At 36.7% G+C, this 219,449-nt stretch overlaps 34 protein-coding genes, 3 long non-coding RNA genes, 1 other non-coding gene and 4 pseudogenes across 60 annotated transcripts; 15 read left to right on the top strand and 27 right to left on the bottom strand.

The window, feature by feature from the left end:
* Nucleotides 1–3,866: 3,866 nt before the first annotated feature.
* LOC18596829 (VQ motif-containing protein) lies at nt 3,867–4,937 on the top strand. Its single transcript, XM_018123260.2, has one exon. It carries the CDS (start codon nt 4,008–4,010, stop codon nt 4,752–4,754), a length of 747 nt encoding a protein of 248 aa, XP_017978749.2. The 5' UTR covers nt 3,867–4,007; the 3' UTR covers nt 4,755–4,937.
* A 3,113-nt stretch (nt 4,938–8,050) lies between these two features.
* RALFL4 (ralf-like 4) lies at nt 8,051–8,958 on the bottom strand. The gene has a single exon (XM_007025530.3). It carries the CDS (start codon nt 8,709–8,711, stop codon nt 8,358–8,360), a length of 354 nt encoding a protein of 117 aa, XP_007025592.1. The 5' UTR covers nt 8,712–8,958; the 3' UTR covers nt 8,051–8,357.
* A 5,494-nt stretch (nt 8,959–14,452) lies between these two features.
* Nucleotides 14,453–20,100, top strand: LOC18596826 (Telomerase activating protein Est1). Of its 3 annotated transcripts, none has more exons than XM_018123194.2 (6): nt 14,453–14,725; nt 16,280–16,386; nt 16,486–17,076; nt 17,221–17,343; nt 17,458–17,666; nt 17,813–20,100. In XM_018123194.2, exons 2-6 carry the CDS (start codon nt 16,324–16,326, stop codon nt 19,878–19,880), a joined length of 3,054 nt encoding a protein of 1,017 aa, XP_017978683.2. In that variant the 5' UTR covers nt 14,453–14,725; nt 16,280–16,323; the 3' UTR covers nt 19,881–20,100. The 3 variants fall into 3 exon arrangements, with proteins under 3 accessions (XP_017978683.2, XP_007025591.3, XP_088663588.1); XM_007025529.3 differs by having other exon boundaries at nt 16,250–16,386; XM_088807462.1 differs by having other exon boundaries at nt 14,566–14,586; nt 16,250–16,386.
* Nucleotides 20,101–20,341: 241 nt separating this feature from the next.
* TRNAE-UUC (transfer RNA glutamic acid (anticodon UUC)) lies at nt 20,342–20,413 on the bottom strand. The gene has a single exon. It is a non-coding gene; the product is annotated as a tRNA-Glu (tRNA).
* Nucleotides 20,414–20,471: 58 nt separating this feature from the next.
* On the top strand, nt 20,472–22,432 carry LOC18596825 (uncharacterized). The gene is made up of 3 exons (XM_018123295.2): nt 20,472–20,632; nt 20,757–20,914; nt 21,856–22,432. Exons 1-3 carry the CDS (start codon nt 20,552–20,554, stop codon nt 21,935–21,937), a joined length of 321 nt encoding a protein of 106 aa, XP_017978784.1. The 5' UTR covers nt 20,472–20,551; the 3' UTR covers nt 21,938–22,432.
* Nucleotides 22,433–24,477: 2,045 nt separating this feature from the next.
* LOC18596824 (transcriptional corepressor LEUNIG_HOMOLOG-like) lies at nt 24,478–30,595 on the top strand. The gene is made up of 16 exons (XM_088807548.1): nt 24,478–24,546; nt 25,005–25,120; nt 25,204–25,373; nt 25,734–25,779; nt 25,866–25,971; nt 26,219–26,268; nt 26,461–26,634; nt 26,986–27,051; nt 27,195–27,248; nt 27,429–27,576; nt 28,014–28,123; nt 28,204–28,353; nt 28,589–28,744; nt 29,278–29,394; nt 29,485–29,682; nt 30,092–30,595. Exons 1-16 carry the CDS (start codon nt 24,489–24,491, stop codon nt 30,236–30,238), a joined length of 1,866 nt encoding a protein of 621 aa, XP_088663674.1. The 5' UTR covers nt 24,478–24,488; the 3' UTR covers nt 30,239–30,595.
* Nucleotides 30,596–35,752: 5,157 nt separating this feature from the next.
* Nucleotides 35,753–37,199, top strand: LOC18596822 (ADP/ATP translocase pseudogene; annotated as a pseudogene).
* Nucleotides 37,200–38,373: 1,174 nt separating this feature from the next.
* Nucleotides 38,374–40,447, bottom strand: EMB3113 (Ribosomal protein S5 family protein). Its single transcript, XM_007025523.3, has 2 exons — nt 39,702–40,447; nt 38,374–38,884 (listed from the first exon to the last, which is right to left on the bottom strand). Exons 1-2 carry the CDS (start codon nt 40,361–40,363, stop codon nt 38,635–38,637), a joined length of 912 nt encoding a protein of 303 aa, XP_007025585.1. The 5' UTR covers nt 40,364–40,447; the 3' UTR covers nt 38,374–38,634.
* Nucleotides 40,448–41,518: 1,071 nt separating this feature from the next.
* LEC2 (AP2/B3-like transcriptional factor family protein) lies at nt 41,519–44,449 on the bottom strand. Its single transcript, XM_018123244.2, has 6 exons — nt 43,844–44,449; nt 43,635–43,709; nt 43,038–43,138; nt 42,884–42,930; nt 42,705–42,778; nt 41,519–41,983 (listed from the first exon to the last, which is right to left on the bottom strand). Exons 1-6 carry the CDS (start codon nt 44,447–44,449, stop codon nt 41,519–41,521), a joined length of 1,368 nt encoding a protein of 455 aa, XP_017978733.2.
* Nucleotides 44,450–50,396: 5,947 nt separating this feature from the next.
* LOC18596819 (Late embryogenesis abundant protein (LEA) family protein) lies at nt 50,397–51,567 on the top strand. Its single transcript, XM_088807534.1, has 3 exons — nt 50,397–50,564; nt 50,704–51,080; nt 51,137–51,567. The coding sequence occupies exons 1-3, from the start codon at nt 50,433–50,435 to the stop codon at nt 51,456–51,458; spliced, it is 831 nt and encodes a 276-aa protein (XP_088663660.1). The 5' UTR covers nt 50,397–50,432; the 3' UTR covers nt 51,459–51,567.
* Nucleotides 51,568–53,431: 1,864 nt separating this feature from the next.
* Nucleotides 53,432–56,021, top strand: LOC18596818 (uncharacterized). The gene is made up of 2 exons (XM_088807697.1): nt 53,432–54,164; nt 54,513–56,021. The coding sequence occupies exon 2, from the start codon at nt 54,741–54,743 to the stop codon at nt 55,713–55,715; it is 975 nt and encodes a 324-aa protein (XP_088663823.1). The 5' UTR covers nt 53,432–54,164; nt 54,513–54,740; the 3' UTR covers nt 55,716–56,021.
* Nucleotides 56,022–65,912: 9,891 nt separating this feature from the next.
* Nucleotides 65,913–67,960, bottom strand: LOC18596816 (Dof-type zinc finger DNA-binding family protein). The gene is given in 3 exon segments (XM_007025518.3): nt 65,913–66,648; nt 66,650–67,606; nt 67,804–67,960. Coding segments are annotated over 3 exon segments (1,077 nt in total). The 5' UTR covers nt 67,864–67,960; the 3' UTR covers nt 65,913–66,588.
* Nucleotides 67,961–77,188: 9,228 nt separating this feature from the next.
* Nucleotides 77,189–79,367, top strand: SPL3 (squamosa promoter binding protein-like 3). 2 transcript variants are annotated; one of them, XM_018123284.2, is made up of 3 exons: nt 77,189–77,300; nt 77,392–77,920; nt 79,093–79,367. In XM_018123284.2, the coding sequence occupies exons 2-3, from the start codon at nt 77,610–77,612 to the stop codon at nt 79,211–79,213; spliced, it is 432 nt and encodes a 143-aa protein (XP_017978773.1). In that variant the 5' UTR covers nt 77,189–77,300; nt 77,392–77,609; the 3' UTR covers nt 79,214–79,367. The 2 variants fall into 2 exon arrangements, with proteins under 2 accessions (XP_017978773.1, XP_017978774.1); XM_018123285.2 differs by lacking the exon at nt 77,189–77,300 and having other exon boundaries at nt 77,410–77,914.
* Nucleotides 79,368–80,694: 1,327 nt separating this feature from the next.
* On the bottom strand, nt 80,695–83,793 carry MBAC1 (Mitochondrial substrate carrier family protein). The gene is made up of 8 exons (XM_007025515.3): nt 83,469–83,793; nt 83,063–83,152; nt 82,351–82,452; nt 82,089–82,193; nt 81,902–82,000; nt 81,645–81,833; nt 81,450–81,548; nt 80,695–81,292 (listed from the first exon to the last, which is right to left on the bottom strand). Exons 1-8 carry the CDS (start codon nt 83,568–83,570, stop codon nt 81,158–81,160), a joined length of 921 nt encoding a protein of 306 aa, XP_007025577.3. The 5' UTR covers nt 83,571–83,793; the 3' UTR covers nt 80,695–81,157.
* A 393-nt stretch (nt 83,794–84,186) lies between these two features.
* On the bottom strand, nt 84,187–89,660 carry DEG15 (protease-like protein). 2 transcript variants are annotated; one of them, XM_018123220.2, is made up of 15 exons: nt 89,459–89,660; nt 89,311–89,357; nt 89,040–89,217; nt 88,898–88,945; nt 88,731–88,796; nt 88,459–88,593; nt 87,947–88,072; nt 87,687–87,790; nt 87,322–87,407; nt 87,144–87,238; nt 86,636–87,057; nt 86,322–86,458; nt 85,617–85,809; nt 85,188–85,279; nt 84,187–84,871 (listed from the first exon to the last, which is right to left on the bottom strand). In XM_018123220.2, exons 1-15 carry the CDS (start codon nt 89,522–89,524, stop codon nt 84,606–84,608), a joined length of 2,061 nt encoding a protein of 686 aa, XP_017978709.2. In that variant the 5' UTR covers nt 89,525–89,660; the 3' UTR covers nt 84,187–84,605. The 2 variants fall into 2 exon arrangements, with proteins under 2 accessions (XP_017978709.2, XP_017978708.2); XM_018123219.2 differs by having other exon boundaries at nt 86,322–87,057.
* Nucleotides 89,661–91,458: 1,798 nt separating this feature from the next.
* On the top strand, nt 91,459–97,178 carry LOC18596811 (putative E3 ubiquitin-protein ligase RING1a). The gene is made up of 10 exons (XM_007025509.3): nt 91,459–91,843; nt 91,933–91,984; nt 93,689–93,747; nt 94,834–94,915; nt 95,083–95,203; nt 95,290–95,331; nt 95,514–96,023; nt 96,258–96,365; nt 96,471–96,671; nt 96,830–97,178. The coding sequence occupies exons 1-10, from the start codon at nt 91,714–91,716 to the stop codon at nt 96,851–96,853; spliced, it is 1,329 nt and encodes a 442-aa protein (XP_007025571.3). The 5' UTR covers nt 91,459–91,713; the 3' UTR covers nt 96,854–97,178.
* LOC148762270 (uncharacterized) lies at nt 94,014–94,808 on the bottom strand (annotated as a pseudogene).
* Nucleotides 97,179–97,586: 408 nt separating the features above from the next.
* LOC18596810 (auxin-repressed 12.5 kDa protein) lies at nt 97,587–99,140 on the bottom strand. Of its 4 annotated transcripts, none has more exons than XM_018123287.2 (4): nt 98,881–99,140; nt 98,561–98,768; nt 98,178–98,282; nt 97,587–98,006 (listed from the first exon to the last, which is right to left on the bottom strand). In XM_018123287.2, exons 1-3 carry the CDS (start codon nt 98,984–98,986, stop codon nt 98,210–98,212), a joined length of 387 nt encoding a protein of 128 aa, XP_017978776.1. In that variant the 5' UTR covers nt 98,987–99,140; the 3' UTR covers nt 97,587–98,006; nt 98,178–98,209. The 4 variants fall into 4 exon arrangements, with proteins under 4 accessions (XP_017978776.1, XP_007025570.2, XP_017978778.1 ...); XM_007025508.3 differs by having other exon boundaries at nt 98,561–98,774; nt 98,881–99,135; XM_018123289.2 differs by lacking the exon at nt 98,178–98,282 and having other exon boundaries at nt 98,881–99,130.
* A 1,411-nt stretch (nt 99,141–100,551) lies between these two features.
* On the bottom strand, nt 100,552–107,215 carry FES1 (Zinc finger C-x8-C-x5-C-x3-H type family protein). 7 transcript variants are annotated; one of them, XR_016027118.1, is made up of 8 exons: nt 106,952–107,215; nt 105,317–105,794; nt 104,960–105,195; nt 103,427–104,883; nt 102,667–103,197; nt 102,404–102,484; nt 101,003–101,367; nt 100,552–100,868 (listed from the first exon to the last, which is right to left on the bottom strand). XR_016027118.1 is itself a non-coding variant. In XM_018123217.2 (6 exons), exons 1-5 carry the CDS (start codon nt 107,112–107,114, stop codon nt 103,168–103,170), a joined length of 2,364 nt encoding a protein of 787 aa, XP_017978706.2. In that variant the 5' UTR covers nt 107,115–107,215; the 3' UTR covers nt 100,552–100,868; nt 103,128–103,167. The 7 variants fall into 7 exon arrangements, 1 of the variants encoding a protein (XP_017978706.2); XR_016027119.1 differs by having other exon boundaries at nt 101,003–101,291; XR_016027120.1 differs by having other exon boundaries at nt 103,128–103,197.
* Nucleotides 107,216–111,479: 4,264 nt separating this feature from the next.
* On the top strand, nt 111,480–117,540 carry RLP4 (receptor like protein 4). The gene is made up of 9 exons (XM_007025500.3): nt 111,480–111,763; nt 112,622–113,677; nt 113,829–113,976; nt 114,848–114,919; nt 115,194–115,265; nt 115,897–115,968; nt 116,045–116,122; nt 116,298–116,479; nt 116,766–117,540. Exons 1-9 carry the CDS (start codon nt 111,694–111,696, stop codon nt 116,885–116,887), a joined length of 1,872 nt encoding a protein of 623 aa, XP_007025562.1. The 5' UTR covers nt 111,480–111,693; the 3' UTR covers nt 116,888–117,540.
* Nucleotides 117,541–118,726: 1,186 nt separating this feature from the next.
* Nucleotides 118,727–119,787, top strand: ERF12 (ERF domain protein 12). Its single transcript, XM_018123277.2, has one exon. It carries the CDS (start codon nt 118,976–118,978, stop codon nt 119,492–119,494), a length of 519 nt encoding a protein of 172 aa, XP_017978766.1. The 5' UTR covers nt 118,727–118,975; the 3' UTR covers nt 119,495–119,787.
* A 3,019-nt stretch (nt 119,788–122,806) lies between these two features.
* LOC148762269 (uncharacterized) lies at nt 122,807–123,705 on the bottom strand. The gene is made up of 2 exons (XR_016026989.1): nt 123,326–123,705; nt 122,807–123,171 (listed from the first exon to the last, which is right to left on the bottom strand). It is a non-coding gene; the product is annotated as an uncharacterized LOC148762269 (long non-coding RNA).
* Nucleotides 123,706–125,084: 1,379 nt separating this feature from the next.
* On the bottom strand, nt 125,085–126,281 carry LOC108662592 (uncharacterized). Its single transcript, XR_001928505.2, has 2 exons — nt 125,976–126,281; nt 125,085–125,646 (listed from the first exon to the last, which is right to left on the bottom strand). It is a non-coding gene; the product is annotated as an uncharacterized LOC108662592 (long non-coding RNA).
* Nucleotides 126,282–129,857: 3,576 nt separating this feature from the next.
* On the bottom strand, nt 129,858–131,064 carry ERF11 (ERF domain protein 11). The gene has a single exon (XM_007025496.3). It carries the CDS (start codon nt 130,938–130,940, stop codon nt 130,209–130,211), a length of 732 nt encoding a protein of 243 aa, XP_007025558.3. The 5' UTR covers nt 130,941–131,064; the 3' UTR covers nt 129,858–130,208.
* Nucleotides 131,065–138,586: 7,522 nt separating this feature from the next.
* NSL1 (MAC/Perforin domain-containing protein) lies at nt 138,587–143,212 on the top strand. Its single transcript, XM_007025494.3, has 7 exons — nt 138,587–138,991; nt 139,691–139,929; nt 140,149–140,335; nt 140,649–140,732; nt 140,848–141,031; nt 141,547–141,713; nt 142,349–143,212. Exons 1-7 carry the CDS (start codon nt 138,722–138,724, stop codon nt 143,036–143,038), a joined length of 1,821 nt encoding a protein of 606 aa, XP_007025556.3. The 5' UTR covers nt 138,587–138,721; the 3' UTR covers nt 143,039–143,212.
* Nucleotides 143,213–143,514: 302 nt separating this feature from the next.
* On the bottom strand, nt 143,515–146,616 carry LOC18596799 (pentatricopeptide repeat-containing protein At3g12770 pseudogene; annotated as a pseudogene).
* Nucleotides 146,617–147,564: 948 nt separating this feature from the next.
* Nucleotides 147,565–149,658, bottom strand: LOC18596798 (uncharacterized). The gene is made up of 2 exons (XR_001928499.2): nt 148,364–149,658; nt 147,565–147,917 (listed from the first exon to the last, which is right to left on the bottom strand). It is a non-coding gene; the product is annotated as an uncharacterized LOC18596798 (long non-coding RNA).
* A 454-nt stretch (nt 149,659–150,112) lies between these two features.
* LOC18596797 (protein DEHYDRATION-INDUCED 19 homolog 4-like) lies at nt 150,113–154,178 on the bottom strand. Its single transcript, XM_007025491.3, has 5 exons — nt 153,828–154,178; nt 153,541–153,680; nt 151,622–151,699; nt 151,202–151,485; nt 150,113–150,520 (listed from the first exon to the last, which is right to left on the bottom strand). The coding sequence occupies exons 1-5, from the start codon at nt 153,910–153,912 to the stop codon at nt 150,412–150,414; spliced, it is 696 nt and encodes a 231-aa protein (XP_007025553.1). The 5' UTR covers nt 153,913–154,178; the 3' UTR covers nt 150,113–150,411.
* Nucleotides 154,179–155,314: 1,136 nt separating this feature from the next.
* Nucleotides 155,315–157,122, top strand: LOC18596796 (uncharacterized protein At4g28440). Its single transcript, XM_018123279.2, has 2 exons — nt 155,315–155,752; nt 156,539–157,122. The coding sequence occupies exons 1-2, from the start codon at nt 155,470–155,472 to the stop codon at nt 156,727–156,729; spliced, it is 474 nt and encodes a 157-aa protein (XP_017978768.2). The 5' UTR covers nt 155,315–155,469; the 3' UTR covers nt 156,730–157,122.
* A 749-nt stretch (nt 157,123–157,871) lies between these two features.
* LOC18596795 (antimicrobial ginkbilobin-2-like protein) lies at nt 157,872–159,780 on the bottom strand. Its single transcript, XM_007025489.3, has 2 exons — nt 158,462–159,780; nt 157,872–158,087 (listed from the first exon to the last, which is right to left on the bottom strand). The coding sequence occupies exons 1-2, from the start codon at nt 159,537–159,539 to the stop codon at nt 158,014–158,016; spliced, it is 1,152 nt and encodes a 383-aa protein (XP_007025551.3). The 5' UTR covers nt 159,540–159,780; the 3' UTR covers nt 157,872–158,013.
* A 408-nt stretch (nt 159,781–160,188) lies between these two features.
* LOC148762268 (antimicrobial ginkbilobin-2-like protein) lies at nt 160,189–161,491 on the bottom strand. The gene is made up of 2 exons (XM_088807499.1): nt 160,545–161,491; nt 160,189–160,394 (listed from the first exon to the last, which is right to left on the bottom strand). Exons 1-2 carry the CDS (start codon nt 161,416–161,418, stop codon nt 160,318–160,320), a joined length of 951 nt encoding a protein of 316 aa, XP_088663625.1. The 5' UTR covers nt 161,419–161,491; the 3' UTR covers nt 160,189–160,317.
* Nucleotides 161,492–162,208: 717 nt separating this feature from the next.
* On the bottom strand, nt 162,209–164,910 carry LOC18596793 (protein NUCLEAR FUSION DEFECTIVE 6, mitochondrial). 4 transcript variants are annotated; one of them, XR_001928496.2, is made up of 4 exons: nt 164,669–164,910; nt 164,462–164,583; nt 163,155–163,226; nt 162,209–162,421 (listed from the first exon to the last, which is right to left on the bottom strand). XR_001928496.2 is itself a non-coding variant. In XM_018123293.2 (3 exons), exons 1-3 carry the CDS (start codon nt 164,851–164,853, stop codon nt 162,414–162,416), a joined length of 315 nt encoding a protein of 104 aa, XP_017978782.1. In that variant the 5' UTR covers nt 164,854–164,907; the 3' UTR covers nt 162,209–162,413. The 4 variants fall into 4 exon arrangements, 3 of the variants coding, with proteins under 3 accessions (XP_017978782.1, XP_017978780.2, XP_017978781.2); XM_018123293.2 differs by lacking the exon at nt 163,155–163,226 and having other exon boundaries at nt 164,669–164,907; XM_018123291.2 differs by lacking the exon at nt 162,209–162,421 and having other exon boundaries at nt 162,838–163,226; nt 164,669–164,843.
* A 200-nt stretch (nt 164,911–165,110) lies between these two features.
* Nucleotides 165,111–166,953, bottom strand: LOC148762267 (uncharacterized). 2 transcript variants are annotated; one of them, XM_088807502.1, is made up of 4 exons: nt 166,838–166,953; nt 166,712–166,749; nt 165,732–165,896; nt 165,111–165,622 (listed from the first exon to the last, which is right to left on the bottom strand). In XM_088807502.1, exons 2-4 carry the CDS (start codon nt 166,721–166,723, stop codon nt 165,362–165,364), a joined length of 438 nt encoding a protein of 145 aa, XP_088663628.1. In that variant the 5' UTR covers nt 166,724–166,749; nt 166,838–166,953; the 3' UTR covers nt 165,111–165,361. The 2 variants fall into 2 exon arrangements, with proteins under 2 accessions (XP_088663628.1, XP_088663627.1); XM_088807501.1 differs by having other exon boundaries at nt 166,712–166,914.
* A 4,701-nt stretch (nt 166,954–171,654) lies between these two features.
* On the bottom strand, nt 171,655–172,793 carry LOC18596792 (protein E6-like). Its single transcript, XM_007025486.3, has one exon. It carries the CDS (start codon nt 172,686–172,688, stop codon nt 171,915–171,917), a length of 774 nt encoding a protein of 257 aa, XP_007025548.3. The 5' UTR covers nt 172,689–172,793; the 3' UTR covers nt 171,655–171,914.
* Nucleotides 172,794–175,707: 2,914 nt separating this feature from the next.
* On the bottom strand, nt 175,708–176,721 carry LOC18596791 (uncharacterized). The gene has a single exon (XM_007025485.3). The coding sequence runs from the start codon at nt 176,241–176,243 to the stop codon at nt 175,776–175,778; it is 468 nt and encodes a 155-aa protein (XP_007025547.3). The 5' UTR covers nt 176,244–176,721; the 3' UTR covers nt 175,708–175,775.
* A 194-nt stretch (nt 176,722–176,915) lies between these two features.
* Nucleotides 176,916–180,614, bottom strand: LOC18596790 (myosin heavy chain-like protein). The gene is made up of 9 exons (XM_007025484.3): nt 180,320–180,614; nt 180,091–180,218; nt 179,838–179,885; nt 179,583–179,696; nt 178,949–179,017; nt 178,761–178,814; nt 178,381–178,536; nt 177,214–177,294; nt 176,916–177,127 (listed from the first exon to the last, which is right to left on the bottom strand). The coding sequence occupies exons 1-9, from the start codon at nt 180,456–180,458 to the stop codon at nt 177,062–177,064; spliced, it is 855 nt and encodes a 284-aa protein (XP_007025546.3). The 5' UTR covers nt 180,459–180,614; the 3' UTR covers nt 176,916–177,061.
* Nucleotides 180,615–180,800: 186 nt separating this feature from the next.
* LOC18596789 (alpha-glucan phosphorylase 2, cytosolic-like) lies at nt 180,801–185,143 on the bottom strand (annotated as a pseudogene). The gene is made up of 13 exons (XR_016027172.1): nt 184,996–185,143; nt 184,759–184,873; nt 184,407–184,507; nt 183,889–183,974; nt 183,489–183,545; nt 183,147–183,293; nt 183,000–183,062; nt 182,796–182,900; nt 182,253–182,414; nt 181,969–182,042; nt 181,529–181,652; nt 181,197–181,430; nt 180,801–181,108 (listed from the first exon to the last, which is right to left on the bottom strand). The product of XR_016027172.1 is annotated as an alpha-glucan phosphorylase 2, cytosolic-like (transcript).
* A 2,645-nt stretch (nt 185,144–187,788) lies between these two features.
* On the top strand, nt 187,789–190,099 carry LOC18596788 (uncharacterized). The gene is made up of 3 exons (XM_007025482.3): nt 187,789–188,211; nt 188,475–188,905; nt 189,397–190,099. The coding sequence occupies exons 1-3, from the start codon at nt 188,047–188,049 to the stop codon at nt 189,833–189,835; spliced, it is 1,035 nt and encodes a 344-aa protein (XP_007025544.3). The 5' UTR covers nt 187,789–188,046; the 3' UTR covers nt 189,836–190,099.
* A 41-nt stretch (nt 190,100–190,140) lies between these two features.
* LOC18596787 (homeobox-1) lies at nt 190,141–199,576 on the bottom strand. Its single transcript, XM_007025481.3, has 18 exons — nt 199,125–199,576; nt 198,568–199,005; nt 198,276–198,355; nt 197,401–197,811; nt 197,222–197,311; nt 196,978–197,142; nt 196,638–196,860; nt 195,965–196,065; nt 195,706–195,792; nt 195,468–195,620; nt 195,231–195,386; nt 194,426–194,635; nt 193,654–194,340; nt 192,991–193,551; nt 192,217–192,849; nt 192,021–192,125; nt 191,521–191,763; nt 190,141–191,208 (listed from the first exon to the last, which is right to left on the bottom strand). The coding sequence occupies exons 1-18, from the start codon at nt 199,264–199,266 to the stop codon at nt 190,465–190,467; spliced, it is 5,229 nt and encodes a 1,742-aa protein (XP_007025543.3). The 5' UTR covers nt 199,267–199,576; the 3' UTR covers nt 190,141–190,464.
* A 2,108-nt stretch (nt 199,577–201,684) lies between these two features.
* Nucleotides 201,685–205,159, bottom strand: APE2 (Glucose-6-phosphate/phosphate translocator-like protein). Its single transcript, XM_007025477.3, has 12 exons — nt 204,823–205,159; nt 204,667–204,741; nt 204,460–204,525; nt 204,262–204,340; nt 203,732–203,852; nt 203,497–203,592; nt 203,241–203,353; nt 202,999–203,076; nt 202,776–202,892; nt 202,566–202,665; nt 202,367–202,467; nt 201,685–202,027 (listed from the first exon to the last, which is right to left on the bottom strand). The coding sequence occupies exons 1-12, from the start codon at nt 205,083–205,085 to the stop codon at nt 202,010–202,012; spliced, it is 1,227 nt and encodes a 408-aa protein (XP_007025539.3). The 5' UTR covers nt 205,086–205,159; the 3' UTR covers nt 201,685–202,009.
* Nucleotides 205,160–206,349: 1,190 nt separating this feature from the next.
* Nucleotides 206,350–209,713, top strand: LOC18596784 (Pentatricopeptide repeat (PPR) superfamily protein). Of its 5 annotated transcripts, none has more exons than XM_007025473.3 (3): nt 206,350–206,569; nt 206,942–208,494; nt 209,064–209,713. In XM_007025473.3, the coding sequence occupies exons 2-3, from the start codon at nt 207,039–207,041 to the stop codon at nt 209,084–209,086; spliced, it is 1,479 nt and encodes a 492-aa protein (XP_007025535.3). In that variant the 5' UTR covers nt 206,350–206,569; nt 206,942–207,038; the 3' UTR covers nt 209,087–209,713. The 5 variants fall into 5 exon arrangements, with proteins under 5 accessions (XP_007025535.3, XP_017979435.2, XP_007025536.3 ...); XM_018123946.2 differs by having other exon boundaries at nt 208,739–209,713; XM_007025474.3 differs by having other exon boundaries at nt 206,351–206,569; nt 206,942–208,506.
* LOC18596785 (protein DMP4-like) lies at nt 208,907–209,688 on the bottom strand. The gene has a single exon (XM_007025476.3). It carries the CDS (start codon nt 209,686–209,688, stop codon nt 209,053–209,055), a length of 636 nt encoding a protein of 211 aa, XP_007025538.3. The 3' UTR covers nt 208,907–209,052.
* Nucleotides 209,714–219,449: the final 9,736 nt, after the last annotated feature.

Genomic DNA, 219,449 nt, shown 5'->3' with positions numbered 1-219,449 from the left:
GAGTCCACTAAACTCAATCTGAGCTTCAAGTGCTCAGCTTGGCTTGCGTACTTTTGTTTTAGTGACTTCAAGTAGGGGAATATGCTACCCCAAACTCAGTGACAATCCCATGGCCCATGACCAGGGACCTTCCTTTTCTTTTTCTTGTAATTTAATCAACATTTGCTTATTGGATATAGCTTTCTGTCAAGTCATCGCGATTTTGTAATAATTTCATGTTCTTAATACATGCACCTCTAAGTAGATCAATACAGTCATGAATCAAGACATGACAAGAATGAATCTCCTCAACCTCTCGATGCAGAAGGATTGAGAAGCCTGCCATTGAAAGTCCCTCAAGGCCGAAGAAGCCTGTCAAGTATCAGGGCTTGATGGGCCTTCTTTATTTTTCTCTCTCAGGATGCTAATTAGGCCTGGATCGACCTACAAAAATTTGCTTGTCTCAGGGCTTTTTGTCCTGCTTTCTTCTTCTCAAGCCTAATGAAAACACTTGCGCTCAGTACCCCATATTTCATCTCTTCGGTCACAAAAAACTACAACCTAGAAGCTATGACGTCAACATTTACAGTTGTGTGCAGAACATGGTTCGGCAGCAAGCCAGCAAACCTAAGACAATTGAATTGACTCTAAATCTACAATAATCACAATTTTCCTTTTCAGTTGATTAAATTTGTTATATCTTGTAGTAGTACTTATGCGAGGCACATAAATGCCGCCTCCTGCCTTTTTTTATACTGTCTTTCTGTTTTTGTGAGTCTTATTTTTGTTATTGAAGACTACCGAATTGGATAAATGAAACCATATTTATGAAAAGTATGTTTAAAATATCAGGTAGAAGGGAGGTGGTCTTTCCATTTCAGCTCTGCCAAAGAGGAAAAATCCAAGTCACTGTCATTAAGATGAACTGGCTCAGCACAACTAACCCCCCCAAAAAAACCCCCTAATTTATGTGGTCAAACCGACCTACCTTTGATATATTTGCTAATATTACCACATTTTCCTCTTTACCTACCCAAACCCATCTTTAATTAGAAGCCTTCTTGGTTAGAGTGCTTCAATTAACATCATATATATACTTGTTAGTTGAGTAAATTATTTGGATCCTAAAACAGTAAAAATTCATGCAGCCTGTTGTTAACTATATCCCAAACTACAGTTAAGTGGAATAGGATCTTTCTCTTTTGGGGGGGAAGGGGAGAGGGTTCCTATGTCGAATACATCAAGATTGCAATTGTTTTATAAACGTGCCCAGTTGTATGCATCTACCATTTTCCAAGTTCATAAATGGTGTTTGTTCCTTGAAAGGAGCAGCTTGAAACACCAGAAAACAGCCCCCTCCCACTCCTCCCTACCCATTATGGAATGGAAGTGGCCCAATGTGGTCCCTTTCTCACACTCTGCACCTTTATTTGTTTATTTTTATTTTCACAGCACTTTACTTGCCAGGGTTACATAAACGAGAATTAGATTCACCTCTCATTTTCACTTTTATTTATTTATTTTTTTAAATTATTAGTGCAGCTTAGGATACTGGCAATAAGTATCAACTTCAATGTGGGCATCAATGATTCTGATCTGACCTTGTGTTGGGGGGTGGAAATCTTTGGGTATATTTTTCCCAACGTCCCCCAAAACTCTCCATCTCCCTGAATTGGTGGAAGCATTTTTCCCCTTCACTTCCTTCAGTTTTCAACCCTTTCCCATCCTTTTTGGTTTTCCTCTTGTCCTTTGTATGATCCACAACAATGTAATTAGGGTTTACACATTTGTAAATTGGGAAAAAAGTGACTCAAGAGAAACCCATTTTTCTTCCTTAATACACATGCTTAGTAAGTGAATAATGACTTGAAATATTTGCAGAAATTTCCCAATGAGTATGGGGACCAAATTTCTATTTTGCATGGGTTAATCTGATTTTGTTGATCCTCAAGAAGCAATTAAGGATAAATACAAGTGAGGGGGTGGGGACATAAAACACAAAAGATAAGGATATATTTAACTGACAATGTACTTAAAACATAATTTTGTACCTGACAAAACAACACCAATGATGCCAAGTTTTGTATAATCTAATTTAGGTCATGCTAGCCTGACCTATTGCCTCTTGCTATCCCAAACCCCCGCCAAACAAATAAGATAGAAGGCTTTTCATTATCCATTCTCAACACTCTTTTTACAAAATGAATTTAGTACTTCACATTTAAAATTAATGTAAACAAGCTAATTTTAAATTTTATTAACACATTAATGATTAATTAACGATTCAATTAATGTTAAATGTCATTAAAATTAGTAGTAGAACTTTAACAAATACCATCTTTAAGATAATTGACAATGTTTCTAATAATAATCTTAAGAAATCTCCATAGAAAGCTTATTAGTTAGGCTTAAAATGGAAAACTAATGAAAAGTGACTTTTGAAATGATTTTTCTACCAAACTATATGAAATTTATTCCTCAAAAGATTATTTCGATTAAAAAAGATGAAAATAGATATGTCTCACTTGATATCTCTTTCATAATTTTATATCATGTATCCCATAAATTTTTTATGTTCGGATTAAAAATTTAGGGTTTGAACTTATGATTTGAGTGTATAGTTTAAAGTTTAGAGTTTAAGAATTTTAGTTAATAATATAAGATTGGACATAAGACGTAAAATTATGAAATTAATATCAAATGAAACATTGAAAGGAATAGGGATTTGCATCCAATATTTATAATACTAATATCTTTTAAGGGAAAAGAATTAAGAATTATCAGGACAAATAATGAAGGATAGGTTGGACTTAGGAAGTATCTAAACCTTAAGAAAACTATATTTATCTTATATATATTGAAAAATCAAGAATCCCTCCCATGCAAATAGAAAGTCCTATGGGTATCAAAAGGCAAAGCAATATGCAATAATGATGAATAAATAAATATAAAAGTAATATGTTATTTAATAATAACAATAATAATAATAAAATTAAATGATGAGTAGTAATTGTTTGATATGATATGATCTTAACCTTACCGTAGTCAGACTCAAAGGTTTTATAAGTCAATGCCAAATATTGAAACTTTTATTGACGATTTCAATTTTCTCTCTCCTCTCTCTGGCCCCACCCATTTTGTCTGAAATTCCAATCACCACCAATCGCATGCTACCACATGGACTTCCTCACAATTAGACCCCACACTCTCGCTTCTAGCGCGTGTGTCTGGGCTCGGTCCTCTAATCAAGCGTTCAAACATCACCGTATATTATAATTTGAGAGATAACAAGAAAACAAAAATACGTTTTTTGCTTGATGCTATATATATAATATATTATAAAAATTTAAAGAAAATTATGAATATTGGACAGATCAATTCGATTTAAGTAGTATTAATAAATTTTTTTTTGAATTTATTATTGCATATTGCTTTCGTCAACAAAATTCTATGATCAATAAATAAATTTGATAGGCGTTGGTACAAATGTTGGAAAGGAAAGTTGGTCAAAGTTGTTTTGACTTAATATTAAATGATTTTATGGTGACTCATATCCTTTAAATGCTAATAATTCAATCAAATTTATATCCATTAATTACCACAAATGATGATCTTCCTAATCTAATATTAAACCATATAGATGTAGTCAAACAATAAAATTGCTTAGTTTTTTTTAAGTAGCTAAAAGATGAAGTTTCCTTCACAATTTACCATGTGACTAGGTGAGCTCTTGGTTCATAATTTATTCATTGGACTAGGACAATGAATATATTAATGATGGAGGCGCGTGTCGAGCACAGGCATAAAGGAGGCAATGGGGGTTAAACACAACTAAAACAACTCCCAAAGTCCCCACCAAAACATTTCTTACCAAACCGAAAATTGAAGTACCAAAAACTATCTCGCCTCCACATCTAAATCTCCTCAGACTCTCCCCTCTTTCCTCCTCCGTTTCCCTTCTTCAACCCCTTTCCGTCCAAAGATCAAAGACGCCCTAAAAAAAAAAAAAAAGAAAGAAAGAAAGCTAAATGGAAACCTCTCCAAGGCCGAGCCCAAACCCGAATTTCCTTGCATCTCCCAAGAGCCACAGTCCCAACAGCAGCACCAGCAGCACAAGCAGCAGCAACAACACCAACCCACCACCGCCAACTCCTCCAGCTCAACAGCCTAAGCCCATCACCAGATGCGAATCCGCCAATCCGTACCCGACGACCTTCGTCCAAGCCGACACTTCCTCGTTTAAACAAGTCGTCCAGATGCTCACGGGATCCTCCGAGACCGCCAAGCTTGCTTCATCCACCAAACCAAATACCTCCGCTCAATCCGACCCTAACCCGAAAACCCACATCCCTCCCATCAAATCCATCCCCAAAAACAAGCAAAATTCTGGGTTCAGGCTTTACGAGCGAAGGAGCTCTCTCAAGAACCTCAAGATCAACCCGTTGAACCCGGTTTTTGGCTCCAACAATTCCGGGTTTTCGCCTCGCAAACCTGAAATACTCTCCCCTAGCATTCTTGACTTCCCTTCTTTGGCTCTTAGCCCTGTTACTCCCTTAATTCCCGACCCGTTTGACCGATCTGGACCTGGAAATTACACGAATTGTTTTAACAATAATGCGAAACTAGACAAGGAAGCTGAAGAGAAGGCAATTAAAGAGAAGGGTTTTTATTTGCATCCATCACCGGCATCTACACCGCGAGATTCGGAGCCTAGGCTTCTCCCTCTTTTTCCAGTTACTTCACCTAGAGTTTCAGGTTCTTCTACTTCTTCTTGAAATAAAAAGAATCATTTTTAGTTTTTTTGTTTTTGCTTTTTCGTTATTCTGCTGATGTTGTAAGATTTTTATATATTGTTCGGGCAGTGAAGATGGGGAATCGGAAAGGAAGGGGAAAAACAAGAGATAATATTTGTAATGTTGGATATTTTGAGAGGAATGAAGAGAAAATCTTCGCTTCAATTGTAAAATTTTATGCTTGTTTTGACTTTTATTTTCCCTCTTTGTTATGTTTGTATGCTAGGAAATTTGAGCTAAGGACGATAAGAAAATAAGCTTAGTGAATTAAGGAATTAAACTTTGGTATTTTGAGAAATTATAGTGCCTTTTGTAGTGGTTAATTTATATGGATGACTGTGAATTGAAGGGGAGAATCAGTGGTTTTTACTCCCTCTGGTAATTCTTTTTCTATCAATAAATGCAAAAGATGAGTGACTGGGAGTCTGAGATCCCAATCAGTTCCTTTGCCTTTTTTAAGACATTAATAAACATTGCAAGAAGTGCAGATGAACAGAGAGGCAATTAGAGAGAGAGAGAGAGAGAGAGAGAGAGAGAGGAAGAGGAGCTGGAATGGGAAAAGTTTTGTTTGTATCAAATGGCAAAAGCAGCTTTGAGGCTAGCTGTCAAAGAAAGAGTAGATAATTGGGCAAGGAATCTTGACTCTTTTGTTTTGTTTTTCCTTTGTGAGGGAAAAAAAGGATGCCAAGGGAGGCAGGCAATTCTGTGTGTTTTTTTTTTTTTTAAAGAAGAAATTCTAACTTTTTATGCACTCGTGATTTTCTTATTTATTGATTGTTAGTACATCTACTGTTTCTACTTCCTCAAACTGTGGTCTAGGCTGCTCAATGCAACAATTTATAGTCTACCATCTTGGCCTTGTGGGTAGATCCACCATAAGGGGTCATTACGGAAAAAATGTCACCATTGGATATGAAATGGGCCCCATTCAATCTTGCCATCTGATGCAACTTTTTAATACTGAAAAATTTTAAAGTTACTTATGATATTTGGTCATAGGGGGGGGCGGGGGTGGTCTCTGTTGATATATATATGTGGTGGGGTCTATATTCTATAAAAAAAAGTAGTAATAAATCTAGTGGACTTGATCACCAATTTGGTACTATTTCAGCCACACAAGGGTATTTTATTTGGACAGTGAATTCAAGGTCCCACTTGGATAAGAAGGGTAGCAAGGAAAGAGAAAGCAAGCAATGGCCCCTTTTTTTTCTTTGAGTTGCCTGAGTAAGAGGGGTACTTTAATATACAAGGAAACTTTGAATTGTTGTAAAAGCAATCATGCAAAGTTAGTTCTTCTTTCTTTGAATATTGCACTTAAACATTGTTTTAAGTCCCTACTTTTTGACTCAAAAGAGACCAAACTGTAGTGAATGGAGACATGAGAAAGTGCAGGTGGGAGGGGAAGTGGGACTCGCGATGATGAAAGGCAAGAAAGAGAAGAAAAAAAAAAAAAAAGAGAAAGAGAAAGAGCTGTTATTAAAATGGGAAAGCCAGAAAACATGGGCTGTGGTCACCTCTTACATTTGTTTTGTTTTGTCTTCCCTTGTTTGTTTGTGTGAATATATATTGGATTGTAGACTATGCAGCCCTGCGGTTGGTGGGTCATTTATTGGCAATTTTGAAACTTCCATGTGCACTGTTTTGATGCCCCTTACCAAATTATCAGATCAGGACCTCTTCTCCCCTTCACTATCAAAAAGGCGAACCCATTGTTTACACATGGCGGGCCCTCAGCTCATCCATCAAACCCATATTTCTTCCCCTAAAATCTGTTCATCCAACCTACCATAACCTTGATTCATAGCATTTGACAGTGTGTATCAGTCTGTTGGGATGTATGTTAATGAGAGTGTAAGAATCATCAAAGAATTCCTATCAGCAAACGAATAAATGAGATGAACCGTTAAAGTCTTGTTAAAATAGATTTTAATGATTCAAATCGAATATGGTATCATAGCCATTGAAAGTTGCTTTGCGGCCATTGCAGCATCACTGCTGAATGCTGAAGCTGATCAAATTCATGTTGCACATTGTTTTATTTATGGATGACGTGTAAAGAAGCTTTTACGAAAAACAAATGTCATGGTCGAAACTTGGAAACCTGAAAGATGCCATTACCGTCCATAGAAGAAGAAATGAGCAGAAATGGCACCACGCGTTTATTCCCACTATCAAAGATGATAAGGATACGTAAGACTTCACATTCCCTGGAAAAAAAAAATCTTCCTGAGAATTTTGTTCAAATCCTAGTAGTGTTAGCCTTATTGTTGACACCCAAAAGATATAAAAGAAAGATAAGAACTAGGTTACCTATGAATTGACAAGTTAACAAGTTGACAAACAGGCAGGGTAGGAGGTAATAAAACCTTAACAATACAAATATTACAAAATATTAAAGACTTTGAAAGGGGTGTACAAGAAGACAGGAGTGAGTGAGTGTGAGTGTAATGGGATGAGGACATTGGGTAGATGAAAGAGGACCCAAAAAGCATAATTTGATTGGAAAGATTGTTTGGCAACGGCGATTGGGACAATCTGAATTATTGACCAAACCCCTTTCATCACCTCTGAAATTTTACGTCTGTTTCTTACTTGGATGCTTGTGTGGCCGCAAAGTTGAACCCGAAATTTGAGGTCTGATCCCTCCTCCTCGTGCTACTGACGTATTGCTCCGCTAGGCTCCTTCCCTTTTTCTTTTTGGATATAAATATTCCATGGAAGAAAATGATTTACACACAGATCTTATTCTTATTCTAGTAGGAATAAAAAGAAACATCAAGGTTTTGGGTACCAGGTGGCTGCAAAATGCACCCCGACAATCAATTCATTCCATTAGTGATCTTCAAGCTATAAAATGAAAAAGTTGAGACTTCCTTTCTGAAATTTGTTTCATCAACAAGCAATTAAGTTCAGTCAAAGGAATGGTCTTTCTGAATTAATGGACCAGGTCGCCCTGATTTGCAAGCCTTCCACCCTTTTGTCAGCAGAGTATTTTAACTTCTACGATATATATATATATATATATATATATATATATAGTGTCAATAACATGTCTATATACAGAATTCTTACGTATAAAAGAAATTGTATTTAAAGTTATAATCATTCAAACATTTAGACTGATAGATATCTTTAATTAAACAATACTGCAACTATTACATATTCATCTCGGCTTAAATAATGATTATCATTATAAGGAAAACATGGACGTAGAGAGAAAAACCTACCAAGCTCTCATTAGATTTGGAATACTACAGTATTATTTTAATCTAGCCTTCATTTCCCTTTTTTTTTTTAATTTCCTCCAGAAGATACATATTAAAAATAATTAATTAAGAATTAGTGCAAATTACAAAAGCAAGAACACCTTGACCCCCTTTTGCACTACCCTTTTAACACATATGGAACATATATTTATGACCAAAAACAAGCCAAAATACAAATGATAACTTTGTTTAACAAGGAAGAATTAGTTAAGAAGAAGAAGAAGACGAAGAAGGGGATTCAGAGGAGGAAATATTGCAAGCTCGGTGACTCTAGAAATTTTGTTTTTGGGGGTTTCTCTCTCTTGGGTGAACTTTCTCTTCAACTAGTGTACCTATAGCAATGGGTAATGGCGCTGCAACCACGGTTGTAAGGGTTAGCTCTTTTCCTGTTCTGACAGTTGTAGTAGGAGTTTCCACGACGGTTGCATGGGACTGAGTTGGCCTTAAGGGCTCCGTAGCTAATGTATCTTTTCTGAGCAAGTTGGCGACGATTTATCTCGGAATCCATCAATGTCTGGCTGACATCTTCAACATCACACTGTCCGTCAATGCATGAACTTAACTCATCGTTGCCAAAATGGGTGAGACCCCAGCTGGCCTCGTGAAATGTGGTGGACTCGGCCACCATTGCCAAGGCCAAGAGAAGGAAGACCAGCCAGACCTTGGAACCCATTTCGGGAACGTTGGAAAAGAAAAAAACAAAATGCTAACTTTCTGAACGAAAGAAAAGTTGTAAGAGAGAGAGAGAGAGAGACAGAGACAGAGAGGGTTGTAATGCCTAAGCCCTGCCCTTCCTGATAAAGGAGGGGAAGAGAAAGTTATAGAACGAATGCGGGATGGCTGTGAGCTTCTTTGGCATAAAAAAAGAGCAAAGACGGGAAATTTAGGGGGTGGGATTAGTGGTTCATAATTTTGTTGATTTAAAGCTTATTTTTTGAGGGTGCCCGTTTCTTGCTCCTTGTTTTTCTCTTGGTCTCGGGGTGATGTTCTTTTTTGGGGAGGGTTTTGCCAGATAAAACCTAGCTGTTTCTTCAACTGCCAATGCCTGTAATTGGAATGTTAAAACCATCATAGTCATTCAAGCTCCCTAATTGGCTAACCTCAATGGGTGGCTGCCAAGAACAAATTGAAACAGAGGATGGAATTGGAGGCACCCTAGAAATATATGGTTGACAAAACTTATGCCAGGGTTATGTTCATCTGTTTATTATAACTATTTTCTAGATTTTCAATGAATATCAAAAACAAGCTTAGAATCATAGGTTTATAAGCAATAGAGTCTGCAAAAACCTGATGAGAAGGTTAGAACTATTGACTAATTTTTGGCTATATTCTGCATTTAGAGCCTGGTTTTGTACGAAGGGGGCGCTCATCCATGGGCCTGGTGGCATGACATGGTTATCCATTTGATCAAAGGGTTGCCTAAATCTTATGACAAATTGGGTTGAGTTAGTAATGGAGTAAGAATCCTAAGCTCAAGAGATAATACTGGCTGGTTTGGGACAAGCCCAATCATTGCTGTAGTAATTGGGTTTCGGTTAAGCTCATATTGTTGCTGCAACATAACCTAAAAACGAAGGTTTTCTCGAGCACAATATTCTTACCTTGGCTGCCACATGACTTCCCTCACCTGCAGTCTCCTCTCCCACTTTGGCAGGGAAAACCCAAACTAGTAGTAAAGTACAAGGCAGAGTAATTAGACCTTGGTAAGGATTGTCTAAGAATCCTGAGACTTGGAGGAGCCACTACCTGACCAATATTTGTTAAGAAAATCAGGAAAAAAGTTGCCTTCAAGCAAAGTTTGCTGAAGTTCTAGACTTGAACTCATAACCTTTCTAAAGTTCAATAAGTCTACTTCGAGGGTCATCAACAATAAAGGGAAACTCTATTTGTACATGTGATTTCGGGTGCCGACTTATTTTGAATATAAATAGGAAAGAATTACCCCTTACTTTTTAGTCAAAAATATTTAAAAACGATAACATTATCTTCACAACTTGGGTTTTTAACTATGTTCATTTGCTTACCAATAAAGAGGGAACTGAATTATTATTCTCGTTTTTGGTAAAAAAATTTACCCAAATGGATTAGTCAAATTGCCATGATCGGATGTCTACCATAACATAAACCAACAACTCTAGGCCGCATGCTTGCAACACCGTGAGTAGCACTACTCCATGGCCATGGCACTGGCCCATGTGCAAGGTGTACTATTATTCTTTCATTTGTTGAGAAAATATAAAAGAACTAAAGCTGAACCCATAGCCCAAACTATTTTGGGGTCGTGCTTCTTTCTTTAGTTGCAATAGCTTCATAGCATGCCGAAGGATGACATGTACATCCTAGCAAGGCAAATATCTGCCTAATAGGAAGATGATGACGTTCCAGATCGTTCATTTCAGATTTCAAACACTTATCTTTCTACTCCAATTGAAAATTAAATGGGATGGGACCCCGAACATGCAAATCAATCAAAGCAGGAAGCAATTAGAAATTATTGAGGAAATATCTCGAGTTTAGTTTCCAAGTCAGGGAACGGATGACTCGTCACAATAAGGAACAAAGAAATATCTGTAGCAGAAGTGTGGGTGGTGAAGTTAAAAGTGAAATTAGGAACCAGGGCCGATCCTTTGATGAAGCCATTCAAGCAAGGACTTTAATCCCCAATTTGAGGAGGCTTTAATTTTAAAAAAATTTATAATTTTATAATAATTATAATATAATTAATTATATTAAAAATATATAAAAATAATTAATAATTAATAAAATTATTTATTTTTTATTTTTTAATTATGTATCTAATAAATTTTAATTTTTTATTATTTTTTATTTTTAAAATATAATTAATTCTCGACTATATTATCTTATTTTCAATAAACTAACAGTCATATATATATTTAATCATCTCCAACAGCTATTTTTTTCTCATTTATTTCTCTTATTTTCAATCAACACATTTAATGATTTCCAACAGTTTTTTTTATATATAAAACTAATTATTTTTTTTCAATGTATAATATCTACTTTTGAAATCTTCCTTTTTGATTTGCTCTTTCTTTCTTTAACTTCAATTTTTCTCTAAATAATACACAACAAGTCTATTCTTTTATTATCTTCATAAAACTGTGAACCTCATTTGAAAGAATATTACCTTAATCTTGAATGTTCCTTAAAATATAACAACTATTCTGATATTAATGGTTTAGATTTATTTTCAGAATTAAAAATTTTAAAAAGAAATTATATAAGAAGAAAATAGTCTAATTGACATACTTAATTATATAAGAAGACTCGATTTTTTTTCAAATGCATATATTACTTTTTAAATAATGTTAACAATTTGAATAAGTGTTGTTTCAAGATAAAAAAGTTTTTTAAAATTAAAATTAATAAAATTTTATTTAAAATTAATAATATTTCAAGAAATATTAAATAGATTGATTATATTATTAATTAAAAAAATATTAAAAAAACTTGATTATAAAATTTTAATTAAAAATTTTACATATCAAAAAGCTAAAAAAATAAAATTTTAATAATTTTTTTAATTTCAATAAAAAAAATTTATTTAAATATTTCACTTTATGTCTTTAAATTTATTGAGCCGCTCCTATCAAGAACACGAGGTAAGCCCCACGTTTGCCGGCAAGAATATTGTCAATCCCGATCACAATCAATCTCTGCAATGGCAATCTTTTAGCACAAATCTAATTCTTATTAGGGGGTGAGACACACTGGAGTTTGATTTTTCTCGTCAGGGAGCAATCACTGAGCTTTGATCGTGGCTTGAAAGCTTACAAATCAGCAACCTAACAAAAATTACGTAGACCCAAGTCCAAGTTTATTTTTGACTTGTTTGATCCATTGCATCCTTTTTCTCTTTACCTTTGTCTAAATGAAGGTGGAGTTAAAACATCTTTAAAACAAAATCAAATAAAAAAATATATTAAACAATTAAACAAAATTTATATATAATTCAATTATTATTTATTTAAAAAATTAAATAAAATTCAAAAAATATTAGACATATAAAAAGTACTCATTAATAATAATGATGGTGTCATTTATATATATACATATATATATATATATATATATATATGATTAAATGTAACTATAAAAAGAATTTTTCTCACTTTTGGCACTTAAAAGTGAAAGAGAAAATAAAATTTCAAACTCAAATGAATTGTTTCTTTACTTTGTGTGTTATAACTCTCCTCTTATTTTCTATTTATCTCTTAAATTTGTAATTAACATCCTGAGTTATTAGATTGAACTATTGAGATATAATATGTTATGATAATCTATTAGGTTAGACTGTTAAGATATAATATGTTATGATAGGCTTACATTTATATCAAAACTTAATGAGCTTGAATTAGTATACTCACTTTTATTTTTTTTTTTAAATTTGATAGGTTTAACATATTAGTTTAGAATTTATTTGTTGAGCTTAACTAACAATATACTAATCATAATGACTCTAATTTTATTAAACAGTTTGAAGAATAAAACTAATTATTAAATAAAAAATTATTTTCAGAGCCATTAAAAATATATATAATAAATAAAATTGTATTGCAAGCAATACAATTATTTCATTCTATCAATTTGTATGTATATTTTTGTTAATTAAAGTTTGCAACATACATGTTATAATGTATTGGTTATTTTGAATAAAAAATAATATATTGATGAAATTTTAAGTAACAATGCAATACTGTAATTTATATTTAAAAATTACATAATAATTTATTTATTTTTAAAAATTAAAATTATAAAAAATAAAATTCGCATACCACTTAAAAGAAAAACATGATAAATAGAAGACAGAATCCACATATGACATAATAAAAAAGAAAAAAAATATAATTGATGATTTGTAAAAATTTGTGAAAGAAAATTTATAAAAATTTAGAATATAGAAGTAAATAGAATATAAATAAATAATAATAATATAAATATAAATTAAAAAATTTAAAAAAATTAAAACTGAATCAAGTATATGAAATTATTTTGTTATTTTTTATTTATATTAATTATTAAATAAAAAATTATTTTAAAAATCATTAAAAATTTATAAAATTTAAACAAAATTATAAAAATTTAAAAAAAAATTAAAATTTAGGGGTCATGACCCTCCAATCCTATAAGGAGGCTCCGCCGCTGGTCTAAATGGCTTCTGCTGAGGACAAAATGCAGAACAAAAATGATCCTACCAATTCTTTAATTGGATGTAATTTGTAAGTCCTGTAAAACGTTGCGGCATGAACCGTCAGGCCAAACCAACAGTTTGACCATGCAAGTTGTTTGAATCCTATTATGCTATTTTTTTTTCTATTAATTTGTGATATCAATGATGATTCGACGGCGTAAATTGGTAGTGTCAGCAGGACATATGAGGCATCTATGGCTAAAGACCATGCGTGCACGACAATCACGCAGCAGGAAGCTTCTCCCCTATCCGCGAAGATTTGAACGTTGAAGGGTAGACCTTGACTAAGCATTCAAGCACATTTATTCTACTATTGTTTTCACAGCCAAAGGCTCTCTTCTCAGTCTGGCAAAACCCAACCCCACCTTTTTCATGATTTCACACCTTTTTATCCACAAAGACAAAACCCCAATTCTTCCAAAGCAAACTTATTTGATGATGTATTTTTAAGGAGTATACATTTTTATTTCAATTAATTGATTTATTAGCATGATATGAAGTTTAATATTTCAAGGAATGTCTCTACTGGGGAAGAACTTTAGAGTCTTCGCAGATTTTTTCTAAGTATATATATATATTGTCAAAGATGATGTATTTCTTTTTGTTAAATCCATATTTTTGTTTTTTCCAAAATTGGTTCGTACATGAGTTGGCACATTTCATTGTGGGCTAGTTGAATTTTGGTTCTTTCTTTTAAGGATTTATTCACATTTGTCCACAGGCACATCATAGTCAGTGACTTTGTTTGCCTTGGGAAGTCACAAGAGGGACCCCTCCCCCAACGACCCATCAGGCACCAGCTTGTGAGGCTATAGCCCCCACACCATTAATTTAATGCAAGACGAAAGCTAATTCAAGGTTAATGTAATCAATGTAGTAATTGGATAAACCATGTAGTAATCATGCTACCGAAAACGATGATGGTGCTATTATTCTTATAAAAAGTTCTAATGGAAATTCTAAGACAAGAAAAAAGATGGGGTTAGCTTGGATTGCAAGGGATACTCTTCATTTAGTCAAGAGAAACAGATGATGATGATGATTTGAGTCACTTTTATATATTCCTATCTTTAAAGATTTTATATTCCGTGATGACTAGTTACTCAGAGTAAGAATTGGGAAGGAAAAAAAAAAGCAACAAAATTTAAAAACAAAAAAAAATCATAAATATTGGGGGTCAGAAGTCTTTCCCCGAGTCTCATCATCAGCCACCTTTTGCTTTGTCTGTTTCACAACTGAGTAGTACAGGTGGCTAACCTCTTCTTGCAGCTGCCAATCCCCGCGCTTCTCTCTCTGTCTTTCTCTTTCCCTTCCATATGGGTGCTTCTGCTTGGTTAGTTTGGTCATAGTTTCTTCTCTAAACATTGGCAGTAAATTGCTATGTTTCATGGGGTTTTGTTGTTGATGCCTTTTTCTTTTATCTCTCTGTACTTTTCCCCCCCTTTTCCCTGGTGCTGGTTTCTCATTTCCAGGTATGATATTCTTTGTTTGTAGTGCTTGAAATAGATCTCAGCTCTTTTGCTTTGATCAACTCTTGGTTGCTTACTTTGATGTGGTTTCTTTTACTGTTGCCGGTCTTGTTCCTCTTCTTGTTCTTGTTTCCTGCTAAAAATTTTCATGTTTAGTATAGTAAAGGTGAGTCTTTGCTCTGTCGGCTGATGGGTATTTCTCAAATTTCATTTCGTGTGGGTTTTGTTTTCTTTAAATCCTCAGGGAATTTCTGTAATTCTCTTTAGTTTAATGTTATGGTTTTTCTTATGGCTAGTAAACAAGAAGTTTTATGCTTATAAAGCTGAAAACGTCGGGGCATCTGTTGAGCAATTCTCACCTCTGAACATACAATACTTGTTTCATGGTGATGATGATGGTCAATTTCTGGATGCATAATCTGCTTGAAAAAAGTTAATTGTTGCCTTTCCTTTTCTTTTTCCCCTCTGGTGATAGTGACTGGGAAATTTAGTTGAATTTTAGAGGTATTAGTGCTTTTGGATTTGGTTTTTTTTGTGGCTTCAAGTTCACTCCATTATTGTGATCTTTTCTCATATTTCTGCTTAAGATGTCAAATCCACTCAAAGTAAATTTTGAATCAGACTTTTAACTGTTCTAAGTGCTGCATGTGCTAAAATAATGCTTTCATCGATGTCAAGGGCATTTGGATGATTTTGCAGATGAAGTCCTTTACTCTTATTTTACATAAGTGAGTCTGTGACATATAAGGGGAAAAAGAAGCAAAGAATTGCTTTCAATAGCAATTTACTTTCTGATATGTATGTTAGCATTTTGGCGGACAAGAATATGCAACTAGTAAGTTAAAACCTTGGTCTAAGGAGCCCAATTTTTTTTTACAAATCCACAGTTTTCCAGTGTAAGAAGTATTGTCAAAGAGATGTAGGTTTGTGGCATTTGTTGCTCATTTGGAAAGAAGGATTTGTGATTGCAGATATGAATTTGATTTGTTATCAGTAGTGGGATGACTATTTACCAATGTACTGAAATTGGTAAAGGTTCAATGTATCTATTGATTTGAGATGTGGTTGGTATATGAATTTGAGAAATAAAAAATTCTGCTTGGGATTTGATAAACAATAATTTAGAAAACTCCATGATTCATTTACTTAAAAACCATATTGTTTTGAGTTCCATACAGCCAATGTGGGCTGCTGGCAGTCCAAATTCTTCTATTTGTTAAGGAGCTAGTCTTTAGCCAGTCTGTTTTGCTGATGTACTAACCTAGTTTGGAATTTATAACTATTCATGTTAGTTAAATCTCGTAGAATTATGTTTTAGACTCCCCAAGACTTGAATTATACATTATTATACTCCCAGTTAGGACTAATACTTTAAATTTAAATCCAAGTTTTGGAGATATCATAAAAAGTGCAAGTCAATATTCTTTATTTTCTCTATAAAGTTTCCCATTGTTGTTGTTGTTTCTTCTTCTTCTCTATCTCTCCACTTCTTTCTCATTTTTAACTACCAACATTATCAACTGACAGGTCAAATATGCTATAAATATTTGTGTCCAGTTGATGAGATAAAAAGATATTGAAGAAGTGTCCCGGCTATAACCATGAGTAGTACTTTAGCTGTTCCCCTGAAAGATCAGAAAGAGAAGGCAAATTTCCTTCTTGAGGTACATCTTTGTAGCTAGAATTTCATGTGATCTTCTTTTTTGATACAAATCCCTCTTGTTTCAATTAGTTTTAGACTCTCGAAATCATGTTGGTTTCAGATTGCTAAGACAGAAAAGCAGTTATGGGCATTAATCCATTCCAAAGGTTTATTGCGCTCTGATGTTCGGGACTTGTACCATAAAGTCTGTTTAAGTTATGAGAGTTTCATTTTGAGCGATCAAGAACTGATAGAACTTCAAGATGTTGAATATTCACTGTGGAAGCTACACTATAAGCACATTGATGAGTTTCGCAAAAGAACAAAAAGAAGCTCTGCTAATTCAGAAAGTGTGACATCTGTGATGGCCCCAAGTTGTGCTGATGACAAACATGTAGAAGGGTTTAAGTCATTTCTGCTGAAAGCCACTGAATTTTACAAAAATTTGATTGTGAAAATCCGAAGTCATTATGGGCTTCCACAAGAATCTTCCTTGTATAAAAGTGGTGGCAGCGCTGCTTCTGTTGAACCAAAGAAATTGCAGAAATGTCACTTTTTGTGTCATCGTTTTTTAGTTTGTCTTGGGGATCTGGCTAGATATATGGAACAATATGACAAATCTGGTGTCCAGAAGCATAACTGGTCAGTTGCAGCCACCTACTACTTGGAAGCTACCACAATTTGGCCAGATAGTGGGAACCCCCAAAATCAGGTAATTTTATGTATTTTTCTTACTTTCTCTATTGATATATCTCGATGAACGTGGTAGTCTGTGCCAATACTATAGAACTGAGTTGCATTTTTGATGTTTGATTTCATGATTTCTTCATATATAACCCATCATGTTCACTCTTAGTTGGCAGTCTTGGCAACATATGTTGGTGATGAGTTTCTTGCTCTATACCACTGCGTAAGAAGTTTAGCTGTAAAAGAACCTTTCCCTGATGCCCAGAACAACCTCATTTTACTTTTTGAAAGGGTAAGACTTATTCTATATGCTCATTTATTGCAAATAAATTTTACCTTTTAGATATTCATGCCAACTTCTGATATCCAAATATTGCATTTCCTAATGCTTGTTGCGGTTTTGCAGAGCAGGTCAAGTCATTTGCATACTCTTTTAAGTGAGGCCCAATTTGATTTCTTAAAACCATCTGAAAGAAGTGATGCCTCGGTCAAATCACGATCAAGTAGGAATATTTCAGATTGCTGTCTGTTGAAGGGTGAACATGATCACTCTGCAGAAATGAATTTCTGGCCACTCCTTATCAGAACACTAAGTTTCTTCTTCTTAAAATCAAGGTAACCCTTTAACCACTAATGAACAGATTTAGTTTGTTTCAGATGTAATTATGTTGTTTTAAGGATAAGGTATTGAGTTGTCAGGTGTTTACATTCCATTTTAAATCAAGTTCTCATTTTCTTGGCAACTTTATGATTTGAGGCAGTTTGGAGGACTTCCCCTGTGCTTTTGCATCTACCATGAGAGAGTTGGATATGATGATGGTGTTAGATGATATGAAACTAAGAGCCATGTTGGAATCCTATCAGCTTATGGATTCGGCTAGAACAGGTCCTTTCCGTGCTCTTCAAGCTGTTTCCATTTTCATATTTGTCTTCCATTATCTAATTAATAGCCCAGAAATCAAAGGGTCGAAAGATGGAAAGAGTAAGCAACATCTTGAGAAGATACAATTGGCATTGACTGCTACCTTCATTTTCATGGGACGTCTTGTTGATAGATGTTTAAAGGCAAATCTTTTGGACTCTTGTCCCCTTCTACCCACTGTACTTGTTTTTGTGGAGTGGCTGGTGAGCATACTTGATGAAGTCGAACCATACGGGGTGGATGACAAAACTACAAGCTCTATATCTTATTTTTTTGATACTTTTATTGACCTCTTGAAGCAGTTCAATGTTAGCGTTGGAGTTTTGTCCCATGAAAGAGCTGCATTGTGGGAAGATTATGAGTTGAGGGGCTTTGCACCATTAGTTCAAATACATGTTTCATTAGATTTCTCAACTAACTGGGATCACATAGACAGTTATGAAAGTGGGATTGCATGCCGTATTCAGCGTATAATCAATGCTGCGATGAAGATTGCAGACAGATCAAATGGTTCCTATAAGTGGATCGCCTATGATAGTTCTGGAAGGAAATTCTATGCGAAAGATACAAATGTAATGCCTGAGAGACCAGAATCAGGAAAAGTAGGGTCTACCAGTTCTGATGTAAATGTCAAAGGGGTGCATTCTCATATTGATGAAGCCACAAAGGAGTGCAGGACACAAATTGCCAATGAAAATGAAAGCAACCATGCTATGAATGGGAAAGCTGTTGTCATGGAAGAGGAAGAAGTAATTCTCTTCAAGCCTCTTACAAGATATAATTCGGCCCCACTCTATGGTTTAAGGAACAATGCGAAAGACCCTGCATCTCCAAAAGAGATGGAGGAAAATGTTCCTTCTGATGAATGTTTGCGCCGCGCTACATCACTACTTATAGCCCAAAACCAGGCCCATGGTGATGCTTCAGATTTTCATTCTGACATTTCTAATTTCAGTCGCAGCAAGCCATTCAAGCAGCAGGAGCCTTTTGTAAAAGATACTACAGCCTTTTCATTTTCAGAAGTCCCCGTCTCTGCTGGGCCGCCTTCTCTTAGTGCTTGGGTTCTAAATAGAGGAATTTTAAGCAGTACTGAAGAGGGGAGAAGTGATATGAGTAGACAGGGGTTGAGCCCAATCGATGAAATAGCTACTCCATCCCTGAGTGGTCTCTCCATCTGGCAAACTGTGGATTCTGTCTCTTCTTCAAGATCTGAAGCTTCAACCAACCATTACTCACCTCCTCCGTATTCAGCTCCTGTGCCTTCTGCCCCTTTATTGCCTGATGATGCTGCTTGGTATAATGGTACTCAATCTAGTATATCTGAGGTGAAAGGCTCAGGGTACATTAGTAAACCAGGGAATTTCTATGATGCATCAAGGGTAAGTGGCTACCCCAATTGGTCTCCTGATGGGGAACTTAATTATGGTTCTGCTATTCCAGGTTTCATGGAAAAATACCCCCCTCCATTTAGAGGGATGACTTCTTCGGAATGGCTTCGTCAATTCAGAGAAAGTCGCAATCTTGTACGGGCCAACAACCATGTGAGTCCTATCAACTTTTTTGCCCCGGGGAACCCCAGGAACTTCCCCACTCCTGATGCTTCCCGCTTTGGCCTTTTTGATCAGTATGGAGTTCCTTCTGTTTCTAATCCAACAGTTAATACAGAGAGTTCAATAGTGCATCCAGGATTTCCCCTTGCTTACGGCGTGGATGATCAGAGAAGGGAGAAGCTGTTTCATGGTTACCAAAGGCCAAGCCCTTATGGTTGTGGTGCCGTGACTGAACTTAGAGACGAGCCACAGCCACTCTTGCAGTATCTAAAGGAGAGAGAATGGCTACTCCAGCAGGATCCAACCCTGAGAAATCCTACTATATGGGAAAATAAAACTTGCAAATCAAACAGATGATAAAAGCTTGTCTCAGGGCTTCAGTACAGCATTACCCCTAGGACTTAGATGTCAATTTAAACAAGTTGATAATTGTTCATGCATGTATATATCGACAGAAATTGACAATATGTATAATTTGACCAGATGTTCAAGTGTGAAGAAATGTCCAGCTTGTCCACAAGCCTCACAGATTTAGGATGATTTTATAATAATATAATGTTCTCTTACTGACCAGAAATGTTTCTCCTCTCAATATACTCTACTAGATGTTATGTTTACTTGAAGAAAATTGGTCCAGAATCCCATCAAATAAGGCGACCAAAGCCAAACGACCATATTATTGTTACTACTATTTTCTGGGTGAATAAACTACCAAAGCTTTTAACATCTCCAATATCTAATTCTGGACTTTCAGAGTGTATCAAAAGCCATGAAAATGGAGAGATTGGTCACTTTCTATAGGGTGGAAAAAAATATAATTCCGTTGCCGGGGATCGAACCCGGGTCTCCTGGGTGAAAGCCAGACATCCTAGCCACTGGACGACAACGGAATTTTTACAAGTGATCCCTGTTGAATTTATATGTCGATTTGTCAAATAGAGCTAGCAGTTTCGCCCTTGATTAAAGCCTCCGCCTTTTTGCTTCCTGGGTCTCAACCTGAAGATCTAAAGATCCTAAACCAAACTCAAATGGAAAAGAAACAGTCAGCACGAGGAGATATATCATCTGCCCAAGCAGTTTTACTTGGAGCTTTAGCTCCTGGTGTCAACGTCCGTTCAATTCCTCCTCAAAGATTCTGCCTTTTTCTTTCCTGTGTATATATACACATATAATTTGCAGGCATATTTATGTAGTACTAATAAAAGTTCGGATTTTTTGTTGTTTGTGTTTCAGGGTCCCACATGGAATACACTGAAAACAGCGTTTTTGATGTTGGGTCTTTGCCTTGCTGTTATGTTCGGTTTAGCATTCTCCTCTAGCGACTCTACCTTGATTCTTCATGTTGCCTTCCTTGTTCTCATCACCATCACCCTCTTTTTACTTCTTGACTGGTACTATTTCTTAATTCTATGCTAGAACCCCATTATTATTTGACCCAATTTTCATTGTTTTTTGGTTTAGTTGGACATTGATTTATGTTTTCTGGTTCCATTAATTTTCGGATGCTTTGTGTTATTCATGGTTTGATCATTATTTAAAGAAAACTATGGGATAGTTATAATCATTGGACAATTTCGTTAATATGCGTATTCTTTCATCTTGAGCTAGGCATATATATGCGTTATCTTTTGCCCGATTGTTCTCATTGGATCAGAGATTATACTTATTAAGCTATATTGGACTGTCAAAGGAATTTGTTTTGTAATTATCATGACTCCCTCAGACTTTAATGGTTTGGCATTTTAGTTCTTGTCATATATCCTAAGCTGTTAAGCAGCAATTGCATGACTTTCGTTTTTAATTATTTTCTGATTTTTTCTCTGAAAGGAACTGGTTTTGTAATATGTGTGCTGCAATCTAAGCAATGCCACCTAGTGAAATTTTGGGTGTATTCTCACAGACAGGATGAATATTGTGGCTTACATCAGAAGAGCATGCTCTTGTCATATAATCTGTTATATCAGGTGGCAGTTAGGATTGAACCTGCAATTGCACCACTGCCCTGTTCTTATGCCCCATAGCATGGTTTAATAGCAAGGGTAAGCTTGCTGGGAGCGCTTAATTTTGTTTAAATCATGTTCTGAAGTGTCAATTGCTACATGCATGCTTTAGTTGTTCCCAGTTTTAGAACAACAAATTGGAGGTAGAAGGCAGAGGTGATTGTTTTATCCTATGATGATTTCTATGATAGCAAGTCATTGGGTGCATAGGGATTTGGCCTTTGTTACAGGAACAGGGTCTGGGGCTGCATAATTGAATCTCTAATCTTCTATAGTTGGAAGCTGTTACTTTGCAGACACCCTGAATTAGTATGATTGGATTTCTCATGCAGGTTTCTTGAACAGACTGGTTTGGTTTCTGTTGAATGTCAAATGCAAGAGATGGACTTGGTACCAAATGATCGTCGGAGATAATCAATAAGAAGCAAGTAAACAGAATTAACAATTTCCATTTTTTTTCTTAATATTTATATAGCATTTACAAGTGAAGATTTCATCAACAAAGGAGGAACGGCAACAAGATGATAAATGAGAGGCATTCCTACAGAGGGAATGAGAAGAAAAAGTTGAGGAAATGGCGAGCGAATCATGGTACTTCCTCCACTCGCTCCTAGAATTGCATCAGAGACACCCTCATTAGTCGCTCTTTGGCTCCTTCTCCTTGTGTTTGCTCTTCTTGCTCTTGATGAAGCAGAAGCATGAGCAGCAAGGGAGCTGAAGCAACAACTTCATATTTCATGAACTGATGGTTCGAATGTTTGCAGAAAACCAATGTCTATATAGAGCTCCATCCTCGGTTTATTATTATTATTTTATTCTCATATTCATTTCTGTTCTTGGATGCTATTCGTATTCCTCATTGTTATAGATAAAGAAGATGCCTAACTTCACAATGACTTATTCACAGCCATTGGATGTCTTCTGCTTTTTTGTGCGGATCATGTTACTATATACATATATCTTGCAAAAGAGTTAAAAAGGCCATGCTTTTGTGTTCTATTCCTTGGCGAAAACAAGCTTTATGTTTTGGCAAGGAATAAGCACCTGCAACTTGCAATGCTAATGTGCAAGGCAGAATCTTATAGGTGGTTCTGACCTCTAGGGAATTGCTTCATCCCATCCCATCCAAAAAAGGTCACAGGATTAACTTTAAATCTCGTTGACGTGAATATTTATATAAGTCTTAATAATTACATTCATATTTAATGTAAAATAATATCATAAAAATCGAAACTATTTTGATGGATGTTTGTGATCAAAGTAATGGTAGATAAAATAATAGTTTTTTTGGACTCCTCCTAAGGCATAGTAATGTAAGTAGCATCTAAGATTGGAATATTTCAATATGGTAATTTAATCAATTATGGTAAGTATTATGTTTTCTTGACATAATAGTTTAAAAAGTTTTTGAACTATTAAAAAAGTTTAAATAAAATTTTATTATTTTTTGTAATTTTATTTAGAGTCAAATAAGTCCTTAATGATTGATGTTTGATTAATAACAATTTTATATATACGTTACGCTTACATGATATTGACGTGAATTGTTACAATGCAATGGAATTATATCATCATAACACATAAATATATCATAAAATCATATACTATAACATGTTAGCATATCATGTCACGTGATATAAAATGAAAAATAACAATTCAATTAGTCAACCATTAGTGATAAGATATTATTAAATTCAAATAAAAGTACAAAAATTTGATTAAATAAAAAAAATTGAATTTTTATATATAATTTAATTTTTTTAGATGTTATATCTTCTTTAAAAAAAATTAATGAGTGCTTTTTTCTAAAAACAACTTTTTGTTCATACATAGTAATCAACATAATTATTGTTTTTTTGGTAAAAAAATATTATCCCAATATAAAATAAAAAATATGAAAATAGAGATTTTTTTGAGAAAATAAACTAAGAAATACAATAAATACTGATTATTGAAATCTTAATTGTTTCCTTTGACTGCTTGCACAATACATTGGCCTTGGACGACACTTTGCCAAAAGCTTCCTTCTTCGCTAAAAACTCTCTAATTTTACCATAAATAGAAAAGAAATCATTAATAAGACTTCCAATTAAGCCTCTTTATTACATGGGGGAAAATCTGTTCCAATTAAAAGTCTAGTCCCTTCCATTTCAATTGTATCACATGAATAAAACCAAAAAAAGAATCACAAAATTGGAAAAAACAAACAAGAAATAATAAAAACTATTATTGCCAAAAGGATTTAAGGGGTCCACCACACGATTTCCTTGAGACCACCATGGCCTACACATGAAGACATGAAAAGAAACCTCACCGTCTCTCTCTTTCTCCTGTAGAAAAAGCCAAATTTGTTTGTTAGTGGCCAATTCATGTTCATTCAATTTTGGTTCTGTTTTGCATGGCACTGCCACTTGCTGCTTAGCCACCTCTGGGTATCGACTGTCCGTCCTCCTCTCTCCCCCCCTCCCTTACGTTCCTTCTTCCTGTTGTAAATTTTCAGAACACAACAACTTCCCCCTCTTTTGTTGTTTCCTTTCTTTTCTTCATTCTCATTTTGATTTCTACTACCCCTTAAGGCTAAATCTTTATCTGGGTATTCTTGTTTTCATCGTTTCTTGCTTTCTTTCTTTCTTTCTGTGCTCATTAATGTTTATACCCCACGTAGTCTACTTCATGCTTTGGTCTTTCTTTGTTTTGTTTTTACAGTGGAAGTGAACGTTTTTTTTTAAGGTAATAATGGCTTCAAGTGATGGTTGGGATGCTGAAAAAATGTGAGTTTCTGCTCAAAGAGTGTTCTTGGCATTACCATGATCGTGGGATTTAGGCTGTTCAGTTCTTCTGCTTTGCTTTTTTCTTTTATGGTTCTCATTGTATCAAGAATTTTTACTGCTTGAATTTTATGTTTGTTTGATTTGGGGGGCAAAGGCTGGACCTTTACTTGCACGATTATTTGATGAAGAAAAACATGCATGAGACTGCTACAGCTTTCAGAAAAGAGGCCGGTATTTCTAACCATTCTGTTGGTATGAGCTCTTTCTTTTTCATTCCTTTTTTTTTCCCTATTTTCTTTCTCTCTTGTAACATATAAATTCCTTCAATTAAACTTATTTCTAATGACTGATTCTACAGTTATATATTTTTAGTAGATAATTATCAATGTTGGAAATGCTTGGCATATATTTTTCCTTTCAAATGTCTTGAAGGTTATGCAGTTGATGAAATTGCATCTATATGTATATCAATGTGCATTAATGTTTCTGTTATCTTTCTCCAAGAACAAAGATATATAAACCAGTTGGTTTAATTTCTTCTACATGAGTCTTTTGATACTTCCGTTTGCAAGGCTTATTCTTAATTTAGCATTAATGCATGAAAGCATTAGAGTTTCCCCTTTTTTTTTTTCAGATTTTTTTTACAGTTCACAGTGTTGCTATAAATCGTGTAATTTGCTGATTAGAGTAAAATGGGTCATTGTTTTCAGTGATTGATTCTCCCCAAGGGCTCTTACAAGAATGGTGGTCAGTATTTTATGACATATTTGCCTCAAGGCTACCAAAGCATCAAGAGTACTCTGAGGCAGAAACCTCTGCTAATAAGGTGATTGTTTATGGGATCATGTTGAGCCGAACTTTTTATCGTAACTCTATAAACTTATCTTGTGTTGTTTGTCCATTTCTCAGGCTGAAATATTGGAGAATCAATCACTAAATTTGCGTTCAATATTGACGCCATCAATGATAAGTCAGCAAAGGCCTGGACCGGTTCTCATTCCCAGAGATTTTGATTCCAGTTTGCGGTTCCTTGAAGCTAATCAACTGATGCTTCCAAGCTCCTTTGCAGGCAGTTCTAGGTATACATATGTTTTAATTGAACTAAAGGTTTGTATAATTGACAATCAGTTGACAGTCACTTTGGCTTCTTTATTTCCCCTATACCAACACAGAACTTATTATGAAAATTAACTAAGATATTATTATGGAAATACTCGACTTTTTAATAGACAAAGAGTTTCACCCTTTGGTACATATTTCATGATTCACTGCAATTTGAAAGTAGAAACAATTATAGGAAAATTTTTTCCCATTGCAAAAGTATGATCTGGATTAAGAAAGGAAGTATATATATTATCATTCATGCTGGTGAATGGTAATTTGCTTCATTGCTAAATTGAGAGTTAATTTTTTCTCTTTAACATTCATTCATGTATCAGCCGTCAGCAACAACAGATAAATTTTGCCCAGCATCAAGTTAAGAGGGTATGTTCTGAAGTATCTACTTGTGTTCACAAGAGCACCAAGTTATTGTGAATTTCAGTAAATATAAAATGTTCATCAATGTGCAGGAACACAGTCAAGGCATTACCTTGGGGAGAACCATTCCTGTAAACCCACTCACCCCCTACGGGGCACAGAAAGGCATACTTCCAGCAACTGGACCTGACACTGCAGGTTAGCTTGGCCATCTTTCTGATTTGAGTTCATGCGGTGTTAATGCTGACAAAACTGTTCGTATCACATGACCTTTGCAATTTCTAGTTATGCTATACTATTCAAGGACATGTGATGAATTATTCATATATGCTTTATTTTGACAAGACAGGAGATGCACGCAGTGTTGGCCTTGATTATTTTATTTTGTTGGCATTGTAACATTATATATGTTAGATATATCTGATGCATGGTCTTTTTCTTTTAGGATTGAATGACTCAATCAACCTAGCACCCATTAATGGATGGCCTTTGGATGTAAGTGGCATGTTAAGTAACTGTTTTTGGAGCCTTGCTAGCACCAATTTTGTGTTCTTGTTGATTTAGTAAATGTTAAGTCCTTCCTAGTGTGAAAAGAAGTGTGCTTAAACTTTCACAAACAGTTCTTTAGTTGAGCCTGGTTACCATGGTTTGCATATCAGCCTATCAGATTTAAATTTACTCTTTCAGGCATCAAACTATCAGCAGCAACTTCAGATATTGAAGTCTCAACCTGAGATATCAGCTCAAGGGCTGTCACATATGCCCAGAAACCTGACCCCTACTTTTCCTGGAAGCTCTGCCAAATTCAATTACCGTAATACGATACTTCCTAAGACTGAAATAAAGGGGAATAACAGACAGGTCAGTTGAAACAGTGTCTTAAAAATTTTTGGGGCAGTTGATTTCTTTAAAAGGTTATTATTATTTATTTTTATAAAAATGAATTATTCAGCATCTAATAGATGTGTTACTAGATACCCTTTGTAAGATGCCATGATGAGATGCATGACAATATTTTCAGAATCAACCCTCTCCCTTCAATAGATATGATGATCATAAATTATAAAGAGATTTTGGAGGAGTAATTGCATGTAACATTTAACTTGAATGCTTGTGTTTATTAGTTTTATTTGTTAGAAGCTCATTAACTCTCATTTATAAAAAACTATCATAATTCCTTTCCTCATTAGTGACTGATTGGTGATGAACCAGATGATGATCCAGACGATGCAAACTGAAGAACAACAAAACCAACATAATATGCTACAGCAACAGCAGGTAATATGTGAGTCATCAGCTTTTTGAGGAAAGCTAATGCTAATGCTTTCCCCAACTTGGTAGAAAATCGTGGTCAAATGTATGAGTCTATGTGCATGTCTAGTATGATACTTATTCTTATAATTGTATTTGCTCTGGATTAGACTAGCAGAAAGAAGAAGAAAGTGCTACATTCAAGGGTGCCAGATAAGAAATTGGTATGCCATAAAAACTTGGGTAAAGCTTTTCCATTTTCATCTGCCTGTTATATATATGGGGATTTATTCCATGTCAGTGGAGAGTGTAATCATATTTGCTGATCTACACATTCCAGTATGAACTTTTTGTCTATATCTGCTTCATGATTGTTGCCTCCTTCATGGAATGTCCATCTGCAGGATTGTATCAAAGCTGAGGAGAATAAACCTGTTGATGACGCTGTTGAGTCCTTTCTGTCCCATGATCATGATAATGTTGTTAGTACAAGCACACCTTTCAGTGTTTTGAGACACCGTTCTAACCCTTCCAATGAAATTGAACAAAAAGGTAATTCTTTTAAGACTAGACAGAAAAATGCTTTGCAGGTCTACTTTAATAGGTACTGATGCAATGGAAATGAAAGATAATATACATCAATCTTTATAATGATTGATTTATTCAGTAGAGAAAGTGCAACCCACCTCCAACTGCCTAAGCACTTCCCAAATCTTTGCTAGCCTCCCCTAACCATGTTGTATTGCATAAAAATACTTAATAGCGTGGGAAGACTATATCTGGTTGTAGCCCCTAATCCAGGTTGACAAAGAAAGCTTTCTCTCACATCCCTTTCCACCAAACTTGGTGTATATTATATATATATATATATTGTGCTTGGTCATATGAAAATAACATGAACTCTGTCAGCAAGGATGCACTTGTGTCAGTATAGCAGTTAAGATATTACTCAGTAATCCTAACACAATGATATGTCATCACTGGTGTAGGCTTCACCTTTGGAGAGGTTAGTTGCCTTCACTCAAGCAAAAGCAAAGTCTTGTGCTGCCATTTTTCATCAGATGGGAAGTTTCTAGCTAGTGCTGGACGTGAAAAGAAGGTAGTATCAACGAGTAATACAGGTTTTTTTTCACAATATGTTGTAGAGGCTTAGAGTTGATTATAGTTTTCTTCTGGCAGGTCTTGATATGGAATATGGAAACTCTTGATTTTGTTAGAACTTCAGAGGGCCATTCTCTTCTCATTACTGAAGTTCGTTTTAGACCAAGTTCAACTATATTTGCAACATCCTCCTTTGACAAAACCGTCAAAATATGGGATTCTACCAAAGTAACCATTTTCCTTTGGAACTTCAGATATTTATTTTGTATTTTTCTAAATTTCTGCGTGCTTGTTCAGAATGAAGAAAAAAAGGCTGTTGTATGCAATTCATGTCTCTATAGGATGCTGTTATTCCTTTTTTGGTGTTATAGACAGGCAGACTAGTTGCTCTTATTTTCCTATGATTAGCCAAAATTGATTACCACAGAGTAAATGTTTGGTCTTCATTTCTTTGCTATTGCAGCCAAGCAAATCACTTTGCAAGCTTGTGGGGCATGCTGAACAGGTGTTGTCATTAGATTTCCATCCTAGAAAGATGGATCTCCTTTGTTCCTGTGATAGTAATAATGAGATGCGGTTGTGGAATGTCAACCAACGTTCTTGCATGCATGTTTCTAAGGTCGGATCCTGAGCCTTGTATCTGTTGGAATTTCTCAGAAACATCAAAGTTTACTTATAATTCAGATTGGAAAAGATCCTGGTTTTCGTAGTTTCTTGAGAATAATACAGCATTGAATCACATTAGACTTATGAGGATGTCTAATTATATTTCCCCGGAAATTTGTGGTGGATTGTGAAATTTGGTGATGCTTCTATCTCTTGTAAAGTCTCTTCTTGACAATGCATTTCAGCCGACTTTTTGAAAGGCAGTTTATGCTTATTAGCAAAAATTGCAAATGGTTAAAATTTGTCTTTTCAGTTTTAAATGCTTATAGTTTTCTATAAAATAAATCTTTGTTGAAAGGAAGTTTAACATCAAAATATTGCTTGTCTTGCATGGCTTAGCTTTATTTACCTGCTCATTTTTCTTGGAAAATATTTGGGTACTTGTTGTTAACACACTTACATCTGGTGTTATCTCCATTAGAATTCCATGTTCCCAAACTTAACCCTGCTTTCACTTACCTCCATTTCCTTGTGAGTTGACTGCAGGGAGCTACTAAGCAAGTTAGATTCCAGCCTCAACTAGGAAAGTTAATTGCAGCTGCTTCAGGAAATGTTGTCAATGTAATTGATGTTGAGACTGACAAGCCCCAGTTCTGTTTAAAGGTTGATTCACTTTATATGTTATTAGAGCTCTAATCATGCATCCAAGTCCTTTGTCTCCCTACTGTCTGAACGAATTTTATATTCTTTCAGGGACATAACAAAGAAGTTCTTTCAATTTGCTGGGATCCAAGTGGCGACTATATTGCCTCCGTCAGTGAAGACAGTGCACGTCTTTGGTCAATGATTGATGGGGAATGCATACACGAATTGTGTTCAACAGGCAACAAGTTCCAGTCCTGCACATTTCATCCTGTGTACTCACTACTCTTGGTCATTGGTGGCTACCAGGTAAAGTATTCAAAATATTATTGTTGTCAGTATTACTAAATGCTGTTTATATACAGCATTCTCAACAAATGCTGTTTATTTCTCATATGTCTGGAATTATGTAGTAAATAGCTTGCAAGCCATTTTTGGTATAGATGTTTATCATGTCTTGATGTGTTAACATATACACAAAAATGTAAGTGAACCTCTTGTTAAGGAAAGGGGGTTAAGAATAAACTAAACAGAAACCAGTGGTTGCATTAAAACACAAGGTTGGCTAATTCCAATGGGCTGATACAACTAGTGCTGTCTTGGCCTGATGTTTAGTATATCTCTCTGCCATCCTGTTGCAATCTTTGCTGATGTTATTTTTGTGATCTTGTCCTTGATGTTCCTCTCTCATGAGATCTAATTGTTTGAATTTTGTCAGTCTCTTGAATTATGGAATCCACTTGAGAGCAATAAAACATGGACAGTTGAAGCACACAGGGGATTAATTTCTTCACTGGCAGATTCTCTACAGACTGAAATGGTTGCCTCCGCAAGCCATGACCAGTGTGTTAAGCTTTGGAAGTAATGATGTCTCTTCATGAGAATTCATGCATCTGCTGGAACCAGTGGCATGTGTACATACGGAGCATTTTTTGGAATGAAGAAGTTAATGGCAACAGCAAGTAGAGTAAACAGCCAGGACAAGTAGCAGAGAAGAAAGATGCGCCCTTTTTTGTGTCAAAATATTGAAAAGTATAGGTGGACTATATATCTAATCATATTACCTACAGGCTGAAAAAACTACAACCAAAGTTAGAAGAATGAAACACAACTGCAGCATAATATGCTGCTTTTTTCCTTTTCTTTTTTTCTTTTCTTGTTGGCTAAGTTTTGAACTTTAGATCCTCTCCTTTTACATGGGAAATGAAAGAGTGTTAAAACTGGTTGTTTTGGGGATTATTTGTGCCCAATAAAGCATTTAATAGTTTAACCTCCACAAAAGAAAATTACTCCATTTTTTCATCTCAAGGCAATGAAGTCCTAAAGAGACAAGCATTTGGATTTAAGATGTTCTTTTCTTTGTCAATATGAAAGGTTGGTCTAATTCATCGAAGTTATTTGAGGGTGTAACTTCCATTAACATCATCTTCATCAAGCTCAATGTCCATGAAACATTGATCCAATAATAAAAGACAGATTGAGAGCATGCCCGTGCAGTACAATTGTGAATGAATAGCACGAGGAATATCATTGTACGGCCATTTGTCTTATATGCATTTCCTTCTTTCTCCTACTTCAACCAGCGCAAGTAAGCTATGCTTCAAATGGAAAACTGGGTAGTAGATGCTTCTATGCAGTGCTCGTTTCTCCTCACCATTTTTGTACGTTTTGGTTAATGAAAGCAACTAGAGAGAACCAGAAAGAGTCTTAGTAGCTAGTAAAGGGGTCTTATACAGGGTACTATAAAAGATATTTCTTTTATTACTGTAGCTAAATGCTAATTCGTTGAACGTACCTTGGGGTGACCTTATATATAACGGTACGTCTCATAGCTGCTTCTCATTTTAACATGCAAAAAGTAATCATCTCCTTTCTCCTTCCAACTACAACCGCAACAGAGCTTTTTGCTTGAGATGGAAAACTGGGTATTTTCTCCTTCTTTCTTTTGCTTTTCTTGCTCAATTTCTTCTGTAATAACTGGTAGTATCTTTCTTCATATTGGTTTCTCTTCTCATTATCCCTCTCTTTAGACCTTTCTTTGGTTCTTGTTGAACGGACGTTAATAATCTAAAACATGCGCACATGTATTTCTTTTTCTAATTATTGTTCTCCTTTTCTACAAGAATCAAACAGAGTAAGTAGCTGCTATATTACTTTACTCGATTCGTGAACTTGAATCCTATGTGAGAACTTATTGTTGGTTTCGAAGCTTTCGTTTCTTGGGTTGGACGTGAAATTTTCCTTCTTGGGTAGGAAAAGAAATGCTGTGTTATGCCATTCATGATTCTTGACATGAATTATATTGGTTTCTCTTCTTTTCTTTAGTTTCTAGTGAATGTTTGCATGGGTTCTTGGTCATATACGTAAGCCACAATCCTTCTCTGTTCTTTTCTTGCTTTATTAGATAGCTAAATTGAAACCTAACACTTAGGCCAAGCAGAAGTAGTTTTGGAATGCTAACACGCTGATTTGTAGGAGAATACTAGTAATTAATCTTAATTGGCTCTAATCACGTTGATCTAGAATGGTACTTTAGAGGGTTGTTGAGCAAATCTTGATCACTTTTCTTTCCCTTTAGTCTCCGTTTGGATAGTTTGCTGGGCAGATGATAGTCAGAAACCTTCATTTTTATTATGTTTGGTGTTCTCTTTCTATAGAAGACGAATATGCTATTGAGCTTCATGTTCTTTTTTCCAAGATTTTTCCTCATCTTTCTTCTTAACAAACAGGACATAGACATCACACATGAGTTTGTCCATAAACTTTTTGATGCTTTTATATGTATTTTGGCATTACGCTTCTAAAACCTTATGTTATCTTTATGAATGTGCTTCATTGGATTCTTAAACTAAGAAAATTTTACCCGTATGGTTATTTCTTTGCAGGCTAAAAAAGTGAATTGCAGAATGGAATATGGGCCAATGCATCCACCTGTATCTCAAAAGATACATTGGCAACCTGACCTCCCAGTCAGGCATTTTAATTACACTCCAAGAATGCAACATATTCATGGGGATGGTGCCTTGGTGAACAGGAAATCTTCATCTGTTGTAACACCCTTGCCACCAGCTTTTGTAGGAGCCCCATTGGAGAGACCTTCTATACAAACTGAATTGGCTGTGTCAGGTATTCTCAGGACAGCAGTTGCTCCATTTGAGCGAGTGAAGCTCTTGATGCAAAACCAGAACGAGATGATCAAGTCAGGTCGGCTGACCCAACCATATAATGGAATATTTGACTGCTTTGCCAGAACAATCAGAAATGAAGGTATCCGTTCCCTTTGGAGAGGCAACATTGCAACAGCCACGGCACATGTTTCTGCTAAGGTAACTTCCACCAAAGTTGTCCTATATGTAGCTGTCCTATTCTCATGATTTAGAATTTTGTAACATCCTACGCCTTTATGTGCTACAGGCCATACAGTTTAAAATCCAAGAATACTTTAGAAGTCATGCAGATAGCCGGTGGAGTACTTTTCAGATAGTATCGGCAGTTGTTCTTTCTTCAGCTGTAAATCTGTTTCTTGTTTATCCATTTCTTTATGCTGGAACACGCATGGCAAATGATGTCAAAACCACCGGTGACTTGAGCAAACGGCAGTTTAATGGTATACTTGATGTGTACAGAAAAACTCTGAAAGTAGATGGCATTGCTGGATTGTTCCGTGGATATACTATGGCACTTGCTCAGCTTGGTATGGTGACAGTGCTATCTGCTCCTTTAAAGCCATGGCATCAGTCTTTGTTGAACCAAACGCAGGTCAGTGAGATTTTTCCTTTTATGTCATTAAACTGCAGTTTTCTCCACCATTACTATTTTTTGCCATCCTTTATCAATGTCAACTCCCCGAAAGATGCTGAATGGGGTCTTTGAATCTTTTTATCTGGTTTATAATTAGGGGAATAATCTGATAAATGATACGGTTAAGAAATGCTTGTCTTTTGCAGACCAATTATTTGGGCAGAGCTATCATAAACTGTGGGTATCATCTTACTGGCAGCCTGGCTTCTTACCCATTGGATACCGTAACTCGAAGGATGATGATGACCAAATATAAGAGTTCAAGGAATGCATTTGCGCAGATTTTCAAAACTGAGGGTTTTAAGTCCTTTTACAAGGGTGCAGGGGCATCAATCCTTGTAAGTGCTGTTTTCAATGTTTCCGCGGTGTCACTGTTTCACCTATATGATGTTTACCATGCTGCAATGGCGAACCGGGGAGATGGCAGCCAACCTGGTTTCGCTATCTCCTTTAGATGGAAGAGGGACGGGGATAAGTGAAAGGTCAGTGACGGCAGCAGTCATTTCAGTCATGATGGATAACATCTTAGCCCTCCATTCATTCCAAGTTCAGTTTTGACCTTCTTTTCTGAACTGAGAAACATTTTTCCTTTTTCTTCTGGTTAAACAAAGCTGAGAAACTTGTTAAATAGACCAAATGGTAAGGTACTTCTGCTGCGGTTTCCTACATAAAAATTCTTCTTGTATGGGATCTCTATGAGAATTGTGTCGTTGTGATGTGTGTTACATATTTGCAATATTTCAAACGTCTGCTTTCATTTCATTGCTCATAGATCTCTTAAATATTGCATTGCTCTAAACTTCCACAATCCTTGAGCAGCACCCTGACAGTCCCTTAATGATTTACGTTCCATGCAGAATAAACCTAGACGACTAAACTCAGAAGTTAAAATTTACAAGTTTTTAAGATTCTTTCATGGCAGTAGCTCTGAGTAGTAAAGAATCCTGGCCAGTCTGCATAAAATGCAAGTGCTGCAGAGATCAAGAGTTTGCTTGACTCTGGGGAAAATATGCAAACAAAGAGAACATTCTGTAGAGCTCAAACTAATATCAATTGGAACAGATTTTAGGAAATTAGAAGCCAAGTTTTGGCAGCAATCAGAAAAGAAAAATATCCATGTTTCAGCTCCAAGTATACGATGCGATTAGCTCAGGAGAGCTATACAGAACAAGAGGCCTTTGAACGCATTTTCATAAAATTCAAACCTTTTTATGAAGGTGCCAGGGCAGGCAGTCTCAGTTGCTGTCTATCTCTTCATCTTCTTCTCCAACTACCGGTAGCTTTTTTAGTATGTGCTTCTATGCTCGTTTCTCCTCACCTATTTTGTACATTTTTGGTTAATGAAGGCAACTAGCGAGAAGGAGAAAGAGTCTTAGTAGCTAGTAAAGGGGTCTAATACAGGGTATTATACTACATTAGGACCATTATATCTTATACAGGGTGCTATAAAAGATATTTCTTTTAATTACTGTAGCTAAACGCTAATTCGTTAAACGTACCTTGGGTTGACCTTGTATATAAAGGTACGTCTCATAGCTGCTTCTCATTTCGACATGCAAAAAGCAATCATCTCCTTTCTCCTTCCAGCCTGAGATGGAAAACTGGGTATTCTCTCCTTCTTTCTTTTGCTTTTCTTGCACAACTTCTTCTGTAATAACTGGTAGTATCTTTCTTCGTATTGGTTTCTCTTCTGATTACCCCTCTCTTTAGACATTTCTTTGGTTCTTGTTGAATGGAAATAAATAATCTAAAACATGGGCACATACATTTCTTTTCTAGTTTTTCTCCCTTTCTCCAAGAATCAAACAGAGGAAGTAGCTGCTAAATTACTTTACTCGATTCTTGAACTTGAATCTTATGTGAGAACTTATTGTTGGTTTCGAAACTTTCGTTGCTTGGGTAGGACGTGAAATTTTCCTTCTTGGGTAGGAAAAGAGATGTTGTGTTATGCCATTCATGATTCTTGACATGAATTTTATTGGCTTCTCTTCTTTTCTTTAGTTTCTAGTGAATGTTTGCATCGCTTCTTGGTCATATATGTAAGCCACAATCCTGTTCTGTTCTTTTCTTGCTTTATTAAATTGCTACATTGGAACCTAACACTTTGGCCAAGCAGAAGTAGTTATAGAATGCTAACACGCTGCTTTGTAGGAGAATACTAGTAATCTTAATTGGCTCTAATTACGTTGATCTCGAATGGTACTTTAGAGGGTTATTGAGCAAATCTTAAATCATTTTTCTTCTTCCTTAGTCTCCGTTTGGATAGTTTGCTGTGCAGATGATATTCAGAAACCTTCATTTTTATTTTGTTTGGTGTTTTCTTTCTATAGAAGACGTATATGCTATTGAGCTTCATGTTCTTTCTTCCAAGTTTTTTCCTCATCTTTCTTCTTAGTAAACAGGATATAGAAACGACACATGAGTTTGTCATAAAGTTTTTGAGGCTTTTATATCTATTTTTGCATTACGCTTCTCAAACTTTATGTTTTCTGTATGAATGTGCTTCATTGAGTTTTTAAACCAAGAAAATCTTACCCGTTTGGCTATTTCTTTGCAGGCGAAAAGAGTGAATTGCAGAATGGAACATGGGCCAATGCATCCATCTGTATCTCAAAAGATACATTGGCAACCTGACCTCCCAGTCAGGCATTTTAATTACACTCCAAGAATGCAAAATATTCATGTGGATGGTGCCTTGGTGAACAGGAAATCTTCATCTATTGTAACACCCTTGCCGCCAGCTTTTGCAGGAGCCCCATTGGAGAACCTTAAAGATCCTGTTCTGATTGATTTGGCTGCGACAGGTATTGTCAGGACAGCAGTTGCTCCATTTGAGCGAGTGAAGCTCCTGATGCAAAACCAGAACGGGATGATCAGGTCAGGTCGGCTGCCCCAACCATACAATGGAATATTTGACTGCTTTGCCAGAACAATCAGAAAGGAAGGTATCCTTTCCCTTTGGAGAGGCAACATTGCAATCGCCACTGCATATGTTTCCTCTAAGGTAACTTCCACCAAAGTTGTCCTGTAGGTTGCTGTCCTATTCTCAAGAGTTAGGATTTTGTAACATCTTACGGCTTTATGTGCTACAGGCCATACATTATAAATCCTACGAATATTTTGCAAGTCGTATAGATAGCTCGTGGAGTATTTTTGAGGTAGTAGCGGCAGGTGGTTTTTCTACAGCTGCAAATCTGTTTCTTGTTTATCCATTAGTTTATGCCGGAACACGCATGGCAAATGATGTCAAAACTGCAAATGATGTCAAAACTGCCGGTTACTCTAGCAAAAGGCAGTTTAATGGTATACTTGATGTGTACAGAAAAACTCTGAAAGTAGATGGCATTTCTGGATTGTTCCGTGGATATACTATGGCACTAGCTCAGGTTGGTGTGATTACAGCGCTATCCGCTCTTTTAAGGCCATGGTATCAGTATTTGTCGATCCAATCGCAGGTCAGTTGGATTTTTTCTTTTATGTCATTAAACTGCAGTTTCATATCTTTTTCTTTTTCCCAAAAGATTCTGAATGTTGTCTTTGAATCTTTGTGTCAAAACTCAAAGGTGAGACTTTCCCAACAGATAAACCCGTGTTTTTAGCTATTAACTGTTTGTATGAATTTGATTCAATAGGTAACGTTGTCTGGTTTATGGTTAAGAAATGCTTGTCTTTTGCAGAACAATGATTTGGGCAAAGCTATCTTGGACTGTGTGTTTGATTGTAGTGGCAGCCTGGCTTCCTACCCTCTGGGCACAGTGAGTAGGAGGATGATGATGACCTCAGGAGAAGCTGTCAAGTATAAAAGCTCACGGAATGCATTTGCGCAAATTTTCAAAACTGAGGGTGTAGAGTCCTTCTATAAAGGGGCAGGGGCAGATATCCTTGTAAGTGTTGCTTTCAAGGGTTACGCGTTGTTACTGTCTCACCTATATGCTGCTTATTTTGCTGCAATGGCAAACGGGGGTGATGGCGGCCGACCTGGTTTCGCTCTCTCCATTAAATGGAAGAAGGACGGGGTTAAGTGACAGGGCAGTGACGGCAGCAGTCAATTCAGTCATGATGGATAAAATCTTAGCCTTCCATTCATTCCAAGTTCAGTTTTGACCTTCTTTTCCCTTCTTTTCTGAGCTGAGAAACATTTGTTCTATCGTCTTTTGGTTAAACGAAGCTGGGAAACTTGTTAAATTGACAGAGTAGCAAGGAAGGTATGATATCATTAGGTTTGATTTTGACACAGCGGCATAGCTTTCCCCTGGCAATAACTAATTCAGTTCAGTATGCTACTTCTGCTGCGATTTCCTATATAAAAATTCTTCTTCGTATGGTACCTTTATGAGAATTGTGTCGTCGTAACATGTGCCAGTGTGTGTTACATATTTGGAATATTTCATTCGTCTACTTTCATTTCATTGCTCATAGAACTGTTAAATTTTGCATTGCTCTAAACTTCCACAATCCTTGAGCAGCACCGTGACAGTCTCCCTTATTGATTTACGTTCCATGCAGAATAAACCTGGACGGCTAAACTCAATAGTTAAAAATTACAAGTTTTAAGATTCTTTCATGGCAGTTGTTGTGAATAGTAAAGAATCCTGGCCAGTAGGCATAAAATGCACGTGCTGGACAGATTAAGGGTTTGCTTGACGCTAGAGAAAATATGAAAACAAAGAGAACATGTCTGTAGAGCACAAGCTAACATATCTATAGAAGCCAAGTTTTGGCTGCAATCAAGAAAGAAAAAATGTCCATGTTTCAGCTCTCGAGTATACAATGCGATCAGATGAGAAGGAGCTATTCAGTACATGAGGCCTTTGAATGCATTTTCATAAAATTTCAAAATGCAGGATCCTTTAACAAGAGTCCCTTTTATGAAGGTGCCAAGGCAGGCAGTCTCAGTTGCTGCTTTCTATTATTGCAAAGAGGAACGGGTCTAGGCATGGTGGTGACGGCGGCTATGCTTCAGCTAATGGCTTCCAGTTTTACCATTAAGTCTGCAGTGATAATCTTAACTTTTAACTTTAGATCGTCCAGGACAAGATTCTAAGTCAGTAGGTTAGCCTGGCTCATGCCTAGATTTTACTGGCACATCTTCATTGCAGATTAGATTTTGCAGACTACAATCTATAAATTGACACTCAATAGACTTGGACTCAGAAATCAATGCAAAGAATGACAGCCAATATCAGTATAAATGGCAAGTGCTCGAGCAATAAGAGTTTTGTATTGACATTAGATAACATATGGAAATGGAAAAGAAAAAGGAAAATGTTAATAGAAGCTCAGAGTAACATTAATCGGAAACAAATTTTCAAAAGATTAAAACGCAAAGCATCAATTATAATCAACAAAAGAAATGTCTAAATCTCGTAGTTGGTAGACTTACACTACCAAAGCCTTGTGTACAGAATCTACATTGCCAGAAGAGGTTGAGGGTAAAAAGTGAACCTGCTTACAGGACCATCACTTCCACAGCTCTTCCATGGGGATCCCTCGTTCTTGAGCAACGTCACGGAACTGCCTCATTTTCTGCACTGCAACAACTGTGGCTCTGGCATTGTTAAGGGCATTTTTACTTCCAATTTGCTTACCTAACGCGTTCTCAACACCTGCCATTTCAAGAACAATTCGCACAGCACCTCCTGCAATCACTCCAGTACCAGGTGAAGCAGGTCTAAGCATCACCTTTGCTGCCCCAAAATCACCCTCAGATCTGCCAACCAATTCCCGATGAGATTAAGAAAAGCAGATTGGCATGCCTCCTATTTACCATTATATTATTCCAAGATAAGTCAGCTCCCATGGTGATATATACCTATGATCCTACCAAGTGATCTGAAATAGGGATGACAGGGTTTCCCACATAGGAAATCATTGTCTACATTTCAACATTATAAAGCCTGCCATTCTTTCACTTCCAGCAACTGCAAAAGATTGTAGGCTAGATACTTTGATACAGATGCTTCAACAAATTCCTCAGACACGACTAATCTATCAAGTCTCATATGATTCAATTGAAATTACAAGAATTATAGAACCATAATTCATATACATTTGCTCTATTAAGCCTCAATTAGGGCATTTCAGGTTCAGCAGAAAACTTAAGACCAAATTGCATCCCAGATCACAACATATCAATTACCATAGAGGAAGAGTTTAAGGGACCACTATTAAAGGTTTAAAACAAATTCACTGCATAAACATTTTGAAAACATTTTAGTCTTAGATACAAAGCAAAATAATGGATCTAAAAACTACGAATCAGGTAATAAATTAGCATAAACTACATAAAACTCCAAAGAATTACCAACCTATCCAATTAATGAGCAAGAAATGCTCAGGGAAACTCGATTAAACATAAAAAGAAATCATATTTACATCCATGAGGCCAAGACAGAACAGTTTCTCTATCACTAAAACAACCCCAAAAAGAAACGACCAATTGCATCATTCAAACAACTCAAAAACATAACTTTTCCAATGAAATGCCATGCCCCAATTAAACCAAAGCAAGAAATTAAACTCCTTACCGGTGTGGGAAAGTCAAATACTTAGTCATAGGAACAGTGATAAGATTCCTCCTAGCATTCACGGCCGATTTCTGAACAGCAGCAATAACTTCCTTAGCTTTCCCAACCCCAACACCCACTTGTCCTTGCTTATCACCAACCACAACAATAGCTCTGAAATGCAATTGTTTCCCTCCTTTAACCACTTTAGTAACTCTCCTAACTTGAACCACTCTTTCCTCAAAGCCATCTCTTACCTTCTCTTTCTTAACTTTCCCAAACGCACTTGTTTTCTTCACTTTAGAGTCCATCACGTAAACATCGTTGCCTAAAACGGAGAATCCACTGTAGGCTGGGCCGTAGAGCTCCTCATAGGCAGCGGCGATTTCGTCTTCGGTTTCGTCGGGGCCATCGTCGAAAGAAGGTGGTGGGGTGAAGCCTTCTGGGGGCGTTGGAGGGTCGAAGACGACGTCTTCTTCGGGGTTGACGTTGTCGAAGAAGGAAGTGTCGATGTCGGAGGCTTTGGCATGGGCTATGAGGGAAAGGGAAGGAAATGAGCGGGAGAGAGAAAAGGGTTTTAAGGGTCCGGGGAAGACGAAGGAAAAGGGAGGAGTGGGGGTGCGAACAGTGAGAGAAGAGAGGGAAGAGAGAGCCGGGGCTGCTGCTGCTGCTGTTGCTGCCATGGATAAGTGAAAAAGAGTGAACGGAAAGAGAGGGCTTATCCCCAAAAGAACAGCACTGTCTAAACGGGTCGGGAGACGATGTAAAAGCGAAACTCAAACATGTTACAAATGGACCCATCAACCAAGTCCGAACAATTTCAATCTGGTGCCATGTTGGCAAAAAAATTGTACATTTGTACTTATATCCATGAAAATTACAAAAGGCCAAAAAAATGAAAAAAAAAAACCAAAAATGAGAATTTTTTTATTTTTCGTTTGTAATATGTAATTTAATTCAGTCATAGTTTAATTGCAATTACTAAAAAAAATCCAAACAATTTTATTTTGTTTTAAAAAAATTTATTTACTAAAAAATGAAAATTACAAAAAATTGTTTGATGTATTTTGTCTTAATCCTTTTTATCATTTTGAGTTCTTTCAATAAATTTATTTTTTTCATTTTAATCATATTTTTCATGAATTTCAATCACGTATAAAGAGAATTATAGTAAAATTTCCATTTATAATTTGAAATGCTATGCTGTTTGAATAATAAATATACATGAATATTTGATCTTGACATTTTCAAAATTTTACTGTTAAATTTTTTGGTTCAAACATTAAAAAGTTCGACCTCATGGTATCAATATAATGTAGAACTTCTTTCGTCTTTTTTTTTTTTTGTTTTGAGATGTTTGTAAATGATTTTTTTTTTTTTAAGTTTTAGACATCTAATACTCTTTTTTTTTCTTAATCTAAAATACATTAAAATCAAAATTTTTATTTTTAATTAATCCTAATGAAAATCGAGGAGGGACAAAGAAAAAGGAAGGGAAGAAGTACATGTTCATAAATATTATGATCACAACAGAGTAAGACAGAAGGCTATGTATAATTTTCTTTTATTTCAATCCCATTTGGGATATAAATTAAGTTGAAGAAACAAATTAAGCATTCAAGCAGGCACACATCTAAGCAAGAGAAAGATTCAATGTTCTCTTTCCTAATGCCTTTCAAAACCAAAAAAAAAATAAGAAAAAAATTATTTCCTGTACCCTTCACAACCCCAGAAACAATTATGTATCTATAAATAAATAGAAATAAAGAAAAAAAAAAAAAGAAGAAATTAGTTGACTATGAATCTCTTTGATCCCATGAAGCTTGCTGCTGACATGCTCAAAGTGAAAAATTGTAGTGATTGACATCAGGTAGCATATCAAGACCGCCATAGCAGTCGTCGAAGTTATTGAGCTGAAAATCATCTACACTCTTGGCCTTACCTCGTAACAACGTCGACGAGGTTTGTAGTGTAGTTGCAGCTATCGGGGTGTAGGTTTCCATGCTAGCAACGCCGTCGGCGTCGGATAGAAAACTCTTGGCTTCCTCAGGCAGTCTATGCGAATAAGCAGCGTCCATAGGCAAAGACATAAGGTCGTTAGTTTCTTGTTGTTCCTTGTGTTTGAGCTGTTCTATGAGTAATTCTAATGATGTTTCTTCCTCATCTCTGGATTGGCATGTAAAAGGCAAGTACATATGGTGGTGGTCGTTGTTGCTGTAGTAGTTGTTTTCATTGTCGGAGTGCTGATGATTGCTTGGAGGGTTGGCAGCAATAATCCTTTCCAACTTTATTATGGAGAAATACTGCTCCCCCTCGGGTGGAAAAAAAAAAAAAGGAAAGACATTGAGTTTCAGCGCCATGGCACATGCAGGGTCAAAAGTATAACAAAGAAAGGCTTCAGCATGCTGAATTTATACTTCTCTACTTCATGCAATTAACAAAATTAAGATATGCTATTTCTGCATTATAAATTATTGGGTGTTCTTAGTTCTCTCTTATGCTGTCAGAAGTTGAAAAAGGACCACTGAAAAGAAGCATTTCCCCCATTTTCTTCAAACTTTCAACAGATTTTGTCTATATATGAGTTTTTCCTGTCAAGGGGAACGTGCTTATATGAGACAAACTGATGAAGATAGGTACGGTTGTGATGCTACGACTAAGTCTATGACCTGGTTTAGTCCAGCTCAGCTACAAAGGCGAACCGTTGCTCAGCCCACAAAGCTGCAGTGCTCGTGCCAAGCACGTGCAGAGTCCTAGCTGTCTTTTAGAAAGGCAAGTCTACTGCCAACACATCATCTGTTACGTGCCATTTAAGGCTATGCCTGTTTTAACCATTCCAACCATTTCCCCCATTCTTGTCCTTTTCTCTTCACATCCTTCCAAAGGGGATATATCCAAGGGCATTACTGTCCTCCAGCTAAGCTAAAGCATCTTTTTTACCCTTTCCTTGTTCCAATCCCACTTTTAGTTTTTAAACAAAATCTTAATTACTAGTATCATGGTAATAATGAAGGAAAGACTCACGAGATTCTTGCTTTCATCCTCATAAAGGGTAAGGGAATCTCCAATTTCCAGTCCATTTTGCTTTACAAAGTCCCCTGGTAAATTGCAAATGAGATTATGAACATAATGAAATTGTAAGTAATAACAAAAAGAAAGGGTTTGGGGCTGAACTAAGAGTCATTTGGCTTGAAGGGTTTTACCAGTGTTTTCAAGCACATACATTCTACTCTTATTATTGGACCAGAACCTGTGACATCAATCAACAAAAGCATTTCTATGTTGCTTTAACATCTTTGAGTAGCATATCCAAAGGAAATGAAGATAGTACAAAAATAAAGTACCTGCACTACTTACTTATATTTAAGGGTCCACACTTGGTTAGAGTATACATCTTTGATCATTACTTGGATGCCTTCTTTGTCAGAAAGAGTTGGAAGATTTCCCTCTGCCTCTCTCTGATTAAATTGCAGGAAGCCACGTTAGATAAAGCTCAAACACTAGAGGCTATGACACTTTGGAGAAGAACATAGAGGAAAAAGAAATTGGATAGACAGAAACAAAAAGAGCATCATTTATAAAATATGAACCAGCATGCAAGATAGTCATAATTGTGCTTGCTCATTAATAGCATTGGAAGATAATGACTTAACAAGATTACTAACTCATTCTTTTTCCTTTTACTGTATATTTTGTGCAAGAATCGAGCAGTCAAGAAAGGATTGATTAGTTATTGCTGCAGTCTAGATGACAACAAGTTGCAGTAGTCAATGAGCGGAAACGAAAGAATAGTCATTGGTTGGCTCTTTTACTTCTTTCTCTTCTTTCAAAATTCACTTATATCTTTGCAGGGGGTAAAAAAAAAGAATATATAGATCTGAAAACCAAACAAGCAGGATCATAGGTGGAAGAACTGGCCTTGAGAATTCCCCTTATGGATCAAGTAAACCTCACCTTTGGAAGGACAATTCTCCCAAGGGACCCAACATCACTGTTCTTTAACTCTTTCCTCAGCAACACTCTCAGTCTCTGCATCCCAAGTTAAACAATCTCACTCATCAGTCAAGAACTCAAGATTATGAAAACAATATGCCCAAACATCATTAACTGACAAGGAAAAGAAAACAATCTAAAATCGCAGATTAACACTTTTCAAAATGCACCTTGTTGTCTGGTGTGCAAAACTTGTACAGATCCCTTTTAGTATCATTGCTGTTATTCACATCAGTACTATTGTCAGCACCAGAGCTGGTCAGTCTCCTTGCATCCACCTGAGTTGAAGCCCCTGAGGAAGCATTTCTTTGCAAGCTAAGGCTTCTTTGGCGTGCCAGCTTTCGTTTAATCCTTGCAACCTTTGTTCTATAAGGATCCATGATTCTTCTCTCTTGCTCCTTCGATAGCCCGTCTGTTTGCATGAAACATGATCCTTGCACCCCATTATTAGCATGAATCGAACTGGATACCCCATATTCAATCCCATTCTGCCCCAGAAAGAAAGGATACATAGGATATGCTAAAGAGTGACCAGCCTGCTCTATGGGATGTCTGTATGGGGGTTGCAGGCTTTGGGAAGGTGCTACAAACTGTGGTGGATGATGAAACTGAGAGTTTGATGCTGTTGAGAAGGGTGTTGAACTGAAGTTTTTCAAGTTCATTGGTTCATAGATGGAAAACTCTGAATTCTGAGACCAACCCATGTCTGGTTGCCTCAGGGTGGTATTGGTGGTTGTTGTGGTGGTGGGAGTAAAAGGTGTGTAAGAGTTTTCCATCTGAAAGAAGGTGCAATGTGATGATGAGTCCAGGGGATTGAAATGTTAGTGATCAGAGAGGGTTGATGAGAGTGTACTTTGTATGTGTTCTTATTTTGTGTTTGTAGTGAGTACAAATCTGGTTCAAGAAGGTCGTGGGGGATGTAAGATGCTACCAGTAGGGTGAGTCCAGGTGTGAAAAAGGTATGAGAAACGCGTCAAGTGGTGCAGAGGGGTCGGTGTGGAGAGAGAAAAAGGCCGCGAAATTGCATATAGAGAGAGTAAAGAGAGTGAAGAGGGGAGAGGTTGCCAATGGGGTGGGGTGGGTGACAGGTGGCCGGCGAAAGGTGGTTTTGGGATACCCATCTGACCACTGAGAGAGCTTGAGAGAGAGTTGGCGCCACCTTTGGATTAAATGTGGCAGTCTTGGGCTCATCCTGCACAAAACACCATGCATCCTTGGCTAACTCAAACTAATATCCATGGCCTTGTATTAATTCTGTAATCTCTCTCCAAAGGCAACCTTCTGCATTGAACTATATATGTGGATGGTGGGTTGGGATTTTTTGAGTTTTAAAACTTTGTAAGAGAAAAAGTGCGTGATTTGATAGTATTGCTATTCCATAGCGGATGGCTTCCTCTTAAGAGGCGAGTTGTCCCACAATCTTGCATTGAGATTAAAAGTCACCTGCAAAAATAGCAGACATACTACCTAGTCTATGTTTCTTAAATGATAAATTTAAGTTGTTCTAATAATAGAGTTTCGGATAAAAGTTTGTAGTCTGAGGGTTTGAAGTTGATTATCTTAAAATCGTGGGGAGATATGTTGTGATCTCTAGCTTTTGTTTTTTCTAAATCGGATTTAGGTAATTCCTCTACTGTGACTAAAAGCTCGTGGAAAGGTGAGTCATATGGTAGTGAGGCTGAAATCGAAGAAGGAATATCTGCGTCCTTGAGAGTTGTCTTAGCTGTTTGTTTAACTTCACAGTGTCCATTATCCGCTCCACTGCACTGCCATTCGGACGCCATATCCAAAGCTGCCCTCAAGTTCAACCTGTGGAAAAGAGAAAAATATTCTTATCTGATACAAGTTTGACACATTGAAGCGCTCAAAAAGAACTAAAAATGGAGAAAACTAATAGAATAAACACATCGTCAGTTTTATGAGGTGGACATTTCATCTGTTGTTTCATGAAAACAAATGAATGCCAGTGGTTGAATATATATATATATATATATATATATATATATCTCATATGACCAACATTTACAGAATGCTTTCTTAACTTCGAAGTCTAGGATTTACGGCGGAGCTAACTCATACACAATATTCTGACTCTCAATTCATTGAAGATTTTTCTCTGCCATTTCAGCATACTTATTATCATTCAATATATGTTGCCATATCGCTAATCTAGTGTAAGAGATTGTTCTTCCTGCTCGGGTGAAAACACAGCAATCGGGAATAATGGCAGGGGCAGATGCCAAGTATGAAAATGTCAAGAATCAAGAAAGCCATCCAACATGAAGGTATCAAAACAAATTCTGAGTATTTATGGTTAAAATTGATCTCAAACATGCAAAGTTACAACAAAACAGGTATCTTTATGAAAGAATGATCTTTGCATGAGCATAAAAACTTTTGTGTGAAGATGAAGTACAGTATAGCATACAAGCATTGACAATTTCATACTCTGCAAAATTCCTCTCTGTTGCTAAGCTGATTATAAACTTGGATTTCGGTCCATCATTACAATCTAGTGCATTAGGTATAGCTTGTATCAATAAAAGCAAAAACAGCATAACCATATGCTTAGCAGGAAATGTGATAGTGGTCTTTGTGGACCTAACAGTTTGCATCAATGCAATGTTATATCTTGTTTCTACCAATAAGCCCTTAAATAAGAAATCTTCAGTTCAAGAGCAAAATCCTAAGATAAGCATGATGTTTCAAGACATGCATGTACTTTTTGCTCAAAATATATGGCATATGCAGTGGTAACATGAAATTTAGTAATTTTTTCACATTTATGTCTCCCATTTAAAGAAAGAAATAATTTTTGATCTCTTACTATCTTTATTTCCTTTTCCTTCCTAGCCTTTCCATTTGAAGTTTCTTATTCTCACTACATCACATCATCCACATATACAGAAACAGATCTTATAATAAGGTATCAAATATCGGGGGGGGGGGGGGGGGGGGGGGGGGGGGGAGGGAGTATAAGGTAATGCCAAGCCAAGATCAAGAAAAAATGAAGCTTTACAGGTAGTGTTGACTCTACCGACAGTAACGAGTATGCACACAGGAAGTCCAAAATTATGGCAGATAAAAATATAGAATGCAAATAAAGGCTGTAAATTCTAAAATCTTCAGTGAAAATGTGAACAGGCAGCCTAAGAAAATGAAAAGCAGGCATATAGGGTTTTGACAAAGAGAACTTAAAAAACAACTTAATATGTTAGCTACCATAAGAATGCCATTTGATTAAGAACTGCCATAGCAAGCACAAGCCTGATCATGGAGAATTTTTGCACTTACTTACAAAGCAAGTCACAATTCTCTGTTTGCAGAGGAACGATAGAGAAAAGTCTCCATGTCATCAGAAAGGACCTCTGTCCATTACTTATATGAAACTAATGGTTCTACAACAATTATAAACTTCAAGCTTTGAGGATTTTGAAACAAGAGAAGCAAATTTGGTATTGTACCAGACAAGGAGCATTTCAGGAGAGAGTAGAGATAGATGGGCTTGTGAGGCGATACAGGCACAACCTTGAACTATATAGACCAGGAGGAGGAGCTTCATGCAATTAAAGAAGCCCAGGTAGCAACACCTGCCTAAGATGCCGATAGCTGTCAACATCTAGAATGTAACGCTAAGCACGTTGAATGAGTACCATTATTTTCACTCCACAAAGACAATATTACGTAAGGGGAATCACTTTATCATTCATGTCCACTTCCTTATTTTTACATTCTAGAATAAATATACAAAATACTTGCTCAGAATCATAGATTGACAAGCATATCCTACAGGCCAGTTCACACTGGTGTTTAGAAATATCATCTTTTGTAGATACCTATGCAAGAGGAGATTCAAGGACTTTGGCTTTTCGTACAATAAACTAGAACAGCAAGGTAGCATTACAAATAAAGATGACAGAAAGATATGTATGAAATGGTAATGGATTTGGCAGTCCTTAGAAGCATAGAGGAAGAAGGGGAAGATATTAAAAAGCTCTAACTTTAAAAAGGAGGCTAAAACTGTAAGGGGGCATTAATAAACAAAATTTAAGTGATGATCAAAGGTGGAGCTCTATGACCAGCATCTCATTAACCCTTTAAACAATCTGATCTCTGGTTTCAATAGCTTATCTCCAGACTAACTATTCAAAAGGTCACATTAGGCACCTTCCTATAGTGAAAAAGCTTATAATTGACTGGTGCAGGACCAAGGACCAGATTCTAAAGCTTTATTTGTTAAGGCTATCTAGCATCAGGATGAGTGTTGTTATTTTGAAAATTGGAATGTATAATGTCATCCTTAAACAGGCTCTACTTCTATATACACACTGAAGTTACATCAAGTCAAAACATACAGCTCCTTTCATCCCTAGTATGTCTTTCATTGAAAGGTATCATATAGAAAACCTATCACAGTATTGAAGTATTAGCTATGCTGATATGTAATATCTGTTTGTGTGATTCTTTAACTTGAGACCAAATTACAGAAAAAATGAACTCCCTATCTGAGCAAAGCACTTGGCTCCTCTCTGAATTAAATTTCAACTAAGGAAAAGTTTAAGGACAATTGTGTATGTCATGATTATTCAATTTCAACAAATGAAGTATAATGAGAATAACATTCATAATTGGTTCAAATGAAGTAAAGGGTTGGCCTGTAAAACGTGATAATTCCCTTCATGGCTTCAAACAAGAAAAGTAAAATAGATAATGGCTTAGAACTTGTATGTTTTTAGCACATAAAGCACTACTAATAAAAGATAGATACCACATATTTGAAAGTGCTGATCATGTGCTTTCTCTAACCGTATTCTCAGTAGCATTGGCTGAATTGCTGTGATATCCGAGAGTGCATTTGACTATCTGATTATAGCCTCCCCTTTTTGCTGTCTTGTGTTGAATACCATTCGAACCGTTACAATAGTTCGATGACAGAGTATAGCACCGGTTTGGCATCGTTGCCAGCCATGTGGGTCGGTTCGTGCTTTGATCTTGAATGAAGTTCTGAGTTGAGACTGAGGCCCAATGCCTGGTCTAGACTCACAAACGTAAATCTCCCTAGGCCATGGATTAGGAAACCTATACGACTAGAGAAATGTATTAGGTTATATACTGACAGAGATGGGATGGACCCAACAAAGCTCGATCCCTTGGGCCAACGTCTGTGAACCTAGACCTGACATTTCAGGCCGGGTCGATTTAGCCAGGGGAACCTGGACCCTGGGGGCTTGGAGGGTGTTTTGGAAATGAATAACATGTGTTGACTTGTTGAACAGAACAAGACCCTCAAAAATTACACATGTCCAACACGTGGCATCAAATGGTACGACATGTCAATCAGTTAGGCTGCCACCTTCTCCTTCTCTTCCTCCACATAGTTTGCATGGCCAAATAAGGGGAAGGAATTGAAAAAAAAGAAAGAGGAAATTGTGAGAGATTGACTTTTTTTTATAAAGATATTTTAAAAGTAATTATCAAAATAAATTTAACTGTTTTTATTCATATTTAGTTTTGACTCGATGAAAATACCCTTTAAATTATTTTAAATAAATTAAACTATTCATCATAATTTTTTTTCAGTACTCCTCATCTGTGCTTTGAATTTCTCTCTCACCATCTCAGTCTCTAAAATTTTATCAATTTCTCTGTTCGATATTCATCTATTATGCTTTCGATTTTTCTCTCCCGCATTTTCAGATTTCTCTTTCTTACTCTTTCAAGACACCAAGTAATGGTTTTGACGTGCTTTGGTGGGTGGTTGACTGTTTGAAAAATTCGATTTTTAGGTATTTTAGATAAAAATAAAACTGAAAAAATAATCACAAATGTATAAAATAGCTTTTAGTTGAATCAATTCGAGACCTAAATACCTATAAACTTAAAATTTTGAAATTTATAAATCTAGGTTTTCAAAGATTTTTTTTTTAGTCAAAGTAGGTGTTTTAGATAAAAAAAAGTATTTGTATTTTGATTTATGAAAACATGTTAGAAACACTTTAATCTGTGCCAAATTGTCAGAAAAATAAAAAAAAAGTTGAGAGGATTTGAAGTTTTGGTTCGTAAGTAACAATAACAACATTTTAGACATTAAAGTATAACAAAATGTTTTTAAATATGTCGTATAACAATAATATTGTTTCAACATGGCGTGTAACAATAATATTTTTTTTTCAATATGACGTGTAACAACTTTTTTTAACCATGACGTATAACATGTTTTTTTACATGGCGTGTAACAACAGTATTTTTTTTCAACATGACGTGTAACAACCTAACCATGGCTTGTCACAAGTTTTTGTACATGACGTGTAACAACCTAATCATAACTTGTCACAGGATTTTGTACTTGGCTTTGCACATATTTTTGTACATAGCGTGTAACATGCTAACCATGACTTATCACAGGTTTTTGTACATGACGTGTCACATATTTTTATATATAGTGTGTAATACGCTAACCACGACTTGTCACAGATTTTTGTACATGACGTGTAACAAGTTAACCATAGCTTATCATAGGTTTTTGTGTATGGCGTGTCACATATTTTTGTATATAGCATGTAACACACTAACCATAGCTTGTCACAGATACATGGCGTGTAACATCATAACGTGTAACTTCATTAAAGATAATTTTATTCAACTTAATTAAAATAGTTAAACTTATAAAGAGTGTTAATAACATCTTTATCTTTAAGAATACCCAAAAAGAAACTACCTAAAGAAGACACCGTTCGAAGAAAGTACAGATCCTCAATCATGGCAGCCACGTTCATAGCCAAGAGCACGATGTTCCGTCTTTCGAAAGCGTTTCCTCAAACTTCATCTCTAAGATCCTCCCACAAAGTCTCACGAGTCTGCTTCACTACCACCGCCTCCAAACACCAAGAGGTAAAACAAAAAACCTAGAGGAGTACTCTTTGCTTTGCTCTTGTTCTTCACTTTGAATGTATTTGGTGAAGTTTTCAGTGATGATTTCATGTCTAAACACTTTCTGGTTTGTTGGTGAAGCCGTTTCCGCTGATTCTAGAATTGGTGTTTTCAATTTCAAGGCAGAAATGCATATGAAGAAAGAGACCCGAAAGCTGACATGGCCTATAGGGGAAAGGATTATTCATCATCATCCGACGAAGAAGCTAAGATGGCCTATGTAGATGAAGATGACTCCGAAGCAGCCATAGAAAGAGGAAAAGAACAAGCACGGGAAGCGAAGGAGAAAGCGAAAGAATACGCACACAAAACCAAGGAGAAAACAAAAGAAACTGCCGAATCGGCAGCTGAGAAAGCAAAAGAAGTAACGAACAGAGCGGCTGAGACTGCCCAAAGCACCAAAGAGAAAGCGAAACAGAAAGCCAACGAGTATGCGCACGAGACCAAGGAGATGGCGGAGAAGGGAACAGAGAAAGCATCCGAGACTGCCCAAAACGCAAAGGAAAAGGCCAAAGAATATGCGCAGGATACCAAGAAGAAGGCACAGAGAAATCTTCACAAACTGCATACGAACTGAAGGAGAAAGCCAGAGAAAAAGCACACGGTGTGAAGGAGAAGACTCAGGAGATTTCTGGTTCTGTGGCCACCAAGACCTTAGAGACAGTGCAAAGTATTGGGGAGAAGGCAAAGCAGACGGTGCAGGGAGCGTGGGACGCCGCCAAGGGGACGACGCAGAAGATCAAGGAGACTCTGGTTGGGAAGAATGAGGAGGAGGTGGAAGTGAAGAGGATGGGTGACGATGTTGTGGAATTGAGGACGCGTGCCAGAAGAGAAGATGGTGAAAGAAAGTACTGAAAAGGAGTTTGTTGGGTGTTTTCTCGTTATCGTTCAAAGCAAATAAGTTAAGTGTGGTGGCCTAATGGTTATCATAGTGTTTAATTTATGTAAGCATGACAAGTTAATATTTGTCACATTAATCTGCTAAAACTATCAGCATTTATGTTTAAAAATAGTAACAGTGAAATTGAATATGGAGGAGGAATATTGGGTTCTAATTCCTTTGTTTAGGTTCCTAAGATCTAACCAATATAGGAAGGGTTTATCTGGATTTGATGGGTTAAAATCATCAATATAGTGTTGAATCAAGCATAATAGTGTTTGCTTTAGAGGAACTTTTAGTTCGAAAAGGCCATTGTCAAGCTGATGGCATTGAATTTCTGACGAGTGCATGTGGCACCAAGAGACAAGGCAAGCCCAAACAATGAACACAGAATACCCCCTGTTTACACCCTTCAAGGTTTGCACTTCGTTTAAACTTACAATTCTTGGTCTAGCTCGAGCAGTGGCCGAAACACAAGCCCAAGCTTTTAAAAACATAGCAAAGTAGTAATCCAGCAGCCCAAAAGAAAAATACGTATTGGCCCGAACATCCCGTTTTTCAAGTCTCGAAAACAGGGAAAAATGGTGAACATGGTGATCAAATCATGAACAGCGAAACACCAACAACAAGCGCCACCTAGCTGCCGAAGCCACCCCCACCTTGGGGACCACGTAGAAAGATGGGGTCCACAGAAATGTCCCCGTACACATAAGAAAATGATGAACTCAAACATAGGCAAGCGTTTTTTCTTTTCATTTCTCCTTGACCAAAAACCAAATCCCAAATGGAACGGAAGTGAAACAGATACGCTAATGTTTTGTCTTCAAAGTGGAGGCCTAGGGGAGCAGTTGTGATCCCTTCCCTGTTCTGTTCTGCCTTCTCTTCTTCGGTCACGTGGCTTGGCGCACGTGCCCCTCCCCCCTTATAACGTCCCCCATTTCTGTCAGAGTCAAAAATCCTGAAGTGATTGTTATAAGATTTTAACTTGGTATTTCAATACCATTACTACCCTTACATATAGTTTTGTTTGTATTAATGATTCTAGAGCGAGCTAGTTATCTCAATTGGTACATCTGGTTGTATAAAAACTTTGGATCAAACCTTACATTTATTGAGATTTGATGGTCTACATTTCATAAGAAATATAATTAACTTTATAGTTAAGTATTTGATTTTAATCGTAAGTGTACATTTTCAAAATCTCTTATTCTCAATGATAATTATGTATTATGAATTGATTATTTTCAGTAGAGGAGTTTTAATGTAAACCAAAGCTATGTGTCAAAAAAATGAAAAATAACTAATAATAAAAAAATATTAAAATTATCCATCAAAACGAATAGTATCTCAAGGTTTCAAACTTGATTCAATTCAAGTCAAATCTTCAACATGACTTTATAAGTGAAAATTCAACTCACAATATTATTATAACAATAAATAACTTGGTAGATATCATGAATAATAACATGGTACATATCTAGTAGTTGTATGCAAAGATGGAAGGATAGATCAAGTAGGAGTAGGTATTACTTTGTTTAGGACTACATTTAATCCACTGTTACACTTGTAAATACACAAGCTTCGTTGAAAGTGACTTAATGAATATGCAATATTAAAAAGTTTGAAAAAATTTCAAGATTTCCCTGAATGGAATTAACATAGAGAAACATTACAATATAAAAAATATAGTTTCATATTACTAAAATTAGAATAAAATTGGTAAAGGTTCAGTTGGCAATCACATGGAAATCTGAATGGCTACCGAGGACAAAATGGTCTTTCTCGGCAAGTAGGAGTAGGAGGTCGAGGGTTATGGACATAATCCTCCGACAATGGCATGAAACCGATGCCAATCACAACATAACAGGAATTTTCGTATTAAAAGAAATAAAAAAATGAAAAATATAAATATGAAATAAAATAATAGAGAATGGAAGACTCAGGAGAGAGAATGTTCATACACAGAAATATGAAAGTGGAATGAGAGAGAAAGGCGGAGAGAGGAAAGGGAAAGCAGAAAGGAAAAGAACAGAAAAGCAAAGCGAAGAAAACAGTAGTTAACTGAGGTCTGACATAGCCCACCACCACATTGCCGACCGCCACGCCACCCTCTCTTGGGCCGCGCCGCCTATTTGCCCACTGTCTACTGGTCCAGTCCCTATTATGTTGTCTCTCCCCTATAGCTAGCTATTTATCTCTCACTTAATTCCTTGTCCCTCTCTTTTCTTTGTCCGTTCTTGGCTGTATATCTCGTTTTTCTTGTCAGGCCAGAAAATCTTTGGCTCTCACAAACACATTAAAGACTGAATCAAGGTTGTGGGGTGTGAGTTTCTTTAGCCATTTAATTTGTTGTGTATTGACTTTATCTGCTACTTCATGCAATTCTGATGACCCTGAATGAATCAGGGTCAAGAAACTGGGGGTTCTGTTGGTCCTGTCCTTGCTTTATGTTTCTTCCTGGATTCGTGTGTGTGATATGGGACTGAACCTAAACACAACTATTTCTCTATAATCAACTGTACTTTCACTGAACCAACAGACATCCAGTTCTTTTTTTTTTTTCTTTCCTCTTAATATCTTTCTATCTCTCTCTTCACTCCAGATTGAGACCTTTCCCTAGTGGACTTTGTCCACGCCCGACACTCGTACATCTTCTCTTCTTTTACCTCTCTTAAAAGCAGGTCAGTCGCTCCCTCGCTCTTAATACATTCACATCAATTCTGCGTATCTAGATTAGAGTATATTTGTATGTACATATCAGTATGCATGTGATTTTCTCTCCTCTTTGTGGAGATGTAAATCTGTGGAGATTTTGTTGGGTTTTAAGGGGATATTTTCATTATTTAGGTTCTTGATTACCATTTGGTTTTTTGCTGAAAAAAGTTATATATTTGAGACTTGGGAATACTGAAGAGCCATGGTTTTGTTGAGGTGGGTTGGTAGGTAGAGATAAGAGGGAAAAAGAAAAAAAAAAAAAAGAAAATAGGCATGCACACAAGGTAACGATCGCCGTGGTTTTGTTTGCACAGTGGAGATTCTCAAGACCCGGAGGCAGACACGTAGAGTTAGCATACAGCTCTATATCTGAAACGCCTCACCTCTCTTAGGCCTCATCCCAAACCTGCATGCACCAAACCCCAACACCGAAACCCAAAGCAAACCCAAAATCTTGATTCCATATCAGATTAACGGAAAAAGAATTAATAAAATCACCCAACAGCACCACCATCAGAAAGAAGGAATATATAGCTATAGAGATGCAGCAAGATAGAGGCGGCGGAGTAAGCGATCAAGACATGAAACAGAATCAACAGCAAGACCGGAGATTGAAGCCGTTGACGGGTGAGAATCAACAGCCGCAGCAGCAGCAACAACAACAGCACCCACCTCAAAAGTGTCCTCGTTGTGAGTCTCTCAATACAAAGTTTTGTTACTACAACAATTACAGTCTGTCGCAGCCGCGTTACTTCTGCAAGAATTGTAGAAGGTACTGGACTCAGGGTGGAACCCTAAGAAACGTGCCTGTGGGAGGTGGTTGCAGGAAAGGGAAGCGCACAAAGACTTCTTCTTCTGGTGAAAATTCAAGGTCGCAGCCGCAGATACCTCAGCAGCAAGCGCAACAACAAAACTTGACAACACCACAAAGTATGATCTCTTCTAATCCAATGATCGGCGCAAGTACTGCTTTGAGAACCAAGGAGTCTGGTAGTTTGGCTTCATCGGCTGCTATTTCTTCGATGGGATCGTATTATCCTGGTGGTGGGTTCTTGTCTTCTTTGGCAGCAATTCAGTCAATGAACCAACCACAACCTTTTAATCAACCTCGCAATCAGGCTCTTAGTATTGGTGGTGACTTGGGGGGTTCTTCAAATTTGGGTCTTTTGCAGGGATACAGTGTCCCTTCTTTTGGGTCACAACAGCATCAGCCAATTCAGCAGACCCAATTCTTTCATATGGGAAACAGAGAAAAGACTGGAAATATGTACCCAGCTGATCAAGAGGGCTTAATTCAGTCTAGCAGGCCAGCTGCAGGCTCTTCTCAGCAGAATTGGCATCAAAGTTTCATCAACAGTAGTAACCCTACAGTCTCGGAAGGGGGTTTGTGGAGTATCAACAACAACAGCAGCAGCACAAGCACCGCTGGCAACACTATCCCCAGCAACACCTCGGGTGCTTCATCTTTGAATCCAAATCAATGGCCTGATCTTCCAGGATATGGTGCTCCTCCATAGTGTTTTTTCTTCTGACATTGTTGTAGCTCCCTCCAAAAGAAAAAAAAAACGCCTAAAGGTAGATAGCTTAATAAATCTAAAAGGAATTTTTTTGCCTTTCGTGTACAAAAAGCCATTGAACCTCACATTTCTTTCGCTACATTCGTTGTCTGTTTGGTTATATTTGTTTGGTTTGGTTTTAATCTGGTTCAAATTGAGGAAATGAATATTTAGGGAGAATGTTGTAGTGTGGTTGTTCCTGTAAATGAAAGAATAGCGGCAAATACATATAGCCATTTGTTTTTATGTTATAGAGATTTATTCTCAGTCGGGTTTTGCTTGTTTCTGAACTTTTTGATATTGTAAGGGGGGTACAAGTTTCATGTTTGAGCTTTCGTTTGATTGTTTTACCCTCTGCTTTGTTGCGTGAAAAAAGATCCTATTAGGATCCATTCAGAAAAAGCAAGGACTTTGCTTTGTAGTTAAGTAGGGTTTGCAAAAGGTCTAAAAGAGAGAAGAAGAATAGGCAAAGAGTGCATGGATAGTGGAGCTGTTGTCTTTGTAAAAGTTGTTAAGACAAAGATGGTTCGTCTGGTGCATGTGGCTGACTGACGATTTGCAATGCTTTGGTCCTTCACTTTACTATTCCAATTGCCCTCACTTTATCTCTCTCTCTCTCGCTTTCTTTGACTCTCTGTGTATACATTCCTAGTAGCTAAACTCAAACATAGAAAGAACAACAAATTTGACTTGGATTCTTTTTCTATTACTGTTATCGAACTATTTAAATTGATAGAAAGAAATTTGAATTGAACTTGAAATTGTCGTTTCAAGATGAATTGGATTTGGACCTATTATGAAGCACGCACATATATATACTATATATACTAAGTCATGGCCTGCATGATTTTGTTTCATCACCTGCACAAGATACGTATTGGGGTCGAAATGGTCAATTGATCTGTGTCAGATTGGATTTGGTGGAGAGGGCATAGCAGCAACATCCAAAGCAATATTGGGGGTGACCAAATATCTCGAAATTAGCAAAGAAGTTCAATAGAGTAGTAGGTTATTGCCTCTATATGGTTTGACCTTCCCTAAGCAATAAGTAGCTTTAAGAATGTCTAATTAATCTATTCAGTCTAGAAGATGGAATGGAATAAGATCGAAAATGATGATCAAGGAAGAGATTGGTGGGAGGCGTGGAGGTGGGTATTGTGGTTTCCAAGTAAAGCAAATCTTTGGTCTGCCATAGCGAGATCTCTGTCCACAGAGAATATAAGCAGTGAGACCTCTTGGTATACCCGCCCTAGCCTTGTTGCCGTACACCACCAGCGAGCATAAAAAAATCATAAGACGTTTTAGAAAGAAGATTGCATCACCATTCACCATGGAAAAAAATGCAAGTTAACTCACCCCCATGAGGATATTATATTCCTCCCCACCAGCTCACCATTTTATTGTGACACACCCAGTTTTAGAAATGGAGAATTTCAGTCATTTTGGGTCAAATTAATTATGCCTGAAATGGGGACTATGCATGGGTGGTTAGGCCATAATTAAATCCTACCAAAATCAGATAAGCCAGTTCAAAGTTCAAGTACATTCATCCAAATAATGTAAATTTGGTAGAAACATGTTAAAATATTCAATGGAATGGCTGTTGATCTATACCGTTCATGAATAGTCCAACAAACTAAATAGTAGAAAGATTTTCCAATCCCATCAAGCTATTAATAAATACTATTAGCCAACTTCATTGAAAATGAAAAGGAAGAACTGTATATATTAGCATTAGGCTTAGCTTATTTACCATTGGCTTAAGTTGAAAACACTACCAAAGATGAGGAGAAGCCAATAAAGGCATCATATTCAAACCAAATTGTTGACAAATAGCAAAATTCAATTGATATTCATTAGATTCAAACCATAAAGTAATCAGCTCCGGGTTCAAATACATTCTAAAGGAGGAAGTAATAATTGCCCTTATCCTGACTTGCACCTTTTATTTTTCTTTGCTTTTTCAATATTTAGATCCAATAATTTCATATCAAAAGGATCAGCCTCGACCAACATGTAGTCCCCCTGAGACATCATTACAGTTTGTACATGGGAGTTTCTGGTTGAATCATTAGCTTGTTTTGAAGTCAAGATAATAATTAGGAGTAAATTTATTTATTTATTTTAGTTAGGTGATAACTTTTTCATAATGTGCAATTTAGTTAATGAACGTGTGGAAGTGGTCCTTTTTTTTTTGGGTTTCTTTCTCCTTTCTCCCTTTTATCAACCTTTATCCTTTATGTCATGCTATATTAATAAAAAAAATTGTAACATTAGTTAGCATATAGCATTTCATATATGGTAGGAAGATTGGAAAAAGGGTCATCATTGCACATAAGACAAAAATAGTAGCATTATTATCTCTTTAAAACTAATTGTGGCATTTAATAATGTATTTGATGGAATATAATCACATTTCTTAGTAAATAAAAGAGAAACCCCAAATTCACATTTCAAGAATCCTTTCTTTTTCTTTTGTTATTGAAGTTGTCTACATAATATTCTACATATAAATTCAGTATCCATGTATATGATATGTCAATTTTGACAGATAGTAGGGTTTTTTGCAAAGTGTACATATGATATCAACTATTAGTCATTAAGAGTGAAATAAATCTTCTGCTTAATAAAAAAATTAAAGACTTGAATGAGTATAATGTATTAATGCCATTCTCAATATACGATAAACCACTTTTCAATAGATAAAAGTCAAATTCCAAATATTTGGCTATGAAATTGAGTGTATAAGAAGGTATAAGGTACTATCACAATAGTAGCACCTTATGGAAGCTAGACAATGATGTTTGTACCACTTATCCCTCTACTACCATATGTAAATGTCTCATAGAAAAAATAAATGATGATCCCATAAACTCGAATTCTTATTTATAGAAATTGTACAAAACCTAATAACCTAACGTGATTGGTTTTCTGAATAATATATATACCTATAAAATAAGGATGGTCTTTTTGCTAGTGGGCATTTCATGTCGAGGCCATAAGAGGTTTCTAAGAAACATTGTATAGTGGGCATTGGGCTGGTAACTTTGCAGTTCATTTTCAATGAAAAAAAGTGATTATGGCAGCGCAGCAGAGGGAGAGAGGGAGAGGATCTTTTTTCACATTTATCTTTCTTTGTTGTTTTGCCAAATTCCCCTTTTAAAGGGGGGGTTTGGTGACAAATGCATGGAGGAACAATCCACTGTCTAGCTTTAACACCACAATCCACAATTTCATGATGTTGAGCTCTGGCCGTTTGGAGTACCAATTTTCTTTCTCATCCTTTGAAAAAGAAACGAGATATAATATTGTGTTTATATCATCAGCATGCATGTAAGTGGGTTACTACTCCCCTTTCATATCAAACATCCCATCGGTATGGGACTCCAAGGCCCCATTCCTCCATCATTTGGTCAGCCGGTTTTGTTAATTTGTTCAACTTCCGGGACAAATGGTCTTTGTGGACTAGCTAGCCTTTCCTTGTGAATCATTCTGGTCAGCAAAATAGCTTGCTATGTCATAGTCTTGATTATCTTTTACTTTACTGGTTCACAAAAAAAGAATAGGCCACTGTCACACCCACTTCCAGAGAGAACATTTTCTTATTATACCATATTTTATTTTATATATTTTGCTCTTCACACATTACAACAAAGCATCTTCTCATGGAATGTAATCATACAAACTATGTATGTACCAAAGTAATTAGTACCTAAGTGGGATTTGGGCAATCACACCCCCACTATATCCACGTGTTTACATGTGATCTTTAACAAAGGGCATTTTAGATTATAAGAAAAAAATTTTATATCACAAACGTCTAATCGAATCTGTTGCTGTGAATGATTCGATTACATGTGTCTTAATTGTTATTTAGATATTTGTTTCTTTTTTTTCATATCTATCTTTTTTAATTAATAAGTCTACTTTACAAACATAAATGATAAGAGAGAGATGGTGTAAATTGTAGAAAGTTTAGTTTCAATTCGAAAATAATTTAATAAAGTCAAAGTTTATAATTACTTTCAATTTGAACATTACAAAATTAAACTTTTAGAAAAGATTTTGAGATCAATGAAATGCCAAAATAATATTACCTGTTGTGTAAATAATGATGGCAACCAAGGTACGTAGGGGTGGAATTTTTCATTTTCGTCCGCCCCACGCCCCCACCCTGACCTGACCTAGTTCCTCTATGCCCGAACCCTTGGCCACATCCAGCTAACTCACCCGTTATTTCCACTTGTCTTCCCTTGAAAATTATTTATATTTTCATTTTTTAACATTTTTTAATGAAAACATTTATCATCTTTAAAATATATATAATTTTTAAATAATTTTACACTATAGTAGTATTAAGTAATAAAATCAATAGTATTATGCATTTGTATATAGTTTGGAAGTTTGTTTGCTTCCCAATTCTCATGCATTCTCTCCCGATTCAATTTCTTTTTCATTTATTTTTTTTATTTGGGGAAAGAAAATGGGAACTTAATTTTTTGAGTAGGAGGTACAGCATATTTATTATTAAATCAAATAATCGAATATTTTTCTTTTTGTGTATAATTAATTAAGTTTTTTTTTAAATTGGAGGTAGAGAAATTTGAACTATATTCTCTAAGTAAGGAGATTATGTACCAATTAATGAACTAAATGTTAAAGTATGTGTATAATTATTAGGTTGAGGTTAAAAGCTTCCTAAATGAAATATCCAAGGAGGAAAACTTATCAACAAAGGCACAAACTAGAAGAGATATTGTGCCATGATGAGGTCTGAGCAGACAACTTGTTTGATAAGAATTTGGCAAATTAGGTTAATGCTGCTCCATGCATACGCCATCCCACAAGAAAATGAAATCAATGAGTGATTTTTTTACACCATATAAAGGACTGCTATGTACTACCAAAGACATAAACATGCACCAACAATTTAAGGCTCTTGGTCCCTCCCTATCCTACAACATGTGCACAATGAAGAATAAATTTTGGGTCCAGAACATCCCAATTATTTATTTATTGTTAGTGACAAATAGAAATAGTCATAAATTAGAACATAAAGGTAGGATTTCAAGCATTCAATGAATAAGTTTCTTAAAACTCTGACCAGTCACTAGAATTATTTTTTTTTTCTTTTAAAGTTGAAAACCAAAAAAGTTGAAACATTTAGGTCAGAGAACTTTCAATATAGTGGTGTGATTTTGCTGGAAATTGCTGGACAATTTGACAGAAACTTGTTAGGATTATTGGGTTCCAAACTTTTCTAGTACTCCAATAAAATGATGCCAACCAAGTTTTAATTATCTTTGTTGAAAACTGTTACGTACCCCTGCCATATGTAGATACACTTCATTTCTAACTCTACATATACAGTCAAACATATCTTAATATTGTAGGGAAACAAAGAACTGGCATCATCATAAATACGATAATAATTACTACTCTTTGCCTTTGTCAATACATGTTGTTTCCATGGTGTAAAACACAAAATCCTGACTGTAAAACTTTATTTAAAAGGCAAAAACATGAAATGTACGAAAAGATAGATACCTTTTCTTCCTTTAGGTTAAAGATTTCATTGTACATATGTACGCAACAAAATACATGATTCTTGTCAATGATTTGAAGATAAGGTTGACTGGGATTTCAACAAGGAAAATATGTCGTAAATCCTTGTGGGGTTGCTTGGAAACGAAGGTTTGACGCCATAATATGACCCAAAATACAACTCCCCACACGCATACTTGCCTTAGTCGTTATATGTTCTCTTCAGGTTGCGTGGACACACGTATGAGATCACACAGCTCTTTCTCTCTCTCTCTCTCTCATAATTAAAATTCCTCGCCAACTGCTCATGCCCTGCTCATATTTTCCTGGGATTGGCCTACTTGTCCTCTTCCCTATGGCTTCTAAAAGAATGATTTGGTCAGGCTTGCAATGCTATATATTTGATTGAATTAAATTATTATGGTAATGCAGTTGGTGGATTTCAGAACCTTTTGATTGAGACTGATTTGGGTTTTTTTTATTTAATGTTGATTTTTTTATAGTAAATTTCTTCGAACTCTCATTGTCAGCGCCAAAATTATCGTAATTGAGTGAGGTCCTCTGTCTAATTGTCTTCTACTTATTATGTCAGATGGTGAAGTGTGTGTGATAGCAACACAAAAGAAATTTGTTGCCAACTAATAAAAAGATGATTAAGGAAATCAAAGCTTTTGAGAGCTGAGAGCCTGAGACAAAGCGTTCAGTGGTCAAAAAAGATGAAAATCTTCTTGTTTAAAGTTTCAAAGATATGGCTGGATGTATACATATACACCATTTCAACAGGGGAAAGAAGATTGCTGGTTATGGACTTGAAACCCAACTGAGAACCGGGGTGGATGGCTGATTCAAGATTTGGGGCCGGCACCAAGCCCACGGTTGCATTATTCTTCAAGAATAAACCTAAGTTTCGTGCCTGGCACAGCCTGTGCTACAACTCACAATTCCTAGAAAAGGAACATCACAGGAAGCCTAGATTAATGATCACCTCAACGCAATACCATCAAAAGAGTTAAAATCCTGTAGGGAACTCTGTGTTTTTCCCTTCATTATTTCACCCTGCTTGTTGCGCTTGAAATAATTAGTTACAACTCAAGATCAGACGAAGTACGTAACATGAAATTAATGTAGACATAAGCCCAACCACGAACAGCCAGCTGTTTTTTTCATGGATACTAGACCAGGGTTTTGTCAGTTGGGGAGGCTCTGAAATGGTAAATCTAAAAGTGAAAAATTAAATTAAGCTCTGGTCCCCCCAGACAATCCCCGGACACCCAGTACGCCTCACGTAACCTACAAGCTATCGATGAAAGCAATGGGACAAGGAGGGAGGCCCAGCCGGCCAGCGGCAGCCGTGCCATTTTTCTTTCCTAGACTAGACTCTACAACCATGAGGAGCCTAAGATGAAAGGTCACATAAAAATGATTGTGGGTTGTTCTTAGGCTTTTCAATACACGACACAGCGTCCTAATTTGGAGAGTGCATCAAATTTTTTAGGCTTATTTTGGGGTTACATCAAATGGGGAGATCGAGTACTTCCAATTTTTAACTTGATTCAGACGCATTTGTTTTACTTTCTAATATCCGAGAAGTAATTTGGGTGGCAGCCCCAAATTTTATTTTTTTACTGGTTTATTTGAACAAATTTCACTTTTTGTAAGGAATTAAATCTTTATTTGTTAAAAATCATAGGTTGAGGTGATACGAGACCACGTAGATGAAAACTCACCAAAATTTTATCGACATAAACACATCTATAAATCATATTTGTATCATAGTCCAATATATCATTGTATAACGAACATTCTTGCTTAAACTTTACCTTGTTATGTAAATGTGACACATAGGGATGTCTATAATAACAATATATATTTATGAATTATTCTTACGTCAATAAATGTTTGTTTTTATTTGACTTATGATAAAAATTTCGATATTAATATATGTTATATTAAAATTAAAATTTTATAAATGTTCAATTTTTTTTACAATGAAAATGCAAAAGAAATGAAAATTAATTTTGTAATATATAAAAACAAGAGCAATAAGCATATAAAAATGGAAAAAAATGTTTTATTTTGAAATATATATCTCCAAAAAATTAAAAAAAAAAAAAGGGCGATGAAGGGTGTAGTACATAGTTAAGCCGTTATCGAGAGCTCCCTTCAATTCCACCAGCTGCATGAATATAAGTTTAGGGTTACCACTAGTAGCAACAACCAACAAGAAGTATGTATGAGGCTTCGACTGCATGGTGCTGGAGGTCATTGAACCCAAAGAAATACGAAATATTTGAAAGTTTCCTTTTTCATTTTTGGCAAACTATAATTCTGCCATGGTACTGGTTACGAATTTGGTGTCAAATTTGGCACAAATATTCCTAATACATGAATAGAATAATAAGATTTATATACAGGACTTTGAATTTGTACCCAAGTCTGTTTCTACTCGAGAGAATCCAACAGTTACGACTTGGAACTCCAATCTGAGATGGAGGGATTGAGAGGAGACTATCTCCTTTTGTATAATCCAAAACTGAATGTACCGAATTAAATAGCATATGTGATCCATCATTACTGATTGTCGAACGAAATATATGGTAAAAGACCAAATTTCCACCTAAAGTGCACATACAAATATTGGATTAAAGTTGCAAAACGATAAACAATCAATTGCCTTTGTGCCGTATACACCCTCTTATTAATACATGGATATAATAACTCAGAGCAATTTGAAGCTAAAACAGGCCACAGTCGGAAAAGCAGAAGAATTCATAGTTTCTCAAGTAAAAGAAACTGAGCTCTTGAACATGATTCTTGTATAGGAATTGGCAAGAAGGAAAAGAAGAAAAAGAAGGACAATGGTCAGTTCAAGAGCAGAATTAAATACTCTAGCTCGAAACTAAATTGATCCAGGATAAAAGATCATATATACCATAGAGAAGAAAGATTTTCCTTTCACAATCTGTATCTAATACTACACAAGACTTGAAAGCAACTTAACTTAGGCTTAGTTCCCAGAACATTAATGTCATTTTTCTTTCAAGTTCTTTATTGTCAATATATGTGTTCGTGTGTGTGGCAAGGGTATTGGGTATTGGGGTATATATCAGCATCAAGTGTTTGTCAGCAACAAATATTCACAAACTTAGTTTCTTGGGTAGTTGTAGGTCTCCATGCATCTACCACTTTTACATAAGCTGCGAGAGGATTCTTACTCTATCTCTTTGGGAGTGATTGAACTTTTTTCTTGAGGATTTAGCTATGGTCTAATTAGATAGTTACAAAAGGCAAGCCTTTGTGATCAGAAAAAACCTTAAGCTGATCATCTGAAGCATGCAAATAATTTAGAATAACGGACTTCTAATTATGCTTTTCATAATTTCATGACAACCTTGAAAAATCATACTAATAATGAAAGTGTAATTAGGTCAACTATCATTAGTTTCATTAATTTCTTTTGTCATGCTAATCAGGATTTTGGTAGGAGTATGAAAAGATGCTGAGAATCTTATACTAGTAGAGATTTTAGCAGCTTTTTAATGTACCATCCCCCACCAAAGTACAAGGTTTGGAATCCAAGACATAAAAACTAATTAGATATGCAATATCTCGATTCTCTACAAAATAATTCAAGATTGGTCTATGTACTTCTACTATGTTAACTAGCTTTCACATCCCAATCTTGGATTTTTCATTGAGCAAATGCACACTGACTTGTGTTTTGAAGGCATTTGTTTAAGTGCTATTTTAAGAAATATTTTAACATTAATGCATCAATTAATTGTGAATATGATAAAGTATCATACATTGGATGTAGATTTTTTTTTTTTTTTCATCTAGAAAAGTTTATGCTTGTTCACCTAAAAGAGTTGGCAGGAAATGCAAGAAAGCTAAAATGGGTTAATGCATGGCAAGAGTACTAATTAAATCTAACATTTAATTACATTATTAGTATTAATTAATTCCTGAAACATGTAGGTGCCCGGACACTCCCTGATCTTTCCCTTTCTCTTCGTAGCACAGGTGATTTCACAGACACAAAACACATGCAGTCAAACAATACACAAACACCGAGAGAGAGAGAAAGTGATAAGGGAATTGGTGTTTTCACTGGATGCAGCCAAGCTGCTAAAATCCAAGCGTGGACCTGAAGTCTCCCTTTGCCCTCATGCATCTCTTGCTGGGATAAAACCATGGCAAAACTCTACTGTTTAACAATTGGTGTAGCTCTCTCTTTCAGTCTTTCTCGAATGTACTCCTAAACCAGGGAATGAACAGCATGCACTAAAGCCAGGGTACTAAAATCCAATCCCTTAAACTACAAAAATAGCCAATCTATTCCCAGTTTGGCTTGACGAATCTGGTCATACGTTAATTGTCTAACTTTACAAAAAAAAAGACTGACATTGATACATATACATTGCATTACATATAATACAACTTATGATTCCTGTATATCGTATATAAGTATTAGTATATATTATTCTCTGTGGATATGTATCAGTATTAGCTCAGCAGCTTTAAGGTTTAAAGATGTCATGTAAGTTTTCGTGGTTTCAAAAGGCATTAAAGCTCCTTACCAGTCACACCAAGAAGAAGAATTCAGAAACATAGTTGTAACCAAAAAAAAAGCCAACCACGGTAAAATAAGTGCGCACATTGCTGGTACAAATCTCCCTCTCTGGTATACCATTAATTATACCCACCCCCAAAGCCACAAAATGAAAAACAAATGGAAAAAAAATGGAAAAAAAATAATTAGTTCCTCATCTGATCACTGTTGCTGAGGACTGAAACATATACCCAAAAACCCAACCTAATAATAACAATACATTAGGGAAAAAGAACATGTCATGCAATATATACATACGAAATAGAAGCCAAACTTACTGGACTAAAAAGTTGCAGCAAAAGGAGCTAAGCCTCTCTCTTCAACACAGCCGCAGATGTTGATGAAGAAGATGATACCTTCAGCTATGAGATGAAGAGGATCCGAGGTTCCTCTCAGCGCAAATTAGTGATTTTTCAACCTTGATGATAAAACTGTAGGCTGAATTCTTGCAGCTGACATGATCGCTCCGATCCAAGCTTCTCCCATCCATGCTTCAATACTCAACTTTGATTTATTAGAGATCTTTTTTTTTTTTTTGGTTTGTTTTGAATCCCACCCCACTATGACTATAGAATCCGCTACCGACAGTAGCAACCACCGAAACTAAGTAGCTAGGAAAAAAAAAGACCCAAGAAAGAGGGAGACAATTGAAGAATAAGAAGTCTAGTTTTTGCTAGATCAGAGAAGTGACTGAGGACCCAATGTTTGTTGGATCATGCCAAGCACCAGCGACACTTGTTGTATTCCAATAAACTGCGGGATCAGATAAACCAATTTGCTCGAGCTGATTCTGGCATGGTAAATTCCATTCCATTCTGTTTTGCCCTTCTTCAACTTTGACATCTTTCATTGTTAGCCCATTTTCACTATTACCTGTCATTTGAAGATCTTGGAAAGGTGCTAAGGCTTGGAAAGGGTTAGGCGCTTGAGTATTTTTAACACCACCATTCATGAATTTGTGTTGGTGAAGAGTAGAAGCTAATAAAGAAGCAATGGTTGGTGTGGTGGTGGTGCTAGAAGAAGAGGATCCAAAGACATTGGAATAGCTTGAAAGGAGTGGATTTGAAGTGACTACATCCTGGATTTGCTTTGTCGGGTTAACGTTAAAACCATTTCGATAATCACTATCACCAGTATCACTAGACACAATCCCAGAAGAAAACCCTAATCCAAGAGCATTCAACTGAGGCTGGAGATCATAGCCTGTGACAGTTTCGACACCTGAAACTCTTGAATTGAAACGTGGAAATGGAAGATTCATATCAGAAGGGTTATTGGCTAACCCATAAAACAAAGGGTTGATATGATGACTTGAGGATGAAGACACATCGATTTGAGGTTGAGATGGAGGGTTAGGATTGGCACCAGAAGTTGGGGAAGCTGAATCAATGGCTGAAGCAGGCCTCTTCACACGCTTGTTCTTCCTACATCCACCACCCACGGGAACATTCCTTAGAGTGCCACCTCTAGTCCAGTAGCGCTTACAAGCCTTGCAAAAGTGTCTTGGCTGCGATAAACTGTAGTTGTTGTAGTAGCAGAACTTGGTGTTTGATGAATCACAGCGAGGACACTTAAGGGCTTGTTGTTGCTGCTGCTGCTGCTGTTGTTGTTGAAGCTGTTGTGGTTGCTGTTCTTGGCTTGGTTTCTCCATAAGCCTAGCTGTTGACGCCATCAAGTCTTTCTCATCTATATGATTCTGCAACCAGGAGAGGGCAAAAAAAAGGGGAAGAAAACGAAAAAGAAAGAAAGAGTTGAATGAGGTGTTCTTAGGGTAAAATAACAACACAACAGAGATATTCTCTTCCAAAAGCAAAGCAACAAAAAATGGGGTCATGTTTTGTCTAATAATTGATTTAGAGAGAGAGAGAGAGAGAGAGAGAGTGAGTGAAAAACCTGTGGCCATTCGTTAGTAGTTGAAGAGATGACAACCATCTTCTCACAGTTGCTCAACATTTCTTCTCTCAAAGGAATCGTTGAAACAAAGAGTAAACAGACAAAGAACAGGTGGCGACGTGAGTCTTTGTTGATGGGGTGAAATATTACTATGACAGAACCCAGTATATGTGAGTAGCATTACAAGAATATAAAGTACCAATTAAAACCCTTTTTTTATCTTTGATTTGTTAATGCAAATTTTCACGTGATGGGTCTGGTCTATAATTGAAATTGAGTAAGATAATCTTATGCTACTTCTACTACTACAAACACTGTAGCAGTAATTATATTAATTAAAAAGCTTGAAAAAGAATATGTATGGAGAGGAGGAAAAATATTCAAAATCCAAGAAGAAGACAGAGAGGTAAAGCAGCACAAGAGATGAATCTTGAGAAGTTCAAGAAAAAAAGAAAGAACATAGATTGAGACTCCACATTCCCCACTTCACTATACGTAACATTCCTTTGTTTACATAGATAGATAAAGAGAAAGAGAGAGGGAATCCCTAGAGACCATTCCCCAATGCAATACTCATTCAGCAAATCCCACTTCTTTACTTTATATTTTCATCATTATAGTAGTCATATTTTTGCATATAATATACACTATTATACATTATTGTATAGGTTATTAAAGTTTTTAAAACCATAGGAAAGAGAAATATTAATATGTTGTACGGTGCCATTAGATCAACAAGAAATCTGTATCCTGATCCAATGGCGCAAATCAATGCTGCCTTTGCTCTCTGATGGGACATCATTATATGCACAATGTGGTCATTGTTGATGATGCCAATTAGGTTGTCTTAAAGTTGGAACAAAATTTGTACATATTTCAAAATTGAAATCAATGTATGACAAACAAACTAAAAACCCAATTTTTTTTACTATCATTACATTTTAATTAATATGATCAAATACCATGAATGGGGGGGGGGGGGGTAATTTTTTCCCTTTTTGTGTGTAACATATATGGCTCCTAATGATACCAAAGAGCTGTCCCTATTATACAGTAAATGAAAATTAAAAAGCAAATTGTTAGAGAATTTGAAACTTCCATGAGAAAACGACAAAGAGGGGCTCCATGTGGAAGTCTAGCTTATGTTGTTACCCCAGACTCCAATCATACAAAAAAAAGACCAGACCACACTTTATTCTCAAGGGCTCCTTGCCTGTGTTCCATACCATAGCTTCCTTTCTTCTTTCTTTGGGTTTTGAGAGAAGGAAAAAAAAAAGGAAAGAAAGAAAGGAAAGGAAAGAAACCGTTAATGGTGTCAGAACGAAAGAGAGAGAGAGATTGAATTGTATCAGAGTAAACAAGAGTTGCAGGGCCATGTGGTGGGCAGCTCAGCTTATAAGTATAAAGCAAAGTATATAGCTTAGGGAAAAAAACATGGATTTTGTAGTCTTTCAAGGGATCTTCTCCTCTCCCTAACACCCCATCATTATTCTTGCGCAGTCTCTCTTTTCTTAAAAAAAAAAAAAACTTTGATCTATGGTAAAATATAGTAATATTTACTGCCATTTTTGCCATTCACAAGAACTTTTTCTCTTTCGGGGTTAATTAATTAATTTTCATCTTAATTATGGCTGAAAGTACCGTCTGTTATTTGGCGGTTGATTTTATAGTACAATGGCGTGTTAGGGTCGAGGAGGGATCTCTTAAATCTTAATCTGGCTTCACCCATGTTAGTGTTGGAAAAGAACCCATCTGCTTATACTTTCTTTTGCATTTTTTTTATATAGTCTTTAACCCCTTTTCTGCCATTATCATTCTTTACTAGTACCAAGTTGCATATAGGATAACACCAAGGATTTAAACATAGGAATCATTGGGGAGAATCGGATGAATGATCTCTAGTTATTAAAATATTCCGTTAATTATCCATTAAACCAACAATAATATAACATTACCTAGTAAACATAAAAATCATTGGTATAAGAATGATGGTCGTTCTTTCATTTACATTTTCTTAGTTGACAAGAAGTTAATCAATTTGGAAAATTTTCTTATATACACATATATATATATATATATTAAAAGTATTTTATATTCGGGTTTATGGTGAGTACCAATAGCAAATTTCTTACTTGTCTCAATTTTTTTTTTTTGATACTTGACACTTGAATGTGATTATTTTAACCCGTACTCGATACGCATATCATTACTATGTATAGAAATAATTAATTACATCCAAACATGCACTTTTATTAATTTGGATGTGATAATCAATCTATCAAATTATAATTAGTTAGGTAAGGATGATTGAAATAGTAAATCAGTTAGATAAGGTAAGTATCTATTTTTGTGGCCTGGATGAGAAAAAAACAGAGGAAATAGAAAAAGGCAAAGACAAAAATATCAATGAAGACAACCTTAAGCAGAGTTAATGGAACTCTTTTCATATGTTGAAAACTTCCATGTAAGTTTAGTAATACAAAATTTAACGTATTGTCAACTTACAGAAAACATGGGGGAGGGGGGGGGGGGGGGGGGGGGGGGGGGGGTGGACGAGGCAGGATGTGACACATCCCCAATTTAACCCACCCACTGCTTATCCTAAACAGAGCACCACCATCACCATCCATCTCTGACGGACCGTTTCTTATTTACATTATTTTGAAAGGGAAATGCTGTTTATTTGTCTTTGATGATGAAGATGGTTAGTGGGTTGCCTTAATCAGAATTTTTTTTTGGTTTTCGTAGAAAATTAATGTGGCATTTATAACGTGGGGGCGTATGGCCGTAAAGAGAGGGGTGTTTTTGGTCAATTTATGGCGGTGGGGGGCGGAGGGGATAAAAAAAAATTAAAAAGGAAAATTGGGATTGGGGGTCCTACAACCCACCACCACCACCACCACCACCCACACTTTCAGTCGCTGACTACCCCACCACATCTGGACAAGAGATTCCAAATTGGCAAACATGAAAGAAACCCGACGCGCACGTTAAAGGGGAGTCTGTGTTTGAGCCATTTGAGTGAGAGAGAGAGAGGGTTTGGGGGACCAAAGCATCAAATCCAAGCCAACTGTACCCATCAAAGGCTGACCACGATGCACCCCAAACAATGTGCAGACAAAGATCTCACTCTCTATTTAGGTTATTTATATCATTACGATTATGCACTTGTTTGGGGCACACCACTTACCCTGGTATCAAAACTACCCATTTTGCCCTCACAATAAACACGAATCATTCCATTGGCAAGGGTAAATTCGACCTCTTACATGACCGGGAGCTAGGTTTTGTGAAAACTCTTTGGGGTGCCCCCAGCATTTGTGTTGTTACTACAGAAAGTAGTATATGTAAGGATTATGATGCCGGAAGGGAGAATGTGAATGGATTCTTTCCAAGGCCATATATTCCATTTGATGACTTATACATCATGCATGTACCTCCCTGTACTTGCATTGTAAAATTGTAATGTTTCTGTGGACGGTGATGACTGTTCAAACAACGCCTTGATATTCAGTTCATGTGGGAACCAAACCCAGCACATGCCATGGTTCATGATGGTCCAACTAGGCTGAGCCTATGGGACTCTGAAATGACCTAATCACTGTTGATTAGGCACTTACATTGAGAAAGAGGGTGCTAATTTAATCAAAGGGGAAATTCATGGACAAGTCCACTAATCACACTCAACTAATAAAGATGGTGATTATAATGGAATAAAAATGTGTGCACCAAGCAATTTAGCCATGCAGATAACTATGAGCAGATGTTCCAATATCTCACGATTTGCCCCATTTGGAAAGAGTTTTGACTTCTTTTCTACTAAATCAACCCATGATGTAATTTATTGAGAACAATTCATAAGCAAAGCCAAAATCATTATAAAAAGTGCTGGTTAGTGATTTTTTTTTGTTCTTTTCAAGCAAAGTGCTAAATGATTTAGGCTTAGTTTTATTGTTATTTGTTCTATGTGCTTCAAATAGCAAAAAGTAAAAGTATAATATTTGGGTATGAATTTTTTTGAAATTTTAAGATGTTATACACCCAATCACTCATTTTTTTAGTTAAATAGTATGATTTTACTTTAGATAAGTATATTCTTTTTCGGCCGATTTTCAATTGTAAAAATTTCTTCAAAAATTTATCAAAAATATTTGAAAGTAGTTTTTATCGAAAATTCGATGAAATTCTTTTAAGTGTTTTTGGTAGAAAAAAGGAAAATTTTTTAATGAAATTTAAGTATAGTTTTCACAAAGTTATGGGATTTTATATCATATTTAATGTTTACCAATTAGGAGTATCAAGTCCTCCTATATTTTTATTTCAGGTGTAAGTTTTGGACATTGATGAAATGATGAGACTATTTCCCAATAGTGTAAATTTATACCAGGTGAATGAGTGGGAAAACAAAGCAAAGAAGACTGTAAAAGACAACTACTGTTTTAGACTTTGAATCTCACCCATGAAATCAGAATGATCATGATTTCATGAAACTGTACTCAACAGCACAATTATATTTTATAGAATAGCACTAGTAATGATGAATTCGCCCTATCCAATTTCCACAATTTCTCCAACCTATCATTATTATTTATTATTATTTTGGGAACTTTTTTATCCTCCTCGTTAAATTTGATCTTAAGGTGAATGGTTGGTACCATCCAATAAATTAGTTGATATATATATATATATATATATATATATATATATATATATATATATATATATATATATATATATATATATAGATGTTTGATATAACAGACATAGACCAAGATTATATATAAAAAATACCCCATGTTGGTATTAAAATAATGGGCCACTTAACCTAAGTGGAGAGAGAGAAATTACTGGGGAAGAGTCAAACCTGGGAATTGGGTCTTAAGAGCATGGAAAATTCCAGTGAAGGGTTTTTGGTCATTCATGGGTCTATCAGAAAAGAATCTTCATTACAAAATTCCAATCTTTTCTTATAGACGTAGCTTGCCAAGAAAATTCTGGACTGTTGCTCCTGGAAGTTTCATAGTGCCGCCGGGCTCCCGTGGGGCCTCAGGAATGTTGTGGTGGGGGGACAGCCTCCAGCTTATTTTATTAGGGACTGTGCTAAACAAATTTATCTTTTTCTGAGAGATAGGCCAATTTGTCTGGTAGAGGAGGGCGGGAGATTGATTAGAGAGTGATGTTGAGATTCTCCCACGCTGCTAGATTAGTTCTAAATATATATATATATGTATATATATATTCATTTCAGTTAGTATTAGGAAAAAGTAATGGGTAAATGAGAAGGAGGGGGTCTCACTCTCTCCCAACCTGTCAACAGGTCATGTTTTCAGCTTAATTTAATGCAACTTCTAAACTCTTAAAATATACAAATCATGGCTTCATAATTATGTTAAATCTGACCTCGATTCGCTTACGTTATCTCAAATTCTCTTCATTTGTAGCCTTGCTGTTGTTTATCTTGCATAGATTTATAAAACCAGCATGAATACCAGGTTCTGCTCCATGCCTGTTCATCTCTGTATGCTTCTCTAAGCCAAAAATATGAATCAGAGACATGGACTGACCTTACAATAAGGCATATATATGTATATAAATCTTTGATTTTGGGCCATGGCTTCACAAAGAAGGCCTTAAATCTTTGCAAGCCTCGCAACCACAGCCTGCAAAACCATTGAAGTTCTCATTTTTCTCTAGCTTCACCATTTCTGAACAGTAATAAAGGAGCACCATCCTGCCTTTATGTTAGTATTATATTTCCTTTTCTTTGGTACAGTTAAATAGATTAGTTTGATTGTGACAAAAAAAGGGGTTAACCTCTTTTTGTTGCTTTCCTAAACCTATATTTCATCATTGTCTTTAATTTGTCACTTTTGAATCCAAGTCGATGCAACCAGCTCTGTCCACATGCAGTATGAAGAGCTTGACTTCAATCCAAGAGTCAAGCTCAAAAACTACTTCATGTAGTGTATTAACAAATGCATGCACACACCCAGTTTTATGACATTAAACTTATGAACAGAGTTAAAAGTTAAAAGAGTATGAAAGAGAAGGGACACTGATTACTGATCTGAGGATGAGAGTATGGAAGCCGTTGTCATCTGTTATTATCCTGATGGGACCTCTGCTAGCTGCTTGAGAGTGGTAGTGGATCCCTGGTCCCCCAAATACCTATGATTGACATACGACAATATAGCTTGATTTGGTTAGGGATTCTGGACATTTAAAGTCAACAAAAACCTTCATAATCTCAGTGCACTGTTTTATTTTAATTTATTGGGTTGGTTTGGGTCACTATAAATGACCATAAAGTTGAAACATTTGGCCCCCAAAGGCTTTATTTTGGACTAATTACATGGAGGAGAGAGGGTACATTATCCCTATTCCATGGGCCATGGCTATCATATACAATTCAGAACACAGCCCAAGCAACCTTTGCTTTTTGTTGTTGACCAGGGCCCTAGCAGGCAACCCGTAGATGTTGATAGCATCCTTTGGGGAATTGGATTGAACAAAGGCATGGATGAGCCCAATGTTACTTTCAAAAGACACCGAACATTTGTGGACCATAGTCGGCCCAATATTTTTCTTGTTCATATTTTTTTTTTTTTGGTAATAACATATAGCAACTTGGATATATAACTTAAAGCTAGCTAATCACATCCATTATTATGAGGTCAAAATTTCAAATTAAATAGTATTATCTTTACTAAAAAAAATACTATATCATGATAAAAAATGACTTGATTTTGATTCAATAACGACCTTTTGTTCGAATACTGAGAATCGAGATAAAGATGGTTTTACCTAAAACTTTTTTTTTAGTAGGGATGCCAAATCCTAGGTATTAGGTGACTGTGAAATTATATAGGTGGAGCCAAAAACAATTAAAAAAAAAGTGATCCTTACATTAAACCATGAATTGTTGGGGTTAATCAAACCCTGCCTTGACCTACTGAATTTTGATGGAACCGCGGCTAGAGCATCCGTGGTCCCCTAAACCATAGCTCCATTAAATATTTACAACTTCACAACCTCAGAGCTTTATTCTTTGGTTACTGAGATTTTTCGCCCTAACTACATTCATCATCACTCTGAGCAGAGAAATGGGGAAAACACAGTTCAAATCTCTGGGCCAATGGTCGCCTATTTCCAGGAAAGTCCGAGAAAATTAATGGACTTAACACTTTTGGGCTCTCTGCTCAATCATAGCCCCGAAATCACAGCTTATGAAAATTACGAAATAGTTCCATTGCTCTTCAATAATTAATTCAAATGGTTTGTGTGAATCTTCCCATAGTTAATTTACAGGTTTACCATTAGTCTTTAATCAGTAAGGTAAATAATTTGTCATTTGGTTCAACTAGGACGAAGGACTTTGTTTCCCATGGCGACGAATAAACATGATGATTTGACATCATTTAGTAATTCGACGAGTGAAAATGGGTCATTGTCTTTCATAATAATGTTCAACTAATTTTGTCCCGATTGATCAATGAAAGGAAAACCAAATTCATTGTTTCATCAAATCATTATCAAACATATAGTTGTTTGATTTTAATAAAGGCAAACTATTAGGCACTTGACCTAATGATGATGAAAAAAGATGAAAGAATAACAAAAATACCAAAAAAAAATTTTTTTTTTCATCATAAGAAAGAAATTATAAAGTCGGATGCTTCCACATCTATAAGTAGACATCGGAAAGAGAAAAAGGTGAAAAGATATCAAAAAATTAAAAGGTAGATTACATCTTTATATAAAAGATACGAAATATGTAAACTGTGACAGATTTTTTATGAAAAATTAGATATAATATAATTTATCATATCTCGATGTATCAACGTAAAAATTCTCCTCAAACAGATGATTGGAAATTGATAAGTATTCGTTTCTTATCTTTTATCGGGACAAAAAGGATATAGCAAAATGAATCATATTGTTCACAAGAAATGGTGCTAGTAAGTATATGTTTGCTCCACCACCTATCAATTTAGTTTGCTGTAAGTAATGATCCACATATAGAGTCTTGTCTTTGACAAGTCCCTTTAGGAATCCAGGTTTGATAACTCCAATGGATTTGAAAGGTGCAAAAAGCAAACAACCTGATAGGCTACCTAGTATTCTTTCTTTGCTTCTTTTCAATGCTAGGCTTTTAGTTTCGAACCAAAAAATTGTCCCCGAAAAAACTTACTTTGATCTCTCCCTCTCTGTGTATTCTCTCTTTAAAATTAATATATATATATATATATATATATATATATATATATATATATTTGTGTTGGATACTTACCTGCATTCGACATTTTATTCTGAGTTCATGTAATATATAATTAAGGGCGGAAATTAACACTAGATTTTATGGTGATTTGGCAGGATTAAGTATTGACTTTGATGGAAACTGTTATACCTTCAAGTCAACCATATAGAAGGATCAGAACTTGAGTCCACTGAGAAAAGCATAAGTGGTTAATTAATTTTGAAACTTCAAAGTTTGAAACTAAAGGACATGTAGCCAACCATATATATTGAATGCTTTGGGGGGGGGCGGGGGGGTCGTTTTCAGTACAGAAGCTAACAATATATGTGAATCCAGCTGCGCATGGTTTCTCGAATTGAATTGGCGTTAACTTGATGCAGAAGCAGCTGACCTCGTACAATTGGACATGGGGACCAACCTAGACGATAACGTACGAACGAGTGGTCCTATTTTTAGATGATGGAAGTTGTAACAGAGGCACGAGGGCAAGGTTCCCACTTAGCTGCCAACCCGTTGGCTACACCAAAATGCAATGGGAAAACAATGGAAAAAAGGGAAAAAAAAAAAAAAAAGGGAAGAAGAATATAGGTAAAGATGTCTAGGACATATGATAGTTGGAAGGGGTCGTGCAATACGTGTCGAAGCTTGATAGGTTTCCGTAGCTAATAACGCATTGGACCATACCCAGGGTTTTTAACCCCTTTCACCTTTCACCCTCCCAATAATACAACTTTAGATGCCAGCAACACGGACCCCCTTGCAGTGGAGAAAGGACTGTCGAATTTAATAAAGAGAAACTTCAAAAATTACATCCTTAAGAGACATGCAGAACTGGAAGAACAAGTCAAGAACACGGATTATTTTAATTATAATATATAAATACACACAGCAATTCCATGGATAAATCTGTCTTTGCTGCAACTTTTTGTCGTTAAATGGATTGGAAACCAGCTAAATTCCAAGCTCTGCGATTGGAGCAGAAAGAAGCCGCCGTGGAAAATGAATGGTGCAAGTCGTCATAGACAGAAAATACTACATGAAGAAAGGTCTTCAACATGTCTATATCTATATATATGTATATGTAGAGGAAAATTCTGTCTTTCTTTTTTGCATCAGCTATATTGTTCAATATCGAGGGTGAAGTTTTTCGCTCATGTGACATTATGTTAACGTGAATTTGTTGGCAAAGTAGTATGTTTTTGCATTAAAAAGTCAAGAGGAAGGAGATGGAGCCAGACAGGTAGTACTAAGTACCGTATGATCTTTGCTTGTAAGTGGAGTTTGTAAATTTTTTTTTTTTTTTTTTAATCTTTTGTTTTTGGTCTCTACAGCTATCATTAAGCCTTCGGGGAGCAAAATTTATTCCTTAGCTTCCTACCTTTCACTGTTGAACTAATGCTGACGGGGACAGAAATGGAACTTTGTGGTCCTCACACATGATTCTCCTCCTTTTCTTCAACCTTCTTATCTGGGTCTTTTTTATTCTTCTTCTTTGTTGTCTGAAACCTCTCCATCTCATCCATCTTCTCTTTGTTTTCCCAAAACCGAAATGGCAACAAGCAGAGCTGAAGGGAAGAGGAGCCTGAAGGAAATGGCTGAGGATGAGGAAGAGGAGGAGGACGAAGATGCTGGTGCTCTAGGGTTTGTAGATGAAGAAAAGAAGAAGAAAGGAAAGAGAGGATCCAGTACTGGTGGAGGGTCAGCACTGCCTTCTTGTCAGGTTGAGAACTGCACTACTGACATGAACGATGCGAAGAGGTACCACCGCCGCCATAAGGTCTGTGAGTTCCATGCCAAGGCTCCGGTGGTTCGAGTCTCTGGACTCCAGCAACGCTTCTGCCAGCAATGTAGCAGGTTATTGTAATTCCAAAAACCCTAATTTTCCTTTCATATTTTACAACATTTATGTTTCCTTCCATTGCTCTCTGAATCCATTCCTTGTGGTTCATATTGTAGCTTAATTAGCCTTTCTTTCGTTCTAGTTACAAGTAAAGAAAAGAGAAATTTTGAACTTCATTAAACCTTGAACAAATCAATGGGGTTCATATGCCAAGGACTACTAATTGCTTAACTATATTTCTGAATTCTAATACAGTAGAACTAATTCTGTGATATATTTATCTTTATTCATGAACTGCTACTCATTTTATCTAAAAAATTAGATTTTAATTTGTACTTTTTTATTTTGAAACTTTAAAATTATAAAATTAAAGTTATACGCACAAATCACATGATAAACAATTATAAGAAATACATCAAGAATCTTACTTCTATTTTCATAATAAATTAATAATATTATCTCAAGTGCATGTCAGATAGACATATCAACCCATATCTAGTCCACTAAGACAACAGCACATTTCAGATTAAAGTCTAAATGGGAAAGAGGGTAGAGGAAGGGGGCGGGGGGGTTGTGAATTTCCATTGACAGTGATCCAACCCTTTAAAAGTATTAGCAGAGTCCTATGAATCCATTAAATATTGATTGGTACATTTTGTTTCTCAGAGGATCATCCTCATAATTTGATGAAAGACACAAATCAAGATCACAGATTCACAGTAAGCTGATGATAAAGATTACAAGAGCCTTCCGTTGTCCGTACCCCTTGACAAATGTGCCTTCAAATGCCAAGCAAGATGATATTAATTTCCTTGGTTCATCCTCATGCACTATAACAACCATAGTCCTACACTTCCAACTAGATTATATCAGGATTTTTGCAGGCTTTACTTGTCAAAATTAACTGCAGGCACCCCCTCCAAGGCCCTGGGATATGTATTTGTGTTAATTACAGACGGTTATTCGGTAAATGCCTGCATGGCCAGTACCCGTACTTGAATTCATAATGGTACTTCAAAATAACTTATAAGAAGGAAAACTGTTCCTTTTCTTGGTGTTCAGAGATCAAAGCTAAATAGATTACTTGTCAGTTGTCAGCAAACTTAATCCATCGTACAGTTCAGAGGAGAAGTATTTTTTTCATTTCTTTTTGACAGTTGGTTTTGATCTCTTTAAGATGATGGTTTTGCAGGTTTCATGAATTATCGGAGTTCGATGAAGCAAAAAGGAGCTGTAGAAGGCGTTTAGCTGGACATAACGAACGGCGCAGGAAAAGCTCATCTGAATATCATGGAGAAGGCTCAAACTATTAACTAGAGGCAAGCTTAAAAAGAGTCGAGTTAACTTAACTCTCTTCCAATTATCCCCATATATACAAGGCCCTTTCCAATGCTCAATTTAGATGTAACTATATGATTTCTAAGCATGCTCTCTCTCTTCTGTCAATCTTAATTTACCCTTTAGCTATACACCGTTTCATGCTCTACCTATTGTTATATCTGCATGAACATTAATCGATCTTTATCTACATAGCCTTTATGAATGCTTCTTTGTTTTTTTTTTTTTTCTTCTTTTTGGGGGTCTAATGTTTTCTTTTGTGCTTCTTGTTTCATTACATACATTTCTAACATGACATTAGGGTTCACGTCTCTATGCTGATTTGAGAGGGTTTGACAGCAAATCTAGATAGAAAAAATGGGTCCAAGTTCCAAAAGCCTCGTCAAATCTTTAGTTTCTGATTCATTATATATAATGGATGCATTTTGTTCAGCCTTAGGCGTCAGACTAAAGCAAGTTTAGTTATTCATCATTTTGCTTGCCGACAGACGTGGTTGCAATGTCTCTTTCCTCATGTGTTTACCAAAGTTGCTTTTTCAGTGCCAAGGTTTTAAACGTTTCTGATAAATGTGGCAAGTCGCTTGTTGCGTTAACCGGGTTGGTTTCCTGGCAATTACGCGACAAAATCAAAAGTCTTTATTAATTTTTACATGAAAAGCGCGTAGTGCCAGGTAACCATCCTTCCTTAGAAATTGAAGGTTGGTGTGATTCTACAGCTTTTGTTGCTTGTTACCAGAGACCAAAGCGGTCTAGCAGAGAGTACTGTGTATCAGTGCGCTGTCTAGGGTAGCAGATGAGGCAGAGTTTGGCACAGTCGTCATGCGAATGATTTTGTTGACATGCGTCTACTGATGAAAACATAGGGAAGCAGGAGGAGAGAGAACTACATGTGCTGTAATGAGTGAAAAGGAAATAAAGTAAACGACTCAGCCTAAGGTTTGGTGTTTGGTGTTTGTAATTACCTGGAAAAGTCAAGAGTTACGGTTTAAATTTATCCATTGCTTACTCAAGCTTGCTCAAATTGTACCCAAAAAATGAGAAAGGAATAAACTTCCTTGGCACACAGGGAATTTCCTCCATGAGGATTTGATGGACTTTTGTTGCTTCAGAACTCGTAACATTACGCACTCGGCACTTGATCCTCACATTCTAGCAATTAAGCAATTAATTTGTGAAATTCCAATTCTTTTTCATTTCCTTCTACCTCCTTGTAAACACCTTCTAACTGCAACGAAGGAAATACTAAGATTGGACTGGTTAATCTTTATCTAGTTCGGACCAAACTGAATGAACAAAATTAAATATGGAACCATCGTACACTACCTATGCATTCACATTTATTTTTCATGTAGCAATGCACAGCAGAGCTGACAGTCTTCAGTCCCATAGAGAGAAGGTAGAGAACAAGGGGAAAAGGTGAAGGTGGGTATCAGTTCCACTGCAACAATGTACACCCTAGAGCAATTCAATGGCCACCAGATCATGGCAGTACCCAATCAATAAAAGATACAGCATTCGACTTACACAAATTTGTACGTTCGATGTTTATTCTACAGACTCTTGGAATTTTAAGTTCTAACCATTAGTTTCTTGACCAAGCTTGGTTAAGGAGCATCCTGAACCAGACAACAACAAACCTATGGAATTCTTCCTGCACTGCTAATAGGAAGGCACGAAGAACCCGACATGGAAAAGAATTGGGATAACTCAACAAGATCACCGTTGTTTCAGCCGCTCAATTATCATTATTACATAAACAAGTCAAAGCACCCTTTCTTCCACAAAAACCAAGCTTCGAGATCATATCAATTAGACTCAAGGATCAGCCATGCCAAGATGTGAGTGAAAAAGATCAGACCGAGGTTAAAAAATAACAACGAAAAGTTAGAAGCCTCTTGTAATTAGATGAATCAGCTTCCTTAGTCGTTCTTTATTTCGAGAAGCTTCATGGCTAGCTCCCAGGTGACAATTGCCGCTGCATTAGCAGGAAATGCTCTCACTATCGTAGGACCCAATCCTGCGTAGCATCCTCTGAGTCCAGCCCGCCGGTAAATCTACAAAGGCAATGAAATAATTAGAGCACCCTCATTTTCTTTCAATATCATTTTGATTTTTATTTAACCCCACATGCTGCAACCTACCCATCTTCCGGTGCTAGGAAAGGCCAATTTCAATATCACAAAATATAGCGAGGGAATCAGATCATCTTACCGAATTTAAAACTTGAAAAGGATTTGTTGGAGAGCTTTTATCTGGAGCAGTCTGGATAATGGTTTTTGCTACATCCAAAGGTAAAACAGCTGACCAGAACTGGAAAAAAGAATTAGAGGATAAAAACTAAATTTAAAAAAACCATATGGAAACTCAAACTAAAATATCGAAATGCAAGGCTATCAGAAGGCTTACAGCTACACCACCAAGACCACCACTTAAAATTCCAATTCCCATATTAATCAAGTTGCTATGGTTAAAAGAACCAGTGTTAAGCTGTAAGTGCAGATAATGACGGACATACTCATATACACTAAAAAAGACCGCATTTCCAAGAGATTCTCTTAACAATGTTGTAGAGCCCCCACGAAAGATGCCTGTAACCTGAAAGGCCTTCCATTAGCTTAAAATCATGTCTGAATTAAGTTGCCGTGAAGTAGAGTATTTCTCACCCCATCTCCTTTTATGGTTTTAAGTGCACAATCTAGAGGACTACTGTAGCTACAGGACTTTGGAACCACGGAGTCAGTGCCTTGAACTTGCATCCTACACTGGAGAAGGCCAATGTCACAAGCATGCTTTGGAAAGAACAGTGATCATAGAGCAAATAACAGCACAACATAAAAACTAATCCCCTACCTTCACCAACTCTGATGGGCATAGAATAAAACTTATAATAGCTCCACCAAAAGCAGCTGAAGGAATGATTACTTGGGGCTGAGGTCCAGTACTCTGAACTCCTCCCTTCATTAGCAAAAAGAATTAAAAGAACGATTAGAAAGTTAGTATGTGTTAGAAACATGCCTATAAAAGTTATTTAAAGCAACTGGGTTCCAATCTTGTCTCTGCAATAGGAGTTTCACGGATAAGGTATGATCACCTCCAATTTCCTTTAACGAACCTGCAGTGACTGTTTTGTTTGTGAATAAATGCCAAAAAGAAGCGAACTTTCAAAAGCCACTCCAACAAAAGATGATGTTGCCCCTGTATAAAGTCCTCTAACCTGCCAAAGCTAACTGTCAGTTCTCCAGAAAAATCAAATATGTCAAGACTAAGGGAGAGGGTAGCAACCAGGTATAAGAGATGCTAAGATTTATGAATAATTATAGGATTTGACTGCTGCACAAAATGAACAGAAGATATATTTTATATTCCATAGACTACCTTGTACATTCTAAACTTCTCTCAATTTATATAATAGACCACAATCTTTGTTTTAGAACTTGCAACAGTGGATACTGCAAAACATCCAAGATTCTTTGATCTCTTCTTTACCCTTTTATATTGATAACAATTTTGCAAATTCCCTTCATCTTCACAAATTCCTGGATAAATTCAATAACTTTTCCAATAAGTGACCATCAACAGTTTTAGATTTTAGGACATCAGCGGTGAAGATCCACTATAGTAATCCATACAAAATTGAGCTATTCCATACTATAATTTTGAAATCTGAGACAGCTGAACGTTTTATAAACAAATAACATGATCGTCTTCCACCACATGTATTGCTTTAGATGTCTAAGAGTGGTGTCACTAAAGGACAACTTTAAATTCTTTGGCTTCTGCATAGGGAAAAGGAAAAAAGGAAAAGAAAGGCTCAAGAAGCATACCCCTTCTGTTGCAAGTATCCTAGCAGTGCAATGCAAACCATTCCTGTATTTAATCCCATGCACTTCAGTATTGTGTTTCTGCAACTTCACCTGACCAAGGGACAATAGATACAAAAGAAATTTATTAACAGCAAAGAAATAAAGCTTAAAAGAATCTAATCTACATTGAAATGTTTCAAAGAGGAATTCAATATCATTTCCCAATCTTTCAATTCAACAATCGACTCACATTCCTAAATATCCTAATCACCCAGTTAAATTGCCAAAAATAAATCTTTACTTACAATACAAAAGAAGCAAAATCATTTGTAATATAGTATACATTACTTAATAAGCATAATTCTTCAAAACTTGTCCAGACCCACTTCAAAAAAGCTAGCAAAAAGGGATAAGCAAGAATTTATACCTTGACAGTATCGAAGGGGTGACCGGTGATGACGGTTGCAACACCAGCGAGCAGGCCCGCGAGATACTCTTTGTAACCGGAAGGTGCGGAACTCTCTCCCATGTCCTGTGCTTTGGGTTATACTATATCGGTTCTGATAAATCTCTAAAACCTTTTTCAGTTTGAAAGCAGAGGGAACATGGGAGATTGGGGTCGCCGTCACCGTTCAGTCCGCGTCGTGTCGGCGACTGTGAGAGAGAGAGAGAGACAGAGTTGGCCTTTCTACCACAATCTCGGTACTCAAAAGTGGAATATACCACCAATTCTTTCCTTTTAATTTGGATTATAAATGGTTTTATTTTTAATTAAATTAATTATACGCCATATAACTGTAAGTGCTTCAGGAATCTTTTCTTTCTTTTATTTGAGATACTTCACGAATCTTTTGTAATTTTAATGGAAGTGGGTTGCTGACAATCTGCCAAATCCTGTACTGGTTTAATTAAAACCCAAAGAAAGGAGTCTTCACAGGTCCGATAAAACACTTAAAACATCTCTGCTTCAATCTCTCCATTTTTGTTCTCCTTTACAACAGAAGAGATTAGTTATGTTTCACGGGCATGATGAGGCCGAAAACCTTTAAATCAAAGCAGTGGTTAATTAGATTTTGCTGTCTCTCACAACAACTGTAAATTAACCAGCAAATGATAATGTTCAAGCTCAAGTACCAGTACAACGCTAGCCCAAAGAAAATACGTCAACTGAAATATGAAAGAAAATACAAGAATTACAGAATTACAGATTTTCCACACATCCGGCATTACATTGTTGGATCAGGCAAACATGGCTCAATATTCTTTCAATCTGGAATGCTGTTACTCGAAACATTATGGGAGGAAATGAAGATACAGAAGGAAATCAATGCTAAAATTCACACTGCTACTCTGTAGGCGCAATTATTTCACTCATTTTATTTTGATATAGTTTACAAATTAAGTTTCCAAATGCGCGGACTCCTTCCCCCAACATCCATTGTTTATGTGATCCTTGAAGTTGGTTCAGGCAAAGCTGGAGTCATAATAACATGGGGGCACGGGACTTGATTCCAACTATTCTGCGGCTGTTCTTTCTCACACAGCTCAAGAAAAATGCCGAAGGTCATAACTTACTAGGAAGAATCTCATTAGGGAGTCTTTCCACTTTGCCAAATTGAGCTGGCCTCTTCAACAATTCGTTCCGTTCTGCTATAAATTTAGCAAACCGAGAACCCTTCCCCTCTTCGTTGTTGTTATCCTCTAGTAGTGACTGTGGAAGTTCAGGCGGCAGCCCTGGCTTGTGAGATAATGGAGGCATCAATGCCCATACTGAAGAAAGGTGTTCATTTGGTTGATCAAGATTTTGCAGGGGCGATAAATCTTGCATGTCTGATGAAGAAAAACAAAACTAATTTGGAAACTTATCAAGAAAAGAGGACTCCAAATAATCTCCTTTTGATGCTCACTACCACAAGCAAGTATAAACATCGTTCTAAACAGAGCAGAAAGCCTTAGGAGCATTTACATAATCACTACTTGCAAGTAGGATGAAGGCTTTGCTGCATCAAAATCTAGTTTTCTGTCATGACTTATTTTTTTTGGCTTATAATGCTTCATAAAACAACAACTTTTAGCAACAAAATAGAGGGAAAACAATGAAATTATTTCATACTCAACATAGTATACGGTCACTATACTAACTAACCTCTTGCAAACTGAAAGATAGGCATCAAAACTGCACTTGGAATGCTAAAGTTCAAGTATGGTATAACTGTTCCTCCACCATGCCTGGCGTTGCTGTATCAAGAATATAACTCATCAAAAACTGTCTAATTAGCAAGCACTGAAGAGCTTAATTAAACAGACACAACAACAACAAAATATCCTAGGCTTACTTAAACAGAAACACAAGATAAAACAAAGCTGTTACTTTCTTCTGCAATATGAAGCATTTACTCCCCCAAAAACAACAATAGCAACAAGAATATGCAAAAGAGCATTTCAGACTAACCAATATGATATCAGAGTAATATGAGACACATCATGAGGAATGCACAAATAAACAACACAAGTTTGCACAAGAGAATTAGCCCCTAAAGATAGCTCATTTTTGCACAATTACTGTCTGCTTTACCTTGTAACAAGTCCAATCAAACGACCATCTGAATTGACAACAGCACCACCGCTTCCACCAGGATGAACAGCAGCAGTTGTTTCAAGCATTGCTGGAAATTCTGAATCCCCCGGTATAAGAGATTTGTAATATAAAGGCATCTCTGCTTTCACTACTTTTGCTACCACTCCAGAACAAACAGAAGGGGAGAAGCCTGCGAAATTCAGTGCAATAACAGATTTTTAAGTAAAAAAAAATCAAGAGAAACGAAAAGTGTTCAGAAGTTGGTTATTCAGTGGAAAGTATACAAAAAAATCCCAGGGTACTCAGTCCTTTAACATCATAGCATCAAGAAAATTTCATGCTCCTATATGCATCAGAGTAAAAAATTCAGTTGATCTGATTGAGTTAGAAATTCTCAGGAGATATGGTGTCACTGGACCATGTAAACTGACACATACTTAAAAGGGGGTACTTAATTTTGGAAAATGAGTAGTTTTAAGTTCTATAACTAACAGAGATTAGAATCAAAATGGGAGAGCCAACCCATAGATACTTATGATGGTAAGATTGGAAACTTCACGTGTGAAGGTTCCACATGAACAATAAAAAAGTCCAAGACAAAACAAAAAAGCTCAACTAAAGTGTCATGTAAACACAGCAGAATTATCTCATTCCGCATCAAGACAACCACAAACAAATAGATACAATAAACAACGCTTTTACCGCATCTTGGTGCCAGTAGTCCATGTCCAATAACATATGCCTTTGATCCTAAAGATGGTTGAGCAAAATCCACCACAATAGAGCTAAGCTTATCAGGAATACGATCAAGTTGCAGAAGGGCAACATCCAGAGGTCCCCTGCAAATATATACTACCTTAGCCTCACACCAAATCCAAGGGTCCAGATGACCAAGTCTAACACGTATACTTCTATGTCCATGGTAAAGTGACTTCAACTTGTTGCCTTTGTGATCATCAACCACAGAAGAATTGACAATCTTCAGTGAAAATGGTGGCATGCTACTTTTCTGGTACCTGTTAAATCCTTTACCCTCAGGAGATGCAGATTCTTCAGGTGGGAAGAATGGCACCTCGGTTCTCGTCCCAGTTCCTACAGTTGTTTTCCCAAATCGCCATGGTTCCAACAGGTGAGCATTTGTGAGTATTAGGCCTTGATCATTGAGCACAACACCTGATGCCCATACACCATCGTCAATGGTAATAAGACATATAGAAGCCATTGCCTTCTCAATTGGTAAACGTGAAGGGCACGATGAATTAGGATGATCATGATTGTAACAGCAGAGTTCATTTGAACCATTGCTGTTAGACAATAATCCATTCCCTACAGCATTTAAGTTTCCCTTGTTAATATGAATCCCCTTTTCTGCAATTTGTGGCTCCTTCAGCAGCAAGTCACTGCAAGCACTTGCAATGGCTTCCCACGGAATCACTAGCTGTTACCCAAGGCTACAATTTTTTGTGATGCATTAACTATGAGAAAGTTTAAAGAAAATGAATATGAGAAACACTTGTAAGTTACCTGAATCTCAGCATCACTGCTCTTTTGCCTCAAAGGTATAATCAAGATACCTACTAATGTGTTTTGATCACCAAAAACAGGACCACCTTCCATTCCTAGCAGAGTTGATTGTCAAATCATAATTAAGACTCTGTGGCATAAAAAATGCATAGGTAACAAAACACGGAAATATCCTCACCAGGAAGACATCGAATGTCAGCCATCAGCAATGCTCTGTCAGATGATTTAGGTGGATAGCAGTTGGCAACAGATCCCATTGATATGCTGGATCAAGCAATTACATTATTGAAACAGCAGAACTCCAAAGAGACCATAAGAAAGCAAAATGATATACCATGTTGAGAGAGACAGAGAGAACTACTGATGGTTGATTGCAACAGTTAAATACCCAAACAGATTAGTTCCATGACATATCCTACAAGAATCAATGATCTTGTATTTGGAGTTTTTGACTGATGAAAACTAATTTGGCAAACAAGTTGGTTATTGTCAATGTAAACTTACTAAAATGTAAAAGATATTTACATAGGGAAGAAGCATTACCTGTTAAAGAAGTGCACAGGTGAGAGGATGCCAAACGGAGATCCCATTGCCAGAAGGAATTCTCCCCTTTTATTCAGAGGTGATATCCCAATATTTGGTAGGTCCTATCTCATGAAAATCCACATCATTAAGGGCTAAATCAAGAAAAATAAACATGCCAACCAGAAAGTCTCAAAACATTTATCATTTGCTACCATATCAGTTGCCGTCACACAGTATATTAACAAAAAGGAAAGAGTAACGAGTGAAAGAAATGTTACATTTAAATACAAGTTAACTCCAAGGACAGCGATTCTAGTTGTTGACCTGGCCATGAGACTAGGACTGCTCAATTCCCCCACCAGTAGCCTCTGGCGCTCCATCAAAATTTTTTTATCATACTCGGTCTGAAATAAAGCTTCTACGTCAGATCTTGTTGGATCTCCAACAAGGAGCAAATAAAGGGGGAAAAAAAGCTAACTCAAACATGAGCACAAAAAAATCCAGGATCTATTGCAAAGCAACTTTTTATTGACTAGTGTAATTCAAGTAAATATTTCACTCAAGAAGAGTTTTGGTTTGCATACAACTGATCCCTGAGGAACACAAGGAACGAAATTCTCACTTCTGAAGAATAAAATGCTTTGGTTCAATGTCCAGAATTTCTTCTTTACACCAAAAATAGCCACTCAAAATAATAAGGAGAAAAACATTTAGTTCACATAAAAATTCCACAAAGCTGCTATGAGGCAAGAATGACCAAAGAATACAATAAAAAAGTTCATGTGCTTGCCTGTGTCTGAATACTACCCACTGAAGGCTGATGAGTTGAAGCCAAGGACCAACCAAACTCCCACCCATGCTCTTGTGAGCCTGAAGAAGCTTCAACAAGGGATTGAAGAGCACGGGATGATCTAGGAACATCAACCTTCAAAATTCGTTGATTAGTCACAATCAGAAATATATTCATTCAAAATTATCAAGTGCAACACATATTAGTGTGAATTAAAGTGCTCTTATAGCTTTTAAACTCTAAATACGCACATTAACAATTTAAACGCCCACCATTTTCAGTAATCGTGCAGCAACCCAACAAGAAGCTCCTTTAACCAAATTCACTCCCATATTTTCCTACAAAATCAAAACACACCATCCCATTAAACTCAACTCAAAAAATTAACTTAAACAAATTATCATTCTAAATTAATCAACAACCATCTGACATCTTATACCTCGACCATAATATCAATCTGAGCACCGGGAATCAACTCGGGTAGACCCTACAAGAAAACAAGAAGGAGCACAATAACCACAGTAAAGTAAGCAATCATACCAAAATTAAACGGCCATATATTTACTATAATGAAACACCACCTGAGAAAGGTTTTCTCTATGTTGAATTGTAAGAAAAGGCTCAACGACAGAAGCAACTGTCATAACTAACATCAAATTCTGATCACCATCACTGTCCCAGATACACTTAGCCACCTCAGTGTTGTAAAGGGTGTCAGGTAATAGCATCCCTGAAGCTGACAGTGTCGTTTTACCAGAACTACAATACCCAACAACAGAGAAAAAGAAAAAAAGACTCAACAAATTAGAAAAAAAATATATATAACGAAACTCAAAACAAATTTTAACTCACTGGTATTGATGAAAGGCATGTTTCCTCATCTTCAGCCCCTTTGGATCCTACATAAATTAAAAAAAATAAAACATAAATTTACTAAATATTCAAAGAGAATAACAAAAATAGAATGAAAAACAGGGTTGCACACGCAAATCGGGCTTACAGGGCCTTGTACTCTGACCAAAACAGAGAAATTCCGAACAAAATCTACTGTTTCAGGAAGACCCATTTTGACCAAAAAAAATGGCAAAGGATTAACCGAATGAATCCCTTGAGATATAATAAAAAATTTTAGGAGTTTTTTGGTTGAAGAGGGAGATGGAAAAAAACACCACAACAGCAACTACTTGTGGATTATATTTGACTTGTCGAGCTTCCTAGAAAACAGAAATGTAGTATACGCTTTACGAGACGGGTGGATAAGGAAAACGGCGCCGTCTAGGAATGGACGCGCGAGCGGTTCTATCTCGCAAGTCGTGGCCGTCGGATCTGTTTGGTGGGCCCGTTCTTTCTGTTTTCTTCGTTATACGCTTACGTGGACGGCCGATTGGTTTTTGTTTTTTGCGGGATTAATTTTTTTATTAAAAAAAGGCAAACCAATAAAAAATACGTTGCATAGAAAAAAAAAAAAAGAAGGGAATACAAAAACATGTAATAGTATTAGTATAAAATTATTTGGTACATTTTTTAATATATCGTTTTAATAGTATTGCAGTAATAAATACTTTATAATTACTTTAATAAAAATAAAAAATTTAATAACTGAGCTTAATTTACAATCAAAAGATTATTAGGTGTCTATTTTATTAAAATTTATTTTTTAATTTTAATATATTTATTTTTCAAGAAATTAAAAAAAGGCACTTGTTTGGCTTATATTGATTCTAACCTAATGTCTTTACCTAACATTGTCTTACATATATTTCGTTTTAATGAAGGGATGGTAACAATTTATTCTTTTTGAATCTTTTGATTTTATATAAAAAGTTATTGAATTATTTTTTAAAATTCTTTATTCTTTAATTATGTTTTTATTTTTTATTTTTTGTTAAATATATTTTTATAATTTATAATTAATTAATTATTATTAATTAAAATAAATTTTATCATTTTTATATACATAAGATAATAATGTGATATTGATATAAAAAATAAAATTATTATGTAATCACGTTATTATGTCATTATTATTATATTTATATTATTTATTATAATATATCAATAAATTACAATATCATCACTTAATATAAAATGATATAAATTATTTTAATTAATAATAAAATTAATTGAGATACTATTTTTTATTCCCCTTATGAATGTGGGAAAACCAAGCTACATGGATTTTCTCGTTAACCAAACGTTCACCGTCTCCCAAATTTTTTATTGTTCTCTATCCCATCTGATTGACCATCTTATTTGGTTCGTGTCCAAATCAACGTGACCTGCAATCATGAATGGTTTCTACTTTTGCTTGATACGGACAAATCGATTCTTGTCAAATTGAACATAAAAGAAATATAATTTAAATTAAATTAAAACCAGTAATAAAAACCATTTAAGATTTTAAATTTAAATTATAATATAATACAGTAAGAAAAATGTCAATAACATTGTGTTATCACAAATTTCGTATATGGAATCAGTTTAAATTTATAAAAAAAAAATTATCTTTCACTTAATAATTATCTCTTTTAAATTAAAAATATATTAATCTGTAACAAATAATATCTAAATTTATTTAATTCTTTATTAATGTGAAACCTTTTAGTAGATCCTAGGTCGGGAATTTTAAGTAAGGGTTTTCGTTGGTCTACATAATTTTCTTACTTAAATAATTATTTCAAATTTTTATATACTACTAAAGATATTATATTTCTTTTATTTATTAATTTCATGAATCTAAAACACATGAAATTAAATTTATAGATGTATACATAACTAAGCTGGACATTGAATTTTTTTTATAATTTAATTTCGGCAAGTGAAGACCAATAATTGGGCTTTTTGGGTGGAAAATTAAAATAATACTATTATATTCTATACATGTATAAAGTACATACATACGTACAAAAACAGCGTATATGTATACGTATGAATAGCAAACCGTGGAAGGCCGCGAGCAGCAGCTTTCTCTCATTTCCTTTTCTCTACCCATCCGCCCTCGTCAAACACTGAACAACAAAAATAAAGGAAAAAGAGAAAAAGCAAAGGACTGGGAAGGGAAGGGAAGGGAAGGGAAGGGAAGAAAAGTCAAGCAACATTCCTCCTGTTTCACCACCTTCACCTTCCTCATCTTCCCGTCTTCACCGCAATCAATCCATTCCAAAATCCCATTCTGGACCTTTCGCTTTAAATTGTTTCTTTCCTTTTCTTGTTTTTTTTTTTCCAATACAAATAGAAGAGAAAGCAAACCAGCAAATGCCAGCACAGAAGCGTTCTTCCGAAGCCGCCATCACCGCCACCTCACCAGAAGACGACGATCCTCTGCTTCTCGACGACAGGAACAACCATGAACAACACCAGCAAGAAACCGAAGATGCTGCTGATGGTACACCTAACCGACTATAAGATTTACGATAAAAAGAACGACCCAGGTTTTTTTGTTTTTTGTTTTTCTTGATTGAGGTGTTCCTGTAGGTTTTACAGAATCTGATCGCAGCCCTTCTCCTTGTAACGAAGAAGAACAAGAGTAAGTTTCTTCCACTCTTTATTATTTCAAATCGATTTGCTCCGTTTTGTTCGTTATTCTTGTATAACTGTTTAATGCGTCAATGGCCGGGCCTTTGGTTTTCTGCGATCTGCATGGTTTCTTTTTTGCACTTTCAAAGGAAGGCTTGTTGTGGGTTTACTTGGTACTAACAATCTAACTTCCCCGACATGGCTATTTTTAAGCTTTCAAGAACTTCCCTTTTTTTCTGATTGGTTGCTTTTTCCGTGCTTTATTTTTAAACGGGTACCGCTTCTTTTTAATGAAACTGCCTGGAGTTTTGATTTGCGGTCTGTGCCATTCATTTCTAGTCTGGCTTGCATGAGAGTATTTTCAGCGTTGTAACAATAGTTGTAGCTTTGTGTAACTGGCTAAGATTTGCACCTCCACGCATTATCTGCGTATATTCATCTACGTATGAGGACTGGGATTTTGATTTCTCCATGTTTCTGAACTTCATCTCGATTAGTTTTAAGTGCAATTTTTAGGCATTTTCTGCGTTGCCGGCTCGCTGTAAAGGTTGTTGACCAACTTTAAGAGGATATGATCTAGAAAGTATATAAGATGGGCTTAACCGCTTATGGGTTCTTGTCTGTTTACTCTGGGTCAAGCTGCCTCTGCTTTGTCCTGGGATCTTTCTCTTGGTCTTTATATCTTGGTGTTTTTGGTAAGCTGCTATATGATCAGTGCATGATGACACTATACTGTTGGAGTGCTTTGGTCGAAACAACAGTTACTGTATCAAAATAGACTATATATTTTGAGAATTTATCTTCTTTATTCAAACTGAAGTGGTTGCTGTTAAGCTGTAGTTGAAATTTTACAGAGGTGTCCCTGTTGGTTCATTAGCTTGTCTTGATTTGACAGTTACTGGTTGGGAAAGCAAATATTTTCCCGTGGTGGTCTCATTATTGATCTTCCTGTCAAAATGTTTGTCATTGTTCCAAAATGTCTAATACTTAACTTCATGAGGTGGTGATGATATGACAGTCAACTGCCAGGATGCTTTAATGTTGGGATCCCTTTTTTCATAAAATAGTTAGAAATTCTGATGTATAGGTGGTTTCTGATTAATCTTCATAGATGCATCATAAGATGTCCAATTGTCCATGTTATCCCATTGATGGTCTTTGATATTTGCATCCTTGTTCAATAATTGTGTTAATATTCTTTATAGTAATATGAGGTGCTTCTTCAGGATGAAAAATGGTGTCCTTACACAATATTGGTTAATTCCTTATAGTATTATTCTCTTGAGAAAGGGCTTATTTGTCTGAAAATGCTACTATTCTCAAAAGTTCCAGTGTTTTTCCTTTCGTCTGCAGAGGCTATAATTCTTAAAGTTTGGACAAGTGCATTGATAATCATTTAAATTTGCTGAGCAGTATTGCAGTAACCTTGTGGTTTATGAGTTGCGTTTGATTAATGCATGGAAATAGCCTTGTAAAATGGAATTCAAGTTAAACAGGTTTAAGGATGAAATCTAATTAATTGAAAGGATGTATATTGGTTTTATTCCGCAAAGGTGTTATCCAATCAATTTGGCCTGCATATTTACTGTTTACATATCTGGCAAAAAGTTTTATACTTATACTTGAGGATGAAAAGAGAAATAGAATGGTGAACTATATATCGCTTGTTAACTGCATAATATGCTAACAATGCTTCCCTTGTGTTTCATTGTAGGTATATTCTAGTAAAATCGGCTGACATACGCAAAGAAGTACAATGCCCAATCTGCCTAGGTATGTTGTTCAAGAATTTTTTGTTTACTATATTAAATTTCAGAGGGCTTACAGATTCAAGTTGCTATTTGGCATTATGATTTTCTTGTTATATGTTCCACAAATGTTCTATAATTTAATTATCTCCTTGTTATTCTTGTTATGGAGCTGGGTACATTTTGCTGTGATAATGGACATAATAGCATTTCACCTATTTAGTTGAAGATGCTACCATGCAGACCTTACTCAAATAAATCAAATCAGACGCCTTTGCAGGTCACCTCATGCTAGCCCAAGAGCTCATTATACTTTGCTTGCAAATCTGATATCTCAGCTTTGTAGCTTTTCATATTCCGAAGTAGTTGGACCACCTAATTTTTGTTGAAACAACCTATAAAAAAAAGAAAAAAAAAGATTTTTACATTGTTTACATCGATTGGAATGAATTATTATATTTTTTTCTTGAAAGGTATTAATGGACAATGTAAGCCATTGAACAGAAAGAAAAAAAGAAGTGGGGATAATTAACACTTTATTATGATATCTGTAAAAAACCAGGTGGAGAATTGACAATATTGTAAGATCTGGCTAGATAATTTTGTTACCCTAAAACTAAAAATTAACAAAACAAAAAAGGCTTGACATTCTGTTCAAAGTACCCAAATATTAAAATTTCCTTTGTCACTTGTTCTAAAACTGAATTGAGTGAATTAATCTATGAATTTTGACCATAGATCTGAACATAGGAGCATAGAATTCTGAAACTTGCTCAAGGGCTGAGGATGGCTTCTCATTCTTTTCATACAAGGCAACCAAAACGGCAGATAAAGAGATGAAATGAATTAAATTATTCCCATAAGATGTTGTTAAACCTATTTTAATAGCTTTCCAAGTTTCTAATTATTATATCAGGTGTTGATACTACTAGATTGCTCAACATATCTGAAAATGTAGAATCAAGTTTCACAGAAAGTCACTTAGAATGAGGTGTATGATTCTGTTTTCGCATTTTCTCTTATTGAAACAATATTATGTGTATAACACATAACATAAGCATCAAGTTTTGCTGAAAGAAAATTCATTATCTCTTTTTTTTCCTTAATTAAGGGATCATTCGCAAAACAAGAACTGTAATGGAATGCTTACATCGCTTCTGTAGAGAATGTATTGACAAATCTATGAGAATGGGGTATGTTCAAACTATTACCACTCTCCTCAGTAGTTCATTGTAATGTGGGATCAGATTTCCTGACCTGGGTTTGGTTTGGGATGATCTTATAAAGTTCCATGGTTAACTGTGACTTGTGAGCTCATAAGCTTTTTCTTCTTGTTAATGTTTCTTGCATCTAATGGCAGGAACAATGAGTGCCCTGCTTGCCGCACACATTGTGCTAGTCGCCGGTCTCTAAGAGATGATCCTAACTACGATGCCCTAATTGCAGCCTTATATCCGGATATTGACAAATATGAGGAAGAGGTAAAGTTTGGTTGATCTCTTACAGAGCAGATTGTTGCCTTGTTATTATTGAAACTCAATTATTCATCACTAACTATGTGGTTTAGGAATTGGCTTTTCATGAGGAGGAGAAAGCTCGGAATAAGCAGGTGAGGTATCAGATTGCTAGTTTACTCCAGTCTTTGTGCCTATATGCTAACTTAAAGTATTCTTCGCAGTCAAATTGCATCCATTGATTTTGTGCCCTCCTTCTTTAATACAATAAATAAATAAAGTGATGGTTAATAAATTAAAGCAATTAATTAAATTCTAATCTGAAAATTTGCATCAGATCCAAGCTTCCATTGCCCAGACTTTGCGCCGGCAATCAGAAGTTGTTGGTAAGAAACGAACGGTTAAAGCCACTGCATCTGCCATTGTAAGGAGATCACAAAGTCGCCATCACGGGGGGAGAAAACATCGAACTTCTGAACCTCAAGAGTCTGATGACAATGAAAATGCTAATGGAGATGGAAGCAGAGATTCAACTTCTGCCGATGAGCATCATACTGAGGTCAAACCAAAGAGATCAAAGAGATGGGGTGGTCGGTTTTCTCATCCATCTTCAGCTGCTAGTGCAGATGGGGTTGGTGACGAAACTGACTCGGAAGTGAATAGAGAATCCTTGGGTGTATCTGCACCACTTGTCTGGCCCTCAGAAAGGCTTCACTGGGGAGCAGGCGGCATGCGCAGTCACACACGACATGGCAGTTTGAATGGTGGAAATGGAAAGAATGTCCGAAACAGCCGCCTCTCTAAGTTGGTGGATTGTCTCCGGAACCTAAAGGAGAAGGATGATGAGGTAATGTTGATTTTTTGGTGGTGATTTTATGCAGTCTGTCATGGTAAATTGTGTACCTTACTGAGTTCAAAACATATCCCTTTAACTACTGTGAAATTGATACATAAAAGCACCTCTGCAGCTGACAAGTTCTTGAAATGATCATTGATGGTATTCTGGATTATCGTTGTTTTGGAGTTCTCACTTGAACTTGCTAAAATCTTTGGATTAATGATTAGCTTTATTTGCTTTCAGCTCGATATCCACCTGATGCTTGTTTCAGTTGATGAACAAAGAATTCCCAGTTTACAGCAGCCTTACCTTTGCTGCAGGCCTACTTTGTTGGTTAGGCAATTGTGCCAGGTAATTATTCTTCCATCAGAAACCTTGTTGTTCATTTAATAACAGTCTATTACATTTCAAAACCTTGGACAACTGAAACTCATTCTTAATTGACCTCTTACCTAGTATGTAGCTCTGCAAACTGCTTTGCAAGCCAGGGAAATTGAAATCTACCTGGTAAAAGGGTCCTACTCTATGGCCAACATGTCAACCTTTGTTATGACCAAGCCCGGATTAGTTGATTCAGTCAGAGATAGCTTGCAAGTTTTAAAAGAGGAAGAAACATTGGCAGGACTTGGTAGGCAAAGATCCAGTCATGGCCATTTGGTAAGCTCCATCTCTGGAATAAATGTTAATACCTTTCGACTATTGCATCCGGAAGTATGCTAATTGCTAATGCATGCATATAAATAAGTTAACTATCGTCCCTTACCCCATACTTCGTTTTCCGAATTCATTACCATTTGGTTTGTGTTATTTTTCAGCTTCTGGCATATCAGAAAAAGTAGGAGAAATCCAAATTGATAAAGACGAAATTTACTACCGGCTTTGTCGACAAGCACAAGATGTTGCACATTGCTCTTCCGAAGTATATACTTTATATACATTATTACATTACAGAACATATGAAATCTGAAATAGATTTGGTTTTGACAGTTACCTTGGGCTTAGAGTAGTTTATCTCCTTCAAACTAAGGATTAGAATTGCTATCGTTATATGTTATGCTAGTCTTGCTAGATTTCATTGAACATCTGCTCACGCATAAATTTAACACAATGCTGTGGGATATGTATATGTTCTTCTTCAAATAACAGAAATTCCACATACTTAAACCCTTTTGTGTTATTTGTTATAGAATAATATTTCTTATATTTCTTAAAAAAATTTGAGATGCATGCAAAAATTGTACACGTGGCAGAACAATTTCACACCTTAAACCCACATGACACTGTTGATACTATTAGGTTTGGTTGAGTAGTTCTCTTTCTTATTCTTGTAAATGGAAATGTTTAGCCTTGTCTGCAACCACAAAGAAAGAAAATAAAGAAAGTGACCTCAGCCGAATGACACTTTGGCAGCTGGAGCAGGATATGGAAACGAAAAGGACCCAAACCAACTTGATTTTTGTGTACCCTTATCCATCAAAGGTGGGTCCACGTATCATGTTAGTGGCACCCTTATCCACTTGCTCACCGCAATAATTCAACCATAAGCTCTTCCATTGATGAACACAAAATTAATTAATTAAATAACATATTTATTCACATAATACAATACCCTTAAATTTATTTATTCAAATAATAATAATAAGAGTAGCTCATTACCATCGCCGCCGCTCACGGCCGGATCTTGAATGACCAAAGATCACCTAGACACCGTGGGGGCTGTAGCGTTTGAGCAAGCACCATTCCACAAACCTTAGGCATTACTCACAAAAAAGGAGGAAGGGCGGCTAAAGCTTTAGTCAGCTCTTAACATCTACTTAGGACACGTAATGACAAACACGACCAAAACAAGGACACGTGGGACATCCGAAACTGGGAAAAGACGCTATTTACATGCAACCCCTGGTTAAAGGCAAAGCCTTTCCGCTAGCTGCCTTGTCATGATCACCAGCCAATCAGCGGTGATGCTTGCTCCTCGTCTCCCCACTGTAAAGCCTGTGTCATCAAATCCGACCAACTTGATCTTAGTACAATTTAGTTGATACCCAGAAATTAGATCCACACCCTTCGATTCAGAATCATCATGAGAATGATTAAAAATCTAACTTTATATTATACAGAGGAAAATAAAAGGATTAGTGTAAATAATACAGCACAGTGTTATACCATATGAGCACAAGGGTGTCTACTCAAAAGAATTATTTCCACGCAGCTACCAAACAAATAGCCAAGTTTTCCTTCCTTCTCTGACTCTGAACCTCCGTTTGGTTGCTGAGAAAACGTTAGAAAAACAAAAAGAAAATAGAAACTCTTTGAGGCTTCTGTTTTTCTTTTAAATTCTTAATTTGATCGAAAAGAAAAAGAACTAGATATACAGTATTTGTATATAGAGAGATGCTATGATTTTGATTCATTTTCTCAGCAACCAAATAGATGGGTAAGTGGATCACCAGCCCCAAAAGCTAGATCGCGTGCGGCGCGCCAGCGTATATCCATGCATGCAGGTGATTGGGGGGAAAAAAGAATAGAAAAGGAGACTCTGTACGTACCAGTCATAGACGGTTGGAGAGTTGGGCTGTGGCTTGTCGAAAACCTCAGCACCAATGCTTTTAGTAGCAAGGTTGCTACCCGGATGGAACACGCTCCTCCAGACGTTCTCCTTACGCGCTGACACCGGCGTCGTCGGTGTCACCGGAGTCGCTGGTGTCCCAGGAGTCGCCGGCATCGACATCGACCTCTGATACTTGCTCCCTTCTCCTTCATCTAACCAAAAGATTAACTCAGAGTCGCGCTAAATTAACCATGTGCATGGATTGAAGTTCCTTCTCAAATTAAATCAAATGCATGCAAGCTTGTGCCTGAGTTTTACCTTTGATGGTCAAGGGCTGGGTGGTGATCTTTCTAAGCCGGCCAAGACCACGTTCTGGTTGAGGCCCGGCCACTACATCATCCCAAAGCTTCTCTAGGAGGACCATTTTTCGCTTGCTCTTTTTCTTTTTTCTTTTTCTCTGCTGATTTCTCCTCTCAGTAATGTTTTTGGCGGATGGCTCTATTTGGTCATATATAGATGAAGGTTTAGCTGAAATATCTCTCTCACGCCAATAATTTTTTTTTAATTTTTCCTTTTTCCAATGTTAATTATAGTGTAGTTTATACAAGATTAACTAATGTAATGTTGAATGAATATTGCCAATAGGAAATTGAAGAGTGGACATACATTCAAAGGGATGGATAAGGATGAGGAGTGAGTAGAGGAAGGGCCCGCAAAATAATATCTACTATTAGATCTGATGAGAGAGTAGTAGGTTTTGGGGTTGCTTTACAAGTGTAACACTTAGATACAAATGTTTGTCCTACTCTTCAGAGCCATCATTTGGCGCCCATAGAAATGGCAGTCATGTGTTCGAAGAGTGACACGTAGGTCCCATCCCTTTGATCATGGGATTTCCACTAATTTCCGTTTTATTACGATGCTCGACAGGATTATTTTAATCTGATGACTGAAGGGTTTTTTTTTTTTTTTTGAAGATAAAATCTGATGACTAAAGTTGATTTGATGATTTGATATTTTACTGCTTTTAAAGTTGGTGAGACCAGAAGCCAAAGGGTTGTCTTTTGTTAATGGGGATTGATTGTGGCATTGGAAGGATCTGGGACATTGAATCTGAAGGTCTGATGTTTTTACTCAAGAGGATTAAGCAATGTTCTTTGAGGTCTACTTACCATGCGTTCAAATCAGCATCCAGGAGGTGGCTTTTGTCTTAAAGGATGTTATTTTTCTAGACTAAATCTTTCGGAATGAAATATTGTCCGCAATGTTCTCTTTTATTTTACCCCTTCTTTTGCTATCAAAATTCAGAAAAAAAAAAAAAAAAAGGTGGACAATGCGTACCGTATCTTGTTCTTATCATCTGACTAATCAGATTTAATGTTAGTGTCAAACAAAGACGGATCGAAGATGGTGACAGAGAAGATAACCGAATCAAATAATTAATCCGATTTATTACTTTGTATGATTATTCTTTAACTATTCTAATGTAAACTCTTAGATCCACCACGAATTTCAGACTAATATTAGGACCAATCAATATATCGAACCAAATGAAAACTAAAATTATGTTGAAACCATTATCTACTTGATCATCATGCCAACATGTTACTCAGACCTCGCCAGATCAATGGGCGGGAGTGATTAGAAACTTACCTAGTAGCGCGATTGACAGAAGCTACGAAAACGGAGGGAAAGCAAAACAGCCCAAATCAGGAGAATTAGAATGGTTAGCTATGAAACCCACGCGGCTACAGCCCAGAACTCAAATACGAGGTTGTTCTTGATTCTTGGGAAAATAATGCCATCAAAATAGAACAGGGTTTCCGCCTGTTCGGATCGAATTTATCATTTCTCAATCTGTTGGAGAATCCAACCATGGTTGGAAAACCAACCAATCACATATGGCATAGGTCATTAAGACAACGACGTTTGGCATATATTAATAAACAAAAACAGCTCACCGCTCTTTTATCATTTCGAAGGTCGTCATTTGAAAGCAATCGATATGTTTTCCTCGTTGATACCAGCAGCGAAAGAATGTCTCCCAATCAAAAAACATCAGAACAGAATCGTTTACAATTCATTAAGATCTAAGAACAAGAGACATAGGTTCATTATTTTACTTCACCTGCTTCATTGGTAAATCCACCCAACAAAATATAACAGAGGCTGCACTTGCATGTATGGATGCAGTACCCTGCCTTAGAAAGATCGGATTGCCTTACCCTTCGCAGCCGATCGATTCCCTCAAGTTTTAACTGATGAAACAATGCACACTTTGTCTGCTTTTATCAGAACTGCTAATCCTATAGCAAATAAAAATTTAGTACAAATCAGAATTTTACAATTAGTTGATACCAAAACAGTCAAAGCAAGCAAAAGATTAAAGCAAAAACAAACAGATCATAACAATAAGGTTGATCAAAATATCCCATGGAACCTGTGTATATAAGCTTTGGACACCCTGAGACGTATTGACAACAAAATCAATGGGAACCCACATGCAAAACAAGATTTCCATGGATGTTGCAGCTGATAGCAGTTCGCTTAACTCTCTCTCCTTTTCTGGCCTTGTTTGTATTCAAGATCAGCAATCTAAGTCTCCTCCCAACAGAGCGTACCAGAACAACAAAGATGACCAAGAGTTTGAGTTTGTTTCGGGTACAAGTCCTCACAACTTGAAAAATTCCCATCCTGACATGGTAATCTCTGATAGTCATCTCCTGCCACTAGAATTCTTACTGAAATCAGGACAATCTCAGGCAGCCAAGAAGCCAGGCAACAAACAGTTACGACCAGCATCTCCTGGCAGTAGCAAGATGCCAATTGGCAACCATGCCAATCATTCAAAAGATTCTCATAGATCAAACCGAAAAGTGATAAATCAAGTTAAAAAGGGGAGCACTTCTTCGAGATCTTGGTTTGGCCAGAAATTATTCCAATCATTTGTTTCCCCATGCAGGGAATGCCATGCAGTGAGGCCAACAATGAAAGCACATACCGTGCCACAAGAAAGTACCAAGTTAAATTAATGCAAGTCTATTCTTTCTTTTGAAATATTTCAAAATTGAATTTGCCACCTGAGGCAAAAGAGTTGTCAGAAACAACCAAGATTTTTAGGGTTAGAATAGTTGAATAAAGTTACATACAGAGGTTTTACTTTTCTCAAAACAAATGATATTCTACTATGTAGTTATAGAACTAAATGGTCACTGCATCACTAGATAGCTGTATTCTTAACCTACTATTTTTGCATAAGTTCACTAAAGTTGCCAGTCTCTCTCACCCTAACAACTCCATTAATATCCAAGCCTAAACAACTTGACAACATAAATTACGGCATTCTAAAGAAAATCACACGGGCAGTCAGAAGCAAAATTTGGAGATAGCTTTCCCAAGAGTTTCCAGGTGTCAATGACCATAGTTTTCTAAATTAAGCAGATATCCCTATGAGAGGGTATCTTTCACCTTAATGGAATGCATATTAAGTTGTACAGAAAGTCTTATAATAGACTTTGACACATTACTTCACACAATAGTCTATTCGCAAATCCAATTCTCATTCAAACCTTAATAAAAGGAAAAATTACAGGATAAAGCGTTCTATAAATCAGTAGCAAAAAGTCATTTTATTTTTTGCTTTAATCACATAAAACCTGACCTATGAATTTTGAAGCCATTCTAGTAGTACCTATAGTGATGTAAGCCACAACATTATTTAGGCAAACTTATAACAGCAAAATCATCAGGGGGAGGCGCAAAAATTTAAAGCAAATGCTTAGGGATGTCTATATTAAATCACTAAAGAAAAGGTAAGCCTTAAGCAATATGATATGAGTACCTATCTCAGTAGATCTCCTTCTACAAGTGTGGCAACAATGTAGAGAAGCAATATGCACATATCATCAGTAAAAACAGAAATCTGAAAACCAAAGATAACAGAGCAAGATAAGCCATAAAGATGATCAAGCAGAAGTAAACTGCCATAAAACTGCCCGATATTTTACACCAGCTTGATCCATAATCCTAAAGTATAAGATACCATAAATATCAATATTCATATTATTAGAACCACAAAAGCTGAAGTTCAACATTAAAACTCACCTAAAGTTTACCGAAAAACTCCACGGTACTATGGAATGAGTTCAAAAATTTTTACAACTCATACCTTATACCCATAAAACATGTTGAAAAGCTGAGTTCAAGACTAGCTGCTAGGGAGTCCCATTAACAGAAAACGTTTAAGTGATCTTACATAAGTCCAACTCAAACACAATCAGTTAAGCATAAAATTGCAATTAACTGTTCCATTGGACTAATAGAAAGCTTAACTCAAGCTCCTTAGGAGAATTCCCAACATGCAGGCCAAGAAGGTTAACATACTCTTTTAGACTGTACCAACTATTAGTAAGGTACATATGTTGTAGAAATTTTTTCAACATGCATCTAATAATGGAAACAAAAATATAATTTGTGAAAAAATTTCAGGAGAAAAATCCCAACACTTCAATGATGCTCAGTTTAATATGTTGAACATAGCGTCAAACAAATTGTTTAGGACTTGCCGTATTTATGTACAAATACATAAGCATTCTGCCTAGCATCTCAAGATTTGCTGTATTTATCAACATATCCCTACAAAATAGAAGAACCAGTGTCAATTCGATGAATGAATAACACTAAAAAGGTACAAATACTAAATACTAGTACACTTAATTGATGGAAAAAAGCAATATTCACTCTTTAAAAAATCTTTTTTTTGATTGGAGAAAAGGGGTAGGGTGGGGACTGGTTTAAGTAACAACACAATTTTAAATTTAGATCTTGCCTAGTATATTCTAGCTCTCAAATCAAAGCCTCTCACCTGAACAAGCTTTGCTATTTTTGGTTGGGATGAAGAAAGATACTGCTTAACTGATTCAAAGGTGATTGGAATTTGATGAGGTTGTACAGTGCCAAGAACCTTGTCAACTGCTTTTTTGACTATTGTGTTATGAGCATCTCTATTGAGATGACCCTCACGCCAAGTTGGTTTCAACAGTTCTTTAATTAAATCTACAAGAGCAGCACGGAAATGCTTCATTGCTTTTGACTCTTTCTGTGGATCCCCATCTGCCTTATGCTCAACCTCTATTTCATTCTTTTCTCTAACCCTGTCTACTTTTAAGTCTTTTTTGCATCTAGACCCATCTCTTTGATGTCTACCATCAAGATCAGTATCAATTTTATTTGCCTTAGAAATGTCTTTGACATGAGAGGCAACTGAGGAAATCTCTTCTTTAACCAGTGTTCCATTTTGCATGTCAGCTGCAGAAGTCCCATCATTTGCATCAGTTGTGAGCGAATCTTTTCCAGAGTTGTGGCAATTGTTGTTGAACAAACTTTCAGGGTATCTATTATGACAAGATGCAATTTTTTTATCACCATTACATTCAGTGACCACTGGCCCTGTTGATGCAGAATCACCATATGTTGGTGGATATGCTACATTCAGGAGGGATGGACCTTGACTAGAGAAAGAAAATTTAAGAGACCTCTTTCCTGCATTGGACATATCAATGCTATCACAAAGAGGATTGTACTGGCCTCGTGGGGGTGATATGCTAGAAGTGACAAAAAAGGATGGTCGAAAAGGTACTGATGGTTCCCAATCATCTGAAGAAATTTTTATTCTAAAATCAGTAACGTGCAACGGATCCCTGGCAATATCATTCAGAGGAAAGTTGTCTGGTTCAGACCTGGAGAAGGGAGAAGAGCTTTGCAGCAAAGAAGACAGTCTGGAAGTATGATGCTCTCTGTCACCGTCCAGCACCTTTTGAGCACCCAAAGAGCATGCACTCAAAGAAGAACCAAAAGGAAATGATCCCATCCATGTTGAGACACGATAAGATCGATTTTCACTATATGTAATGCCCAATGATGTAACTGAGCCACTTAATGAAGATCTATACTCAGGAAGAAAACTATTTCTGAAGGTAGAACTACCTCTGTCACTCAGTGAAGCAGGCTTGGTATAACTATCAGCAGGCAAATTCTGACCTATACTATTTTGTCTTACATCCTTAGATGGTCCCAAATCATCTATGGATGCAGAAAATTGCTGAGAGGCAGGGGAAGTGCCCATTAATTTATCCTTACTCTGGAGTAAAGGGAACTTATTAATTTCATGAAATGGATGCAACCTTTGGTTTTCATCATGTCCGGATGGCAGGACTCTTTCTGAAAAGAAATGAGAAGACAATGCAGTCTTATTTTTAACTGATGAAGGCAGTGTATCAGTAGAACCAGGTGAGCTGGATCTTTCAGCAGCATTATCAAAACCTGATGCAAGGTGCTTATTAGAATATCATTGTAGAGAGGTTCTGGATCATCCATAAAAACAGGAAATATTTTGTACCTTCATCAAGCTGAACAGCTCCTTTCGCATCAGCTGTAGCTACATCTACCTCAGGCTGTTGTCTAGGATTATTCCCACTATCTTTTATGTGAAGAAATCTACATGAACTTCCTTTGATACACCACCCTCTAGCAAAAAAGTCACAGATAAGTGCAGGGCGTTTGCTCCCACTATCCAACTCAGCACCAGGGGACAGACTTCCAGTACTAGTCTGAGGAGCAGCGGATCTGTAAAACCTATTGATTAGAAAATTAATAGATGTATAATCTTGGGAAGGTAGAAATTTACTGGCAAAGAGGACATAACAAGCAGCTTAGATTCAATCTATGTTATAAAGGCATATAGGTATCACCACACCTTGATTTAATCCTCCTCTTATCATCATCTGATTGCAAGTTCATTTGCTTACTTTTTTCCTTAAAACCTTTAACATCATTAACTCCTCCAGAGTGATATCTGACCGGGATTGTAATGACTACCTCTTTGCCAGCAACACTGGAATGTATCTCACCGATAACCGAATGACTCTTGCTATTACTTTGCTGTTCACAGTGGTCTTCAGGGGCTTTTCTTTGTAAGATGACTCGAGCATCTTTTTCACTAACCACATCCTGTTGAGTTGCCTTTTCTTTTGCAGGCTGTTTTCCAGATATTGGATACTTGGAATCCTCATAGTTCGCGCATATATCCTCCTTTTGAGTCTTCAATGGCTCATTTAGAAGACTTGAAAAGGCAAGGCTTTTAGATGGTACCCTTGTTTCAGACTTTCCAGGACTAAAAGAACCTGATTCTAGGCATCCATTATGCCCCTTGGACTCCATAATATTACTAGCATCTACATGGAAGAAAAACTCAATCAAGATGACGCGTAAACAAAATTTAAGGTCACATTATGAAAAAGTACTTGATCAGATCCTACAAACGATGACGTCTGGGAATTATATTTTGTTTTCTTATAATCTGAAGACTAACATTCAATTTCCAAGCCAAGGGAAAAAGAAAATAAATTGAGGTATCTGCACTGCTGCTTCATTGCAGTACTGCAGAAACAAGTGAAAGATAGACCAATTGAGCTGATGCTAACACAACAAGCATAAAGCACCAAAGAACAAGCCCTACAATAGAGAGAAGTCAGCAACATTGTATAACAGTATGTTATCGCTAATTGTAAACTAAAATATGGGTACGACATTTCTAGGACTAAACGGACTTCATTAAAGGTAGCAGGAATAGAAACAACCAATCACATGCTAGGCATGCTAGACCGGAATCATGACCTCTAAAGGAAACAACCAGTTGAAGTCTTTTTTGCCAATGCGAAATGGCATTCGTACAGCATAGATGCCATCAGACGTTTTTCTCTAAATATATCAACCAAGACTGCCTCAAAAAGAAGAGAGGAAGTTCCTCATCTCACAAACATCCCCTCCATGATTTTCTATCAGAAATCCAAGTCTAAAGATTCGTAAAGGTAATTCAATAACCACTACGTGATGGGAGTAGGCACATGTAAATTTTCCAAGTGGGTTCAATGATCCACATATTGCTTTTCCAGTAATTGACAAGCCGCAGCACAGCTCAGCTCATCGATTAGTGTTTATAATTTAAAACTCAAAATGCAGTGGAAGACAAGCCTGAGGTTGATGAATAAGAATCATATGAACCTTGAATACTAAGATACTTAGCTAGCCCCAATTGAAAACCAATATAGTTGTTGAATACTCATAAAAAGATTCTGACTCTTTTTATCGTGTACAAAATCATTAAACCTTTCGTCCAACATTGAGAATTAATGTTTTTATATCCTTTGCTCCTCTTGTAGCTATTATCTTCTAAGGCCAATACATGCAAACACTTAATCTCCTCTTACAAGACTCAAATGTCATAAAACAAGAAACAAGGATATCATCATCATCACCATCATCATCATCCATACACGATCAACGTTCAGAATTAATCAATCAACCAGTCAATGGTTTACGATTGACGAACCGTTTCGATTCGAAGACCCTTGCAAATCCCCTTCTTCTTCATCGTCGTCGTTGTCGTCGATTTCCATATCGGAGCTGTTGATTTCTCGCTCGGTGGTCGAGGTGGCGCGTCTTTCATCGTCCTTCTGGGCGCGTGCAACAACGGCGGATGTTGACAGAGGCATTGGGGCTGGGCTGGGTATTTTTAACGGGGTCGTAAAAGGAAGAAAGGGAGGGAGACAAAGGTGATGATGCGATGCTGAGCTGCGCACTCAAAGAGTGTGATTTTTATTCATCTTTTTGCCATCTGGAGGTGGATTATCACTTGGATGAGGACCCCACTAGCTTCTTCTCCACGCGCTTCTATTAGTGCGTGCTCGAAAGATTAGTTATTGAGCTCTGGCTTCAGCCTTGCAAAGATTTGGACCATGGTCTTTGGGCCTTAATTTGGGTTTAAGTACTTGAAGAAATTGAAAAAAAATTTTAAAAGAAAAAAACTTTAATTTAATTTCACTATTTTATCACTCGGTATGGGTGTTTCTACATTTTTATTTAATTTTAAATAAGATGTAAGGAGATTTAAAGTAAATAATTCTCTCTTTTCTCATTAAAAAGTAGAGGAAAATATGAATGATCAAATACAAAATCCTTTCAAAATAAGAAAAGACATAAATTATTATTCAAATTTCATCATATTAATTATTTAAGTCAACACGAGATTGTTATTTAAAAATTATAATTGATATTTTTAATATTTCTCAAGAGATCTCTTAACAATATTTAGAATTTAGAAATTACATTATCCATATCTTTGAAATCAAAATAAGGTTTATGAAATGAAAATTGTGATTTGCTTGTTTTATGTAGCTCCAAAGTCAACAAAGATCGCTCAATCCTAGGAGATGGTTCTTAAATGTAAGGTGGACAAAGGATCGGAGAGGAAGAATTTTCTATGGATAGATGAGACGGTCAGTTTAAAAGAATAATTAATAATTTTGTATCTTAATTCAATGATTATATTAAAAAAAATCTTAAAATAAATAACTCTTAAAACTTTTATTTCTAATATATTGTTCATACATATAAGGTTATTTTTTCCTTTTTCTACATATAAAGAATTATTAAACTTTGAATTACTTTTCACAAACATTATCAGCTACACTCAATCTATGAACTTGTGTTTCCACGTAAGGAATTTCGAATTCTAAAAATTGAGATGGATTTTGTCGTGATCTGTTTGTAAACTTGGTGAACATATGAACCAAAAACCTCAGCACAAATGGCACGACGACAGCAATCAAAACGTAGCGGAAATGCACTTCTTCGGGGGTGATAGCGAAGATCGCAGAAGCATAAGTCGCAAGCATGGAAGCAGCAGCAACCCGTATCTCAAGTTGGAAAGGGAACCTGTGGGTGAGGGAGACGATAACGAATATCGACGTGGCAAAAGCTACGGTGTTGGATATCAAGAAAACGTAAAACGCTCCTGGCTGAGATGCATAGATTGCTCTTCCTGCACGGTCGCTTCCATTCGTATCATCTTGCCAGACCCCTCCTGGAGGAGTGACTCCTGCTTGAAATGTTACCGTAGCGATTAGAGTGAACACTACGAGAAGATCATTCCGTGCTTGGCTTGGGGAATCCTTGCTTTCTTCGAACTGGAAATATCTGAACCAGCTCCTGTTTATGCCAGCAGGAGGGCTTGACATTTTCTCGTATGATGAAGACGCAATAATAACTATGTTCGGTATTAAATAGAACATGGGGTTGGAATTGTTCTTCCTGATTAACTATACTTGTAATGCAAGTCAATTTGGAAATTGATGCATGGTCGACGGTCTAAGGTTTTCTGCTGACTAAGTAAGAGTCCAAAAAAAGAAGGTGGCCAACACGTGGATGACTGTTTGTGTACTAATTAAGGATCCCAAAGTTCTACACAAAAATAAATAAATAAGAATCCAAATGAAGGAAGTAAACAGTACATGGATTTTCCAGGAAATTATTTGGATTGGCATTGAACAGAAATAACTCAGAGGAAAACCAGCAGTCCAACCATCTTTAGCTGCTACTTTTGATTTTTCCTTTTTCATCAGATGGAGGAGCAACGTAGTTTTCGCGCCATTGGAGTTTATTTCCCAGGAGAAAGCTGATCGGACTTGGAGGGCTTGCTTACTATTATGTATGGCTTGTTAAGCCAACTTTAAAAAGATCGACATCTAAGAAAAATTGGAACTTGTATTGGGTTCAAGCCCTTATCTGCTGCCTGCTTGCTGTACGGTTTAGGAGACAGGTCTAACAGGCCGGTACTTGTGTTTGGGCCACAGATAAAGAGCCATACTTCATCCACAAGTCATCCTTCTGTTTCTTTTTTTAATTTATTTTGGAAAATGGAACTTTCAATCATCCGCAAAAGTATAGCGTTTGCTACAAAGATCAAAGATTCCAAGGGATCCCAATCCGATTAATTTAATGGACAGTTAGCTGTCTGAAGTCTGAACTCAATGGAAGCAGCCAAAGTCCCAAGAGATACACAGCCTAGCAGGAGACTGACATGACGAACTTTATTAGCTTTGATGTTGAAATATAATTTAATCAAGCATGGAGGCAAACCTGTCATGGTTAAGCCTAGCATGTGTTAACCCAAACCCCCAGGCCTACCTGCTTGGAAAGCGAGACCAGAGTTCTCTCCCTCTCTCTCTCTCTCCTCCTTGTTAAAGTTCAGTAAATCAAAGTCCATCACATTCCAATTCCATAAAAAGCAACATGGACAAGGGAGGAGATTTGTTGCTTACTTTATTATAAGACTGGTTTACAAGCTTATTAGTATTTTATATACTCTTTCATATTATTGTTAAAAAAAAAAAAAAAGGCAAAAGGGGAAACGCTCGGTTGCTTTTACCTCATTTCGTGATTGTCCTAAGGCGAATTAGACAAAATTTCTTGTGGTCCATGCATGCATGGGAGTCAATTCCATAACCATTTATAATCTATTGTTATGTATATATCCACATAACTAAACAGACCAAACATCGTTTGCCATTACCAATAATACACCAGTAAAGAAATTATTTTATTAAAAGTAATATTATTATTTTTATCGACATGCATGATTGTTCATTATTTAAATTATTTATATTTGATGGGCCATCGATTTTTAGTATCTACATATTATCATTTAATTATAGAGTGTTAGTTTATAAATATGTAAAGTTACAAAATTCAAAAGAAAATTTATTCTTTAAGATTTTTAATTTTTATATTAATTAATTAATTAAATGAGAATATCTAATTTACTGATAATATATAAAATTCATATTAGGATGAAATATCAAATATCAAATATAAACCTTTAATCGAAATTATCAAATAGCAGGTGTTATTCTGTTCATAGTATGTTGTTATTAAACCAACTGCTTTACCCAACCACATTTGATGCTTATTAAATGCCCCACAAATAGCAAGGTCCTCATTAAAAGCATCAAATTCTAAGATCTAACTGTTTATTATTGCAAGCGTTAGACATAGTTAATGCATTGATGGTTATATATGGTTGGCGCTTTTACTATAATAAAACTTTTTAAAATATTGAAATGTAAAATGTAAAATTAAAAGAAAAGCATAAATAGATATATCTTGTTAGTGTATTAGAGTGTATATATATATATTACTTTTAAAGATTAAAAAAGGGAAAATTAATTTACCATTAAAATAGCAATTATATCATAAATGCAAACAAAGTTCATCATTAAATGAACTGGTTGGTTTAAATTTAACACACGCATTCAATGCCATTGTCACCGTATTATTTCAACAGCAAACAATTTCAAATTTCCATGCAGAAGACACCATTTATTTATAATAATGAAGTCTAGCAAACTATTGCTTATAAATGGGGGGGGGGAAGAAATCCTCATTTATTTTTTCCATAAAAAAAAAATGATAGAACCAGATTGTGGCAATTGACCCGACTTCTTAGTTGAGTTGCCTGACGCTTACTTTTGGCACAGAACACTCCGCGGATTGCGCACCAATTCTTGCCTGGATATTTAGAGGTCAAAAAGTTGGAAAAATAAACTACTCCACTCTCTGTCTGGCCAGCAGCTTCGACCGTCCGATCAGAAGTCGAAAAATAAACCTATAAGGTTATTTACGTAAATTCATGTATCAGCCAACGAATTTTCCCATTTTTCCCCGTGAGCGATTGCACTCTTCGCCTCGTCACGTGGCTTTTGTCGTCTGCTCGACAATGGCATATCTTACATGGAAATAGCAAAAAAAGAATGAAAAAGTAATTGGACATAGCAACTACCTCCTCCCAACCCCCCACCCCCCCCAGCCTTCCCCTTACATCACCACCAGTAACATGTAGTGGGCCCCGCCTATTAAATCTTCACCGTCCATTAATACCTTAGCAATTCCGACGTGGACTGAAAATATGTCTATCGCCTTTTAGCGCCGTCCGATTAAAAGGTCCATTACGATTGATCAAGCTCACTGGTATATTAATATCACCTAATCTGTTTCACGAGTCAACTTAATGAGGAAAAAATTAAAAATTTTCAACTGTTCTGCTGCAAGCACGTCCCCAGCACATACTAAAACACAGGCACACACACACTCTCTCTCTCTCTCTCTCTCCTAAAAGCTAGAAAAAGAAAAAGATAGGGAGGATGTGAAATGAGGCCATAGAGGAAGAAGGAAAAAGAAAAAAAAAAGAAAAGCAGAGCAAAGGGGAAGCAAAACGAAGCTTAAGCTAAGCTAAAGATGCTGAGATTTACTCTCTTATGGCTTCTCGTTTTCTTTTTATCTCTTTCTTCATCTTCAGCTCGGCCTGGTTAGCTTCCATTACTGCTTTGCTCTTTTTTTTTTTTTAATTTGTGATTTAATTTTGTTGTTTGGATTGGTTTTCTGGTTGCTTAGAGAGGCGGTTTGGTATTTTTCAATAGTTAGATTATTTGCATTTTGATTGAGCTCCTTATAAACGAGTCTTGATTTCTATAATTGAGTTTATGGTTCATTTTTTCTTCTGTCCATTGGCTGGTTTCTGAATTATGAACTTTTGGTTTAGCGTTGATGTCGATGAGTTGTGAGATTGACTCAACAGTAACGAAATCGGGACATATGAATTTTTTTTTTTTGTATGTGTGGAAATTTCAAGTTAAAAAGTGTCTGGATCAAAGTAAGAAGGTAGTTGATCGGTTTGGATCCTTTTTGAATGCGAGAAAATGTAGGAAAATGATCGAGAGCAAATTTTAATTAATTGTTTTTTATATTATGTATGACGTTTGACTGGAAGTAATGAAGGAATTAAGCTACACATTAATTAAACAAAGCAAAGGAAAGAAAACAATTCTTCAATGGCCAAACAGGGGAATGGTATGGATTGGTTGTGGATTCTGTAGGTATGCTTGTCTGCTACATGCTGCTGTGAGTCATCGCCTCTTACAGAATGTTGGTAAAATGACACTATATTGCAATCGAACTTTTTCTTGTGAAATAAGAAAACAAAAAGAGTAATGTGGAGATTTCAGGTGGAATAACTTATCATATGTGCACTACCTATTTTGCAGCAATGAATTGTAGCTTACATTTTGTGAATAAGAGAGTATTTGGTTTTCATGTTTTTTTCTTGTAATTTCTTCTTATTTAGTTGTTTTTTGATACAAAACTTAGTCATGTTTTCTTACTGCAGCACCATTTGCTATGCGCATAAGCTGTGGGGCTCGTCAAAATGTCCAAACCCCTCCAACCTATGCACGTTGGTACAAAGATTTTGCATACACAGGAGGAATTCCAGCCAATGCAACAAGACCAAGTTTCGTAACTCCTCCGCTAAAAACACTTCGCTATTTCCCTCTATCTGAAGGTCCAGAAAATTGCTACAATATTAAGAGAGTACCAAAGGGACACTATTCTGTTAGGGTCTTCTTTGGATTAGTTGCACAGCCTGATTCTGACAATGAGCCTCTATTTGACGTATCTGTTGAAGGCACCTTGATTCATTCTTTGAAATCAGGTTGGACTAGCCATGATGACCAGGTGTTTGCTGAAGCCTTTGTGTTTCTTTTAGATGGCACAGTATCTATTTGCTTCCATAGCACTGGTCATGGAGATCCAGCAATTATTTCTATTGAAATTCTTCAAGTTGATGATAGAGCATACTATTTTGGTCCAGAGTGGGGTAAAGGTGTAATCCTGAAAACAACTTCAAGATTGACTTGTGGCACATCAAAGCCAAAATTTGATGAAGATTACAGTGGGGATCATTGGGGTGGAGATAGATTTTGGCAACCCATCAGGACTTTTGGCCAAAATGCTGATGAACCTAGATCAACTGAAAGTGGCATTAAACAAGCTTCAGATGCACCAAACTTCTATCCAGAAGCCCTTTACCAAAGTGCAATTGTTAGTACTGATAGTCAGCCAGATTTGGCTTATACAATTGATGTGGAACCCAATAAGAACTACTCAATATGGTTACACTTTGCAGAGATTGATGCTTCAATCAGTGGTGCAGGGAAAAGGATATTTGATGTGCTGATAAATGGTGGCACTGTATTTGAAAACATAGATGTTGTGGACATGAGTGGGGACCGCTATACTGCACTTGTGCTTAACACAACTGTTGCCCTTAGTGGGAGGACTCTGACTATAACCCTGCGCCCCAAAACGGGTAATCATGCTATCCTTAATGCCGTTGAAGTCTTTCAGGTTATTGCTGCTGAGTCCAAAACTTCTCCAGAAGAAGGTAATGCTTGATTCTATTAATTCTGCCGACAGTTTATGCTGTATATGATAAGACCCAGTATTGGAAATTGTTCTTTTCACTGCTGATGAGCAAGGTTCTTTTTTGGAAGGTGGTAGAAACTTACTAACTTGTTAATAATTCCTGATTCTAGTTAGGGCTTTACAGGCATTGAAGAAAGCACTGGGGCTTCCTAATCGTTTTGGGTGGAATGGAGACCCATGTGTTCCCAAGGAGCATCCATGGAGTGGAGCAGACTGTCATTTTGACAAATCTGGCAGCAAGTGGTTCATTGATGGCCTGTACGTTCTTGATCTTTTGCCTTATCTTTGAGTTTTATTATTGTTTTCATATTGTCTCGTCTTTTCCATTTTCGTCTGTTCATATAATGATATTTTTGGAGGAAACTGATGCCTATGCTATGGCCTCTTCAATTGTTCTTGATATACTAGCTCCTATTTATATTTAATTTTCAGTAAAACGATGAAAAAAAGAAAGGAGAATTCTAACATAGACAATCTACAGAACCAGTGAGCATGCAAGTATCCACCTTAAGGAAGCTGTTAATGTAAACTTTTTTCATCTTTTTGCTATCATGCTGTAGAGTTTGCATTCTTAAGCTTTAACCTATCATTCTAGCTTGTTGGTATCTTGTTCAAATAAATACTGAGAACATGTGTGATATACACAAACACAGACACACGTACACACCCAACAACCGTGTTGAAGTCTTTTGCCTTCTATCACAACCACTTCATTTATCCCTAAAAGGTCTCTCATATCTTGCATTAGTATTTATTAACACCACTGCTTGTTTAGATATTAGAAGAAAGTGTAAGTTGAAGCTGCTTCCATTTGATCTAGTTTCCCTACTATACTCTTTCCATTTGGTTTTCCCTAATCCATTCAGCCTGAATTTTCTCCGCTTTATTCATTTCTGCATCATCTGTAACTCCTAAAGTTCTAGATACTGTGGATGCATGAATGACTAAATGCACCGGAAAGTGTTTCCTAGTATGGGTGAACGTGTCTACATATAGCAAATGTTTCCTAGAATATAAATGTTTTAATTGCAACCTTATGATGAGATTCATGCAAAGCTTAAAATACAGAGTCTTCATTAGTTTTATTGGTATATTATAAGTAATTGCCTTTTGATTTCTGCATGATCAGTGGTCTTGACAACCAAGGTCTAAGGGGTTTCTTGCCTAATGACATATCTAAGCTACATCACCTGCAGAGCCTGTAAGTACAAATAGTTCTCCATCACTTTCATTGCAGTTGCTTTTATTTGTTATTTTGTGCATGAATCATGGTCTAAGGACAGGTTTCTGTTTCTGCCTCGTCAGTCTGTTGTTATAGACCTTTGTAATATAGTAGCATTGTCAAAAATTATTTGCCCTTGTTTGCTTTCACAAACTGTTGCCAATTTTGAACTTATTTTAAATTTTACAATAGATGAACCTCCTATGGGCCATATATATGTTTCTCTGGTTTATGGTGTACTTGGCTTCTACAGAAACTTGAGTGGAAACACAATTCATGGGGCCATTCCATCGTCACTTGGAACAGTCACCAGCTTAGAAGTACTGTAAGTGTAGCATTATTTCTTGTTCTCCTTGAAGATACTTTTGATGGTATTAACTCCTACATTTCACATACAAGACTCTTTAAATGAGATAACTTTTAACTGTTAGGACCTGCTATGTCACTTTCATATATAGGACAACTTTTGTCTATTTTCTCCATGAATGATAGATTCTGATTAAGTTGTTCGTTCCCTTTCATTTTTAAAGACAAAAACACTACAGTGGTGGGATGAGTTTATGTAAGGACCCAAAACATTTATTCATTAGAACTTTTATTTCCCAAGTTATCTGGGACTTAATGTGGATGTGCTATTGATTAAAACAATGTAGAACTTAATGAATGTAACCTTGTTAGTATTTTCTGCATGAACATGCGACATTAGGTTTGATATAAGTCATCAAATCTAATATGTTGCTAGATCAATGATGAATCTGTTAGTTACATTCTTCTGTCAATAGCCATCATGCTTGAAAGGACGCTAAACTTTGGATGCAAGATATTTACGTTCTTCTGTCAAAGGACAAGTTGAATTTTAAGTCTAATGTAGGATTATGAAAAGCACAAATCTATTCATTTATGTTTCCATAAACTTTATACATCTTATTGATATGATGTCTGAATAAAAATTGCAGGGATCTCTCCTACAATTTCCTCAGTGATTCAATTCCTGAAAGCCTAGGACAGTTGACTGCACTACGCAAACTGTAAGATGTTCAACTGGTTGTTTAACCCTGGAATCTGAGCATATAAAGGAGTCTCATATAAGTTGTCATTTTGCAGAAATCTTAATGGCAACTCTCTGTCGGGAAGAGTCCCAGCTGCACTTGGAGGAAGGCTTTTGAATGGAGCTAGCTTCAAGTATGTTATCAGAATCTCATTAGTGTTGGTCTGAAGTGTAAACTCTATGAGGAATGAACTTGCCACGTAGTGATGATAAGTAAAGAGATACTTATATAAGATGAGAACAAGAGCATGCACGTACATTTCTGTTGTTGCAAGTTCTATACCAGATACTTACTCTAGTTGCATGCAGTTTTACCGATAATGCTGGTCTATGTGGCATACCTGGACTACCTACATGTGGACCCCACCTCTCTGCCGGTGCAAAGGCTGGCATTGGATTTGGCGCATCTTTATCTTTCTTACTTCTTGTCATCTGTTCAGTGTGTTGGTGGAAAAGGCGGCAGAATATTCTTCGAGCACAACAGATTGCAGGTTAGTACCCATTAGGATAAATCTCATAACAAATGTAACAACTTGATTTGGCCTAATAACTAGCTTGAATGTTAAAACTGTTGGCATTAGATCCCTTGGACTGGTTTAAACATGAGACATCCTTTGGTGATTAGCACATGCAAAATTGCTCCTTTTACCACAAATATGGGATGAAAAGTTAAATCACAGTTTGCAAAGCAGAAAAAACACACACACACACTGTCACACAAGCAACATTTATTGGGTTTCTTTTCCTTGTATATTTATGGTTTGTTCTCTTTTGCAGCTAGAGGTGCTCCCTATGCAAAAGCAAGGACCCAATTATCGCATGATATCCAGATGTCAAGACATCATAATCATGGCCATGCTCGGACTGCTGCTGAGAATGGACCTAGCTTGCTATCATGACTAATACTCTGCTTCTTGTTTGGGTTGCTGGATTCTCATTTATTGAGGTCCATGAATTGCCGAACCAACCTAGTTGATTTGGCCCTCACACTTTCTTTAGTTCATGATGCTGCCTATTCTTTCCGTTGGAAATCTCGACTGGTAAAAGATGCAAAAGCCCTATAGAATCACTCCTAAATGGTTAGATACCCCACTACTGACACTAGATGCAGCAAAGTGAACCATCTTGTACATTGCTTCAAATTCTTTTTCAATCAATTTTGGCAAAAAGTAATGTTGTATCATATTGAAGAACAAGTGCATATACAAAGCCTAATATGTTTTACCTAATGCCTTTGTCCCCCCCTCCCCCACCCCAAACCTTCTCTATAGTGAATTCCAAAAGGAAACCGATGTCTGCTGGCTTCATCAGGTCATGGCAGAAAGGAAACAGGGGACACTCAAAGGTGTAAGCTTATTTTAGTCGTTTGAATTCATTCTTATAGGTTCTCACATGTTCAAATTTCTTGTTTTTCTTTCTCCTTTTTTCAAGAGACTCGGTCAGTTTTTAGAGTGTTAGCAAATGTGTATGTGCAACTGGTCTGGTTTAAAACCGGTCCTTCCATGTTCTTGTCCCACAAATCTACACAGAAATGTTGTCGCGGTTTACTTGATGTTTGACTGTGCTGTGTGGTTGAAGGAAATTTGTTCTGCATGTTGGTCGACCGAACACACTGTCAACATCTCAATGACGTGCACATAAATTTATTTTCGGTTTTTGACTTTTTGAGGGAGTTGAATTTTGACGTCAAATTCCGTATGGAATGACGTTATGCTTGGGTGGGATAGGACTGGGGATGGATGCGTCTAAATTTCAATTGAGCTGGGTGCACAGTTGGGCTTTGCACCAATTCACCCAAAATCCATCCTCCCAGTAATTTATTGTCATTTTGTACTGAAGAAATATGCCCCCCCTACATGCATCGAAGTCCAACACGTGTCATGATACAACAACCTAAAAGACAGTCAAAAGCAAAAAAAAAAAAAAAAACCGAAAACAAAACCAGGAAAATACCTTCACGTGACCATGTGTCAGTTACCTGCAGTCATTCACCCACATCAACCCTTCTCACCGTACAGTTTCCTCAGCTTCCACTTTACCCCTCCTTTCTCAGTTTCTCGACCCCTCACCCAACCCAACATCTGGACCACTTTTGTTTTGCCTGACTCCACGCCCTCAAAACCGAGTCAAACACGCCACCCCCCAAAATTAAACTCACTCAGTCCCCCCCAACCCAACTCGGTCCTGTCTCCTGCATCTCAGACACCTCCTTATGTACCTTCCACGTGGGGTCTGCTGCCATCCCCTCTCCACCCCCCCCGTCTGCTGCTATCTTCCACTCACTACCCGACACGCCACCCCCCTGCTCTCTGATACTCTGCTAGTACCCATATTCTAATATTATATAATACATTATTAATCATACATTTTCCCCATTTTTTATTTTGTATTTGTTCTACTGAATATTAGAGGCAGGCGCGGCTGGGCAGCGCCGTACAAAAGAAGTAGGGCATACGTAAGCACCGGCGCGGAGTGTAGTCACATGACAGCCTCCTCTGCTCTCACGTCCAATCAGGCGGCGGCTCTCTTGATTTTTTTTCTTATTTCTTTTATTTTTAAAAGCATGGTCCCACTATTGTTTCCTTTGTGTTATAGGTATATCTAAGGAAGTCTTCACGTTCATGTCTATAACAAATTACAACCGTCGGATCACGTTCAAAGAAAAACCTTAGATATGATGAGAATCCAAGGGTAGGGAAAGGGTTGTCGATTGCGTTAAATAAACAAGAACAAGAACTTCTCGTGCCGTCCAGCCGACGATTACGGGTGACTGTAGTGGGTCCCTCTCTAACTTTTATACTCACAAACACACTCTAGTTTCCCTCTCTCTCTCTGCCCTCTCATCAGTTCCCTCTTCTTCTTTAGAGCTTTAGGGCTTAGTTTTTCTTTTTCCTTTGTCTCACAAACAAAAAGCTGAAATCTTCTTTTCTTTTTTATTCTTCTCTGTTTCAATCTTTGTTTTGTGTTATATTTTTTTGGCTCACTTCATGGCGTCTTCCAGAGAAGGGCACTACAGGGGAGTGAGGAAGAGGCCATGGGGAAGATACGCGGCTGAAATACGTGATCCATGGAAAAAAACAAGGGTCTGGTTGGGTACATTTGACACACCAGAAGAAGCTGCACTTGCTTACGATGGAGCTGCTAGGTCTCTCCGTGGAGCCAAAGCTAAAACAAACTTCCCCGCCCCAGCTTCCGCTGCTGGCCTTTCTCTCGATCTCAATCTTCCCTCTGATAATCCCCACCATCCCCATCATCACCGTCATCATCGTTGGGCTTCAGCTTCAGCTCATCACCATCACCGCTTAGCCCTGGGTGAGTTCCTCACAACCGGGGTTCTCAAAGAAATGAAGTTCGACGCTGACTCATCATCGTCAACTAAGCCCAATGTTGTCGCCGTCTCGAATGGTCCTCCGGTGCCGGAAAATGGATCCACAGCGTCGTTTTTTGGGATGGTTCGACGTGGGTTGCCTATAGATTTGAATGAACCACCTCCTTTGTGGCTGTGAAAACCAGAAAAAGCTCTAAGCTTTCCCAATGTGAATGAGGTTTCTGTAGGCATTTTACGGCTTCCTTTATTTTTTTTTCCTTTTAACTTAACCCCCTTTATGTTGATCCCCTTTAATGGCCCTTTTTCGCTTAGGTATCTTTACTACTATTTCTTTCTTTATTTCTCTATTTTGAGAGGGGATTAAGCAACAAGAAGAATCATCAGACCATTCAAAAAGTGAAGAACCTTTGTGTACATATAATGTTTTTCTTAATTTCTATGAAACACTTCTCAGCTCTTTTTTTCTTTCCATTTATTTTATTTTTCTTCATGCATAAAATTTCTTCATCAATTTAAAACTATATCCATCGTTGATTCGACGGCATTGGGTACTTGATCAGACGGGCAAAAATATGGATTCTGATTTGCCTCCCAAGAACCATACATCCTCTTGCTGTAAGGAATATTAGGTAATATTATATATATTGATATACACCTATATGTTGAAGCACGCGCCGATGGGATGAGAGTGGGGTTCTCATCAACTGGAGCCGGGGACTGGACTAGTGTTAAAGTGGGGCTTTTGTTATTTTAACATGGAAAAACGCGAAGCAAGCGTGTGCGTTTTGCAATCCTTTTTTAGTTTGCTAGTCCAGAGATCTGGTTCTGATCAATTCAGCAGCCTACAGCATAGACCAACTCGCCTGTTCAAGCGCGTGTGATTTCTCTAGGGTCTCCCAACAGTACCTCATAACTCAGTTTAATGTTGGTGTGATATTTCTCTTTTTTAAAGTATAAAAAAATAAAATTGTGTTGAAGATGGATAACGTCTCTGTATTACTTTGAGGGACGTCTCTGCATTACTTTGAGGGACGTCGTTTTTATCTGGTTAAGGAAAAATGGGTGGTGGCGTTGTTCATGTGCCGGCTTTTCTGTCGCTGTCGCTCTTTTCTTGTTTAGAACACTCCGTTTTCTCGGAATATGTTTGTGGTCCATTTTATATCCTTTTGGCTTGCTGACTATAATAAGCCTCAAAACCCTACTAATTACGGAAATTTATCCATTAATTTTGTACTATGGAATAAGGCTTTGATTTAGACTTTTGAGTATAAAAAATATATAAATACACTGTCAATGTATGATGAAAAGTATGCAATTGGTGTCTCATGATTGGCTTTTCTTGAGAGTGATCTTTAAACTACACATTGAAATGTATATTAGACTATTGTATTAGCATGTAGTCTTACATAAAAAAAAAAAAAGGGTTGGTCCAAATATTTGACGAAATTTAAGCCAGGGTTCCACTAAGCTCGGCTGTTACTCGTGGTTTGGAAGAAAGGATAAGCAGTGTTGATTTTGAGCGAGTGAGGAATCAACTCAACAACTAAAGAAAAATGTAGAAGCAAAACCCAAATCGGGTTCAAGGGCTGACTCGGTCATTTTGTCAATGTACTGACAAAATGGAAGAAGTGATGTTGTTAAATCAAATCGGGCTAAGGGATGATGTGGGGAACTTTGTGCCAATAACAAAGGCAAAGCAAGTAATTTGCACAGGTGCATAGGTTAAGTAGGAGTCAAGCCAATCATGTCCTTCTGCTTTCACTATGTTGGTGCCTCCATTGACCAAACGGGTGGGAGGGCGGGCAAAACATAAATGTGATTTGAGGGAGGCGGCCTAGGGGTTAGCTTAGATGGGACGACCTTGGAGGATAGGGTTCGGCATATTCCAAGGGAAAAAACACACAATGAATGGCGGCACCCACCCTTCCCTTTTTTTCAAAACTTGACCAGTACTTTCTCCAAACTTTTTATAACGCATGTTTACTTCATTCTATAATTCTATAATCAAACCCACAGCAAAGTTTCTTTCCTTGGAATTTCTAGTGTGTTACATTTTGACTACGGTTTGCATGATTCATGACTTTCACTTCTTCAACTAGAAGACGACAATAATAATTTTCTTTAATCATGAGAATTTCATTGTAAAATGTATTGATCTAAGGTTCATGCATATAATCAACCCCAACAAAGAAGTTTCCCTTCAATGCAATGTTAACATGACTTACTTTTTGTACACTAATCATTATCTATCTTCAACAACAACACCACGAGAAACCCATTTCAAATATTAAAATAATAATCCAAACCCACCAAAATTTCTTCACCCTAGTTTCCAATACGCAAACGTGCCAAAACATTTCTTTATCCATCATGCAATCATTGTACGTCGAGCTAAGTCTTAACCCAAATACATGCATCATTGCCATAGAATAATAACCATACCTATCACTTTGATCTTTAGATCATTCGACAAGGAATCAAATACAGATCTAGTATTGCACTTGGGTTGTCTTAGAGCAGCCATATATAACCCCGCAAATGTTTAAAGGACGTATCTAGTCACCAAGCGATTTGGAGAGCAAATGAAAGACAACCTATGCCAACATGTCTTTTCTTATCCCTTTCTTCTTTTATCAGTATTCGTATTTGGCAAAGACCCGGTCAGTATCTCACTCTTGCAACCATTTGTTTTGTGGCGCAATTATAAAAAAACCATAGGCTATGGTTTTAGGTGGTGGCTATAAAGTGAAAGATTAAAGGATTACAACATGGTGAAAGCTTCGTCACATTTTGTATTGTCTCCTTTTCTTTTCTTTAACTTTATTAATCAAATTTGTATCTTGATGAACACATTATCAATAAATTAAATATAATCGATAAAATAAAATTAATTAATTAAATTCATTGCAAGATTATATTAAAAGACAGAAGGTTAAGAGAGAGAGAGAGAGAGAGGAGGGGGAGTTGAAAATGAAAGACGAAGCTTAGTGGGTGCGAGGATAGAACGTGGTGGCGGTGGTGGTGGTCAACGTTTTTCTTGTTGGGGGGCCATTTGGTTGGCCGGTGGCATTGTTTGCTTACTTAATCAAGAATCAATGACAAATACATGGCGTAATTGTCAAACAGAATTCTTAGTGCCCCTCATTCCAAATTCGTTGTCGTTTCTAGATGAAGTCATACGCATTCAAAGTATGAAAAAAGAATAAATAAAAATTTATTTTGCAACATTATTTACTCAGCCAAAGGAAAAAGAAAAACCTTTTTGCTTTCCAATTTGCCTTTTTTTTTTTTGTCATTTTGGATCGATTTTAGTAATTGGGTGATGGGTATGTTTTTTTTAAACTCAGAAAGAAAGCTTCGCCCTTTTTCCTCTTTCAAAGGAAATGAAGAGCCCTCATTTTGAATTGGCTAAAGAACATGAAGAGCGTGAAAGGCAAATTTGTCAGGAAAAATAGATGCCCTGCACCTAACCCTTGTGTTCATTTTTTAAATATATTTTTATATTTATTATTAGACATAAAAACAGCCCAACACGCAAACTTTCCGTGATTCTTTTTCTCGTTCTCTCTCTATATCTCTTACACTTCACCTAATACCAGCGTCAGCACTCAGTAAGCTTCATCGCCATCATCACTGCTGCTGCTGCTGCTCTTGCACCCAGCCGGCCGTCATTTCAAAACAATCCCTTTCTTCACGTGGTCCCCACCTCTCCTTCTCTCTCTCTCTCTCTTCTCTTACAACATTTTTTAAGTGGACCCCACACCGTGTCCAAGGTCACGTGGCATCCTCACAACGTTGTGGCCCCCTCCTCGCCAAAGAATCTGTCGGCAGCCAAGGCGTCACGGCACTCTTAACCTGCCAGCCACACAAATAACACATCTAAAACCCCATTTTTCTAAAAAAAAGAAAATAGAAAAATAGCTGTAATAAATGCATCCTTTTATCGTTGTTTGTTTCTTTTTTTTTGCCCCCACCCCCCCCCCCCCCCCCCCCCCCCCTTTTATCGTACAGAGAACTCCGTGATCCTGTCGGTGACGGCGGCGGCGGTTTGACGTCGTTTTAGAGTTCACACGAACGGTTTCCTTTCCTCGTGTTTCGCATGATTATTAACGGCGCCGTTAATTCTGGTGTGTGTTGTTGTCCTTTCTGGTTTGCGGGTTCCCACGTATAAATTACCTGGCAGGCATGGAAATGGCCCATCATGCATGGGTGTGCGAGATTGATGTTAGCATCATCATCATCATGGATGATGACACATGACGATTGGCTCTCTGACTTGGTCTTCCTTTTCTACTATAAATTAAAACAAGAATCAGAAAAGGCTTTACATTCTGCAACGAGAAAGAAAGTTAATGTGTAAACGCTGCCTCAGACAGTGGTTTTGCTTCTAAAAACAATGGGCCAAAAATCTGAAATATTGTGGTGCACCACGTGTAACAGAGCCGCACGTCATTAAATCGCATGACAAGGTGGGGAAAGGCAACCCCATTGGACGGTGGCTAAATCCTGTCCGCTCATTCTGTGGGGCCCAATGTGAAACTTATCAAAGGAATCTCTTTACAAATTTTTTTTAGTAAAAAAAACCAAAATATGAACAAACAATCATTCCATGCATCTCCAGAACATGGAGGATAAAGAGGGACCCATGATAATGAACAGAATGGTCCCCAAAGATATTATGTATATTTTTCTATATCTTTGTAATAACCACCCTTTTTTTGTTTTTTTTAGGGCGGACGATTTTGTTGACGGCTCAATTTTGACCCTATTTGCCTTTTGTTTTTGAAAGAAAAGCCTGTGCCCACTTGGTGCTGTACGGGAAAGGAACAGTAATGTGGTCCAAAACTCACGACCCTGTCTTACAACATTCATTTATTCAAAACCCAAAGGGTAATTATATTTGAATTATGCATAAAATTCATGGGGTTGGGATTCTTTAATTCGTCTGGTTCAAACATTTAACACATGTCCTGATTTGGAGGCTTTGAGGAGCCCTTTGTAATACTAGGAACAGTCGTTCAACTAAAACCCTGCAGCAACCTGAAACAATGAGGTAATTATTAATGCTGAAAACTGATCATCGAGATGATTAGCAGCGCGCTCAACCATTTCCTATGTTGGTTCAGTTCGGTAGTTTGCTAAGCCCCGGGCTTTGGCCCAGCGACTCATGCTCCCAGTCCCAGGGCCATGGTTCCATCCCTGGTTCCTAATGCTTGTTTGCAGTGCAGAGTAATCTTTATAGAAAGAACTTTTATTTTCTTTGCCATCTTTCTTTAAGCGACACAGTATGAGTATGATGAAAGGAAATGAAAAACTGGCAACCTACGGAAAAGAAGAAGGGCGTGGAAAAGGTGGGAAGAAAAAGTTTTAAGTGTATGGACTAAAGTGAAATGCTTCAATTGTTAGTTTGAAAAAGAAGGTAGGAAAGGGAAAGAAAGGAAAAGAAAAGAAAAGAGCAATGGAGAAGGGGAAGGAAAGTGTAGACCAATGAAAGTTTGAAGTATTCACTCATACTATACCCATGATTTCGTCTTCTCGTTGTCTACTTTCGGACTGCACAAAAGCGTTTGTGATTATCAAACTTTTTAATCAAGTAAGCTTCAATTCGTCCAAAGGACGCTTTGTTGAAACAAGTAAATAGTGGAGAAGAATGGTCAATGCCTTCTTTGATAGACAATTCATTGATCACGGGACAGAACCAAAACGATGATTGCCCCTATAAAAACTCCATGGACCCACGAGAAAAGAAGGAAAGAAACTCTTGTGCCTTGTTTGGAAACATTTAATTTCAATATGATGGCATAAATTGAGCATCCAAAACATTTACAGGCATAATAACAAGAAACAAGCCAATGCCAGCCACTACAGGTCCATTGCAAAGAGCCCCCATACCTGGAAAATAACATATTTTGAGGAAAAAAGACCAAACAGTGTAACTCTTTCGTAGATATGCAAATCATCATTTGCCAGAAGTGGAGATATTCTTGAACAAATTTACACAGTGTTGTCAATCATCTGGAATCGATGATTGCATGTGCAACCCTAATTTCAAACTCGACCACTAGTAGCATGCTATATAATCAACAAAGTCACAACCGTTTTTCACAACCATATGATATGAAATTCTATTTCCCACCCTATAAGGGGTACCCGAGAGAGAATATCACCGACTAGACTAATGCAGGTTTAGTCTAAACTGCGCCTGTAAAAAGGCCTGCTGCCTCCAAATTCCACCAGAAAAGCCCTTCTCACCGACTCTCGTTTGTTCTCCTTAAGCCCCCACCACCCGACCCGAAGGTGAAAAGTAGCTACAAAGACCTTGCTTTACACCTTATAACAACAATCAGTAAACAACAACAATCAGGCTGCTTGGCCTTGGCATTTCAACTAATCGGTTACTGGAAAGTCCCGATAACAACAAAAAGAATGAAACAAATTGAGCCTATCTATTATGGGAAATGCCTTGTTTGTCAACCGTCATCACTGAAATCAGCTATAAAAGCAAAATCTAAGCAACTATATATACATGTATCGGGGTAGCTTGACGCCTTGATCATATAATTAAAAGTCATAATTGTCACGCCTGGAAATTTTCTACTGAAAATGTAAAGATAAGACGGAAATCATAGAAAAATATGGTGGCTCAAGCTTCGGGCTACCTAATAAATTCCATGGCCATGAATGATGGACAAATTGACTGTTTTGGAACAACACAGTGCTGTAGTTGGATGGTATCATGGAAAAGGCACCAACTAGTTCACGACCCATTGGGGAAGTAGTGGGAGACATGACCGCCCAACATACTTGGCGACTTACGTCAACAGACTTCAAAGTTTGGCCTTCTTATGATCAGTTTTTGAAGGCAAAAGCTATGGGGGATTGAAATTTTAGCCTTATCCCAAAGTATGTTTCCTTCCATATGTGCTCTATCACAGACCTTCCATGTTTCCATCCAAATGTCGCTTCAAAAGGATATATGCCAACAAGATATTGTCTAAACGGTACAAGAATATTTTTCAATTACGAATTTGATTTAATTTTATATTAAAATTTTCATTAATTTTTTTATGAAGAAGAAGACATTGACATCTCAAATATACTTCCAATAAACGAATATTCTAAAGGGCCAGAGACTGTTTGGAATTGGGAGGGAGAAGGTTACTCCAGCAAGATTACAAAAGCATTACTTAACCAGTATTAAAAGTACAGATAAACTTAAAGAGAGAGAGAGAGAGAGAGAGGACAAGCAACATGAAAACATATGTTAGGTATCTTCTAGTCACGTGTGACGCTGTCAGATTCTATCCACACACCCGTGTCTGACGGCTTTAACATTATCCTGATGGCAAATTGGGCGGATGGCTTTGACAGCTTCATTCATGCCTTTGCTTTCAAACATTTCACCCCCCACACGAACCCATTATTAACCTGTTTGAAACTACTACTAGTACTACTACTTTGAAACAAGCTGACTCACATCCAATCGCAATTATTTTATATACCCAACAAAGCCTCTAAATTTCTTTGATTCACTCATGTTTCGGCTCATGCTTTTTAATGTTAGCTTGCTTTTTTGTTTTATGGTATTTTTGATAGGTTTAGGACGTCTTTTGTTAGGTAAGACAACAGGAAAAAAAGAGGTAGAAGGAAGGATGAAACATCATTTCATTTGATAGTACAATTCAAACTAAAAATTTTCATCCAATAATCCCTTCTATATGCTTATCTCTTTCTCTCTTACAATAAGATATAAGTTTGAGTTAAATTCCAATGCTATTATGTTTTTTCTTTTTCTTTTCTTTTTTTGGGTCATAGAGCTTAGGCTTCTAATCCTAGATGTGACACATACATAAAAGATAGAATATGAAGCGTACAAATATCAATTCCTTTATTAAAATATAAAAAAAAAGGTTAAAGATTTTATATGGTAATTGCCACCAAACAACAATTAGGGTAGACAAAGCCAAGAATGACAACGAGTGAATATATGGCAGAAAACGACGTAGCTTAGCCCATGAGAAGAAGGAAGAGCTGGAGATGCCTGCCGCCTTGTGAAAGAGAATTCTGGAAATAAAGAAGAGAAAAAAAGAAGCACTAAAATGAGAGAGAGAGAGAGAAGAAGGTGTCACCTCATGAGGCAACAAAAGTCCACTTAAAAAGGCATGGGTAAGGCAAAAAATACAGCAGCCGCCCCGCACCCTTCTACCTAACCCTTTTTTATTACTATCATTTTCGTCCCACCCTTGTTATTATTTTGGCGGTTGCTTTTTCTAAGCTTTTTTTATTACTATTTTTTTTATAAAATTATTATTTTACATACTCTTTCTCTCGAGCGCGAAACGTGGCGCATCACGAGGCATCAGCCTTCTCCATCCGAATCATGGCGGTGGAATGGAGAGAGAGATAAAGAAATAAAAATAAAAAAACTGGGTCCCACAGAACCACAGCTTTAACGCAATCACGCCGACCCGCCGGCGTAACTGTCTGTCCTAATCCGACACGTCACCTTTCCTCGCGGCTTCTCTGCGCCGTACTCTCCCTCTCTCTCTCTCCTTGCTTTTTTTTTTTTAAATTTCCATCATCTCATTTTTTTAAAATTATTAAAATAATATTTGAACCGATGGTCCCTTTCTTATCATGGCATGTTGTTCCTCATGCATGGCATCCCATAAGGTCCAGATCCGCATCTCCTTTTTTTTAATTTTTAAATTTTCATTTTCAGGGTCAACATGCAAATAAATGACTTAATGCCCGACCCATAAATACTGAACTACTGTCTATGACATGGCAGATTTATGACTGATGGCATGCATGACCCTTTTTAAAATAGGCAAATTGTAATTGATTAACATTAGTTTTAATGTGTATCTTTTTACCATTACCTGGGGGAGGTAAACACTCGGCGTGAGGAACATTGGGTTCAGCCGGTATTCGGCAGAAAGAATGTTAAAAAAATAGGAGTTGAATTATAATAGGATAATGAAAATAAAAAGTTAATAGGTTAATGATTTAATTGAATTTTTTTTTATATTTCTAAGAAAAAGGTTGAGTGAGGAAAGAGAAATCTTTGAGCATAGATATCGACGACCAAAGACCGGGCCCCACCAAAAGCGGCAGCCGCGCATCCCCACTTCCACTTCCAGCGCCAGCTTCCACGTGGGGCCCGGTCTTGTCTCCTTCTCCTCCTTTTTCGTGTAAATAATTATTTTAAAAAAGGAACAAATAAGTTACGAGAGAGAGAGAGAGAGAGAAAAAAAAGAGAACAATTACGATAATGATTAGATTTGAAAATGGAAGACACAAACACACGCAAGGATCGGACGGCCGTATAACACGTGCAGTTCAGACACGAATCTCGAGAAGTACCCAGTCAACATGGAATGACCTTTCGGTCTCCTACCTAGAAACCCGCTCTTTAATCCCACTCACGCGCCGCTTGTTTTTCCGCCGCACTCCCTCCTATCACTGGCATCTTCATTTTCTTTTCCTTTTACCCGCTCCGCGCTCCCTTATTTACATCTTTGCCCCCTTTGCCAGAGTCTATTTGGCTGCCACTGTTTTTCATCTAGCATATCATATCTCCCGCCCCTCCAATACCACGTTGGTAAAAAAGAGCAATCGATTCATAAGATTTCGCCACGTATACCGTACAAGTCAATTTAGTGCTCAAAACCTATATTTCCCCTTCCATATCTAAATAGAGAAAGTTACCAAAAGAATAAAGCAAAACCAAGAGATCAGGAACAGATCTTATAATTAAATTCTGAACTTCTGAATTGTTAAAGCATAGATATAAATAGTTGCAGTATCAATAATTTGATGAACCAGTCGGTTTTTCCTTACACTGAATCTTGAACTCTCAACAAATCTTATGTTCATAACTATTTCATGCATTCAAATTCACAAAAACGAAAAACGATTCTTGCTTGCTTTATTTATCCATGATTAGATTGTATTGTTAAAATCCTTTTTTTTTTATTTTTCCTTTTGTAGAGCATAATTTTTTGAATCTATAGTTGGAAAATTGGTTAATGTATTCCTTTCAAAAGTCCTAAAAAGGAAATTCCCAAAACCCATTGTTTGATTTCTCAAAAATGGAAGGATAGTGGTTTGCAAATTAAGAAAGTTGGCATTAAATCAATTCCAGTAACCAACTGAATCAGAACGAGGCCACCCACCCAGAGCAAAAATTACACATAAAAAGAAAATTACAAAAAATAATAAGAAAAATCACCTCATCATATATGCAGGTAGCTGGGAAGTAGTAAGTTATACTTGTCCCACCTTTTCCAAATCTTAAACTATATTAGTTTCCCGTAAACACGACGAAAACACGTGGCAGCAAATATGAGGCGGTTCCAATTTTTTTATTTTATCTCTATAAGTAAAATACAATCTCCCGCATTGTCCGTGTACGGAAGATTCGCCGGAACAGTTTTTCAGGTTCCGGCCAGGATTGCGGTCCTACGCTAAAATTATTAATCATAGAAGAATTAACAGGTCGTAAATATAGAGCAAATGAAAAAAAAAAAAAGAAATGCTTGGAGGAATTTCTTTGGTGTTAATTCATTGGGAGAAAAAACAAGTACAGTAAGTAGTTATGGAACAACAGATAGAAACTGATATTTCTCTGTTGAAAAAAAAAGAGTAGATCATCAGCTAAGTATTCACACCTCTCGGCCGCCGTTGATTTGTGATCGGAAGATCGTCACAGTAGATCACATCAACTTATCACAGCTCTCGCCGTAATTATATCTTCTTTTTTGTGGTCTCATTTTCTCTAGTCTACCTTCGTTTTTTTCTTCAGGACTAAAGAGTAAGAAAAATAAATTTAAAGAACGGAAAATAAGAATTCATGATATTCCAGTTTTACGATCGGCGGAAAAAAAAAATCACGCGATTTCCGGAAGAGCAGGTTGGTTGAGATCGATATTGAGAAGGGGACGTTGCTTGATCTCGTGATGGTTCAAATCAACCACGGACGACGAATCGGAGTCGCTTTGAACTCCACCGTTAAACGTCGCATGAAAATCGTTATGGTCGAATCTCATCCGTTGATACTGCTGGCCTTTCACCGCTCCAGGCCGAACGAAGGAATCAAAGTAGAAAAGTTGAGGACTAGCAACGGCCGGTAGGCCGGCGGCGAACACGCCGGTAACCGGTGAAACTTGCTGGAATGGAAACCTAACGGCTGGAGTTTCGAACCCGGCAACCGCCGCGTGACCAAGGTTGAGATCAAACGGCGAAGAATAGATCATGAGCGACGGCTCACGGCTCGACGACTCCACGGTGCTACTCTGGCTTGGACTCTGGTTGTTGCTATTGTTGTTGTTATCGTTGTCGTTACAGTTATTACCATTGTTGAGATTTTCACAGGGGAGGGGAAAATTTGTCTTAGCCTTGGCGCCGCGAAATTCCCTGGCGGCGGTGTCATAGGCTCTGGCTGCTTCCTCAGCCGTATCAAAAGTTCCGAGCCAAACTCGACTCTTCTTCCCTGGATCTCTGATCTCAGCAGCGTAACGGCCCCATGGACGCTTCCTCACTCCTCTAAAATGCACCTCCTTGCTATTTCCGTTAACGTTGCCGTTACCCTTAACGACCGCCGTTTTCTCTCTCGGCGCCATTTAATAATGGAAAGCCTTTCCGTTTCCGTTTAAAGAAAGAGAAGTTTAAACGCGCAATGTATTTTGTTTTTTTGCTGCGAGCAAACGCTGGGGATTAATGTGGGGTTGAAGAGAGAAGGGAGGGCAAGCGAGGAGTTTTTATAGAGGGGGAGGGGGAATCGTCGAGGAATTAAAGGAGAGAGAAAGGAGGGGCACAGTCAACGAGGGATTTGACTGGAAGGGGCGGCTGCGAGAAACAGAGGGGAGTGCTGGCAGTTTAGTAAATTGCATATCCGGATTACGTGGCATGTGGTTGTCTCGAAGAGGAGCATCACTACATCATCAATATCATTATCTAACGGCTGTTATAGCACTGTTGATTGCGTGCGGTGGTATGGGCTCCATCTCACTCTCTCTTGTCTCGCGTCCTTTCACACACCTTACTCAAAAACTGAAAATTTTTTTATTTATTTTGCGTGTTTTATCTTTATTAAAATTTCTTAATAACAAAAACTTTCTTTCCTTATTTAATTATACAAACTAGCTAATTTATGAAGTGACATCTCAATATCTTCAAACATTTGATAAGAAACTTGTAAAGTAATTTTCAAAGAGCCTAACGTATAAAAAGAGTTAACAGTTTTACTAATTTACTCTTCAAACATACCACTCGATTGTATGGCTTTATCAAGCAATGGAAAGTTTGGTAAACATGAATTAGGTAGAGTGATTTCATATTTCGAAGTGATTTATAGATATGGATTCAAATATTTAATGTTGAAGCAAGCCAAATGAAAATGTTTAAAAGATTTTGAAAGGAAGAAATTAGGGCGCGTGGGGTATGGAGGTGAAATAGATAATAGGATGTTTGAACAAGTTGTCGGCATATTCTGCTATCTCGCCGCGTGACTTGGATCGGTTATTTGATTTTTGATGAGAGGAAATGGGGGGATTGGCGCTGCCTTTGGTTTGCCTCTTTGCTCTCTCCCTATATTTCTCTCTCTTTTCTGTTCCCATTTTTTTCTTTTTATTCATTTATTTATTTTACGGGCTTCGGAAGCACCCCCACGCCTTCATTTATCCCTTTGAACCGCTCGCTTGGACCCAACAGGTGTTGCCCACTACCCAATCGAATCTCGCCACGTTTCCTTTGTTCCTTACGCGTGTTGATTGGCACCTAACACCCATAAAAAAAACAACCCCTCCACACTCCAACGCCTGCTGCCTGCTGCCCACATGAGTAGTTTCTGACACCTAGTATCAATTTCACCCGACAAGTGTCTTCCCCCACTCCCTCCTATCCCCCATGTATGACACGCTCCACCTTACAAAATTCCTCCACTACCCACTCTCTCCCCCTCGTAATTAAAGCAGGGATGGATTTCTATTTTGCCGCGGAATCTATTGGGGACGGTTTAGGTTTTCATTTTTAACTAATTAACGATCACGCAAAACACGTTGCCGTATGTTTAGAGATGTTAAATGTTAGTAAATTAGGAAAGTTGCCTGTTTAGAGGGGGAGGTATGGCGTGGCCTGGCCTGGCCTGTTTCCACGATAGGTCCCTTGCTGAATTAACCTAACTTAAATGCATCATTTAATGGCACACAAAGACCGTACGTTAAAAAATATTATTAGTTTAAATTTTTATTTTATAAAAAAATCAGATTAACGGGTAATTATAAATATCGATTATTAATTTTTTCAAAATATAAAAAATCAAAATAATAGTGTTAATGTATTAGTAATTAAGAAGGTTGATATGAAATCCGTTCCTACCAATTCGAGTAACCCTACACATGTTCTTCATTTTGATGAGTCATAGCTGTTACTATTAAGAAGAAAGAGGTTTATCCAAAATCAATCGTAAATCCCATTTAATTAATGGACAAAAATTTGACTGCATTAAATGCGAGACCAAACAAAGGGAGCTGCTAGGGATACCCAGCCAATTGATTTTCTTTTTCCATTTTGCCCCGACTGACTGCAACCCATTACACTGGGGTTTAGCTGCCTAATTTTCACGTGATACGCTTGTTAATGTGAGCCTCGTGACCTTGATTTGGAACAAATTTGGGGGACAATAAAGAGTTAGATTGAGGACTTGGTTTAAAAATTTAATACTTAAATTTTTTTTTTTAAACCTGGTCAATTAATTGACCCCTATTATGGGGTTTGTTAACGTTATTATACGGCTAAAATGCATAGGGAAGGTTACGGCCAGCAAGTGCATGTATTGATTTTGGCCTAGCAGCAGGGGACAGTGTTTTCTTTTTTTCATTCCCATTAAATCCACCAAAATTTGACGGCATTTATGAGCTCCACGTGGCTTCACTTGCGAACGCAAAAAGTTTCCTGAAAAAGAAAATTGATGGCTTTCGCATGCACAGCATTATTATTAGTTATTTTTGCCAAACTAATTTAATTTTCATGTTAATCTCATAAACAGGGTTATCTTGTCATTTTCAATTCGAAATATTGAGCATGGGAAATCTTTAAAAATCTCTGTATCCCCCACCCCCCCCCCCCCCCCCCTGTCACAGGAATATTAATTGCATTAGGTATGCTTTGCCATGCTTGATTTACCCTCTACTATATTTTAATCTTTCATGCCTTTCTAAATAGAAAAAAAATTAAATTAACATAAAAATAAACATGTGATTAAAAGCTTAAACGTTGATTAACATCAAAGCAAATTCATGCATACAATAATGAGCGGCAAAGCTAAAAGTATCGTTCACCCATTAAGGCACGAAAATTATAAGCTCATCAATGGTAGGCATGCAGGCAAAAGCATATAGAAGGACCACCGCAGCACACTGCTCACACAGTCACACGATTATTGCTCAATAATTTTCCATAACTTTTTTTTTTTTGCATTTGTTAATTTTCTTTTTCTCTGGTCGGTTATAGAAAAGATACGATACGAAGTTTGTATGGTCTGATCAAATTCTTCACAACAACCAAACCACGGTTCCATATTGACAAAAAATTATAATTAAATTTGCTTATATTATGTTTCCTAGAACAATCACCATACGATTGTCGCAGCCTTTCTTTTAATCTTGGTGGTGGCTGGATGCCCCTAAAATTTCCGAGTTTCACGCTCCAAAATCAGCCACCGAAATTCTGCTGCCGGCTGTTCGGCAGAAAGTTTGGGCCCACGCCCACACCCGCGTCCCCCGATTGACTTGATTGACTTTGAAATTAATACTATCGCCAAAATCTCTTACACTTTTCGGTCTTTTTCTTTTTAATAAGCTTACTGCTACTGTTTCTAACATTTCATTTTCCTTGTATGAAAAACTATTACATGATTTCCTTTACCACAACGGCCCCTGTCAGGTTCAAATTGTTGACAAAAACAAAATCCGACATATGAAATTAACATCCACCCATCTTTAAAATTAAAACATTTGAATTATGAGATAAATATGTATATTTATTAAGTGAAAAAGGACAGTTGTTTATAAATTTAATATTCATCTCATTTTTTTTTAGATACGTAAGATATGATATTTTTCATCATTTAATTATACAATGTTTTCATTGCACTATATCTCAATTCAAACTTATTCAATTATGATATATTTTATAAAAGTTTTGATTAAAAAATTAAGTAAATTCAAATGTTACTTGTTATAAGTTCACATTTTTAATTAAAAATATATATTTATTAGGTATAGTAAAAATTTTATTTATAAATTTAAGATTTATTTTATTTATTTTTAATATGAAAATTTTAAATTGATCTTTTTTTACTGAAAAAAATCTAAATCAATCAATGTATGTTGTGGGCATTGGTACAAAGGAAAGAAGAGATTTTGTCTAAGGAACACTGAAAATAATTTGGAACGGTGAGTAATGGGTAATGGCTAGGCGTGGGGGTACGTGGCAAGGAGCAGGTGGGAGAGGTGGGGACCGAATAAGATAAGAGACATATTGGGACACAGCCCACCATGAAAAAGCATGAAACACGTTGACTCGAACAGCGGAACAGGTGGCACCTGTACGTTTGTAGTCCAGCCTTGGCCTCTCTTTTCTTGTGGCTCAATTTCAAGTCTTCTCAATCTGCTGATTCAGCACTCTGTTGGCCACCATAGCAGCAGCTCCTTCTGTCTCTTTTCCATGGGCCACTTCCTTTTTCTTCTTAATCTCTTTTCTCTGTTAAGATGCTAAGAAATGGTTGCATTAAATGAAAAAATATATATTTTTTTCAATAGAGTAATCTTTCCATAAAATTATTTCGTGTGAGTATTCATTAATAACTAATTCTAACCTTAATTTGTTAAATCAAATTATTATTATTTTCTTCTTCAATAATGAGCAAGGGGAGCAGTGATGTAAACTGTATTGATGGGGACATAGACATGTGTCTGTTTTCCTGTGTCTTTTTAATGAACTTCTCTATCTGTTTTTTTATTTCTTATTTTTTTGTAGGGTCAGTATTTCCAAAGCCAATGAAATGTGGAGGCTTGTATGAATGGGGAGTGGGAACTGCCTTCGGCTTGTGGCCATTACTTGCAAAAGTCAAATATAAGATTTTGCTTGCCTTTTGGTTAGGGTTCATGATTCTGATGCCCCATTTATGCGTGTTGACCATCAAACTTTTTTGGCCTGTTTTGGGATGTTAAATTTTTGCTTGGACTCCAAGGCAAAACAGAACAAAAACTATGTGACATTATTCCCTGTATGGGGTCATTTTGTCAAAGGAAAGAATCGGGACCATGGAATTGCTCAATATTTTGGTGCCTGTAATGTCAACAAAAGAATGTGGTACCATTGTCAACAAGGCCAAGCTAGGCTACAATGAGGTTAAAGCATTAGAGCTTAGCATTGCAGTTGTGATTGATTGAGGATCTAGAAGCATCTCCCATGAACAAAATGTTTTTTTTTTCTTTTAAAGAAAATCTAGAAGAAATTAGGGTTGTTGAAAGTCTTGTGTTCAAATTCATTAGATTTCTCACCTTTGCTTGTCTTATGTCGTGATTCCAAGGGAAGAAAAGAAATTCACCCAAGGAAGTTTAAAACCTTTTTTTTTGACTTTTACCAATATGTAAATTCCATGTTTCTTCAAATCTTTCTTTCAAACTCCATTGGTATAAGATTGATCATCCTGTTTTTTTTTTTTTTTTTTTGACCTTTACCTATATGTCACTTGTAGAAAACAAAGAGATGACTCCTGGTCTAAGTCGAAGTTTGTCCGTAAAGGTTATATGACATAATAGGATATAGAATTCTAATCAGAGAGATGTTCCTTTATTCGCGGGATGCTGTAATGTCTGGAAATGGGAACTGGTGTTACATTTGTTTGTTTTATTTTGCGGGATGCTGTAATGTCTGGAAATGGGAACAGGTGTACATTTGTTTGTTTTATTTTGTTTTGTTCGGCGTAGGTGTGCACTTATTATGCTGTACATTTGCTTGGGGGTTTCCTCAGCTAAGGCTGCTAACGTTTACAACCTGAATTTCATTTCTTTTGCTCTCACAGAAAATGACCCAAGCTGGTTTTGAAAGGTAAAATCGTCAAACTCCACTGTGTAAGCACTGGCTGGAACTGGAAATTAAGTCCAGACCACAGAAATTCTACACGGACTCAACGCTGAATTTCGAACTGCTGACATGTATGGCTTATGTTCATGGAAGCTACGTGCCGCTTCTTCTTGACTTTCTGGTTTCTAGCTTCGTAGTCTTAAAACCTACCAAGATCTAAGAACATACGTAGTTTCTCAGAAAATTTCTAGGGTGTCGGAAGGGTGGGCTGTCGGCACCATATATAATATATATATATATATATATATATACACACACACACAATAATAAATACAAATCATGAACAGTGTTTGACCTACTAAAACAAAATTATCCATTAAGATTGTCTGGAAATTGTCTATGTTTAAGACTTTGATGGTTAGTTCCGTGACCAAGTCCTTGCCGTTGCAGGGACCTTCAACAAGTCAGAAGTAATGGGGAAGATAACTGGCTAAGGACTAAACCATCAGCTTCAACAGTTTGATCCTTGTCGTACAAGCCAACAACATCAAGGAGCAAGGGAGTTCATTATAGCAATTGGGCTTAAGATAAGTAAGGTCCAGTTTGCGGACCAAAAGTTTCTGGTGAGCTCCTTCTCGGCCCTGTCATAAATTTGCATTCAACTTTGATCGGATTTACTTGTTAATTTGTTACAGCTCCACCCTTTTGGGTTTCTTCAAGCTTGTGCTTCAATACCCAAGCCCAATTCTTAGGCATAAAGTTTAAGCATAACATAACGTGATACATAAACCGGATTATATTTGATTCATTATAAATTAAAAATATATAATATTCATATATTATCAAATGTAAAATTAAAAAATTCTTCAAAATAAAATTATACAATTATGTGTCTTTATTTATTAAAAGCATCAATTTTTAAATTTGTTTAGACATAATACTTAAAAAATCTTTAAAATTATTTTAAAAAATTCAAATAAAATTTTATTTTTTTATTACGTTTAATCAAATTTGTTCTACTTTAATAAACGAAATAACTTATTATAATTAATGATTGACTAACTATTATTAATTAAAATATTATTTATTATTTGATATCACGTGACATGTTAATATGTCATAATAATAAAGACGTAGCATTATAATATTATATAATAATATGATTATATGATATTTTTTACTTTTAAAGTTGATGTTAACGTAAATATAAAATGACAAATTATACTTTAACATATAATAATTAATTATAAAAATTTATTTAACATAAAATAAAATTACACAAACTTAATTCAATATAAAATCATATATAAACGGAACACTAGTAAGTCATTGAACTAGATTACGCAGGGTTTGTGAGTCAAAATCTTTGGCCATGCTCCACCGGAAACTCTTATGGAGTTTAATACGTAATCCAAAAACCTAATCCAATGTAAAATGGAAAAGTGTCAAATTTGCTTAGATAATGAGCGAGTTGTTTTAGACCAGGATGGGGCATCTGCACACTAATATTATGAAATATACGAACAAGTCAACATAAAACAAAGCTAAATACTGAAGCGAAGAAAGATGAAGGCACAAAGCATTGACGACCTGAGTCTTTCAAATTATTATAATTGAAATTGAAAGAGTCTTGGAAACGCTCTTCGTTGTATTCTACACTCAAATTGAAAGCGTCATCGGAAGCATCGTCGTGACTCACCAGGGTGCCGAAATTGCTCCGATCCTTTGACTTCACTCTAAATTTGACTATTCCATGTTTATATATAGTTTTAATATTTTATTAATAATATAGAAATTACAAAAAAAAAAATTTGTCGTATGTCGTATGATATTTATTTTGTGATTGAAATTCGACAAATTACAAAACAGTACTTGAAAACAAAAATATCTCCAGACAGGGCAAAAATATCAAAGGGGTGAAACGCACCTTAGCAGTAGGATTCGACAGAAGCCGAACTAGTCCAAATACGTCGCCACGTGGCAGACAAGTAGGAAGTTTCGGACAGTCGCCAGCCGCCTGTTGAGTCCCCATGTTTACACTGGCAATATGTCTGAAGTCAAACGTCAGAGTTTCCGATGTCACTTTCGGCAAGTTACCTATCAGACACATAAAATGGTTCTTTTTTTTAAGCCTTTCCAAATTAATTATGCAACTAATTTTTTTTAAAATTAAAAAATTCAAAGAATTATTCGGACCAAAGACCACTTTAATGGGTCGTCTCCTTCCTCAGCAGTGGACTAAATCCCCACAATCCGAACTCAGTTTCACCAAAACTTCACGAAACTCCAGCCATCGTCTGACCAGGAACCGATGGCTGCCTATCCCTATAAAATGGACCCGCAATCGGCGGCGGAAAAGGCGGTTTCTGTGATCGGGTTCGGGTACGACTTGTCCAACGATATCAGGCTATCGGCTTGCAAGCCGGGCCCTTCCGGGTCGAGATTGATCGAGCTTGACTCGGCAGGGAGTCGGGACGTGGTTTTTCCTGGTGGGGTTGTTGTTAAAAATGTGCTCAATTCGATTAAATGTGATAAAGGCGAGCGTACCAGGTTTCGCTCTGATGTTCTTTCTTTTAATCAGGTAAGTTTTTGTTTATGTTTTAGTTGTGTTTAGTTTCCATGTTTGGAATTGGTTTAATAGACGTTACGAGTACCTCCCTCCCCCTCTTCTCTTTCTAAAGAGGGAAAGAACTATGTTTGAGACTTACTGGGAAGTTCTACCTTTTTCCTTTTTGGGTTTGTATTTTGTTTGGTGAAGAATCTGGAAATGATTTTAGCTGCATGATATGACCCTGGTGACTTCAAATGGAATTGAAAAAGAAGGGATTTTTGCAAAATTTGATTATGCTTCAATATCTTTTATGAGAACACAGAACCGGCTTGTGCAGAGAATGCAGACTGGCAAAGAAAATCTTGCCAAGTTCCAAGTTGCAAAAGTCCTTTTTTTTCTACTTAATTTTTGTATAATTAATTTTAGAAAGGTATCATTTGCTGTCTTATGAAACAGTTTTCAAGAGAGCTCTTTTTTGTATATCTTTTCTCTGTTCTGTTTTTGCTGGTTCTCGCCCATTTTTGTTCTTTGGGAGTCGTTTTGCAATATATCTTGTCCACTCAGTGCTTTTACTAGTATAAAAAATTAACAAAATGCTAAGCGTGTGCTTCAAGAATAGAAACAGAAAAACAAAACTGAATAAGCACCGGGACTTGAGTGTTTTCTTTAGTCTTTGCTTGATGGATTTGTTGTTTTCTCTGAATTTAACTTGTGCTCATTTTGCGCTAGATGTCTGAAAGGTTTAATCAGGATTTATCATTATCTGGCAAGATTCCTGTGGGCTTATTCAATGCCATGTTTGAGTTCAAGGGCTGCTGGCAGAAGGATGCCACCTCTACAAAAACTCTTGCTTTGGATGGTTGGTTCATAACACTGTACAATGTTGAGTTGGAAAGAACTCACTTAACTTTGTCTGAGCGTGTGAAACGAGAGGTGCCAACTACATGGGACCCTGCTGCCCTTGCAGAGTAAGTTCTGTATACAGAAGTAGGGATTGTTTTGGAGTTAAAAGACTTGCTTGAATTTATGGTTTCTTACTTTTCAATGAAATTGCACTCCATTTTATTCCAATTCTAACATGTGAAAAAGAATTGCTTACAAGTTTAGTGATCCCATGGGGGTTAATTGTGTGTCTAAGAATTGATTTTATTAATTAAATCAGTGCTAAATCAATTTTGTTTTTTCAGGTTCATTGAAAAATATGGTACGCACGTTGTTGTTGGGGTTAAAATGGGAGGTAAAGATGTTATACACGTAAAGCAATTGCAAAATTCAAATCTTCCGCCCAATGAAGTACAGAAAAATTTAAAGCAATTAGCTGATGAGAGGTTTTCAGAAGGGGTAAACATTCCTGAATATTCAGGAAAACCAAAGGTACATTTAGTATGAAAAATATAGTTGAAGTGCACATGCATGTTAGTCTGTTCTTTTTGCATTCTAGGGTAGGCAAAACTACAGTTTTTAGATAAATTACAGAATTTTCACTTTGCAGTGTATCTTTAGGATTTCCTTGGCAAGAGCCAAGAAGTAATGAAAGTAGTGATAATGTGATATAGATGATAGAAGGATTGCAATTCAAAGTAATCAGTATTGTTTAACGTTATCTGTATATGAGTCCATGATAGAGCATTGTCAGCGATGCTTGGGAAATTCACATTTCCAACCTTGTTTCTATATATTGCTTCAGGAAGAACATTATATGCCCTGGGACCAGGAGGGGGTGCTTGCTGCAGCAATTAGGCCACCTGTTGTTACTTGCTCGAAGAATAAAGTAAGTTTCTTGATGTTATTTTAGCAGCTGTTTCAGAACTGCACCCTCTAAGAAGCAACCTGCTTTCAGTAGAGGTGACTCTTTCATTTGATTGTTGTACTTTTCCTTTTTGCAGGATATTTTGAACATTTATATTCGAAGGGGGGGCATTGATTTTGGTCAAAGCCATAGCCAGTGGCTTTCAACTATATCACAGTCACCAAATGTTATATCAATGTCCTTTGTGCCGATTACTTCCCTATTGGGTGGTGCTCGGGGCAATGGATTTTTAAGCCATGCAGTGAACTTGTACCTACGATGTGAGTGTGCATAATTGTTATACTGTCAGTTTGGTCTTTCATGGCTAAATGTCTAGGTGTGTATTATATAAGGGTGATTGCAATGAAATACCTGCTATTAAAGCAAATCCAAATCCTTGAATATGACTCAGTTTTTGTAAACCAGATTTTCCTTGAATATGACTCAGTTTTTGTAAACCAGATTTTCCTATCTGTTGGGTCATTAATTAGCGCATTCACAATTTATACTTAATGTAATTATTGATGTTGAACTACCATTTATTTATACTTTGGCATGTTTACTTCCTATAACTGTTGTGGGAGATAGGATTATTTATACTCCTGGAAGATCTGCAAGACATGGCAAATGATCAAAAACATTATAACATTAAATCTGGTTGCTTGGATGATTCATTAGAGTGAATGTATGTGTATCTGAAAGATCATTGTAAAGGGTGTAAACCATTTACCATATCCTTCTTTGGCGCATATGTGAGCTCTGACTTTGGCCTCTAATGATGGGTAATATCGTGCAGATAAACCACCAATAGAGGAACTCCATGTATTTCTAGAATTTCAATTGTTTCGACAATGGGCTCCTGTATACGGTGATCTGCCTCTCAGTCTCAAGCGCAGAAAACAAGGATCCCCATCACTTCAGTTCACTTTTATGGGGCCTAAGCTTTATGTTAATACCACGCGGGTAATGTATTGCGGCGCACAATAATACTTGCGCCACTTATTTTTATATTTTCAGTTATTAATGATTGCTTGCTGCTTAGGGTTTGGGCAAAGTGCCTTGATAATTGATACTTAAAATGAGTGTCTACGACTTGATGAGTCCATCTATTTATATTTCTCGTCAAATCTACAGTCACTCCATGGCAGACTGAAGTTATTCTGTTTGCTTAGCTATGAATAAAAATCTTTACATTATTGGATGCACTATTGATAATAGATTGTTAATTAACTTCTCATTTTATTTAATCTGTAGCCTAAGCTATTGTACATGCTGATAAAGTCTTGCTTTGAGAACTGGTAATATGAATAGAATGCTTTCCTTATATACCAACTGTAACATTAAAATGGGGCACAAATAACCTTGTCAAAATAAAAGTTAATCCCTTAGAAAACAATGTGGCACTATCTTCAGATCTTATTTTAGGAAATATTGTCTGCTTAATGTTGCAGGATGCTTGCCATGATGAAAAAGATGAAAAGTATCTTGAATTTACTGTATAGTGCTGAACTTGTTCCACTAGAACTCATTCATGTGATTACCATGCTCATTTGACCAAGTTCCTAATTCCAACCTGTTCTCAAATCCACCAATTGCAGGTTGATACAGGAAATCGACCTGTGACAGGAATCCGCTTGTATTTGGAGGGTAAGAAGAGTGATCATCTGGCAATCCATCTACAGCATCTCTCGACTCTTCCTACAATCCTTCAGCTCTTAGATGATCACAGTTATGAGCCTAGCGAGGAGCCAGAACGTGGGTACCTTGAACCTGTCAAGTGGAGCATATTCTCACATGTATGCACTGCTCCTGTAGAACACAGAGGATCCCGCTTTGATGATACTGCTTCTATTGTAACCAAGGCTTGGTTTGAGGTAAAGGCTGTTGGGATGAAGAAAGTTCTGTTCCTGAGGCTTGGATTCTCCATGGTGGCCTTAGCTAGGATCCGTAGATCAGAATGGGATGGACCCTCAACATTGTCACGGAAATCAGGAGTCTTCTCAATGTTGATTAGCACAAGGTTCAGTTCAGGACTCAATCCTCCAGAGAAGCCACTCAAAGTGGATTTAAATTCGGCAGTTTTTCCAGGAGGTCCACCTTCACCAACTAAAGCACCAAAAATGGCAAACTTCGTAGATACGAAGGAGATGGTTAGGGGACCTGAGGACCCACCTGGATATTGGGTGGTTACTGGAGCCAAACTTTGTGTAGAAGGTGGCAGAATCTCAATCAAAGCTAAGTACTCATTGTTAACAATAATGTCGGAAGAAAGCATGATGCTGATGTGAGAAAATCAGATGAGGAATGCACATTATTTTTACGCTGTAAATCTTATCATTTACATCATTTATTGGACATTACCTCGAATAGATGGCACAAGGCCATTCTTCTCAATTGTGTTTATAGGGAACCAAAGGCTCCCTTTCACCTTTTCTCTTGTTAGTATTGAATCCTTCGGTACATCAGCCGTCTCCCGTCTTACTTTTGCCAGGGAAATTGACAATGGTTGCTTTGCTTGCTAGCTCATCTGTATGATGAAAGACTGCCAGCACATACACTCCCAAGCTAATTATAACTGAATGCGACATGTCTGACTGCCACAAGTAACTAGCATGAACGTCGCAAATATCACCTTTAATCATATCTTGTTTTGTCTATGAATGGTGAATAGTTTCCTTTCATAAATGCATAAGAGGGCCCTTTAACAGAACTGGATAGGCATGAGATAAGCAACCAATTTAAAGGGCAACCTAACACAGCGTGATGGAATCAAATTAAACAATTTTCATTTATCAGAAAAGAAGGGATTTAAGCTAATATGCCTGATGTGATACGAACAACAAAAAGGCACAAAGGGACAAGAATATTGTTGAAGTTTAGAAAAGAAAGGTTTATGATAGGCTTTGAACTGGCTTGATATTGTAACGGTATGGTATGGTTGTGGGGGAAGTGTACATAATGTTTTGTATGAGTTGCGTTTCTTCCTAAATTATCACCAGTAATCCCCACAAGAACATGAACCATCTTTAAAATGGTGGTATCTGTTGATGTCTCTCACGATAATTTCCCTGGAGACAATTTTACTAATGAACTTGAATGCAGTATGGCAATCAACGCAGACTCTGAGGTTCTTTTTCACTCTAATTGGAGCTCCAGGTGGCGTGGCAATCAATCCAAAGGCTACTGCTAGTTTTTCACTGTGGTGGTATAAAAGCTCCTCCTTTTCACCGCGTTCCACATCATGAAGATCAAACTCTACCATGGGAACATAGCCAGCTTTGGTCAAACGCTCACTTAGCTCATCAAGCTTTGCATAGATTTCCTCACTTCTAGCATGGCTTCTGTCCCCCACTATGAAAGTGTGTATCATGTCTTTGACCTCAATCCAACTTATCCCAGGCTCTTTCTTCACGTTGCAGTCTTTCATGAGTCTTCTCACCTTTGCTACATTCTCCCACATGCCAACTGATGCATAAATGTTAGCAAGAAGAACATGGGTACCAGATTTCTCTGGTTCAAGAGTAAAAAGCATCTCCGCGGCAAGTTGGCCAAGCTCAACATTTTTATGGATTCTAGCTGCACCAAGAAGTGCACCCCAAACTGAGGCATCCGCCTGAAAAGGCATTGTATTTGCTAGTTCCATTGCCTCATCTAATCTCCCTGCTCGGCCAAGGAGGTCAATCATGCAAGCGTAATGCTCTTGCATAGGTTCAAATCCAAACAACTCTCTCATTGAGCCAAAGTATCGTTTGGCTTCAGTAATCAAGCCTGCATGATTACAAGCACAAAGGACACTGACCAAAGTTATCTGATTGGGAGAAACACCATATTTAAGCATCTGATTGAATACCCGCAGGGCTTCTTTCCCATGTCCATGTTGAGCAAGTCCTCCAATCATCGAGGACCATGAGACTATTCCTCTCTCAGGAATCTTAGAGAACACACGGTCTGCATCATCTATGCTTCCACATTTGGCATACATATTGACGAGAGAATTTCCAGCAAAGATATCAGACATAAATCCAAACTTCAAGATGTGAACATGTACTTGTTTCCCCTGTTCATATGCTGAAAGATTTGCACATGCATTCAGGAGTGAACTACCAACAAATGGATCCGGCTCTATCCCTCTATCTAGCATTTCTAAATACAGCTTAAGAGCTTCTTCACCTTGTCCAGATTGAGCATAAGCTGTGATCATAGATGTGAAAGCCACTAAATCTACAATCAAGCACTCTCTGAATATTCTTGTTGCATCTTCTAGAAGGGCACATTTTCCATATGCATCGATAAGGCTGTTTACAACATAATTGTCAGACTCAAATCCTGACTTTACAGAGAGTGCATGAACTTGTTTGCAAACATTGTTAGCCTGCAAGCAGGCGATGGATTTGAGGACTGTTGATAAAGTTGTCTGATTGAATCCTATACCCTCCTTATACATCAGAGGAAATAGCGATATTGCTTCCATGTCTTCCCCATTTTGTGAATGCCCAGAGATAACAGCATTCCAGGCAATCAAGTCCTTATCTGGCATCAAATTAAAAACCATTCTCGCATCATTCATCAAATAAGTTTTGGAATACATATCTATAAGTCCAACATCCACAAAAGGATCTGATCCTACATTTATCTTTATCAAGTTACAGTGCAACTGTCTGCCCAATTTCTTGTGCCCAGTCCCAGCACAAGCTTTTAGAGCACTCGACAAGGTAAACATATTTGGATGTGTTCCAGACCTTCTCATTTGCCCAAAAAGTTCTAAAGCCCAATCATGGTTTTCATGAAGAACACAACCAGCGATTACAGCATTCCAAGAAACAATGTCAGGTCTTGCAATCTCCTCAAAAACAAAAACAGCATCCTCAAGACTTCCTACCTTTGCACACATGTCCACAAGTGCATTCTTCGAGAAAGGATCCGAATCATAACCAAGCTTTATCAAGAACCCGTGAGTTTTCCTTCCTTGACCACTATCCTCCAACCCTGTGTAAGCATTTATCATGCTAGACAAACTAAATTCATTAGGTTTTATTCCACTCGAAACCATTTCATGAAATAACTCCACTGCTTCTCCACAGTAATCACTCTGTACATAACAAGAGAGTAATGCATTCCACGAAACAACACTCCTTTCAGGCATATCCTCAAAAAGCCTCCTCGAATCACCAAACTCCCCGCATTTTGCGTACATAACAACCAAACTATTAGCAACATATTCATCACACTCAAACCCGGTAACTACAACAACCGCATGAATCTGTCTCCCTAACTCCAAATCCCTTGTAAAAGTACAAGCTTTTAGCACACTTGGAAATGTGAAGTCATTGCACCTAACACCCAACAAATGCATCTCATAAAAGGCCAAAATTGCTTCTTTACCAAACCCATTTTGGGCATACCCAGAAATCAAAGCAGACCAAGAAACCAAGTCCGGTTCAGGACTTTCATCAACCAGTTTCCTGGCATACCGAAAAAGTTTACATTTTGCATACAAACTGATCAAAAGATTCCTACTTTTAGGGTCTTTGGTCGACCCAAATTTAATTGTAATGGCATGGATTTGCATGCCTGGAGATGGGTTCTTGGTGGCATTGCATTTTGATAAGAGCTTAGAGTAGTAGGGAACAGAGATGGGTGTGAAATTAGGCTCTTGGGTTGAGCTTAAAAAAGGGTTGGATTTTGAGCCGTGGGTTAACTTAGCTGAAGTTTGGAAATGTTGAGAAGAGAAAGTGAAGGATTTAAAATGTGGGTACGGTCCTTGGTGATGGTGAAGAGATTTTTGGAATTGGAGGGAACTGAGGTAACGAACTGTCATGATCCATTTGTTCATTAACTAACCTGCTTCGCGGGTATCGAGCAATAGTATAGACGTTACAAAACACGAACAATGCCTTATGTTCGGTCGTTTTGTCACGACTCTTTGGGATTTTGCTTAATTTAATAATAAATATTTAAATGTACTTAATTTAATAATCACTTGTGAATTGTAATTGAAATTTTGTGTAGTAACATAATAGTCTTCACTTTAGTTATTCAATAAATGTCAAATAATAGATTTTTAGTAGTAATATTTGGGCATTAATTCTTAAAAAACCTTTATATTATTATTTATTTAATTAAATCTCTTATTTTTTTTATTACATTCAAATAAATCGTTAAACTTTAATTTAAAATCAAATAAATTTTCAATAATGACAATTAACTTTTTTGTCCATACCGCATATGTCTTAACAAGTTGACATGTTTTAAAAAATTTAAGTTATTTGTCTATATAGCTACATCAACTCGTCAAATCATATATGGGCAAAAAAAATCATTTCACATTGGATGCAAGGGCAGTTTTATTTCAATTAGAATTAAAGATTTGTGCAATCTTAAATCAAAATTCAATGAATAGTTTAGTTGAATAAATGATCATTATACAGGTGACTTTCTTCAGATTTAAGCCTAATATTTAATTTAATGAAACCATTCAATTTAGTTAACAAACAGGTAGTAAAACATTATGGATAAAGTTGAGGGGAGCATGCCTAATTGTGATGGTGATTGCTTGATGCTTGGATTCATTGCACTAAATTCTCTTTGCTCATCACTTGGATTTTGCACTTTCTCAACTCTATATGGAAGAAATTGTTCCACCAAAGCAAAAACCCACAAAGAACAATGAGAGAGTTGGTGCATCACGTGGGTTGAAACATCACCAAATCCATTTGCTTGTAAAATTTGCAACATTTTTGGTGCTTCAATCATTGTCAGTTCACCACCTTCCTACCACTAGACTTCCCACTTTACAAAACATCCCAACATCACATTCTAGAAGAACATAGAAATTTCAATTATATTGAACAATATAAGCTCAGCAATGAAACTTGAAGGATACCACTGATGCCGAATTTTGGTATACAAATGGATTAGAACAGAGTAATACAAGATGATTTCGGCTCTAAATTTGGGTAAAGCCTTGCATTTTTGTTTTAGGAATATAAAACTATCATTATTTTATACTTAAAATCTACTTCTACCTCATAAGTAAGTATTTACAAAGCGTCACGGCATGTGCAGAGCTCCCATTAATTGCCATGATCCACATTACACAGCTTGCGTGAAGAAAACTAATCATCTCTGTTTTTCTGTTCGGTCTACCACCCAACGAATCCCAAGAAACTGGAGACCAAACAAAAATGCCAACATTAGAATTAATACTAATTAGTAACATTACTTACATCTTAATCCATCAGAATTGCATGAACAAAATCTAAAGCTGAAGAATAATGCTTAGGATAAAGTTGTACCCAGAAATTTTAATCCAAAAATTCTGCAAAAGAGTCCAGATTTATGAGGCTGAAAGACTATTTGAGAACAAAATTTAGGGCAAAGATTAGACAGAGCTTATCAGGAGGAGTCTGGACATATTTGATATATCTCAAGCTACAGATGAAGAGTTCGATCATGGTATGATAAGATAATCTTTCAGGATTGTTTGGCAAGGTATGGAAACATCAACTTGATCAGAAACAATCTTAACCCAATCGAATTTGGACCATGAAAACAAAGAAACGAAAAAGACTTGGGAGTTGGGAATTATAGAAACCTTTGAAACTTGAACGAACCTGAGAGAACGAACGGCGAGGTGTTGGGAGAGGATATGGAAGAAGAAATTGGCTCCGTGAAGAAAGACCACAACTCCCGTACACCCCAACACAAACAGCTCCACCATCATTGGAAATCAATCAGAACCCAAAGTCCCTTCTCACACCAAAGAACACAGAGCACAAGAAACCTGAAATACAAAGAAAGACTTCCTTTTTCACCTTGTTCAACTATTCTCAATATAGGAAAAAGCGGAGCAACCCCTGGAGCTAGACGCTGCTCATGATTGGACTTGATCTTAAAGCGACTGGATAATCGATAAACTGATGATTGTATAAATTATATTAAAATTATACAATTGGGCATTTGGGTGTCGAGTGTTTGACATCCACATCCATGTTCCGAAAGTGGACAAGAGAATAGATTCCTTCAATTACTTTCAATTTTTTAATAAACCAAGAAGAGGCGTGACTGGAAGCTGCAAACGACTCTTCCAATTGATTAAATTCTTTCAGCGAATGAATTGTCACGGCTTGATTAGTTGATTTTGGTGGGTCGAATGGAGAAATGGTGCAGCTGAGGTGTAGGGGAATGAAAATAAAGTGAAAGATAAAGCGTGGAATTGTATGTGGTACTGATATTATTATTATAGTATTTGGTGTTTGGGAACCGACTTTATCCATCGGTCCAATGACGTTGATTTTTGCGGTCTGCCAACTGCCATTCTTGGTTTAGTTTTTAGCCACAGGACCGACCCACCGCCACCAACCCCTGGTGTTGCACTTCTGGTTCTAGTTGGCTTTTTGGGGGTTTTGTTTTGCAAGTGGTTCTGTTTGTACTCTTAACAATTTTGACTAATGATTGTTATACCAGGTTCAATCTTTGTTTAATATGGATGACTTTTCTTTTTGCAAAAGAGGAAGGAACCTTCCAATATGATTAGGATCATGATCTCAGTGAGTCAGTACTCTTCTCTCTATAAACAGAAGGCGAAACCAATGGCTTATAATTTTTATTAACATCATGACTCATGAGTTATATTAAGTAATATCCCATGAGATTTTAGTATGGAGAAAAGCAAGAAACGAATAAGGTGGAGGAAGATGGATATATATGCATACAAACTGCAGTTGATCAGGCAGCGGGGAGGTCGATGGCAACTGCCTGCACGTGCAACGGCGCCGTATGCACCCTACCGACCTTTCTGTTTGTACAAAAGTTTGTGTTTGGTCGCACCGTCCTAACCTCACAACTCAGCAAACTAGCCCATATTAATAATATATGTCCCTGACGTTCTACTTGCTTTCCACTTTTGACCGCCTGTTTCTGGTTAGATGTCACATTGCCAAAGCTAGAGATGGGTGGAGTTTTGGAATAAGTTTTGTTGGTGAACCGATTATCAGAAGTAAAAAGTGGAAACCCATGTTTTGATTACTAGAAACTGATTAGTACGAAAGAAATTCCACTGATAGATGCATGAGATTTAGTTGTCTTGCAGGAGAGGGGTTAAGGTGAGTGAACGAGTGTTCTGAATTCAAGCAAAGCTAGGTGTAGAATCTCTTTCAATTCCCAAGTTTTAGCCATGCAACTACAAGACAAAGGTGCCGGTTTGCTTACTGAAAAGTCCCTTGGTTCAATTGGTTGCATCAAAGGATTTGAAACCCAATCCTGCCTACATACTAAGAATTGCAGGATTTCTCTTTGTTCAGTCCACTTCAGCTGGAATCAGCCACAAAGCAAAGTGCTACAAAAGGTTCTATGCTTGAAACTTGTATTAAAGAGCTTTATCTATTAAAGGTAAGAAGTAATTCATAATTTAAAGTTAAGCATAAACTAAAAGGTCATCGTTTTTCTCCAGAATATAGCACAATTCTGGTTGAAAAGGACCTATAAAAAGGATGGGGATCTTATCATGAAGCCATCAAGGGGCTGCTTCAACATTCAGACTAGGAATGCATTGCATTGGGTTGTCAAACATTATAAAATCATTAGAATCCTACCCAGAAATGCCTCTCACCGAGATTTTGATAACTAACTCCATTATTTTTCATTTGACTTACTGCTTTTGTTAGTCATTTAACAAAGTTGACAACAGCAGATCTTGGACGAAACCAGCTCTTCCCGTGGCTTGCCTAATCCTTTTTTCCCGCTCTTCATAACTCAAAGAAGGATCAAAACTGCATAAGAGAAAAAGTAAAAGAAAACAGATGTTAAATCTCAATTATATCAGACAGTTTCTCTAAATATTTAAGACATGATGAGATATGAGATGCTTTGAATCTCAACATCAAAGGTTTCCAATTGGTTTCTGGAGATAGTTAGACAGGTGATACCCTTAGCTAACCACTTACTTCAAACCACAAAGGAGCCTCTCTAAACGATGATTTGTCAATGTCGATTAGACAGTCAGATGAACAGGTCAAGATTAACAATTTCTAGAATAAGTTTAATTGAATGCACACAAGATTTCCATTTTAACAAATGGGAAAAGGAAATGTTTATAAAGTTTTCATGGCCTGTAGAAGCGTTTTAAAAGGCATCAGGCTATACTTTGGACAGTCAATAGAGGAATATTTTGAAATGGATATCAGCATAAATATAATTAAATCATAACAGATGAAGGAAAAAAGGATTAAGTTCTTTCACATGTTAAAGGCTGTCCACAACTCATGCAGCAAAAGTTCTTGCAAACCTCTATCAGACATTATTTCCACTTGGTAAAAGGGGATCCCTTGGATTGGTTATTGGAATTGCATCATAGTTGCAAACTAAATGCATCTTAACAAAAAGATAAAGAACTAGGAAAATGTTAGAACATTATTGAATTTCTCTACTGTAGAAAAGATCTGAACCAATACCTTGATTTCCACATATGTGCTGGTGCAACATTTTTTGCAGCAGTGTCTTCAGCACTAGTTACAACAGATTTTGAAATTTCTTCTGCTTCAGATGCAGGGAAATTCAAAATCAGTGATGAAAGGAATGAATCGGTAGCTGCATTGGACACATTAGCACTGCTTGACCTATATCCACCACCCCCTAGAAGTACTTGCAGATGTGCTTCACGGAGATCACGTCCCAGGAGAGACAGTGCCTGACTGTTAGGAATTGCAACTCTACGTAACCTGCGACATCTCTGCAAGTAATCTTTTGTTAAGGGAAACTTGCTTAACAATTCAATTTTTCTCAGTAAATACAGAACAACAAAAGAAGCTTTTCATGCATAATTTTCCAAGTCAGAGTGGCAAGGTAATGGACAGTTCCATTATTAAGGATATCTTGAATAAATGTCCATGTTGCAGCATGATATGACTTAGCATGTCTCTTGCAACTTTGACCGAGCAAACTGGACAAATCTGCAACATAAACATTGATGCATATAAGACTCTTTCATTACGAAAACATAAATGGAAGCTTTTTACACCATAAATCCTAAGGTTAAGTACAACAAGTATTGACAATAAACGTGAGTTTACTACTTTTTTTCCTCCATATAATTTTCAAAGAATAAGTAGCAAGGTGAAAAAGCTCTCAATTAGAAATTTAGAATAATACGAGAAAACCTAAGAACTATAGTGAGACTTGTCTAAGGTGCTAGCTAGTTTAGTTGGTGAAGTCCCTTGGTGGTTGTACCATGGACCTGAGCTCAAAGGGAGGGTTTGTACTAAAGAGGAAGAATATCTCCTATGGACCAAAAAATAAGGGTGAGACTTGTTAATTATTCTTTCATACCTAGGAAATGATTAGATATCCAAACCTACCTTTATCATCCATGGAAAACACCAAATGCCCATTCCTCTACCATGACCGATAGTGAATAGTAAATGCTCATAACATTCTCTACCTATATCAACTCTCGTCCCTTTCCATGTATGCAACTTCCAATTTTATCTGTTGAATGATGCATTCTTTCCCTTGCATGAAAATAACATCACTAATCCTGCTAAAGCTCCTCCATATCCAGTGGGAGTTCTCCTCTGTATATAATTTAATTCATTATGAAAAGAGCTGGCTCAAAACTCTATCAAATTCCAACATAAGTTTTGCTGCCTAAATGACCTATGATTATCTTACACAAGGACCTCAAGTTTCATCTACAAAATGTGATAACAGATGCTATATTAACACTCCACTTAAAACGAATACTTTTAGGTTCATTTCTTACTATCTCAGGTGTCGCTATGGTTGTCTAGTAACAGATATAAGCAAGTCCACTTGGTATCAGAATCTGTGATGTCATTGTACATGGGCACCAAAACTATAGCTACTACTTTCCCCCAATTCAGCAACAAAGAGAAAGAGGACCTCTATATCCCAATCATCTTTCAATTCAGGCACCTTTGACCCCAATGGTAAGTGTATAGAATCAAAGCAATTGAACTTTCTCTTCTTCCAAATCAAGCGTCCAATACAATACCCAAACCTTCAAACCACAACCAAGAATATCGGTCCTAAAATCATCAGCAGCATCGTGGAAATGTTATAAAAAACAACTCTATCAAAGATTCTTCATAATTTAACCTAACAAAAATGGATAAATGGTGGTCTCATCACTTTACAATCTTGTTCAGCAAAACAGTAGAATGGCCAAAGGAGACACAAAAGAAAATAAAAAAAAAAAATCCCAAAATGAAGCCTACTCAGCTAGTTGCACAGATTGCCTAACAAGAAAATAACCATGATAGCAACTCTTTTCTAGGTTCATATCAATTGGAGATTTTTGATTGCCCGGGTCAGTTGCTACTACAGCCTTAGTTTGATCAGATGAATCAAAAGATGCAAAAGAAAATATAAAGGATGCAACTGTTATTTTATTATTTCTTTTGAACGTGCAAACAGATGCCCCTATAGCAATCCAAGCAACAAATTCATTCGTTTTTCAGCCAACACCGACAAGTTAAGACCTTTTTTCCAGTATTCCTTCAATAATATAAAGATGAATAGGGAAAAATAAATTATCCAACCAAAATTAGATTTTCTTTTTCTCCTTCTATAAAAGGAAAACTAGAAATTTCGCCATAAAAATAAACCAACAGACAAAAACTTACGAGAACAACCTCGTACTACATCAAACATAACCCGAACTGGAAACAGAAAGATCTCTCTCTCTCTCTATTTATTAAACCAAAAAGAAAAAAAAACTTTTTTCCTTTTTTTTTTTTATGCTACTAGCAATAATAATATGGAACTTGCTTACCGTAACCTTTGACTCGCAGGGATGCTCATCTTCGAGATGCGAACAGAGGGACGCAATATCGAAATCCTCGTAACAGTACGGACATGGGAAATCGGGTCGTACCTCGTCGTCTACCTCAAAATCATCCATGCTCAAACGATCTTTTATATATATATATATATATATATAGAGAGAGAGAGAGAGAGAGAGAGAGAGAGAGATAGTTCAAGACAGAAAGACAACCAACAAAATGAGAAAAAAAGAAAATAAAAAACCCAGATCAAACATATAAAAAAAATAAAACGAACCCAAATGAGAGCTCTGCTGATGGTGCTGCAACGTATACTGGCGTTTGGCAGCTGCAAGGCGAGACGTCCAGAAATCGGAATCCATTGAAAGACCAAAGGTAGAGTTTGGCCTTGGATGTTTTTAAAAAAACTACTATTTATTTATTATTACCAACCACCCAAAAAAAGAACTTCAAAACAAAGAAAAATCTATCTACTATCAGCTTAAGGATGGGTTTTTTTTCTTTGACTTTATCTTTGAGCGAACTTTTGGTTTGTTGATCTCAATAAGCTTCAACTCAAAGGAGAAGAATGAGAGAGAGAGAGAGAGAGAGAGAGAGAGAGAGTAGATTATTGTTTATTGATGATACATGATTTTATGATTAAAAAATTGTACTATTTCTTTTAATTAAAAAAAATATCTTAATCTGAGGAAGCCTCAGAAAATGACGATTGAATTGAGAGAGAGAGAGAGAGAGAAAGAGAGAGATGAGGTGGTGGTGGTAAAGACCACTAGACAAGAGGTGACGTAGAGCAAATGTCGGGTTCATCTCCTTGTTTTTCACTCACGTTCCTGTTTTTCTTTTCTTTGTTTTACTATTTATATACTTTCTTAGTTTCTTTCACCTTTTTTTGGTAACTAGCTGTCCTTTTCTTTTTCAATGTATATCCTCCCATGTTTTTCTATATTCTGCAGATTTTAAGCCTTTACTCATATATATATTAAGGTATCATTAATAAAGTATCATATATAATACAAATAAAATCTCCATAAATGCATTGATGTTCATCTATTTTATTCCTTCCTTCCTGATTTAGTAGTCATACAATTAGGAAAAATTAACAATTTCTTGATCAAGAAAAAAAAACCCATTTTGGAATGACTTAGAACATTATATCTTAAAAATATACTACTAACAAGTGCTTTTAATATCATTCCCTCTAATTTTTCATATTTTTAGGTAAAGAAAGTCTTCATTTACGGCTTGGTAAAGGTTGCAAATAGGCATGTGGTTGAATGTTTCTAATCCAATGAGGAGTTGATGAAGATAAACTACCATAGTTCCATTTAAAATTAATTTATTTTTTATCAATATTGATAATGACTTCTTAACAAAACTAGTAACTTTAAAGAGTGTGGATTACATTAGACAACACATTAACCTATACTCCTATTTATTTGTCAAAATAGGAATTTCCAAATTTTCCATCCACCCCATACATTTAAAAAAATTTTTACTTGCTTAAATTACTAGTATCATGCATCATATTTTTCATAATAATTTAAAACAAATTTAGCTTTAGTGGGTGAACATCCCTTGGGTGGTAGAAAGAGGGGCACCTTATGTATCTTAATCAAAAAATTAGGACAAGCATTAATTAAAACCCATAATTTAATTACAAAAAGACATTAGTACTTATTATTATCCAAAATTAAGTCTAACTCATAGAGGAAAAATGCCTTCAAAATTTATAAAGTAACCAAACGACGCCGTGTAATACTGGTTTCCGTTTAGGAGAAACTTAGGTACGCTTCATTTTCTGTGCTAGGGCTTCCCCATTTCTTCATTCTCCCACCAGCCCTGAAACAGAAGTGAAAAGGAGAAAAACAACAAGAAGAAGAGGAGCGAAGAAGAGGAGACAGGTTTTAACATTGGAATCAATGGCGACGACAGGACAGCAGCAAGGACAAGAACAAGAACAGCAGCAGCAGCAAGGACAAGAACAAACGAAAACAACAGAGAAGAGAAAGCCAGTGTTTGTGAAAGTGGATCAGCTAAAGCCAGGGACCAACGGCCACACCTTAATCGCCAAGGTCTTGTCGTCTAACATGGTCCTTCAAAAGGGTCGAGCTGCTTCTCAACATCTCCGCCAAACCCGCATCGCTGAGTGCCTTGTTGGAGACGAGACCGGCACCATCCTCTTCACTGCTCGTAACGATCAAGGTCCAATTTCTAGACCCCCCCCTTTTTTTTTGTTTCTCTTAAAAGTTTTATGTTTTACTGATCTGATCTTAATTTCTCCCAAAAGGGTATTTTTCGTTTCATAACTTGATGCCAGAGCTTTTTATCTTTCCTTTGGTTTTCTTTTTCATTTTGGCTTGTTTTAAAGATGAAATAGGGTGGCATTTTGGAATCCTTTCTATTTCTTTGTTTTGTTACTGCTAGTTTGGATTTGATATGATCTAGGATCTTAGCCGTCATTAAGGTTTATTTAGTATTGTGATGTTGGTTTGGTTCCACGACTTAAGTGTCTTGATATATTATTGATTGGTGGGATAAATCTCTGTCAAAGTGAAATAATTTCTTATTCTATTATTATATTGTGATTGAATCTATTTGTCCTTGTGTTGATTTTTGCTTCTTTTATTTCCCAACTCAAAATATTATGAAAACCTCAAAGATTATATGGTGAAATAATCAAGAACCTAATTATTAGTTGAATTGCTGTTCAAATCTTTAATGTACTTTAGTTGTTGGGTTTCCAGAAGTCACAGCATCTGCCACTCATTGACAAACATTTGAAACTGCTTAGTATTTACATTTAGATGTTGTGGGTGCATGTATTGGGTTTTCCTTTGCATTTTGCTTAATGAATTTATTTGGAGAAAGACACTTCACCCAATCATATATTCATGGGGGGTGGTGGGTTGGGAGAATGGTTGACCTGTGGAAAATGCTACTCTAAACTCCATGCAGTTTGATGATGATGATGCTTGAATCATATTGCAGTTGACTTGATGAAGCCAGTTGCCACTGTAATTCTTCGTAATGCAAAGATTGATATGTTTAAGGGTTCTATGAGGCTGGCTGTTGACAAATGGGGCCGCATTGAGGTCACTGATCCTGCTAACTTTGTTGTTAAAGAAGATAACAATCTATCTCTTGTCGAGTATGAGTTGGTTAATGTAGTTGAAGAATGATAGAGACCGCATGGACCTCAGTGATTAGATACCGAAGGATGTTCTTATGAAGTGGCCTAATGATTCTTGGTTACTCTTTATGATGTTGGTGAGATGCTATTACGGTACAATTTTCATTGTGAAAGTGTTGGGCTTGGTATACAAATCTTGCTGATGGTTGATCTTTCTGGTTTATACTTTTAACATCTAATAGTTAAGTTTTGTAGTTAAGTATGAAGAAGACTTTTTATTGTGATAACATTGCATCTGGATTTTTAAGTGTTGATAGTAAAAATCCTTCTATATCAAGTTTTTGGTTCTCTGTTGCTTTAAATACTCTAGTCTTGTTGGTTCTTCTTCAAAATGTTTGCTTCAAAGTTGAAAGATGGCCTTGCAAGAATTTCATTTTCTAAATGTCCATACATTATACTTTACTTTTGCATTTTGGTTTTGTTTGGATGATGAAATGGACCAGGGCTGAACAATCAGGACATGTACTCAGAGATCATTGCTATATATATGCCATCTTAAGTGGCTTTTTGCTTTCTATATGTTTCACTTGAAATGTAAGGCACAGCACACATCATTTTAACTAACAAGTAACCAATTAAACATCCCACACCCCCTTCAAACATCTTCCTGAGTTGATGAGGATTTGATAGATGAAAATATTGCAAAATCCATCAACGGAACCACTTTAACAAGAATTTGGAATCTGTTGTCCATCTTACCGCAAAGGCCAGATATAGCTTTTGACTTGAGCATGGCTAGAGCGTTTCTGGTTGAGGAAACACTGCTTTGTTTATTGTTATTGAATCTAACCAATTCGTGCAGGTAAAGGACTGAATAGAATATTGCTTCTCTAATCTTTAGTTTGAGCAGGGTGACCCTCACTGAATCAAAGCTGGGAAATTTCTTATTGATTTTATCAGCTGCATGCCTGCATTAAACATGGCGGGCTAGCAGCTTCCGTGATCAGAGGGCCGCACCCATCCATGACCTTGACTTCTGACGCGTTTATATAACTTGCTTCATGGTTCATGGTAGAGTTGCATGTAGCTTGTTTCAGTAATTCAGGAACATACATAATGAGATGCCTTTTGAATTTCAAGTATTTGCTATCAATGACCTCAAAATGCTAGGCATCATTGCAATTTCCCATTTCTCAAAAGTCCATTCACAAAGTTTACTGGTACTAGTACCTACTGAAGAGACTTTTACTTAAAATGTAAAATACAGGCTACATGCTAACAACTAATCAGATCAAAAACTAATCAGATCTTCCTACTTTAAATGAACGAGACCTCAAAATATAAAGTATTGCAAAATCATTAGCAGAACCGCTGTTCCCAGAGCTTGAAATTTGCTGTTCATGTCACCTGCAAAATCCAGAAATGGTTATTTGATTGATGGTTGGTCAAGAAACAGGGGAGCTTGAATCCCCTCAGTGGCAAATCCACAAGATGAATCCAATATGCAAATATATAACTTCAGACAGTGAGTGAACAAACTGATATTCTCTTCAAATTCTAATAAAATTTCAATGCAAAATAAATAATTAATTATATCCATAATTTATAGCAGTTACTATATGTTATTCATCTTTCTAGATTAATTTTTCTAAATGAATTCTCAACTTTAAAAAAACTAACTCAATTACTGACTTGATATATATTAATACAGATAATAACAAGGGAAAAAAACATGAAAGGGATGATACGTTAGCAAGTAATCTAAAGCAAGTATGATTTACCATTTCCGGTCGCATGATCAGGTTGCTGCAGAGGAGGCGCTGGTGGCTCTGGGGGTGGTGGTGACGATGCATCATATGGTGGCAATAGTGGTGAGTCATAATCCTCCGGCGGTAATACTGGTTCATCAAACGGCGGTAATGCTGGTGCGTCAACCGGTGGGGATGCTGGTGCGTCGACCGGTGGGAATGCTGGTGCATAGACAGGTGGGAATGCTGGCGCATCGACCGGTGGGGATGATGGTGCATCGACCGGTGGGGATGATGGTGCATCAACCGCTAGTGACGATGGAGACGGCGCTGGAGACGGCGTTGGGGGTGTCATATCAACCAAAGGGCCATAAAAGAGATGATTTTCATACCTAATATTACAACTTGGAGTCAAAACTCTTGCTCCTTTCCTCCCATTACAACATCGTGGAAGTGATTCAGTGACATTTCTCAGGCAATCGTTACAATCCTCTGGGGACAAATCAGGGGTGCACTGAACCATTGCATATAGAGTCTGCGACTTGGAAACATTAGCATTCCCTGTTGCAACCCTGCGAAGGGAACGGCCGGAGGCCGCTTGAGTTTTAAGCCTATCTAACAAGGTTGCCAAGACCTGATTAAAATGAGTTACGTTGGTGACATTGTTGACAACGTTTACATTGACGAGTGAACGAAACGGTTCGACCTCCATTTTACCAAATATGGAACGATTTGAGTATCTAAGCATACACTCATCATACCAAGCAATGGCCTCTCTCTGGTTCGGGCAGTATTCTGCGAAGTCATTGATGGCATCATTAATGCAACTACGGCAAATATCTGCCACAAGATCTCCTCTACACAGACCTATAGCATTGACCTTATCAGAGTCTTCGCCATAAGAGGCACTGAAAAAACCATGGTCTATTTTGGTGTTGGAGGTAATGGTGGTGAGATATAAGTCATTAAGGTTGTTCTCATAGGTGCTATTCAGGGAGAAGTCGCTTTTGTGCGAACAGACTTGAACGAGCTTCACCGGCTCAGCATATGTGAAAGCACATAGTCGTATGAAAACGAGAGAGAATAAGACTGCTAGTCTTGAAGAGTCCATTGCTGCTGTACGTCACACCTTTTCAATGGAGAATGGGATTTCCACATCCAAGGCTCTCCTCCTATAAATGCTACCACTATGCTTCTTCATTAGGGATATAAATACTATGTACTTATCTCTAGGTATTAATTAGATAATCGTTATCTTAGTGATTATTATCTGCATAAGCATTAACTTACCCAAACATTGTGATAATACAAATCATTATTATTTACTTTGGGATAATTAGTATGGCTTTAATTATTTATGGTTTATCAGTTACATGAGATATTATCTACTTTAACTTGTGACCCATCTATATAAACTTTTAATTCATTATAACTTCTGTCAGCTGGGGTCCATCTTGATTCATGGTACAACGACAAATACTTCGTTTCCAGAAGGAGTTTTTTACTAAGCAAGAACAAGGCAATGAGAAGACTGGCGGGTCAGCATGGAAATTAAAGAAAAAGAGAAAAAGTAGTACGGGTTAGTAGAGAAATCTAACTCTGGCCAATTATATATTTCATGCTTCTTTCTTATGATCAAACTATCTGGATTTATATAATCAAGTATTGATGGTAAAATCTTTCTATTGTGAGATTCTTTTTCCCCTGCTCTTTGCTTCAAATGCTTGAAATTGATTTCATATGACCTTTAAATGAAAGTATGATTGCAAGTTCTCAGTTCTCAATTCTCAATTTTCCATACATAAAATACAAGTACTGCTGAAGAGGCGACAATACTAGCAAGTAATGAGTTAAACATCTCTGATCTCACGGCTTCCTACTTCTTTAGATTAAAGAGACTTCAAAATACGAAGTATTGCAAATGAAACCATTGGAGCCAGGAATTGAAATCTGCAGTTCGTGTTACCTGCGAAATCCAGAGATATATTTGGTTGATGGTTAGTGGATATGCAGAAACAAAGCTTGAAAAATTACTAATAAATGAACAAACCAGAGGGACCTGCTAGATGGTGATGAAAGACGAGACATGGGTAACTAACAAGGGAGTATGGTTTACCTTTTCTGGTAGCAAGATTAGGTTGCTGCGGAGGAGGCGCTGGTGTCACTAGTGATGGTGGTGGCGGTACATCAGCTGGTGGTGATAATGGTGCGTCATCAACCGGCGGTGATGCTGGTGACATCGTTGGGGGTGGCATATCAACCAAAGGGCCATAGAAGATATAATTCTCATACCTAACAGTACAGCTTGGTGTCAGAATTCTGGCTCCTACCCTCCATAGTGGAAGTGATTCCGTGGCATTACTCAGGCAATTGTTACATTCCACTTGGGACAAATCAGGAGTGCACTGAGCCAACGCATATATAGCCTGCGAGTTGGAAACAGTAGCATTCCCTGTTGCAAACTTGTGAAGGGAATCGCCAGAGGCCGCTTGAATTCTAAGGTCACCCAACAAGATTGCCAACACCTGATTGAATTGATTTACGTTGGAGACATTGTTGACATTTTCCATTACCCAAGCAGGTGGGAATTGCATTTTACCAAATATGGAACGATTTGAGTATCTTAACATACACTCATCGTACCAAACAATGGCCTCCCTCTGGTTAGGGCAGTTTTCTGTGAACTCATTAGTGGCGTTAGTTATGCAACTACGGCAAATATCTGGCTTAACATCTCCTCTACACAGACCTAAAGCATTGACCTCGTCAGAGTTTTGGCCATAAGAAACGTTGTAAAAACCGTAGTCTATCTGGGTGTTGGAGGTAATGGTGGAAAAGAGGTGTTTGAGATTGTTCCCGTAGGTGCTATTCATGGTGAAGTTGCTTTGGGTCGAACAGAGTCGAAGGAGCTTTTCTGGCTGAACAGATGTGAGAGCAGAAAGTTGGATAGAAACGAGAAAGAATAGCAATGCCAGTCTTGAAGAGTCCATTGCTGTCGTCTCAGCTTTCCTGCAAAGCTAGAAGAGCTCTCTCCTATAAATGCTATGCTTCACTGACATAAATGTTAGACTACTCTTTAGAAAGACTTGTAGTGAGGTCTTTGGACCCAAAAATAATGTTGTAACTGATGGAGGGTTGGTTGACCAGATCAACGCTGCGAAATTGCGCGCTGATCTACAGCCCAGGCCCCAGGGAGACCGGCTCACCGTCCATTGACCTTGACTTCTGACCCGTGCTATGCCAGCTCAACTGCTTACCATACGTTTCCAGTTTCCTCCGTTGACGAGAGTTAAGACAGAGCCGTGAGGTGATTTTCATCGGAAAATAATAATTTTGTTTCTACGACTATTCAAAAGGCAGATTGGCTACTTGTCATGTTTTTCCAGATATACACAATTTTCATAGTACTGGTCATATTTGTAAAAGGTAGCCTTCATTAGTGTTCTCTTATTCTTTTTGGTGAAAAAAGAGGAAGCTATATTTGTGTATTATACCAGCTTTCATGGAGAATCATGAGTTAAGAATCAATAGAATCAGAGCCCGTGGTTTAAACTAGTCTGGATTTAAAGCAAGATTACATGTCTAATTTTCGGGCATCAGGCAGAAATTAACTCTATTTAAACCCTACACTAGAGTAAGCTGGCGGCTGGCCAATGCTAACGCAGTAGGCGGATCATGAGGTTAGGTAGTCATCCATGTGGATACAAGCCTACCCCATTTGATAAAGTCACAAAGAAAATGCATAACTTCCATTATTTAAAGGGAAAGGAGGAAGAAAGATTAAACCTAGTGATAACTGGTAATTAACATTATCAGAATAAAAAATGATCGATTTTCCATCTTATACCTACTTCCAGATGCTCTTGAAACAAAAGTTGTATAACATCTTATTTTCACATTTGACCAAGGAGAAATAATGCATCAAGTCCTACAAAGTCGATTGAATTTTCATGGAGATGAAGAATTCACCGCATCCCAACCACAATCATCCATCTACAGAACAAGAAAAATGGGTGCATGGTATTAGAAATGCATAACTATTTTATCCATACAAAACAAGATCAACAATATTGTTCTAATTCTCATTTTGACTGGATTTTATCAAGGGTTAAATCATAGATCTACTGTTGAAACACAAAATGAGAGAACTAGAACAGAGAGAATACAACTACAACCTCCTAAGGCAGACTCCATGAGTGTGTGCAGTTCATAAGCCTAAAACAGCCCAAGTTAAAAGTAAACGAACGTGAACAATGGAAGTGGAATGTAGCAGTGATAGGAAGATTATAGGTTCACAATCTAGGATTTGGAACATCATAATGGTGGAAGCACATGTCATTCTCAAATAATCAATTGCCAAGAACTGCAAAATATCCTGGAAACAAATAATATTTGTGGAGACTACAAACTAGTCAATACCAGAACAAAATTTATTTTTTTCAGAGATAAAATGGGGGCAGGGTCTTCGAGTTATGCATTACAGCCCCCAAATATAAAGAGTGCTTTCAAATTAAGTGCAATGAACATTAATAGAATAACAAAACATCATCATCATCATCATCATCGTATCCTATCCTATCTTTCAATTACAAAACCTCCAAAAGCATATATTTTTGACTTAATTCCTTCCAACTTGTTGACTAAAAAGAATGTTATTCATCACCTAGTTAAAAATTTAAGAAGGAAAAAGTGTCTAAGACCCTACTATAAAGCTTTATTCCACCACCTTGTCTTAGACTGCATTTATCAAAAACTTTGCCCGAACTCTCTGACATTCATCATACATCATCATTGCAATCTGAGTGAAACAACAAATCATTATTGGTCTTATATCCTTATGCTGGCATGAATAAGAATGAAAATAAGGTTTAGTTCAAGTTAAGTTGGAACACTTATTAACAGCCAAATAACAAGTTCAGCTCAAATATGCACAAGCAACACCCTTACTGACTGAAAAGAAGTCAGATTTCATGCATTTAGTACTTTTACAACTAATGTGCATCATGAGGGCCTTTTGACCCCTACCAATCCATAAAGTGCATATTTTAAATTAAGTCTAAACATCCAGAAAACAAACAAACACAATAGCAAGCTACATAAATTGGTACCAATTTTCAAAAGTTTAACAGTAATTTCAGGATCGATTAGCTAACTTGTTTAAAAACTATTTGAACAAGATTTCATCTGTAATCTCTAAACCAAAGAAATTACAAGACATAGCATTCAACCTCTCGTCTTTTTACATCAATTCAGAAAGATGATCTCCCCAACTAAACTACTAAAGAAAAATTCAGTAACAGTTCCCAAAGTTTAACAATGAATTCTAATACAAGCCACTCCCTCTGTGCTTGTCCTTCATCTAGTCTTGTCTTGCCCTACAAAATGAGAAAAGAATTTACATTCTTTCATTTATTTACGAGACAGAGGAGCAACGATTACCTATCAAAAAAAGGGAGGGAAAAAAAAGAGGTGACACAGGGAGTACAAATATACAACATTTGGCTACTGTTTTGAGTGGTTGATGCTCATCTACAACAATTGTTATGGGCCGCTCATACTTCACAGAGACAGCCTGCTTTCCATCATTAATTCTAGCTTCTAATACATGTTTTCGGAGTAATCTTTCTCCAAACTTAGCTTCATTAAGTGTTATCAAGTAAATGACTATTTACCAGTCAAGAGTTTCACTTTACCATGTTTCTACTTGGTATTTTGTCTCCAACATTTTCTCTGCATTCTGATATGTAATAAAGAATGAAAATGATATGAAAAACTTAAGCCTCTCATTTGGTACACTGCAAAGTTTAGGTTTAGGAATCATTAAAAATTTTGAAGTTTATCATTTTGCTTCTGTAACTAAGGAGCAAATACTTCCCAGTAGGAACTATGACTCGAAGAAGCATTACATCTCACTTCATTCAACTTTCATTGAATCATAAGAAGAAGCAAACTTTCTATGTAGTTAAAGTTAGAATGCCTTGAAAACACAAAAAAAGAAACAGATCTACATGAAACAAGAGCCGATAGAACTACCTTCAGGGGTCCAACCGGAGCTCCGTTGAGAGACGGACAGCATCGAAGTCAGCAAAGCCGAAGCAGTGGCTGTGTGATACGGCAAAATGGTTTCCACACAGCAGCTCATCTCCACCGGTGACCTTTTTCAAATTTATTCAAAACTCTAAATTGGTATCATTAATTGATTTCCTAAACAAATTGAAGAGAGGGATTAATATCCATTACCTGAAAATGCGAGAAGAGAACGGGCTTTGCTTGGAGACCCGAAAGGGAGAGCGAGCGGGTCGCGGCACTGCCTTGGGTCCGGCGGCGAGTCTAGTCGCAGCGGTCGCTCGGGAAGCGGCGGAACGGAGGACGGACCTGGCGGCGGACATTTTTTTGGTGGTGGAGATTTTAGAAGCTTTGTGCATTCGTGTGGGGGTTTTGAGATTTCCAAGGGTTTTACAATTTAGCGCTGATGTTTTCTGTGTATACACTCGTACGGAAACGCATATGGTTCTTGCTCATCTACCTGACACGTGGAGCTTCTCTTCCACGTGGCTGATTTAGCAGTCTTGACAATGGATTATTTTATTTTTTGACAATCCATTACAACGGGAACTTCTATTGATTAAAAGTAATGAAGCTATGCTATAATATGCAGCCAACTTACGATTAACAAGACAAATTGAGGAGTTAATTTCCTTGCATTTTACAAATGCAGCTCTAGATTAACTTGATTCCATTTGCTACCCTCTAAATAATGCTGTGAAAATCAAGAATTCCATACAAATAAAATTGTTAAGGTGACAATCTTACAATTAATGGGTAATTTCTGAATACACGGCAGAAAAGAATTTGGTGGAGGTGGTCAACGAGGGTTTTATTCTTTTTTTTTATGCCATGGCCATCAAAGAAAATCGAATGGCTTCTTCACCCTCAATCATCCAATTGCTTTGACTTGCTCCTATTCCTGCTCATCTTTACCAGAGCGCCTAGTATCAGTGGGATGCAAATTCCCTGAGACATATCTGAATTGTGTCGTCTGGAGACATCCTTGCAGGCACCTGTTACAGGTAGCCTGTTGTTCTCTTCAGCATGGATTGTGTTCTGAAAGTACAGTGCTCCTCTGTCGCGTGGTCTGAACCCAATTAGCCTCCCCAGAGAAACGCTGTTGTCTTGGAAAAATGATGCTGAGGACTGGGCCGATTCCGCAATGGAAGAAACATTAGCAGATGGTATATCACAAGTGCATTATGTTTGCTCAGTGTGTAGAACGAGGGAGGAAGAAAAGGTTGCTTGGAATTACCTCGGTGTCAAGGTTGGAGGAGGAGAATGAGGAAAAACTGCTTGAAGGCATGTGCAAAGAATATGGTTCCACCGTTGGAGCTGCAGCCTGTAGTCTTTCTTGCAACCGAAGCCTCATGGTCATTATCTGTAGCCCAAGTGGCCAGCCATTCGACATCTCACGATTCTGGGAACATTCATCAATTAAAATATAGCAGTGAAACATCAACATTACTTAGGATTTACTTATTAAAATTTTACATTAAAATCTAATAGCAATACGAATTAGATTACAAATAATGATAAGCTCCGGAGTCCAGCAGCACAATTCTCCCTGTTTAGACTACACCTCGTGCTGTAAAGATATCAGAAGCCTGGATTCAAATCTCAGCTGTGACCATGAATTGCTTTTGATACACTTTCAGCTCTCTACTTTCATTTATTTATGTTTTGTCCTTTCTTTTGGAAGACTGTCGGTGGAATCACAGATCAGTAATTGTCTAGTGCCAACCAGAGAAGGCTTCTGAGATGAAGTCCCTACTCAATACTCTCCTTAAGCATCAGAATTTTGAGCATATCTCAATAGCAGTTTCTCTAAAATTGAAATCAAATACTACCCATGATGAGAAAAAGTCATGGAAACAGTTTAGTGTCCCCAAAGAAAGTACTCAAAAAGCTTTCAGATTGAGCATTCCTCTGTTCGTCTCTCTAACAATCTGTAAAAGTCGGACTCCCCACTGAGCCAGTATCCATAGTTACTATTACTGCAACACCGATAGCATTCCTTTCGGTTTCTATTTCCAACCACAAATGAGATGAGCAAGAAACCAAGAAACGAAAGGAATATACCAGGTAAGTTAAAAGCAAGATAAAACCCAGAAACCGATTCTTAATTGCCAGCAAAGAGCAAAAACAATCAGAACAAAAGATCATGGAAAGTTGAACATGCATGATCAACAGAACCAATAGAAAATGAATAAGAAAACAAGACTGGTTTATTACCTGAGTGGCCATGGCCTGGCTTGAGCTAGGTGAGCTCTCTATCACAAAGAAACAAATGAAAATGGCTTAGTGAATAAAGAAGATGATCAACAAAATGCTGCCACCGGAATACAAATATCCCTGTACCTGTTAAACTACAAAGAAATTGTCCTAATGGAAAGAGGAGAGTCAAGAAGCGCCTGGGCTTGGGTTCCTCCCCGGAGATGCTTCCTTAAACAAGGAACCATTGAATGGGGTGGGTCCCACCGGGGGGGGTGTGTTCAGCATTGGTAATCAGATCAGAAAAGATTTTCATAACCAAATTTTTTATTATCATTAATACCTTAAACCTTGAGATAATCGCAACTGTTCAGACATTAACAACAACAGTTTAACCGCTAATTTACCGCCATGTTTTTCAAAACAAAATTCTCCTCATGGTCCATCATGGAGCAGGTCAGAGATAATGGCCCTGAGTTGTTAGGTTTATGTTTATAAAAATTTAAAAAAAAAAGGAGAAATCAACGGCTAAGTCAGCAACAAGATTAAGGATCAGAAGCATGATGACTTTGAATTAATCAGGTCCATTTATCACTAAAATGTGATTGATCACAAAATACTATTATCATGATATTGATAATTTAGTAGTAACATGTCGTACATATCTTAATTTATCAACTTTATAAAGAGATGGATAAAGATTAATTATTGAATTATCTTATCATATGATGTGTCTTACCTTGAACCGTATTCTGCCAACAGTTTCTCACCTTGCATTAAATTAGCAGAACACCTAGCAAGTGGAAAATTATCAAAATGTCCTGGTATTATCTTATGGTGTAATTATTATTTTTTATTTTCAAGAGGGGAGAAATATGGGTTGTTTCAATATTCCATGATGGAGTAATCATATTATCCAAACAGGCTAGAAAACAAAAGAAAATGGGATTGTTGTTGGCTAGTCTATTCACAAACTTGGCTAGTCTTTCTGCTGTAAATTACTCTTTTCAATATATCTACACCATAGAATTACCTTTGAAGAGCCGTTGGAGCTATAATTGGTTCTTACCCAATTTTTAAGTACGGCATTGAATTGTTTCCTTAAATTTCAGGGCTGGAGGGTGTTGATTTAGAGGTAACTGGCGGGGCATTGGTGACAGGTGAAACATTAAGAAAGGCAGGTCATGACAGTAATATGGGACCAAAAGCTGTGGTTCATTTTTCAAAGAAGGTTTATTGTTTTTCTTTGTTCTAGCTTAGCTAACTAAAAAAAAAAAACACATCACTATCCAGATTAATTTGGAGTTAAAAAGTTGAAATCAATCACTGTTTGGGTTGTTACAATCATTAACTTCACCATCCTCTGCTTTCTTTCTTCGCCATTTAACTCTCACGTTAGTGAGTTTTCTGCTCAGAATTCTCAGACGTTAATTATAGTAAAAGCCACCACTAAATAACAAAGAAAAGAGTTTGAAGATACTAGATTCTGGAAATCAACTTAACAGACTTGCTTTGTCTTTCATTACTTGGGTATCCTGACATCAATCATGACTTTGTTAAATATTCATGGAATGATCGAATATTTTAAACAAGGGGAAGGGGCGGTCATGGTCATGAACAAATTGCATGAGAAATTAAGGCATTTTGCTTTCATCGTCTTGACCAAAGTCGGGGGGCTTTGGGTCAAAGAAAAAACAAAGGGATCAAGTTGGGACTTGAGTGGGTGGACTAGACGGTGACTTGGAGTCATCCGAGAGTGACATGCTGAGACAAAACGTATGGAAAAGGTCAGCAGAAATGATTGGTTGGAAAAGCCAAAAGGCCAAAGTGGGTCGTCAGCATAGGGTTTAAAGGACCCCTTTTTTTTTTTTTTCTAAATACCAAAAGAAAAAAGAAATACATACACACGTGGCGCTCCGTAGAAGAACTGAAAAAGTATTGTTTTGGTCGTTAGCTGGCCAACTCCCCCAACGAGACCGACGCCCGCCCTTACTTCCGAGATCCTAACCAACACGGCACTCTACTTCAGTATTAGCTTAGGGTTTAGTTCTCCTAGGATGATGTACACGCAATGTTATCGTGGATCCCGTGAATTAGCATTTTTTTTTTCACCTAAAAGTAATACATAATTTAATAAGAAAAAGGTTACCGTTTGGTCTGGAGTTGGAATTTTGTTTACATTAATCAGGTTCAACTCTTTATCATTAAATTAATAAAAAATAATACCAATTAGATTAATTTTAGATGGTTAAGTAACCACTTTCGCTGAGTTGTTTGCTTTGTTGGATTTCTAAGCCTTTCAAATTTTGTGGCTAAAAACAAGAGAGCCTCAAGCATTGTGTGCAAGTTGTGACACTTGCATAGAATACCCTTCAATTTGTCTTCCGCAATGGTAAGGGAAGAGACGGATGCATACGAGCCCACAACGGAGTCCCCCAGCCCAATCAAATTTGTTTTAATTTGAAATCTAGAACTAACCCAGACGGGCCAGGATAGATGGGTTACTGGTCCTACTGGACTAGTGGGTTATGGGCTCAAATTGGGCCTAGCCCAGGGGCCTTTGGTCCATTGTGTCATTGTCCTCTCTTTCTCTTCTTTCTTTCCACAAGATACCTCTATATTGGTCATGCTTCTTTTTTTGACCGTTCAAACTAGCAAAAGAAGACAGCTGCTCCTCTTCATGTTACAAGGATTCTAAAATCCCTTCCCCCCTCCTTTCTCCCTTTCTTTTTATTAGGGAAGAAATAGATACACCAAAGTTAAGAGCGGTAAACAAGATTTCTAGTCATCACAAAGCTTGTGAATATGATTTTTCTTTCTCTGTTGACCTATGCAGTCAATGCAGCATGATAGTTTGGACTAATGCAAAACACTCCCCAAAACATCCTCCTGATTTTACGCCAACATTATGGGCTGCTAGCTCCATCCAGTTCCCCCCCTATGCATCTTGCTTTCTCACCGTCCTGCCAATAAGTTGATGCCCTTGTACCCAACGGAGAGGGAAAGGTAGAGAAAGAGAGAGAGAGAGAGAGAGAGGAGGTGATCATACTGATAGACCTCCTCATTGATTTCCTTTGGTCTGGCTCAGCTAATGTCTTTAACTTCCAATGAAAGCAAAGCAGATCAACTGAATCCGAAATTAAGTAGTAGTGCTATTTTTATTTTCATGGTCACCTGCCTGTATTTATTATTATTATCCATCCGCCTCCAGCAGCAGTACTTCAGTACTTGAAAAAGTGTTGTATAGAAATGACGAAGAGTTCCTAACACATGATGATGTATCGGCTTGTGCATTTCCATGTTATTTTTTAAGCAAACTTATTTTAATTATATCTGCATAAGAATGCTGAAAAAGCAATGGGCACTGAAAAGAATGATGAAATAAAATGGAAATACAGCTAGCAATGGTGGGAGCAACAGGGGGAACTGAGGAAGTGTGGGTGGGTGTCATTATTTGTTTGTAACAACAATTATTTCTCTTCCAGATGGTCCAATATTTTTCATTCTTTTTTCTTCAATTTTAACCATTGAAATTCCCAGCATCATGAGTGCTCCCACAATTATATGCTCCTGTTTCTGGGGTCAATAAGTTACTTCCTTGTCGAAATGGGGTTCCCATAAAGACACTATACCTATAAATTGCGGGAACAGCTTTGCTGCTATGGCAGCCCCTAGTCCCCAAAGTTAAGTTGGGTTACCATCAGAATTGAAGTAATTCTTATCAATATCTTATTAAGGTCAGAACCTAACCCTGAAAATTATACTATAAACATTCCCTAGTGGCATATAGACCTACAAAACACAAGTCTTTGGATTGCAAGTCAAAAAAGAAGAAAGGATCCCAAAGCTTGAGAGCACAAATAAAGTTGGAAAAAGGTATACCAAGAAAAGAAAAGATCATAGTCCATCCGTCATTCACGGAGAAGACAATCCAATTGGAATAGGCGTGATTTTCCATTTTTCTGCCTTTTTCTTTTATGATGAGGAGCTTGTAGGTGACCCTACATATTTTCCCCCTTTGCTTGTTGTTTACCGACTAGCTAGCATAATTAATTACCCTTGACCATCAATTGGTGGGATTACCTTTCTTAATTAATGCCCATAAATAGACCCGAAATGGTGGTTTGGGGAGAGAAGCATGTATAAGGGAAAACAAATTATAAATTTGGTAGTTTTACTATAATATGCATTTAAAAGTTACATGCATATTTTAATTAATTGAATTACCCAACATTTATTTCTTTCAGTGTTGGAATAGGAAAGCATGGATAAGAAACAATTCCAAGTGGCTTTTTCCTCTCAAGGCACATGCATTTACACAGTTGAGTGGAGTGATGAGCAGAGCACCAGCAAGAAACATCAGGATAGTCCCACTCATCTCTCTCTTGGAAAACACTGGCAAGTGGTGGTTTGCAAGTGCTCCATCTACTGTTTTGAACAAAAGCAAGTTAGTACTGCAACGATAGCGACGGAGGTGGGGGGGCGCATATCAGCACATGGAGGGGGTGCACAACGAAACATTTCCTTCGTTCATGGCAGTTGAAAATCGATCGGTTTATATGTATAACCATACAACAACTTGGAGATTTTTCACATTGAGATACATGTATTTATTATTAAATTAAATACTTAAATATAATAATATATTAAATTTTAAATATTTTACGAATGTAATCATTACGTTAATCAAATTTAACTTTTTAATTAGATTTATGGTCGGTGAAATGGGGTTCATTGATTAAAAGACATTATCGTATTATAGTATCATGAATGATTGAAATCTTGGATTAGAGAATTTTGATGAAGCTGTCAAGATTTGAAATCCTTGCACATCATTAAACATCAATGTCAATATTAAAGGCTAAAGAAGTAGGTTGATTTTGTTTTTCTCTTGGCTTTTAGCTCTTTTAAGTGGATTTTTGGTGCAATTTAAGTAGCTAGAGGAGGAACAGCAAGAGCTAGTATTAGAGTATACTTACATTTTTATTCAATAAATTGTTTGATAGAGTAAAAAAGAAAAAACATAACTCTCATACCTTCAGCATTTCAAAGCAAAGGACTATGCAAACCAGGAAATGAAAGGATCACAACTTAACCGCAAGACCCAATAAATAAAATTTTATCTTCTTTACTCTTTTCCTTGTTAATTAATTACCATACTTAAAACATCTAAAACCACTTGTTTTACTTGATGTTCTTCACTCGACGGTAGATTGCACACAGCTCAGGGCTCGAACTCTTCCTCGTTCTCTTCGAACTCCTCTTGGTTCTGGTTGTACCTTCCCATGTTGCGGTAACGATTCTCATTGTACTCGTTCCTTGAAGCAACTCCCCTGGAGTTCTCGAACTGGTTCGCGTAATAGTTGTTCTCATTCTTAACATCATAGAAGTACTTTCCATTCTCCAAGAATCTGGTGTCGCTCAGGCCTTGCTTCTCACCATTGTTGTAGCCATTGTTGCCGTAGTAGTAGTTGTTGTTCTGGTTTTCCTTGGTGCTCCACCCTCTCTCCGTGAACCTGGCCTCACCCAAGTTTTGCTTCTCGGTCTCGTAGGTATTCTTGTTGTAGTAGTAAGTGTTCTTGTTGTTGTTGTTGGCTTCAGGAATCATGTTGTAGGGTTCATCAGCGTGGTATTTGACAGGGGTAACATAGGGTTCGTAGGTTTCTTTGGTGGTGGTGGTGGTGGTGGTGGTGGTGGTGGGAGGGAACTGGCCTGACTCATGTCCATAAAGGCCATAGCCATTTCGGGTCTCGGGGATAAACCTCGGCTCTTGTTCTTGCCTCCCAAAAGTCTCCTCTTCCCTGTTGGGAAGTGAAGTCTTCTCGTTCTCGGGGATGAAGGTCTCATGCTCTTGCTCTCTCGTGTTAGGGACAGTCGTCGACTCTTTCTCATTGTTGTTGACTCTTGGGATTTTGCTGAAGAATTCCCTGGCATGGATTTGGATGAAGAAGAAGGCCAAGAGGAAGAGGATAGGGATGAGTTTCGGTGAGGTAGCCATGATCAGGGGGCCGGCGACTAGCAAGGGAAAGCGAAAGTAGCCAATGCCTTTTGTGTTAGGGTAGCTAGTGTTAAGGCTGATGAGAAAATTGTGATGATACAAAATCCTTATATAGAAAGACCAATCTTCGTTGTTTTCTCTATGTAAAAATTTTCCACTCAATTAGGTGCAAATTGGACTGGGGAGGGTGATGATTGTGGTCCCTTGCACGAGAGAGAACTTTCACAAAAGAGTCCCTTCCCTTTGTGTTTGTTGTTAATGATAGTTATTTCTTCCTTTAATATAATTTGGTGCACTTTATGATCCCATTCCCCACCCCCACCAAGGTAAACAGGTTTAAATATTTGTTACCATTCTCTTAAGATTCGCTCATGTGACAAGACTCTTTCGTATCTTCTAAGCAAAAACTAAATTGATCTTATAATATCAAAATGTTAAGGCATAGTCAACAAGGGTATGTTTGATGCATATATTGGATGATAGAGTGAATAAAACAATACCAATTTATCAAATTCAATATAAGATTTTCTTTACTGAAAGTTATAAAGTACTAGCTACTATATAACTCTACTTTCCACTTTATCTCCTCTAATTTCCATCTTCATCTCTTCTATACCAAAGAGAGAAGAGAACAGAGGCATAATTGTGAACGAGGGTTGCTTAATTAGAAACTGTGGACTAGTGTAAGAGAGGATGTACATGAAATGGACGGCGAGTGATGATGCGAGGATTGAGGGGAAGAAGGGGAGTGGGTGGGGACAATAAATAATGACATTTAGTTCCTCCTGCATGTGCTGCCCCTCTACTCTTTGTCTAATATTAGGGACACACCCAACCTTTTTCTACACGGAAGAAGGCAATTCAGCTGGCCCCATAACCCTACTCTCTCTAGCTTTTAAAGTGCCATGCGCATTCGAAGCCTTGACCTAAGCTAAAGTCCCTCCTCACTTCCCACTTTTTTGTGGAATTTTTATCAAGTTTTCAAGTAGTAGTCTACATTAATTTGTAGAAAAACTTGTTCATATCGATGTTGTATTACATTACCATTTGACACGAATTAGATGCTTAATTATCAGCAAATTTAATTAGTTTAAATTTGAGTTAATCCAACATGATGTGTGAGAAGATTTCCCTTTCTTTTAATGTGAATCACATTGTGATAAAATAATTTCTTCAATTCAAGGCATGGAAACGGCTGATCACATACTTTACCTTAATTAATTTGCTTCATATACAAGTTGCTCAACTTTTTAAAACCAGTACAATTGAGAGACAGCCTTAACTACCAATTTAAATGCATCCAAATGGTAGTTACATTTACATGAATTTGGCCATGCAAATGCATGCTGGAAGAGTTTTGAGTTGCAATCCTAAGGGCTAAGGCAAACCTAAAATCTGTCTCTCCCTTTCCCATCTCTTATTCTTTTCTCATAAATATCAATTTAAAGCTTCATAATATTGTTAGAGTGCAAAACTAGCAACATCATCAATACTGAGGGCTGGCTACTGATATATGTCCATCCATATTTTTCATTGTAATTTAATGCTGCTGGTCATCACCAGATGTTTCTTAATAAACTTTAAGAATATGATTGGCGCCAATATCAAAGGGCAAAGTTAAAAAAAGAAAAAGGGTAAAAGGAAAAGAAACTTCCTCTGACTGATCACCTCCATTTGTGCTTCATGCATTGAAAATTCAAGCAGCAATGGCTCAACCAGCTACAATATAAACATAACCAAAACCAAGACAAGATTAAAAAAAAGAAAAGGGTTGAACTCTCCATAGCTAAATGTGGTTGCAACTTGGGTTAAACATTCTTACAGAAATGTAATGTTGGGAGTTATATGTTTATGATAAAACATGAAAGTACGTCTTCAAGTCTAGTCTTAGGGAACTCTTTGATAAAGACATGAAAGGATTGGAGTTTACGATATTTGGCGTTTTAGGGTAAGAGGATTGAAGAAGACAAATGAATAGTTCGCATTAGCATTCTCGATTTTGGGTTTAGTCCCTTAGAGGGCTATAGACAATTGATTGATTATTCATTGAGGAAAAGATTCTGTTGCTAAGTAAAAAAACCAAAGGAATGGTGTGGATATGCTTTATTGTCAACGTAAGTGTTTGACCAATCAATTGAAATCCTTTATTTTTTTTGTTTGGCTTTTGCTTTTGCTTTCTTTTTTTTTCGCCTTTTTCCTTGGATTAAGTGAAGTTTTAGTTGCGTGATTACCGGTAAGGAAGGCTCTCAGCCCGTACAAAGCATGTATCCACCTGGCAATCAACTCCCACCCAATTTTGAAAAATGTTTGGCAAACTGAAAAGAGATTAGAAAGAGAAAGGGCTAAGAGAAAAGAAAAAGACAGTATCGGAAGTGATTAGTAGACTAGTAGTGAGGCAGCAGCTGGGGAAGTAAGCTTAGCTTAACACAACTAAACCAAACCACATTTGGTTGGAATACAAAATCTGAACATCTCGAAGAAAGTCAAGGCAATGGCCCCCAAACCATGTGGGAAAGTCCAGGGTAGCTGCTTGCAGAATTCAACTAAACTAGAATACAAAGTAGATTTTCCAGTTAGTGCAGTTGGCGTTTGGTGGGTCATATGTCTAAGGAAAATTCATGGGGGGGCAAGTTGTACATGGAATAAATTCAAAGTCCTTTGGTTGGGTTCAGTATAAATGAGGGCTCCAGCACCGTTTAAACTTTCAATATTGCGAAAGAAATGACATTTTTACACGTCAAGCAAAATTTATAGTTGGTGATTTGGCAGTTGAGTAGTAGTAATAAACAGGTGGGTCATGGACTTGACAGGCAAAGCTTTGTTTGGCCATGAAAGGTAAATTCTAGATTAAGCAAAGTGAATTGGAACCCTTTATTGCTGGTTCTGCTTTATGATTTTGAATGGTGATGATTGGGGTCCCAATCTAAACCCGTTTTCATCTGTTTATGAATGCTGATTTAGATTTGACATGGCAAATAATAGTCCTATTGAGAAACTTATTGGGAAGTCACTAAGCGTCAAGCAACCAAATAAACTGAAAAATTGTTGATAAACATAAGGATTTAGTAGTGCTTAGTATACAATTTCTCATGAATCGTTTAGAGGAAACGGATTGAACAACAAAAGAGAGAACAACAACAAATCGGGAATCAAAATTGGAATCCAAGGTTGGATGTCGCTTCCTCGAAGTTTCCTTCTCAGCCTCTTCCTAACAAACACCCTCTTTTGCCCATCATCCCACTGTGCCTCCTCCACTCCTTTCGCCAGAATCAATGGCGGGGGATGATGGTAAGGGCACTTGGACCTCCAGGAAGTCTCAGGGAGACCCAATGTTGAGACCCTTTTGAGGAAAATAGAGAATCCCCATTTCAGGTGAAGAGAAGGGAATCTGTCGGTGTTGGGTTTGTTGCAGAGAACCGGAGGGTAATCCCAGTTGAGGTAACATGGGATTTGTGAGGAGATGAAGAACTGAGAGTGGAGTGGCGGTGAGGTTGTGGGGCTTGTAAGGATGTGGGTTGAAGCTTGGAGCTTTTGCTCCCATGTCGTGTCGTCCATTGTATTTCAGAGTGGATAACGGACAGTGGATTAGGTTGGAAAGGTGACAAAAATGAAGGATTAATGTCGCCAATTACTTTTTGCCATTTGCCTTGCTTCAAGTGATTCAGAGACGGATCAATCACGTTTCATTGAAGCTCTGCAGCGTGCAGACACGGCGATCCCACCTTACGAATTTCTACATTTTCTTTTGTTAGTTATTCATGAATTTCACGGCACTTCTTTTGTTTTTTATACTGGAGTTATAATAGATGGGCTAATCGTCCAAAGGATAATAATGCATATAATTACGAGAATGATTAATGGTGCGCAGTTGAGTTAGAATCATTACATTGCAGTAGCGCTAATTGGGATGAAAGTGCGTAAAACCAAAATCGAATGTACCAGCTGGCAAATGTGTGATGGTAACTATTACGGGCGTGAAACACTCTCATCTATCTATTTTATCTTTAAGCATAAAATCAATTGAAAGATTTGACTCAATTGCACCTATGCTACAAATAGATTGTTCGCAGCATAAGCCTGGCAAAGCAAGATTTGGATGGGTAAGGATCACAACGTATGGGATCTGGACCCCGTAACATTGATAGCAATATATTGACCTGGACCCGGAATATTGCTGAAGTAGACTTATGTGATGATTATAGACCAATTGAGCCAGTGCTGTGGGGATGTGCAAGTGTCAACTCTTCTTTCATTTCTTAATAGCAAAACCAAAATGTAAAAGAGAGAATAGGACACAAACTGCAGCAGCTTGGATGGTATCCAGTATTTCAAGGTAAGCTACTACATCTGAATGGAAGGTAAGGTTTCTTGACCTAGCTGAACTGTGATAACAGCAGCATCCAAGCACTCAGTATAGGGAAGGTAATCAAAGCAGAAGCCTGAAATAGCAGAAAATGAATTATACCCGTAATTCAAGTAGAACTTTGAAGGTACAGAAGAAGGCAGCAGACACATGAGAACATACCAGAAAGAATACCAGTTCATCATTGACAAAAGCTGCAGTGAATTCATTTCTTCTCATTTCTTGTTTGATGAAACCTTGCAACTACAAACAAACAGAAAAGAATCAAAATTTTATTTCAAAGGCAAAGGTTCCTTAAGGAAGAGATATACTTCCTTGGACCTAGGCATTATTGCCTGGACAAATACATATTAATTTGTAAATGGAACCTATATATGTGTATACATATGTGTATACATATATATATATATATATGTATATATCTCCAGTAAACAATATTAATTATCGTGCATGAAAATGAATTGCTAGTAAATTTAAATCCTTAAATTCTACATCAAGTCAAGTTCTGTTGGTTTGGAAGAAAATGAATTGCTATCACTTAAGAACTAAGTAATAATTTGATTTGTGGAATTCATCTTCGCATACATCCCCACAAAGATAGTTGTCCACAGGCAATGCAAGCTGGAAATGTAATACAATTCTTGATGCTTTTCTCATGAACAATCTCAGTGCCTTGGTAATTAATGTTAGCATATTGTTTTCCTTGTTCAAAGAAACATATGGCATGGGCCTCAAATATACAGCCAATGAAGGTTCATAACTAAGTCATTTGCACCACTTCCTTTCTGTTTTATTAGGAATCAATCTCATTGTAATTCATATTAACTATTTCCCTCTGAAGTTTGAATTGAAAAGTAGACCTTGTTTATCTTAAAAAAAAAAAACTACTCTAAGTAGTTGAGGTACTACTCTATGATTCCAAAAATACTTTTCTTGGCTGATATAACTATGAACACCTACAATCTTCTTTGCAGAACTAACTCACCAGTTTCAATTATGAGGTTGGAAGAGACCAAAAGTTTCCATAGATCAGTCTCCATGGTTCAGTGTCAAAATTGATTTAGTAGAATAAACAGATTATGCAATCTTGCAACCATTATATCTCAGAATCTTCTGGCTCAAACTGTTTAGCATGGTGGAAGAGGTGTTGACAGAGAGGCAAGGGCAAGGGTGAACTTTATATGTTTCCTGTGAACATTTTTTATTGTTCACAATGTGAACTTGCATGTAAGTTTCAACATGTGCAGACCTTCAAGATTAAGATCTTTTTTTTTTTTTTAAGAAACATCAATTATGGAAAATCCCATATATGCAATAATCAAAACATACCTCATGGTGATACTTTTTAATTGCTGAGAATAATCTTCTCAATTGTTGCAGAGCTTGAGAGATGTAGTAATTTATAGCAGATCCTTTGCTCAATGAATTAGAACCCAATGCCCCAAACATCTTTGGAACATGCCTTTCAGAAAGGTCGCTAATGAACTATATGCAAACAAAACATTAGATTTTGTTAAGAATTGCATGAAAGATCAGCATATGGCAACATACCATTTGATTTTAATAATAAAGAGTGAAGCTATAGTTGTTGATGATGCTTTGGTATACAAAGATCAAAATTAGATTTCAAACTTCACAGCTTAAACACACTGAGACAAAGAGGAAAAAAAGTTCTGAAGCTATAGTTGTCAACTTATTAATATTATTACCTTTAAGAATGTGCATCTCATATTCCGTTCTCTTCGAGCTTGCGATGCCCTCATCTGTTAAGAAAAACAGCGATGATGCAAAAAGAAGCTTTGTTATTAGGAAAGAACCTTTATTTTCTTCTTTGTTTGAAATTTCCTTATAATTTTAATGTATAACTAATATCATTAGGATCAAGGGAAGACATTACTTCAGCAATTTGAAGTGCCTGCTCAAGATGTTGAATTTGAATCCATTGTTCTGTAACAACTTCTGCCATCTAAAAGCAAGGAAATGGAACTTTAAGTGAGTAAAAGACAAATTAAAGTACAAGCAAGAAACTCATTTTCAACATGTAGTATTTCAACATAGGGTATTCAGGTGTATCAAAAGATAACAAAATCAAAAGAAAATAGACACCTTTTCAAGTCTTCTTCTACACATCACAAGTAACCAAGATTGAGTTCTGACAAAGTATGATCATTTCCATTAACAAATTAAATAAAAATCCAAAGAAAAAAAAATTCTTTCTTTACTTTATTTAAAGAAAACAGATTAGCACTGACTGGAACCCCACCCCCCCCCCCCCCCCCCCCCCCCCCCAACCAGCAATGATATTAAAATCTAGAACTGGAGGAACCAAAACTGCAAACTGCAATAATTGGAACTGCAAACAAGATGAAAATTCTTTTAAGTTTATAAATAATTATAATAGGCAGAAATGCTTAGTCATTCAGCATTACATGTTCACTATGTCTGACTAACTCTGCAGGTAACAAAAAAAGCCTTCATTCATGAGCAGAGGTTCTACACAGAAAAGAAATATAATGAATGTAAATGCCGACCTTTTCAACTTGTAAAGTAACCACTTCCAGTTTATCCTCAGCCTCCTGTGCTTTTGATTCTAAAACATGAAGTTCAAAATTGTTCTTTCTTGAAACAGCCCAAAGCAGGCGTACCTAGGATCACGAAGCCTACTTCTCAAGTCAGTTGAATACTGCATAAAGCAAAGACATTTCTTGCCACACACTAATGACTATTGGCAAGGAATTCAATAGGAGAAAAATAGAACAAGGATTATATGAGCATTTAAAATGTACCTCCTCTTCCAGATCCTTAAGTCTTTCATCAGCAAGTAATGAGTCATCCTGCAATTAATTAATGCACAGTCAATAGTCATGTTTTCCAAAGTGAATAAACCCTAATTTAATACACTGAACTCTCCAATCTTCTGCTTTCAAAATGCCTTTATTTTTTCCTTTTCGAGACATGACTTGGGAGAAGGGATTCAATCCAAATAAACCTGAATAAATGCAACAAGCGAAAACATCAGCAAAGCTGAAAGAATTGAACCTTAAGACTGGATAGAGTAGACTGCAGATAAGTGATCTTGTCGGCCATCTCCTCGAGGAGCTTCTCGCGTTCCTTGAGATAAAGGGTTTTAGCATTCATGTTTTGAACGCTTTCCTCAAGAACGGATTCTGCGTCCAATTTACAACCAGCACGGAATGAAGATCAAGATTAATATGTGTTTTCATATAGTAGTATTTATTAGCAAAGAAATTGAGAGGAAATGTTTTACCCAAACGAGAGATCTTGAGCTTGGCGTCGTGCAATTCACGGATCAAGAGGTTGTGGTTGCTATTTTGTTCATTTTGGGATGCGAGAGAGAAGAAGAAACAACTGAAAATGGCGGGAATGAGAATCAGATAAGCCGCCATTCTTGTCTCTGCTTCTTCGCTGCACTAGCTAACAATCGCCCTTTACCTCTTCCCTTTGCTTCCCGCGAGAAGGAATAGTGGTTCTTTCTACGTGGCAAGCGCCGGTAGTCGAAGCTTTATAGATCCGTGAGTTGACCAAAGCAACAAAGAAAAAATGTGAAAATACCGAATAATTCTTTCTTCTTTGTCCAAAATTGTTTAAAATGGCGAATTGATAAAATAAACTCTGTACTTTTCTTCAAATTATCCCCTGTAAAAATAAGGTTCAACTGACCACTAATTATGACGTCATATCCAAGAGGTCGGAATGCAACAACAGATAAAAATGATGTCCAAAAGAGGAAAAAATCTCCACCTAAGGTATATCTGTTGACTATTATAGGGAAACATGTCTATCAAATATGGTAGTACTAAATTACTCTACACGTAGATAATTTAAAACCCGAAACGGGTCTTGTATATAATCAACACAAACAGTGCATTGGCGATGTCGCTTCTCAAAAGGGGCATCTGCAGGGTTGAATTTCCAAGTCTTTTCAGCATACTCTTAAATCGTTCTATCACTGCTAAATCTCCCAGAGCCAGCAGTACTGAGTATACTCATTTTGAGTCCATCTCTCTTGATCAACAAACGCTTTGTCAGCAGCTGCCTGTTTGTTTCAATATGTACGCAAGTTAAATCCTCAAGGCATTTTTACACGTCCGAGAAACCTAAGGGATTTGAAGATAAACTATTACCTGAGCCTCTAAATAGCTCTTAAATTCAGCGCCGAGGAGATCATAGTCGTGGCCGCCCTCTATGTCGTCACACAAAGATTTGAAATAGTCTTTAAAGCCAAAATAACCATCACGAATCATCCTACATATCGTAACACAATGGCACTGAATCACTTGCATCATATCTCAAGGGATGGGAGAGAGAAGGGGGCCGATGTTTACCTTACAACACGTGAAAATTGCACCAAATAAAAACTGAAAGAAAACTTTGTCAGAATCCTACTAGTATTGTTGTTGATTATGTTTGTATACATTCAATGTCAATGTACAGGCCAAAGTTAAGTAGCACTAACCATGTTGTCGTCCACTATTTCTTCAATAATTTCAACAGTAGACCCATCTTTTGTAGCTAGAAGTAAACATCCATTCATCAGAAATTTCATGCTGCTAGTTCCCGATGTCTCATGTCCTGCAGTGCTGCATCAGAATCAGGAAAACCTTAGGTGAAAGAAGTGTAGATCAGAAGCACTTGCATTGCAAATATAGGAAATATCATTCATTACATATGATGAAGCCTAATGACAAGTAATGCTAATAGATTCCAATGATAGTCGACCCAAATTTACTACTAAAAAGGGCATTCATGTTTAGAGTGAATATATAGACATATTAAGCCAGAAATTGACCATACAAAAACACCAAGTGAAACCCCATTCACTGATCGTGCAAAAGATTGTAGAACTGCTAACAAAACCGAGGATTCCTTCTAATGTGAAAAACATATGCTTAGTACCTTATGTGTTGAGAAAGGTCAGCCCCTGGGATAACCAACTCAGCAACAGAAACATTGTAATCAGGGATAAAAACCTGCAAATGTAGTTAACCTGACTTCGGAAACAGATCGCACATTCAATTATTAGAAGACTGGTATACAGGTCCTTACAGCTTTATTTCATCATCATTGTTGCTGATTATTTCTGTTTAAGGGCAGTTAGTGACCTTTCTGAGTAAATAATGCATGCTTCAGAGTTACACTTACATTCAGCAAACACATATGAAAAAATAATACTGCCTTACCAACTTTAAAAGATCTCGGATATCACTATTATTGTTGATTTTTTCAGCCACAGCATGACAAAGTTTGATAATCTGCTTTGCAGTTTCATAACCTGGAGCAGCTATTCCTCCAATTATGCAGACACATGGTACAACTTTTACCCTATCTTTCTTGCCCATATTCTACACCAAAGTATTAATGGAATGAGCAAGCTATCCATGGGTGCCAGATTATAGAACAAAACCGAGAAAAATTGGCAATTTTTTTAACTTGATGGTACAATGTTTGAAAATATATACAATCTGTATATCATCTTCATGCAAAGCCAAAAGGATTATGCTTAAGGAGAATAGATAATCAATTCATTCAGACAGTTTAAAGATGTATGCAATCAAGATGAGTAAGAATCCTAGATCTTGTACAATGCAGCCAAAAGATGGTGATATCTTTAACCTCTGGTTGTTAGTTTACTACAGGAACAAGTTAATGAGACACGTATAAGAAGCACCATTTGATAAATTTAACTTCTTTTAATGGCTCTTTTGGCCAAAGATAGTGTTAACCTTGATACAGTCATATCTATGGATAATGCCAAGTATATTAAGCAGCCGCCGTTTGTATTCATGTATTCGCTTTGTCTGCATGTCAACCATTGCATCCAAGCTGACCTGCAGATTACAAATAATGCACACCAGCATAAGATCACTACAAAGCTCCTCTAAGACAGGAAAAGGAACTTTAGGGACATAAATAAAAGCTATCTTCACAAACTTCAAGCCACTCATCGCTTCAATGTACTCAGCAAGCCTTATTTTGTTGACCTTCTTAACCTATGACATAGTAATTAACAATAAATGAATGATTTTATGCGTTTTGTTTTCAAACTAAACCATGGTTACTAAGACAGACAGTACCATCTTCCATTCTTGACGCAATTCGCCATTAGCTGCATCGTCTCTCAAGCCTGTTAAAAGGTCAACATCATGGATCCAAGCTTCTGTTCCTAGCCATTTTGAGATAAGAGCACATAAACCAGGATTGCTCACAACAATCCAGCGATGCTGAGAAATCAAATACTAAGAGATCAAAATCAATACAAAGGTAGATGAATTTGAATTATTTATCTACTTTTAGTTATCAACGCTAGATGCATCACTGCATCAAAGTAACAATTCTAAGATTTATTTAAAGTGTAGCAAGCAACTCAATCAATCAATAAGTTCATCAATATAATGAAGATTGTATCTTATTTAAACCTGGGTTACTCCATTTGTCTTGTACTGAAATTTGTGAGGCCACAGCTCATAGAAGTCCTGCAAAGAATTGATAGATAACAATTAAGATAAACTAACTAAAGAAGCTCTTCATAGCTAAAAAAAATTAATTAATAAATTATGGATTGTCTCTAAAAATGTCTGGATGTTGATGCAAGGCTTGCAAAACTGACCTTGGAAAAAAGAAAACTAGTATAAATTATGGAAAAGCACCAATACTTGTTAGAAGATATGCAAGTCAAGTTCAGCCCATTTTGGTTTCAAAACCAGTGCGGAGAATTGTTCAGATCCCCTACTTAAGTCAAATCTTAGATGAGTTAAATTTAACTTAAATTCCCCCACAAATTTTGCAAGCAAATCATAGAATAGAAGCATACCCTACTGCAGGATAGTCCAAAGTTGCTAGAGAATCCATTTGGCATGCTGAAAGAAGAGAAAGGCCTCCATTACCCAGGAAGCATCTCCTTCCTTAGAATATCATACTGAATAAGCTAAGAGGAAAGTGAATAGTTATCTGAGTATACCAATTATAAAAAATAAAACAAGCCAATAAAAGAAAGCTTTCTTGGTACATGCATTAAGAATTTACTTTTAGCTGACTTGTTAAAACCAAGATGTCCCTCCCTAATATTGATTAGAATGATAGGCTTGTTTTAGCAGGACAAGCACACCTTATCATCAGAGAAGTTTATGTCTCTATGCTCCCTAGAACAGGATTCACTTCAGTAAACGAAGTTCAAATCTTCAGTTCCCACAGAACATGACCTCTATATTTACTCCATGTGTTCAATTCTTTTCACAAGCAAACAATTGTTTGTCTGTAAAATCATGATCTGCTGCATTACAAAAATCTATGCTTAGGACAATCAAGGACTACAAAAAGTAAAATGTTAAGCTAACCTGCTCTGCTAAAATCTCAAACTCAAAACCAAGCTGGCTTAAAGCATCTGCATACTGGTCCCGGATTCCAAGGTTGATGATACTAGTTGACAATGAACGGCCTGAAATTAAAAATTACACTGTATTTTAGCATGTGAAAAGCAATGAAAAACCAGAGTAAGATGTCAATCCAAGAAATTCAGTTTTAGTGTATAACAAAAACAAAAGTTTGATCCTCTAGATTTGATTCATTATAGGTACTAGGAGAGTAATAGACCACATAACCAAACTTTTAGAGAGCTCTTAAACTTATCAATCATTTAAATAATAATAATAATAATAATAATCAGCTTAGATAAAGGTGCGAAAATACCCATAAGAAACTCAAGTGAAAGGAAGTAAATTCGCTTTGGGTCTTTCCTCTTGAAATACATCTGAGTATCGTGCCAACGTTCAATCAACCGATCTCGTACACTATGTGCTAAAGCCTACAAATATGCTAAACAATGAAAATCAAATTACTAGAAAGCAAATATACATTCCCGCCAAAAAAATTTTTTAAATGTCACTGTTCATTCTCCAAAATTATAAACAGCACACTAAATCCAACCTGATAAGCTTCAAAATCATCGAAACAAAACCCGCCGAGTGAAAATATCACGTGACAGTCCATGGTCCATTATCGGCGGTTTCATTTTTTTTTTTTTTATTATTTTCCTATGATCCAAGGCTTCAAGTTGCAATAGACGACGGATGGCATTGCCCGACGTTGTCGTTTGGTACGAAAAGGAAGCATGTGAAAATCTGGTCCAGAGAAGTTAAAAGGAGATGGGCACTCATTGAGCTATCATTTGGCCCATCATAAATAATGCATTCCGTTCAGGGCCTGGCCCATCAATAAAACTGTAAAATACAATTAAAAAATATTTTTAAAAAAAAGAATTTTTTTTCAAAGTAAAAAATTCTGAAAAGCACTAATTAAACTACAAAGTGATTTTGCCTATAATATATAGTGTGCTTTGTTATCACTTTATCTAAATATTTCCAAATTTTAAATTTAAAATCAAATTTCTATCAACTCATATTTTCCTTTTAGATAATAATATAGATAATTTCCAAGATATGCATGCTTACAAATTCATTAAAATCAAAACTTGGGTTTTATTGGAATACTAAGAATATGTGGAATATGATTGGAACGAAGGGTTGTAAAAGAGAAATTTTTGTTGTTTTTTTATTGCTTGGAATGTCTTTTATTTACCAAATTTGGAAGAAGAGGAAATTGTGAAAAATAACCTTCCTCATAAGCTCAATTCAAAAATATCATTTTTTATAATTTTAACTATTTTTAGTCAATTTTTGACATGAGTTGACAATAATACCCTTTAAACAATTTCAAACAAGTTAAAATGATTTCAGTTTTCTCTATCCCGCCATTCAGATAAAAATTTTAAAATTAAATCTCAATTTCTCTCTCTGATTAAATACTATCTATCTTACCATCCAGAGATGACATCAAGTTCTTTCTTATTTTATTTTTTTTAGATGGTGGATCTTGGGGGTTTTCAATGACGATGAACATTCTATGGTGATTGTAGGCAGCATGATGAATTTGGTAATTGGATGTTTTCTGGTGATGACTTGCTTCGAAACATGTGCTGCAATGGAGATGCCTGTGTTGATGAGTTGGATTAGATTGATTAAGATGATGGACTCAGGGAAAAGAAATAGTTAAAATATGTTTGATGGATTTTATGGTGATTCACAGTTTTGTTGTATTTGAGATTGAGATGATTGTTAAGTATGTTTGCTGTGGATTTTGATTTTTTTATAAGATTTTAATTTGAAATTGTTTAAGGAATTTTTTGTAAAGGGAGTCTATTTTGTTTTTGCATAAGGAGAGTGAGTAAAGCTCTCTTGATAGGAATTTATTTTGTCTTACTTTAAGGAGAGTGAGTAAAGCTCTCTTGATAGGAATTTATTTTGTCTTGCTTTAAGGAGAGTGAGTAAAGCTCTCTTGATAGGAATTTATTTTGTCTTGCTTTAGAGGGTTATGAAGTTTTGTAACCTATCTTTTATAAAATGCACAATTTCATGCCTTAGCAAAAAAAAAAAAGTATGTGTTTTAGGTTATTGAGTTTATTGGTTTATTTATAAAACCCTAAAGTTAAGGAGTTGAAATTAATTATACTGATTTTTAAGTATTGCGATATTGATTTTTAGGCATTATATGACTTAATCACTACGTGATTGATTTTTAGACATTACGTGATTGATTTTAGGCATTACGTGACTAGTTTTTAGGCATTGTGTGACTTAATCACTAAGTAATGCCTACGTCACACAATGCCGTACTAACTAGTCACATAATACCTTACTAACGAGTCACGCAATGCCTTACTAACAAGTCACGCAATGCCTATCAACTAGTCACACAATACCTTATTAGAAACTAGTCACGTAATGCTCAAATTTAATCATGCAATATCTAAACTTAATCACGTAATACTTAAAAACTAGTCACGTAATTCTCAAAAATCACAAAAACTATTGAATTTTATTTAACAAGATCAACAACTTCAAATAATACACTATATTCTATTTAACAATATAATTAACGAATATACCTATTTGACAAAAAATGCTCAAAATGTTCAAAATTTTTATTTTCATATACAAAAAATACTCCAAAATACTTAAAAATGCTCAAAACGCTCACAGATTTTCTTCATGTATCAAAAATTACTCTAAAATACTCAAAATGCTTAAACGTTTTTCTTTCTGTTAAGAAATACTCCAAAAATGAATAGTTTGGTAAAGAAAGCTCAAAGAATATGATTCGGTTTGAGACGCAAACCTAAATATATTTGACTCGTTAATAAGTTTCGGGTTGAGACGTGAAGTCAAATAAATGGGTCGATTTCATTAATAGTAATTTTGTTCAAATTTTAATTTTTTTGACTAAAAATAATTAAAATTATAAAAAAGTTTATTATTAAAAACACTTTATGTATAGGGTCTATTTAAAAAAAAAAAAACTCTTTGGAGGAAAATGAGTATGAGATTTTATAATTTAAAAGAAGTATCAATCATCGAACTATTATAAAAAAAACTAATCAAAATCGACTTATTTTGATTTGAATATAATATTTTTAAATATATTATAAAAGAATTAATAATATTTTTATAATATATATTTTTATAATGTATTATTAAATATTTATTTTTTAATTAAATTAGTTATAAATTTTGGAATGCAACAAAATAGCCTTTTATAAAGTTGAGCTAAAATTTATTATTATTTTTATAATATTTAATAATATATTCTTCAATGATTGATTTGGATGTCCTAATGATCCATGGGTAGCTCTACGTAACTGTAAAACTGAAGGTAGCTTGGATTGTTTGGTCTAGAAACGCACCGTCGGGTACCTGCTTGGTTCTTTGTCGCACTCTCTGGAAACTTCCACACTCTTCTGGTCATTCTCGGTTTGCCTTCCAGACATATCTTTTTCCCTTTTATCAACGCCCCAACGCAACTAAAACACTCGAAAAAACTCTAGCTTCTAAGGTGATTCAGCTTTCAAGTTTCTTCATTTCTTTCTTTTTGCGGCAAAACAAGAGCAACAGGAAGAGGTAAAAGAAGAAGAAGAAGAAGAAGATGGGTGCAGATTATTACAAGATCCTGCAAGTTGACAAGAATGCAAAAGATGATGATTTGAAGAAGGCTTACAGGAAGCTTGCCATGAAGTGGCACCCTGATAAGAACCCAAACAACAAAAAGGAAGCCGAGGCCAAATTCAAGCAAATTTCTGAAGCCTATGAGGTTAGCTTATCTTTTACTAGCATAGCATTCATTAATTAATTTTAAGACTCAATAGAAAAACTGGGTTCCTTTTATCAAGAATCGTCATGATCATCGATGGAGTTTTTGTTCTTTCTCTTTGATTCTTGTGACCCTCATGTCAAAATCACATATTTATCATCTGGGTCTGATCAATTGCGAATTATAAGATTGCCCATCAATTCAAAGGTTAATCTTTTGCATATATAGATAGTCTTAAGGGTGACTAACATTCAAATTTACAGGTTCTGAGTGATCCACAGAAGAGAGCTATCTATGATCAGTATGGTGAAGAAGGGCTAAAAGGCCAAGTACCACCGCCAGATGCCGGTGGTCCGGGTGGAGCAACATTTTTCCAAACTGGAGATGGTCCAAATGTGTTTAGATTCAACCCCAGAAATGCTAATGACATTTTTGCCGAGTTTTTTGGGTTTTCTAGCCCCTTTGGAGGAATGGGAGGGGGTGGTGCTGGCAGTGGGATGAGAGGTGGTTCAAGGGCATTTGGTGGCATGTTTGGTGATGATATATTTAGCTCGTTTGGTGAAGGAAGACCAATGAGTCAGGCTCCTCGTAAAGCTCCTCCTATTGAAAATACACTGCCTTGTAGCCTCGAGGAGTTATACAATGGAACCACCAAGAAGATGAAGATTTCAAGAGAAATTGCAGATGCTAGCGGGTATGTCTCCTTTTCTAATTTTGCTGTTACTTTCTTGTGTTTGTCTGTTAGTGAGTACTACATAATTTTTATTTTTTGAGCTGATCGTTTATTGATTATGGTTGGTTCTTTAAAGTAAAATGAAAGTCTCTGTTTGCAACATTGATCGCACATTTATTCACACCATTAATGAAATATTGCAATGCGTTTGCTGCTTGGGAAAGACGAGTGGACAACTTCTTAATTTGATCTGATTTAGTCTACTTAAACAGAAAACGATAGCTGCAAGGATTTGCCTTGATCATTTTTTGCATACTAGACTCCATCCATTTTGAATCCACTATGAGTGAAACTAATTATAAGAAAACGGGCCAATCTCATGGCTGCCTTCTTTTTGAGAAGATAAAGAGTATTTTGTTGTAGTATATTGTCTGGAATTTGTCTACCTTTTATCTGTCTCTGCCTGCTGTTTGCTAACATGGTGACCTTACCAATGTTCCTATGTGATGCAGGAAGACATTGCCGGTGCAGGAAATCCTGACCATTGATATCAAGCCTGGTTGGAAAAAGGGGACAAAGATTACCTTCCCTGAGAAAGGAAATGAACAACCGAACGTAATCCCTGCAGATCTTGTGTTCATAATTGATGAAAAACCGCACAGCACATTTACACGCGAGGGCAATGACCTTGTTGTGACGCAAAAGATATCGCTGGCAGAAGCATTAACAGGCTACACTGTCCACCTTACAACATTGGATGGAAGGAGCTTGACCATCCCCATCACCAGTGTGATTCATCCAAACTATGAGGAAGTTGTCCCAAGGGAAGGTATGCCAATACCCAAGGAGCCGTCGAGGAGAGGTAACCTGAGAATCAAGTTCAATATAAAATTCCCAACGAGGTTGACTGCGGAGCAGAAGTCTGGAATCAAGAAGCTATTGGCACCATAGGGTGGAGTCTGATCATCATCATCATCAGCAAAATATGAGAGTTAAAAACTTTGTGAATACCTTCTCCTCTTTCCCCTTATGGGCAAGGTTGCCTGCCTGATTTGTAATGTTTTGTCTGTGGTTTTTAGGTGTTCAGAAGAATAAAAGTTTAGCCTATTTAGCACTGCTGAGAAAGCGAAGTTGTAACACAACAACCATTTTGTACCAGACAATCAAGTATTACCGTTTGCTATTAATTTTTAGGCGAGTCTATCGATCGGTTTATATTCTCAAGTTTAAATGCAAAGTTAACATAAAAACTCAAATTAAGTGTAAAAAAATATGAATCGCTAAAACTTTATTAATAAATTTTTGGTGTACAAGGAGCCATAAGATTTAAAGATTTCCTAAAGAGAATGCCCCGATGGGGGGCAAGCTTTTGTAATAATCTGTCTGCATTAATCTCTAATTTTCTATAGTTACTTGAACCGTCCCTTACGGTCAAGTGGGGGGGGCCCAAGGGGCTAACTGGTACTTCTCTTCCTACTTCCACTTTGTTCCCCCTGCCCTCGTCCGGTTGCCTCGGAAGCTGCAACTCCAAAAACAAGATGCAGCTCATGCATCATCAAATATTCTTTAAAAAGAGTAGTTTAATCACTATAATCTTCAGAAACTGCTAAGTCGGAGCCATCATCATTTCCAGCTTTATTTGCTACTACATCTGATGCATCACTAATCTCCAAATCTCCATCTGAATCTTCTTCTCCCAGCTGTTCAACGCCATTATCGTCCTCGTAAGCATCGTCATCTTCATCACTAGCTTCCATTGCTTCTGCATTCCATCCATTAGAGGCACCATTATAATCCAGGTCCCAGTTTCCTTGTCCATATCCCTCACCTTGGGCATTGTCATCAGATTCCTCTTCCGCACTGTTACTATCAGGAGGATTTACCATTTGCATCACCCTGAATTTTTCAGTTCTCCATTCTTCATCTAAGTCTCTCACATCACTGACCTTAGGTTTAATTACATCAGCCACACGCGCCACCATTGTATTATCAGCAGCTCTCCTTTCTGCTCTCTTTCTAACTGTTCGCCGTCCACGTCCTGAACTCCGACCATTTGTTCTTTGGCCCTGCTGTTTCAGGCGGAAACTTAAATTATTTTTTTCTCTAGCACTTCGCTTGCCAGTATCATATCTGGAACCAGAAGCTCTCCTCTGCCACTTCCTACCAGATCCTTGTTCACGACCCCCTCTTCCCCGTTTATAGCTATTGCGCTTACTGTGACTCATGTCAGCAAAGTTTTCTTCTTTCATAGCCTCATCTTGGTCTAGTTCTTTTAATTCAAGCTCTTTATTCTTGATGAAAAGAGAGGTTCTTGAAGGAAGCTTCTGCGTATTTGAAAAAAAAAAAGGTTAGCTTACATTGTTTCATTTCAAAAATTAAATGGCAAAGTCCAGAAAACAATAACATAACATATTTGACTGGAGAAAAAATTTGAAAGAAAATTCCGTGGTTACTTAGATTCATTCCACATACACAAAATGCCAACCTCTGGAAAATACCAAGAGCATTTAACTATTTAGCCTACTAATAGGTCACATTAAAATATACTCATCGTAAGTTCTCTTTTCTAACCGACTTACATGAGCACATGCTATGAAGGATGCAAAGAGGGGGATAAGAGGCACTGAAACACTCACTATGTATGCTCTAGCTTCCTTGTTCTCGGAAGGTTCAACTTTCTCCTGCTTTACGCACATGATGGAAACATCGAGCTCCAAAAGCCTTAAAGCTACAGCTGCAGTAGTTTCGGGTATCCATGGAAGCACAGAAACACTAGAATCACTCTCTGACTGAAGATTAGAACCCAATAATTCCTTTGTCGTCTCAAAGTTAGACAATAAATGATCTCGCTTTATGGCACTCTCAAGATGAGTCAATATCTGGAACACCAACATGACATTTAAGTGAGACCAAGACCTGAACTGTATCTACAAAACATATTTAATTATTTAATAGGCAATGTAATATCAGCGATTTGTTAAAAACAAATGTCTCATAGTTTTAGGCACATGCTAAATGGCTAATAGCATTTCTTAGAAGAGAGCCTCAGCATAATAAAAATGCATAGAACAAGAAACATGAGCAAGAACTTGGTTAGGCAAATATCATAAACACTTCTATTAAAACAAATGAAAACCTTTAGGAGTTCATCCACGGAAGAAGATGCATTCAGCTCCCTGCCCCACATCTTTCGACGGCCTTCTATCCAAACTGATTCAAGGGCTTCTGGCGGAATAGATACCTACAAATGGAAAAAATTGAAACAAAAAGATAAAGACATAACTAATATAAAAAATACCAATTTATACATTAGAGAGTTGTTGCTAGCTCACCTCAACTAGGGCACACAAGGACTTTAGCAAGCTGATTCCCAGGGGAAGAGAATAATCAATAGTACAAGTATCCTTGGTGTCTAACTTCCTGTTTTCTTTGCACTGAATCTCATGTTCTGAGAAATTAAAACTATTGTTAACGGAGCCAAATGTCTGGTGGCAGTAACCACAGTGCATCTCCTCTGGAATATGAGAGCGGAGGCACACATCACAAACAGCCAACAGCTGCACACATCTCTTCTTCCCATATTTCATGGCACACAATGTTGAGGAATTATAACATTCTTTCCATATCCACCTCTGGAAATCTTGGTACCTCTTCAACGCCAACTTTTTCTCATTTTCGTTTCTCCCAAGCTGAATTTTGAAAGAAGGTAATGTCTCCAATGCATCGAAGTTCAATCCACAGATCGCACTACTAGGGCTGTCAAAACTGGCAGGAAAGTCAGGACTGGAATCTAGTTCAGAAACTTCATTTTCAGTGGAGCTTCCACTTCTGCCAATAGCCCTGGCACACTGCAAATTCCTGCGAACATTTTCTTTGAAGGAAGTCTCAATTTTTTGCAACATGATGCGTAAATGTGATTCCCTGATTCCTCGTGCATCCAAAGATGTCAAAAGAGTATCAAAGGCCTACAGAGAAAAAGATTAAATACATGAGAAAAAAATAAAACCAGATGTAAGTTACAAAACTTAAAGAGTTTGCGCTAATAGTCCAGTAATCCAATCCCAACATATATCCACAGAGTTGCCTTTCTAATTATTATAGCATACCTCTTCAGAATCAATCAGCCTCCAATTTCCATCACGTAATTCAACAAATATCCGGCCAGAACAAGGATCATTTTTAGAAGCAGAAGCAACAAACTGCCAGTATCTATTACGTCTGCGATCTTGGCCAAGAGGTAAGGACCTGTATACATACATCTCTTCCGCTCTGTGGGCAATGTAAGATTTCAACTGTGAACGTGATCTTTTTGAAGCATGTCCAATCTGCTGAGCAGAGAAGTTATCTGGACCCATGGAGGCCTCTTGAAGTACCAAGGCCCTTTCAGCAGGATAACTATTGAGGTCATTCTGAACATTTTGTGAACAGAGCAAGGGTTTTTGGTCATCTGGAATGCTTGGAGATGCCTCATCATTTTTATTGTAAGCAGCAGGAAATGGACTTTGGCTGCCCTCCACTACAGAATTAGGCAGTTGAGGTTCAGCCTTAATTCCCATCATAGATGGAAAATCCATTTTAACCATAGTTTCTTCCTTCAGACGACTTTTATCCAGCTGAGCCTCAGCCCACATTTGCTTTTTAAGAGCATTTGCTGCTTCTAAACGATCCTGTGAAGTACATAAATCAAATTACAATGAGGAAAATTATAAACAATTTTATGATCAAAGCAACAGCAGAATCAGACATTAAACTGTAGTTAAAAGATCTACCTCAAGCACAGCACGGATAGAGTTTCCTTCATTTGCAATACCAATTAAGGCAACAAGAGCATTAAGGCGCTCCTCAACACTAAGATGAGAATATTCACCTTCTGACAGACCCTGAATCCATGACTCACCAGACTTGCTTTCATCAATTTCAATGTTCTGTTGATCAGGATTGCCTGTTCCCATCTCCTCCCTAGCAACATATTGTCCAGTGTTACTTGGACCATTGGCATCCTTCATAATATTTGGAGGGAAAGATGAAAAATCCTTATCAAATTCACTCGGAACATTTAGTGCATCAGTTGAGACATGGACTTTTCCACTTCCTGAGCAAGTGTTTACTTCATCCTTAGGATAGTCAGCATCTTTGTTTGCATTTGAGGGAGTAGCTATATCATCAACTTCAGGTTCCTCATCAACATCACATTCAGATTCTTCATCTCTTTCCACCTCATCTCTCTCAACTTCATCAGCATCTTCTCCACCTAGAAACCCATTTTCAAATTGCCGAATCTTTTTTCTTGCTGCTGCAAGTATGGCCTCAGCATCAGTAGGATCTTTCCTATAGGCAGGTCGCACACAGTATGTTGAAGGAGCTATTCTTTCGAAAAGCTTTGCATCCCTCGTCAAAGCAACCGATATAGAAGCCTCTGGTGTCTTGCTAGTTGTGAGGTCTCGAAGTCCAGATTTCTTATAGGAAACAGATAAATTAGGAAAAGGCATGTAAAAGATACAAACTAATTTAACATCTAATAGGAACACAATCCAAACTCACCTGAATCTTATCTGCAAGTTCTAACACTGTTAATCCTTCCCTTCCCTCAAGTGAAAGAACATGAAAAGCTGCAAATTTGACAGTTCCAGGCGTCAAACGATGCCTCGATCTTCGTGGAAGTAACAGACCTTTTTCTCGCATCAATACAAATGCATTCTCAGCTGCTGAACCATTACGTAGAGTAGAAACTACATCTTCACAACCTTTACCCTGCACGTACAGATAAAATGATAAAGTAAGACAATAAGCCAATAACAATCTGTGGTTTAACATCTGATGGTACCAAATCACTGAAGCAAATAACTATTTAAAAATGCTAACACATAAAGCATAAAATTTACCCAACTTAAACATTTGATGGTGCCCAAGCACAATCAAGCTTAGAAAAATAATCAGGGAACAATAATCTATTATGATAAGGCAATATATTAGTGTGTCAACATATTGTACATCAATATGTCCTGATACAAAGCTGATAGAAGATATCATTGATCTGCAACAAAGCGATTCAGATTCATATAAAAGAATGGTGCCAGCAATATAACAAAACAGATCTAATAGGCTATTGTATCACTAAGTAGTACTCCTTTACCTCCACCATCTTAACCATCAGAAGTGAGATTTGTCAGGAATCAATCAAGGACTTACTTATTCTAAAGAGTGGAGTTCCCAGCATCATATCAAGCCTTACAGCATTCCCATGATTACACACACACACACACACACACGCACGCACTAAATATTCTTCTGGAAGAGAGAACTATTATCATACAGTAATAGATAAGTGCCATAAAGTTACACAAACCTCATCATTATCACCCATGAATGTCCATGCAGCATTTCTTTTCTTCAACTGTGGTCCAAGTCCTGCAGATATAGCTAATTGCCGGAAAATTTCAGGCCATGTTAATGGATTCAAGTGACGCTGCCAATTGCGGATGTCAAAACCCCAGGAATATGCCTAGCAAACACCAAAAGCAAAGGCGCTCAGCAACAATGAAAAATAAGCACTATAACAAACCTATCACACAACACCACTTACCCCTTCAACAATCTGAGGGTGTCCACCTTCAGGGTTAGCAGCACAATACTGATTCATCCCTAGTCCAGTAGACGGTGTTCGTGCAACATCTTCAATGTCTTTTATTATTGATTTCAAAAGAGCAACATGAATCTCACCCAGCAACCTTGAATCCTGATAGCAAAAGGCAAGAATATCACAAGACAGAAAGCTGAATAAAAAATGAAATAGAAAAGAAAATATCCCATTTGAAACTCACATAGTCATGAAAAGCTTGGACAAACTCATCAAGAGTAAACGGCCATAGTCTGAGAACATCAGCAAAAGTAATCAAAAATCTCCATGCCTGAAAAAGGGAACCATGTTATTCAGACATTTACCTTAAGGAATAGGAGGTAGTATATTTATAGTAGTACCCTAAACCATATTTGAATTAAACTCCAGTGGTATAAAAAGAATAAGAAAGATCATTAGACTTGTAACTTAGAGTAGAGAAAAAAATGATCAGTAAGTCATACCATGAGAAGATTCCCAACATTCTCCTCTGAATCAATCCATGGTTGAATGGCAAATGGTCTTTTCAATTGCACGGACTTGGGGGGGAACAGGCTTAAAGAATCTAAAACAGAAATGTTAGTGTTATTATCAGCTAAAAGATGCTAAAGAGTCAAAATAGATAGCAAAAAACATGACCCATCAAAATATGAAAAATCAAACAATTATTAAAAAATAAAATGCAAACAATACAGAGAAACATAAAACAATCTTTCTGTAAATCAAAGTGAAAAATCTAACTATTCATTAAAGAGAACATAATTACCAACCAACCACGTTGAAAACATTCATTATGTTAGTTGCATCCGGTATTTTCATCCCAATGTTTGAATTTTGAGGAGAAAGGAAATAAAAGAAAAGCAGGCAAAAAATATATTATTTGCAATTGTGAAGCAGGTGACTTAAACATACTCAATAACTAGGGAACCATTTTCAGTCAGAGTCTACAATTTTTCAAAAAAACTCACGTCAGAAATTTAGGGTTTTTAACTATGCAACCATTTTCAGTCAGTCTATAATTTTCAAAAAAACCAACGTCAGAAATTTAAAGTTTGTCTCTTATTCAAAATACTCACCAATCAAAGTATAAATTAAATAAAGCCAATCAGAGAAATACAAAGGACGAGTGATATACACCTCTAAATGACTCAAGATTTTGCAAACTATCATGATCAAGATGAATAATGGAGGGTATTCCCTTGCTTGCAGCAGCCAACTCCATGAGTTCTAGCTGTTCATCTTCGATAAGATCCATGGATTCTTTAGCAATTTTCCGTGCAGTTGCCTTCTCCATGGCAACTCTGCGTCGCTCTGCCTCTTTCTCTCTGCGAAGCTCTTCCTTTTGTCTCCTTTTCTCAGCCTATAAAGTGAACCCCAAAATTAAAACCAATAACTAGAAGATTGAGAGAGAGAGAGAGTTTTCATCATTTAAATATTATCTGCAAAATAACTCAGATTAATAGGTTCTCAAACTTACTCTTAAACATTCTTTCTGCAAAAACTTTTCCCTTCTTTCCATTTCACGTCTTTGCTCACGCTGTGATCTCTCTTCTTCTCGCTGCTTCTCTCGCACCAACCTCTCTTCTTCCTTCCTTCTTTCACGTGCATGCCTTTCCATTTCTTTCCTCATTCTTTCTTCACTCTGAGAACAACAATTTTCATAATGTGTGAATAAAGAGGACTCAGGGAAACAAATTCATGGTAAATAAAAATCAGAAAACCTTTCTCCTCTTTAAATCAAGTTTCTCAAGCTCTTTACGAATCCTGTTCTCATGTGCTTCAACTTCCCTTGCAATTCTATTTTCATCACTCTACAAGAAGAAAGATGATATTAAATCAGAAATCATGGAAGGAAATAGATAATGTTTAATACAAAATCTAAGATGCCTGCGCCAGGTACCTTGCGCTTCCTATCGTTTCGTAGATCGGCATCAATATTCAAGGTTTGCCCAGTAGACAACACATATGAATCTTCAGATCCCAAAACTGGATGGCCAATAGACTGAGTATTTAATCTGCCATTTGTAAATGACTCCCTTTCTGCAAGAGAATCGTCAGCCACTTGAGATGATGTAGGAATAATTCCTGTCTTGTCTTGTTGAGGTAAAACACGAACTCGTGATCCATGACCTTGGATACCATGAACTCTGGGCAATGGTTCCTCTCCATGCACAAATGATGTAGCTCTAGCCCTTGCACCATCAACTGGGGATTCATGAAAATGAGACTGAGTAACTTGCCCATATGCATCAGATCTAAGACTCGCATGCTCTGGGAGAAACTGATACTCATGTAAAGCCCTCACAGCAGCCTGGGATTATAATTCACATGATAAGTCAACCCATATAAACTATGTATATAATTTTCATACCCATCAGACAACAAGAACAAATAAGCATTTTAAATAAACCATAACTTCCCGCTCAAAGAACAAAAACTTAGAGATAATCATCCCTGCATGGTATGCAAATTAAACTTCCTAGACAGCCAAACCAACTACATAACAGCCAGTGCAACAAAGAGGCAACATTTTAGAACCACTTAAACCTTTCCCAAATAACATACATAATAAAGGAAAATCTAGTATTCCAAAAGCAAAAGAGTTCAGCAATACCTAACATTGTCGCTAAATTTGATGTCAAATAATAGGGGCAAACAAATGGAAAATTCATCTGACCCCATGGAGAAATTGTCACAATATCACAATTTCTTCAACCACACAAAGCATTCTAAATATACTGGCAGTTAAATGTAAATGGAGTTCAAGAAACCAACTTTGCTTGACCGGCCATCATGTCGCTCATAAGCTTTGCTCTCGTAAGGATGTCCAGACCTCTTCTGTGGCTCCGGAATAGCTATTCACGAAAGATAAAAATGATATTAGATTAAAAGCCATACATGTCCACCTACAAGGCCTACTAAAAAAACTACACTAAACAATAAAAAGTAAATTTATAAATCCATGCATAATACAGAAGAAATATAGCCTACATTTCCTGAAAATATAATTACTATAAAACAACAAAGCCATCAACGTTCAACTAACAGAAAAACAAGTTAGTTATACCTCCAAAAGCATCGGGAGGCAATGGATCAAACTCCATTCCGAGCATAGGCCCATCATCCCTCAACGGCTCCCCCAACTGCGCCTCCACGCAAGCAATTGCTCTCAGCTCCATTATTGACTGCTGCGACTCGTAATACCTCCTCGCCGTTGGCACATCCTCCGTCATGCCCCGAGAAGAACTTCCCCCCAACTTCCTTGAATCCGTATACGGGCTGGATCCCGAACCCGACCCGGACCCGTAATCGGGCTCCGGCCCAGCATGTAAATCATCGATTGGAGATTCTGGTGGTAACGCGGCGCCTTTTCGCGGTTTTTTTGAAGGAGTTTCTTTCTTTTCTTTCAATCTCCGGTGACAAAACCACATCTGTAACTGCCGATCTGATAACCCCAGTTTCTCCGATAGTCCCGCTCGCGTCGCTTCCGATGGATACGTCTCCACTGAAAAAAAATACGAAAAATCAACAGAAATTTCACAAAAAATAAATAAAAACGAAATTAAAAAACTTCGAAACAAATTAAGAGAGAGGGGGAGAGAGAGATATGAACAACAAACATACGAGCATAGGCTTTCTCGAGAGCTTCGAGTTGATACGGAGTCTTCATCTGTCGTTTAGGCTTAACGTGACCTTCATTGGAACTATTAACGTTTTTATTCGGATTTTTGCTCGGATTATTTTCTTCCTCTGAACCAGGGTCCATTGGAGGAGATCGAGAAATCAAGGAGGAAACTTTAGGGTTTCAGAAAAAGCTATTCTCTCTTCTTCTCCTTTTTCTTTTCCCCTCTTCCTCTCTATCGTAAAAGTCAAGAAAAGGAAAGGATGAGAATTATTATCGAAGAAGAACAATGAATTAGAAGAAAGACCAAAAAAAATAAATAAGGGATCGAGAGGAAAGAATAATAATAATAATAATAATAACAAAAGAAAAACAAAAGGAAAATAGGAAAAGGAAAAGGTGAAATTAGGAACAGAGCAATAACAACAACAATAGTACTCTTTCCTGAGTCCAATTACAAATTCCATAATAAAAACTTTTTTTTTTCTTTTTTTTTTTGGGTGTACTGACTAATTAATCCTTTTTTTCTTTTTTGCTCTTTTGGTTTTGTTTTTCTTTTGTTTTTATTGAATGATGTGTTTGTTCGTGTCAAAACCATGTGTTAATATCTTCAATGGCCTCTTTTTTTTTTTTTAACATAAAATTAAAATGAGTTTTCTTTTTTTTTTTTGCTATAAAATCTGTACGTTCTTACAGGGGACCAATTCTTTTTCACTGTTCCCTGAGCGTTATTTATCTTGATTCAAGTGCAGCCTTTTTGAATTTCTTTTTCTGGTTTTTTTTTGTCTTTTATTTATTCATTTATTTCTCTTTTTGATTTTTTTTCTTCTTGTATTTTTTAAATGCGTTAGCTAATGGTTCTTGACGTTTTGCCGAAGAGTTCTATGTTCGTGGTTTGAGGCTCTGAGCCAGCCTGTAGTGTGATCTCTTCGGTTCGGCAATCGAGTTGAAGCCTAGCTAAGGATTTTGGTTTGTGTTTGTTGTTGTGGGCCCCTGTCTTTTCCCTTATATTGGGCTGGACGGATCATCTTGAGTCCATTTATGAATTTCGGGCCAAAGCAAGGACACTAGGTGGTTTAGATTTTAGATTGATTTGTTTATGGGAATTTGGTTCTTTTATATCCTTTTGTATCAATGAAAAAGTAACAAAATCTTAAATGCTTTTAGTTTTTTTTCAATTTATCTATTTCTTAAAAGTAAAAATTAGTTCAAATCAAAATTTAATTTTTTTTTTAAATAAGTATTTTTTTAAATAAAATTTAAAAAAGGCTACAAGGAGAAGCTTTCTCTTTTCTTTTTTTAAAAATACGTCTCTTTTTTAGGAAAATTTTTTTTTTTATTTCAAAAATATCTTCATCTATTAAAAATAATTCCAACATTATCTGTTTTCATTTTTATGTTATTTATTATTAATTATAAATTTTATGTTATATAAAACAAATTTTTATACTTTTTATAAATAAAAAATAAAATTAACTTTTTTTCATTATGAACAAAGGAATTTGTGATTAATAGAAAATTATTTATTAAATACTTTTTATGGTAATTTTAATCAAAATTATAACTTATGTAAATTATTTTGTCAAACAACTTATTTATAAAAAAAAAAACTTATAAAAGTAAATTTACTAAACGGATTTAACTTAATTTTAAAAGTTATTATTTTTCATAAGAGCTTCATAATAGTTTTTAAGTTAAAAAAAAAATTAAGCCAAATAGGCTCTAAATATTTTAATTTGAATCTTATTATTTGATAAGATATCCAAATTTTATAAATATCTTATTAATTTTTTAAATTACTATTTGAACTCTTATCCTAATATTCTTGATATTATTGGTTAAATACCCATACCTATTAAATATTCTATTAAAATAAATCTTAAAATTAATCTTTATGTATATTATTAATAAAAAATAAATTAATAAATTAAAGTTAATTCAAATATATATATTCAAATTAAAAATCATATTTAGAATAATTAATGAGTTTTAATAAGTATTACATTAATTATGAAATATAATATATAATTAAAACTTGTTATTGATAATCAACTTTGGTAATAAGCATCTTAATCTTACTTAATCAAGTCAAACACTACAAAATACATACTCATTGATATCCCTATTTCTTTTCATTTGATAATATATTCACGCACGTACATACTTTCTAATACATGGAGTTAGTTATATTATAGGAAGTGATCTGAAATTATTTTGACTTGTTCACAATTGTTCAAGCTGCGCATCGGTCTTGGCACAGGTCAAACGAAGTTTGTAGTCTTGGCCTCTTTGGCGTGGCTCGTGTTCATATCAAACACCTCATATGCTATAAAACCCTTCCTGATCTTCTGCATGCCATGACCATGATGATCTATGGTGGTTCCGAATCATGACAAACAAAAATATAACAGATCGATGTATTTTTCAAATTAATCATGTTATGTTCTTGGCACATTCATCATGCAAATCCCTCCGTATAATAATTTGCACAATCACATGTTGTCTCCTTCCTCATTATTTGTCAGTCTTGTCTTAAAAGTTTAAAATTTAAGACGTCTTGCATGCGAGAATAAATACTATTCACATATCTTTTATTTTTTGCACGTATTCTGTTCAAGCTTCCTTTCAAAAGCTTCTGATGAGATAAAAGCTTGGTTTGAGAGACAGAATAAGTGACAGTACATTATTCTTCAGTCAACACAGGCTGATGGAAGATTAGCAATGGTTTGTACTCTGAATTAAAGAAAATTGATGGCGGAAAAAGCAAAAAAAAAAAAAAACTTCAAAACAACAGTTGGATATTCAATGTCACTTGTTTTATCTCCGGGAGGAGAGACATATAACTTTACACCCGTGACTTCCTCCATTTCCATGCCTTTTTTTCTTCTCATGCGGCTTTCATTTGCTGCAAAAGAAACCCCATTCGCATTATTTTAGATTGCAATTATTCTTTCTCTCACTTCTTGAAAGATTACAGGAAAATTATGATAATTATTGCAGCTATGACAACACTAGATCAGTACGTAAGATGCAATCCTCACCCTTCTTCTGCCCATCACATATTCATAAGCAAGGGTAGCCTATTTTCAATAGTTTATAGATTCACTCAGGTGAAACGATAAAAAAGATTTGGGCTCACATAAGATTTTGCATGACCAGGTCAGTTTAATTCTAAGTTAAGAGGGCAATTATGAGAGCAATCAAATTGATGTAATGCGTGTTGTAGTCAGAATGTTTTACTTACTCGTTTCTCTTCTTCCATCCTGGCCTTGATGAAAGAGTAGATTGCCACTCCAGCAATTGCTATGACTGTTCCTATACCTGTCTGTGTTGAAATCTTGTTTCCTGTGAGAAGTAGGTTGTCAGATATTCAGTCCAAAGAGTTATATCCTGACACAAAGAAGCAAAAGAATACTTCAAAGGAGTATAAGTTATAAACTTACCGAAGATCAGGATTGAGAAGCCAATGACAAACACCCGTTTCAGCACATTGCCGACAGCGTGGGTAAGCGGTACTACCCGTTCAAGAGTGTTGGTAGCCAACTAAATACCAAAAAAGAAAAAAATTTCTTCATCAGCTTCAGTTTAATGTTAAGGGGCATCATGTTATTTAGATGTAGCGTCAGTCAACAATAGGAATGGAAATAATGTACCTGATTATAGAGATGGTAAAACATTCCAACCCAAAAGAGATCTGAGATGAATTTAGTCATACCCACTTTAGCTATAGCATCACCGAACCCATGCTTGATCAGTTGGGGACCCTCGAGCTGCAACAGGCAGGTGGGAAAACATGAAAGGGTTTAAGAGACCGTGTGCTTAAATTTTTTAATTGTCTAAAAATCTTCAGTTGTCCTCAAAACATATTTTACTCACAATGATGGCTGGGGGAATACAGACGAAGAGAGCAATGATGGAAATATAAGCATAGACATTTGTACTGTCCATATCGGTCTGCATATGAAAAACCAACAATCACTATTATAAAATGTTTACGAGGGAAAAGGGTCAAAAATAAAAATTCGAGTTCTGCATAAACTGGAAAACAAAAAGAAGGAAAGGAGGAGTTCTGTTTGATTCTTTTGAAAAGAAAGGTCAAGAGTGTCAAAGCAAGTCACCATAGCTTTCTTGGAATAGATGCTCCTGTAAGTGAAGGAGATGTTGGAAATCATTGCGCTAATGAAACCCGTCCAATTGAATGACAACTCAGTCAGTGATGCCATGGAAACACCTGCATTCAGTTTGTAGTTAAAATGACACCCAAAGTCCCAAACATGATGGAAAGTCAATATGCCAACATAATAACAGAGCCCCATTAAAAGAATATATTTACACTTAAACTGATTTGAATGAGGTGATCAAACAGAAAATTACCAATAACAACAGGAGCAAGAGACAGCCATAGAGTAAATGGTATGGATTGTCCAAGTATGAATTGGGAAGCAGCAGCATTGAAGAAAGGCTCCAGAGCTGAAAAGCAAACAAGTTTTGACTTAATGAGCCTGATTAATCGCAGTTAATTGTCCTGTTGACAGGATGTCAAATGCATATACAAAGTCACATTCCACTAAATATATATATGAGCAGGGGAATAGATTCATGACGTCACCTTTGATTGTGTGGGTGAAAGAGACAGCAACAGCTGCAAAAGAGACATTGCTAGTTACATGGCCTAAAGCATGGCATACAGCAACAGGGATCAACAACTTCAGTAGGTTTGAGTCCATAGGCTGCACATGAAAACAACAATTACATGATACTATCAGTGCACAGTAGCTGCAAAAAATCTCAGGTTTTCATCAAAAGAAAGCAGGTTAAAATTTACAGCATGTTCCAATTTTCCAACAGTGAGGATCCTAGCCAATCCACAGTCAAGCTTAAAAGATTAAAAAGAGGAGAAAACCGAAAATGTGATCAGGAATTGTCAGTGACTGGACTGGAGAACCCCACTTTCCAACATTAACCCGGGTTTCTTACGCAATATGCACTTTAATAAGATTCATGCTACAGGCAATAAAGTTCGCACATGCAGTGGCTAATCACACAAGTTCGAACGTAAAGAATAGTAATAATAAAAAAAAGTTGGATAACAACTGCGAAAAGAAACATTGAGAATGTGGGTTTTGAAGGTTCACTTACAGCCCGCTTAGGGAGGCCCACAGCCCAGCTCACCAAACAGTAAACTACCCCAACGAACAAGTGAATAACCGACACAAAACTGCGCCAAAAAATGCCATGGAAAAAACTTTAAACAAAACTAAGTATTCATGAAACCATGCCATGAAAAAAAAACATTTAAAAAATAAAAAATGTAAAAAGATATTTGCAATTACTCACTAGGGATAAGGGAAGTAATTGTAGATCTTCTTGTTGAGAATGTTAAATATCACATTTAAGAAGTACCTGCATAAAAAAAAAAAAAAACAAAGGATGATCTTGTGATTTCAACAAACGGAAGTAATCTTGTCTTGAACGAATTTTAGCTACCGTTTGAGCCATCAAACGTTTGACGGTTAAAATCGTTGACCGGTTTTTTGTACATACCACATGAAGAAGAAAAAGCCGGTGACAAGAGCCGGATACTTCTCGAAGAAGCCAACCGGAGCAATCTTTGCGTCCCTGCAATAACACCGAGTCAGTGAGTCAGAGACTGAAGCGTGGACGAGTTGGCTGAGTCAGAACGGAGGAAACGGACCTCACCCGGCGGAATCGCTTCCTCCTTCGGCAGGCGACGACGCGGCGGCTGAAACCGGCTTCAAAATCTCTCGCTTACTAACCGACGAGCTCTCGAGTAGCAGAGCCGGCCTTAGCTGCCTTCCCCATATCAAGTTCCCGCCTCCTCCGACGGCTCCGATCGGCTTAGACGAAGCAAATGACACGTTGACGCTGTCCCGTGAAAGCTTCGGCCTGAGCTGAGGGAAGCCAGTGATGGTGGAAGCGCGTGACAACAATCGCGACTCCATTGCCACAGAGAGAGAGAGACAGAGAGAGAACGAAATGTATGTATGGTAGCTAGAGTGAGCTCTTAATGGATGCAGGGAATTAACAGATTTTTCCCTTTTTCGTTTTTTTAAGAATAATTAATAAAATTCCTATTTTAGTGGCTCTCGATTCTCAAAAAATCACGTCGTTTTCACCCCCTGCAACGCGACACAGAATACTAAATTGCGCACTCTAACCTGATCACGTAGACAAAATATCAGAAACCGAGGGGATTATTGATCAACGGTGACGAAAGAGTAAAAAAAAAAAAAAAGAATATTGAGGATGGGACATGCTTGGGTGTAATCCAGTGGAGAGATTAATTGTGGCTGTGGAGGATATTGGGGGAAGGAGAGAGCCGAGAGGTGGGGCCATCTTATCCCCAGTGAAAGGCTCGTGAAGGAAGGGATGCCTTGTCCAATCGTGAGTGGTCTCTGCTCTTATAGTTCCAAAATCCTTATCGTCTCCAATCTCCGTTTCTCGTGAAAAACAATTGTCACCAACATATCATTTTAGGTGACTGTTTTTCGCAGTGCGTATGCTTCCAAACGAGTCAATCATAAATACTCAAACTCGATCGAGTCCACTCCCGACTCAACCTACTCAGATAACGAGTCAATTTTGAATGTTATCGAGTTTTTTATATATTTTTTAATATCACATGCATATATAAATAAGATCAATATTTATTTTTATATATTTTTAAACCTCGAAATTTTTAATCGAGTTGAACTTGAACCTGCTACTATATCGAGTTGACTCAATTACGTCCCTTATCGCGTATAGCATATGGTGAGTTAATAGCCTTGAAAGAAAAAGATTGAAATCCGTGAGGTAGCGACCCGTTTAAAGGAGTGAGCAAACATGGGAGGTTGTTGTATGTATCTTTCCTTTTGAGTTGAGGTTATAGCTTTGACACATGTATAAGACACCTCTTTCAACTCAGCTTCATGTTTTTCTCTTTGGTGTTTTCCTCTTGCCAAGCTCCAAAGATCCTTGAACTTTTGTCTCCATTAATTGTTGGAGAGGAACGTTAACTTCAGCTAAAACAGACCGATTTGGAAGAGATGTTGGAGTTCAGATTTTAGCCTAGATGTCTCGTATCATACACTTAATCGATATTAAGATCAAAGGATGTGATAATGATAATTTATATTTAAAGATATGTGTTTCATTCTCATCATGTTACGAGGTCATTATCCTCTACTCGATTATAATAAATGAAACTGACAATTAACAAGGTGACTCGGCATCTTGGGTTGGATATGGAAACTGGGCCCAACCAAGGCACAACGAGTTGGTCTTTCTTTTCCCGGCTTAGGAAATGCTGGGCTGCTTTGGTTTTGGGACCCTGAATGGGCCACCTTTCGTCAGCATCAGGCACTTAGGCCAGCTTATGTGGGACGGTGCAAAAAAGTAGCTCATCGCCGAGGACGAACTGCAACAGCTGTTCGATTTTCCAAATGTAAGCTGCTTCGTTCTCTTAAAACTGCTATTGAAAATGTTTCTACTTCATTTTTTCTTTGTCCTGTAAATTCGTTGGTATGTTGGTTTCATATGCGTCGGTTATTTAGCCAATCAATCTTCTAGTTTCCACCCACCAAGTGTTCGATAAATTGCTCAAGCTAGCGGTCTAATGCATAAACAGGTCATATTATCGCGTATAACATTTCCTATGTATTGTTTGGTTCTCTTTTTTCACTTTTTGATGAATTTTAGAGCCATTTATTTGAGTATATTGGAGGATAACGAAACTTGCTGTTGATATATTCGTAATTTAGTTTCAATTTGATTAATATGGATCTTTTTTTAAGTTCCGAATCTGAATCTCGTGTAGGTTTGTGTATGAGCTGCAAATTAGCATTGAAGCATGTTAAGTAATGATGCCGTTATTCGTATTTGGGGCAGTGTACTGTTAACATAGAGAATTAGCAATGATGGGTACTAAAGTTGCGTTTAAATGGTCGAAAAAAATCACTCCTTCCCAAGTGGTGCACTTAATAAAAGCTGAGAAGAATATAGACGAGGCTCTTGCTATATTTGATTCCGCAACAGCCGAGTATACCAATGGGTTTCGTCACGATCACAGCACTTTTGGTGTTATGATATCTAGATTAGTTTCAGCGAACAAATTTGGACCAGCTGAAGATCTTCTTGATAGAATGAAGGTGGAAAAGTGTGATATAAGGGAAGATATATTCCTTTTTATCTGTAGGGGCTATGGAAGGGTTCATAGACCGTTGGATGCCATCAGGGTCTTTGATAAGATGAAGGAATTTCCACTTGAACCTAGTCAAAGATCTTATATTACTGTGTTTGATATTCTCGTTGAAGAGAACCAGTTAAAGATTGCTTTGAGGTTTTACAGGCATATGAGAGAAGTAGGTATTCCAGCTAGTGTTGCCTCTCTCAATATTTTGATCAAAGCACTCTGCAAGAACAGTGGAACCATGGATTCTGCTCTACATATATTTCGTGAGATGCCTAATCGTGGGTGTCCTCCAGACTCTTATACTTATGGGACTTTGATTAATGGGTTGTGTAGATTTGGAAAGATTACTGAAGCAAAGGAGCTATTTCAAGAGATGAAAACAAGAGATTGTTCTCCATCTGTTGTTACGTATTCCTCCTTGATACATGGCTTGTGTCAGTCAAAGAATATGAATGAAGCTATGGGATTGCTTGAAGAGATGAAAAGCAATAGTATTAAGCCAAATGTTTTTACTTACAGTTCTTTAATGGATGGTCTCTGCAAGGATGGGCGTTCTTCAGAGGCCATGGAACTACTGGAGACAATGGTTAGCAAATGTTGTAGACCGAACACAATAACTTATAGTACCTTAATTCATGGACTATGTAAAGAAGGAAAGCTTCAAGAAGCTGTGGAGATTCTTGACAGGATGAAACTTCAAGGCTTGCAACCAGATGCAGGGTTGTACGGGAAGGTCATAAGTGGCTTCTGCGATGTTGACAAGTTTAAGGAGGCTGCAAACTTCCTTGATGAGATGGTCTTAGGCAGGACCTCGCCAAACCGATTAACTTGGAGTCTTCATGTTAGGATTTATAATATGGTGGTCAGAGGCCTTTGTACCAAGAGTGATTTAAGTCGAGCTTTCCTATTGTATCTAAGCATGCGGACTAGGGGCATCTCAGTTGAGGCTGGGACTTTTGAGGCTCTTATGAAATCTTTCTGTAAGAAAGGAGACTTGCAAAAAGCTGCTCGAATTGTTGATGAAATGTTGATTGACGGATGTATTCCAGAAGAGGGAGCATGGGGTACGTTGGTCAGTGCATTTTGGGATCAAAGGATGGTCCAAGAAACTGTTGAATTGTTTGAGTTCGAGCTAATGGGGGACTTTACTGAACCTGACTTAGAAATTCAAGCTGAAGGTTTGTGATTTGGTATGCAACTATGGACCTTATACTTCTGTTAATCTAATTATATTAATATTTCTGACTTAGCCTTACTTTCCAATCTGAATTGATTACTTCACTTAACATTTATCTCCTTTCTGTAACTTGGGTTACTTATACAATAAATCATTTATTTTCTCTTTTCCTACAGTGACAAAATTTAGCTACTCTTTTCTGCTGTTCAATTTTCACTTCATTTAATTTTCTTGTTTATTTACAGGTTTTTGAGCTTTATGCAACTGATGCCTTTGAATTCTGAACCATGTATTATGTTTGTTGCTGTGTTACTTTCCTTACTGGGAACGAATACAGGAGTCATTCTAACAGAATTCTAGTTTGTTTAGCAACTTGACCGGCAAGTGCTTAAAAAGGTTAAATCTGACTAAGATTATAGTGATATAACAAGAAATTGTATCATTGTCTGCACTTTAGAAGAGATCAGGAATGAAGGATGACAAGCACATTAGTATAAGAAAAGTTTTATCACTTTGGAAACATACGTGTATTTGTATCTCATACCGAAAGAGGAAAATGTTAATTTGCAGACAGGGGGAAACCAATTCCATGACGTGTAGTAGGGAAGACAACAAATAACATGCTGCAGAGGACACCTATCCCAACTGGCAATGCTGTGAGGATCTCCTGAGCCTGATCTGATGGTGTTGGGTAAAAGCAACTAACAACATTATGATCAAAAAGTGCCACAGCTGCAAATACTAGTATTGACATGAAGGCATGCATGAAATCTATAAAATGTAGTCGGTATTTTGCAGCTAATTCCGGTGGAAGAGTGATTGAACCATCAATGACCCACAATCCATAAAATGTGGCAAAGCCATAACAGACAGTGCCATTCTTGTCTCTGAAACTATCTGTGAAGCTCATCAGGAAACATGATAAACCACAAAGCAAAATGAGGCCAGCCGTCATAGACCGACTGACTGAGTCACAGTTGCCCTGATTGGTGAATATGGGTGAGAGAAGTTGGAAAGCTAGAACAGTTCCGGTGGGTAATAGATTAGCCAAATGTGCTGTGCTTTGAAACGTTTGACTGATTGCCTTCTGTACGGGATTTTTCTTTTCGGTTTCAGATACGGTCAAACTTTGCAGCAGGGGTACTTTTTGTTCACCATGCTCAGGAGACTCTTCACCTTGTATCATAATCTCCATAACTGAAGTCTTCTTTATTCTCGTTTCCCTGTTGTGTTGATCTCACTTTGGCTGATATTGAGAGGGATTGTGCTAAGCAACTGTCTTTATAGATGTGCAAATAGACATATTTTTGAGTGGAGGTAAAGGGAGGGAAGGAAGAGAATTAAGTGATGCCTTGCAAGGAACAGAAACCAAAATATAGTGAAAATGGTCTTCCACCATTCCAGAATGGGAGTTTCGGTTCCATGTCTGTTAGTTCCAAAAATTTTACTTGGATAAAGTTAGGAAGAGTGGCTAATGTCCATGTATTCTTCATTGGCCGTTATTGAAACCAAGCTTGCAAGGCATTGTACCCAGAAAGAGAGATGTTGTGGGGTTTCCGTTAACCAACTTTAACGAGTAAGTCTGCTTTCCAGCGAGAAGTCTGTTGCTTATGCCAAATCAGCATCCGTCACTTGTTTTGCTGAGACGCAATACATGTGAACTGGCTGTCTTCTTCTGTGAGGGAACTTTCCCATTTTTATCATATTTTTTTAATGCTTCTTTTAGAGGCTACTCTCTCTGCACTTTGAAGCTGCTAACTTGGTTTTCCTTTCAAACTCTAGTCGCAAAAAAAAAAAAAAAAGAAAGGGAAATAAATAGAGCCATCGCTTGCACGTTATAACTTGAGATCAATGGGGAATTCCTGATACCCTTCGGGGGTGGATGCAAATCGCCAAATCCTGCTTAGTGTAAAGTGTAAATAATCAGTTTTTGTATTATGTGCCTGGTTTATTACCTAATCTGATAATTACCTGACAATGTTTTTAGCATTGTCCCTGCTTTAAGATAGGATTATCTATGCTTAGTAATTTAGAACTCTTCAAGGGATTGGTGACTTGATTTTGGTCGGATATCTTTATGGCTTCCAAGTTTGGCAAGAATGCACTTAACACTCACCGCCATACCCTGAAATAAAGCCCTTTCTTGTTTGCTCATCCTTTATGACGGGGGCCCAGTATCGTTTTCCTCAAATTCTTTTCCCTTTCTTTCCCAAACAAAGGCTTTATGTGCAATGGAAAAAGAAGTCTTTAAAACGAAAAGAAATGTCCCAGTAAATAAGGTTTAATCAGGTGGTATTCCACTAGGCTTTCTGGATTTTTAACTCTTTGTATTGAAGGAAGTAAGGTCTTATCCTCATAGGTTTAATTCTCGCAAATTTAGTAATTTGATTTGGTATTTGAGAAGTGGAGGAGGATCTAAAAACCTCTTTGATTTTGTTGAAGCTTCAAGCAAAGGAACCAGCCTGTCAAGTAATCAATTGCTTGAAAGGATAAAAACGTCGGCCAATAAGCAAATATTTCATTCCATCTAATGAGCTACTGGATTTTTCCATCTCTCTTTAGTGTTCACATTGGGAAGACCAAAACTAAACAATGAACACTACGCAAGAGAGTTACTTAGTTTATCATTCAAATTAAGCTTGCTTAAATAGGACTAAAGACTATATATTTTATGTATTTCACATTAGTAAAAAATGAGAGGTATCTTGGACTTAAAAATAAAGACTTTTCTCCACTTGATAAATATATTTTTTGGATTGAAAACGTGAACTTGTGACAAATGGTATAAAAGTTTACTCAATTCTTTACAGATATAAGATTCTCATGAGAGATATTAGAGTCGAGGTAGGTTCATGCCAAAATGAGTCTTTTTTCTCTACAGGTGGAAAGAGTTAATATAATGAGTTCGTATTATACAATTGAATATGATAGAATGTAATGTATTTTATATTAGTAAGAGATAAAATAAGTCTTCCTCCACTTAATAGACATTTTTTGGGTTAAAAGTGTAGATTGTAACATTATATGTACGTACATACCTAAAAATAATACATAACAATTTTACATCATTTTCGATACCTTTATTTGTATAAAAAAATTCTTTTAAAAAAATTATCCAGTCCATTGCCACCGTACACCCATAAAGCCCAACTTGATCAGGCTTTGTCCAGTTAGCGCTTCTCTAATTAGGACCAAAAAGTTAAGATCGAGCCCAATGTCATTCGGATCAGACAGAATGCTTGTCTTGAATTTGGGAAAGTGAAAACTTGCATACCTGGCTAAGATCATTGGCAATGAAGCAAGGCGATTGAACGCTATATCATTTGATTAATCAGTAGGTAAACTGGCCCATATCCATAGACTACTAGGTCAAGTTTAGATGATGTGCCCAAGCTTGACTACAAAATTTTTATTTTTTTCCCTGTCTGATTCTATCTATCCAACTCCTATGGCTAGAAAGCCTTTCAACAAGAAGTAAATTAAAGAAGCTGCAAAAAGATTCCTAAAACTTTTATATTCTCAATTTGTGATAAGTAATACAATATATTCAAAGGACTTTATAGGGTAGTTTTTAACTGCATTAAAATATGTAGCAAAGAGACGAAATAAAGATCAACTGAAAGCGAAATGTTTTAGATTTAGTTAGACAGAGATTAATTTTTATTTATCCAAACCTTGATTATTACAACTTGTTTAGTTAAAAAAAATGTTGTCGAATTACTAGATATTTTAATCTTGGATGTTGCACAATTAATCAATTCTTCTATTTTGTAGGTTTGAATGCTGTCGTAAATGGCAATTTTCTCGAATTTCGCTGCGCTCACACCATTCATTATTGGAGCTCATACTCCATGGTCCACATCGCCATGCACCTAATTGTGCCATAAATGAGAGGATTGGCAAATAAAAGAGTTAGATCGAAACACATCAAGCCATGCTTCTTGCGTGCATTGGGTACCTTTCGATCAAATTTTGATGTTAATTAGTCTATGGTTTTCCTTCAATTATTACGCATATAAGCCCTATACATTAATTAAATTGCATGAACATGTAATAAGAAGAAAAGGGTTTGATCAACCAACTCAACCATATCACCGGACGTTACTTGCTTAGAATGAGAACATGCCAATAATTAAGTTTAATGTTTCAATTAATCAATTAATTTGTGACAGGAAAACTAGTATTAATCCATCTAGCTAGTAAAGCTCAAATTAGGTTAATTTGATTGTTCAATGCTTACAATATTTATATCGTTATGAGCTCAGCCCACAGGTGGCCCTTCCCATGAGGGATGATGAGAGCAGGATGCCAACTTGATCAGTTTTGTGACACCCCAAAAGTGTCATAACACAAAAAAATTTGGTAATGAAAGGGCAATTTGCGGCTTCAATATGAAGGGATCATACTAACCTCTCATCAGCAAAAGCAATTGGTTAGCTGGTGAAATTGGCAAATGAATTTTTTTTTTCCTTTGTTCTTAAAGAAATGTTGACCCAAAAGCTTAGTGACCACCATTTTGTTTTGCATTGCATATATTTGTTTACTAATTGTTATAAATGTATCCATTTTTCTCAGAGTTCTTTTTAGCAGGAGAATCCTGGAGAGATTAGAATGCAGAATCTGGTCCAAAATGGTTAGGTAGCTGTCTACAAGATAGAGCTTGGAAAATGCCTATAATCTATTTTAATGGGGGGAATTCATGATTAATATATAAACCTATATCATAACGGCCATGATATCAAAGAAAAGCTTTTCTCATTTGGTGCCGGCCAGCAGGCAATCATTCTAAGGTTGAGTTCATTTTAAATTTGATCAAATATTTACCATTAAATTAGCCAAATTTCCACCCACCTCATTCAATCTTTGCTTATGATCATGTGAGAGGAAGCTGCCATGCATGCTACTTCCACATCCCAATGGCAAATTCCTTGATGTTTAACTTGGGTCAGAAGTATTAATAAGTATATATTTGCCAATCTACTATTCACATTTTGCTCTTGTATATATATTGCATTGGCCAAAGTATTAGCTTCAAATTAAAGAGGGGGCAACATTAATCATCATGATTTCCAACCTTGGTTTTTACTTCTAATTATATTTTCAAGATGCACCAGTAATAACACTATCAAAATGGACCCTAAAATTAATTAAAACTTTGTTTCCTTCTAAACTTTAGGATTATGTGAGAAGTTGTCAGTGTCTAAGCACTGTTGTTTTGCTCTAATGTTTGATTATTGCTTTGGTACCAAAAATTAAAGAAAAAAAAACACAAGACAAATTAGTGTTGATTAACTCATATATTCTGTCTAATTGTAACCCCTTAAATCTTTTTCTTGCTCAACCATGTTCTACAGCACCACAAGATTTTCCTTCTCAGTTACTCCAATCATGAGAGAGAGAGAGAGAGAGAGAGGAGAAAGCTTAAAAGGTTGTAGGTTTGGTGATGATGGACTTTCTCAATTTGCAATAAGAATGAGCCACTCTTTTGCAAACAACTCATGAGGGGTAGCCCAGTTGCACAAACAAGTATGCTGATAGAGTGTGACCCTTCACAATTATGTGAAGGCATTTCTTTTTACATTGCACACCCCCTCCCTAATAATTGAAAGCAAGAACCTTTTCTTCAATGGGTTCCCCTCCCCCTCCAGTTTCTGCTACCCAAGTGATTAGCTATCTGAACCTTTCCCCTCAAATTTAGGTGATTCTGCTTGGGAAAGTCTCAATGATGACCCAGCCATGACCTCACTTTTACAACAAAGGCTAAAAATACTCCTTATCAACCACAGAATTGCCTTTCTTTGATACTATGTTTCACTCCTTTACCTTTTTTTTTTCTTTAAATTTATCATAAAGATTTCAGAAATTGGTCACATGCTAATATATACTGATAAAAATATTTCCTCCTATAAGGAAATTTTGCAGTGATTGTTTTGCTGGTATTGCACTATGCACACACACCAGTACCATCTATTGTCTTACATATTTTATTTTGTGTGCAATCTTAAACCAATTATTCCTACTTAATTCCTTCCTAGCTAGGTTAGGAATTTAGTCTATTTCCAACAGTGTGGTTAAATTCTTGCAACAACCTCAACCTGTTTCTAACCTATCATACGCAGGCAACACTCACATCAAAAACAATACAAAACTAGAAACAAAAAGAGGGGAAAAAAACTGTATATATTGATAATGTTCAGGAATGCACGACATGAAATTTCGAAGTTCCACCTGTCTTCATATCCTTTTGTTGATGCGTCATCCCTTCTTTTCTGTCATGCTTTCTACTATAAAACGCCAAAACCTCGAGTTCGAGCGACCCAAATCTAGAACATGTCTTGTTTGTCAGCAGTATGATTCTGTCACAGGACATGGTTTGCCAGTTGTGTGTAGGAGAAGAGGCAGTCACAAGCAACAAAATTCATTCCATTGAGAGAGAGGAAAACAAAAAAATATATTTGCTATTGCGTCAGTCCATCTATAAAGCAAAGCTTTAGGCTCTTTTTTGACTCTTTTGCTTGTCATAAATTCTATCTTTTCGTATCAAAAAGGAAGAAAAAAGAAGAACAAGAACAGGGATGGGGGCTCTTTTTCATTGTTTTTATTAACTAGAAGGCCCTACTAGAACCCAAAATTAAGGTGAAATCGAATCAAACTCTTTCTGCGATTCAACTAAATTTCGGATTAACATCTGTTATTTAACTTGAATTGGGAAACATACTCTTGGGCGATAGTTGAGCATGTTTTTTAAAAAATAAGCAAAACTACAGTGGTGATATACATGTTCTTTCTGTTCATTTTCTTGGAGTTTTCTTCCAAATTCAATGACATTAGTTAAACAATGGGGTCCTCAGCCTCGAGTTCAGCAGTGTAAATTTCTTCCATTTTTCTAAAATCACGTGATAAACATGTGAGCTGCATTAGCATTTTTGAATGAAGCCTATAATTCATTACATTAGCCATATATGTACTTTAAAATATATAGTTCCTCAAGATCAAGTCTCATCATTATACCATTCTTGAGATTGTATTGAAATGATGAACATCCCATATAGAGACTTGATCTATTAATGATTGTTGATTAGAAACCATGATCCTCTTTTAATTTATTCTTCTCGTGAATGACAGATTTTTGAACAAATTAATGTTAATCTTGCTTCAGCAATAAGCAATCCAAGCTGTAGTTTAGAAGTTTGCTCTTACTCAACCTCTATATTTGATCACCAATTCCTTCAATTTTGCAAAAGAAATCATGTGTTTAGACGACTTTTTAATTTTATCTTATGACACATATGCAAGAGATTCATCATTAGCTTGAGAGAAACTGGTCATTTAATTACTTTTGGTTTCAGATTAAACGTGTTTAGTGATGAATAAGAGTTATAAGCAGTGGGGAAAAAGTGATATAGTCTTTTTCCATTAGAATCAAAAGTGGGTCGGCAGCAGTCTGCAGAAAAGTATTAGTGCTTATACTGTTTGATGCTTATTGCAATACAACATGTTCTTTCAAATCTTCTCTCTCTCCCTACTGATCTGTAGAAATAGAAATAGAGCTTGCTTTTGAATAAACAGAATCAAGAAAAATCTTATACACTTGGTCCTCACTGATTAAACTAGTATGCCGCAACCACACCCTTATAATGAAATAAAAACCGAAAGAACAAAAAAAATCTTTTCTCTGATCTTTCCAAGTCGACCACCCACTAATCATTCACAAGATGCAAGAAAGGGGTTTGTACCAAAAGAAGAGAAAGTTACAATGAAGATGGCAAAAAATTTTGGCATAACAGGTGCAAAGCTTCTTTTTGGTGCAAAAAGGGGGTGAGGAAAAGTTGGGGCATGGTGGGAATGCAAGAAATGTAGAGTTGAAGCATATGAGGACAATTATGATTATGGTTAAGAACAGGCTCAAATGGGTTGGAGCCACCATTTCCCTTTTACCAAGTCTTTTGCATCTCTTTATCAACCTTATGATAATGAATCAAAGCATATACTTCCCTCAAAGTTTGTAAAACGACTTGATTTTTGGTCCCACCCAAATCTTGGCCAAAGGGTCCACAGAAAATGGCTCCCAATCTTTTTAAAAAGAGTTGTGGGTTGTCATGGGGTTAGCTGGAACAGTTCTTGCACCATATGGGGTGTATTTTTTGTAATTTTTTTGTTAATAATTTTTAATTCCAAATACAGGTTCTTAGTTGGGGCTTTTGTGGTTGGACCACTAAGGTTTCCTTCTTTTAGACCAGGAATCTAGAAGCTCAAATTAGCTCATTGACTTACAAGTATGCTTAATTTGTTTTTATTTGTTTCTAGTTACACCATTGCTTTTAAGATAGCTTCATGATCTTGCTGCTTTAGTTGTAAGGCATTCTAATTTGATAGGAAAATTGGGAAAAGTTCCTGCTTGTAATCTACATATATACACTAGTTTTGGTTCTTTTGAAATTGAGATCAGACATGCATTAGATTAGACATAACCTTGTTGAGAATTTACATTCTGGGGCATCTATATTTCCATTTGCTTTACTCAAGAAAATAATTGTATCCCATTAATCATTCAAAACCTTTGTTTTTTTCATTTGGGAAACATTGCCTTGTTTCTTATTCCTTTTCCCAATGGCTTCATTCATTTGCAGCACATCAACTTGACTAGAGAAACTGACTTTGTACTTTGGAAGTACTTTGCAAAGTGTAATCAGCCAAAGTCATTTCTCATTCGAGGGCTGCTGTCTCTCCTGTTTTTGGGTCTCCGTGACAACCATTCCTTTTCCTGAATCAAGGCAATCTGACATTGTTTTCCCAGCAATCCCATTCCACCCATAATCAATGCAAAGCGCCTAATTTCCCCCCAACTTTATCAGGCTATATTGTCCACAGGAGTACATGTTGATTATGTCTGATCTTACCTCTCTCTTATCTTCCAACACAGCATGAACAAGTTTTCTATTTTTCTACGAACCTGTCCAACTTTGCCACTTATCTAATTCTAGAAAGAAACATCTCAAACGTTCAACTCGTACTAATTACATTTGATTGTGAAATCTCACTGCTTTTGGTTAAACCAAACATAAAGGCCCTCTTCGTTCTATGGGCAAGGCGTACAGTGGTTGGTGAGTGGTGACAGCAAACGAAATTGGAGCTGCTCATTGTTAATTATCATGCACCCTCCCTGTGTAAGAAAGTAGGCACTTCATTATTGAATCAAAACCCACAAAAACTTAAATTTCCTTGACCAGTTCTGGTTGTAAGAGTATTTCAGATTTTATGAGCTTGAGCTAGATTATCAGTGATCATTGAATGACATCGATGTTGTTCATAAATCTTCGAGCAAAACCAGACAAACAGTTCGGTCAAAGTTGCTTTTATTTCCATACTCACACCATTGACTCGTCTCATTAAAGTTCAGCAAACATTTCTCGTGCATATGTGTTTTGAATTCAATGTGCTCTTTACAAACAAAACCTGCAGCAAGCACGTATTCAAGTAAAATCATTACAACGAGAGCATCGAAATTAGTCCCTGTTTCAACTGATATGAAGACTTAATTGGGTGGAAATTTTGCATCAATCAAAAGTCAAAAACCTTTTCCTTTTTCTGTGTTTTATTCCCTTCCCCTCTTCACAAGCTACAAACCTACAATGATTCTGCAGGATCATCTTCAAACAACCAGAATGATCGCCTAGACTCAAAGGCAGACACATTTGATTTTACATTAAAGGGATAAAACTCATTGTAAAAAAATAAGAACATGCAAAGTTATCATGCTTTTCCCCAAAGGCTTTCCCCGCAACTCTCATGCCGCTTTTTCACGCGGGGTGACTTGTCATCATGGTTAATCCCCCCACCTAACCTGTTCTTTCCAATAGTTTCCAAGTTAATATCCTTCTCAATTTCTGAACCAATTTTTTGTATAGTGGCATTGCAAAATAATAATAAGGTGCATTATTATTGTAGAAATAATTCCAATGGGACCCAAAAGTGGAAGCGTTAGGCAAAAACATATACAGACTTGATATTATGATTGTGAATTACTGCTATATATCAATCATGGAACACAAGATAGATCTAAAATTATTTTGACTTTGATTGCATCAAAAAATCGGTGGGTGCATAGTGTGTTCATGTGTGGGCTAGCCCGGCGTCGGGACCCCTTGTTCTTGATGGGTGGTATAGCATCTTAACTATGGGACAACCACCCACATGGGGCCCTGATCCCCTTGATGTTAATAGAAGATCCCATGCTTGACCCACTCTAAGGTGCCATGACTCAAAACATAGAGCAATCCTGCTCGTCCATGTGGTAGATCTCTTCTCTTTACTTTCTTAAAGAAAAGCTTGCTGCTTAGTAGTAAACTTGTTGTTGACACAGACATGTTTGTCATTTGTTGATATACGTAGTTTTCCATAATACAATGAATCAAAGTGTCTTTCGATGATTACATATAGATGTGATTTACAAGTGACAGGAAGTGGATCCCCACCCGAGACTTTCTAAATTAATCCTATATGATTATTCTAAAAATTGATTCAAACCCCCACAAAACCTAAAATATTTCTATTCGATAAAAATGTTTTATCGCTTAAATGTTAGCAAAAGTTTAAAACCTTAAGGCAACTGTCTTGGCCCACACTTTGATTGTCTAGAAGGTCATCAATGTATGTGTAGAAGGTTTTAATCTATTCTATTTTCTTTGACACTTTGATTTCCACAAGCATATGCACCCCATTGTTGCAGCATTTCTTAGCTTAGAATTCAACACGATTCTCCATTCCCAAAAATTAAAAAAAAAGATATAAATTCGTATTTCATTATAAATTTATTAAATTTTTTAGACACATATCTAAATTAAAATTAATTAACGATGAGTTTTCTTTCAACAAACTTATCACATAATATAAATTATAAAAAGATATATAGAACGACTCTTATTATATTTAAAATTCCAATCAAAGGTCTTAATC

This window comes from Theobroma cacao, chromosome 6 (genome assembly GCF_053813885.1).
Source record: "Theobroma cacao isolate CCN51 chromosome 6, ASM5381388v1, whole genome shotgun sequence".
Lineage (NCBI taxonomy): Eukaryota > Viridiplantae > Streptophyta > Magnoliopsida > Malvales > Malvaceae > Theobroma > Theobroma cacao.
This window is presented reverse-complemented; position numbering and strand designations above follow the sequence as displayed.

Bases quoted from the DNA above. Each gene is read 5' to 3' on its own strand.
- RLP4 (XM_007025500.3), top strand. From the start codon at position 111,694: ATGCTGAGATTTACTCTCTTATGGCTTCTCGTTTTCTTTTTATCTCTT. The intron at 113,678-113,828 runs GTAATGCTTGAT...TCCTGATTCTAG, and splicing joins CAAAACTTCTCCAGAAGAAG to TTAGGGCTTTACAGGCATTG. The intron at 116,123-116,297 runs GTATGTTATCAG...AGTTGCATGCAG, and splicing joins TTGAATGGAGCTAGCTTCAA to TTTTACCGATAATGCTGGTC.
- LOC18596824 (XM_088807548.1), top strand. From the start codon at position 24,489: ATGCATGAGACTGCTACAGCTTTCAGAAAAGAGGCCGGTATTTCTAAC. The intron at 25,780-25,865 runs GTATGTTCTGAA...ATCAATGTGCAG, and splicing joins CCCAGCATCAAGTTAAGAGG to GAACACAGTCAAGGCATTAC. The intron at 26,269-26,460 runs GTAAGTGGCATG...TTACTCTTTCAG, and splicing joins TTAATGGATGGCCTTTGGAT to GCATCAAACTATCAGCAGCA.
- LOC148762268 (XM_088807499.1), bottom strand. From the start codon at position 161,418: ATGGACTCTTCAAGACTGGCATTGCTATTCTTTCTCGTTTCTATCCAA. The intron at 160,395-160,544 runs GTAAACCATACT...TGGATTTCGCAG, and splicing joins TAATCTTGCTACCAGAAAAG to GTAACACGAACTGCAGATTT.
- LOC18596790 (XM_007025484.3), bottom strand. From the start codon at position 180,458: ATGGCGGCTTATCTGATTCTCATTCCCGCCATTTTCAGTTGTTTCTTC. The intron at 179,886-180,090 runs GTTCAATTCTTT...AATTAATTGCAG, and splicing joins CTACTCTATCCAGTCTTAAG to GATGACTCATTACTTGCTGA. The intron at 177,128-177,213 runs GTATGTTCTCAT...CTGCTATTTCAG, and splicing joins ATGAACTGGTATTCTTTCTG to GCTTCTGCTTTGATTACCTT.
- LEC2 (XM_018123244.2), bottom strand. From the start codon at position 44,449: ATGGAAAACTCTTACACACCTTTTACTCCCACCACCACAACAACCACC. The intron at 42,931-43,037 runs GTAAGTAGTGCA...TTGATGTCACAG, and splicing joins GTGTGGACCCTTAAATATAA to GTTCTGGTCCAATAATAAGA. The intron at 42,779-42,883 runs GTAAAACCCTTC...GCAATTTACCAG, and splicing joins GTATGTGCTTGAAAACACTG to GGGACTTTGTAAAGCAAAAT.
- MBAC1 (XM_007025515.3), bottom strand. From the start codon at position 83,570: ATGGGAGAGAGTTCCGCACCTTCCGGTTACAAAGAGTATCTCGCGGGC. The intron at 81,549-81,644 runs GTAAGCCTTCTG...TCTTTTTTCCAG, and splicing joins GTGGTCTTGGTGGTGTAGCT to TTCTGGTCAGCTGTTTTACC. The intron at 81,293-81,449 runs GTAAGATGATCT...TTGCCTTTGTAG, and splicing joins CTTTTCAAGTTTTAAATTCG to ATTTACCGGCGGGCTGGACT.
- LOC18596785 (XM_007025476.3), bottom strand. From the start codon at position 209,688: ATGGAGATTATGATACAAGGTGAAGAGTCTCCTGAGCATGGTGAACAA.
- LOC148762267 (XM_088807502.1), bottom strand. The intron at 165,623-165,731 runs GTAATTCCAAGC...GAATCGGCCCAG, and splicing joins CCTCCAACCTTGACACCGAG to TCCTCAGCATCATTTTTCCA.
- LOC18596791 (XM_007025485.3), bottom strand. From the start codon at position 176,243: ATGGACGACACGACATGGGAGCAAAAGCTCCAAGCTTCAACCCACATC.
- LOC18596795 (XM_007025489.3), bottom strand. From the start codon at position 159,539: ATGGACTCTTCAAGACTAGCAGTCTTATTCTCTCTCGTTTTCATACGA. The intron at 158,088-158,461 runs GTAAATCATACT...TGGATTTTGCAG, and splicing joins TGATCATGCGACCGGAAATG to GTGACATGAACAGCAAATTT.
- LOC18596784 (XM_007025473.3), top strand. From the start codon at position 207,039: ATGATGGGTACTAAAGTTGCGTTTAAATGGTCGAAAAAAATCACTCCT. The intron at 208,495-209,063 runs GTTTGTGATTTG...GTTAATTTGCAG, and splicing joins CTTAGAAATTCAAGCTGAAG to ACAGGGGGAAACCAATTCCA.
- LOC18596787 (XM_007025481.3), bottom strand. From the start codon at position 199,266: ATGGACCCTGGTTCAGAGGAAGAAAATAATCCGAGCAAAAATCCGAAT. The intron at 199,006-199,124 runs GTATGTTTGTTG...ATTTTTTTTCAG, and splicing joins TCTCGAGAAAGCCTATGCTC to TGGAGACGTATCCATCGGAA. The intron at 192,126-192,216 runs GTGAGCTAGCAA...TTCCATTTGTAG, and splicing joins CCTTGTGTGCCCTAGTTGAG to GTATCTATTCCGCCAGAAGC.
- APE2 (XM_007025477.3), bottom strand. From the start codon at position 205,085: ATGGAGTCGCGATTGTTGTCACGCGCTTCCACCATCACTGGCTTCCCT. The intron at 203,077-203,240 runs GTGACTTGCTTT...TTTCATATGCAG, and splicing joins TCTATTCCAAGAAAGCTATG to ACCGATATGGACAGTACAAA. The intron at 202,666-202,775 runs GTACATTATTTC...TTTGGTATTTAG, and splicing joins TTTACCATCTCTATAATCAG to TTGGCTACCAACACTCTTGA.
- NSL1 (XM_007025494.3), top strand. From the start codon at position 138,722: ATGGCTGCCTATCCCTATAAAATGGACCCGCAATCGGCGGCGGAAAAG. The intron at 140,336-140,648 runs GTACATTTAGTA...ATATTGCTTCAG, and splicing joins AATATTCAGGAAAACCAAAG to GAAGAACATTATATGCCCTG. The intron at 141,714-142,348 runs GTAATGTATTGC...CACCAATTGCAG, and splicing joins TTTATGTTAATACCACGCGG to GTTGATACAGGAAATCGACC.
- LOC18596788 (XM_007025482.3), top strand. From the start codon at position 188,047: ATGGGTGCAGATTATTACAAGATCCTGCAAGTTGACAAGAATGCAAAA. The intron at 188,212-188,474 runs GTTAGCTTATCT...TCAAATTTACAG, and splicing joins AAATTTCTGAAGCCTATGAG to GTTCTGAGTGATCCACAGAA. The intron at 188,906-189,396 runs GTATGTCTCCTT...TATGTGATGCAG, and splicing joins GAAATTGCAGATGCTAGCGG to GAAGACATTGCCGGTGCAGG.
- LOC18596810 (XM_007025508.3), bottom strand. From the start codon at position 98,986: ATGGTCCTCCTAGAGAAGCTTTGGGATGATGTAGTGGCCGGGCCTCAA. The intron at 98,775-98,880 runs GTAAAACTCAGG...TCTTTTGGTTAG, and splicing joins CCAGCCCTTGACCATCAAAG to ATGAAGGAGAAGGGAGCAAG. The intron at 98,283-98,560 runs GTACGTACAGAG...ACGTTTTCTCAG, and splicing joins TCTCCAACCGTCTATGACTG to CAACCAAACGGAGGTTCAGA.
- LOC18596825 (XM_018123295.2), top strand. From the start codon at position 20,552: ATGGAAAAGAAACAGTCAGCACGAGGAGATATATCATCTGCCCAAGCA. The intron at 20,633-20,756 runs GTCCGTTCAATT...TTTGTGTTTCAG, and splicing joins CTTTAGCTCCTGGTGTCAAC to GGTCCCACATGGAATACACT. The intron at 20,915-21,855 runs GTACTATTTCTT...TTTCTCATGCAG, and splicing joins CTCTTTTTACTTCTTGACTG to GTTTCTTGAACAGACTGGTT.
- LOC18596793 (XM_018123293.2), bottom strand. From the start codon at position 164,853: ATGCACAAAGCTTCTAAAATCTCCACCACCAAAAAAATGTCCGCCGCC. The intron at 164,584-164,668 runs GTAATGGATATT...AATTTGAAAAAG, and splicing joins TTCTCTTCTCGCATTTTCAG to GTCACCGGTGGAGATGAGCT.
- LOC18596819 (XM_088807534.1), top strand. From the start codon at position 50,433: ATGGCAGCCACGTTCATAGCCAAGAGCACGATGTTCCGTCTTTCGAAA. The intron at 50,565-50,703 runs GTAAAACAAAAA...CGCTGATTCTAG, and splicing joins CCGCCTCCAAACACCAAGAG to AATTGGTGTTTTCAATTTCA. The intron at 51,081-51,136 runs ATCCGAGACTGC...CGCAGGATACCA, and splicing joins GAGAAGGGAACAGAGAAAGC to AGAAGAAGGCACAGAGAAAT.
- LOC18596826 (XM_018123194.2), top strand. From the start codon at position 16,324: ATGAGTAGTACTTTAGCTGTTCCCCTGAAAGATCAGAAAGAGAAGGCA. The intron at 17,077-17,220 runs GTAATTTTATGT...GTTCACTCTTAG, and splicing joins GTGGGAACCCCCAAAATCAG to TTGGCAGTCTTGGCAACATA. The intron at 17,344-17,457 runs GTAAGACTTATT...GCGGTTTTGCAG, and splicing joins TCATTTTACTTTTTGAAAGG to AGCAGGTCAAGTCATTTGCA.
- ERF12 (XM_018123277.2), top strand. From the start codon at position 118,976: ATGGCGTCTTCCAGAGAAGGGCACTACAGGGGAGTGAGGAAGAGGCCA.
- FES1 (XM_018123217.2), bottom strand. From the start codon at position 107,114: ATGCCTCTGTCAACATCCGCCGTTGTTGCACGCGCCCAGAAGGACGAT. The intron at 105,795-106,951 runs GTTCGTCAATCG...TCTTCCATGTAG, and splicing joins AGGGTCTTCGAATCGAAACG to ATGCTAGTAATATTATGGAG. The intron at 103,198-103,426 runs GTGAGAGGCTTT...TCTATTTTGTAG, and splicing joins AAATAGCAAAGCTTGTTCAG to GGATATGTTGATAAATACAG.
- LOC18596792 (XM_007025486.3), bottom strand. From the start codon at position 172,688: ATGGCTACCTCACCGAAACTCATCCCTATCCTCTTCCTCTTGGCCTTC.
- DEG15 (XM_018123219.2), bottom strand. From the start codon at position 89,524: ATGGGTCTTCCTGAAACAGTAGATTTTGTTCGGAATTTCTCTGTTTTG. The intron at 87,239-87,321 runs GTGAGGATATTT...CAACTCTGCTAG, and splicing joins TGACATTCGATGTCTTCCTG to GAATGGAAGGTGGTCCTGTT. The intron at 85,280-85,616 runs GTAAAGCAGACA...TTCTTGATACAG, and splicing joins TTGATTGGACTTGTTACAAG to CAACGCCAGGCATGGTGGAG.
- SPL3 (XM_018123284.2), top strand. From the start codon at position 77,610: ATGGCAACAAGCAGAGCTGAAGGGAAGAGGAGCCTGAAGGAAATGGCT. The intron at 77,921-79,092 runs GTAATTCCAAAA...ATGGTTTTGCAG, and splicing joins CAGCAATGTAGCAGGTTATT to GTTTCATGAATTATCGGAGT.
- LOC18596797 (XM_007025491.3), bottom strand. From the start codon at position 153,912: ATGGATTCCGATTTCTGGACGTCTCGCCTTGCAGCTGCCAAACGCCAG. The intron at 153,681-153,827 runs GTTCGTTTTATT...TATATATAAAAG, and splicing joins TCAGCAGAGCTCTCATTTGG to ATCGTTTGAGCATGGATGAT. The intron at 150,521-151,201 runs GTATTGGTTCAG...TCTCTTATGCAG, and splicing joins GCACATATGTGGAAATCAAG to TTTTGATCCTTCTTTGAGTT.
- LOC18596796 (XM_018123279.2), top strand. From the start codon at position 155,470: ATGGCGACGACAGGACAGCAGCAAGGACAAGAACAAGAACAGCAGCAG. The intron at 155,753-156,538 runs GTCCAATTTCTA...ATCATATTGCAG, and splicing joins CACTGCTCGTAACGATCAAG to TTGACTTGATGAAGCCAGTT.
- RALFL4 (XM_007025530.3), bottom strand. From the start codon at position 8,711: ATGGGTTCCAAGGTCTGGCTGGTCTTCCTTCTCTTGGCCTTGGCAATG.
- LOC18596811 (XM_007025509.3), top strand. From the start codon at position 91,714: ATGCCAGCACAGAAGCGTTCTTCCGAAGCCGCCATCACCGCCACCTCA. The intron at 91,844-91,932 runs GTACACCTAACC...GTGTTCCTGTAG, and splicing joins AACCGAAGATGCTGCTGATG to GTTTTACAGAATCTGATCGC. The intron at 96,366-96,470 runs GTAATTATTCTT...CCTCTTACCTAG, and splicing joins TGGTTAGGCAATTGTGCCAG to TATGTAGCTCTGCAAACTGC.
- LOC18596818 (XM_088807697.1), top strand. From the start codon at position 54,741: ATGCAGCAAGATAGAGGCGGCGGAGTAAGCGATCAAGACATGAAACAG.
- ERF11 (XM_007025496.3), bottom strand. From the start codon at position 130,940: ATGGCGCCGAGAGAGAAAACGGCGGTCGTTAAGGGTAACGGCAACGTT.
- LOC18596829 (XM_018123260.2), top strand. From the start codon at position 4,008: ATGGAAACCTCTCCAAGGCCGAGCCCAAACCCGAATTTCCTTGCATCT.
- EMB3113 (XM_007025523.3), bottom strand. From the start codon at position 40,363: ATGGCAGCAACAGCAGCAGCAGCAGCCCCGGCTCTCTCTTCCCTCTCT. The intron at 38,885-39,701 runs GTAAGGAGTTTA...ATTGGTTGGCAG, and splicing joins TATTTGACTTTCCCACACCG to ATCTGAGGGTGATTTTGGGG.